Source organism: Zootoca vivipara, chromosome 5 (genome assembly GCF_963506605.1).
Source record: "Zootoca vivipara chromosome 5, rZooViv1.1, whole genome shotgun sequence".
NCBI lineage: Eukaryota > Metazoa > Chordata > Lepidosauria > Squamata > Lacertidae > Zootoca > Zootoca vivipara.
The window spans coordinates 16344-239897 of record NC_083280.1 but is presented as its reverse complement, the minus strand read 5'-3'; the positions used below and the strand labels follow the sequence as shown (position 1 = coordinate 239897).

Here is a 223554-nt window from a genome sequence, read left to right as displayed (position 1 = left end):
TCTTTTAAAAATAGGATAGTTGCTTATTTCCTTGACATCTGATGGGAGGGCGTTCCACAGGACGGGCACCACCACCGAGAAGGCCCTCTTGTCCTGTAAAGGCCCCACCCACCCTTTTGGCACTGGGGCCTGCCAATTCCTAAGAGGAAATATGCCCTGCAAACCTCCATGGGGGTGGACTAGATGATCCTTGGGGGTCCCTTCCAACTCTACAATCGCAGTGATTCTGTGACTCCATGAAGTGTACCAGGAGCTGCACCCAGAGGCACAGAGGGTCATGGTCAGGGCACCCTGACCTGCCACCCAGGAGGCTCCCAGGTTGACTTGGGTCTCTGCCACAATCTCAACGGAGCCTTTGAGAAAGCCCCTGGCTCTCTTGCCCCTGGCCACGGATGCACACCCACACTTAGACATGATATAAATGCTCTTTCCCTTGGTTATCAGGGGTTGCTTCCACTTACAGTGGGGTCTCATGTGCTTTGCACATGCTCAGAGGCTTTCTTAGTAGGGCTGGGTGGATTTTTATTATGACTTTAATAGTGATAATCTCCAAATGCTTAAGGTGTCTTGATTATTTTGACTTGTTGGACGCTGCCGGGGGTGGAGCATTTTGCTGCCAAAGAGGGGAGTGGGGCACCTCTGCCCCACCTTCCCTAGTTGGGGCTCCCCACTCAGGCCCCCCACTCAGCCCCCATCATGATTGCAGGTGGCCTGTTTTGACCAGGCGTGCTGTGAGGAGGCCAGCAGGGGGCAGAAGTCTTCAAGTCTTCATCTGGCTGAGCTGGGCTGAGTGGCAGCTGGTCAAGAGGGATCCCTGGGAGGGGCTGGTCTCCCCATCACCGCCAGGAGGGAGCAGGATGGGTGCAAGGCTCTGCCATGGCTGCTGCAGGGCCTCCTCTGATGCCTCAAAGGGAGCAGCAGGATTGCTCTTTCAAATGTCGGCATGCAAGGCAGGAATTCAGCAGGTGCAGAATATGCCCTGCAGCTCAGAGAAGCCAGCAGCCCACCTGGGCCAGCATCCTGTTCTCACAGTGGCCAGCCAGATGCTTCCGAGGTCTGTGAGCAGGAGCTGAGCACAACAGCACCATCTCTTCCCACGAGTTGTTTCCTAGTTCTGCTGGATCTCTCAGCGGCCTTTGATACTGTTCTAAGAACTTAATTCTTAGAACAATACCATCGACCAGGATATCCTTCTGGACCGTCTAGAGCTGGGGTAGGCAACCTAAGGCCCAGGAGCCAGATGCGGCCCAATCGCCTTCCTAATCCGGCCCACGGACCGTCCGGGAATCAGCATGTTTTTACATGAGTAGAATGTGTCCTTTTATTTAAAATCCACCTCTGGGTTATTTGTGGGGCTTGGGAATTCGTTCTCAAAATATAGTCCAGCCACATGGTTTGAGGGACGGTGGACTGGCCTCCTGCTGAAAAAGGTTGCTGACCCCTGGTCTAGAGGAGCCATGGGCACTGTTATACAGTGGTTCCACTCCTTCCTCCTGGGTCCAGTAAGTGGTGGTGGGGGATGAGTGTTCAGTCCCATGGGCTCTCACTTGTGGGGTGCCTCAGGGCTCTGGCCTCTCCCCCATGCTTTTCAACATCTATATGAAGCCACGGGGGGAGATCATCAGGGGGTTTGGGCTGGGTGTTTATCAGTATGCGGACGGTACCCAGCTCTACCTCTCTTTCAAATCAGAACCAGTGAAGGCAGTGAAGGTCCTGTGTGAGTGCCTGGAGGCGGTTGGAGGAGGGATGGCGGCTAACAGATTGAGGTTGAATCCTGACAAGACAGAAGTACTGTTTTGGGGGGACAGGAGGCGGGCAGGTGTGGAGGACTCCCTGGTCCTGAATGGGTTAACTGTGCCCCTGAAGGACCAGGTGCGCAGCCTGGGAGTCATTTTGGACTCACAGCTGTCCATGGAGGCGCAGGTCAATTCTGTGTCCAGGGCAGCTGTCTATCAGCTCCATCTGGTACGCAGGCTGAGACCCTACCTGCCTGTGGACTGTCTCGCCAGAGTGGTGCATGCTCTGGTTATCTCCTGCTTGGACTACTGCCATGAGCTCTTCGTGGGGCTACCTTTGAAGGTGACCTGGAAACTGCAACTAATCCTGAATGCAGCAGCTAGACTGGTGACTGGGAGCGGCCGCCGAGACCACATAACACCGGTCCTGAAAGACCTACATTGGCTCCCAGTACATTTCTGAGCACAATTCAAAGTGTTGGTGCTGACCTTTACAGCCTTGGCTCAGTATCCCTGAAGAAGCGTCTCCATCCCCATCGTTCAGCCCAGACCCTTTATTTTGTTTCGACTACGCCAGACCAACACGGCTGCCTACGTGTAACTATTATTATTATCACTCCCAACAACTAGCATTCCTATACTGCCTCTGGCAGTGGAGGTGGAAAATGCCCCTTGTGGCTAGTAGCCACTGATAGCCTTGTCCAGTTGTCTTTTAAAGACATCCAAATTGATGGCCACCCCTGCCTCTGGTGGGAGGGAGTTCCAGAGTTTTTGCATTGCATGAAGAAGTCTTGCCTTCTGTCTGTCCTAATTTCCCATTCATTTCAGTTCTAGTATTAAGAGAGGGAGAAAACCTTCTCTGTGTCCACCTTCTCCACCTCAAGTATAACCTTATCCCCCTCTGTCATGTGTCCCCCCCCCTTACATGCCTTTTTTGTGAGGGTCATCTAGGAGCTGGTGTGAAATGCTAAGTGCTGTTGAACTGACTGGGAGCCACAGGGCTATCAGACTGAATGTAGAAGAAGAAGAAGAGTTTGGATTTGATATCCCGCTTTATCACTACCCGAAGGAGTCTCAAAGCGGCTCACAATCTCCTTTCCCCTCCTCCCCTGTGAGGTGGGTGGGGCTGAGAGACTTCAGAGAAGGGTGACTAGCCCAAGGTCACCCAGCAGCTGCATGTGGAGGAGCAGAGACACAAACCCGGTTCCCCAGATTACGAGTCTACCGCTCTTAACCACTACACCACACTGGCACACCGCACCAGACACAGGCAATTGCCACAAAGGTCTAACGCCAGCCGATCTAAGTGCAACAGAGGAAGCTCCCAAATGGGGAGGGGGGGCTGTAAAAGGGAAGCATTGGGCAAGGTGGTCAGCTCTCTGCAGGAAGACCACCTAAACAAACCAGAAGAACAAGCCATCAAGGAGGGGAGGCTGCTTCTTCCAGAAGGCGGAAAACTTGGCAGAGAGGAACACTGTTGTTGTTTAGTCGTTTAGTCGTGTCCGACTCTTCGTCACCCCATGGACCAGAGCACGCCAGGCACTCCTGTCTTCCACTGCCTCCCGCAGTTTGGTCAAACTCATGTTCGTAGCTTCAAGAACACTGTCCAACCATCTCACCCTCTGTCGTCCCCTTCTCCTTGTGCCCTCCATCTTTCCCAACATCAGGGTCTTTTCCAGGGAGTCTTCTCTTCTCATGGTGGTCAAAGTATTGGAGCCTCAGCTTCACGATCTGTCCTCTGAGCACTCAGGGCTGATTTCCTTCAGAATGGTTAGGTTTGATCTTCTTGCAGTCCATGGGACTCTCAAGAGTCTCCTCCAGTCTCCTCCAGCAACATAACACCAGGAACAGAAACCATGGCAAAATTGTGGCTCTGGAAAAGCTCCTGTAGGCAGGAACAGAACCACGTTGGAGCAATGGTCCCAACACTCACCCCGCAGATCCAGTCCATGAGGACAGAACAGTTAGCGGCATCAAAGGTCGCCAAGAGAGAGAGAAACAGAAGCAGAGTCACCCTCTGCCCCAGCCTCTCTATCCAGGCCACCCATTGAGGTGGCCAAGGCTGATTCGGTCCTGAGCCCATGCAGCCCACCCCTCACTCCAGGGACTCATGATTCTGCGAGGCCTGCTTGTCGGTCAGAGCAAAGCAATTAGCTGCCTCCAAGGTATATGAAAAGGAGGGCAGCTAGTAAGCCTGGTCTTTATTTTGTTTCTGTGAGGGACAGGGGATATCGCGAAGTCCCTCCCCTCCTGAGTTCAAGCCCATCCCCGAGCACAGGGGAAAGCAGAGAGAGTTCCGATTCCAATGGGGAAGCAGGAAGTCGTGTCCGAGGCTCAGGCAAGGTAGAGGAGCCAGGGTCCCAGGTGGGACAGGAAGGGGCGAATAAGGGGGGGTGACCCATCCCCCCAACTCCGGAATTACGCAGAAAGAGGAGGGGAAAGAGGATGGGTCTGCCAAAGCTTTTGTGTTGGAGAAAGACGCGCCAAAAGCCATTCGGAGGTTCTGGAACCGACTGACCACATCACTCCGTGTAAATAGCAATGACTTCAGCACTGTAAATATGCAGCACCAATAAAAGAATAAAATGCAGAGCTGTGTAGAGTCGTTACTCTGAAGTAGCCCGCTCCGGCCACTGTGACAGCAACCTCCGAATCCTTTTTGGGGCTACTTTGGAGTTGCCGGGATGAGCGTGTCAGAGGCGGAGAGATGGCGGCAGATCGCGGAGAAAGCCCAGCAAGAACTGCAGCAGCTGTCGCTGCAGGCGCAGGGGGAATTGAAGGCAGCTAAAGAAGAGACTAAGAAGGTCCAGGACGACCGGCTACAACTTGCGGAACAGGTGAGAGCGCTACAGGAAAGAGAGCAGGAATTAAGGGCGGTGGCGGTAGACCTCCAAAACAAGCTGGATGCAGAGAAAAACAAGGCGGGAGGGGCACCCCAAGTCCAAGTGCTGCCAGGAAGGAGAGCCGGGACCCTAGTAAGCAAGTTCAATGGAGACCCGAGGGAATATCAGGGCTTTGAGACTGAGATTGTGTATGCTCTTGAGCTGCACCACGATGAGTTCCCTGATGATGAGCACAGGGTAGCGTTTATTGTGGAGCACCTTACCGGGGCAGCCAGGGAGTGGCTAAGACCGTTAATCGCAACAAAGAATCCTTGCATGAAGAATGTCAAACTATTTCTAGAAGGTTTGAAAACGATGTATTCGTCCGATAGTCATATGGACCAGACTAAGGAGGAACTTCATAATTTACGCCAAGGAAATATGACAGTTCGCGCGTATTGGGCGAAATTCACCATGCTGGTGCACAGATTGGGGTGGGAACTAGAGTCACCCCCAATGCAAGCGGCGTTCTACTTGGGGTTGCATGAGGAGGTGAAGGATGAGCTCTCGAGAGGTCCAAAGCCCAGTAATATGGATCAGCTGAGCAAAGCGGCTCTGGCGGTGGGGGTGAGACAGGAATCCCGGTGGAGCGACAAGCAAGCAACGCGCGCAAAGCGGGCTTGGTTCCCACGGTCGCAGGAGAAGCCACTCCCCCAACAACCCTTTCAAGCCACGCCTGGGGCCAGCCAGGACCAGGAACCCATGCAGATTGATAGCGCGCGCGCGCGGGGGCTTTTCAAACCCCAGCGGCGCCAAGACGCAAGGAGGGAAGGGGTGGGAATTGCTTTCTCTGCAACTCCCCCCAGCATCTCGTCAGAGACTGCCCACATCGCAGGGAGTGGCAAGGAAAGGCGGGAACGGTTGTGCCCTCCCCCACTGACGCAGCACCACAGCAGGGAAACGGGAAAGCCTGGCTGCAGGAGACAAGGGGCAGCAGCCAGGCACAGTCAGCAGACAACAGCCCCAGCCCACCCACCCGCACAGAGAGGAGCAGAGCCAGCCCACCCCTCCCAGAGCAGGAGTGGTTCTAGAAGTGACGCTCACGCTCCCAAATGGCTATCCCCTGACGGTCCTCGCCCTAATTGACAGTGGGGCGTCAGCGAACTTCTTCTCGAGAAACTTTGCAGAAGAGCACCAGATCCAGCTTCTGCAGCTGGATTTTCCTCTGCATGTGGCGACCATTGACGGCAGAGAGCTGCTGGGAGGGGCCATCACTCATCAAACCCCCCCCATGAAAATGACGGTGGGAAGGCACTCAGAGACACTGGCATTCAACGTCACCACCATCTCAGACCCCCCCATCGTCTTGGGCATGAGCTGGCTGGCGCGCCACGACCCCTCCATCAGTTGGCACCAGAGATGCATCACTTTTGGATCGGACTTTTGCCTGGAACATTGCATGCAGCACCAACCAGGGGAGGGGCCTCCGATAGCCACGGTGGCCACCATGCACGTCAAAGGGGGTGAGGCGATACCCAAGCCGTACTGGGACCTGCAGGAGGTCTTCAGCGAAGCGGAGTCCGACCACCTACCCCCACACAGGCCTTTTGACTGCCAGATCAACCTGGTGCCAGGGGCAACTATACCCCCAGCCAAGCTGTACGCCATGTCAGACCAGGAACTGGAGGATCTGCGTGCTTTCATCGACAAGAACCTCAAGCGGGGGTTCATCAGAGAAAGCAAGGCAGCAGGGGGCAGCCCGGTCTTCTGGGTGGACAAGAAAGACACGCAACAGCGCCGTCTTGTGGTGGATTTTAGACGGCTGAATTCAGTGACAGAGCCAGTGGCTTTCCCCATGCCCAGAGTGGATGATCTCCTGACAGCGGCACGCAGGGGCAAGATTTTCACCAAGCTAGACCTGAGGGGGGCGTACAACTTGATCAGGATCCGGGAAGGCGATGAATGGAAAACCACGATGTTCACGCCTCTGGGCTCTTTTGAATATCTGGTGATGCCCTTCGGGTTGCAAGGGGGCTCAGCATGCTTCCAGGCCTTCATGCACCACGTCCTGGGGTCCCTCCTCTTCAGGAAATGCTTGGTCTTCCTGGATGACATCCTTATCTATTCCGATGACCCAGTGCAGCATGTGAAAGATGTCAGGGAGGTGTTGCAGCGCCTGAAGGAGAACCACCTGTATGTGAAGCTGGAGAAGTGCAAGTTTCACACCAAGGAGGTGGACTTCCTGGGCTACAAGCTGTCAGACAAGGGGCTGGCGATGGACAAGGACAAGGTGCAGGCCATCCTGGACTGGCACAGCCCCAGGACGCGCAAAGATGCCCAACGCCTACTAGGCTTCGCCAACTTCTACAGGAAGTTCATCAAGAACTTCTCTCGCGTTACGGCTCCCATCACTGACTGCCTGAGAGGCAAGCAGAAGTTCAGGTGGACACCAGAGGCGCAAGCAGCGTTCGAAAGCCTCAAGAGGGTGTTCGCCTCAAACCAGAACCTGTTCCACGTGGTTCAGGACGCGCCCCTACGCGTGGAGACAGATGCTTCTGATAAAGCTGTGGGCGCCATTTTGTTGCAACTGGACGCCAACAGAGAGTGGAGACCCTGTGCCTTCTTCTCCAGGAAGTTGACCCAGCCAGAGTGAAACTACACGGTGTTTGATCGGGAACTTCTTGCGATCCACGCTGCGTTCCAGCACTGGAGACACTTCCTGGTGGGCGCCAAGCACCCCATCCAGGTGTGCACAGACCACAAGAACCTGGAGTTCTGGAGAACTGCCAGGGTGCTCAACCAGCGGCAGATACGGTGGGCAGAGTTCTTCTCGAACTTCAACTTCTCCATACACTACATCCCGGGAGAGCAGAATGTCAGGGCGGATGCCCTCTCCCGCAAGCCAGAGTACATGGAGGAGGAGGCGCCACCGGCACCCAGGCACATTTTCCCCCCGTCAGCATGGTCCTGCGGAGCAGCAGTGGTGAGCGAGGCAGAACTCACAGCACTGACGGCAGCGGATGAATTTGCCAACCGCATCTTCAGAGAACTGAGAGGGGGGGAGCAGGCAAAAGACTTTGCAGAACGCAGGGGGCTGCTTTTCTACAAGGGTGCACTGTACCTGCCCACCACCCAGCTTAGACGTACGGTCCTCAAGCAGATGCACGACAACCCAACGGCGGGTCATTTTGGGAGGGACAAAACCGCTCACCTAGTCATGAGACACTTCTGGTGGCCAGGGGTGCGGGAAGATGTTCGAGACTATGTACGGGGCTGTGACACCTGCCAGCGGGCAAAGGTGGTCAGGTCAGCGCCACCGGGATTGCTGGAGCCCTTAGCCACGCCACACAGGCCGTGGGAAGTAGTGTCAATGGACTTCATCACAGACCTGCCTTCGTCCAGGGGCAAGACCGCAGTGTTGGTGGTGGTGGACCTTATGTCCAAGATGTGCCATTTTATACCGTGTGCCAGGGCGGTCTCTGCAGAAGAGACAGCCAAACTGTTTGTGGATCACGTATTCAGACTGCATGGATTACCTTTAAGGGTTATTTCGGATCGTGGCCGCCAATTTGTTTCCAGGTTCTGGCGGCGGCTCATGAACCTCCTGCAGGTGGAGGTCAGCTTGTCGACGGCTAGACACCCGCAGACCAATGGACAGGCGGAGAGGGTCAACGCCATTCTGCAGCAGTACCTGAGATGCTACGTCAGCCAGCGGCAAACGGACTGGGTGGATCGCCTGCCACTGGCAGAATTTGCCTACAACAATGCGGTGCACGTCTCCACAGGGGTGTCGCCCTTTAAGGCCAATTACGGGCGCGACCTCAGATCTTTCCCAGAGAGGGAGGGGGAGGGGGAGGAGGAGGGCCCACAGGCTGAGGATTGGGCAGAGGAACTGGAGACGGTGCACCAGCAGCTCAGAGAACACTTGGAGAGAGCCAAGGAAGCGTACAAGAAGGGGGCAGATCGCCACAGGCGACCGGGGGAGGTCATTAGGGTGGGGGACAAAGTTTGGTTGTCCTCGGAGGGCCTTCCCATCAGAGGGAGGTGCAAAAAGCTGGCGCCCAGAAGGTTGGGCCCCTTCACGGTCACGCAACAGGTCAACCCGGTGGCATACAGGCTGGCACTGCCAGAGGACATGAGGGTGCACCCAGTGTTTCATAGATCGCTGCTGTCGCCGTACAGGGAAAGCAGCAGGCTCCGAGGCAGCGAACAAACCCCTGAGGGAGGGGGGGAGAGAGAAGGCAGGGAGCAACTCAATGAGGCCACGGCCATCCTGGACTCAAGGAGGGGGGTGGGGGGCCTGGAGTACCTCATGGCATGGGAGGATGCTCCACCGTCCCAGAATGAATGGGTCCCAGCCACTCAGATACAGGAGGAATTCCTGGTAGAAGAATTTCACGCCCTCTTTCCCCATAGACCCAAGCCCTGGCACATGGAAAGGGAGGGGGAGGGGGAGGAAGCACGGGAGAGCAGTTCACCATGGCGCTGGGAAGCGGAGTTTGAGGAACCAGAGGATGAGGTATGGGTGTCACCGAGATCCACCCAGTCAGAGGAAGGAGCAGATTGGCAGAACATCTTTACCCCTACCAGCTCTGACGCCACGGACTTTTTGGGATTCCCGTCCTCCCAGGCGGAAGGGGGGGCTCGCAGGACTGGGGGGAGGTGTTCACACCAACGGGCTCGGAAAGCACTGAGTTCTTAGGCTTCCAGTCGTCACCGACACCTGGGGGGGACCTGGGGAGGGGTGAAGGAGAGCTTGGGAGGGGGGTGGATGTGAGGGACAGGGGATATCGCGAAGTCCCTCCCCTCCTGAGTTCAAGCCCATCCCCGAGCACAGGGGAAAGCAGAGAGAGTTCCGATTCCAATGGGGAAGCAGGAAGTCGTGTCCGAGGCTCAGGCAAGGTAGAGGAGCCAGGGTCCCAGGTGGGACAGGAAGGGGCGAATAAGGGGGGGAGACCCATCCCCCCAACTCCGGAATTACGCAGAAAGAGGAGGGGAAAGAGGATGGGTCTGCCAAAGCTTTTGTGTTGGAGAAAGATGCGCCAAAAGCCATTCGGAGGTTCTGGAACCGACTGACCACATCACTCCGTGTAAATAGCAATGACTTCAGCACTGTAAATACGCAGCACCAATAAAAGAATAAAATGCAGAGCTGCGTGGCGTCGTTACTCTGAAGTAGCCCACTCCGGCCACTGTGACAGTTTCCAAATCTAAAATAGCAAAAAAGACCCAGAGAAAGGGCGCAGCTTCTTTTAAAAGTTCAGTCCCCCCCCCCCACAAAGATCCACTCCCAAAAGCGTAATACAAACGTCGCAGAAAGATGTGGTGTTTTGCAGAAATTTGCATCCTGGACTGGCCACCTACCAAGCAAGAAAGGCAAGTCTCTGCTCATCTTTCACCTTTTGCAATCCTTAACGTTTTCCTTTCACATCCAATGACAGTAATTGCCCTTTACCTTATCTGTGTTAAACATTTCCCCCTTTGTGCATTGATAGCTGTCCTTTTGTCCCATTTCCACTTCTGATAGCTATCTGTAATTTCCCAAGACTTGATTCTGCCTTGGAGATAATGGCAGTTCACAGCTCGGCCACACACTGCAATCCGGCACCTCTTTGGCTACTCCTTGTGTGATCCTTGGCTTGGCTTTCATTTGCAATTAAACCACTTTCATACAATTTCTAGTGTTCATTCTAGCGTTCATTCATGTTTTCCCCGAGTCTCCATTCATAAAACTGGCTGAGATTAATAATTTCCGTTAGTAGGAACCTTATTTGAAATAGATCTAGGTAATCCACCCACTCCACCACCCGACCCAAGAGGAGGCCATTTGCAACTGAGCAAAAAAACATCCAGGGTGGGCTTCTTTAAGAGTGAGAATTACGTCATAGTGATATGATAGCCATGTTCAAATATATAAAAGGATGTCATATAGAGGAGGGTGAAAGGTTGTTTTCTGCTGCTCCAGAGAAGCGGACACGGAGCAATGGATTCAAACTTCAAGAAAGAAGATTCCACCTCAACATTAGGAAGAACTTCCTGACAGTAAGAGCTGTTCGGCAGTGGAATTTGCTGCCAAGGAGTGTGGTGGAGTCTCCTCCTTTGGAGGTCTATAAGCAGAGGCTTGACAGCCATATGCCAAGTATGCTTTGATGGTGTTTCCTGCTTGGCAGGGGGTTGGACTGGATGGCCCTTGTAGTCTCTTCCAACTTTATGATTCTATGATGGGGATTTTAGTCCCCAAACATCTGGAGGGCCGAGTTTGGGGATGCCTACTGGAGAAGAAGCAAAGGCTTTCCTGCAATGGAAGCCAAAGGCCAGCCTGGCTTGGGCTTCCTGTTTGTTCCTCTGCCGCTCCTGAGCCACGATGGAATTGCCAGGCCTCATTCTGCTGAGCCCCCTCACTTGCCCCCAGGTAGGCACTCCTGTGCCCGCTCTCTCTGTCTGTTGTGCCCTCCCCATCCATGAAGCCCTCCCCTCTGCCTTCAGCCCCAATTCCCCTGTGAAGCCGCCTGGGTGCTGCTGTTCTGCGAAGGGCAGCTGATGGAGCTGATTTTATGCTCTATGAGATAAAAGCATCACTACCACCATCTAGCAGATCAGGACTGGCACCTGCTGAACGTTCTGCTTGTGCCACACAGGAGCCTTGCCAGGAAAGATGGCAGACCCTCTCCATCCAGGACATGACTCCCCTTGCAGCAAAGAGGAGCTGTCAGCTGGCTGGGGGGGCTGGTCCCCCCACTAGAGTGGGCTGCTCAGCTCATCTACTCTTGACCAGAGGAGAACCAGCATTGTGTGTCAAAACCCGGAAATCCCCCGTCGCACCTTCCTCTTGGATAAGGCTTTCCTCCTCTGACAAGGGTGGATTCTGCCAGAGGGCAGCAGGATCAGACCCACAGAGGGACAGGGAGACACAGGTGGGCTGAAATGGCTCACTTTATTTCTTTCTCAGTGTGCAGTTGATCAGGTGCCCATTGTGTTCCAGTAATTTCATAGTGCAGACAAAAGGCCATGGGGGGTGGGGGTGGGGCTACACACAGGACCCCCCATCCCATGCATGCCCACGGTGCTCAGGTAAGCGTGGCTCCCCTCACAGAAAAGTAAAGGGCTGCTGCTGTGCGAGCTACAATTCCTGGATTGCGGGGGTTGGACTAGATGACCCCTGGGGTACCCTTCAACTCTGCAATTCTGTAAGTTGGCACAAGGAGTCTTTGGAGAGCGAATCTGCAGTGGGAAACTATGCCCAGTCCTCCTGCGACTGCCGAGTCCAATTACATGCGCTTGTTCCCAGCATCACACGCACAGCCCGGGAGCAGCTGGCGCATGCCTGGGCTGGCCCGAGGCCCAGTGGGTGAGCGGCTCCCGGGCCCTGCCCTGCCCTGCCCTTGCTCTGTTTAGGGGGCAGCCTGCCAAGGGCTCCAGCTGGCGTGAGGGACATGGCATGGCAGGTGCTCCTTTGCAAAGGGAAGAGCCAGGAGGTCACTGTGGCCGCTTCTGATGCAGAAATGCTCAGTCCGTGTGCCTAACAGACTGTGTATGCCCAGAGACACCTTGACCACATTTGCTTGGATTAGGAGAGATCTTTAAACGATCTTTTTTGGCTCTCGGGACATTCAGCCTAATCCCAGCGCAGCCCCCTGGCTGGCTTAGAGCAGGGGCTAAGGGGAGATCACGGAAGGGAGGAGGGCCTCCTGCCATCCCATAATCGGCGTGTTCTCCATCCACTGTTGCAGGGGAGGCCCATGTTCCTCTGGCAGGCAGGCAGGCAGGCAGCCCAATGGGCCAAGACCTTTCCTCTTGCTCAGGGGAGAACCAGAGGGGGCTTGACAGGTCAAAGGGTCCAGCTGCCTGGAGCTGCCTGGCTAGGAATGACTCCTAGGGGCAGGTGGGGGGGCTTGAGGGTCCCCGTGCAGCCCCTGGCCCTGATGCAGCCCTTCCTGGGAGTTTCTGCTGCAGCTGGCATGGGGCGCTCTGCACTGGAGATCCCCTCCCCGTCTTTCTGTGGGTGCTGGAATTCCTTGAGCGACATCCCACAGCCCCCCACCTCAGAGCCTCCCCCTGTGAGAGACAGATCCTGCCCAGGCAACAGCAGGTGAAGAAGCAGTACGTATGGTAGCTCTTTGTGAGGCCTCCAGAGCAGGGGCAGCCATTTGCTTCCTTGGCAGGGAGGGAGGGGTGCCAGCTGGCATCCTTGCAAGTAGCCAGTGGCCCATTCACACTCCCAGAATCTGGATGGCTCCCCTACCCAAAGCAGGATCTGCTGGCAACCTCATTGCCTGCTGTGGGCACATTCAGAAGGTGCCAGAAGTGGAATTCACACCAACCCCCCCCCTCAAAAACCCACCCAGCAGCTTTGCTCCACAAGAACCTAAAGGCTGATGGGGTTACTTTCTTTGCCAGGGGCTGCCTGCCGTAGAGACACCCTCCCCTCCCCAGCCTCAGAAGGCACTTGGGCATGGCATGTGGCTAGTTCTGGGCTAGGATGACTTTCAAGCTGGCTGCCAAGATGTGGGCTTAGGATCTTAGAACCACAGCATTGTACAGTTGAAAGGGACCCCCAGAGTCATCTAGTCCAACCCCCTGCAAGACAGGAATTGTTTGTTTCCAAACTGGGCACCAGGCCAAGGGGCAGCAAGGGGCTAGCGGACGTAAAGCCAGTCGGCCAGAGCCGTGGGCAAGTGGGTAAAGGCCTGCAGCCGGACCCACCAGCGGGCCTCCATGGGGTTGTAGCGGGCATAGGGGTGCCGCGCGGTCAGCGCCTCGGTGATGTCGTCCAGCACAAGGGAGACATCCCTCAGGCCGCTGCGCACAAAGCCCTCCATCCGGCGGACCTGCTCCGCAAAGTAGGCCTCTCCGTAATCCAGGCGGACGGCTGCGCTGGCCCCGCTCCACATCTCCTCGGCCTCGGCCTCCACTCCGTCCCGGGTCAGGATGCCGGTGGCCGCGATGAAGTTGCTGGGCTCCACCGCCACCACCGCCACCCCCCAGGGGTACATCTCCTGGCGGAGGCAGCTGGTGAAGGCCTCCAGGCCGGCCTTGGAGACGCAGTAGGACGAGCGCAGGGGCCTTGACATGCGGCCGAGCATGCTGCTCACGTTGACCACGCGGCCTGGAGAGAAGGAGCAGAGAGGCAGGCGCTGGGCCAGGAGGGAGCCCTTCTAGGGGCGGCCTTCGACTCGTTGGGGAGCTTCCCAGCACCACCCCCTGAGAGAGGAGGGAAAGGAACTCTGTGCGTGCTCAGAAGCACGCCTCACCGGAATTATTTTCCGTTTCACTGCAAACCAGCTTTGGAGGTCAGCCGTGGGGAATGCTCTGGCGAGTCCCACTGTCCCATGGGCTGAGCAAATCCACCTTGGCTGAGGCTGCCCACTTGGGCCTGAGCTCCAGAGCTGACCCACCTGCTGCATGATCCGGAGGGAGGTATCCTGCTGCCGTAGGATCCTGTCCCAGCTGCCCCACCTCCTGCAGGGGCTCCTCAGCTGCTCTTGGCAGGGCTTGTGACAGGCCCTCCCAGGCCACTGCTGGCCCAATTCTGCACCAAGGGACCCAGCGCACTGGGGCTGTCCCTCAGGAGGCGGACCATTGCCATACCTTGGGCCCTGCGGATCAGGGGCAGAAAAGCCTTGGTGACTCGAATGGCCCCCCACAGGTTGACCTCGGCCACCTTCTGGAACTTCTCCATGCTGGTGAATTCCACATCCCCAAAGGAGGCGACTCCGGCGTTGTTCACCAAGCCCCACAGACCTGTCAGGCAAAGGAGGAGATGTGTCCTGGTGGTTCTGCCCCCAGAGACACCTGGCCCCCCTCTCTCCCTGCCCCCTCCCAGGGGGGACCCTCTGAAGGAGGACACCAGAGGCACCTCCAGAATCAGTCTGCCTCTTGCACAGAGAAGGGGTACTTTGAGGCTGGCTCAGCGGCGGGCATCTTTGGGGCTCCTTGCCCAGAGCCCACAAAGCCTCTTGCTTGCCTGGCTTCACCCCCCATATGTGCCAACCCTCTCCTGTTTTACTCCTCCCACCCATGGAGACAGACCCCTCCCTGCTCAGCCCAGCCTCCTCCTCCTCCCTTCTGGCCCTGATCCCTGCTCTGCTCCTCCTGCTGACTCCCTTGGGTCATTTGCACAGTCCTCCCTGCCTTGCCTTTGCCCTCTTTTGGTCTTTGCAATCCTCCTTGGCCTCATCCCGCCCCAAGGAATGTGGGGCTCAGCAGCAGACAGAAAGGCTGGGCCAGAGGGTGGTGCTGCTTCTGGTGCTGCCGGGGGGGGGGGGTGCACCTCGTCCTGGATCAGGCCCCCAGGCAGGCAGCCCCCCCCCCCCGTGCCTGCTGTGCAGCTAAGATGCTGTTTTTCCCTGGCTCTCACCCACAACTGCCAGTCCAGTGCGGGAATTACGCCTGGGGGCTCTGGGGGCAGCCGGCTCTCCCACCCCAGGCCACCTTCCTGCTCCTGCTCACAAGGACTCCCCCCCCAAAAGGGAAGATGCCAGAACAAAAGCAGCTATGTGGCACAAGGAAGAGCCCTGGTCGGGCACTGGGGGAGAGGGGCTTTTCAGATTGGATTAAGAGGCTCCATGGTAGAAGTTTACACAATTGTGCCGGGCGGGCAGGAGAAAGCGTACAAAGGGACAGAGATAAGTTTTCCTCCCTGTCTCCTAACTCTAGAACTCCAGTCCTGGGCACCCAATGAAGCTGAATGTTGGAAGATTCAGGACAGAGAAAAGGAAAGACTTCTTCATGCAGCACATGGTTAAACTGCGGAACTCCCTCCCACAGGAGGCAGCGAGGGCCACCAACCTACGAGGCTTTCAAAAAGGACTGTGCAAATTCATGGAGGAGGAGAGGTCTTTGGGTGGCTCCCAGCCAGGGGGGCTCAGTTCAGGGAGCGATGGAAGCGGAGGAGGGGAGAGCTGCTCTTGCCCTCGGGTCCTGCTGGGGGCTTCTTCCCGTGGGGGCATCTGGTTGGCCAGGGTGAGAAGAAGAGGCTGGACTAGGTGGGCCACTGGCCTGATCCAGAAGCCAGGCTCTTCTGATGTGCTTATCTCGTGATCCCAGCTCCATTCGCTGCCTCTTTTCTAGGAACGGAGCTACCTCCCTCTGAGGCCCCCTGACCGCAACCCCCCCCCCCACTGCCTGCTCAGGATCAGCCAGGATCAGCCTCCCCTGTGTCTCTGGCTGTGCACTGGGGGAGCTTCTGCCACCCACCCCACAGACACAAAGCAGGTCCCTCTGGCCATGCAGCTGCCCCAAGGAGGGACACCCCAGCCCCCACGTGGCCCCTGGCCAGAGGGCCCTTACCTTGCTCAGGCCCCTTCAGGCTCCCGGTCACGAGTTCAAGAGCCCTGGCCACCTCCTCCTCACTGCAGACATTCATCTGCAAGACGTGCATTCGTTCTGAGGGTCCCAGGCGCTCCAACTCCCGGGCACCGTCTCCTCCTTGGTCCTGCTCAACAGACACAGGAAATAAACCCTTTGCCCCCCCCCACTCCAATCCACTCCCAGGACCTCCTGGATCAGGCTGGGGGCTGCTGGGGGCTGGCCCTTAGCCCCCTGACCCCCAGCTGCTGCTTCCTTGTCTGCAGGAAAGAGGGCAGTATTTGCAACCGTGTTTTAAAACCTGCTTCATGTATCTGGGAATGGAAAACCAGGATAGTGTGATGAGTTTGGGGAAGCAAGCCCTGGATCCAGCAAGTGTTAAAAGACAAGACAAGCTAGCTTCCCAAGGAGGAGATCGCATGGGTGATGGGCCAGTAAGAGAACAAAGGAAAGGGGCTCTGTGTGAGATGGCAAACGGGTGGCCTTGCAGGTAGTTAGAAGGAGGAAAAGCCAGAGTTGAGAGTTGCAGTAATGCTGGCCAGATGCAAAGCAAGAAAACTGGGAGAAGACAGAGAGACAGAGCAAAGGTTGATGTCTGTTTGAATCCAAGGCTGGGTCTAGGGGAGAAACTAGATCCTCTTGGTGTAATCAGGGCCGGCTCTAGGTAGACCACTGGTGGCGCAGGACACCACGGCGCTGGCCCGGCAGGAGGGCACTGCGAGCTGCGCCCGCCCGCTGGCCGGCCGGTCCGCCGGTTCGACGCGCAGCTGTACCCACGCCAACCGCGCTGTGCCTGCCCGCCCTTCCGCCCACCGCGCTGGGAAATGGGGGGGGGGGCGCCGGAGGGATCCATCGCTCCACAGCGCCAGAGGCGCTTAAGACGTCCCTGAGTGTAATAATGAATACCATCCAACATTTCTCTGATGAAAAGAGGGGTGTCCTGATGCATTTAATATTTAATATATTATTTTATTTCATTTTTCTGTTGGAAGCCGCCCAGAGTGGCTGGGGAAACACAGCCAGATGGACGGGGTATGAATAAATTATTATTATTATTATTATTATTATTATTATTATTATTATTATTACTGTATTATTATTATTATTATTATTATTACCATCATAATAGTAATTTTATTATGTATACCCTACTCACACTCTGGGCAGCTTCCAGCATATAGAACAACATAATACCAGATTGGCCGGATTATAAACCTCACTTTTTCCCAGATTTAAGTGCAGCTTAAATTCACGACCTTACAAAAATTGGCTTTTATGATATCGCAGCTGAAACAGACATACAGAAAAACGGAACAGGTGTGAGTGCCTGCTGAATTTTAAGGGAGCAACATCCCTATACAGGGGGGGGGGAAACTGCCTTCAGGTGTCTTCTAAAGGTGGTATAGTTACTGTACTTATCTCCTTGGCTCGGGGGTCACATAACTCCATCCCCTCCAACATTTCTCCAATTAAAATAGGGATGTCCTAAGGAAAAGCGGGACTTCCCAGGATCAAATCAGAAACTGGGACGGCTTCTGTAAATCTGGAAAAGAGGTTCTGTTAATGCTTTGAGCACCTCCTTCATAGGCCCAGTTGTATATACAGTACAGGATGTATACTGTAAATAAACCATATTCCCCACACCACAGTTTCTGCTGTGCTTCGTTCAAAAAGGAAACAAGCCCTGAATAAGTGCCCGGAGCCCCTGGAATCCGGCACCGCCTGGAGATTGGGCATGAAACAATATAAGGAATAAAGGGGGGGGAATCCCCTGCTGCCAGCAAGTACGTTTTCAAGCACAATTCAAAGTGTTGGTGCATGGGCATAGGCAGGGGGGCAGGAGGGGGCAACTGCCCCCCCTAGAAGCAGGGCCGCTGGCCAGCCTGCCCCGCTGCCCACCCAGTGCCATCCCCCTTCTCCCTGGCTGGCTGTGGGGCGGGCAGAGGGAAAGCCAGCTAAATGCTTTGCGCGGCTCTGGGGCTTTCCCTCCGCCCGCCCCGGCGATCGCGGAGGGGGAGGAGGGGATCGGAGCAGCCCGATTTCGGGCTGATCCTGGCGCCCCATCACCCCTGCTGATCGCGGAGGGGGAGGAGGGAGTCGGAGCAGCCCGATTTCGGGCTGATCCTGGCGCCCCCTCGCCCCTGCCGTTCGAGGAGGGGGTCGGAGCAGCACAAAATCTTGCTGCTTCGATCCCCTCCTCCCCCTCCGCGATCGCCGGGGCGGGTGGAGGGTAAGCTGGCAAGGGAGAAGGGAGTTTTCCTTGCCCCGCTGTGGCCCCTCCCCTGCCCCTTGGTCCCGCCCCTTGCCCCCCTAATTTTCATCCTGGCTACGCCCCTGTGTTGGTGCTGACCTTTACAGCGCTAAACGGCCTCAGCCCAGTGGACCTGAAGGAGCGTCTCCACCCGCATCATTCAACTCAGACCCTGAGGTCCAGCGCTGAGGGCCTTCTGGCGGTTCCCTCGCTGTGAGAAGCAAAGCTACAGGGAACCAGGCAGAGGGCCTTCTCGGTAGTGGCGCCCGCCCTGTGGAACGCCCTCCCATCAGATGTCAAAGAAATAAACAACTATATGACATTTACAAGATATCTGAAGGCAGCCCTGTTTAGGGAAGTTTTTTTTAATGACTGATGTTTTCATGTATTTTTTAATTTTTATTAATTTTTAATTTAATTGTTAATCTCCTGTTGGAAGCCGCCCAGAGTGGCTGGGGAAACCCAGCCAGATGGGCAGGGTATAAGTAATAAATTATTGTTATTATGATATTGCCTCCTAGACATCCATCCACCTGGTGGGTGGGGGTCCTTGGTGGGTGTTCCCACTCCCCTCCACCAGGCAGGCCAGGCGACTGGAACTCCCCCCCCCCCAGTTCAGCAGCCTGCTCCCCCCTTCTCTGCTCCAAAGGCTCAGGCAACCCAGAGGAGATGCCCTGTCTGGCTCTCCTCTCAACCCACGGAAGATGTGGGCCGGCTGCATCAGGAGGGATTTCCACATTCCTCAACTGCCCCACAGCCCAAGGGTGTATCCCCAGATGAACAGGGTTGCAGACTCAGCTGAAATCCTGTAATTGTGCAAATCCAGAGGCTGATGGGCATTTCAGGGAAAGCCTTTGGGAACAAGAGCATATTATAGGATTAGTGGTTGCCCAACTTCATTTGCAACCACAGGGAAGACACGAACCCTTTGCAAGGAGAGCAGAGGATCCCCAGAGGCCATTATGAGGCAGTGAGCCTGGCAGTTGGGATGGGGGTGGCCAGGAATGTCACCGTCCTCTGGGAACAGGAGACACAAAATCTGGCTGAGGAAGGTCCTCGCTTTGCAAACGGGTTCAGGGGCTCAAGGGGAGCCGTCCCATGGGGACGGATGTCCCCCGCTGCCCCGGATGTTTACAAGGGACCCGGGCGAGGTGGCTGAGGGCACGTGGCTTGGAGCTGTGATGCCGAACCTGCACCTGCTGCTCCTGCAGTGCGGGAAAGTGAAAGTGAGCTGTCACCGTCTCCACGGCAACAGGGCCAGGCACAACCTCTCTAGGGATGGAAACTTTCAGGCTTGGCCGCCTCCCAGGGGGGGACTCACTGGCCCTGCCAGGTCTCCCAGGAAGGAAGGAAGGCAGGCAGGGAGGGAGGGAGGGAGGGAGGTCACCTTGGCCTGCCGGCCTGAACCACAAAGGAGACGCCTGCATAACCTTTGGGTGTCCCTGGGCAGGAAGGCGGCTGCGGGTGGGGAAGAAGGTGGAGAGGAGGCCACCCAAAGGCCCTCTCTGGCAGGAGGAGGAGGAGGAGGAGGAGGAGGAGGAGGAGGAGGAGGAGGAGGAGGAGGAGGAGGAGAAGAAGAAGAAGAAGAAGAAGAAGAAGAAGAAGAAGAAGAAGAAGAAGAAGAAGAAGAAGAAGAAGAAGAAGAAGAAGAAGAAGAATGGCAGTTTCTCAGGCACAGAGATCTCACTCCACCCCCCCAGCCAAGGGAGCTCCCCCTCACCCAGCAGACAAGGCCCATCTGGGGGACAGGAGGTGGGGAAGGGGCAATGGCAGGCCCTGACCTCCAAAATTCCCCCAGAAGGACCTGCCCACACAGCCTCCCCCCCGCCTCAGGGGCTCTGTCCTTGGGCACAGCCAGGGGCCTAATCTGCACCCAACCGCCCCGCCCCCAAGTCAATCTGCCCCTGCAAAATTGGTGGCCACAGCAAAAAGGGAACACAATGGGCAGGGAGGGGGGAGGGGGGCTGGCACCCCACCCACTCATGGTGTTGTAAGCCAGAAATGGCTTATCTCCTGAGTTTATGCCAATAAAGACTCACTGGCTTACAGCAATGGCATCCCCCCCACAGCTGGGATGGCACCCCTGGGTGAAGCCCTTGTGCCCTTGGGGCACAAAATATGAGCAGCCCCTGGTTTCAACCTCCCTGGTCTCCTCTTTCCCAAGTGATGCTCTCCAGAGGTTGTGGGGCTCCAACTCCCAGTGGAGCCGATGGTCAGGGAGGAGGAAAAGGGTGGGGGCCGTAGTTCAGCACCCCCTGGAGGGCACCTGGTTGGGAAAGGTTGTTCTGCAGGATGGGCACAGCAGCTGCTTCTCTCCTTATGGAAGGAGGCACTCACCCCCCCTGCATTACCCCCCCCCCATGCTAGTCAGCCCTCTTTCCTTGGCCAACTGTACTCTGTCTCTTGGCTTGTGGGGCCACCAGTATCCAAGGCAGGCAGGATGGCCAAAGCCTGAGCCCGTCTCTCGTCCAGCTGGGTGGGCAGCAGCAGCCCCCCCTCACCTTGAGCAGGCAGGCGGCAAAGACGGTGAAGCCCTCGGCGTGGAGCCGCCTGGCCAAGGCCTGGCCGAAGCCTTTGTCACAGCCGGTGATGAGCACGGCCTTCCCATTGGCCTGCAGGGGGGAGACAGGAAGGGGGGGCACTCAGAGGCTGCAGAGAGCCAGGAGCAGGAGGCAAGGCACGGCCACAAGGGAGAGATTAGCTCTACGTTCTAGATCAGAGAAGATCAAGATCTAAATCAAGGCCTTTTTGTTGGCTCCTGCCCCCCTGCTTCCCTAGTTAGGACTTGCCCAGCTTTGGGAAGGAGATGTGAAGGCGCTAGGACCTGCCTGAGTCTCACGTCTTCTTAGCAAAGCCCTCCCGCCTTGCTTTGCCAGTTTTGGGAAGGCAGCCAAGGGCCAAGCGGTGTGTGTGTGTGTGTGTGTGTGTGTGTGTGTGTGTGTCAAATGTCGGCCTCTCTCCCCCAATGACCCACCCTGAGAGACATATTCACCCAACCATCCTCCCAACTGGAGGGTCCAGATCCAGCTCTCCTGCTCCCACACCTCTCAGCCATCCAGATCCTAAGAGGCTCAACAAAGGCAGAGGACCACCCCCCTCCCTCTCCTGCATGGATGGCCTTAAAGAAGCAGGGATATTCCTGCCTGCCTCTCCCAGCTGAGGAAGCATGCCCTGCCAAGCCCCCCAGGAGAGCAGTTTGCCTCGCTTATCTTCACCCCGATGTCACTCTCTCCCTGATCCCACCCCATTTTGTGGCTTGCCACACATGTTGCTCTCTCCTAGCAAGCTCAGAAGTGTTGCACCTCTGCCCAACGCGTAGGAAGCAGCAGTTGACTCAGAAGCGTGGTGGCCCCCTGCCCCTGCAAAGAAGGACACCCGGTGGCACAGCAAGGGTTAAGAGCTGCTCCCTTGCGGGCACCAGGGGCCTGTGGCCCCAGCCACTTTGCTGCAGAGGCACCCGGTGGGCAGCAGGGCCCCCTCCTCCTTCCTGTACCAGGAGGGTCAGGCTGGTGGCCCTGTCACAGTCAGGGGAGGAGCTCCTTCCTGCCTGTTCTCCTGCCACACCTTCCTGGGCTCCTGGTGCAATAAGCCGTCTGGAGGAGGCTTCAGCCGCAACAAGTTGTGGCGGCCGATAAGGATCAGGCCTCAGCTGCCAAGCAAGATCGAGAGCCGGTTTTGCAGGGCTGGGCCCCACCCTGGGAAGCTGCTGAGCAACGGGCAGGCAGGCTCTCACCTGACCCGACTGCTCTCAAGGACAAGCGAACGGGAAGTGCGAAGCGAAGGAGAGCCCGCTTGCCAAGTGCGGGTGACTCTGCTGCTGCCCTGGCATGTGCGGCGGCATCTCCCCTGCGTCACCCTGGGCGAGGGAAAGAGTGACCCGGCCTGGAAAGTCCTCTCACCCAGACCAAGGAGAGAACTCAGCTCTGGAAACAGGCCAAAGGCAGCAAGGACAGGAGCTATTTTGAAGCCCACAAAGGAACAAGAAGACCTGTGGTGTTTACAGTCCTAGTCAGCCTTCATTCCTTCCTCCCCACATCAACAAATGCCAATAGCCCAGCTTAACTGGGGGGGGGGGACAGAGTGACCAATGGACGGAGCCAGACCTGAAGGTGATTCTGCAGCCGCTGCCTTTGGGACTGCAAGAAACTGGGAAATCTCCAGGCCAGTTAAGGCAGAACACTGGGACCTAGGAGTGTTTGGACCCACATTTTAAGCACAAATTACTCAACTCCTAGGGCTGCTCAACAACTTTACCCCACTAAAAAAGCTCAATAACTTTTGTGTTTGGATTTTCACTTTTTGAAATATGGCAACCCTACCCCTCCCAGAAGCCCTCGGTGTCACAGCGCATACGGCTAAGCAAATGCTGTTGTCCAGAGGTGAGGCAAAGGTGCCCAAGGCCAGCTCCGGTCCAGCAGATCAGCCAGAAGGAAAAGAAACTCCAGCGGCCTGGATCCAAAATGAAGCCACAGCAAAGGAGGCCCTGCTGGCCCACAGGACTCAGCTACACAGTGGCAAATAAAATGTTTTGAATGTGTTGTAAAGTGCAATATATAATTGTGACACTAGATGGCGACCGTGAGCAATAGCAAACTCAATGGATTTTTCAAAACAATTCTAAAAAGAGCATTTTCACAATGTTTTTAACGTGTCTAGAATTGTAGAACGGTAGAGTTGCGAGGGACCCTGAGGGCCATAGAAGCCTTCCAACTCTACGGCCCTATGACTTACAGTGTCCAGAAAGGGCCGTAGCTCCGTGGGGCACACCGTGTGCCTTGCATGCAGGTGTCCCAGCTCCCCTCCCCACTGGCAGGGACTCCAGGCGGAGGTGACCCCCTGGCTGAGACCCCAGAGATCTGCTGCTGCCGGTCAGTGTGGCCAGTCCTGAGCCAGTCCTTGCTCCAGACAAGGCCCCTCAGAGCCACCACCAGCCCCGGGGCAGCAGAGTCTGCCCCCACCGGTGTGCATCTCCCTGCAGACCCCTGCCAAAGGACCACGGCCAGCTCACATGACCTCTGGGGGTGCTCCGTGGACAAGCACTGTGGCTGTGGCCAAAGGGCACCCCACTCTCTGCAGCCAGGGGGGCAGAAGGTGCTCCGCTCTCTGGGACAGGCTCCCTTCCCAAAAAACCTCAACAACTTCAATCCTAAAAAAAGCTCAAAAACTTTGGTTGGCCCTTAAGGCCCTTCACTTCATCAAATCTGGTCCTCTTTGGAAAAAAGTTTGGACACCTCTGTCCTAGGGTGATGGGGTGGGGGCTGAGCTAAGTCATGCTGGCCTGTCCTTCCCTTCCTCCTTGCCCCCTCCTGGTGCCTTTTGCCCCCCCCCCAACCAGCCTCACCCCCTCCGGCCGGCCACCTCCTGGTTATCTATTCCAGCTGGGACTATTTTTCAGAGGTGACCTTGGCCTGTCTCTGGGTCAGACTCTGAGCCCCCCATTCCCCTCTCAGGCACAGGAGGGGTTTGCCCTCTGCCAAGGGCGGACAGGAGCCCCTCTGCGGGGGGTGGGTGGGTGGGGGGTGTCCCTGCATTGCCTGGCTCTAGCCTGGCTCCCACGGAGGAGGCGGGTGACACCTTTATCTCCCCCTCCTGTCTTGTTTGCTCCTCTCAGGATGTCCAGATTTAGATCAGTGCAACTTAAGTCACGAAGGGGAAAAAACAAAATCCTGCAAAGTTATTGGTTTAAATAAAGTTTCATGTTTTGTAACCTGGCTCTTTCCTAACAGCAATGAGCCATGTTTACTTGCAGCCAAATAGAGTCCCTTGTGCTGCACAGGAACTCCAAATCTTCATGTTACCAATGTGACTTTTGCACAGAAGCCAAAAGGAGCGGGGGGCAGCAATGAGTGACTTTGTCTCTGACAGTAAGCAAGACCATTTGTTGGGGGGGGGGCTATGACTCAGTTGGAGAGTATCTGCTTTGCAGGAAGGTGGTCTGGATTCCATTCCTGACATTGCTGAGCTGGCCTCTTTCTACCACTGGCAGGCCAGAGCAGCCTGCTGAGCACTCCTGCAAATCTGGAGACACACACACAAACACACAGCCCATCTCCTCTCATTCATTGTGAACTGGGAGACTGGTTAGGGCTGCCCAAAGTGACTTGGCACTTCTGCACAGGCACCCCAGTTTTGGGGTTGGGTCTCACAGCAGTGCAAGACTCCTCACACACTGAGATGTTAGCCATGGTCTTCTGTGTCCCCCCAAAACGCCTCCCCTTTCTTCTGCCTTCCCGGCTCGCTTCAGGTAGCTAATTAACTACAATTGCAAAATGTGGTTTTTCAGAATTTAACCACAATGATCATGACCCCGTTGTGAACCTTCATTTGTTCCCATTGCCAGCAGACTACTCTGGAACAGCCAGCCTCCTGTGATGGATTGCAGAGTAAATGTGATAGAAAATTTGGTATTTGGTATTAAGAAACGCACTGGAAAAAATTCATTTATTAAAAAAATAAAGAAATTAAAAATGTGCAGTTATGTTGTCATAATCAAAGGATTTGAATTGAGAGGAAGAAGTAACCCCCCCCCCCAGCCCAAGATTGGCAATAATTGTTTTCATTGGTTAAGCAAGAAAGCAAATGGGATTGAAATGTTTTTAATTGGTTTGACAAATGTGCTTTATGGTATCAATCACAAAACAGAATTAAAAATCCGTTTCCTTGATTTTCCCTTCAAGCCAGTGCAGCAGCCCCCTGCCAGAGAGGAAGGGGCTCCAGAGCTGGGCTCTTTCCTAGGGGCTTCGGCTGGACCTCCGGGCTCTACGCCACCCCACACTCTCTGGGGCACCCAGGGCGCCTTGCTGACCCGCTGCAAAGGGGGTGCCGGGGGTGGGGGCTTTCTTCCTAGCCCACAAGGCAGCGGGGCTTCCTTGGAGGTGGCTCCACAACTGTTACTCTGAAGATTTACACCTTGCCTTTCAAGAAATGATTCTCAAGGCAGCAAACAAGAAACAGGAAATATTACAAAACCCCAACAACGCCCCCCCCCACGCAACTGAATGGCTTTCATTGTTTCAGTTTGCAAGATTTAGTCTGCTGTAAAGTTTCTTGCTATTGGATGTGTTTTAAGCTGTAAATTGCCCTGGAATCTGACATGATGAAAGGCAGCTTTAAGTAACTGGCTGTGTGGATTGCACCATTTGGGGCTTTTTAGCTTAGAGAAAAGGTAAGAGGTGAGTGGAAGTTTGTAAAGTAGTTAAGCCTGGCATGGAGAAAGTGGGTAGAGAAAAGTTTCTCTCTCCCTTTCTTAACACTGGAACTCCCAGACACCCAATGAATGTCAAAGGATTCAGGGCATAGAAAAGGAATGCAGAACACAGTTAAACTGTGGAACTCCCTCCCACAGGAGACAGTGACAGCCACCAACTTGGGTAGCTTTAAAAGAGGATTGGGCAAATCCATGGACTGGAGGAGGAGGAGGAGGAGAGGGCTACTGAGGGCTACCAGGCATGTTGGCTAGACTCTCCCCTTCCCTTCCCAGCTCCTGAATCCTTGCTCTTGTGCTCCCATCCTGCTTTTGGACATCCCATAAAGGGCATCTGGTTGGCCACTGTGAGAACAGGAGGCTGGAGTAGATGGGCTCCCTTGGGCCTGATCCAGCAGCCTCTTCTGAGGCACAACTCCACATCTCAACTCTCCACCGAAGGGAACTGGACAGCTGAGGCAAGCCTGTCCTACCTCACAGGGTTGTGTGTGTGAGAAAGAGAGAGGGGGGCGGCCCTGAGGAACAAGCAGGAGGGCCGGCTGGCCAGACCATAGTCCCCCCAGCCAGCACCACCGACTCTGTCTGTCTGTCTGTCTGTCTGTCTGCAAGGCCGCCCTCCTCAGGCCGAGGAAGAGAGGCCCTTCCCTCCTCTTGCACCTCCAGACCCCCTTTCTTAAGCCCCTGTCATGGCAAGAAGAGGCCCAGGATGCTCCCCATGGGCTCCTTCCAGGCTGCTGGGATGGAGACACTTGTTGGAGGGAAGAGCTCCGACTTGAACACAAACTCCAGAGCCAAAGGGAAAGGGAGGAGGAAGGCGAGGGGTTTCCTCTAGGCCAGGCATCCCCAAACTGCGGCCCTCCAGATGTTTTGGCCTACAACTCCCATGATCCCTAGCTAACAGGACCAGTGGTCAGGGATGATGGGAATTGTAGTCCAAAACATCTGGAGGGCCGAAGCTTGGGGATGCCTGCTCTAGGCTCTTTAGCCCTCTGGGGGAGCCCTGCCCCGGCGGGGGGGCGGGATCCTGCCCAGGGCAAGGAAGCCAAGCAAGGCCTGGCTCTCTGGACTGAGGCCGTGGCTTCCTGCCCAGGAAGCCATAAAGTATGTTTTTTTTGGGGGGGGTGCTCTCCCCCTTGCCCTGGTTCTAGCTGCGCTCCTCCTCCTCCTCCTCCTCCTCCAGGCGGGTGCAAAGGGCAGCCCGTCGGAGCCCATTTGGGCCAGCCAGATTCCTGTGGTGCCCCTGGCCAGAGCGGGCCGCCTTTGAGTTTGGACCTGGGACTGGGGGCTGCTTTGGCACCCGTGGGACCCTCATCGTTGGCCAGGGATGCCCCGGAGAGCGCGAAGGGAGGCCGGCAGCGAGGGCCGCTGCTCCCTCCTCTGGTCCCTTGGCTCCAGGGTAGACTGCTCCTGAGCAAGGCGCTCGGTCCCCGCTCGGCTTCCCCCTGCAAGGCCGGGGCGCTCCCATCCGAAGCCCCCTCGGCTCCCCTTTCCTTTCCGCGCGCCCTTCTCGCCGTTCCGCCCCCGCCCCCCCCCCGAGCGCTACTCACGGCGAGGGCGCCGCCCCAACGGGGCAGCCGGCGGCCCAGCAGAGGCAGCAGCGCGACGCCCAGCAAGCCCACAGCCGCGACGCCCGACGCCCAGAGCAGGAGGAGGAGGAGGAGGAGGAGCGCGGCTGGCGGCCCGAGCGCGAGGCGGGCGGGCGAGAGCGCGGCGGCGGGGGCGAGCGGCGGCGGCGGCGGCATCTCTTCTGGTGGGTCGCGCCAGGCAGGCAGGCGGGCGGAGCGGAGAGAGGCGCGTGATCTCACTTCCTCGGCCGGGCGGGAGGCGCAGGGGGCCGGGCCACTGGCGGGAAGGACGCGCCGGCAGCTCAGCAGCAGCCCGGGAGGGAGAGAGCGAGCCAGCCAGCGAGCCAGAGCGCGCAGGTGAGGCGCCCCATCCAGGCCCGGCAAGAAGGCCGTGGCGATGGAGGAAGCGCTCCCTCGCCGCTGCCCTCCGGCCTGCCCGCCTTTTCGAGGGAGCCGGCCGGGCGGGCGGGGCGGGGGCGGCGCCGGGCCTCCATCCCCCGACGAGCCTCCCGGCTCAGCCTCTCAGCGCCCGCCGCGTCCCGGCAGGTGCGTCCCGGGGAGGCCCTCCGGCTCCAGGCCCCGCCGCTTCCCGCGCCTTCGGAACCAGGAGGCCCGGCGGGCGCAGCACCGCACCACGCGCCCGCTTTCTGCCGGAGGGGCCTGGGCCGGAAAGCGCCCGGTTCCCCCCGCTGCCCAGGCCGCCATCCCTGCCGCCCGGGCTCCGTGGGGAAGGGGCCTCGACACGCCGCCCCCCCTCCGGTCCCCCTGGTTGGGGGGCAAGCAGGCCCATTGCCCCCCCTCCGCAGGTAAGAGGCCTTGGGCCCAGGGGGGGGCGCTCCCCTTCCCAGGCAGCTGTGACAGGAGGCGGGCACAGAATGAATGGGAGGAAACCCAAGGCTCATCTAGTCCGGCCCTCCAGTGCAGGGTTGAGGGCATCCCCCAAGCGGTGCTTGGCAGGGGGGGTCTTGGGGGAGGGAGTTGAGCTTCACATCGCACCCACCTGCCCTTGACCCCGGGGGAAGACCTTGCTGGACTCCAACCAGGAAGAGCTGCATTCTGCAAAGGGCAGCCCTTCTCCACGTTGGCCTGCAGGATTCACTGCCACAAGAGATGGCAAGAGGCAGCAGCTTCTCAAGGGGTTAGGCTGCTGCTACCGGATCAGCTGAGCCCCATGGCAGCCTCAAGTGGGTCAGTGAAGCCCCTTGGAGTGGCCCCTCCCCCTGGCCTGGTGTTCTTGTGATGCGACACAAGCACATTTGCATACATGCTCCCTATTTGCATGAAGTGCTTTGTCCCTCTGAGTTCTCGGTGAGTGGAGAATCCTGTGGGGCCTGACCTGTCTGTGCCCTTCTCCCCCCACGGCCTGCCAGCATCCGCTCTCCTTTCTGCCCCCCTCCCCACACCCAGCCGCTCACTCCTGTAACTGACCTCAGGGTTCTCCAGAGACCAGGAATGATTTTTCTGCTCCTCTCCCTCGTGCTCTTTCTGATGCTCCTCTCCTAAAGGGCTCCTGCTGCCCTCCCGGCTCTGGGGCAGCAACTGCTGTGCTCTCCCTGAGCATGGAGCCCCACGCAGGTAAATGGCAGAGGGCAGAGCAGGTGGCATTGCTGAGGGACGGATGTGGTCAGGAGGCATCCATTGCCCACCCCAGCGGCTGGGGGGTGGCCACACCTCTGCTTCTCCCCCTTCCCCTTCCCTCCCCCCGTCTTCAGGGGTCTTGGCCAGGCATCCCCAAACTGCGTCCCTCCAGATGCTTTGGCCTACAACTCCCATGATCCCTAGCTAAGAGGACCAGTGGTCAGGGATGATGGGAATTGTAGTCCAAAACAACTGGAGGGCCAAAGTTTGGGGGTGCCTGGTCTTGGCTGACCTGTGGGTGGACCTGTGGCAAAGGTGGGGGGGGGGGTAGCTGAGGTGGGACATGGAGAGGGTCACACAGGGGGAAGCAGCTGGGGGCTGCCCTTTCCAAGGCTGCCATGCAAAGCTGTGCCCACACACTTTGCACTCCTCTCCACCCTGAGAGGGATGGTTGCCCAAGTCCTATATGAGTTCTGTGGTTCAAGGTCAGGACCCGTCTTGTCTAGCATCCTCTTCTCATGGTGGCTGAACAGGTGCCTCCAAGGGAAACCCACAAGCAGGATCCAGCCACTGGCACTCAGCAGCACGGCTGCCTCCAACTCCACCCTGGCTAACAGCCATTGCTAGCCCTCTTCTCCTTTGAGGAGGCCCTTGGGCCACCTTCCCCTCCCCTGAGAGCTGAGCTCCATCCCTTCCTCCTCCTGCTTGGCTTTATGAGTCCTGCCACAAAACAATCTGCAGTTATACAGCCCCAAGAGCAGCATTTCCCAGGAGGAGGAGCCCCTCTTTGCCCTGCTGCCTCCCAGGCCCCATCACCCCTCCCTTGGACATGCCTTGGGGTGCGATGCTTTTGAGGTGCTACTACAGCAGGGGGCTCTTGCACAGAGACCAGACCACCAGGGACCCCAGATGGACAACAGAGATCCTGAACAGGGATGGTACCCGTAGGAGGGGCTGCGGCTATGAGAGGGGACCCCCCCCCAGAGGCAGTTGCTTGCCCCAACTGCCATGTTGTCTTCCGCAAAGAGAGACCCGGTCCTGGACCCAAGAAGAGCCCCATATCAGGATGAGACCAAGTGCCAGCTGAGTCCAGCACCCTGTTCTCACAGGGGCCAACCAGCTGCCCTGGCAAAATAAAAAAATTCTTTCCAGAAGCACCTTAGAGACCAACTAAGTTTGTCATTGGTATGAGCTTAGAAGTGTGCATGCAGACTTCAGCTCATACCAATAACAAAATTAGTTGGTCTTTAAAGTGCTACTGGAAGGAATTTTTATTTTATTTTGTTCCAACTACGGCAGACCAACACGGCTACCTACCTGTAACAGGTGCCCTGGGTTTGTGATGGCACCCAAAAGCATGTTGCACACACAGGTTGCCTTCTGTGTTTTTAGGCAAAAGGGCTGGACGTTGCGTGAGGAGCCTGCTGTTATCTTGATGGGGGGGAGGCTCCCTCCTTTTGGACCCTGTTTTATGGCTAAGAAGCCAGTGGGGCCATAAAGGTTTGGAGCAAACAAAGGTGAGGTGCTTCCTGCCCTCTCTTGCAGAGCCCAGAGGGAGACTCCGGCTGTGAAGACACCCATGGCAACCATCCTTGCGGCCACACGCATCTCCCGGCCCCTTGCCCAGCTGGCCACCAAGACCTCCCACCTGAAGGATGTCTCCGCAAGCCTTCGGTAAGTGGCCTTGTGGACGGGAAGGAGAAGGGTCTGCAGAGGGAGTCCCTGGGCAACTGCCCCTTCAGTAGCAGGTAGAGGGGCTTCCTCTCCATCTCTGGCCAGGGTTGCCTGATCAGGGGAACGTTTCCTGCCCCCTCCAGTTCCCAAATTCCCTCCAGGCATTGCAGCTTTGCCACCCTAAGGGTTCAGCAATTAGGAAATGGGAAACTGCCCTTAGGGGTCAGAAGCTGCCCCCTGGCCTCCCCTGCTGCTGTCGCTGAGCCCTCTGTGGCCCCATCCATGAAACATCGCCTTGCCCTTGAAAGGCTGCCGGAGACGTCCTGATCAGGGCGTGATCCTTGGGCAGAGCTCAGAAGCTGCCTCCGATTAGCCAGGACTCTGGATCCATTTCCCATGGAGCAAGACGCTCCTGACCGCCCCATTCAGGAGCCGAAGCCCTGCTAGGGGCCTCCTCCTCTTCCATCCTCCTTCCATGGAGCTTCCCAGGGGCATCTGGCTGGCCAGGGGCTGCTAGACTAGGGGACCCCCCTGGAAGGCCAGGTGGGCTCAGGTTTTTCTAGGGTAGGCAAGGCATTGCTGCAGGCTGTGGCCATCAGCTTGGTGTGGCAAAAGAACCCAGCAGAGTTGGCAAGGGGCTGGGTTCCCTGCTGAGTGGGGGGGGGGAGACCCCTACCAAGGGGAAGTGGGTCAGTGTGGTGTCCATCTTTAAGGGACTCAAAGGCACAGGACATTTTAGGGGCCTCCTTCCAGCCAGCAGGCAGGACCGGCTTCTTCCCTGACTAGCAAACCCCGTTTTTTGCAGGCTTGGGGATGGGGAAGGAAGCGCCAGGATTGATTCTCTCCATTTGGCACCTCTGGTAGCGCCTAGCACCCCCTTTCTGGCAGAGCAGAATGGGCTCCTCTGGGAGCCTCTGTGTGTCCTCCTTGGACTGCCCCAGGTTTTGCAAACAAGTTTCCGAAGAGTCCAGAAGGGCTGTCCTCTTTCCAAAGTCCCCCTGACACGCAGCCCCCACGGCTGCCGCCTGGCCCCCTCCCCTCCCTCCAGCCGCTGGGCTGACCTTTGGGAAGGATCAGCAAGATGACTTGGAGGCAAAGAGTGACCCTCGGCCACAGTCCCTCAGTGGGGGAGCTTCCAGCCCAGAGAGATTGGGGGGGGAGATGGGGGTGTCCTGCATTTTGGGCTGCCCCTTAGAACAAGCGCTCTCTGGGGTCTGGAGACGCTGGTGGGGGGTGTGGATCTTCCTTGCCCAGAGGGCACGAAGGCCTCTGCAGCCACCCAGCCTTGTGGGCCCCTGGCTCCTTGCAGGAGCTTCGCTCTCTGAATTAACACGCACACACACACACACAGGCGGGCCTGAACTGTAATCGTAATGAGATTACCCTGCTGGGAATAGCTATGAGAGCGGATCCTGCCTCGTCCTGAACAGCAGCCAGAAGGGGCAAGGGGCCTGGCAGGCCAGGCCTGGACTTGGCAGGAGCAGCAGTTGGAGTCAGGGAGGAAGAGGAAGAGAGATGGGGGATTGCAGGTGGGGAGAGAAATGGAGGGGGCAGGAGGGCCCTGCTTCCGCCTGCCCAGACCAGCTCTCTCTTTCCTCCGGCTGGCATGGAGGAGCCTTTCCCAGCTGACTCGAAACTGGTGGCTTGTTTGTTTGTTTATATGCCACCCTTTCCTCCCAGGAGCTCAAGGGGGCACAGATAGTTCTCCCCCTCCTTGTTTAATCCCCCCCACAACAACCCTGCAAGGTAGGCTAGGCTGTGAGGGGCAGCTACTGGCTCAAGGCCACCCCCAGCAAGCACCAGGGCCAGGTGGGGATTCGAAAGATGGTCCCTCCCAGGTCCAGCAGAGGAGCTTCCCCTGAGAGTGGTCCGGAGAGAGCAAGAGAGCTTCTGTGGGGACCCCCCTCCGTTTGTGCAAAGCACTGCAGAGAGGCAAGGGAGGGGAGGGGTCTGGGGTGCAGCAAAAAGTCCTTGAACCTGGCCTGCCGGGGGGGTGGGAGGGAGGGAGGGAGGGTGGTGTCATCCGATGAAAATAACCGCCTCTTGCCATGACGTCTCCTGGGAGCAGCAAACCCACGTGAGGAGGGGCTGCAGCGCTGGGTGACTTTGCACAGAGTGGGCTCTTGTGTGCCCCCCCCCCAAAAAAGAAAGAGCTGGAAGTTCTCCATTTCCTGGGAGGCAGCCTGGGACTTAGTCTGAAGCAGTGCCCCCCTTCTGGGACAAAATGAAAGGGGCTTGGCCCCCTCGGGAGAAGTGGGCACAGCACCATCAAGTCCAGGATGCATGAAGTGGACAAGGGCCCAGAAAGTCCAGCAGCCCCCCCCCCCCTGGCTCTGAAAGAGGAAACTTGCCCCCAATGAGGCAAGGGAGGTTGTTGAAGGGTGAATTCAAGAGGGTCAGATCTCTCCACAGTGCCTGGGGGTTATTCAAGAGCAGTGTTTCTCAACCTTTTTTGGGCCACGGCACACTTGTTCCGTGAAAAAAATCACAAGGCACACCACCATTAAAAAAGTTAAAAAATTTAACTCTGTGCCACCCTATATTATAATTATGACTGTAAGAAACACTTGCCAAATATTGCTTTCCGGCGGGTTAGAGTTGAGTATTGGCGGCCGCCAGGCTCGTTTGCACTGAGATTTGGGAAAGAGGAGGAGAAATCTTGCTTTCCAGCGGGTAAGTGCTGTTTATTGGCGGCCGCCAGGCACGTGACAATGCAAATCGCCCTTCTCGTCGCCGCACGTCACGGCACACCAGCCAGCGTCTCGCGGCACACTAGTGTGCCGCGGAACAGCGGTTGAGAAACGCTGTTCAAGAGGACAGGCCTTTTTCGGGAATCATAGAATCCTGGCATTATAGGGCCATCTAGTCCCACCCCCTGCAAGGCAGCAGTCAAAACTCAGGTGTCCCTGGCAGGTGGTCAGGCTCCCCAGCTGGACAGCTCTCTGCAGGGAGATGAGCCTGGGGGTTGGGGGGGGGTCACAGCCAGGAGGTGCTGGAGCCTCTTGAGAAAGAGAGGGAGGGGCATGATGTTGGAGATCAATTTGCCCTGATGGGACTTTCCGCTGACCCAGTCGCTGGCCTGCTGCCTTCTCCCATGCAGGCCCCTGCCTAAGATCTGTTACTCGGCATCACGCCTGCAGGGCCGACGTTCCTACGGCACGGAAGTGGACGAGGTGAGAGCCTGTGGGATTCACTGCCACAAGAGGGGATGAGGCACATTCAGGGAGGGGCGCAGAAATGGGTCTGCTCAGGCTTGGATACTGGGCTGCTCTCAGCTTCTAGAGGGTCTTCCTCCTGCTCCCTGGCAGGCGCTGGGGAGGCAGCAGGGAAGGACGGGCGCTGGGGGTGTGGTTGGGGAGCCAGCTCAGTGGCCTTTTCTGGTGGGGGCGGGGGCTCTTGTGGGGTGAGGGGCTTCCTCCTGGGGTACCTCCTTGTGGCCAGCAGCAACACTGATCTTTCTGGGATGTTTCCTGGAGGAACCTGAGCTGTCCATCCTGAGATCATTGAATTGAAGAGTTGGAAGGGACCCCCAAGAGTCATCTAGTCCACCCCCAGCAATGCAGGAATCTCGGTTAAAGCATCCAAGACAGGCGGCCACCCAACCTCTGCTGAAATACCTCCAGGCAAGGAGAGTCCACCACCTCTTGTGGAAATCTGTTCCACTCTCAAATGGCTCTCACCACCAGAAAAACCTTCCATGGAGCCAGCCTGGACTTCCCGGTTCATCTGGGGATTTGCCCCCTGTGCAAACCCAACACTGTTTCCTTGATGGGGCTGCTGGCATTTCTGGGGGTGTCTAAAGACCCCAAAGGTTTGCCAGCAGGAGTCATGACCTGGAGGGTTCTGGGTGCCCCCCAGAGGTTGTGGGACCCCCTTTTCAGCTCCAGACAGAGTTTGGGGCTGCAGATGTGTGGCTATGAATGGTGCCATGAGAGGTGGATGGAGGTGGGCCTGCTCCTCCCTGGGGGGTCTCCAACGCCCCCTTTTTTGTGCTCCAGATTGGCGAGAGGCCCGTCCTCATCACTGGCTGCGATTCTGGCTTCGGCTTCGCCTTGGCCAAACACCTGCATGAGCGAGGATTCATCATCTATGCCGGCTGCCTGCTCAAGGTAGGGGGTGAGAGAGCCGGGGGGGAGGGAGGGGGGAGCCGCCAAGCCCCTCCTGGGCAGACCCCACCCTCCAGCTATGCCTCCAAGCTGCCAGCTGCTCTCTCCAACGGGGCCCTGATGGGTCCAGAACTGAGGGTCCAAAGAGTCTCTGTCCCTTGAAATAATAATAATAATAATAATAATAATAATAATAATAATAATAATAATAATAATAATTTATTATTTATACCCCGCCCATCTGGCTGGGTTTCCCCAGCCACTCTGAGCGGCTTCCAACTGAATATTAAAAACAGTACAGCATCAAACATTAAAAACTTCCCTAAACTTCAGTTGTCTTCTAAAAGTAAAAGAGTTGCTTATTGCCTTTGAATCTGGTGGGAGGGCGTTCCACAGGGCGGGTGCCACTACCGAGAAGGCCCTCTGCCTGGTTCCCTGTAACCTCACTTCTCGCAATGAGGGAACCGCCCAGAAGGCCTCCGGGCTGAATGATGGGGGTGGAGACGCTCCTTCGGGTATACAGGACCGAGACTGAGAACCCAAAGAGAGGGAGCCTCTGGATGTGGGCTGGAGAAAGTGTGGGGCAGCAGGTGGTGGTAGCATGGGGGAAGGTTAGTTAAAGGGCAGCTGGTCCCCAAACCCCCTGCCTGGCCCTGGAGGGAGGGTTTCTGGAGGCATGTGGGGGTCCCCCTGCTGGCCACATTGTCAAATTGCAGCCAGAGATGCTCTTCCCTTGCAGGAGAATCCCAGCCGTCATCTTACCATTTGCAAGGGCCCAAAATAGTTGGCGGAGGGGGGGGGGCAAAGCCTTTTCATGAGTGTCTGGCCCCCACCTGCTGGTTCTGGCAGCCCTTCCCCCCCTGGCTGGGAGGCCCAAGGCAGCCGGCTGCAGCTCTTGCCTGCCCCCTGGTGGAGAGACAATATGCCACCTCCTCTGCCAAATTGGTGCAGTGAAACTGACAAAAAGCACTTTTGTGTGAAATAAAACCATTAAACTGGCACAAAGTCTCCTTTGCAACGGAATGGCACAGTTTCCTTGTGCACCTGGCTAAAAATGAAGAGAGAAGACTCCCCTCACTGTATAAAACTTTTTGGTTAACCCAAGCGGTTTGTCTCCTTCCCTTCCACGCAAACAGCCAGGGAAAAGATTTCCTTGTGTTATTTGGCCGTTGTTCTGCACACATTGCCTAAACCCCAGATTCTGGGTTAAGGGTAGGACATTGAGCTGTATGATGTCGTTGCATGTTGAAAGGATGTAAAAAGAAATCAGTAAGCAAACGGATGAATGCCCCACCCCCCTCCTCAGGAGCAGGGAAGAGGCGGCTCCAAGGAGCTGGACGCGATGAAGAGTGACCGGATGAGGACCGTCCAGCTCAATGTCTGTGACAGCGAAGATGTCAGCCGGGCCGTGGACTACATGACCTCCACTCTGAAGATGCCAGAAAAAGGTAGGTGGGGGTATGAGGCATGAGAGCAGCCAAGGAAGGGGGTCCATCAGCCCTTGGTGCCTCAGCCTATGCACGTGGGCCCCCATCTCCCCAGCCTCCTTCTCTGGGGGGACCATGTGGGGCCGTGCAGGTCTGAGGCACCAGGAGGCACCACAACAGAGCTGGGCATTGGCTGGGCCCGGCAGAAAACACCCTCAGAGCCCTGCCAGGCCCCTCCTGGGTGGCTCCCGCATGGCCTGAGGGCTCACCTGGAGCAGTGGGGCTTGTGAAGGGCTTGTGAGGCAGTCGGGAGGAAGCCACACTTGGCTGTGCTCCTGGCTTGAAGCTCCGTTTATTGCGCCCCCTCGGAGCGGCACAAATGCAGTCGCAGGCAGGAGGTTGCGCGATGACCGACGTCTCCATGGGTCTTCTCCCCTCAGGGCTGTGGGGCCTGGTCAACAACGCCGGGATCTCTACCTTTGGGGAGGTGGAGTTCACCAGCATGGACACCTACAAGGAGGTGGCGGAGGTGAACCTGTGGGGAACAATCCGCACCACCAAGGCCTTCTTGCCTCTCATCCGCAGGGCCAAAGGTGAGTGAGACAGGGGGGCTCCCCATAGCTGTAGGTCAGGGGTGTGGACCTATTGCAGGCTCCGCCTCCACCATCCCTAACCACTGGGCATGCTGGCTGCTAGGCAGGGTGTTTCAGGATCCCGGCTATGCTAAGTGAAGGGAGGCCATTGGGGTTGGTGGGCCTTTGGGAGAGGAGGAGGGCTGGGCTTTGGCCAGCAGCCACCGTGAGTCTGGGGCTTCCACCCCACAAGCACCTGGGGAAGGGGCCTGTGGCCAGAGGAGGAGCCCCTGCCCCCTTGCTCCTCAGCCCCTTCAGGGTCCCCCTCATGTGCGTTTCTCCCGCCAGGCCGCGTGGTGAACATCAGCAGCATGATGGGGCGCATGGCCAACCCGGCGCGCTCCCCCTACTGCATCACCAAGTTTGGGGTGGAGGCCTTTTCCGACTGCCTGCGCTACGAGATGCGCCCGCACGACGTCAAGGTGTGCATTGTGGAGCCGGGCAACTTCATCGCGGGCACCAGCCTCTACAGCCCTGAGCGCATCCAGGCCATCGCCGACAAGATGTGGGACGAGCTGCCCGAGATCGTGCGCCGCGACTACGGGCGCAAGTACTTTGACGAGCAGATTGCCAAGATGGAGTCGTACTGCAACAGCGGCTCCTCGGACACGTCGCCCGTCATCGACAGCATCGCCCACGCCCTGACCTCCTCCACCCCCTACACCCGCTACCACCCCATGGACTACTATTGGTGGCTGCGCATGCAGGTCATGACCCACATGCCGGCCGCCATCTCGGACCGACTCTACATCTACTGAGCAGCAGCGGGTGGGGGGGGGAACGGGACCCCTGTGCCCCCCGCTCCCCACTGCCACCGTGTCCACCTCCAGGAAGGGAAACTAATGTTAAGGGTCACCCTGTACAAATTTCCCCGTAGTCGCTTGTCTAGTTGAGGTCAAAGTACTGTATTTTTAGGGCTAAGCTGTTGTTAATTTAAGCGTTTGAGGCTCCCTTCCTCCTTGCATGGTGTGTCTCCGACCAGTGCTATTTATTTCCAATAGTCCCGTTTCCCCCCTGCTCATCTCAGCTGCTTTGGTCAGTGCCCCCGCTGCATTGACAGCTGCCCTCCCTTGGGAGCTCCCCCCCCTTGAGTGGCAGGCCAGGTGGGGGGACGGGACCCTGTGCCCCTGGCTCCTTCTACCCAGCGCCCAGAAGCCCTAGAGCCCCTCCCTCTGGGCTGGAGCTGGGGCTCAAAGGAGCCATTTGGCCTCCTCCAGCCTTGCCTGCCTTTTGCACACTCCTTTGGGGTGGGGTGGGGGAACACTCTGTGGACCAGAAACACAAACACCCCCCCCCCACTAGACAGGCTCATTCCCATGCACTCCTGCAAGCAAGCAAGCAAGCGATGCTCTCCTGAGCTGGGCACTTTGCAGTAGAGTCCCCCTGATGGGCTACAGAGGCAGGGTGGGGGGAGCTTCTGGGGGAGCCCCCGTCCCCTCAGTTTGGGCAGCCAGATGCTCTTAAAGGGCAAGGAGGGGTCTCTTGGGCTAGACGGGGAATTTTTTAAAAGGACTTTTTAGAAGTTCAAACTCTTTCCAGCATGCTAGTGGGGGGGAATGCCTGCCCCCTTTGCTCCCCAGGGCCAACTGCGCTCACAGGGCACCACAGCAATAAGTGGCTCTCACTGTCGGTAGCGCACACCAAGGAGCCGCAGGCTAGCCATGCGCTGCCACCCCCCCCTCCCGGCCACTGAGCGAGGACTGCCGTGGGGGGGGGCCCTCTGGGAAAGGGAACAAGCCCTGCAAGGCAGGACGGCAGAGTCTGCTGCCCTGCAACTTTAGGAACACACTTTTGTACAAAAAAGCCACGTGGAGATATTTTTGTGATGCTTCAGAGGCGAACAAAACTGTCACTGGAGGCTGATGAAAAGTGTTTGTGAAGGTGGGGGGGAAAGGGGGGGGCCTGCACTTCTGTAACGGGGGAGGGGGAGTCTGTGATCAAATATCCTCTGCCTTGATTAACATTAAACAACAGTGACAAGGAAGACCCTGCCAGACTCCTTCCTTCCTTTCTCTGTTTCTCTCCTTGGATTGGGGCCTCGGCACATGGGTCTGGGGCCAGTTGTGGGGAGAAAAAGGCAGGAGGGGCAATGCAGCCCCCACCCCCCTAAGAAGTCCCCCTCGGCCTCTTTCTAGGCCTCTCTTGCCCCTCCGCAGAGCCTGGCCTCCTGGTGTTGGGGGGCAGAGGGGAGGGGAGAAGCTCTTGTCTGCCCCCTGCAAGCGCTGCCCCCTGGTGGAAGAGGGTGGGAGGCAAGTGGAAGGGCAGGATCCCAACCTGCAAAGCTTGGCTCTGCTGGCGGGGCGAGGGGCTGGGCACACAAGGCAGGCGCTGGGTGCAAAGCATGCTGGAGCCACAGCCTGGAGCAGGCATCCCCAAACTTTGGCTCTCCAGATGTTTTGGACTACAATTCCCATCTTCCCCGACCACTGGTCCTGTTAGCTAGGGATCATGGGAGTTGTAGGCCAAAATATCTGGAGGGCCACAGTTTGGGGATGCCTGGCCTAGAGGCCTTCCCAGACCCACAGACCCACCCCATGGGGCCCCTCTTGCACTTGCCACCTGCAGAGTCTGTGGAGGGAAGGCAGAGGTGACTCTTCTCCGCCCCCCCTGCAGTGCAGGCCAGCCTGGCTGCCCCCTCCCCTGGTTCTGCACCTGCTGCCCTCCAGGGCCCCCAGATTCTCCTGGCCAGGAAACCAGCCAGCCTCTGGCTGGTGGGCAAATAAAGGCGTCATCTTCTTTCTTTACAATCCCTCATGTATTGGATAGAAGTAACATCCACTTATATGTCAACACCCAGACTTTGTTCCGTTCAACTCAGCGATTCTTCCCACAGACGAACTGAATCATTGAGCTGCACAATGAATAGCTTGGAAAACAGGACAAATCTGTGCCTGTATTAATATTTCCCTTGAAGGAAGGCTAACAAATAGAAGGATGGAGAGCCTCTTTCTGTTCTTCCCTTGGGGATTGTAGCTTCTCTATACTCCTTATTGTGGAGCCCTTGTCCATGGTGATATAGTTTTCTGTGACTTCGCATTGTGCTATTATATCACCACCCTGTTGAAGCATCTGACTGGGGATGTGTGGGAATGTTCAGGGATGTGGATGAGGAGATATTGTTAAATATGTCCTATCCCCGCTTGCGCTAGCAAGCACCAAACTTTAGCAGAGTAAAAACATTCCCCTTTTGCACAATGCACAGCAGAAAAGCATTTGCGCAGGCTTGATTTAAGCCTATAAAATAAAGTGTATTTTCCTGGTATTTTCCCCTTTATCCCTCTTAAAAGAAAAGACACAACACAATGCTCTTAAAAGTATAAAAGATGTTTACATACAATCTTCCTGAGATACAGCATACTCAAGAGGTAGACTTGCTTAGGTAAAAAGTAATATATACATTGTGAAGTTCACTTATAAGAAGTGAGGCTCCATCTCATCTCTCTCTAGGCTGAAGGCCTTGAGAGAGAGACTCACTAAGATGTGTGTAGTCCAAGAGAGCAAGAGTGTAAGAGAGAGAAATGGCTGCTTGCTTGAGAATTTATCTACCGCCTTTCCCATCTAATTAGCACGTGGAGGAACAGGAAACTAGGCTTAGTCATGTGTTCCTCCTCAGTCCTCCCAAGTGGACTATCTAGGGATTGTTGTGACTTGACTGCACTTAACCCTTTACATCCCACAGGATGAGCCCCCCCCCATGTTAGGCAGCCAGTCTCTTCTGCAATGGGGACCATGGGGGGGTGTTTCTTGGCGGTGCCTCGCCAGAGCTGCCACAGGGCATTGTGGAGAGCCTGTCTGGCAGGTGGGGGGGGGAGAACAGGGTCAGTGCTGGGGGGGTGTCCTTTAGGCCACAGGGGGGCTTTTCTTCCTGGGTAGAACCCCCCCAAATGTATGAAGCAGCGATAAGGACCCCCTTTCACAAAAGTGTTTCCTTGTGAGGCCTGGCAGGGCTGAGCCAGGTGCTGGGAAGCTAAGCGCAGGGCTGGCCTGGAGCTGCTCGCCACCTCCATTTCCCCAGCATTCCCCTGGGCATGGTGACCCTCGAGGGTCTCTGTGCTCTGGCATTTGCCTGCTGTGCCGGCTGCCGAACGCCTCCATCCTCCTGGCTGGGCCAAGAGTGCAAGAGGAGCCCATGAGAGAAGCTGCCCCTTCACTGCAGGCCAAGGGCAGCTTGGGGGGGGGGGCAAGGCAAGGAGGTGCCAGCAGAACCTAGAGCCTGAGGTGGAAGGCAAAAGCCTCCCCAGTTCATCTTTGCCACTGCCCCCCCCGGTTGCACGGCCCCCAGCTTCTCAGGTCTGCTCCCTCCTGAACCCCCCCCCCAGTTCCCTCCCAGCTGAAGGCCAAGTCATCCTGCTGGGTGGTCCAGGCCCTGGGGGTGGGGTGGGGGTGCTGTGGAAGGGTCGCCAATTGTCATCTAGTCCAACCCTTTGCCATGCAGGCAACAATCCCTTGTCTGTTGACACGAAGGGCAGGCCTTGTCTGCCTTCGCTGGATGGCTTGCCAGGAAAATGCTCTTGGAAATTTTCCTGGTGGAAAGTTCCTTCCTGGTGGGGAAAAAGGATGCGCAGGAAACATCTGCTTTGTGCCACCCAACAAACCACAATTCCTGTCCAAATCTGTGAGAAAAGCTAGACTTGAAAAAGGACAACTTTTCCAGAGCAGCCTCCCATCACCAGGAGGCCAGAAATATTTCAGGAGCCAGGACCGGCTAGCAGAGAAGCCTTTCCCTGTGCCTCAGTCCTGATAGCAGCCCCCTCTTCTCCCCAGGATCAGCCTTACTGGAAGTCTCAGCCTTGCTTGGGAGAGCGGCAGCAGCCACTGGGCACCTATAGTATTTATTTATTTATTATTATGTATTCAGTTTATATACTGTACTGCTCTTTATCCGAAGATGCCAGGGTAGTGTACAACATGAAAACATAATTTACATAGCATAAGAATTTAAAAATCACAGAAAAAAATCATGTGTATCTGAAGAAGTATACATGCACACGAAAACTCATACCAAGAACAAACTTGGTTGGTCTCTAAGGTGCTACTAGACAATAATATATATATATATATATATATATATATACATATTTCTACTGGGTTAGACCAACACAGCTACCTACCTGAATCTAGAAAAAAATCATAACAGTCTCTTCACTTTTAAAAGGCCATAATTTAATGGCCAGAGGCTTGGGTAAAGAGAAATGTTTTTGCCTGGCACATAAAGACCATGTAAGGATGGTGCCAGGCGAGCTTCTCTGATGTGTGTGTTCCACAACTAGGGAGTCACCACAGAAAAGGCCCTTTCTGGTGTTGTCACCCTCCAAACCTCTCAAGTGGGGGGGGACACAGAGAAGGGCCTCAGGTGACAAGCGCAGAGCCCAGGTCAGTTGGCATGGGGAGAGACGGTTCTGAAAGTATTGAGGTCCTGAGCTTTGTCTCTGGATGGAGCTTCAGTTGGTGGGCTCTCATCCAGTCTATTACTGAGGAAAGACAGCATTGTGGCACATCTACTGCCTTGCCTGTGGATATAAAGGAGAGAAAAAAGCTGTGCATCATCAGCGTATTGCTGTCAACACACTGCAAATCTCCGGATGACTCCACTCAGTGGCTTCACGGTGGGGGGAATGGAGCCCTGAGGGACCCCACATGGAAGGCTCCAGGGGGCTGAAAAAAGCCCCCAAACATCGTCTCCTGAAGACGACCATCCAAGGAGGACAGGAACCACTGCAGAGCCATGCCACTTGCCCCCAACTCAGACAGCCTCTCCAGGAGGATTCTGTGGTGATATCAAAACCTGCGAGAGGTCAAGGAAGATTAACATTGCCCCTGTCTCTCTCAACACAGGTCATCATATATGGATCTAAAAAACCAGTCTGCTCCAAGAGCACCTGGATCTGGTCAGCGAACAGAATGGCAGACAAAAGCACAGAGGGATCCCCCAATGCCCCTTTGAGCAAAGTGCAGGTCTCAGGTGCTGGCCAGGGCCGGCCTCTGCGCTGACTGGCAACAAGCAGGATTGGGGCCTTGAGCAGGCAAGGCAGATGCCTTCCTTGGAAGTTTTTAAGCAGAGGTTGTGTGGCCATCTGTCATGGATGCTTTAGCTGCGATTTCAGCATGATGGGGTTGGACTAGATGACCCTTGGAGTCCCTTCCAACTCTACGGTTCTATACTCTGCCGTTGAGCTCAGCCCTCGCTCATCCTGGACTCTGCTTAGCTAAAGGCTGTGACTGGCACAGGGAAGCAGGAGAGGACAAGGCCCTGATTGTCTTCTTCCTCCTCCTCCTTTGGGATTCATGGCTGACAGGAGCCCAGCAGAGCCAGGAGTCTGGCCTGGGCAAACGCTGGCACGAAAAGGGGAGGAGGAGGAGGAGGAGGAGGAGGAGAAGGAGGAGGAGGAGGAGGAGGAGGAGGAGGAGGAGGAGGAGGAGGAGGAGGAGGAGGAGGAGGAGGAGGAGGAGAGAGACATTCACCCTCCTCCAGATACGGATGCTGCAGAAAGCAGCCCCATCAGCTCCTGGGAAGACAAGTTTCTCTCTGCTGGGTGGGGAGGGAGACACTAGAGGGCTCCCCACACACACCTTGGCCAGATCCAGCTGCAGGGCTCTCCTCATATCCCAAGGGCTGCCCCCCACCTGCGGCCAGGAGAAGACAGAGCTGCCCACCAGTGCCCATCTGTGCCACCTCCACTGCTGCTCTGCCTCCTGCACTGACTCCCTTCTGCACTCCTGGAGGGGCCAGGCGGGCATTTGCAAGAGAGGCATCACGTACCAAGGCACCCTGTCTCCCTGCTTGGCACAGGCTGGCACCACAGTGGGACTTTGGCCCTCCCAAAGTGGCTGAATCGGGCTTTGTGCAGAAAGCGAGCTGTGCCCAGCTGAGAGGCGGCACCTGCTCCGCTGTCAGGCACAGCCCCTCATGCTCCCCCCTCCCTGGCGTGGCTCAGGCCATCGACTCCAGGCCAGGCTGATCTGGAGAGCTGGTCAAGGACATTGTGCTGCCCCCAGGCCTGCTGGCTCAGGTCAGGCCCCCCAGAGCCCATCGCTCTGCCTCATGAGAAATTGGGTGCAGGGCCTGGGGGTGGGGTGGGGGTGATAGGCTGTCCCTCCACAGGTTCTCACCTTAATGGAGTAGAAATGCTTCATATTCCACCTTTAGTGTTTCTTCAAGGAATTATAACCTGCTTTTCAACTGAAGCAAAATTTCAAAGTGAAAACAAACAAAATGCATTCAGACCTCTGAGGAGAAAATACGAACTTTTATGAAATAAATAAATCAGCAGCATTACTTTCACCACAGGGAGAGTAATGCGAAGGCAGCCCCAAAGCCCGTCCCGCTTGGAGGGGGAAGTCTTGCTCAGGAGCCCCACTGAAAGGGCCACTTTCTGGCATCCAGCCATTCTCCAGCAGCAATGAAGACACAAGCACAGGCGGGGGGGGGGGGACACTGCCAAGAGCCCCCTCAGCCCCGGAGGAAAGGAGGACAGACAGCCCAGGAGGGAACCTGCACTGGATCTCCGGGATGTCATCTGCTGCTCCCCGCCTAGAATCATAGAATCGTAGAGTTGGAAGAGACCACAAGGGCCATCCAGTCCAACCCCCTGCCAAGCAGGAAACACCATCAAAGCATTCCTGACATATGGCCGTCAAGCCTCCGCTTAAAGACCTCCAAAGAAGGAGACTCCACCACACTCCTTGGCAGCAAATTCCACTGCCAAACAGCTCTTACTGTCAGGAAGTTCTTTCTAATGTTTAGGTGGAATCTTCTTTATTGTAGTTTGAATCCATTGCTCCGTGTCTGCTTCTCTGGAGCAGCAGAAAACAATCTTTCTCCCTCCTCTATATGACATCCTTTTATATATTTGAACATGGCTATCATACATGGACACAGAGTCAGGGCAGCATCCCACGGGGGTCTGGTAGAGACCAGCAGGGGTGAGATGCTGCTGCCAAGGCAAGCCCCTAGAAGAGGAGCTCTGGCGGGAGGGAAAGGGGTACCAGCAGGGCAGGCAGAGAGGAGGCTTCTGGGGTAGGAAGGTGCTGGTGCCCAGGGGGGCTGCGTTCCTCCTCCTGAGTCCCTTCAGGGGGTCAGCACAGGCAGGGAAGGAAGCAGACCTCTGGGGGAGCCCTTTCCTCAATGCTGGCTCACCTAGAAGAAGAAGATCCCGCTATATCACTACCCGAAGGAGTCTCAAAGCAGCTAACAATCTCCTTTCCCTTCCTCCCCCACAACAAACACTCAGTGAGGTGGGTGAGGCTGTGAGACTTCAGAGAAGTGTGACTAGCCCAAGGTCACCCAGCAGCTGCATGTGGAGGAGCGGAGATGTGAACCCGGTTCCCCAGGGCAGCGGTAGTCTACCGTCTACCGCTCTTAACCACTACACCACACTGGCTCTCTAGAAACAGGGGAAGGTACTGGAAGAGGACATTTCCCCTTCTCAGCCAAGGCTGGGTGTGCCTGTCAGAGTGGGAGCTGCCGTGCTTGAGCAGATCATCAGGAAAGTGGCATGTGTGTTGCAGCAGGACCTTGGAGTGGGGGTGCTGGTGTGAACAGGGGCATGGAGAGGCTTCTGCGCCAACTCCGAAAGGCCATTGTGCCAGTGCTTCCCTGCTCTGCCCATTTGCACAAGGAAGGGAAGCAGCCACTGCCCAGGGCAGCCCATTGCTGGCTCTTTGCAGCAGCCTGGATTGAGGCTCTTCAGGAAACCAGGAGACTTGTGAAGAAAATAATAATAATAATATCATTTTATTAAATTTTCTGTTTTACAATTTCAAATACACATTAAGATATCAATGACTTCCCTTCTTCTCTTTCCATGGTTCATTTTGCATATCTTAAATCCCTGCATATTTTACGAAAACTATACCAATAGGTTTTCCATTATTGCATCCATCAAAACTTATTTACACTGGTGAATTTATCTTAAAGCTGCCAGTGTTTTTAGCTGTAGACAATTATTTTACATATATTCAATAAACATTTTCCAATCTTTAAACGTATGTTCTTGTTCTCTTATTCTATATGTTAAGTCTGCAAGTTGTGCATATTCTGTCAAGTAAAGTTGCCATTCTTCTTTGGTTGGGACCTCCTTGTTTTCCATGAGATTCGTTAAATTAGGTCAGAAGCAAGCAGAAACTCACCAGAATGGGAGGAAGAGGCTCCAGTGGTTAACCGGCTGGCTGATGGACTTTCCTGTGTTGGCAGCTCTCATGTGTAGCGCAAGACCACGGTCAAGAGGTCACCAGGGCATGCCTCCTAGCAGGGTCACCTGGGGTCTCTTTTCCCAGCAAGGACGTGACTGGCGCACATTCTCTGCCAATGCAGATCTCACCCCCACCCCCTGGCTCCTGTCAGGAGAGGACACCTCAGAGGTCTCCTGTCAACTGCCTAAAATAGCTCCGCTTTCAGGGATTCAGCTAGGATTTCTACAGGGCAGCTGGCCAGATCAATGAAAGGATCCCTTAAGCTACCAGGAAGGAAACCATCTGGACCCATAACTCTCCTGGGGTCAGACCACCTTGATGAACCCACCACCCTACAGAGGCCAGAGGTCACCCAAACCCAAGGGCATCAGAAGAACTTGCTGGATCAAAGCAATGGTCCATCTGGTCCAGCTCCTCGAGTTGGAGGGAGCCCCAGTGGATGAACGGTTAAGCAGACATGCAAGGAGAGGGTCAGCAACACCAATTTATTGTGACCTGCATGTGCCCAGTAACTGCTTCTTCTGATTCTGTGTTTCACCTGAAATAAAGGTGTGTGCATAACTCCCTTGGAGAGATGCTCAATTAGTCCCTGTTTAAACGAGGAGGGGAAGAACCATGTATGCCACTTTGAGCTCCTTGGGGAAAAAGATGGGATACAAATGAAATCAATCCATCAATCATCAATCAATCAATCTAATAGGACAGGGCTTTCCGTCACAGAAGCCATGTTGCCTCTGCTTCAGTAAGGTTTGTTCTTCTATTTGCTTCTATATGTTCGGTTATTTTATTATTAACAGTACTTTCCACCAGTTTTCCAGGAACAGACGTAAGCTAAGCAGCCTGTAATTTCCAGGATTCTCCCTGGATCCATTTTTAAAAATTGGTGTAACATTGGCAACTTTCCAATCCTCAGGCATGGCGGCTGATCTGACAGACAAAATTGTGTGTGTGTGTGTGTGTGTGTGTGTGATCAGCAATTTCACATTTGAGTCCCCCCCCCAATAATATTTATTAATTTTCAAACATTTTAACACAAAAACAAAAACACAAAAAGCAAAAATAAAACATAATCAAAAAAGAAAAAAAAGAAAAACGTATCGGTTCATTACATTAACGACATTGTGGACTTCCTCGATCCCCCCCCCCACTGGGTCCATTTATTAAATCTAAATTAAGCAATTTTCTTTTATCATCTTAAATCATTCTGACACAATTTTTCCATTATTTCCTAACCAATTCTAATCTACTCAAAGGAAAAAAAATCAACTATCCTCAACCTTCTTGTTGTTTAGTCGTTTAGTCATGTCCGACTCTTCGTGGCCCCATGGACCATAGCACACCTCAACCTTTAATTCACTAATTATTCCAAATATACCTTTATTTTCCCATCCATCTCTAATTCTTCCTTTAGCCTCACAATTTATACCCCAAAAACTTTCCATACATTCAAATGTTATTTCTTCTATCATAATACCTTTAACCACATTTATCTAATTTTACCCCCCTTCCCCTGGACTCCGGATCTCCCAGATGTATCAACCAGCTCCATAAAACGTTCCAGTTTCGGACCATCTTAATCAATCAGAAAATAACCCATTGTTACTCCTCACCCTATTCCCACTCTTTCGCCATCTATCCACCATTTTCCATTCTATGTCCCCTGCTGCCCCCCCCCCAATTTTCTAACTGTAGCACAGTACCATCCAGCTATGTTTCCACTTTCTAGCCCTATCTCAATTTTCCCCCCAATTAAGCTCAGGCCCCAGCATGGATCCTGCCCTCCCTCTCTCACTGGAAGATGCAACACGTCGACCAATTCCAACGGGCGAAATATATCTGTTTTTATCTTTATAAACTATAACGACATGCGAGACAGTGTTCCAAGGTAATCGTACTGTTTCGGTTTGGTCTTCTTCAGTTTTTTAAAAGTGTTTGTATACAATCTGCGGAACCCAGTCTGCTGGGACTTTGCCTGTTCTCCATGAATTCTCAAAGATTACTGCCAGTGGTTCTGAAATCACCTCTGCCAGTTCTTTTAATACTCTTGGATGTACTTCATCTGGCCCTGGAGACTTGACTACATCTAACCGGCAGCACTTCACCAGAAAGCTGCCATAGAGATTCTGACTTTCAGAATCCTACCTAGCAATCTACATCTGGCTTCCAGTATCTCATTTCTGGCCATCATCTTGTGCCTAGTGTGATCACAAAATCGTAGAATTGTAGAGGTGGAAGGGACCCTGAGAACCATCTAGTCAAACCCCATGCAAGGCAGGAATCTGCAGCTATCCCATTCGGGGACTGAACCTGCAAACGTGGCACAATCAGCACTATGCTCTAACCAGCTGAGCTATCCAGACTGACATTTATCAGGCTATCTAGGCGACATTTGCAGCCTTCACCCCAAGCAGACAATTCACCCTGTGATTTGCATGCCCACCGTGTACCCAAGTATTTACGTTCCTTGTGACTGAGGATCCTTCTCTGTACTGGATAAATCTCCTCAGCATATGAGGCTATTTGTTGCTCCTGCAAGGCAGGTGCCCCTTTCTAAATGACCACTTCTGCTTCCCCTGAGTGACAGCCTTTCTTGAGAGCTCCAAGGCCAGCCAGCAGCCTCCTCCTGCTTCTCCAGAATGGCAGCAGCAGCAGCAGCAGCACCCGCCTGGTGGCGGCAGAGGCCTCTGCAGATGCTGCCCTTCCCCAGACCAGCTCCTTAAGGACAAGGGAGGCCAAGGGAGGGAGGGTGCCATGTCAGGGTCCGGCCTCCATGCCCTTTCCTCCCTCCTCTCCAGTGAAGGGGAAGAGAACACAATGGCTTTGCATCCAGTGTCCCCTGATTTCAAGAGCCAGTGTGGTGGTTAAGAGCGGTGGACTCGTAATCTGGGGAACCGGGTTCGCGTCTCGGCTCCTCTACATGCAGCTGCTGGGTGACCTTGGGCTAGTCCCACTTCTTTGAACTCTCTCAGCCCCCCTCAACTCACAGAGTGTTTGTTGTGGGGGAGGAAGGGAAAGGAGAATGTTGGCCACTTTGAGACTCCTTAGGGTAGTGATAAAGCAGGATATTAAATCCAAACTCTTCCTCCTCCTCCTCCTCCTCCTCCTCCTCCTCCTCCTCCTCCTCCTCCTCCTCCTCCTCCTCTTCTTCTTCTTGGCAGGTCTTCAGGCGCCGCAGAGATTGTTGATAGGGTGGGGTGTGAAGGAGCTTCTGCCCTGCTGGCTCTGCCGGAAGCACAACTCAAAGGACACCAAAGAGGTTGTTTGAATTTGCAGCAGCCAAGTCCTGCCATTAATCCTCTGGCCAAGTCCACATTAATTTGCTCTCTGCTTAGATCAACGTGAAACTGCCCATTGGGCTCTGGTTGACCTTTTCAGGGTTTGCTGCTCTTTAGGTGCCTGGAGTGGAGATTTGGGGTTTCTTTCAAATGCTTTGAGTGCTGCCGGGTGATCCTTGCTGGCCATAGTTGCAGCAAGAAAGATCCTGCACATCGCCTGAGTGGCAGAATGAGTCTGAAGATACATACCAGCCTTTATTTAGTTATTATTCATTTGTTTAAAGCATTTGCACCCCACCCTGCCGAGTGTGACCCTTCCCTATCATGTCAAAAACATGTGGGGTGCGGCTGAAAAGTGGAGTTTGGGCCCCCCTCAAAACCTTGTGCCTTGAGTGAGATTTGGCTGCTCTCCTGGGGAAGTGGGAGCATGAACTGGAAGGCTCAAGGCTTGTTGTGGGAGTGCAGGATCAGTTCCTCCCTCATTTCCACTTGCATTGGCTGCTGTTGGCACACAGACCGCACACTTGGTGGCCTTTGGGACCAACCTTTCAGCTTTGGCAGACGGGGCTGTGAACACCCGGATCTATGTGTCTCCATACATTTCAACATTTCACCAATGAAAAGAGGGACAGCCTAAGGAAAAGCAGGACATTCTGGGTTCAAACCAGAAGCCAGGAGGGCTTCTGTAAATGCGGGACTGATTGCCCCTGGAAAATAAGGGCACTTGGAGGGTCTGTGTGTCTGTCCTGTCTGGAGGAGGAGCCTGTCTGAGCTGAGGGTGCAGAGGCTGGAAAGGAGGCCTGTTGATGTGGCGCTAGGGAGACCTGCTAGGTTGGCAGGAACTAGGACAAGAACAGGAGGGATTCTTTAACTTTTATCCAGGGAGACCTGTGGCTGAGAGGGGTGCAGGGCAGCTTCCGGATAAATCCTTGAACAGCAGCAAAGGTGCTTCATGCAAAAGAGAGAGTTGCAGGATGGCAGGAAGCCATTGTGATGGCCGGGGGGGGGGGCAGGAAGGAGTACACATTCCGCAAATGTGGGAATAAAATAAATGCTGAAGTGGCCCAAAGGGGGCCTTGGGGGCTTCAAAGTCTACCTGGATGCAATTAGATGAAGATCAGCATCAAAGCACAATGCACAGCATTGAAAGCCAGGACCAATTTCCAGTCACTGTGCAGCATGGCCTCTGAGCAACCACCACTCCCTCATCCAGCACAAATAGCAGGGGCCACGAATCCTGGTATTATGGGATGCCAGCTCCTATCATCAGCCCAGGCAGCCAGCATGACTAGTGGTTAGGGAGGAGGGTGAGGGCTTCAGACTCTCTCAACTCCTCTGGCTGGCCACACAGGGCGCCCTCTGCCCTGCCCAAAACTCTCGAGGTGTGGCTGGCACTGCTGATGGGACAGAGTCCAACAGCCACACTGGAAGGGAATGAGCCACTGTTCAGAAAGAATTCTACAGGAAACTACACATCAGGATATTTGTGCTTTTATTATGCTCTTCTATTCTGAAGAAAAAGCAGGTGGAAACATCTCTGTTGGAAAGTAAAGAGTGTTTGTTATTCCCACTGAAAATCAAATATTGGATGCTTTTACTTGACTTTGAACAGATGGAGCCAGTTCTATGAGCTACAGAGAATATGGGTGACCTGTGTGACTGGACAGGGCCCTTCCGGTGATGGCTCCCTCCTTGCTTTGGGATGGATGCTGACAAGTCACAGCCTACCTTGCCTTGCTTTGCCCAACCTGCTCATTGGCTGGAATTCCAATGGCTGGAAGGAGAATACCTCTTGAGATTTGCTAAAACTTTTTCAGTCCATGGTAATAGAATCATGGTCACCTCCAGCATTTTGCAGGAAGGATTCCTTCTCATGCTGGCAATTTAGGATTGTGCAATGGGAGTGGGTGACAGTACTCAGTCAGAACAAATCCCCTTAAAAAACAACAAAGACTTTTTGAAGTTCAGAAAGTGATAGGGAAATGTACTAGAAAGTGTGGGAAAACAATCTGTTGGGGAGAAGATGTCTAACCTCCATGCAAACAATTCAGAGCAAATGCCCAAAGAGGAGGGACCTTGCTTAATTTCTGTGGGAGAAGCTTTGTGCAAGCAAAGCAGGAAGGGGGCTCAACAGCCTGGAGGACCCCAGAAGGGGATACAGAATCATAGAACTGGAAGGGACCCCATGGGTCATCTAGTCCAACCCTCTGCAATGCAGGAATTCAAGCAGGCATCCTTGTCCTGGCATTGGAGGCGCATTTCACTGATAATTTCAATGCTTCCTTGTGCGTGCTGCTTTTCCATGTTAATTTTCCCCCTAATAACATTTTCCTAGGGAGTCTCCTGTGAAGTGTAAGGATAGCCAATCTCTGGTTTTTGCGCCCCCTTTCCCTCCCCTCAGCTGTCCCTGTGGCTCAGACATTTTGCACCCTTCCAGGGGGCCTGATTCTGGAGGAGCAGGCTCCTTTGCGTGGCCCTGAGAGCGTGGGCCTCCCTCCCCATCAGTAAAAAGGGACAGAGAGTGGCTGGTCCATCCCACATAACTGCTTTGCGGGCAAACACTGAGGAATATCCCTTTGCACATTTTTACTGGGTCCATTTTGCTGGCAAAACTCCACCTGCAAAGGGCCAGTACCAGGCTTGATCTCTCTGCCCCACGACACTTTCCAGTGGGGCTGGCTCCACAAACGCCAAAGCTTCTTAGCCACAGAATAAGCTTGGCTGTTCAGAAGAATTTTCCTTTGCAATCATGAGAAATAAACATCTCAAATGTCACTGCCCATCCCCAGCCAGGCCCAACTTCAGCCTCATTCCAGAGGCAGCTCAGCGTTGGCCTCCAAGCAGAAGAACGAAAGGAAGATTTTCCTCTGGACGCCACCACATAGCAGTTGGCACAGGCAGGGCTGCCTCCTTCCCTGGGACCTGGAAACATACTGGAAGCTCCAGGCCGCTGAGCCTTTGAGCTCAGCATCACCTGCCCTGGCTGGAAGCAGCTCTCCAGCAATCCAGGACAGGAACTTCTCTTTGCCCCACCTGGGATGCCATGGGGACTGGGCCAGGGAACTTCTGCATGCCAAACAGGTGCCCCACCCCGTGCTATGGCCCTTCCATCCCCACAACCGACTACAGGAGCAGCTATTCCACACACTCACTCTCACAGAAACCTCTCCTTTGTGAGCCCTTACAGGCGAGGCAAAGCTGGATTTTAGCCTTTGCATTGGGAGGGGGGGGCAGCATATGTATTCACATCCAGTGGTCCACCAGCCTTCTGGCAAAATTGGGCTGGCTCAGGAAACAGAAGCAAGAGGCCATTCCTATTTCTGGATTTCCCAAGACCTCCGCCATCCTTCCCTTTCCTCCAATCCTGGGGTTGACACTGGCTGATCCAACACCTGTTAAATTTAATTCAAGCCCCCCCCCCCCAACTGCATTTGCTCAGTGCACTGTGCTTCTATTAATGTATTATATTTTTGACTTTGAGCATCACCTTGATACTGTTGTGGACTGGGTCCCTGCCTTCATGGCAGCCCATCAAACGGCCTGGCCAGCCTCCAGATTCACCAGCCATCTAGGGCATCTCTCCCAAGCCACATTAAGCCACCTGTGGAGAGAGCAAACAATGGCCCTTGCCCTGAAGTGAGGAAGAAGGCTGTGCCAAGAGATGTTATCTCCCCTGAAGGAGAGGCGCTCTCTCTCCTTCTTGAAATGCAGCAGCAGGATCCAGAGTCTGGGACCCAGAGTATGCATTTCGTAGGCTGCAAGATTTCCATGCGTTTGGGTACAAATGCCCCTCCAGAGTCCCCACACCCACAGAAGCAAATATGCCCCTCCCCACACCCACCAAGCAGTGGGAAGCAGCAGCAGCCCCAGCGCTGGACTTCTGGCCAGTTTCTGACCGCCTGAAGACCCACCACCACCTGACCTCTGTCCAGGACTGCTGGGTGCACCTGTGGGAGGCAGGCTGCCTTTCCCTTTGGGCAGAGATGGCCCAACCTGACTGACAGCAACCCACTCTCACCTCAAGGGTGGTGGTGGGGTAATCCTAGCGCACAGCAGGGACACAGGGCTGCTTCAGAGGGTCAAGGGCGCTGACATGATTCCAGCAGCATTCTCAGCCCCCTATTGCAGAGGGATGCTGCTGACCACTGGTGGAGATGGCTTGGAGATTTGAACCCAGCTCCAGCTCTTCGCCCCTGAGGCCCACGGAGCCTGTCCTGCTTCCAAGGCAAGGTGTGGCTGAGGAAATGGAAGGGACTCTTCCCGCAGAACTTCCGCCTCTTCGGCAGGACAAAGGACCTCCAGCTGCTCCCTGGGCGTCGCAAGGCAGGGAGAGCACTTTCCCCTGGGATTGGCCCTTTCCACGGGCCCAGCAGCCGAATAGGGAGGCCGGCGGCGAAGAGGTTCCCCAAAGGGTCTTCTGACAAACACGATGACGGGACCCCCGAAGGGCTCGCTGCCTGACGCCCGCTGAGGACTAGCGCCTTGGGAAGCCCTCCCTCGCTGTCCGCCCGACTCGGCTCCCCCCGGCGGCCGGGGCGAGGGGCGAGGGGCTCCCTGGGCGGGACGAGGCGCCGGAGCCGCTCGCCCGCCCGCCCCTCTCTGCCGCGCTTCTCCTCAGAGAACTCGGTGGGCGGGGCTCCGTCCGCCTCTCACCTGTTCCGCCCCGCCCCCTAGGTAGCGGGCGACGGGCGACGCCGCGGATTGGCGGGCGGGCGGCGACGGGGCGTGTCTGCCCCGCCCTCCTCCTCCGCCGGCCAGGCCCGCGACGCCATCTTGCCTGGAAAGTTTGGAATTTCGGAGCGGCCCCCCCGGAGGGAGCGGGAGAGGGAAGAAGGCGGCGGCGGAGGAGGAGGGGGAGGCCCAGGCGGCGCGGAGTTGGCCGCGCGGGAGCGGAGCCGCCGCTGGAGGTGGGGCAGCCGGAGGGCAGAGGAGCCCCCTGGGCCGCCCGGCGGGGGAGAAGGGCCGGCGTGGAGGGCGAGGCAGAGGCGGGCCCCGCGGCTGTCCCGCGCCCCGCCATGCCCGTCCGCAAACAAGGTGAGGAGCCGGAGGGAAGGCGAGAGCGAGCGAGCGCGCGCGCGCCCGGCAGCCCCGTCCGCCTCCTCCGGGAAAGTTTTCCGCGGCGGCGCCCCGGGCCGGGGCAGAGGGACGGAGGCGGGAGGGAGGGAGGGAGGGAGCCCCGTCTGCTCCCCCGGCTCCGAGGCGGCCCCTTCGCGGGGCAGCAGCTGCAGGAGGAGCCACGTGGGCGGCGCCGCTCGGGAGCCTCTGAGCGCGTGCAGAGCGCGGTCCGCCCGGGCGGCGCTGCCGGGTCTCTCGCCTCCCGCGCGGGCGAGCGAGGCAGCAGCGAGGGGCGGGGCGGGGCAGGGGCGCGAGGAGGTGCCCCCTTTTGCATGGCAGCCACGGTGCCCCCTTTTGCAGACACGCAGCGAGCCCTGCGCCTTCTGGAGGACTACCGCGCCAAGCTGAGCCGGGCGGACGAGAGGCAGCTGCGGAGCTCCGTGGAGAGAGTCATCGGCATCTTCCAGAGCAGCCTCTTCCAGGCTCTCCTAGGCGAGTATTGGGGCAGCGGCGGGGGGAAGGCTCCTGCGCAGACATCACTCGGCGCTCATTGAAACGGAATTGCATTTGCTGTCTTGCTTCTTTTGCAGCACACTCAGTTTGGCAAGTTCCTGTGTCATAGACAAACTTGGCTACCTCTCTGCACCTCCTAACTCCAGATCCTTTAGGAGCAAGTTTAAAAGGCAGTTTCCACTTTCTATATCTCCAGTTGGAAAACTCCATCTTTCTCTACCATTTAGCCATCTCCTAATCCACAAAGGGCCTCTCCTCTTAATCCATGATTGATAAATTTACTCAGAGGTCTTTGAAGAAGTAGGCTATCTTGTCAAAGTACACAATGTCAGTCAGATCACCTCTGTCTGTCTGCCTGTTGATGCTCTTGGAGAGCATAGTTTGTGAGACAGACTTTTTCCTTGCAGAAGCCTGATGCTTCTGCTTCATAGAATAGAATCATAGAATTGTAGAGTTGGATGGGACCCCAGTGTCTTTTAGTCCAACCCCCTGCAATGCAGAAATCTTAGCTAAAGTATCCATGACAGTTGGCCACCGAACCTCGGCTTAAAAACCTCCAAGGAAGGAGAGTCCACAACCTCTTTCCATTGTCAAAGAGCACCCGCCCTGTGGAACGCCCTCCCATCAGATGTCAAGGAAATAAACAATTATCTGATTTAGTAGACATCTGAAGGCAGTCCTGTTTAGGGAAGTTTTAATGTTTGATATTCTGTTGGGAGCCGTCCAGAGTGGCTGGGGCACCCTAGTCAGATGGGTGGCATACAGATAATAATAAAATAATTATTAATATTAATGTTAACTGTCAGGAAGCTCTTCCTGATGTTTAGGTGGAATCTCCTGTCTTGTAACTTGAAACCATTAATTTGAGTCCTGCACTCCAGAGCAAGAGAAAATCAGCTTGTTCCCTCCTCCATATGACAGCCCTTGAGATATTTCCTCTCAGTCTCCTCTTTTCCAGGCTAAACATACCCAGCTCAAAACAAAATAAAAAAATTCCTTCCAGTAGCACTTTAGAGACCAACTAAGTTTGTTATTGGTATGAGCTTTCATGTGCATGCATACTTCTTCAGATACCTGCACACGTTCCAGCTTGTCAACATCTTTCTTAAATTGTGGTGCCAAGAACTGGACACTGGACTCCAGGTGGGGTCTGACCAAGGCAGAATAGAGTTGGACAATTACTTCTCTTGATCTGGACACTCAACTTCTGTTGATGCAGCCTAGAATAGCATTAACGTTTTTTGCTGTTGCATCACACTGTTGACTCATGTTAATACTGTGGTCTACAAAGACCCCTAGATCCTTTTCACATGCACAACTGTTAAGCCAGGTGTCCCCTATCTTATGTTTTTAGTCTTTCGTGTTATACTGGCTGCTTTCCATTCCTCAGGTGTGGAGGCTGATCACAGTTAATTTTTTCTGTTAGAAGCTTAGCAGTTTCACATTTCTGTTCGTTGGGAACTCTCGGGTAGATGCTAGAAAGCCTGGAAAGGCTTTCTCATTCTGAGAGTTTACTGTCCCCCCATCTTGTATAATTGGCTGTACAGTATATCCTGAAGTTGTGCTTTCTTTACAGGCTTTGTAAGTTCTGCCACTGACAGTTAGCATATCTCTTTTTGTGTGTGCCATATGACACTGGTGTTTTTGTTCACAAGATGCTCCCTTATTCTGATGGAGATCTGATTATAAATTGAAGGTGGAAGGCAGATCAAGTAGAAAGCAACAACTGCATACAGTATCTATTCTGAAAATCAAGTGATGAACCATATTTTTTCGATCTCCAGATATTCAAGAATTTTATGAAGTGACTTTACTTGACAATCCCAAAAGTGTTGATCGCTCAAAGCAGATTGAATTTGTACAGCCTGTGAATACATGGGACTTCTCCAGCCTTCCAAGCACAACAGTGACTTCTGAAACACTGCCAAGCAGCCTTAGCCCAGCCACAGAGGTATGCCTTTAAAAAGTTTGCTCTGGCTCTTGAGCCAATGGGATGGCCATTCTTAAATCTAGATCTCCTGTACAGAAATGTGGTCAGTTTGACAGTAAATCAAAGAGTGGTGGTTGCCAAGCTTGTATCCTTGTGTGGCAGGGAATCTGCATTGGGCTGGAAACACCAGAATTGGAAATGGGGCTCAGGTAGGGTGTGCCCACCTTCCCTCACTTCTTCCAGGTTGTACAGTCTTCCTGTTTCTCCATATAGAAGTCATTGAAGAGTGAACAGTTGTGTCTCAGTGACTAGAATTAGGGCCATGTACGTGAGGAACCCAGGCTTATGAAGCTTGCTACTTGGTGGGATTTGAGGAATGTTGCTGTCCTTCAGTTTAATCAACCTACAAAACACTCTTGTGGCGTAAAGAGATAAGAGTACTGTATATACTCAAGTATATGCCTACTTTTTCAGCACAAAAAATGTGCTGAAAAAGCCGCCTTCGGCTTATACTCGAGTGAGGCGGGCGGCAGCGGAGAAAGGCACAGGACTGGGGGTTCAGAGAAGCGCTGCGCTGCAACGCTGCGACTCTCCAAACCCCTGTCCTATGCCTGCTCGATGCGAGGCAGCGGGGAGGGAGAAGCGGCGAGGAAGGGATCCTTCCTCGCCGCTTCTCCCCCTACCCCGCCGCTGACAGCTGGGAAAGGCATAGGGTGGTATTTATTTTTATTTTTGAAATTTACCAGTAGCTGCTGCATTTCCCACCCTCGGCTTATACTTGAGTCAATAGGTTTTCCCAGTTTTTTGAGGTAAAATTAGGTGCCTCGGCTTATATTCGGGTCGGTTTATACTTGAGTATATACGATACGTAATATTTGTCTATTCCAGTGGAAATGTCCACAAGAGTACATTGTCATCTGTTGCCCCATTAGGTTATGGAGGGATGTGGAATGTTCTATGTGTTGCCAAAGGTGGAAGTGAGCAATCTGAAAAGAAGTTGTAAAACAAAGGCCCATATGTTTTTGGATTTTATTGTTTGTAGTGAAGGCTTATTGTGCCATCCGGTCTCTCTCAGCATGTCTCCATTATTCAGCCTGCCTCTGTTTCACATTGGAGTAGGATTGACTCTCGGATGATGCTTAAGAAAGGTTAACATCTTCAAGTTGAGATATTCACCTGATGCTATATGTGATAAAATTGATTAAACTGAGGGTCTCTCCAGCTTAGCATTCTGTTTTGCCCCTCAGAATGATCCAAGGAGGAGTCTACCCCTTCTGAGGTGTCTAGTTTCTTTGATTCTGTGTCCTCTTTGATGTCGGAAGTGACAGCCCCCATGATCTTTCAAGACCTTCTTAGAGAGGCAGCTGGTTCCTGCTGCACGTTCATTGCGCCTAGTCCTACCCCTTCCCTGCTTGGATGATCAAATGTGCTTTGCCTTTAGGATGTAGGATTCCTCCTGAACTAGCCCCTGGAGGCTTTCTTCTAGGGGTCAGCTTAAAAGCTGCTCTGCCACCTTTTTGATATTAACTTCCAGTTTGATTTTAACTTCAATTTCAAGTAGAACCATTCCCTTTTGTACATCCTGGTTTGCCCCCAAATGTTTCTCAGCACATAGGAATCCAGGATACCTCCTCCCTCTTCCACTGTATCATCTGTACGGTGGCACCTTGGTTCTCAAACTTAATCCGTTCCGGAAGTCCATTCCAAAACCAAAGCGTTCCGAAACCAAGGCCCGTTTTCCCATAGAAAGTAATGCAAAACGGATTAATCTGTTCTAGACTTTTAAAAACAACCCCTAAAACATCAATTTAACATGAATTTTGCTATTGAACTAGACCATTGATCCATAAAATGAAAGCAATAAACAATGTACTGCAGTCACACAATCAATCAGCTGAACTGGGTTCCACACAGTCACAAAAACAAAACAAAAAGAGCCACAAAAACAGACAGACCTCAGCGTAACACTCAAAACGGAAGCGTAACACTCAAAACTGAGCACGTTCGGCTTCCGATGGAAGTTCGCACCCTGGAACACTTACTTCTGAGTTTGCAGTGTTTGGGTTCCAAGTTGTTTGAGTACCAAGGCGTTTGAGCACCAAGCTACATGGATATCCCTTAGCTCTGCTTGTTCCGCTGGCCGTACATGCAAAATACCTTGGAGGTACCCTATTCCAACTTTCTACCTAGCAACCTAAATTTTGCTTCTAGGATCACACTGTGACTTATCCCTAATGTACTGTGGCTGCAGGCCTGGGTGCTGGCCTGTCATAAATCCAAAGGCATATGCTCAGCATGTGAGCGTGCTGTGCTTCATCCTCCAAGAGTTCCTTCTAAGGAATAATTCCCTTCCTTCCCTGAGACCCTCCATCTCTGTGACGGCAGAGGAGCTGTCATACTGGGAGTGGCATGTTGCTACCACGTCCTTGGGGGCCTCATCCACAAATCTGTCTACCCCTTCTCAGTTTCTCCAGGTGAAGAAACTTGTACCTGGAGGACCAAGAGCTCATTGCACTGCTCAGCTGTCATGCGTGCAACTCTCTGTCATGCAAGACACATAATGTGTTTTGTGTGTCTTTTTCACTGATATCAGCATTTGTCTTACACTCCCTTAATAGTCGTTTGGGGAAACACATCACAAAATGTGTTTTGTGCGGATTCTGAAAGAAGGATGCATTTCAGTTCACATATTGTTTCAGGAAGTTCAAATTAGAAATCCAAGGCGAACTTCTCACCCACCCCAGGTTATACACATATAGTCCTCTCCTTAGACAGATGTGGCAGGATTTTGGAACACAATCTGTTTCCAAAAAAGTGCTAGGAGCAGCAGGACCTTCTTTCAAATCCAGCCTTAGGCTACACGTTATTAAAACAAGCCACATCCTAGACCAGGCACCCCCAAACTGCGGCCCTACAGATGTTTTGGCCTACAGCTCCCATGATCCCTAGCTAATAGGACCAGTGGTCGGGGAAGATGGGAATTGTAGTCCAAAACATCTGGAGGGCCGAAGTTTGGGGATGCCTGTCCTAGACGCTGTCACCTGCCTTTGCAAGACATTTCCCTGTGCCCCACCCACCCGGCTATAAACCGCTGGCCAATTAGGCCAACCCCAAAATTCCCTGTATACAATGGTACCTTGGTTCCCAAACTTAATCCGTTCCAGAAGTCCATTCTAAAACCAAAGCATTCCAAAACCAAGGTGCGTTTTCCCATAGAAAGTAATGCAGAATGGATTAATCCATTCCAGACTTAAAAACAGCCCCTAAAACAGCAATTTAACATGAATTTTACTATCAAACAAGACCATTGATCCATTAAATGAAAACAATATCAATGTACTGTACTATAAAATAAATAAAACAGTATTGTAGATGATAAAAATTTAAATTAAATTTTTTTTGTTACCTGCACTAATCATAGTCATTGTTTGGATGGGGGTCTTTTATCCATTTCCAAAGTCACACAATCAATCAGTAGCTGAACTGGGTTCTAGTCACAAAAGAAGTCACCAAAACGAAATCACAAGTCAGAGTCCCATAAAACAAAGAGCAAGTCACAGTCACAAAAACGAAAAAGCCACACAAATAAAAAATAAAAATAGCAAAAACAAAAGCACCAAATATCGCTTCAGAACACTGCAATCGGAAATGGAAGGCGTCAGTTACAATGGGGGGGGGGGCGCAAATTAGCAGCACATCAGTACAATGGGAAGGCAGGAAGCTTTTAATTACGATGGGGGACACACAAATTAGCAGCGCAACAGTACAAACGGAAGCTCAGGAGCACGTTTGGCTTCCGAAGCAAAGCTTGCAAACCAGAACACTGACTTGTGGTGTTTGATTTCTAAGTTGCTGGGGAACTAAGCTACTTGAAAACCGAGGTCCCATTGTATACTCTTAATAAAGTTTCATAATTGGACCAGTGAGGTTTGTGTGTGCTTGCCAGTCTCAGGATTGAGGAATTCCCATGCACCTAGATGGATTTGAGTTCCACCTTGTTGGAAGACCAGAGTTAGTAAAGCCAGGAACTTGCCTTGTTCTCAGGGAGAAGCAGAGGTCTGGAGAGCTGGCTTGATGTTCTATAAATTGCAAGGGATTTGCTGGAGGTGCAAGGTGCGCTGGTCCAGGATCCCGGGATTTAATAATGGATCCTATATTCAAAGTGCCCCCCTTGTTTCTTGGGCTGATTGGTGACCTAGAAAGGGTAAGATTCAACAGGCAGAAGTTCGAGAAGGAAGGGGGAGGAGAGGCTCTCCTGAGTGTCCCTCCTCCTTCAAGTCTGTGTCTTGTTTCTTTAAGTTTGGTAACTTAACGCTTTGTCAGTGCTGCTAAGAGGGGCTCCCGCTCACACCTGTGGAGCAACTTTGTAGTCTTAGCGCAGATGCACACGTGGACTCCCTTCCTGCACAGTGAACTCTGGATCTCTCCATCGTTCAGGGTCATGGGGGTCTGGGTAGTGGTCTATGCAAGGGGAGGGAGGAGGAGAGCTCAGCCTGGCTGCCAGCCTCGGTGGGGATGGCCAGAGTAGCCCAGAGGGTCAGAGCCACTTGGGTTCTTCATCTGCCAACAAAGTTCCACTCACAGTAAGGTAAAGGGACCCCTGACCATTAGGTCCAGTCGTGACCGACTCGGGTTGCGGCGCTCATCTGGCGTTATTGGCCAAGGGAGCCGGCGTACAGCTTCCAGGTCATATGGCCAGCATGACAAAGCCACTTCTGGCGAACCGCAGCAGCACACGGAAACGCTGTTTACCTTCCCAGTAGACCCCTTTAAATGAATGGACCTAAATTAGCCATGACCATGAATCTCACTGGGTCTACTGGATAGAGCACACAGTTTATGTACATTGTGACTTTGTCTTGCACTGTGATCAGCAAAGCTTGCAGGAGTGCTGTTGGTCTGCTTGTAGCAGCTCCTGCTTTGTCTTTTTAGTGTTTACTTAAAAATAATAATAATTCCAGAAGCATTTGGACATAGGCAGAAGCTGTCTTAGGCAGAGTCTTGCTTAGTACTGACTTCTCAGCCCTGCTCCCTGAGCCCTTTGGATTGGAAAGAAATCGGGGTCTTCCATAGGCAAGCAGGTGCTGCCTTTGAGCCACACCCTGTGGAATCTAGTGCATTCAAGATTGGCAAGTGCTAAAAATAGTTAAATTCAAGCTTTGTTGTTTGTCTTCCTAAGCTCTGTTTTCACTTCCCACCCCTTCAAAAATTATACATGGAATATTCCATCTGTTATCTTACTGACTCCAGATGCTAAAATTGTTTCATTTACTGGAATGCTTCATTGGGGAGGGAGAGAGATATTTTTTAAATTCAGTGGTTTATTCAAAATATGTTTAATTAAATACGGCTTTGAATCTCATCCACTGAGCCATCTTTAGAACTGGGAGCACTGGAGCAAATTGCATGAAGAAGCAGGTTAATTGTCAACCTCAGGAATAATTTGGAGCACATTGGAAAAGCCTCCTTCTTCTACAGTTGTTTGTTTCCCATGTGTTTCTGCCTATTGGGTTCTTTCTTCCTTGGCTGCATCCTGCGACAGGTCTTGATGCTTTGACCCCCCCCCCCTTTCTTTCTTTTTCCATCTTCCCCCCTTATCCCCCCCCCAGTTTTCAGTAAACCACCACAGGCCAAATAATGGACTTAAAGTAAACTAACTGGCTGTGTGGAGCAATGGACTGCTTATGCATTGTAACCACCAAGGTAAGAGATGGAGTTTCAGCAGGGCTGGTGGCTGTGTTTGTGGGAAGCCGTGGGTTAACTTCCATGCTTTGTAACTTTTTGTAGGGAAAATTTCATTTCAAGCCTGTCATTCAGCCTCCTCTGGGATATCTTAGCTTGCTTAGCAGGACACAAAACGAATGCATGTAAATGGATGTATTTTCTCTTCCCCATAATACTTTATGGTATTGAATGCATACAAATGCTAGCATCTTCTTGCTGCTTTGCTTGAACTCTCAGAATTGAACTCATATGCTAGTTTTACATAACCTTTAATCTTCCCTTTTTAATGGTTATCTTAATCTGAGGGATTCCCTTTTTAAATGCCCTGTGACACAAAAGTTCCATGTTGTCCAGGAGCTGTGCTGATGCTGCCCAGTGCTTGACAATGGTCAGTCTGCCTCATCGCTTGCAAACGGCCAAGCGTCCTGACTTGGGGAAGTGGAATGGGGGGTCCCGCAAGAGGTGGGCTGAGAGAGGTCTGGTGTGGCGGATTTGAAACTGTTATGCTATGTTTTTGTTTCGCAACCAACCTATCGAAGGGTTAACCCAGACTCCTGGTTAACTGGCAGCAACATTCCATGGGAGGCGTGGCCTGCATGGGGTTTTAAATGGAAAGGGGAACAGTTATGTCAGTTGGCGGTTGAGGGTTTTCTGTGTGGGAGCTTGGGTGGTTGTGGAGAAGGTAGATTTTAGAGTAGATGAAGTAGTGGATAGGTATTCTGTTATTTGATTACCAAGAACGTTACCTGTGAAATTAAGTTTGTACCAATGTTACCAGAAAGCAACCATTAAGATTCAAGCCAATAAATATCCATCTTTAAAGTGTCACATTAGTAATCGTCTATTTCATTTTCCAGCTAAGGTACCCAGGAACCCAGGTGGTGGGGAACTCTTAAACTGTCAAAACTGCCTTTTAGAGGAGAAAGGTTAGTTTGTGGCTGAGAGTGCACCAAGAAAGGGGGGGGCTAAAGGAGGAGACAGGTTCTGAGCGATAATAAAGTTACCTCAGGAAGGAGGCTAGCTTTACAGTAAGGGAGGTTCTAGTGAAGGGAAACCCTTATCTGAGCGCACATAGGAACAGTCTTATTTATAGCCCCAAGTCTATATAGGTACCTGGTCACGTTTAGGCTGGAAGAGGACTCTCTTTTATTTTTGAAAACCCACAAGTGCTAGAGGGTTTAAAGAAAGGCTAGAGGGATAAGTGGGAGGTTTGATTTACCTCAGAAATCCCTGCTAGTGCTTTTAATAATTGAGAGGTCAGAGTTATAAGACTGAAAGTGAGAGGACTTTCGTCGCATCTGGCGTGAAGACCTTTTCTTCCTGTGAGACTCTTCAAAGCCCATCCCCACCCCGTAATTCTGCCTTCAGCAAGCACAGTCATTGGAATGAAACTAAAACTACTTCATCAAGTCTGCATGTGAGAATAGAATCTGACAACTTTTAATTGAGAGTATCTTGGCAGTTTACAGGTGATGGCTTTTTAGAGCAATAGATGTGAAAGCCTGTGATTTTTTCTTATGGTAGGAAAATGAAGGCATCCTTTCATGCCTCCTCTCTATTTGCGCAAATGTTGCCTTCAAAGGGATTTGCCTTGATGGCAGAAACAGATGAAGTCTCGTCTTTTGCCTGACAGCTTTATCTTAGAGTTCTGTTTTGAGCTCAGGGAATGTTTAAGTGAGCGCTGCATTTGTTGGATCCAGGGTTGATGTCATTAAGATAACTGGCATTGCACATTGTCCATTTAGAGTGTCAGTCCCTGAGTGGGAAAACTTCTCTGGACCTTCCAAGCTCTGGGCTTTAATAGTGAACCTTCCAAGAGGTTTTGACTTCATTCTGTATAACAGGGTGCTGATCTGGGGTTTAGAAACTTGTCTCAAGCAATGTGAGCTGCTGCCATGCAGAATGAAGCATCCAGGTCATGTATTATTTATTTTAAGAAATGTATAACCCATTGTTTAATAAAATTGCAACATTTCAAAAGAATCAAAATTAAAAACTTGTAAAAGAAAAGCATATAAAATATACTGAAGATAGATTATGCTGTTCCTTTTTTAATTTTCACACTTTTGAAGCAACAGAGCTTCACAGGTAATCATAATATGAACCATAAATTTAACATCTGGGGCACTAAAAATACCATCTGTTCTAAGAAGATTACAAATAAATGGTTTAATCACATCAGTTCAATCTCTGTATTACTACAAGTAATCAGTTGTTCAAATATGCTACAAAAGGATTCTGTATGTTTTAAAGTTACATTTCTTTAACTTACTTTGTCTCACATGTGTGTGTTTTGGTTTTCAGCATATTGCACTTTGTTCTTTGAACATGAATCTTCCATTTAGATATTTTTAATATTGGTGAGGAGCCGATTTTTTTTAGCTGTCAGTGATACCTCGTTTTTATAATACCAATATAATTACGTAGAAGGAATCTAATGTTCAGATTGCCTTCCCTTCTTAATATTCCTATGTTTTAATTTATCACATTCTGTTATAAACACCTGAAGCAAATGAAAAGCTTAGTAATAGGGCAGCCTTGCATTCTTGTAGCTCTTCCTGATGTCTTAGCGACAGCGAGCCTGAGACATAGAGAAAACCCACTGGGAAGGAACTTGCCTATTGATTACAATGAGCCTAATGTTACAGTTGGGGATCACTCTCATCATTAGTATTATAACTGCTCCTTATTACCTGTCCTTCACCGTAAGGTTGCAGGGCAGGTTATAACATTAAAACACAGTATTTAAAACAGTTTTAAACAACTTACAATCATAGTAATAAGGTGGGTAATAGACATTTCATGTGTCAAAAGCTTCAAAAAGAGGTGTGTCTTCAGCATTCTTCAGAAGCTAAATAATGAAGGTGTCGGGCATACCTTTTATTGTGAGTTGTGGCAGTTTCTTTGCCATATAAAATAAACTTGCATTTTTGCCATGATGACTGTAGCTGGTATAAAGACTGGTAGTCTCTCTTTCAAATCTTCCTGATCAAGAAACACTCAGCACCCCACCTTGGCATCCCCCCCCACTTTCAACGCCTCTACTTCTGAAGTATAACATCTTATACCTTTGCTAAGATTTACACATCTTGAAGCTAAAGTTTATAACTAGATACTGGCCACCATTTTTTAATATAAATAATATGTCTAACAACTCAAAAACAGAAGGGAGGCAGTTTCTTGGGGACTGTAGGATACCAACCACATAATAAACTAACACTTAAGTTAAACTCCCAAGTTCCATCTGTTAGCCCTTTGGGGAAAGAGGATGTGCTTTGCAGGTACAGTCCCAGGTTTGATTCAGTGGAAACCAATTCTTCTTTTATATGTATCCTGTCTTTTTACATGGTTTTACACGGCTACACATTTGTACAATTGCAATGCTTACATGTGCGCAGTATCTTTGCAATGGAAGGAGGTTGGAGAAACCCAGAGCAAGTCAAGCACCACACTGTCTGTGGCCTCCTGAGGCCCTACCGGGTCCCGTGGCCACCATCCACCACTGGCTTAAAGGCCTAGCCCACCAATTCAGAGGTTTTAGGGCACAAATCTGTGAGGAAGGGTCTGCATTCTTCCACTATGGCAGTTTTGTTCTGTTTACTTTGCAATGTAAGTTTTGTGCTTTTTATTCATTTATAAGACACCTTATCAAAGGACAGAGTGTATTTACCATGTAAATAAGCTGAAAAGTGCCTACCTTTGGTTGAGATGTTTCTGTTTCCTGCATTGCAGAAAGGTGGACTGGATGTGACCCTGGGGGTTCCTCCCATCTCTGCCATTCGCTGATTCTATGGTTCTGGAGTGTTTTCAGGAATAGAGAAGACATGCTGCCCTCTGCTGTTGGCGAAAGGCATGTCTTGTTCTGACAGAACCACTGTGAGGAAAACGAAAGGGTTGGATGTGTTGCATCCATTTTGAGCAATGGGAAGGAAGGAATTGTGGGCCCTTTGCAGGTGGCTGATTCTCTGTGGAAAGGCGGAAGAGGAGCTGTGAGCATCCTCATTGTGTCTAGAGGAGATTATTGCAGCAATGCAACTTTCTCTCGCGTGCTCAGAAATATCAGGGCAGGAAAGCATCTAGATATAATAAATAAGGACAAAAACTTTCAGAGCTGTATAAACATCCTCTATGGATGTCAAACTTTTGCATTCCTAATGTTGAAAACTTTGTAGCCCTTTGTCGTGACTTTGTAACCTTTTTCACTGAAGTCTCATCTTGAGTCTCTCATACCTACAGAGACCTACAGTGTAATGCTGGCCCCAGAATTGCTTCCATCATCTTTTGTAAGCCTATTCCAGCTTTATTGATTTCAAATCAATATCAGCCACTCTTCAGCTGTAGCTCTCAGCTGTTTACAAAGTGTGGTATTAAAAACACAGCAAATAGCTAATTACAGGAGATGGAACAATCAGAATTAAAACCAAATAGAATGAAAAGGCCTGGATTTCAGCTGATGCTGAGAAGAAAATGAAAACGATGCCACTGAACCTCTTTTAAGAAGGGAATTCAAAAAATGGGGCACTCCCACCCAAGCCTCTCTTGCTGCAGCTGCAGCCGGCTGCTTCTCTCCCCTTGGAGCAGCGGCACCTCAGAGGCTGATTCTGCCACAGGGAGCAGCAGCCTTGAACCATCCGGCACAAGCCCCCAGTTCCTTATAACCAGATGTCACAGAATCAGACGTCTACTTCAGGGCTTTAGCATATTGTCACTCTTGATTATGATACACTTTCCATGAATTAAACGGGCCTCTCTTCCTGTGAGACAAATTCTACTTGTACAGTATATGCATTTTCTGTTTCTAAAGCTGGCTTTAGAGATGTATTGTGGACCATGGCTTTCTGTGAGCCATATATGTTTCTAGTGTTCTATCAGTCTGGTAGAGTTCCATGTATTGGCTGCATTGATTTCAATTAGAAAAGATGGCAAAATCATCTATGCACTGGTATTCTGCTGGTTTGAATGATTGTGAGCAAGTCCTTTGGACAAGCGGATCTTTGCAAGGCAGCCATTGCCTTGCTTTGCTGAAGTGGGAGTCCATGTCTGTGCATCGTATTGTTAGGCAAGACAACCTCTTAATGTGTCTCAAATGCATTCTCTGGGTGTGCCTGGCAGGGTGGGTCCTGAGGCATCATCCAAGAAAACGGGCTCAGAGCTTGTGATTCCCTACCCCCAGCACTGTATGGCCCCAAGGACTGCATCCTGCTCCTTTTATGCTGCTTGCTCAGGCTGGCTAAATCTTGGAGAGCCGGTCTGACTGTAATGTTATTTTAGAAAGGCCTTCGTAGAATAGGTATGGATGAACTCAACTAGAAACACATCAGGCATTTGAAAAACAAATCTGCAGTGTTCCTATTTTGAGGGCAATTAGTCTAAATCATTTGATCCGCCTGCAGTGTTTGTGAAAATGATATGCACATTAAGTGCCAGTGGTTGTGTACTGGATGTGGCCTTCCAGTCCATCACTTGGCTTCCAAGGTGTTCCTGGAGCTGAAGATGTTCCCTGTCGGAGAGAGAAGGAATCACACACAGTTCAGGTGTAAACCTGTGGTCCTTCTGCCCCCTCTTCTGTGTGTGTACCTGGCTAGGAGGGCTGGCTGGTCCTGGAATTGAAACAGCCAAGCTTGGACCAAGTAAGTGCTGCTAGTGCATTTTGGGCTAAAAAGCCTTCCCCCTCCTGGGGGGGAGGAGCGCAAAAGAACATAACTAGCCCCTCAAAGCCGGCCCAAACTATTCTGAGAAGTTAGCAGTGTCGTGGGATTGAACTGCTGAGCCTGCCACCTGTTTTTACCCTATCTACAGCCACACTGTCCTTGGGAGGGTTGCATCTGTTTTCTAGACTTGGTGATAGGAGGGGCAGTGGGGGGGGCACCACATTGCCTTGCACTGGCTGCTTCCCTTTGTTTTTGTTCCAAAGCAGTGCAAGCAGGGACCCTGCAGCAAAAGTGCCAGGTGCTGATAGACGACCCCCCCCCCCTTAGGCGGCAGCATAATGGTCAGATGAACGGTCAGCTCTGCCAGTTCCAGGTCTAAGTGCAAGAGCTTATTGTTTGAGGTGACAGATGAAACAATAACTCCTCTCTCCTGCAATTTCTTTAATGCAGCAATGAATATTGCTATTGGATTGCCCTTTTATTTCAAATCCTTATCTAGTCTCAGCAATAAATCCTGCTGCCCCAAAGCCATTGTCCAGCCCTGAGAAACTGGCTGTAAGGCTTGCTGATCAGAAGGTTGGCGGTTCAGATCCCCTCAATGGGGTGAGCTCCCGTTGCTTGGTTCCTGCTCCTGCCAACCTAGCAGTTTGAAAGCACGTCAAAGTGCAAGTAGATAAATAGGTACCGCTCCGGCGGGAAGGTAAACGGCGTTTCCATGCGCTGCTCTGGTTCACCAGAAGCGGCTTAGTCATGCTGGCCACATGACCCGGAAGCTATACGCCGGCTCCCTCAGCCAATAGAGCGAGCTGAGCGCCGCAACCCCAGAGTCGGTCACAACAGGACCTAATGCTCAGGGGTCCCTTTACCTTTACAGTGCTAATAACTCTTATTGCAGTCTGTGGGTTGGAAATGAATGCACAGTGGTGAGAAGGGAAGCCCCCTTCAGAAGATGGGAATGTCTGAGTGATTCATGGCTGCCCACATTGATGTCAGTTTTTCATTCCTGGTGCTGATTCACTGTGAAGCATTCCACAGGCACGGGCTGCAATAATTAACATTGGTCTTTCCAACCCACTAACACTGCTGCCCCTCGGTTGCCCTGTCATTGCGATGAAACCTCTGCTGATACCCAATGTCTTCCATTCACCGATGGAAATGGGCTCCAAGAGAGACAGCTTCAGGATGCCCCATATATTGGTGGGTTTTTCCAGGTGCCAGCCCTCCATGCCTTCCAGGTAGACAAAGCTAACAGATAGGACCGGGAAATGTGCAGTGAGTGGCTGAATTTTTTTGAAGTTGGCTGCATTTACTTGGATTTCCAAGTTCCTGCTACAGTCTGAAATGGGCTTGCTAGAGCTTTTCTTTCTCTCTCTCTCTGGTGCGTGCTTGTGTGTGCCCCCTGTGATGGGTCGGTTGCTGCAGCGTTTTGCCCCTCCCCCTCAGCATCTGGCATCAACAGAGCAGTGGCTGCGGCCAGATGAGCTGCTTTTATCCTTATGGAGGACATAGCGGAGCTGACTTTGCCTGCAGCAGGTGGAACTGCCTCCTCCCCTTCTCTCCCTCCCTTCCCGCTCCCCTCCCTGGAGATTTTTGGCCAAGAGGATTCCAAAAGGGAGCCCTTGCAGAGTTCTCGTCATGCTGATGCCTTTTCTCTAACTGAAGAGGGAGCCAGCCTCTTGGGAAGGGACACATGGACCTCTTCGGCTGGATCCCACAGGCGGTGGGGACTTCAGTGCTGTTTTTCTGTCTCAGCTTTCGGTTGAGAGGATCATGGACTCACACGTCCAAGGCAGGCAGCAAGCCCTTCTTTCCAAAAGTATTCTTCTTGAATCTCGGTTGCTGAATGATGGAGGTGTCCTGGGTCTGAAAAGATGTCTCCTAGCACAAAAAACGTGGATTGCTTTTCTCCAGTGCTGTGCCACTGCAAAGTAGCATGCAGCAACAACACTGTCTCTTTAATGTTTGGATGCAAGGTGGGTCCGAACGGCGTTTCTGCCGAACCTCCGGCACATCTAAATAAATGAGCAGCGTCTCCTTGTTAATGGGATCTGTAGCAATAGAATTGTGCCATGGGATGGGATTAAGTCATATGCTTTTGGTGACGTGCTGGGGGCAGGCAGGGAGCAGCAGCAGCGATCTCTGCTCGGTCCGAGGGATCTTGCACATGCACCCTCTGCAGGAGAACAATTAAAAGGCAGAGTAGAAAAACCTCCAGGGAATGCTGAAGCACTGCCCTGGCAAAGCACGGCATGTTTTTGTAGTTACCGTTTTTACTTTGTAATATTCATACCCTGTTCTTTTGTTTATTGAGCTCCTGGGGTGACTTATAGTAATAAAAAGGTATCTACAGCAGGAAGTAGCTCTATTAATTGCCATCTTAAATGTTCTGCTCCTGCTTTATTCTGTGGCTATCAAGGGTTCTGTCTGTCGGAATGGAAGCCTCCTGAGGTCCCTGGGGGGACACCTGAGGTCGTGGGGGGGGCTGAGTTGACAAACTGGGATGGAGCAAGAAGGGGGCATAGTGACCTTTAATGCAAAGCATCCATTTGGATTGACTTGATGGCTTTTCTTTCTTCCTTCCTTTTTAAAAAAGTGAAATGCATGTTATCACCCAGTATTTGGGGGTTTCCTCACAACAATGTGGGTTGAGATTCCCCAGGCTGCAATTGGTTTCCATCCCATGTTGCAGATACTTTAGAGAGAGAACAGCTGAAGCAGCACGAGCTGCATTTTGCCTCTGAGAAGATCTTCAGGCAGGTTCAGTTGACCCAGCCAGGGGGTTTGAGGACTGACTTGTGACTGAAACGTTGCGCGGAAAGTGCAGTGATGGGAAGGCAGCTTTGGGAGGGAAATGGGGGAGAGGGTTGCATGAAGGCAATAAAGAGTTTTCAGTGTTGGCAGCTGCCTCACAGCTGCCAACACTGGGGAAAAGCAAAAATGTTCAGCTCCATTCTTTTTTTAAAAAGTCTTCCTGTTGGGTGCATGTTTCATGTGAAATCTCAGCAGTTTGTGTATTAGCTCTTCCAACTTCCAGTGTGGCCTGCAAGTACCCAGTGCTAGGCGGACCCTTTAATTTAGTGGCTGAATAGACAGTCCCTTCACAGAGAAGTGTTGTGTAGCTTTTGTTATATGCTGAAGATGCACCGCTTTCCCCTGGCTTTTGACACCTGAGACATATTTGGAGGACCACCCTATGTTTTTGACCATGATTTGTTGTAACAGATTTTAATGTTGTACTTTAAAATAGTTGTAACCTGCCCAGAGACCTTGTGGAAATTTACGGTAAACAAATAAATAGTGTGTCTGAGTGTCTGGATGGCAGCTAAGACTTTCCCTACCGCACAGGCTGTGTTTTGCATGCCGGTTGTGAGCAGAGGAGGTTTAATGTGCCCGGGGAAAACTTGCCCTGAAGAGATTATACAGTAGATGCTGCCTGCAACTGCAGATTCATGTTTCCTTCTCTTCCCCACCAGTGACGGAACAATAACTTGGAGGGGTTGAGGTTTCAGGATGTTTCCCCTTCCTCCGTATTGACCTGGGGTGGGGTGGGGTGGGGTGGGGTGGGGCGCATCTCCACATTCCATTGTGGTTTCCACAAGGCTGCCAAGGTTTGTCTCTACAGATGCCCCCAAACACTCTGTGTGTGTGTCTTTTTCCAAAGTACCATTTTAAACTTCTTGGTCCCAGAGGCCAGTGAAGCCTCAGAGTCCCAGTGGTGCTTGCAGGTGTGTTTGTACGTCCCCCCCCCAGTTGTTTATTGCTGTTACTCCTGAAGCCGATCCAGCCCATAGAAAATGATTAAAATGCTCTGTTAACGGTGCCAAGCCCAAACCCCAAATGGAGAAGCTTACTTAGAAGTGCTTATTTCTGGTATGCTTTTTGCACAAGCGGGCTAAGAAATAACATGCCTAGAACATGTGAGCAGTATTGTAGCCTGAGCTGTACCAACACCAGCCCATTTGCAGTATCCTCTGTCTTGGCAGAAAGCAAGAACTAGATCTTTGGCTTCTGTTACTGGCCTAATGAAACAGTGACTGACCCATGGCTCCTAGCTCCAGCTGCTGTTCCTGAGTGCCAACGGTTGTGTGCCTTTCATAGTTCTTGCGCAGAACTTCAGATATTTATTACATCAAGGAGGAGAAAGGTCTCTTCTTCCTCCTCCTCTTCTTTAAAGAATCCCTTGGTGTTTCTTCCCTGTAACAGCTGATTTCCTCCTCCTGGCCATCCATCTTTGGTTCTCAGAATGATTCCTACAAAGAGGAGGGAGGGCTGCAAACTGCCATTTGCCCACTGCACTGAAACGGGTGGAGGAATGCTGGAGTTGGCAGCACTCTGTCTGCAGAGGGAGAACTGGGAGCCGCAGGGCAGAGAGAGCACTTGAATTCCCAGCCCCTGGCTCTGAACAAAAGGGAGAGCATGGCCTTTTTGCTTGAGTGCTCAGGCAGTCTCCAACCTGAAACAAACAGTAGGGATAAGTAGGGATAAGCTTTGAAGTTTTTCTGCATCCAAGCAGTATATAATTTTTAATGAAAATTTATGGAATAAATAAATAAATAAGTAAGTAAATATCCACTGGCACCCCATTCAGCCAGTGGCCCCCAGGGTAAGGTGGGGTAGGTTGGCCTCTAAACACACACGCAAGCACACCGCCCCTCCTCAGAGATTCGATGGAAGGCCCGGGCCTGCTGGCTATGCCTAGATGGCCTTGGCGACTGGTCCACCGGGATGCCTTTTCCCAGCATCATTTGGTGCCTCCGCTGCAGTCCTTTTGGTTCCAGGATGGCCTCATGCCAGGTGTCCCCCCCCCACGTGAGTCACATCCTGACTCACTTTTCTCAGTGCTTGTGCTGGGTCAAGCATGGCATCCCGGCTGTTGACTATTGGGGTTGTGAGCCTCTTGGCTTGGCTCTTCCCAGGGACTCTGTTGGCTCCTGGCTCATTTCTGGGCACAGTTCTAAATGGTGGCTTTAGAAATGGTCTCAGGTGGGTTTTCCAAAGGACTTCCTCTTGGTCTGTGAGCCTGCCCAGCAGCTGCTGTAGCCACCAGAGGCCCGTCTTCAGGGACCTTCGCTTGTGGGCGGCCTTTTTCTGGAGAAAACTTCTTTTTCTCTGTGTACCTTCCTTTGTTTCCCCCACCCCCGGCAGGGGAGTTCTCCTGGCATCTTGTTCACTAGCCTTTGGGTACTAGGTAAAATCTGCCATGTTTCTCTTGGCTTTTGGTTGTTAACGTGCTATTGGTTTGTTTGTGTCCAAGCTCTTTAGGTTATAGAACTGGTTTTCTAATGGCTAAAATGTTAAATGGATTTATTTCTTTATTTTGCTATTTTTTTTTGTTTTGTATTTTGCTTGAATGTATACTTTTTATTTGACTTTATTCATTGATGTTTTATTTTGGATTTTTAAAAATGTTTTAATGTAGGTTGTAAGCCACTATGAGATTTCTTTCTTAAAAGCATAAAGTGGTATAGAAATGAAATGAATAATAATAATAATTTATGGCATTTTCTGGGATGAGTATGTGTGTCATTTTGACTTAAGGTGTCTTGAATTCTGGTCTGCAGAAAGATGGAATTTAAATGTTACAAATAAGTAAAAGCGGGTGGTTCTACGTGGGGGTGGGGAGTCTGGCAGGGACTTGGCTGCACAAGGGGAGGGACGCAACCTTGATGTGCAACGTGGGGAGCCTGTGCTGGGACCGTTGCAGAGAAGCCAGAGCTCTCTTGTTGCCGCCTTCTTCTCCTCTTAAGTTGGGGAAGCAAGTTGTGTTGTTGAGGTTTGCCTTGTAAAATTGGTCTCCTTTTGAACCTTTTCCCTCCCCCCAGAAATTCCGGTCTCAAGATGACGACGACACTCCTTCGCCAGAGCACAGCTCCCCCCGGGAAGCTCCCAGTGAGGCAACAGCTCCAGAGCTTGTGCATGTTTCTGAGAAGAGCCTCTCTCAAGTTGAGAGCATCCATGGATTCGTGTCCCACTCTCACATTTCGCCAGTCAAGGTAGGAGGCGGGCACATATTTCAGAGCCTCTTTGGGTGTGACGTGTCAGGTGTCCAGTGAAAATTTGCATGCCTTCTTCTTGCTGTAAAGATTTCATGTTCATTCCAAGTCCTGCTCTTATGTCTTTCTAATTGGTGGGTTCTAATCATAACATGAAGTTCTGACGTGTTATTAATTCATTTCCTACTGCATCTCTGAAGCAATGTAACCGGTTCTTCCTGTTTGAGGAATCTAAGGTTTCACTCTCACACAAATTTGTTGTTTTAATGTCTGTGTAGGATTTTGTCTGCAAATTCTTAGTCCATTTCTAGGTTATGGCATGAAAACCAGAGTATTCCTCTGTTGTAAGATTTTTTTTATTCAGTTGAGTTTAGGGTTGAGAACAGGGTTTCCCAACAATGTGCGAAATTAGCCAGGTGAAGATGCCTGGGCACCAGGATTGCACCTGACATTTCCACTCTCTGGAGGTACAGGCGTGGGGATCAGTGGATCTGGACTGTTTTCACACACTAATACCCCATCCTGTAGAAATCTATCTGTTATCTTTTATCTGCACAATCAGAATGAAGGCAAAATGCTTTTTCTGTGCAGCCTGAGCAGGAGCAGTGAATGACTTACATCTTATTGTTGTCACTTGCCTTCACTTATCCCACCCCACAGTTGTGAAGAATATTTTTATGTGCTGAATGGCCTTTGCCATCATTAAGAAAAAGAGGTAGGAATCGGCCAGTATATATGTCGACTGTCCCTGGATCAAGTGACTTTTCTTCTTTAAGTTCTCAGAGTTCTTAACCTAGCTCAAGGTTGTCATGACCTGACTGCACTGGCTGCCAATTAGTTTCTGGGTCCTGTTAAAAGTGCTGGTGTTGACCTATAAAGCCTTAAATGGCTCAGGACCTTCAGAACCGTCTCTCCCCATGCCAACTGACCTGGGCTCTGCGCTTGTCACCTGAGGCCCTTCTCTATGTTCCTCCTCCTTGAGAGGTTTGGAGGGTGACAACACCAGAAAGGGCCTTTTCTGTGGTGACTCCCCAGTTGTGGAACACACTCATCAGAGAAGCTCGCCTGGCACTGTCCTTAGATGGTCTTCATGTGCCAGGCAAAAAGATTCTCTTTACCCAAGCCTCTGGCCATTAAATAATCTATGGTCTGTTAAAGCTGTAAAATGTGTTCTTAATGTTGCACATCACCCTGGAATCTTTTGATAAAGGGCAGTAAATAAATCAAATTAACAACTACCGGTACCATAACAATTAATAATGTGCATGCCTCCATGTCAGTACCCTAGTTTCTCTGATGTGACCCTAAAAGAGGGGTGCTCAGAGCAACACACACAAGAACTGGACCGCTGGCAAATTTTGAGCCTGCACTGACCAGGCATTGACCTTTTGCATCATGGTGCCAGCAGTGAGAGTGGCGTGGGTTTCTGAGATTCAGGAGTTCCCTGCTCAGCACTAGCAAGGTTGCCTTGGGTGGCGAGTTCTGGGCAGTGGGTTCAAGAGGGCTGTGGACGAGCTGCCAGTGGGGCTGGAGGACAGCTGTGAGAAGGGCGGGACCCTGAAGCGGTTCTTTCAGTACTAAGGAGCAGCATCTGGTGGGCTGTTTTTGAAAAGCGGAATGGCTCATGGGGTGGGATGGAAGACAGTGGTTTGGTTTGTGCACGATGAACCAGACAAGAAGAGACCTTGTTTAAACAACAGAAAGGTGTAGCAAGTGAATGGTTGTTGTTGTTTAGTCATTTAGTTGTGTCCGACTCTTTGTGACCCCATGGACCAGAGCACGCCAGTGAATGGTAGATGGTGTAAAAGCAGTTCAGGAGAGGGGAGGCTGCCGTGGGAGGTTGTGGTGCAGCTGGCACAGTCCAGATGGTGTGCTGGGAGGCTGGGCATGAACTCCGAAGAAGAGGAAGAAGAAGGAGAAGAAGAAGAGGAGAAGTTTGGATTTGATATCCCGCTTTATTACTACCCGAAGGAGTTTCAAAGCGGCTAACAATCTCCTTTCCCTTCCTCCCCCACAACAAACACTCTGTGAGGTGAGGGGGGCTGAGAGACTTCAGAGAAGTGTGACTAGCCCAAGGTCACCCAGCAGCTGCATGTGGAGCGGCGGAGACTTGAACCTGGTTCCCCAGATTACAAGTCTACGGGTCTTAACCACTACACCACACTGGCTCTCCATCCTCCCCCAACATGCTGCCCTCCAGCTGCAACTGGGCGCAACTCCCATCATCCCTGAACATTGACTGGGATGGGTGGGACTGATGGGAGTTGTAGTTTACCAGCCGGGGGGCACCAGGTTGGGGAAGGCCGCCTTAGGAAAGTGGCTGTCCCCTCAGCCCCCTCCCTATTGCCCCCACCTACAGAACAGGGTTGCTTATGTTGAGCTGCTTCATAAGAATGCATGTGAAGTAGGTTGAATGATGGATAATGCAAAATTCTTCTTGGACTTTGGACACACGCAGTGTTTGAAACTCCCATTGTTCTAGGCGCATTTTGTGACAGGGAATTTCATTAGTGTGAGCAGTTTCTGAACTCTGGGTGCAATACTGTGCCTAAGATTTCAGATTAAAACTGCAGAGTGGAAGGAAAGGGGGACCTTTTTCTGCCTCCCCACTTCCAGCTACTCTCTGAAGACTGGAGAAGAGACCCTCTTAAGAATATTAGGGAGGGGGGCATGGGAAGGACTAGACCATGTGAAAAATGAACATAATATTTTAGCTGCAGTTCATTCATTTTCAGCTTTGTATTCTTGTTATTAAAAAGTGTGCATAGACATTCCGTTGTTGCGCCCATAACCTTGGTTTAAGGTGTCCTTTAGCTCCTAGCTTTCCTATCTCTGTTTCTAACCCTGCACACATCGGGGCCTGAGGTGTGCTAAAGGAGAGGCTGAATGAATTATTTGCCTCTGCCACCCTCACGGTGAGAAATGTAGGGCAGATAGGTGGGCCTGGACTCACTTTCACAGGAAGGGGGCTTGAAGAAATGAGGCGGATAGCAGTGTCAGACAGGGAATATGGGAAGTTGGTGTTAGAACTTGGAAGTAGCCCACAGCAGTCAGTGGCAGACACCTCTTGACCTTTCCTTCTCCCCAGCCCTGCCTTGAAACACACTCATGCCGGCCTCTTCTTACCTGAACCATCCCAGGGGAGAATTGGACTTGGCAGAGCAGGTCTCCCAGCTCCAGAAAGGCAGGGAGAAGCAGCCTGCTCAGGGATTTGGAGGGTGGGGGCGCCTGTCTGTCTGTCTGTCTGTCTGTCTGTCTGTCTGTCTGTCTGTCTGCCGCCTTCTTCTGCTTGGGGTTGGGGCAGAATCCTCAGGGACCCTGGAAGTGGCTGAATGGAATGGAATGTAGACTGGGGGCCTGCAGAGACTGGCTGGCTGGCTGAGGAATTCGAATTCTCCTCTACAGTGGTTGTCCCTCTGAATAAAAATCTTTGGCCGTGCATTTGGTTTTGTAATGGCCTCTAGGTGGAGATGTTGCAAAGGAAGACCTTGCCCACAGGCCTCTCAGGTTATCCAAGTACAGTACTGTACTGTTTGGGCTGCATTCACGTGACTAATGATTCCATTCTCCTGGCCTTCCCCAACTGTTGATTTCCATGTTATGTTTGAGCTTTCACACAGAAAACTGTAGTGGAATATAGTGGAACATATGGAAACAAATGCTAAACTTGCTCTATTATTGGCAAACTATTTTTTTCTGGAAGCAAAGAACATGGAAATGAGCACTAAGCTTGCACCACACTACAGTAGTTCGAGAAGTGTCTTTTACGTTGTGTGAAAACTGAAATATAATGGGGACTTGACAGTTAAGGAAAAGTCATGAAAACGGAGTAAACTGGCAGGTGAATGCAGCCTTGTTTGTTTGTTCAGTTTCATTCCTACCTTTCATCTACGCAGTCCCAGGATGCGATACATACAATCAATATCAGCCAGCAGATTCAGCACAGTTTCTGTGACATCGGAGGTGTGGCCAGGGAGAGTGGGCTGGATGAGGGCCAGCAAACTGAAGCGGGATTTTGACAAGGCCGGAGGTGCTCTTTTGGGTGGGTGGTTCTTGGGCCTGGGCATGAGAGAGACTGCCTGTTTAGGAGGCGGGGGTGCTCCGCCTGGAAGGGGCAAATGTGTGCCCTGGGGCTGCTTCCAGAGCCGTCGCAGCTGGAGGCTTGGTTTCAGCCATTCCGATGCCTGGAGCTGGTAACAGATGAATGGGTAGGCAGAGGAGGTGCAGCGCACATCAGGCCGTCCAGGCAAGGCAGAGACCATGGAGACGTCCCCCAGCACCACTCTCTGAGACCAGGTCTGCAGGAAGGATGAGAGTTGCAGCTGCCCTGCGCCTCCCAGGCCAGGCCGACAACTGATCCAGAAGCAGACTATGATCTGTGGCAGTGCTTCCCAATTGTTGGTCCATGGAGGGGTCTGTGGTACCATACACATAACAAAAACTACCATAGAGAGATCAAAATTTTAAAAAGTAGGGGGTCCATGGCTTGACTTTTGAAAAACAGGGGGCCTACAATACTTAGCTAATTGCGAACCACTGATCTATGGTTATCTTTCATGTCTATGATGATGAGCCCCCCTGGTATGAAGTGTGCGCGCTACAAGCATTGTTTTGGGTGGTGGGGGATGAGTGTTCAGACCCCTGGGCTCTCACTTGTGGGGTGCCTCAGGGTTCTGTCCTCTCCCCCATGCTTTTTAACATCTATATGCAGCCGCTGGGAGAGATCATCAGGGGGTTTGGGCTGGGTGTCCATCAGTATGCTGATGATACCCAGCTCTACCTCTCTTTTAAATCAGAACCAGTGAAGGCGGTGAAGGTCCTGTGTGAGTGCTTGGAGGCGGTTGGAGGATGGATGGCGGCTAACAGATTGAGATTGAATCCTGACAAGACAGAAGTACTGTTTGTGGGGGACAGGATACGGGCAGGTGTGGAGGACTCTCTGGTCCTGAATGGGGTAACTGTGCCCCTGAAAGACCAGGTGTGCAGCCTGGGAGTCATTTTAGACTCACAGCTGTCCATGGAGGCACAGGTCAACTCCGTGTCCAGGGCAGATGTTTATCAGCTCCATCTGGTACGCAGGTTGAGTCCCTACCTGCCCACTGACTGTCTCTCCAGAGTGGTGCATGTTCTAGTTATCTCTCGCTTGGACTACTGCAATGCGCTCTACGTGGGGCTACCTTTGAAGGTGACCCGGAAACTACAACTAATCCAGAATGCGGCAGCTAGACTGGTGACTGGGAGCGGCCGCCGAGATCACATAACACCGGTCCTAAAAGACCTACATTGGCTCCCAGTACGTTTCCGAGCACAATTCAAAGTGTTGGTGTTGACCTTTAAAGCCCTAAACGGCCTCGGTCCGGTATACCTGAAGGAGCGTCTCCACCCCCATCGTTCGGCCCGGACACTGAGGTCCAGCTCCGAGGGCCTTCTGGCGGTTCCCTCATTACGAGAAGCCAAGTTACAGGGAACCAGGCAGAGGGCCTTCTCGGTAGTGGCACCCACCCTGTGGAATGCCCTCCCACTAGAGGTCAAAGAGAACAATTACCAGACCTTTAGAAGGCATCTCAAGGCAGCCCTGTTTAGGGAAGCTTTTAATGTTTGATGGATTTCTGTATTTTAGAATTTCTGTTTTTTTGGAAGCCGCCCAGAGTGGCTGGGGGAACCCGGCCAGATGGGCGGGGTATAAATAATAAATTATTATTATTATTATTATTATTATTATTATTATTATTATTATTATTATTTGGGTAGTAAATGTTCCCCAAAGTAAACCCAGGGTCAGCTTGGGGTCTGTTAGAAAAGGACTGTTGAAGAACAGGTTCCAGGTGTTTTTGTTGGCTGGAGGTGAGGCATCCTTCCCCTCTAGGTGGGAGCAGAAGGGCGCTCAGTGGGTGGCTCCTTGACCTGGATAACTGGGCAAGAAAGACTGCACTTGGGAGCAGCATAATCTGTAGATCTGAAGTGGGCAGAACATGTAACAGACGGAAGTTGGATTAATCAAGATGCACTAAGGCAGCTGGGGGTGGGGTGGAGGCAGTGCCCATCGGTCCGTCCATCACAGCTGCCGCTTGTGGTTCTGCTTTGAGCTGGGCTGCTTGTTTCTCCACCGCAAGGCGTTTTTGGAGCAACTTGCAATAAGGCCACCATGTTCATTTCGATGTGGTATGCTCAGAAGATGAGCAGGAGGTGGCATGCTCAGAAGATGAGCAGGAGGATCCTAAAGAGTGTCCGGGAGTCCAGGCACTTCAATCTTCATATTTTGGTAGGTGAACTAAAATAGCCTGATGATCCGGTTCTTAATTCAAGGGGAGATACTTCTGATACATAGAAAATGTGTATCTTTTGGCATTCTGCAATTTACAAATATTTAAACCACGCTTATTACAGGGGATTTTTCAAGACTAGAGGTGGGGAGATCCCTGGAGTCAGATTCAGGAAGATTTGGGGCATCTTCAGACGGCCCTTTGCTTTTGTACAGTCGTGTTTGTGCACTTCATTGCTTGGTGATGCTGCTGGATCCAGAGCTTGACTGATGCTGGGCTTCTTTGTTGGAAGTGCCAAATCTTTCAGAGCTCAATCTGCTTGTTCCTAGGACCAGAGCTGCTGTTTTTGCTTTGAATGTGGGTTTTTTAAAAGAAAAAGAAAGAATGTTGCTTCATGTTCCACATCTCTGCCATTCAAGGGTTGGAACATTTATTAGCCTTTGTATCCTCTCCCCTCTTGGAGTGCATATGCTGTAGCTGAGGCCTCCACTCATCATTTGAGTGTGGACCCAGGCAGGGGGATAGATAGAAGCTTTTACTAGGAATTGGGGGTCATTTGATAAAGCCAACTGGCAGGCCACTTGCTTGATCTGAGCCCATCACAAAACTCACAGCATATGCAATGTGATCTTTCCTCCCCATCCCGCGAGTTCCCTGTTGCTCTGGTGCTTCCTTCCAAGGGCCTGCTTCCTTGTCTCCAACTCTCTTTCTCCCTCTTCTCCCTGCTGTGATCCACTGGTCAGGAGAAAAAGAAAAAGAAAAACCAGCCCTCCCAGACAAGATAGAGAATACAACATGGACATAAAACTCCAAAGAGATAAATCCAAAGTGAAACCGACAGCAGAAAAACAGCAACAGTACTGCCAAAAATCTTTAAAATCTTTAAAATGTCAACACCTGTTTTGAAAACTAGAAGCCCTGGGGAAATGAGGTCTTCACGGTGCACTGGAAAAGACCACCCCCAGGACTATATCCCTTCCTTGGCCTCAAGTCTTTGTCCTTCTACCCATTGCAGCTATGAATAAGGTGCAGGCCATTTAAAAGCCCTGCTCAGAGTGAGCCTATGTCATCTCAGTGGCTGGTGGGTCACGCTGCTTGCCAGTCCCATTGAAGTGCTTGTGCTCCCTGACTGGTTTAGCCTCCCAGTCTGAAGCCCAACCAAAAGCATCTCTGCTTAACGCACATCCATTTCAGTAGCATTTGGAGAACATCAGTTATGTGGGGTGGAAATTTTTGAATTTTTAGAAATGCACTGTTTCCTGAAATAAATTAGGAACATAAATAAATGAACATAATGCCTGCCAAATCTAAAATCCAAGTTTGTTAAGCCATCCAGCATGCTACAGTTAGCATGTTGACTGTATTCAGTGCCTATATATTTTCTTTTAATTTTAATAATGTAAGGTAAGATTGAATCATAGAATCATAGGGCTGGGAGGGATCCCAAGAGCCGTCTGGTCGAACCCCCAAAGCTGTCATAAGTATTCCAATAAAAAGAGTTTCCAAGTAAAGCTTTGAATCTGTTTGCTCCGTCACTGTAATCTCACTGGCAAAAGCCAAACTTTCTTCTCCTGCAACTGCTGTATTGTGGCCCCCAAAGGCAGCCCCCCCCCGGACAGTGGAGAAGTGAGAGGCCCACAGCATCCTCTGGCCCCTCAGCCATCCCTCCTAGGATTGCTCTAAGTAGGCTAAGTGCCCCTTCCCCCCTGTTTGGATTCCAGTAAAAAATCCCCACAGCTTTTATCTGTGATAGCTTCTGTTTCTGTTTTGACAATGTTCATTAAAGTAATCTTAGCTTGGTTTCCTTTGGGATGTCCCCATGTGATATGTGAGAGAAATAACACAATACTTTTGCAAAGAGGAACATGATATTATTGCTCATGTAGTAATGTTAATCATCTGTTAATTATGTTGTCCCTATTACGGTATAGCTTTTGCATGCGAATAAAATTCTATAAAAAGAAAGCAAAATTCCCCTTTTCTCAGATTTCAGCAAAAGCCATTTATTGAAATTCCCTCTCAAGGCTCCTTGTAGGAGCCTCACATGTCATTGGCTTCTGTGAAGACTAGGTGTAATTTTAAACTAAAATAAAGTAAATCTTGCACATTAAGTCAGACCCAAATTAGAACAGAGGTTCTTATCTTTGATGCTGACTCAACCGCAGGCTCAACTCAGGAAGACACACACATGCACAGGGCCCCATTCTTCTCTCCTGACAGTCACTAAAGGAGAAACCTAAGAGTTAAAATTCATTTTGATCGCATTTTGTTGAGACGTTGGAGGATATTAAATTACTGTATGTTGCTGCTAACCAGTAAGAGGTTTTAGAAGTCTGCCACTGCTCTGAGATAATAGTTTTCCAGCTTCCTACTATTGAAGTTTTTTCCATGTTTACTTGTCTGTTGAGTAACCTCTCAACTGAGCATGAGTCCTCAAAGGCTCCCCCTGTCACATGCGTCTGAAAACCAGTTCCAGGAACTGCAGGAGGACAGAGGAGCTGCTTGGGGGCTTCCCATAGAGGCATCTGGTTGGCCAGGGTGAGCAGTGGATGCTGGACTGAATGGGCCCCTGGCCTCATCCAGAAGACTCTTCTTGTGTCCCAAGGAGCTCTTTGCATTTAGGGGAGGTGATCGAAAGACCAGCTAGAACTTTTTCAAGTGCCTACAAAATACAGTACCATAATTTAAATTATCTGAATAATTTCTTTCAGAAACCAGTCACCTAGCATTGTTGAATATGTATGTATATATTATTATTATGCACTGAGTCTATGGGGCAGCTTGCAGTATCAGATAAGCGAAGAGCAGGAGGAGCCTCATTACCTAGCCAGACCTTTAGGCCACCGGACCTGGTCTTCTCTCTGCACCAACTGACAGTGGCTGTTGGGATGTCAGGCTGGAGTTGCCTACCTGGAGAATTTTGCACCTGCCTCGTGCTCCATCACTGAGCTGGGCCCCTTCTCTGGAGAGGGAAGCTTGCAACAGAATGGAAAGTGCTAGGACTCGGAGTGATGGGCAGCAGCCAAAGCAAAATGACTCTCTGGAGAACCTCTGTTGTTATTTGCGAGTCAGCAGCTCAAGGAGATACAGATTTTCCATTAGGTGGTTGTATTCATTAATTTATGTATGAAATTTATGTACTGCTTAAGAGAAACATAAATCTCTTAAGCCGTTAAAATATAATCAGGAGCAAAAGAAAATTAATGCATTTTCCTTTAGGAAGCTCAGGAAGAGAATAAAACTATATACCGTAGATCAAACTTAGTAGTACACTAAAAGAAAGTTTAAGAACTAGGAATTGGAGTCCAGGGAAGTTAGGGGTAAACATAAATGTCTATAAGAGGCATTTAACGTTGCTTGCTGTCTCCGTCTCTCAAGCCAAGGGTGCTGCTGCCATGGCAGGAGCCCTCTTCTGTGTCACAAAGTGACCAGCGGCCAGGTACTCTGGTTCCCAGTTGCTTAGGGCTTGGACCCTGAACTTGGCTCAGTAGCTGAGAGGCAGTTAGTGGAGAGCTTGATGTGTGCAAAGCTAGGTGCCCCACTGAGCAGCCTAGAAGCTGTATTTTGTATTAACTACAGTTTGTGAACCCCAGTCTTCCAAAATTTCTGCTGTGGCACCTTATTTTTGGATACTCAGAGGGCTGTTGTATCACCTTAAAAAGATACTCCTCTTTCAGTGTATCTGAAGAAGTGTGCATGCACACAAAAGCTCATACCAAAATAAAAACTTAGTTGGTCTTTAAGGTGCTACTGAAGGAATTTTTTTATTTCACCTTAAAAAGAGAGGACGTGGCCTGGTGGGGATGCCGGAGCCCTTTTGCTTAGGGCCTTTTGCTTCAAGAGAATTATTTGGACGTGGCGTTTTCCCCCAGTGATGTGAATCTCCACCTCTGGTTCCAGTTTTCTTCCTCCCCTTTGTGTGAGATGCATCCTGTTTTGTGGGTGTCTCAGTCTTGCCTTGTTAGCCTGCGGGCAGGGATTGTGAACACCTAACGATACACAATATAGCAGCTCCTTGTTGGTTTATTATGGAGGAAATAGTATGAGCAATTACTGTTGCTGCTAGTTTCTAATAGGTGAGAAATGGAACCTGCTTGGCGGGTTTCCTGAACCTACCGCTTGTGTAGTTTCAGAGGTTTGTTCCGAGGCTTAAAAGGGGCTTCTGGTCTGCGTGTGTTTAAAGATGCTTCCAAATTATTAGCAACTGTTTGGCCATGAGGTGGGTGGACAGCGCTGCTCCCCCTTTTCCGGAGTGGCTGCAAGCAGCCGCAAGGCACCTCTGGCTTTTTCGCACAGACGCTGGTGGCGATTGGCTCCGGGTGTTCCTCCCCCCCCCCCAGCGCTGTGCTTTGTCAGGCGTCCCCAGAGAGCATCTGTTGTCTGATGCCGGCAGCATCGCTCTCTACCTGCTAATGGGTCTCTCCCCCCGAGTTCCACTCTGCCTGCCTTGCTGCTGACAAAAGGAGGAGGTTTTTGATCTTGGCAGACCACAGGAGCAGATAATAGCCTAGAAGGTGGCAGGATTGCTCCTTTGCCTTCCACCCATGGAAGTGCCCCCCGGGGAAGTAACAGGTGCGGCAAGAGTCTGGCCACAGGCGCGATGGATGGGAGCTGGCCTGGAGAGGAGTGTGAGCGAGTGAGGCTGGCTGCTGTCCTTCCCTGAGTGATGCAGCTGTAATCCTGCCTGCCGTTTGGCTGATCACTCACTGTGGCTCAGCAGCTGACGGGGACCCACGCCTGCCTGCCTGCCTGCCTGCCTGCCTGCCTGCCTGCCTGCCTGCCTGCCTGCCTGGCAGCCACCTGCTGGGCTGCAGAGATGAATTACATTTTTGGAAACAACACTCTGCTCTACTCACGTACCAGTCGGGGCGGCAACACTGGATCCGGCCATAGCTCGGGAGGGCCCAAGCAGAAGCTGTGGGCAAAGAAGGGCTCTGGGGATGCCCTGCCTTCCGAGGAGGCTGAGACTTCACGCTGGCAGCAGATTGCTGCCTTCTTCACTCGCAGGCATCGCCTCTTCTTCTTTGACTGCATCTCTGTGGCTGCCAGCTCCAGCCAGGTAAAGCATCACTTGATGAAATTGGGGGAGGGGGAGGGGGCAGCCATTGATAGAAGGGCTGGATCTGGCGATGGGATCTCCTTCCACAGCTGCCAGGATTAGGGCAGGGTGAGAAGAGGAAGGAATATTGCAGTCAGCCTCATAGGTGGCTGGATTTGACTTTGAGCATATTAAAAACTTGCATGAACACCAGCTTGGTGGCTTAACATTTCTTAACATTTATTCTGACCTGCCACATAAACAGGGATTTTGGCACAAATGTCTGCCACAGTTGAGGATGCAAAATTAGACTTAGTCAAACAGCTGGATCCCAGGGTGAGGCTAGGAGGGCAACATAGGGCACAGGTTGGCTGCATGGCCTTGTTTGGTTGGGTAGGCAAGCGTTGTCCTGGAGTGAAGAGTCCTGACTCTGTTCCAAGGGCTCTGGGTCGCCATGGCTGAGATGTCTGGCCCCAACGGGGTCTTGGTAGGCTTGGTGAGATAAAGGAAGAGAACACACTGGGAAGTGCCTCTTTACAGGAGGGAGCAGGCAGCCAAGACCGAGAGGCTTGTCTCTGCAGAGCCCCAAGAAACAACCAGGCCAGGAGGGCAGTGAGTTCAGTTTCCCACCCTGGGTGCAGGAAAGGAGAGCACTCCTATTCCCAGAGCATCCCTGGGATTGTAACTTGCCCAACTTTGTTTGAAAAGTTTCCAAGGGGTGAATTTCCACAGCTTTGCAAGGCAGCCTTGGCTCCTGCTGGGCTGCTCTGAGAGCTATGAAAAAATGTTGGGCTGCTTCCTTCCTGTAACTCAAGCACATTACTTTCATGTTCCTTCCTGGGTGGATATAGATAGGGCAAGTTTTCTCCTCCTCTTTGGCACCTTTGTCAATATCTGACACCCACATGCTCAGCCTTTACTTAGGACTTGCCTTTTCGACTTGGAGTCCTCCTCCCACCTCCATGGTTTATACCAACCACAATCCCACAATGCAGATATAGGCAGAGAGGGAAGGGGGCAGGTGGGTTGCAATGTCCTAGTGATTTGGGGCTGAGCCTGGGTGCTTCCTGGCTTCCAGCTCTCCCTCTGTCTCTTTTCTCTGCAGCCCAGTGGAGGTCCAGTGTCCTCCAGGCCTCTTGTCGCCAGCTAAATCTTAATGCTGCTGCTGCAGCACCTCATGAGCTCTCTGGCGTCATCCTTCTTTGCACATGTTCAGGCCCTTGATGTCCATACCACTTTTTTGCTTGCATCCTGTTGCTCTTTGCTGCCCAAGCATCCCATTCTCTTGCTCCAGGAGCATCATCCCATTCTGATGCTCCTGCAAGAGTGTTGACTTAGACTTCCTTCCAAATTGTTCCGAAGATGCTGACAATCTTTGAACCAGCTGAATTTCTCTTCTCTGTCTGATGCCGATCTGCTTTAGTTTGATCTTGGTATATGTATTCAGTAAGTTTGGTATCTTTTGGTGCTTTCATCTAATCTGGTAAGACAAGAATAGCTGCTTGTGCATGTTAGAATAGCTGTCTGTGCATTGTTAACCTCAAGCTTGGATTACTGCAGTCGGCTCTACGTGGGGCTGTCCTTGAGGCTGGTCCAGGCAGCAGCTGGTGCCTGTCTGTCCACGTCCCTATTCTCCCAGTGGCCAACCCCATGCTCCTATGGGGCACTTGCTCTCCCCACTGTTGTTCCCCAGCAGCTATTATTCAGAGACCTCATATCTGGAATCCGTTGAGCTTTATCCTCCACTAATTTGGCTAAACCCTTTCAAAGCCATCCATCCAAGATGGTGGCCATTGCTGCAACCCCTGGGAGCAAATTCCATAGTTGCAAGTCTGTGCTGTGTGAAGAGCTACTTGCCCATCCTGAATCCTCCAATATTCAGCTTTGTTGGATATCTCTGGGTTCTAGTATTATGTGAGAGGAAGACCACACCCGACATGATTTCATAAACTTCTATCATGCCACACCTAAACTAGGTTTTTTAAAATAGTTTTGTGTGTTTTTTTCAAAACTAAAAAGCCCCTCACAGCCTTTTCTCATAGAGGAATTGCTCCAACCTTGTTGTTGTTGTTTAGTCATTTAGTCGTTTCTGCCTCTTCATGACCCCCTGGACCATAGCACGCCAGGCCCTCCTGTCTTCCACTGCCTCCCACAGTTTGGTCAGACTCATGTTCGTAGCTTTGAGAACACTGTCCCACCATCTCGTCCTCTGTCGTCCCCTTCTCCTTGTGCCCTCCATCTTTCTCAACATCAGGGTCTTTTCCAGGGAGTCTTCTCTTCTCATGAGGTGGCCAAAGTCTTGGAGCCTCAGCTTCAGGGTCTGTCCTTCCAGTGAGCACTCAGGGCTGATTTCCTTCAAAATGGATCGGTTTAACCTCTTTAGCACACCTTTAACTCCCTTGTTCTCAAATGGTCCAGTTGCTTCCCCTGATTCATTGAAATATTTTTTATTGTGGATCCTAATGGTCTTGGCTATCTGCTGCTTGAATTCTTTTTTTGTACCCCTTACTGTCTGCTTGTCTTCCTTTTGCCGAAGTTTGTGTTCCTTTTTGTTCCCCTCATTTGAGCAGCCCTTCCGGTTTTTAAAAGGAGCCTCCTGGCCTCCTCCCAGCTTCCCTGACTGCTTGCTGATCCCACAGGTATCCTGTTGACCTTGGTGACACTTTCCCCCATCTATAGTATACATAATCACCTGTTTATTAATACTGTTTATTAATACATAATACTGTTTATTAATACATTATTACATTGATTTGTCACTTGCTACAAAATTGTCTCAAAACAACTTCTAATTATAAAGGCATTCCTAATATAAAATGTAAGAGATAGATAGATAGATATAGACACACACACACACACACACACACGAACATTAATTAGCCAAAATCTTGCAAGAACGTCAAAAGGACCGATCCTTCTGGAACATCAATGAAGGCTTGGGGATGGTCCTACTTGCAACCCAATGCTTGGGTGACAGGGGAGCATTGCCCAGTTGGGGACCCACCCGTGTCAAGGCCTCTCCTCTTGTGGCCACTCTGTGGACCTCCCTCAGATGGTCCTGGCTGAGTTCCTAGGATGGTGGCTTTGAATAACCCCCAGGCGTTGTGGAGAGATTTGACCCTCTTGACTCGGCAACTTTTCAACTTCCTTTTTACCATTTGGGTCCTCCTTCAAAGTCAAATGTGACGGCTTGCTTGCTTGGTTGTTTCACTGATATCTACTTTTTGTTGTAACCTGCTCTAGCATCCCAGGGCACAGGGTGGGATATTAGTTTTAAAATTAATTAAGAAACACCATTTTCACTCCTATCCCTGTGCGAGGCTTTATCCTGGACCGGATGCTCCTTCGCTCCTGTCTGCCTCTCCCCCCCCCATGACTTATCTGTTCAATTTTTTTGTACCAATGGATTGCGTAAATGGAGCCACCTTTTTATTTTTAAAAACCCATTTATTTTACATTGTTATCAAGTACACAGCTTCCACAGCACGTGCACACGAACACACACACACACACACACACACAAACAACACAGAAATACCCATAGAAAATGGAATTTAAATTATTGTTATTTATTGTATTTGTTTGACTCCCAGCAATAAAATATATAATAATGTAATTCATCAAAAGTTCATCAGCTAAAACAATAGTTCTCATTCAATGTGTTTCTCCAGAATAAGTATGACCAGATACCACCCAAAGCCTCAGAACCATGTCCAAATGCCAAGGAAGAGAAAGATTTCCCTCTCCTATGGAAGAGGTCTTGGGGTTGGCCTTGGTCCAAGGCGCCAACTTCCTGGGGACGAGGTGCACGGGGGGGGGGGGGGAGAGTGCTCAGACAAAGGCCTGAGGTTCCCAGGGAGGCTTGTGTGGGGAGAGGTGATGCAGGAGGTGCCAAGAGTTGTAGGTTGAAACCAGCCTGTGGGGTTGGGCTTGCAAATGAATTGGCAGCCAGGTCAGAATTAGTAAAATGAGGTGCTTAGTATATGAAACATGGGAAGAACAGGCCTCCTTGGATGCTTCAGTGCAGGGGCAGCCACCCCCTTGGTGCCCTCCAGATGCTGTGGGCAAGAACTCACATCGCCCCCAGCCGCTCACGTCCAGGGATTACGGGAATTGTACTCTCTGCCCTGGCAGCGGCTGCTGAGGACTTCTGCCAGGTGCTGCTCTGGAGTCACCCTGCTGACGCCCATAGCGCCCGTCTCAGAGGCGCCCAAACACCGAGGGACAAAAACGCCCCCCAGCAGCTTGATGCCATTATTTGTGGCAGGGACCCTGCAGCATCCATTGTGGGCAGTTGCAGCCCAGGAGCTGCGGTTGCCACTGCAATGTATGAAAGCCTTTAAGCACTCCAGTGGCTTTCAGAAGGTTTTTGGCAATGACCCACCAGGGATGAAGGGGGAGGATTAGCTGGGTGGGGCAGAGTGAGCTGGGATGGGTGGTTAGGAGCCAGTCTTGCTGTCCCACAGGCAGAGATGCAGCATTTGGGTGGATAACAAACATGCTGTTGCAAAATGCTTGGGAAAGTCTTTATCTGTACTGTACACATGGAACAGTTAAATCTCAATTTGGTCTGGCATTTTTCTCCAAGGTGTTGCTTGAGCTTAAATGCTTCTAAAGTGCCGTCAGGAAGGCTTGCTGTGTGTTTAATTTCAGCTCTCCAACCCTGAATGGGAGCTGGGTATGTTTAGCCTGGAGAAGAGAAGCTTAAGGGGTGATATGATAACCTTGTTCAAATATATAAAAGGATGTCATATAAAGGAGGGAGAAAGGTTGTTTTCTGCTGCTCCAGAGAAGCGGACACGGAGCAACGGATTCAAACTACAAGAAAGAAAATTCCACCTAAACATTAGGAAGAACTTCCTGACAGTAAGAGCTGTTCGGCAGTGGAATTTGCTGCCAAGGAGTGTGGTGGAGTCTCCTTCTTTGGAGGTCTTTAAGCAGAGGCTTGACAGCCATCTGTCAGGAATGCTTTGATGGTGTTTCCTGCTTGGCAGGGGGTTGGACTGGATGGCCCTTGTGGTCTCTTCCAACTCTATGATTCTATGATTCTATGAATGTTCCTAGAAGGGGTGGCTGGAGGAGTAGAGGGATTGAGATTCTTCCTGTGTGCATCAATTATAGCTACTGACATTGAACCACATTTGTCATTTTGTTACATTTTCCTAGTAAGCAGCGATCTTTTTAGAACTCAGAAGGCCACTTGGATTTTCAATATTGTGAATAATTTGGTATCACCTGCAAATTTGGTCACCTCTCAGCTCACCCATAACTCCATATTGTTTGTGAAAACTTTGAAAAGCACCCGTTTCTTATCTGTCTTCATTGTGAGAGCTACTCTGCTATCATAGCATATCATATTTGGCAGCTGTGTAGCCAAAACAAGATGATGGAGAAACAAGAGGGGGGTGTATCAGACTGTGCAGCAGCAGCAGCAGCAGCACCCCCCCCCCCGCAAACAAAGGTTTGCAAGAGTAGGGGGGAGCACAAACTGAGGGCTGGTGTCAACCTGCGTCATAACATCCTACTGTGGATTGAACATGCTCAGTGTTTTAGAAATCCCGACGGTCTGTTGGCTTGTTGGGGGATGGGAATGGAAAACTGGCAGGTGGGTGAAGGGCAGAATCCTGGAGAGAAGCAAGACTGGCTGCCTGCACACAAAACAGGAGCATTCTCTTTTGCAACACCTTGTTGTAGATCTCCTGCTCTGTTTTGTGTTCTTTAGCCATTTACCCATCCATATGAGGACTTACTTGCTGATTCCAGGAGTGTGAAGTTTGCTCAGGGAATTGGTTGAAACCTTTTGAAAGTGCAAGAATTTGATGTCTACCAGTTCATCTGTCTACTTGCTTGTTGACACTCTAAAACGACAGTCTAAAACAGGGTCCCCAAACTACGGCCCCCGGGCCGGATGCGGCCCAATCGGCCTTCCAATCCGGCCCGCGACGACCCCCGCCGCCCGCTGCCGCCGCCCGCTCTCACGGCGCGCGGCGCAGCGGCGATCTGAAAAATCGGCAAAAAATCGCCGAAAATCCTTTGTGCGCATGCGTACGGGCCTCTCCCGACCCGGAAGAGGTCATTTCTGGTGCACTTCCGGGTCGGGGGAGGCCCATACGCATGCGCACAAGCGATTTTCGCCGATTTTTTTCCGCCCGTGTGCGTGTGCGCATGCGCACGGGCGCGCACTCCCCCGCCCTCCGGCCCGCTGCGCGCGCACTCCCCTGCAGTCCGGCCCACCGCGCGGTCGGCGCGGCGGGCACCGGCCCGCCGCTCGGTAAGTCTGGGGACCCCTGGTCTAAAATGTTAGTAAGGCTTTCCTTTTGCAGAAGCCATGTTGATCCTGCTTCAGCAAGACTCAATAGTTGTATCTCACAAGCTTTCTACCCATTGGTTCGGAGCAAATGTTAAGCTAACTAGGGCTGGGCAATATTAGGTTTTCAACATTGTGGTGTGTCACCAGCCAAACATTGCGGTGTGTCACCAGTGCTGGGTGAAACTGCCATAGCTCTCACTGTGGGAGCCGAGGCTCTTTCACCCCAGAGCCTTGCAGGTCAGGGCCAATGCAGCTGGCCCAAGCCCCTGCTCAGCTGGGGGGGAGGCTTGCGCCCAACAGGTGAGTGAGCCAGACCACTCCCCAAGACGAAGGGAGCCCGCCTTCACCTTCACCGGCAAGGGGAAGGGTGGGCAAGCAACCTCCTCCTCCTGGGAGAAAGAGGCCACTTGCGGTTGGAGGATGGATGGCGGCTAAGAGATTGTGGTTGAATCCTGACAAGACAGAAGTACTGTTCGTGGGGGACAGGAGGCGGGCAGGTGTGGAGGACTCCCTGGTCCTGAATGGGGTAGCTGTGCCCCTGAAGGACCAGGTGCGCAGCCTGGGAGTCATTTTGGACTCACAGCTGTCCATGGAGGTGCAGGGCAGTTCTGTGTCCAGGGCAGCTGTCTATCAGCCCCATCTGGTACGCAGGCTGAGACCCTACCTGCCTGCAGACTGTCTCGCCAGAGTGGTGCATGCTCTAGTTATCTCTCACTTGGACTACTGTCATGCGCTCTACGTGGGGCTACCTTTGAAGGTGACCCGGAAACTACAACTAATCCAGAATGCGGCAGCTAGATTGGTGACTGGGAGTGGCCACCAAGACCACATAACACTGGTCTTGAAAGACCTACATTGGCTCCCAGTACATTTCCGAGCACAATTCAGTGTTGGTGCTGACCTTTAAAGCCCTAAATGGCCTCGGTCCAGTATACCTGAAGGAGCGTCTCCACCTCCATCATTCTGCCCAGACACTGAGGTCCAGCGCTGAGGGCCTTCTGGCGGTTCCCTCGTTGCGAGAAGCCAAGTTACAGGGAACCAGGCATAGGGCCTTCTTGGTAGTGGCGCCCACCCATCAGATGTCAAAGAGAAAAACAACTACGGTACCAGATTTTTAGAAGACATCTGAAGGCAGCCCTGTTTAGGGAGGCTTTTAATGTTTAATAGATTATTGTATTTTATTTTTCTGTTGGAAGCAGCCCAAAGTGGCTGGGGAAACCCAGCCAGATGGGTGGGGTATAAATAATAAATTATTATTATTATTATTATTATTATTATTATTATTATTATTATGCTTCCCCCTCCCCCCGCTGAGTGAGTCTGGATCCTCCTCCTGCTCTCGTGCTTATCGGGGCTTTCTCAGCTTGGGAGCAGGAGCAGATTGACGGCACCCTCACCCCACCGATGACCTCCTGCTGGTGGGGCGGGTCTGGGGCTCCAAACTGCTTGGCTGAGGTGAGGGCACGGAGGGAGAATCAAGCTGTATTGGCGCCTGCACTGGTCTGGGGGACCGACCATGATGGTGGTTTCCCTCAGTGGGATATCGCTAGTGAAACCACTGTGGCTCTTGAGTCCCTTTGCCTCCAGCCCCCAGCTGCAGCTTGTTTCTCCCTCGGCACACTGAGCGTTGGGGGTGGGGGTGGGGGTCTCAGGAGTGGCAGAGGTTTCACCCGTGATATACCGCTGCGTGAAACCCCCATTGTGGTGAGCCCCTCATACTGGTCCTGGGTGATACATCAATATATCGCCGGGCCTGAAGCTGCCCTGCCTTCAGTCTCAAGTCTTACTTTGGCTACTTTCCAGTTCTCTAGAATGTGGGCTGATTTTAGGGACAAGTTATGTAATTTCCTTAGAAGACCAGCCTTCCCATTTCCGTTCTTTAACTCACAGGTGGATGCTGTGGGGCCATGGTGAATTGTTAACTTTTAATTTGTCAATAAGCCCTTGTCTGCATGTGGCTCAATTTTTTTGCGCTCTCTCTCTCTCTTCTCTCTCTCTCTCTCTCTCTCTCTCACACACACACACACACACAGAGAGAGAGATTGAATTCCGCTTCTCTCCTTCCCAAGCACTCTGTTTGCTCCCTTGTGTAATGCTCCATCCTCTCCCCGGCTGGTTTCTTGCTTCTGGTGTATTTAAAGACATGGCTGTTGTTCTTATTATGCATCTCAGTTTTTTTCTGCCTTCCCACTCGCTGCTGGGAACTAGAGCAGTGCTTCTTGCCAGAGGTACCATATCTGTTCGGCAGGGATTGTGTGAGCTGTCAGTAGCTTTGAGGAGCCCAGATTGTGCCTCAACTCGCCGGCAGTTTCCCAGGGCCAGGAGTGGGGCTGCAGCTTGATCCCTCTCCCCGAGGTCCTGTGCTTTCTTTCCCCAAGCCAGTGCTTCTTGCAGACGGTTGCGTGAAAAGAAAGCCCAGTGGGCAAGCGCCTGCCTGTGTGTGGTGGAAAGGCTCCATGCAGCTGGGACACCTGTGCAGCCGAGTGCCTCAGCCATGTGAAGCCCCTACTCACGAGCAGGCACTTGCAGGTGGCAGATCTATGGCACCAGGTGAGGCCGAAAGGACAGCCCTCTGCTCCCTGCACACTTAGACCCTGGAGTCTGGAGAGGGTTGCATCCTGCCCTCTTGTGTGCGGTTGTGTACGGAGATTGCTTGGGGATTCTCCAGTGATGGATCCGTTGTCATGCAGACACACGACCAAATGCAGAAGCACCAGCAGAGGTTTCCCTTCACATATTTACAGTATATCACAGATGTCATCCTGAGCCACCAAATTGCCTCTCTTCTTCTTCTTCTTCTTCTTCTTCTTCTTCTTCTTCTTCTTCTTCTTCTTCTTCTTCTTCTTCTTCTTCTTCTTCTTCTTCTTCTTCCCCTCCTGTGATGTTGGATGAATAATAATAATAATAATAATAATGATAATAAAGGTTGCCAGTTCATGTTTTTAGGTGAGATGGTGCATCATATTTTACTTCCAGTTTTAAAAGAAGCAATAGGAGATGCTTCCTTGGTTGCCTAGCAACTGTGTGAGATCCCACCTAGCCCCCCCCCTCCAGTAATTCTTTTTAGTTCCTGCTAAGGTGAAACCAGCTGGAATCAGACCCTCCTGCACTCACTTTCCTCTTGTCTCTTAAGTTAAGGTTTCCTCAAGGGGGAAAGTGACTTATCTGGGGCCAGTTGATGACCTTCTGTGGGCCTTCCTCTTCTCCCTAGAAAGAGAGGCAGAGTGAAATCATGTCCTGCTCTGTCTTCCCTCCATTGTTAGGTGCATGTTATGTCCAGTGGCAGATCAGGCTGTGAGCAGCCTGGCCCATGCAGGGGATACTTGGGACAGGTCTCTTGTCCTGGGACCAGGCGATGAATCCAGAGGCAGCTAATCATGGGCTCCTTGCTGTGTCCTGCCCATGTGTTTGATGCACCTGAGCTTTGCCAGCTTTTTATTCATGTATCTCAAGGATTTATATGTCCCCTTTTAGGGCATAGCCCTTACAAGATCATATACAGACGTACCTTGGATCCTGAACGCCTTGCAACTCAAACATTTTGGCTCCTGAACGCAGCAAATCCAGAAGTGAGTGTTCTGGTTTGCAAACGTTCTTTGGATCCCAAACATCCGACGCGGCAGCCAATTGGAAGCTGCACCTTGGTTGTCAAACATTTTCAGAAGTTGAACGGACTTCCAGAATGGATTCCAATCCTCAACCAATGTATGACTGTATCGTGATGGGGAAAGTTTCATTAAGATCCACCAGAATGGACCAAAAGAATTCTGTGTCCTAAGAAATTCAGGAGGACATGGGGACCTAAAACCTTTGGGGAAGGAGAGTCTTCAGGTCAGGAGCCATCTTGGATTGAGCTGCTCCACAGATGTTGGTGTCCAGTTTTCTTTCTCCTGTTCCCTCACAGTGGTGGCTCTGGCTTGCCTCAGAGGAGGTCTTGGAAGCCACACGTGATCCCTGCTTCCCAGGAAGGGGCTGAGGAAATGGTCTCCTCCCCAGTGAGTCCAAGAGCTGGTAAAGCCAGAGAAAGAGGCCCCAGAGTGTCTCAACGGTGGGCCCCTGCGCCTCTCCGCTACGTCCCCTGTCCCCTGAATTCTGAGCTGTTGAGTGAGGTGGATGCAGACCCTCTTGTTAATCCACAGAGCCCAGCTCTAAGAACTAGTTCCCACCCGGCAGCCCCTTGCACCTCCAAGACAGAAGCACAGCAGCCTTTGGAGGTAGGGGATCCACGTTGTGCCCTTCTCGTACTCTACCACTCTTTGTCTTCAGCAGCTGCAATCCACAAGAGTGGCTTGGGGGCAGGATGGTTTGGGAGGTCCTTTGGAGTCCTCCTCACCCTAGCAGCCGGAGCCCACCCCACCCCACTCCACCCTCCCTCATTCAGTAGCTCCTCCAGCAGGGACGCTTCCTCCCGCGCCTCCTTTTGGAGAGAGGCAGGGTGTTTCCAGCAGTGCGCAGCTTTTGGGTATCTTGATTGCCTCCTTTGCAGGGCCTGGAGGCGACATTCCATTTGGGTGCAGAAGGGCCGGCCTGGCCTTGGCAAGCAGACCTGGCCCTCCCCAGCACACTTGCAGCTATGGGATGTACTGATGAGCATTTGCCCCCATGCTCAGTCCTGGCTCAGGGTCTCAGGCTTCCTTGCCGTGTTGGAGTTTGCAGCATAAAGGCACTGTGGACATAAATGCCAGGTGACCTTTGGCGCAGCCTCCCTTCCCTCTGCAAAACATTGATTTTGTTTGCCTGGCAAAGGGGCCGACGGCATGTTGCCCAATGGGACGCCTTCTGTCTCTGGAGAGGGCGTGCAAAGCCGGGCTTCTGCTGGACTGGCCAGGAGAGCATTTTGCTCTGGCTGTCCGGAGGAAATGTGCCGCTGCCTTTCTGCTCCTGCCTGTGCTTCCTTTTAGCTGGCCGAGCAGCTTAGCTGGGCTCCCAGATGGCCGCCTGTTCCCCCCCACGCAAGTGCTGCTGTGGGGCTCCTGATGGCTGTGCAGTGGGGCCTCCGAGGCAGGCTGGCTCTGCTGCCAAGGCCTGGGCAGATGCACCTCCGGGGCTCCAGCCCCAGGATGCAGCTGGGCAACCGCCTTGTGTTTCAGCCACATTGCCTGTGGCATCCAAACAGAGGGGCAGGTTCACCAACCTGCGTGACAGTGTGAAGAAGAGTCCCACCAAGAGCACCGCCAAGGTGAGGGCTGCCAGCGGGTGGGGCTCTGACAGCTCGTGGTCCAATTGCTCCTCGGAGAAGGTAAGCCCCCCAGGCTCCGCCCCAGCTCCTCCCCCCTCTGTGCAGGACTCCAGCGCAAGGCGTCAGCCGGAAAGGGGCTGCGTGCTCTTGAAGCGCTTTCCTGCTCCCTTGAGTTGTCAGGATGTCAGGCCAAGGAAGGTGGTTTCCCCACATGTTGGTTGTGAGTGAGTGTTAGTTTTCTGAGGATTGGGTTTTCTGTGAATGGAGCTGTAAAATTGTGCAACCCCCAGAGCCTGCCCTTTGGAGGGGGCTTCAGCAGCAGGAGTGGTTTTTTAAACACTTTAAAAGGTATTTGGAGGAGTGGGGGGCACTGAGGGGGGTGCCTGATTCTTTGGTGGCTGAGTGTTTGTGGGTAGGAAACAAGGGGCAGCACATGATGAGCAGTGCTCTCCAGTGACCATATTGATTCTGTCCAATTCCAATAACCTATTTATAAAGCAGGTCACATGCTGTGTGCTTGTAGAGGATTCAGTTGAACCAGGGCTTGGCAGTCTTTTCTCTCACGCAGAGCCTTGCAGCAACTGGGAGCAGGAACAGAGTGGGTGCTGGCCAGGATCCTGCCCCTCCTTCTCTGACCCCCTCTTCTCTCTCCCTTTTGGCCCAGGTCACTCTGCCTCACTAGGGGGGCATTGGCATTTGGTTGAGGGCTCCATAAAATTAGGCCAAATAATTTGCCTGTGGCCCCAATTTAGAGGCCGGCTTGCTTGTCCTTTGCTTCTAAAGGGTGGCCAGGCTTGAGAGGTCTTTAGGGCACTTGCTTGCATCTTTAGTATTATTAATGTACATGTGCTGAACATTTACATAATGCCTAAGGGAGCTGTTTCTTCTTCACACCCTGACCAGGCTTGTCCCCTGGGGAGTCACTTTGGCAGCGGTTTGACTTGACTCCCAGAGGGACCCTCCGTTGTCTTTCGAGACAGATAGATGCCACCCTCTAGAACGCCCTCCCATCTGATGTCAAAGACAACAACAACTACCAGACTTTTAGAAGACATCTGAAGGCAGCCCTGTTTAGGGAGGCTTTTAATGTTTAATGGATTACTGTATTTTATTTTTCTGTTGGAAGCCGCCCAGAGTGGCTGGGGAAACCCAGCCAGATGGGCTGGGTATAAATAAAAAATATTATTATTATTATTATCATTATCATTATTAAAGTAAACTAATAATTCCATCCCACAAACACATTTCAAAGGCCGTTTGAATGTGTAATCAACAAAAGGCCTGGTTATAGAGGAACGTTTTCTCCTGGCACCCAAAGGTGTGTAATGAAGGCACCAGGCGAGTCTCCCTGGATGGATAGAATAGAGCAGGCATCCCCAAACTGCGGCCCTCCAGATGTTTTGGCCTACAACTCCCATGATCCCTAGCTAACAGGACCAGTGGTAGGGGAAGATGGGAATTGTAGTCCAAAACATCTGGAGGGCCGAAGTTTGCAGATTCCTGGGATAGAGGGACTCGGCCTTCAACATTCTGTGACGGCCGTCTGTCCTGCTCCTTTCTCCCTTAGTCTTTTCTTAATAAACTCCTTGAAATTGATGTGGGAGTCTTGGGTGCATTTCTGCAAGACTCAAAAGGAGAGTGTGAGAGGGCTTGCGCAGTGGAAAGCAAGGTAAGTTGGGTGGTCTCTCTGCTTTCCTTCTAAGGATTTGCCTTGTATTCTCAGAAAGAGCCTCCCCTGCCTTGAGAGGCCTACCTGGACTGGCCGTTGTGGGAGGAAGGCACTAAAAGGTCTCCCCTCCTCCTGTTACAGAACTTACTGCTCACTCTTCCTTGCTCCGTGGAAGTGCCTAATAGGATCAGTGAAGTAAAAATGGCAGCTGCATTATTCTTTTGAGTGATTGTGGGTTCAGCCTTGTGTGTGCTGGATGCCTCTGGGTAGGTGGAGATGTCTTAAATAGCATTGTGATTCTCCCCCCCCCCCCGACAGGGGGACGCAAGGGGAGGAAGGGGCACTCAGCCGCAGTTCTGCTCTGGCTCCCAGCAAACCCAGGGTGCCCCCAACATCTGAGGGTTTGACTTTGCGGATGCAAAAATATGACCCCCTGCTCCACTTTTGTCCGTCTGCTTGGTATCTGTTGTCTTCCCAGTTGAGAGTGTGCCGCGTGAGCAGCTTATAGGCTCTGGTGATTAGGGGTCTGGGGAGCGGGAAGAAGAGATACTCGAATGCTTCTTCAAGTGCTGCTTTGTTGCTGCTGATAGATGTGTGGGCAGCCAGGCTTTACAGGCGGCTGGCTGTGCAGAAATTATTTTTTAGTGGCCAGTGATCCTGTCAAGGGGTGGAATTAAGGTTGTGAAGACTCAGGAGTGAGGGAGCATCCTGATAACTTCCCCTCCCATTTTGGGGGGGTGGGGCATTTATTATATATTTATTCAAGTGTTTATATACCACCCAATTCCAAATCCTCAGGGCAGTGCATAGCATAACATCATAAAAACATTTAAAAGCAGCATGAAGCATTCATTAGAATGACAGGGTACTCGACAGACATTTTAAACTAGGCCTAGACCCATTGGCACCAGAAGGTTTCCAGGAAAGTCAGAATTTAGGGGGTGGGTGCTGTGCTCTTCTGTTTAAGCAGGATAGTGAGGTCTGCCTGGCCCACCTTTGGCCCCGTGAGGCTTTTCCAGGCAAGCGCGCGTGCGTATACACACACACACACACACACACCACACAGTAAGAGCCAGCTTGCTTCCTGCTGCTCCTGAAGGTAGGACTCGAACCAGTAGCAGAGTCCCACTAAGCAGGTGAAGAGCTTTCTGCCAGTGAGAGCTGTTCAACAGCGGAATGGACAGCCTCTCCAGGGGGTGGTCTTTCCTTCCCTGGAAGTTTTGAAGCAGAGGCTGGATGGCCACCTGCCAGGGATCCTGCAGCGACAATTGCTAACATTGTAATGACAATTTTCCGTTTCAAAACCAGAGAAATTCAGTGATAAAAAGATGTCAGTTCATATAGCCTCTGTACAGCCATGGACACTGGAGTTTGATTGTCTCTCATACATATATATATATATATAATATCAGTCAGTTAACATTAAGTTAACATATGAACTCTAGGTTATAGTCATACCTCGGTTTGCGTCTGCAATCTGTTCCGCAGAGCTGGTCACTCCCCGAATTGTTCGCTCCCTGATGCAAGCTTCTGCTCGTGTGCGAAGCGCCGATAGAGCACTTCTGTGCACGCGTGCGCTGCGCAGATTGCTTCTGTGCATCCAAGCGCCGCGGAACCCGGATGTAAACACTTCCGGGTCCGCGGTGGTCGGAAACGGAAGCGGTCGCAAACGGAGGCGGTCGCAAACCGAGGTATGACTGTATAAAATAACTATCTGATAGGAAAACCATTGTTTGTATCTGTATTTTTTCCTTTCCTATTAACAAAAAACCCCCCAAAAGTATAAAAAAATTGGGGGTGCACAGGGATTGGGAACCTGTGGCTCTCCACTAGTTGTTGGACTCCAGTGTGAGGAGTAACAAGTAACCAAAGAGTTAACTGTGTACTGTCCACCTGACCACTGAGGAAGATATCATGTTACAGAATGTACTAGAAGTGTTTCTGTGTGTAATCAGTTGGTTTCGTTTTTGCCTGGGAGACGGTCGCAAGATGTCTGCGCTCTCACCAGGTTGTTTGTTGTTTTCTCTGTAAAATAAACTTCAGTAGTTATTAGAACACCTTGGACTCTGTGTGTTCTTAAGAAGCTTTTTATCCAACGGCTATACAAGTTTCCGCTGTGTGTGAGAGAAGAAGAAGGCTCTGCTGTATGTTTTACTGCCAGCCCGGGTCTACGGAGCAGAGGCGCTAGAGAAAGCGTGCCGGGCGGTAATTAGTGGCTCCTAATTGAGTCATAAATAACTCAAAGGAGTCCTATATTCGTCACAGGTTATGGATGACAGGTTCTGGGAGATAAGAGGTCCTGAACCTAATCAATCACCAAAGCAATAAAAGGTGATTGCAGCTGTAAAAGCCTTGGAGAAAGCCGGTGTAAAGAGCTAGCTGGGAGAAACCTGTTGTTTTGCAGTCGGCAATTAACAGATGCACTCGCTAGCAGAAAGACCCTGGACTGGAGGCTGGGATCCGCAGTCTACCCGGAGGAGCAATGTCAGCTATTCTGAGTGAGTACAGTGCTGGACACGGAGCCCGGGGGTAGACAAGATGGCGGAGCAGCTCCAGGAGTCATTTGTCGTGCCGTTCCAGAGGTTGAATGGCGACAACTATGCAGAGTGGAGAGAAAGGGCAAGAATGTGGTTGCTAGGAAAGGATTTGTGGACTTGTGTGTCAAATCCTCCAACCCCTGCCGCTGATAATTCAGCAGCTGAAGCGCAGAGGTTTGCTGCAGAAACCAGGAAAGACAATAAGGCTCTATGTGCCATTGCCATGAGCTGTGATACTACGCAACTGCCCTATGTGCAAAATGCTGAAAATGCTAAGCAAGCCTGGGACAGTCTGGAAAGGGTCCATCAGAGAAAAACAGCTGGAGCTAAGCTGCATGCTATGAGACATCTCTTTGAGTTGAGACTGAGACCAGGGCAACCCATTAAGGAGCACATTGGCAATGTGATTGATGCATTCCATAAGCTGCAGCGGCATGAGCTTGTGTTCAAAGAGAAGGAAAAAGTTTATATCTTGCTGTCTAGTCTGGGAAACGTCTATGAGCATTTGTGCCTAACGTTTGAGGCAATGCCTGAAGATGAGCTTACGCTTGCTTACGTTTCTGGTCGTTTGGCGGATGAGGAACTGCGACGCCAGAGAGAATCGGCTGAGAAGGGGGGCCGTGGGCGCAGAGAAGCCAGTGGGGGTGCAGTAAAAAGCACTGAGGAATCCACTGTGAGTGCGTGCACAACAAGGCTTTGCTTTCGGTGCCAGGAGCCGGGGCACGTAGCGAGATTCTGCCCAGCTCCGGAAGCAGCCAAGGTCACTCAGCCAGGTGCCAGGCAACCCAGCGGACGTGGTCGTGGGACCAGCCAGCATCGACAAGGCAGACGGCGTGGGAAGACTACAGATAAGCCTGTCAGCCAACATCTTTCTGCTGCCTTAGCAACGGTTAGAAACAAAGGACAGTTTCACTTTTATTATCGACTCAGGCAGCAGCCATCATCTTGTACCGCCTTCAGGACAGATCCTGAACTGCAGGCCACTTGAAGATGAAAAAAGCCTGCATCTTGCTGATGGTTCTTGTGGAACAATTAAAAGCAAGGGTGTTTTTTATATGCAATGCTTAGACACTAACCTTGATGTTTATGTTGTACCAGGCATGGAAAATGGTCTCTTAAGTGTGTCTTGCTTATTGCGTGAGGGCTTTGAAATAAGTTTTGCCAATGGTGTTTGCAAAATTGCCAGAGATGGGGCTGAGCTAGTAAGTGTTACTGTTGGGTCTGATGGTCTGTTTGTCCTAGATGGGAGGGGGCAAGCAGGTGGAAGTAACACTGGTGATGCTCAGGCTAAAAGCGCTAATACCCCTAAGGGCACAGAGGGCGCTATCCATAAGGATTGTATTCATGCTTGGCACAGAAGATATTGTCACATGTCTTTTCCTTATGTGAAAAAAGCCCCTGATTTTGTCAAAGGTTGCAGGTTCAAGCCATGTCATAAACACCTGCAGTGCCACGCATGTGCGAAAGCGAAGACGAAGAGATGCTCTTATCCTAGGTCTGAAAGGAAGAGCACAAAACCATTTCAGTTAGTGCACATGGATATTTCTGGGCCTATATCTACGTCAAGTTTAGGTGGTTCAAAATATGTTTTGTGTCTTCTAGATGATTTCAGCCGTTTTTCTTGGGTCATAACACTGAAAGAGAAGGGGGAGGCTGCCAGAGTGATACAAGAATGGGTAGTTGAAGTAGAACTGCAGTTCTCCGTCACTGTCCAGTGTTTTCAGAGTGACAGGGCGGGGGAGTTTTTGAGTGCAGAACTACAAGGGTTCTTCCGCAGCAAGGGAATTAGGCACAGGAAGACCGCCCCTTTTAGTCCCCAGGAAAATGGTTTGGCTGAAAGAAAATTTAGAACGCTGTCTGAACTGGTAGAGGCAACGTTGTTTGATGCAGGACTACCCCAGAAGTTTTGGGGGGAAGCTTATAAATTTGTGAATTACTGTTCAAACCGCGCTTTTAATTCAGTTGTGGAAAACACACCCTACTACATGTTGTATGGCAAAGTTCCGAAGGTGCACTATTTCAGAACTTTTGGGTGTGAGGCTTGGGTTCTAATTCCAAAGCAGAAGCGCAGAAAGGGAGGTTCAAGATCCAGGAAAATGATCTTCTGTGGTTACGAACCAAACTCAAAGGCTTGGAGGTTTGTACCAGCAGAGGGGGACCAAACCCGCATTCACATTAGCAGGAGTGCTACATTCTGTGAACAAGAGGGTTGGAGACGCATTCATGCTAACCCCGAAGTTCTTCTTGACTGGTCTTCAGGTTTTGACCAGGAAGAGGAAACTCAGGTGGCTGATGCTGGAGTTCCAGGTGCTGCAGGACCAGATCCAGGTCAGGCAGCTGGTCCAAGTGGTGTAGCTCCTAGGGAAGTGAAGCAAGTAGTCAGAAGCGCACCGACTTCACCCCAGGTCAAGCCTGGGAAGTACAGCAAACGTGGTAGGTCACCCACTTCACCCAAAGCAAGCCCAGAGGGGGCTGCAAAGCGTAGTAAGTCTCTTGACAGTGCTGCTAGTCCGAGAGAGCCACAGTCAGAGACAAGCAGTTCGGATTTAGAGGGGGAGGATGTGGGACCAAGACGTTCAAAACGCACCACGAAAGGTAAACCACCTGAAAGGTTTTCAGCTGTCAGTGTATGGGCGAACCTAGCAGTGTGTGAGCCTGAAAGCTTTGAAGAGGTGCAACAGTTGTCAGTGGAGGAAGCTAGGAAGTGGAAAGTTGCAATGGAGAAAGAGTTGAACTCCATGCAATCTCTTGGTGTGTATAGCCTAACACAGTTGCCAGAAGGTAAGAAAGCAGTCAGTTGTAGGTGGGTCTACAGGCTGAAACCCACAGTGACTGGAGAGCCTCAGTACAAGGCTAGATTAGTGGCTAGAGGTTTTACTCAGAAGAAAGGAATCCACTACACAGATGTCTTTAGTCCCACTTCGAGGTGTGAATCTTTCAGGATGCTTTTAGCGACTGCAGCGCAGAGAGGCCTAGTGGTCAACCACTTTGATGTGGACACCGCTTATTTGAACTCTGACCTCCAGGAGGAGTTGTACATGTTGCCTCCTCCAGGGTTTGAGAGTGACGTGCCAGGTCAGGTGTGGAAGCTGCACAAGTCGATCTACGGTCTGAAGCAATCCGCTAAAAATTGGAATTCATGTCTTGATTCTGTTTTGAAGAGCCTAGGTTTCAAGAAGAGTCTAGCTGACAGTTGTCTGTATCTCAGAGGTGAAGGAGAACAGCAAGAACTGTTGCTTGTCTATGTAGATGACCTGATCTGCTTAGCAAAGAGCCAGATGCAAGTGCAGAAGTTTGCAAAGGAGCTAGGCAAGAGGTTCAAACTCAAGAATCTAGGTGCAGTGAATGTTTATCTAGGTGTGCAGATAGACAGAACTGAGGATGGAAGTTTTTTGCTCAGTCAGAAAGGCAAGATTGAACATTTGCTTGAGAAGTTCAGAATGTCTGACTGTAAAGGGGTCAGAACACCCATGGAGACAAACTTTGTGAAAGAGTCACAAGTGAAGGACAAAGTAGCGTTTGAGAGTCCTGAAGTGTTTCAGTCAGCGCTAGGGAGTCTGTTGTATTTGTCACAATGGAGCAGACCAGATATTGCTTTTGCAGTCAATTTGCTCAGTAGAGAAGCATCGAAACCTAGCGTGCATGCTTGGAATGGCATTAAGAGAGTGCTTAGGTATTTGCAGGAGACCAAAGAGTATTGTTTGGAGATGTCAGCGCAAGGTGAGCCACAACTCACTTGTTTTGCAGATGCTGATTGGGCCAATCAGGAGGACAGGAAGTCAGTGACTGGTTTGGTAGTCAAGTTTGGAAATGCCCTGATTGGTTGGCGGTTGCACAGGCAAAGCCTAATAGCAATGTCTTCCACGGAAGCCGAATTCTGTGTGTTGTCTGCGACATGCACTGAGTTGGAGTACTACAGATGTTTGGTCCAGGAAATCTGGGGTGATTGTAGCCAGCCCATCACTGTTTGGGGCGACAATCAACCATCTTTGAGACTGGCAGAGTCTGGACAGTTCAAGGCCAGAACCAAACACTTAGACATCCGCTTCCCAAACGTATGTCAGAGCATACAGGTAGGCTTGGTGAAGTTGAGGTATTGTCCAAGCCAGGAGAACCTAGCAGATGGGTTCACAAAACCCTTGAGTTTCCAACGGCATGGGGAATTCTGTGAAGGGTTGGTTTTGGGGTAAGTTTGGATACCCGCTATCCCCAGTGTTCAGGTGAGAGGGGGTGTGAGGAGTAACAAGTAACCAAAGAGTTAACTGTGTACTGTCCACCTGACCACTGAGGAAGATATCATGTTACAGAATGTACTAGAAGTGTTTCTGTGTGTAATCAGTTGGTTTCGTTTTTGCCTGGGAGACGGTCGCAAGATGTCTGCGCTCTCACCAGGTTGTTTGTTGTTTTCTCTGTAAAATAAACTTCAGTAGTTATTAGAACACCTTGGACTCTGTGTGTTCTTAAGAGGCTTTTTATCCAACGGCTATACAAGTTTCCGCTGTGTGAGAGAGAAGAAGAAGGCTCTGCTGTATGTTTTACTGCCAGCCCGGGTCTACGGAGCAGAGGCGCTAGAGAAAGCGTGCCGGGCGGTAATTAGTGGCTCCTAATTGAGTCATAAATAACTCAAAGGAGTCCTATATTCGTCACATCCAGCTCCCCCCAGTCCCAAGGATGCTGGGGGCTGTGCAGAGGGAGAGGGAGAGGGAGAGAGGCCTGCTGGTTTAAGGCCACAGTTAAGTCTACCTCATGTTGGCCTCAGCTCTACAAATCCAGCTGATTGGAAGCTAAGAAGACTATAACAGATGTGCCACAAGTTGTGCTTGTTTACGCCTTGCAGAGCCAAATCCAGGAGTGCCTGGGACTGGAAAGATGCTCCAGGCAGTCCTGGGTCTCTGGAACATAGCTGCGGACACAACTCCTGGGGTCCTTTGCAGCAGTGCCTCTCAGAGGGAGACCCCCTTCTCCCACTGCAGCGCAGTCTGCAAACTGGCCTGGGCCCACTCCAAGGAGGATTCCACACAGGGAAATGTGCCTCCTCCTATGGATTGGGGTCTGAAAGCCCAAGGAAATTGGGGAGGGGGCCCATGGAAATTAACTTGTAAGCCGTTGTGACTTTCAATGGTAAAGGGGCACAAATGTTACAGCATCAGCCTTCACTTCCTGCTTGGCAGGGGGTTGGACTGGATGGCCCTTGTGGTCTCTTCCAACTCTATGATTCCAGTTTCCTGAATTTGTGGAGCTTGAGCCAACTTAGAATCGTAGAGTTGGGAGGGACCCCAGGGGTCAGCTAGTCCAGCCCCTTTAATGAGGGAGCCTTGACCCTCAGAATCACCTGATAAGCTGCTGTGTTGTGCCTTGCTGGTGAGAAGAAAAGGGGAACGTGTGTGTGTTTTCCAAAAGATGCTGGGGTAGCAAGTTGATCTTTAGAGCAGCCCTTGCTGGACTTTTGCCTACAATGGCCCCAAATGTGAGACCACGTGCGCTGGGGTCGTAGGCATTTCTTCAGCATTTGGGGAATGTCTGCTCTGAGGCCAGTTCCATCTGCAAGAGGCCCTGTGGGGTGGGAGTGCCTCTTCCACTCTTAGATTCACCTCCTGACTTCTCTCCATTCCTGCTTTTAGATACCAGAAGCTGTTCCTCTTTCTCTTCCCGTTGTCTCTGTCCTGCCAGTCCCTGCTGAGACCACACTCATCCCATCTTCCATCTCACAGGTTTTTATTCCTCACCCCACCCCCTGGCATGCCAGGGCCTATCTTGCTATGGTTGTCTCTGTGATTGCATGCCAGTTTGGTCCTTTTTCTTCCCTTTTGGGGCATGCTGCAGAATGGAGTGGTTGCATTGCCCCCTTGGGTGGACTGCATGTGCATCTCAGTGGAAGGGGAAGGCTTTTCCCGCAGAAGGCCCCAGGCCCAGGCAGGAGCTGAGCCTGGCCATGTGGAGAGCTGCTGCCCAGGAGCCTGGCTCAACTGCCGTGGCCCCTGGACTCCTGCTGCACAGCGGTGCTGGGGGACTTGCTCCCACTGAGAGGAGAGGAAGTGGGCCTTGGCACCCACAACACGCCTTGCTTTAAAAGGCAGATGGGTAGGCTGGCTAATCCAGGCTAATTCTTTTCTCAGCTGAGTCATTCTCCACATACATAAAAGATGCCTCCTTATATTTGGCTCAGCAAAGCACTCTCTGAATTGTTGGTTTGGGGCAGTTGCATCAGAACTGCTTCCTGTTCTGGAATGTGAAGGTGAACAGCTTGTAGGCTTAACCTGTGCCCACTGGCTGACCTAGAAATAATAAAATGAAATAGTAGAATTTATTATATAGATTTCTATTCTGCCCTTCAAACAGATTTGTACATACCAAAGGCAGCAATATATAACAGAGCGGTGAATATAGCAGAGGCAAAGCAGATTGCAAGCCTGGAAAAATAATTGTTAATGTTTATTGTATGGTATCACCAGTGTCCTGGTGCTTTATAGTGAATGAGATGACAGGTCCCTGTCCCAAGGAGCTTACAGTCTAACATTAGTAGTTTTTGAGGAGAGTCAAAGAAGCTATCTTTTCAGGGGGGGGGAAGAGAAGTCATGTCCAAATGAAGAGAACTAAAAGGGGGGTTGGAGAGTGCAAGTGGGCAGTAAGGGATGCCAGGTCTTGCTCTAGCACATAACATTTGTCATCTCACAAGAGCAGGGAAATCTATGGGTTGGGGAGGTTTATGGGATTGCGTCAGCAAAGCATGTCTGTTGCATTCTGGCTTCGCAATGGGCTGCAGTTTATGAACCGCTTTGGTAGGGATCTGTTTTGCTCCTTCAACTGCACCTGGCCTCTTCCCTGGGTGTCCCCTGGTGACCCTGTTGCACTGCAAAGTGGGCGACTCTTTAAAGGGAGTGGCAGTCAAGTGCCCAGAAAGAAGCAAGGCTCTGTGGCTTCCCTTTGGGCATTCCTTCTAATGCATGGCCTTTCTCTTTGTAATCCAAAGGCAAATCCTCCTCCAGTGGTGGTGAACACCGAAACGTCAGAGACCCCAACCTACGTAAGTGTCTATTGATATTTAATTGCCTTGTATGTCTTTCCAATGAAGCTCAGTGAAAACATCTGCTCTGTGCTGCGCTAATTTTTTTTATTAAAAAAAGTGAAGCCACATTTAGGCAGTTATGCTTTAGCTCCCCATATCACCCGGGGTGGGGGTGAGGGGTGAGGGGTGGGCTATCTATCAATCTGCAGGGAAATTAGAAAACTCTCTGGCGGGGGGGAAAGAGAACATCTCTTGCCATGTGAGAAGTTGGGGGTGAACTAATTGTACTTAATAGGTTTGAGGCATCTGCAATGCATAGCTAGGACTGGGCATTGGTTGCCCCGCGATGGGGTGGCACCTGCCATCAGCTCCTAGCTCAGCTGAGATAGATGCCCAGACCAGGGTGCAAGGGGAAGAGGGCTCTGCCACGGGGTTGGGTGTGGAAGCCAAATGGAACTCCAGGCTCAAAGACCACATACAGTACAAGCTGTCTTGCTGGTTCAAGCCAAAGTTTACACTAGATTAGAATTGGGGAGCTTTGAGAGGTTGCTGAACTTACAACTACCATTGGCTTAGCAAGCATAGCCAATTGCCAGGCCTGATGGGGGTTGTAGTTTAGCAACACCGGGAGAGGACAATTCCCCACACCTGCCCTAGACCAACATTCTGTTGGCAACAGTAGCTGCACAGATGTCTTTGGAAACTCACAAGCAAGACATGCTGGCTAATAATTATTTTTTTAAAAAATTAATTGCTTACCACAGGAAAAAATGTCTCAAAGTGACTTTTTTTTATATAAAAAAGCATACAATACCAAATGGAAAACACATCGAAAGATTTTGAAGAATTACATTTTTTTAAAATAAAGTGCCCATCCTGCAATAACATACGGTAGCACAGCTCCCGTTCCACTCATCTCAAAGGTGAGCCCAGGGGTAAAGAAGCACATCTTCACTGTGCCTAAAGGCGCATCTGTCTAGGGAAAGCATCCCACAGTTGGGGAGCCACCACTGAGAAGGCCTGATCCCGTGCTGCCATCCACTGCTCAAAGGAGGCACACAAAGAAGGCCCTCAGGAGATGAATGTGGGGCCTGTTGATGCCCAGGTGAATGAGATTACATGCGATCTGCACGTTGATAATGGCACATTCCAAATCCCTGGCTGACTCCACTCTCTTCCATTCATCCTGAGACAGTGGAGGAGAATCGTTCCTCACAAGCCCCAGGATGGCTTCTCACATGACGGAGGTGTACTCTGTTTTGGCACAGGGTCCATTTCCAACCCTCCTTTGCCGGCAGGGCCAGACCCCAGTGCAATGCAGTGGTCTTTGCAGCTGCCATGCTCCAGAAGCGCCAGGTGCACTTAAATGTGGCCTCCCCACCCCTCCGTCGGCTGACCCATTTTCTGGTCTGTGGGGCTCTCTCAGCTCTTTCTGCTCCCCCTGCCCTGCCCTGCCCTGCCCTGCCTGGCTTCCTGTGTTCAGATAGGGCAGAAGCACAGCAGCAGCATCTTCGGCAGAGGGCTGTTTGTTCCCGACCTGTCGCCCTCCCCAGTGGAGTAATGCAACACCCAGGACTCCTTTGAGAGCCTTTGCTTTGTCTGGAGCCAGCCTGGAGGGGATCAGATTCCACATGTTAATGACTTTGGGCTGGCAGCCTCCTGCGCTGGAAGCAGGATCACATGTTGAACGCAGAGTCTGCTTCCAGCAGGAAGGAGCAAAACATGGCCTTTTGCTTGATTGGTGGCTTGTGAGCTGTTGCATTTTGAACAAGCTGCAGGGATGCCCAGGACTGGCTGCTGAGGGCTGGGTGAAGATTTTGATTTAATCTAGCCATGCCACCCTTTCTCCAAGGAGCTCAGGATTGCGTCTGCAGATGGATCTCTTTTGCATCGGTTTTACCTCCAGAACAAGATTGATTGATTGATAAGCCACTTGAGGATCACAGGGCAGTTTACAGTATAAAAACACAAAACTATACACCATGATAACAAAACAAAAACCAACCCCCTCCCAGTTTATAAGGCCATAGAGTGTTGAATCAGCCCAAGGCCTGGAGAAGAGGGAAATTTTTGCCTAGTGCCTAAAGATTTGTAATGAAGGAACCCAATTGTGTAATGCTTTGGATTTGTTTGAATTCCACTTGAACAGCACTTTTATTGAACTCCTCAGCTACTTTTCAGCTATTGTTAAAACACAAACTATCCAGATATTTCAGTAGCACATAGAACTAGCATGGCAAACTTTTCAAGTTTTGTTTATTAAATATGTCAAATAAACACAGTAAGTCAAATTTAGGCAGCAGAAGGTTTTCTGCACAGTTTATCCAATCACATTCCCCCAGAAAATCCACACCACTCGTCTTAAGCAGGTGACTGCTTCCTTTCCTCATCTACCCAAAGGGAGTGTGAGGAAGAGTCAATCTCTGAAGCAGGTGGACAAGTCAGATGGCAAACTATTGGGTGTTTTTCAAGTTAACCAGTCAGTCCCTGGGTCTGTCAGCACCTGTTGCTCTGCTGTGTTTTTCTGTTCCTTGAGCAACAAAATATTGTATTTATTTCTGTCTCTAGTGCGCATGCACACACCAGCAGGAAATGGGAGTTCTTAATATTTTCGCCATCTCTTCTCCCACGGCAGTTGCGCCAGGCAGAGTGACCATCAAACAGGGTGTCAGCAGCCGTCGGCAGGGGCCAGCCATGCTGTACATGCTTCCTCTGAAGAACCCACAAACATTTCATGCTTTTGTCTTCATGTAGGTCAATGGCACAGATGCAGATTTTGAATATGAAGAAATTACACTGGAAAGGGTAAGGAGGAGGAGCTCCTACAACCTTTGATTTCCCAAGGGATTTGGTTTTTTCCACTGTTTGGGAGGGGTTGCTTCTGCTTCCCTCTCTTGGCTGCTGCGGCTGAATCTGGCTGATGCCTTGCTCTTATGGCTTCTTAATGCCCATCTGGCAGAGGAGCTCTGTTGCCTGGCATGGTTTATGATGCCCTGGCCAAAGCAGGCAGGAGAAGCAGATCTGCCTGGCCTCATGGCACCCATCCTGCTGCTGCCGTGGCTTTTTGGAGCTGCCGTTCTTCACACATGTGGCTCCTGGAGTAGAGCCTGTTGGAAGGTCCACAGCTCAAATCCTTGCTCAAAGTCCAGCTGCCATTGCATTGTGTGGGGGCTTAAGCCAGGTACGGATCCTTGTGGCAAATGAATGAGATGGGAAGCTCCAGCTGCAAGCTTTTCTGCCAGCATCAGGAAGGTGATGTGGGGAGAGTTCACTAGTGCCAAGACCTTCACTTGCTGTATCAACAATCATAATGAAATAAGTTTAAATTCATTCCTTTTACTGTTAATTTTCCTGTGGAGCTGACAGTTTCCCCTGTCGAATGGAAATGTTGGCACCATACAGCATTTCCTGCTTCCTTCCACACGCTGACAACCCCTCTGAGCTCATCCAAAAGTATACTTTGAAGTCAGTGTCCCTCTTGGTCGATGACAGGTGCTTCGGTTCTCTTCCCCCAGGGCAATTCAGGACTTGGCTTCAGCATTGCAGGAGGTACGGACAACCCCCACATTGGGGACGACTCGAGTATCTTCATTACAAAGATCATCCCGGGAGGAGCTGCTGCGCAAGATGGAAGATTGCGGTACGTCAGTTCCTTCCCTGTTCCCGGCTTTGGCTCCATCTAATGTCCATCTTCACAACAGTCCTGGAAAAGAGGCAGCATGGCTGAGCTGGTGTGGGATTCCTCCAGTCCTGATTCCTGACTCTTCAGAGGATGCTTGCAGCAGCTTGGAGCCTTCAGCATTTGCCGCCTCTCCAGGGTTGGCCAGAAGGCAGAACTGGGGAACCAGTGCCCCTCCAGGTGTTCCCATCAGCCGCAGGCAGCAGGCCCAAAGGGGGTGGGGCTTTAGACCAGTGGCACTGGAGGCCTTCGGAGACCAAAGGGCGCCCTTCTAGCCCAGCATCTTGTGACCAGTGGCCCTCCAGGTGCCCATTACAGGCAGCCCACAAGCAGGACATGGGAGCAGCAGCTCCTCTCTGCTTGTGGTTCCCAGGAAGCATTGGTGCCTTGGACTGTGGAGAAAGAGGATAACCCTTGATCACCCTCTTCTTCATGAATTGGTCTCTTCCACTTTGGAAGCCATCCATGTTGGAAGCTAACCATGTACCGTCAGTACATCTTATGGCAGCGAATCTTCGTTTGTGTGTGTGTGTGTGCTGTGTAAGAAGTACAATCTTTCATCTTACCTTCCATCTTCCATCATTGAGTTCCGTTAGATGAGCCCATGGATTTAGCATTCTGAGAGGACAAAAGTGTGTGTGTGTGTGTGTACGTACCTGGATGCCATTCAGGGCCACCTTTGCTCTCCACTTGCAGGGTGAATGACTGCATTTTGCGTGTCAACGAGGTGGACGTCCGTGACGTGACGCATAGCAAAGCCGTAGAAGCCTTGAAGGAGGCAGGCTCCGTAGTCCGGCTGCATGTCAAGAGAAGAAAGCAAGTAACGGAAAAAATCATGGAGATCAAGCTTGTGAAAGGCCCCAAAGGTTTGTGGCGGAAGGGAGCAAGCTGTGCTTAGTTTAGGGATGGGATTGGGGTGGCTGCCGCTCCTCTTTGTGGTGGTTAGCCTGAGCAAGGGGTGGCATTTGGACTGCACACACAGCAGTGGGGTGGGAATTCCAGCTGCTCCTGTGGAAGCTGAAGGAAGGAGAGCCCCTGCCTTCCTGTGGGCAGCCTTCACCCCCAAGGTATGACTGGTGGATGACGGTGAGCCTTCCAGCGCATGAACTGGGGGGTGGGGGGATGTCACTGCCCTTGCTCCAGAATCCCCTGCTTGACAGTGGAACGATCTCCCTCAGGAGGTTGTGGATTCTCCTTCCATGGAGGTTTCTAAGCAGAAGTTGGAGGGCCCTCTGTCACGAGTGTTTTAGCCGATATTCTTGCATTGCAGGGGGTTGGGCTAGATGACCCACGGGGTGCCTTCCAGCTCTACCATTCCTCTGCTTTTCCCAGACACAGTACACAGTACTGGACTGTGGTCAGATATTCTGACATGCAGAGTTGCAGACGGTCTGCAGAAGTTGTGCTGATGATGGTATTTGCTCTCTTGAAGCAGGTCTTGGCTTTAGCATCGCTGGGGGTGTTGGAAACCAGCACATTCCTGGAGACAACAGCATCTATGTCACCAAGATTATTGAAGGAGGTGCAGCACACAAGGATGGCAAGCTTCAGATTGGAGACAAACTGATGGCTGTGAGTTGAAGTTGCAGTGTCCCTCTGCCTCCACAGAGGCTGCCCTCAAAGCCAGGGGTTGCCCTCCTTTCATGCAAGATCCTTTGTTGGGAGCCAATGAGTCATTTCTAAGCTACAAAGCAGCCTTGGGGGTCTCGCTGAGTCTCTGCAGTGTTGCCTGCTGCATCTTGGCAGGTCAGTGGTTTATCATGGAGAAGACTCCAAAGCTCACTCGACTGCTTCTGGCTCATCAGAGCCAGATGTCTACAGTTTTCTTTCCTGGGAAACGAGCCATGGACTCAGAACGCCTTGCACAACTAAGAAAGTCCTCTAAATGGCCCTGTAATATGGGGAGTCAAACATGGGAGGGCTGGACAGCCCTGAAGAAGCCACTGTCAGTCCACAGAAGAGGCTCTGTAATGTACAAAGACAGCAGTAGAGAACTGAAAACAAGATATGCTTCACTAGAGAAAACCCCGAGGTCTGTGCACTGGGCCTCATGTGCTGGCCCCTGCCTACTCCCAGCGGAGAAAAGGGCCTTGTGCTGCTCTCAGCCATTCCTGGGAGAATCCAGCCAGTGCCGTTTGATCAGGCTGTCCAGGGCCTGGTCTGGACCTGGGCTTGTAAACAAGGGACTTTGTTTTGGATTATGTGTTTTGAGCATCATAACTGAGAGGAAATGTGGAAATGGAAGCAGTCCTGATAATTAAATGACAGGAGATTTAAGAGATTAGGATTACATAATATAGCAGCATAGTTAAAGACAGCTAAGAAGACAGCTCTTGATAAGGAATAATGAAAATGAAGCCAAACCCCAAAGGAAGCCCTTCAGCCGATAAAAAAATGCTGCCCCCATTGTAATGCCTTTATGAAAAAGTACAGTGAGAACAAGAGCAGAGCTGCTCTGTGCTGGATCAGGCCAAAGGAGGCCCATCTAGGCCAGCATCCTGCTGTGGTCAACCAGGCAGCTTAGAAGCAGGATCCCACCTGATGGTGGTTTCCAGCAGACAGTGGGCAGAGAATAGAATTGGGGGCTCATGTTGAGCTCCCTGTTGTACTTTGTAGGCACACCCTGCAACAAGGAGGAACACAAGCTTTGGCCAAAAGAGTGCAAGCAGACAGTAAGATCCGAAAGAAAGAAAGAAAGAAAGAAGGAAAGAAAGAAAGAATTTAAGGAGCACATTGCCGTTAAGACCAACAAGAAGAAGTCCTTTAAAGGTGTTAGTAGCAGGACACTGTTGGACCGGCAGTTGGACCCTTAGATTAGGATGGTTGGTATTAAATTTCTATGCCACCTTTCATCTGAAGATCACAGGGCACTGTGCAATATAATAATAGAAAATGGCAGCATAATGACAAAGAAAACCAATACCCCACCTGTAGCAATAAGAGACCCTCTGTAATTCCCCACTTCCAGCAGACTTCCCCACTTCCAGCAGAGAATCCAGAGGGGCCTATTATCTTTTGGCAAACAAAACCCCAAGGAGGCTGCCACCCCTCCCACTCCGTATAACCCAGTAGAAGGGCTGGGAGATCAACTTCTACCCTTACTCAAGTTACACGCTAAAGGCTCACTCTGGCGTGCTGCCCTTTACCACCCCAAATTTTCCTTGTAGGGACCGAATTGGTTAGACACTGAATTCAGCTTCGCTTTTCAAGAGCAATTAACCACACAGGAATATAAACCAAAATTTTATTGGATAAAAAAATACCACTTAAAAGGGGTGCACGATTCTTTAAACAATCACAACCAAAAAAATAAAAACATTGTTTAATATAACTAAACTAATACTCACAACAAAAGTAATTTAACTCCAGATAAATCAAGCACTCCCTCGCAAACCCTTGCTCTTCTGCAGGACAGAACTGAGTCCTTGGCAGACCACCACTGGATTTCCCAATGACAGTAAAATGTTCCTCTGGCCCCCACCGGACTCTAATCAGCATCTGAGACGCCAACTAGTTATACTAATCCTCCCTCGTGGGACTCTGGCAATTATCCAATCAGAATTCCCTTAACCCTGCCAGGGGACCAATGATTAAAGACCCAAACCATAAATCACTTGTCAGCCAATCACTGCAGCTGGGCCATGGCTGATTGACAACCATCCGAGGAGTGTGGGTCACTCCCTACCTTCCCAGATCCAAGGCAATTAAGAGGAGAAAAACTTATCTTAAAGGAGCGCCAGACACGAAAGCCAAGCACCTTCCCAATTGCCAAACCTTGACTTCTCTCCCCAAGCTAAGCAGAACAGGGACCCAAAGTGAAGCTTTTCCAGAATCCCTCTTGCACTGCACCACCATAGTTTAAAAGGCCATAGATTGTAGTATAACTATTAAAGTTGAATGGCAAGCAAGTCAGAGGAGGATAAGGAGATTGTGGGGAATCTGAAGGAATCTCTTGTGCCTGTCTTCACAGCAGAGAAACAGGGCGGATCCCAGTGCCAGAACTCACTTTCACAGGAAGGGAGTCTGAGAAACTTAGTGGGTAACCATTTCAGGAGGATTTGGTGAGGGGGCATCCCATGGGACCACCCCTGCAAGATAAATGCCCTTTCTTCCTCTGAGAGCACCTTTGGAGGAAGGGTCCCTCATCTGACAGTCATCCAGGGTGGGGGCTTGTTGGAACAGAGGACCATCCTAGAACCCACTGCTCCTGAACGTCCCAAATTGGCTTTCTTTTTTAAAGACCATGTTGGTTGAGGCCAGTGGACACTGTTTCCAGTCGGAGGGGACAGCTGAGACCCTTCTAGACCCAAGGAGGTTGAATTCTGAGCAAAGTGCAGGCTCCTTCCCTACTGTTGTACATGTGGGGTCAGAGACTTCTGAGGGATGAGCTTGTTTGGTCTCCCCTCTCTCTCTCTAGGTCAACAGCGTTTGCTTAGAGGAAGTGACCCACGAAGAAGCAGTGACTGCCTTAAAAAACACCTCTGACTTTGTTTACCTGAAAGTGGCAAAACCCACCAGCATGTTCATGAACGACAACTACGCCCCGCCAGACATCACCAACGGTGAGTTGTTCTCTGGCAACTGGTGATTCCTGCTTGTATGGGGTGCCTGTAAAAGGAGATTTTCAGATTCTATGCCTCTTGGTCCGTTTCCTTTGTTCAGTTATGTAAAAGATGACGTAAGCAATAATTTTCAAGAAATAGTAACTTAATTATTACAAAATCTTGAGGTGACCTTTATATGGGGAAATGTGTTCATCTCATTAGTTTCTAAGAGAAAACAAGGCTTGAATTGGTTGAAACAGTGGCTATGACTAACAGGGCTATTATTTTCAATGAGCCTACTCTGAGCAGGAAGCACTTAATTGGATACAACTCTGTGCAGAGAGTTGTTTTTCTTAGAGCCAGGATGGGGCCAGGAGGGCTGTAGCTTTGCATGCAGGAGATCCCCGGCTCACCCCAGTGGCAGCATCCCCCGCTGTCTCCTTGAAATCAAGATAGGCCCATCTGTAGGTACACACTGAGGCATGCTACAAACTCAGCAGGCATTTACAAGGAAGCTGTGGTCCAGCTGAAGGAATGCTGGATCCTGTGCAAAACTGTGGCCCATCTAAATGGCCATCCAAAGAAGCCCCCCCCCCCCCAGCCAGCTGCTGGGGAGGTCAGTTTCCCCCTCTCTCCCCGTGAGTGCAGGAGGTGGCTTGGCCCAGACATTAGGAAGCAGCAGGAGGCACAGGCAGAGTTGAAAGCAAAATATTTGGCTTCAGCGCACATGGTTTGCACAGTTTTTTCTGATGTGCCAATAAGTAAAGTTCCCATATATGGCACTTGCACAGAGTTCACCATCTACATTTCTCTCCTTCCCAGCTTATTCTCAGCCTGCCGACAACCACATCAGCCCATCAACCTACTTGGGGCAGACCCTTCCGCCAGCGTCGCCAGGGAGATATTCCCCTATCCCCAAAGGGATGCTCGGAGACGACGAGATCACCAGGTAGGGAACTGCTGGGTCCCTTGCAGAATGTCCCCCAAGGCTCCACCACCTCCTCTTCCTCTTCTGGATCCACACGTCCTCCCACATTGGGGACATAGGTTTCCAGGCAGGAGCTGATCATGGCGAGGGTTTGCCAAATGTGCCTTCCTCTTAGCATGGAGTTCCCTTTCATCCTGAGTTTGTGCTTCTTCAAAGTCCATGACGCCTTTATGACACCTTTGGTCAAGGCTGTTCTCCAGTTGGAGCACTCGCAGGCCAGTGATTCCCAGTTGTCAGTGTTTATACTCCTTTGTTTTAGATTTGCCTTGAGAGCGTCTTTAAACCTCTTTTGTTGACCACCAGTATTTCATTTTCCATTCTTAAGTGGGTAATAATAATAATAATAATAATTTATTTATTTATTTATTTATTTATTTATTTATTTATTTATTCATACATACCCCGCCCATCTGGCCGGGTTCCCCCAGCCACTCTGGGCGGCTTCCAACAAAACACCAAAATACAGAAATCCATCAAACATTAAAAGCTTCCCTAAACAGGGCTGCCTTAAGATGCCTTCTAAAGGTCTGGTAATTGTTCTCTTTGACCTCTGGTGGGAGGGCATTCCACAGGGTGGGTACCACTACCGAGAAGGCCCTCTGCCTGGTTCCCTGTAACTTAGCTTCTCGTAGCGAGGGAACCGCCAGAAGACCCTCGGCGCTGGACCTCAGTGTCCAGGCAGAACGATGGGGGAGGAGACGCTCCTTCAGGCATACTGGACCAAGGCCGTTTAGAGTAGAGTAGTTGCTTTGGAAGATGATAATCAGGCATCCAAACAACATGCCCAGTTGTTCTATCCTGCAGAGCCATAGGTGGGCTCACAGGGATCCAGAAACTCAGGTTCCCAAAGAAGGCTTCCCACACTACCAAGTTGATTGGTTGTTTATTTAAAGGAAAAAGCAAACTCACCACGAAAGGTCTGAAGGCTCCCTCCCTCACCCCTGTTTCCAGCACTCTGTGGGGCAGACTCCCCAGCAAGAAGACGGCTTGTCTTCCCCCAGGTACTGGAGCAATTGCACTTGATACAGTAGAGCAGCCCACAGGTGGCCATAAGCTCCACCACAGCCAAGGTTCCCCACAGGTGGCTGATACTGCTCTAATTAGGCCTGGAGCCTAGTATCCTATGCCCATGGATGACGGCAACTCCCTGGCGCTGGTCAGTTAACCTGCTTCCCAAGTGTGTTGCACAAAAGCTTAGTGTTACAGCTGCCACCAATTGTGAGTTTATCTTGAGTATTCAGCTAGCAGAGCTCCTGGTTCAACACAACCAGTCCAATGAAGTTGATGCTGAAGAATCATTGCTTCAACAAAGGTGATCTTTGCTTCTTCCAGTACACTGACATTAGTTCGCCAGTCTTCCCAAGGGATAGGTAAAAATTTTCAGAGACACCATTGATTGAATCTTTTGAGGAGTTGGAGATGGTGTTTAAAAGTGGTCCAGGATTCACAAGCATGCAGTAAAGTTCGTAGTAGAATAGGTTTGTAAATGAGCATCTAGGTTTCCCTGCGAATGTCCTGGTCCTCAAACATTCTATGCTTCAATTGGGAGAAAGCTGCACTTGCAGAGCTCAGGCAATGCTGGATTTCAGCATCAATGTTGGCCCTTGTGGAAAGATAACTGCCCAGGTAGGAGAAGTGATTGTCACTTTCCAACGTAACACCATTAAGTTAGATTTGTGGCACTGCGGAAGGGTTATTTTGTGCTTGTTGGTGCAGCATTTTGGTTTTTGGGATATTGAGTGATAGGCCAAGCTTTCTGTAAGCTTCTGTGAATACATTTAGGATGGTTTGGAGGTCATCCTCTGAGTGCGCGCACACTACGTTGTCATCAGCATATTGAAGCTCTATGACGGAAGTTATGGGAACCTTCCTCTTCACTTACAAGGCTTTACCAGGCAGAATCATTCAGGGACCTAGTCCACCTGGTGGAGGTGGATCAGCTTCAGACAGATGAGTGGGCAATACACAGGCAGGTGGAAGAAGGAAGGGTCACTGTATTCCTCCTAAGCTCCACCTGGCCAAGACATCCTTGGCTTCTAACTCTGACCAGCCTAACAGTTTCATGACTGGCAGTTTCTTTATTCTGTATTCTTTTGTTTATTATGTTTTTATATATGTTGGAAGCCGCCCAGAGTGGCTGAGGCAACCCAGTCTGATGAACGGGGTACAAATAAAACGACAATTATTATTACTATTATTGTTGTTGTTGCTGTTAACCAGGCATAGGCAAACTCCAGCCCTCCAGATGTTTGGGACTACAATTCCCATCATCCCTGACCACTGGTCCTGTTAGCTAGGGATGATGGGAATTGTAGTCCCAAACATTTGGAGGGCCGGAGTTTGCCTATGCCTGTTGTTAACTAACTGAAATCTAATTGACAAAAATGTGTTTTGAGTTCTAGCCCTAATAGTTACTCCATGCCATATTGGCAGGCTAATGGTGGGAATTCTTTCCATCTTTCAGGGAGCCACGGAAGCTGGTGCTCCATCGAGGATCCACAGGGCTTGGCTTCAACATAGTGGGAGGAGAAGACGGCGAAGGCATCTTTGTCTCCTTCATCCTTGCAGGGGGGCCTGCAGATCTAAGCGGCGAGCTCAGGAAAGGAGACCGTATAATTTCAGTAAGATGACAGAAAGCGGAAGAGCAGAGCGGAAAAATCTGCTTGGTTTTTTTACCCTTGAGGAAGGTGGGCAGCATGTAGCCAGGCCATGTGGGGCAGTGAGTGTGGGACAGTGTGCTTCTTGGAGCCACCAGGGGGGCAGTTCTGGGTCTCCCCAGCATCTCAGTCCGAGGGTTGTCTCTTGGAAGGTCTTGCTTCATTCATTCATTCATTCATTCATTCATTCATTGCATTGTATCCCATCTTTTCTCCAAGGAGCTCAAAGGGACCTACATGGTTCTCCCCCTTCTCATTTATTCCCCACAACAACTGTGAGGTAGGTTAGCCTGAGAGGCAGTGATGGGCCAAAGGTCACCCAGCGAAGCTTTACAGCCAGGTGGGGATTTGAACCTAGTCTCCCAAGTCCTAGAATCCAGCACTCTACAATCTACACTACACTGCCTTTTTATTTATCTGTGATATTTATAAACCATCCACCAACCAAGTTCTCTGTGCAGTTTACATAATTTTGAGTGTCTAGGATAGGTCAGTAGAAAGTGCCAGAGTCTGCAGCATCTTGCCCCAGCTCAAAGATCCCAGCCTTTGCGTTCTGCGCAATGTTCCTCCCAGCTTTCCTAAATATTCTGTTTATTTAGGTAGCCGTGTTGGTCAACCCTTGTGAGGTACAGCCCATCACTTGGCAGAAGTCCATCTTCAAGAAACTGCAGACCATGATCTAAGAATCCAAACCATTCCTGCTTGCACCATTTGCGAAGCCAGTTGTTCAATTCCCCTATTTTACCCTCTCTCCCTGGGCTATGTTGTTCAACTGGGAGGACAGATGAGATGACAATTTGTGCATTTAATTGCTTCAACTTCCTGCCCAGAGCCTCATAATCACTTTTGATCTTCTGGAGGCTATGGCTTGCAGTGTCATTGGTTCCCACATGGACCAAAAGGAAGGGGTATTTGTCAGTGGGTTTTATGATTCCTTGCAGCCGTTCTGTTACATCTTGGATCTTGGCCCTGGGGAGACAGCACACCTCTCGAGACGTCTTGTCAGGCCCACAGATCACTGCTTCTGTACCCCTCAGTAGGGAATTGGGATCTCAGTAGGGAATCCCCTATCACCACTACACGCCTCCTAATAGGCTTGGTCATGATTCTTCCATGTGCTGTCCCTTCCAAAGTCACCTGCATATTCCTGGAGGACTGACTTTGCTGCTCGTCTTCATATTCCTGATCAACTGTGATGAGGGAGAGATCTTCAGATGGAGTCTGTTCTTCGTCTTCCATGTTAAGGGAGAGTACTTCAAATCAATTGTGTAGTTCTGAATCTAAACCCTCGGAGCGATCCCTGGGCCTTCTACTTCTATGAGTCACATTCCTCCATACATCTGTCTCCTGTGCATGCACACGAAAGTTCATACCAATAACAAACTTAGTTGGTCTCTAAAGTGCTACTGGAAGGAATTTTTTTTATTTTGTTTCTAAATATTCTGTGTTTACATTTGTTTTGCAGGTAAACGGTGTAGACCTCAAAGCTGCAACTCATGAAGAAGCAGCTGCTGCCTTGAAAAATGCTGGCCAAGCTGTCACCATTGTGGCTCAATACCGTCCAGAAGGCAAGTGAATTTCTGAGTTAATCCCCCTGTCCTGCAGGGGAAAGCTGCATTGATTAAGGCGTGGGGTGTGTGTGTGTTAGAGTACTGGCAACAGCAGACAGACAGAAAGAACACCTCCCTCTGAACATGAGCAGAATGTGCCCACCTGAAGCCCCGAGTTGGTTGGTTTCCCACCATGGCTTAGTGTTTCAGAGAAGGACACTGCACCCCCCCACACACACACGTGCTGGAACAATGCCAGTTGCTCAGAGCAGCGGAGGTTGACATCGCAAGTGGCCAAGGGATGTGTCCCACTCCTGGAATCGGCAGCGGAATCCTGTTCCTGTGCCAATGACTAACCTAAAGGGTTTAGCCAGCCTGACTTTCCCCCTGCAACTGTTAGCTACTCATGTCTACTCTTCCTTAGTGATTTCCCCTTTCTTCCACATGCCCTTCTTAACTCTCAGCTCATCTGTAAGCTTCTTATGCAGCCACACTGGTTTCCTTAGATGCCTCCCCCTTTTTTTTCTTGTTGCTATTGTCTGCATTTGGGCCTTCAATATTTCTCCTTTTAGAAACTCCTATCCTTCTTGGACTCCCTTCTCTTTGAGTATTTCTGACCATGGGATTACACCCAGTAGCTGCTTCAGCTTTTTGATATTGGCCTTGTCCGACTACACTCAGTTTTCCCTTTCCTCTGTATCCTGAAACCCGGGAGAACATGGTCACTTTCTCCCAAGTTTCCAAGTACTTCCACTTTGTTGATCAGTTCCTCCCTATTGGTGAGGACCCTTGTTGCTTCTTCCACCTTCTGGGAAATAAAATTGTCAGTGAAGCAAGAGAGGAATTTGTCAGACCTTACATTCTTGGCAGAGTCGTGAGTCCCAACAGATATTGGGGAAGTTGAAGTCCCCCATGATTACCAAACACTCAAAAATAAGAGATATATTAATCTGCTCTAATAAGGCATCATCCAAGTCTTCAGTCTGGCTTGGCGGTCTATAGCAGACACCCACAGTAAGGTCACTGTTTCTCCTACAATTTTTACCCCTATACTCTCCATCTGCTTTTCATGCTCCAGGTCATGGCTTTCTTCACAAGTGTACACATCCTTTATATATAACGCTGCTACTCCTCCCTTCCTGTTCGGTCTTCCTTTTGAACAGGTTATACCCCTCAATTCCTACCTCCCAGTCATGAATCTCATCCCACCAGGTTTCAGTAGTTCCTCCCAGGTCCTATTTGCCATCCTGTGCTAAAAGCTCCCGTTCATCTTGCTTGTTTCCCATATTCTGTGCATTTGTGTAGAGACAACTGAAACCATGAATCATTCCCTGCAGCTATTTCCTTCCTGTAGCTTCCTGCCCTTTATCAGGTTTCTGGAGCACCACCTCCGTCTCCTGTGCATCAATGAAGCTATTATCCCCAGTGCCAGGTGCCCTTTTGACATTTGTGTTGTGTTTTCTCCCTTCCCCTCAAGATCTGGTTTAAAGACAAACAGAGCCAGGTGTTGCAGGTCACTGCAGCAGCTCCCTCACCCTCCATGTCTCTTGGTCCTATGCACACCGAGAGACAGAGCTCTGGGCCTCCGCCTTAAACTCTCCCATTAAACACCCTTGCAAACATCCCTGTTTGCGAGCTCCCAGAATCTGCACTGAGTTAAGTTTGACTGCTGCTGGCTGCTCTCTCCTCCCTCAGGCTGGCTTCCTCTCAGCTGTCACTCCTCCCCATCTGATCTTGTGCTCCAGCAGAGAAATCAGCCACCCCCTCAGGCTCCCAGAGACACAGGCTTCCCTCTCTTCACTCTCCTCCAGCAATCCTTCCCCCTGTTTGCAAGGCCACTTTTCAGGCTCTGGTCACGAGCTCCCAGAATCTGCACTGATGGACACAAACACCTTTGCTCCCAACATCTTCTCTTCCAGGGGCAGAGAGTTGACTCTTCAAAACAAGTAAAGATTGGGCAATAGTCCAAGAATATCTCAAAAGTACTGTGATAATGCAAATCTCCTGAAGATTTAGATTGAATATTGAATTACAAGGAAACCATAAAAGTAAAAATTTCTCTTGATAAGTAACGGAAAAAGTAAGACAGTGTGTATAGATTAATAAGGTGTAAAAAGTACAATGAGGTGAATTGGAAGTTCAAGTATGTGTAATGTTAGATGGTATGTTGTTAGTGTCTATGGCTTGTTTATGGTGTTTTGTGTTTTGTTTCTGTTTTATGTAAATTGGAAAACAAACATAGAATTAAAACTATATATTGATATAAATATAAAAGGTCTATTAAAAACATACTGATGATTACAGTAAAAACAGCACAGCACCAGCTCTCCGATCACAATCATCTACTCTGTTTATCTGTGCCAGTTGGAGGTGGGAAGCTTTAGTTCCCAGCTGAAATTCAACTTTCTGTGCACTAAGTTAAGTTACTTATAGTGTGGCTTTCAAATAGCAATTCAGGCAGGAGCCTGAGAAATATATGTAGGCTTGTCCTATAGAAAGGAGGAGGGTTCTCGCCACTTGCTGATCTCCAGAGGCTGCCAACCCCCATGGCCCCTTGGTCTGGCGCTGCTGGGAGTCCAGCCCCTGTCAGCAGAGCAGGTGACGCTGCTGGCAGAGGAAGGAGCTCCTTGTCGCCATGGGCCCAAGTGGGATGTGTGCCATTTCCCAAATGGTCGTGGAGTGACAGGGCGGAAGCAGCACTCCAGGCAGGCAGCTGGGTGAGTTGGGCATGGAAGCCCCTCCCGGCACCCAGGCTGCCGCCTTCCCAGAGGTGCTTTGTGTTTCTTCATCCAAGCCTACAACCTTCACTGCTGATTTTTCCTTCTGGATGTTGTATGAAAGAGGCCACTGTGTCCTTTCAAGAGATGTCCAGTTTCTCTTTGATGTGACCGTGATCAGGACTCTGCAGCCGATGGTGTGGAGAGTGGGGAAGGAGGTCAGGATTGCCAAGGCTGCCGTTGGCACAACCCTCTCTACCCGTTCTGGAGCAGGTGGTGGCCCTGATGGGCTCCCCTTCCCTTGCTCTGCGTGAGCTCCCAGCGTGGACTGGCTTTAATCCGAGTCACGTGGGCAGCAGGCAGGGCCAGCGGAGGTGCGGCTTCTGCCCAGGAGGATTCAGAAGCAGAGCTGCCGTGAGTTCTGCTGCTTCCCGGCTGCTTTAGTGAAAGGGGCTTGGCTTGCTTTGGCTGAACCCGTCAGCTGGAGAGAGGCATGTGAGTAGAGAACTCCATCAGATCCGACCAGCAAACGTAGCACGGCCAGGGTGAGCAGGGGCCACTGGTTGGGGCTTTGTCTTGCTGGAGAAGGCAATCCAGTTAGTGCAGATTAGAGTGGGAGGAAGGAGGGAGATGCAGCTGGAGTGTTTTCTTGCAGGTGGCAACCAAGTTGTTAGAAAAAATCTCCGCCAGAATTGCCCCTGCAAGGGCCCTTTGCTGGCTCTTTGCTCTGGCTGGCTGGCCAGGAAGTGTTCCCAGAGCGCCTGGTGTTACGCTGTGCAAAGGATTCTCCTTGCTTAGAAGCAGCCATGGTGCTTCTGGTGTTGTCTTGGACAGTGGGCTGGCGGTCGGTATCCAAAGAGGGGAATTTTCTCCCCCGGACGTTTGCCACTTGCCAGGCATATTCCCTGCAGGCAGACCTGGGGAGTAGGGGTGGCTTGTTGAGTTGGTGGTCGGCAGAAGGTAATTGGGATCTGCCAGTAGATCTCTGCCTAATTTGTAGTAGATCAGCAAGGAGGGTTTCTGACTCCCAGCTGGTTAACCAATAGCAACAACAAACAACTTTCTCAAGCTACCTTAGGCTACTGAAATGAATAAAGCCAACCCAGAACAGACTGTGGCGATGAGCTCAGTTCAGTCCTAGGCTCAAAATGCCCTTTTGTGCTCTAGTTGTCCTGCTTTGTGCAAATGGCTCTTCTGGCAAAGGGCAGAGTAGATCCAGCAAGCTTGAGGTCTGCCCATTCTGGGCAGTGCTGGGTCCTGTCTTGGAATTCCTTATTGTAATTCTGCATGGCTCTGGGGACTGGGTGTGTGCTTATTTTTAATATTTTGTTTTATATATACTGTGGGTTTAAACCATTTTGTTTTGAGCCACTTTAATTGAAATGTGGTGCACACATTTTCAGAGAGTTAAAGTGCTGGTTTTATGCCAGGGAGAGAAAGAGTGCTGGAGACACTTCACCGTTTGTCACAAAATCTAGACTGTGGAAAACACAGCAGAACTTGGAGCCTTTGGAGGGAGCACACTTTGCAGCAGCAGCAGCCGTTGTAGGGTTCCAAGATGCTGACTTCTTTTGAGCTAGCAGCATTCCCCCTTTCCATTTCTTTTTGTCAGAATACAGCCGTTTTGAAGCTAAAATACACGACTTGCGAGAGCAGATGATGAGCAGCAGCATCAGTTCAGGGTCGGGGTCCCTGCGGACAAGCCAGAAACGGTCTCTCTATGTCAGGTAAGTTACCTTCTGAGCCACTTGGTCTGGATTTGCAGGAGGGGCAGCAGGAGGAGGACCATTCAGTGCCTGGTGGGACTTGCCCAGGAGCTGCTCTTTGGCGACTGGGCTTGTTCCTCAGAGGATGCGGAGACTGTGGCAGCCTGCACAGGATGCAGCTGTGCTGGGCGCTTTCTTGGTGGTTGGCTCAGTCACCTTGGAGCATTCAAGGTAATCAAATGGTCTGGGGGAAATTGGCTTTCTTGCTTGAATGCAATTTTCAAGTTCAAGAATATCCCAAAGGAAGTTGCCAAGGTTGCTGGCATGCACCTAGGAGGGCAGCAGGAGTCTCCCAGAATTCTGGTTCTGCAAGCATGTGTTGCACTGTGGCCTCTCCAAGGGGCGGAATTGCTGACCAGGGTTGCACCTTGGCTTAGGACATGTGCAGGTGTCTGTCACCCAGAATGGCAAGCTGGCAAAAGGGATTACACGATGGAGGGAGGTGGAGGAGGGTGAGCTGACCGACTGGAGGGCTTGCTGGTTAGTTGCCTTCCAGCTTAGTGGTTACGAGGCAGAGAGCTTGCTGAGGAAGGGCCACTGGCAGGCAGCCTATGCCTCCATTGCTGAAGTAGGGAGGTTTGTCAAAAGGGAGGTGACTGCAAGAGGGTGAGGGGGGGTGTTCTGCCTTTCTCTTGAGGAGAAGGAGAAACAGTGGTTGGCGGCTGATGTTGTTGAACAGTCAGAGTAGCTGCAGATGCAGGAGGCCACCTGCCTGTCGGAAACCCCTGTAAGCTCAAGTGCCCCATTCTCTCATTGCCTGGTACATAAAGAGGGGACTTGGGTGTTGGAACACGCCTGGGGGGGCACATGCAGCCCCCGGGCCGAGACAAACCTCTCCAGGCATTTTCCTTATGAAGCGCAGCCCGGGACATCCATAAATATTCAGTCCTGGTGCGCACCAGTGACACATATCCGAAGATAGGTGCACACTCAATCAGCAGAGTATAGCAGAAACGATGTGAAGTTTAGGTGTGTGCATTCTAAGTAACTTATTAAGCAATATATACAGGACAAAGCAATCCTGGCATCCTCACACATCTTCTCTAACAGAAAGAGAGAAAGTAATTACTAAAGTACAACACAGCGGAAGAGAGGAGACTGACTTCCGTTCTCACACTTTCCAAGCCTGGAAAATAAACACAGACATGTGATATAACAATCACATATCCAGCAACAGGAGAATGAAAATGCTGACCTCGGGAACGCCAGAAGAGCCTGCTGGATCCAGCCCATCTAGCCCAGCATCCTGTTCTCAGAGTGGCTGAACAGTTGCCTTGGCTGCTGGCTCCTGTGTTGGGTCTGCTGGGTCTTGAGTGTCCTCCCCTCCATGGGCCACAGGGTGAAAGTCTCCAGGCAAGGACAGGAGGCTCAGGTCAAGTCTTTGTGGACAGGCCTATTTGTCCTGCTAGTGCTGGTAGGGTGCAAATTAAAAACTGTGCTTCGTGTCCATAAGACTGAGGTATTGATTAGCAAGAGGAGGACTAGACCATGTTAATTCCTAATGCCTTGACAAATTTCTCTTGGGCTTTTGAATAAATGGTTTCTTCTCTCTTGGGTTTTCCACTTTTGCAGCTGTTAATAGACTTAAAAGTAGCATTGTCAAACCACAACAAGACCTCATGACGAAGGTGGAATAGCCAGGTTTGTCTTTTGCAGCAACAAGAAAGGGTCCTGAGCAAATGTATCATGGCATAAGCAGCCACAGACTAGAGTTCGGTCCGGTCTATGATCACTGATGCTGCAGTGTGTTTGTCTGTGAGGAGCCACGAGGCTCGTGAAACACAGAGTGCATTAAGAGGAGAATTAAAGGTTTTTTCTTGGGCGACTCATAGGCCCCGTTGTACAGAGCAGAGAGACACCCAGGAGCACAAGGGCGCTCAGCACTAGAGACCTTGCGCCTTGGGAGAGGGTGCTGCCTGCTCACACACAGCCGACATGCAGGCAGAGCTGCTTGAGGAGAAGGGCTGGGCTCCTCTTCTGCCACCGCCCAGTTCGACTGCAAGGCAGATCCAAGGCACCATTTCAGATGCCAGTGGGGCCTTTGTTTTCTCACTCATCCAATGTGCACCCCTTGTGCCTCCAGAGCCCTCTTTGACTACGACAAGACAAAAGACAGCGGCCTCCCAAGCCAGGGACTGAATTTCCGATTTGGCGACATCCTCCATGTCATCAACGCTTCTGATGATGAGTGGTGGCAGGCCCGGCCGGTCATGCCAGATGGCGAGAGGGATGAGGTTGGCGTCATCCCCAGCAAGCGCAGGTAGCTCTCTCTTTACTCTCTTCCTGGACCACAACCTTCAACGGGAGGGAGTGATGAGAAGACTCCCTGTGCCCCAAGACCCTTCCCCTTCCTGCCCAGAATCTCATAGAGCCTTGCTGGATGTCAAAGGCGGTGTCTGGCAGTATCTTTTGTATCTCCATGAATCAGAAGGAAGGGGTTGTGGTCAGCGGGCTTTATGAGACATGGCAACTTCTCTGTCGTGAATCCTGGAAGACAGCACACTTTCCCGGACAACTTGTTGCCTCTGCATACTGCTGCCTCCCCCCCCCCCTAAGTAAGGAGTCCTGTGTCACCACCACACTCCTCTTCCTCCGCTGGGGGAGTAGCAGGAATTGTTCTCTGCACTGCAACTTCCATAGCCATCTTGTCAAGCCCCTATAATCAAACAGTTCCTACCTACAGTTGACAAATATGACATAAGATGTAAGAAAGCATTTCATGTGATTCTGGCCTTGAAGACCCTTAATTTCTGTCCTATGCATCCAAACCAAATTCCCTCTTGCAGACATGTTTAAGTGTTTTAAAATGCTTCCCAGGTGTGGCACAGAGGTGCACCCCCTCCCAGGCCCACATTTGCCAGTTGGGCTCATGCCCCTGCGATGCTGCAGTGTTCCTGCCAGCAAGAGGGCATGTTTGGTTTCCTCCAGGGACCACCACAGTCAGTCACATGGGCCTCCAGCAGCCAAAATACTCACTCTAGGTTAGCCTGCATTAGGGCCAAGCAGGTCTTAGCCTTTAACATGCAGGTTTTAAACAAAACAAAACCAAACCAGCCTTTTCCTCCCCTCTCACTGTCCTGAGCAAAGCCTCTTCTCTAAAGCTGCCGTGTGCCCACTGGCAGGAAGAGCAGAGGTCACCAGGAGCACCGCTGCTTGGTTGGAACTGGCCGTGTTCCTTGACTCCAGCAGCCAGCCTGTATTGGTCTGGTGTCTGAGGCTGCCACTCTTGGCGCTTGTCCCCAAGGCCTTCCCATCCCTGCAGAGACTTGGAGAAGATTCCCTGCTCCTGCTTCCCTGCTGCAGCCACCTTTTGCAGGAGGGCTGTGGCTCCCCCCCCCAGCAGGTGGCTTGGCCCCTCCAGCAGCCATTCAGTTCTGCTATCCAAAGAAGGCAATCAAATCTAGGTCCCTTTGCCCTGACACTGTGGCCTCCCTCCAGGGCCCATGTGTTTTCCCGATTGCCCTCCCAGCAGCGCCTGCCATGGGCTGCAGCAGGATTTAGCGCAGAGCGCAGGTGCTGCAGATGCACTAATCTTTTTGTGCTTTTCTGGAAGGGTTGAGAAGAAGGAACGAGCTCGTTTAAAGACAGTGAAATTCAACTCTAAAGCAAGAGGGGACAAAGGGGTGAGTTTGGACTCTTTACGCTGTTGCTACTGTAAACTGTGTCATCATGAAAGCCTTGCATGCTCACTTCACCGACAGGAAAGCGATTCAGTGCCCTGTGAGTCTGGCATCTCCTAGGTGGAGACGGGACTAGAGAAATCGAGGGTAGAGCAGGAGAGGCCTCTTGGTGGCTGGCAGTGGGGACAAGGGAACCACCAAGACCTGCTTCTGAAGGAAGGGCTGTTGCCTTTGGCCCCCGCTTGCAGGCCTCCTGTCAGGGCACAGGACTGGCTACTGGGGAACAGGAGAATAAGGGACTCGGTCAGGATTCCTAGTCTGTTCCTCTCTTGAAAATCCTCCTTTAAAAACAGCTTTAGAATCAGGAGAGTCTGGTCACCAAGGGGTCACCCAAGAAAACTCAAGTCAAAAGTCTTTGGGAGTGAAAGCACATGAGATGGGTGGGTGGGTGGATGCATAGTCCAAGGAATGTTGTGCACTTGGCTGTTTTGCTTCCTTTGTGGGGACCACCTGGCTTCTGTCCCTTGAAGGGGTATCGTGAGGAAAGGTGAGGGCTGTGTCTTCCTGGCTCCCTCCTTGACGCCCCTGCGTGCCCAGAGACAAGACAGCCTCGAACATATGTAACCACAGGCTTGTGGGCAGCTGGGAGGCAGCAGGGAAGGGGAGAGCAGCGTCAGGAGAGGGTGGAGCAGGCCAGCCGACCGGCCTGCCCTCCTCTTCCTCCTGATCCCTGGGATGCCAGAGAGGAAGAGCAGCTGAGGGGAGGAGACTCAGTGGACCATCGGCCATGTTTATCTTTTAACAAACTTGTGTGAAATACCATAATCTTAAGGATAGAACAGTTTGTTACAGTAGACTCCAAATTAACACACCAGCAACATTATTTTTTTTTAAATATTTCTGTGACTTGTGCTAACAGACATCTGTTACAGACGCCCCCATGAAATGTATGCACTGAACATTTTGTGTGAAAAGGAACTGTTGGAAATGCAGTGGGGTGGGATTTAAGCAGACTGGTGCTGGAACAGGGCTGGGCACAGGCTGGGCTGTGTGTACAGCTGTGCAGGAGGGCAAGGAAGCTGCAGGATGCGAGCTTGGAGCCGAGGGGTCTCCCTGGTCTCCTTTCCAGAGCCACATTTCAGCCCTTGTGCCTGGGGAAGCCTCAGGCTCTGGGTGGGGGGGGGGGTGCCCAGAGCCCAGGCGGTGGGGGTCAGTGCCCATCCCCATGGCAAGAAGGAGCAGAACACATTTAGTCACCTGGTGCAGCCAAGTACCACCTTTGTTTCCGCGCTGCCTGCACACACAGCCCGGGTCCCGTGGTGTTTTGAAACCTGGTTGTGTTGGAGTCACAGCCTTGTATGTTGACTGTTGCCAAGTTTGCACATGGCTCCCATGTCCTAACACTGCACCAGACCCATGCATGAGCCCCTGAGTGGAAACCAAACTACGCTTGCCATTGAGAGAGAACTGCCCGTCTTGTCTGTCTTCCCTCCTCTTAACATGGCCCTCTTGAGAGGGCTGCCTTCCTCTTGTCCTGCCACTTCTCGTTCTCTTTTTCTGTCTCTCCCCTCCTCTTTTTTGGTACCTTCCTGGGAACTCTTTGCATGCTTGCTGTTGGCAGGGGCTACTTTGCCTGGGGAATGTGGCAGCCTGGTCTTAATTCTAACACCTAACATGGCAAAGCAGAAAGAAGCAAAGTTGATGGTGTTGAAAACTGAAGCTGCTGTGATTGTTCCCCCCTCCATCTCTTCTTCTTTCAAACAGTCCTGCCAAGGACCCCCCCCTTTATTCCAGGCATCAGCCACTGACCTGCTTGTCTTTTTGCCTGGGCAAAATCAGCTTATGCCGCGTTGAGCACCCGGCGTAAGAGGAGAATGTCGAGTGGCCGCTACCCTGTGGGGTTTTTTCTGCTTCCTTTTCTAACCCATTTGTACTAATGATGCAATTCTGCAAAGAGGCTGTGAGAGCTTAATAAAGTGAATACACAGTACTAAAAGCAAGACTCTCCTGCCTGTAAGAGCCTTAAAGACACATGGCTGATATTTTCTGCAAATCAAAACATAATTACTTCTAACCATGTTTTTTGGGTTTTTTTGCTATTGGAGCCGACTTCTACCCACTCAACATGCAGTAGGTGAGGCTGTTGCTCTCCAGACTCTGCACAAGAGGAAATGCTGCTGTCTAGGAGACAGGAGAGCTCCAATGTGTCCCTCTTAGCCAGAAGGAGCCTCGCAACACCGTGATCTCCCAGCGGTAGAGGCAGGCACCTGGCTTGGCTTGCTTTGAGGCTGAGCAGCTTCTTCCCATGGAAGAACCCTGAGTTTCCGCTGTGGCTCTTCTGCCCTGCCTCTGCCCATTCCTCTGCTGCCACCAGGGACACGCAGCAGGTGGCTGCAGCAGGAAGAGGAGATCAGACGCGGCTCAGGCAGGTCCCACGGCATTTGGGTCTGCTGGACTTCCGTGGCAGCTAAGAGATCATGCTGGCTGGAGCTGCCAGCAGTTGGGATCCAGATGGCTGGGCTGTTTCTGACATCCTCTTTGTGCTGTAGCCCCTGGGGGTCACTGGTCCCTCGGGAGATTCATGCCTTGTGTGGGGTCAGGTGGCTGGGGGGGGGCTCAGTGACCCCTTGTGGTTGTGGTCCTTGGTTTATGAGCCACATGGACCTTCCCTCCCAGCACTGCTCTCCAGCTCAGACTCCGGCTGCTTTGTTCCTCTGGCTGTGGCTTCATCTGACATTGAAAATGCCCAGGAATCCTTCCTGAGAAGATGGAGGCCACATTTGCCCCCTTTTATTGGCCTCAGTTGCATAGACTGCCTTTCAGCCAGAGTTTTGGAGAGTACAGGGAGAAGAGCACACCAGGCAGCCTTATGCCCAGTCAGACCAGCAGTCCATCCAGGCAGGGATCCTTTTCCTATCCTACCTGGAAATCCTGGGGGTAGCACCAGGGCCTTCTGCATTCAGAGCAGATGCTCTACCCTGGAGCCCTCTGCAGAGGACAGCCACCCCCGCAACTTGCTCTGAGAAAGTCTGTGTTGCAAGAGGTCCCTGTAGCTTCTTCCTGCCTGCTTCTTCCTAAGGAGCAGTTGAAGGGGGGCTGTTTCCCACTCCTGCCAGCAGCATCCGGCAGCCTGCCTGGGCTAGTGTGGGGAGCCTGCAGAGGCAGAGCCCCTCCCCGCAGCCAGTGCTTCCTCAGAATGAAGCCGGCCGCTTGCTCCCCAAGGCCCTTCTCCCTCCTTGCCCCAGCCCTGGCTCCAGCTGCCACCTGGGAGCTGCCCCCTCCCCTCCAAGGAAAGGCTGTGGATCCAGCCAGCCTCGAACTGCTGCATGTTGTGGTCCTAGAAGTCGGCCTCTGCCAAGCTGCTGGACTGGGCCTCTGTGACACACTGGACATTCGACCTCCTTTGTTTTGCCCCTCCTTCCTTCTCTTCTTCAGCAGTCATTCAATGACAAGCGTAAAAAGAACCTCTTTTCCCGAAAATTTCCCTTCTACAAGAACAAGGACCAGAGTGAGCAAGAAACCAGTGATGTGGACCGTAAGTATGTGGGTGGGGGCAGGGCAAGCGCCAGCTGCGGATGTGCCGGTGGGCCTGCCTTGTGTGCCAGACGTGGCCTTGCCTTGAAGGGGCCCCAAGAGCTGCCACAGGGGCAGAGATGCCGCCATCCTCAGGGAGGGGCTAGCGAGTGGCCCAGCACTCCTTCCGCAGCTGATTGGGGGGGGGGGCAGCGAGTTCTGTTAGCTGCAGTTAAAAGGCAGGCAGCCTCTGGCTTTCAGAGGTGGGTTTGAGGGGCAGGAGGTTTAAGTGCTGCCCTTAAATTGCTTTCTGGCTGAGCTTTGGGCAAGCCCCTTGGACCCCTGTGGACGCTCTTGGGACCACCTTGCCGTAGCCCCTCATTGATATGCTACTGACGGTTATTTTCTTTGTGATTGTCTCTTTATTGCTTGCCCTCTGGGAACTTCTCTGCAGGAGATCCCTGAAGACATGGGATCAAAAGGCCTGAGTAAGTGACCCTCTTCCCAGAGGCCCCTGAGCCCCTCCTCTGCACGGCTCATCCTCACCGAGACAGAAGGAGCTTCCTCCTCCTCCTCCTCCTCCAAGGGCCCAGGCTCATTCCTCCCTGGGGTCTCTTTCCTCTGCAGTTCTTTGCCATCTCATCATCCAAGTCATGCCACTTCCATTTACAGTACTTTTTGGTTGGGAGGCTGGGAAACATTTCCCTGTTTTGCAAGCATGGAAGTCATAGAATTGTAGAGTTGGAAGGGACACCTGCAATGCAGGAATCCCAGCTAGATCATCCCTGACATTTGGCCATCCAACCTCTGCTTGAAAACCTCCAAGGAAGGAGAGCCCACCCCCTTCCGAGGGAGACCATGCCACTGTCCAGCAGGTTGTTTGAGCTGCTTCCTCTTTCTGGCTAGAGCCTCTAGCCAGAGGCAGGTCTGCTGTGATCTCCCCTGGGTTTCTCCTCCATTCTCTGCATGTCCCTTGGTGCCTGGTGTGGGCTCAGCAGATACAGTGGTACCTCGCAAGACGAAATTAATTCATTCCGCAAGTTGTGTCATATTGCAAAAACGTTGTCTTGCGAGGTACCACTGTATTTCCACTGTATATCCACTAGGTAGCGCTGTGGCTTTAGAAAACAATTGTCTTGTGAAGCACGGCCATATAAAACTTGGTTTTGCAAGACGCCTCGCGCAACGCAAAACGCTGTCTTGCGAGTTTTTCGTTGCGTGAGGCATTCGTCTTGCGAGGTACCACTGTACAATGGCCAGGGTGACCCTTTCAACAACTCTTTATGAGGGACTTGAGCTTTTCGGTGGGGATGTTTTAAAAGAGGTGCTTACTGATCATGAAGAAAATATTTATTATTATTATTATTATTATTATTATTATTATTATTATTATTATTATTCTATTATTTAATTAATTTGTATACCATTCTTCATCCAAAGATCACAGGGCAGTTCACAACATAAAAATGCAAAATGAGCACACAAAATACACGATCAACCAAAAATAGACCAATAACTGTCCTCCCACAATTTAAAAGGCTATACTGTAGAATGTTAATCAGCCAAACACCTGGTTATAGAGAAATGTTTTCACAAGGTGCCTAAAGATGATGATGATATTATTATTGTTGTTGTTGTTGTAATTATAATTATTTTGCTGCCCTTTATCAAAAGATTCCAGGGTGATGTACAACACTAAGAACACATAATAAAAATCATCATCATAAAATAAGCATAACATCCCCCCCCCTTAACAGACCATAGATTATTTAATGGCCAGAGGCTTGGGTAAAGAGGAAAGTTTTGGCCTGGCGACTAAAGACATGTAATGATGGTACCAGGCAAGCTTCTCTGGTGAGAGCGTTCCACAATCAGGGAGTCACCACAGAAACGTCCCGTTCTCATGTTGTCGCCCTCCAAACATCTCAGGTAACGGGGACCTAGAGAAGGACCTCAGATGACAAGTGCGGATCAGGGTCGGCTTGTATGGCAAGAGGCAGTTCTTAAGGTGTTGAGTCCTGAGCACCAACTGAAGCTGACAGAAGGCACTCCCCCAGGATAGGTGCAATATGCTCAGACAGTCTTGCCCCCGTGAGCAGCTTGGCCACCAAATTCTGCACCAGCTGAAGTTTCTGAACTGCCTTCAGAGGCAGCCCTATTGATAAGGTGTGGCAGTAACCTAGCGGTTCCCAGAGCATAGACATAAAACCATCAACCTGTCTGGGTTCCTGTCAAGTGGGATGGTGGTTGCTCTCTTCACATATATTTTCCCTCTCAAGGGCCATATTCCTCTTATCGGCCCTTCAGATGGAGAAAGCCCTGGGGGGCATGGGCAGTATTTTTGCTCAGCTGCCAGTGTTTCCAGGGTCTGTCATGGGCTCATCCTGGTGACAAGTCCAGCTCTTTTTTCAGATCCTCTGGAGCTGGTCTCCAGCAACAGCAATCTAGGGGCCGGTCTTATGCCCCTAGGGGGTGGGACACCCCCTTCAGTTCTCCGTGACCTGCAACAGATTAGGGTTTGGCTACAGGACAGAACTCCTTCTGCCCCATGTCCAAGTCTCCCTTGAAGCAACAAAGAGTGCAGGAGACCATCCCTTCTTCATCTTCTCAGAGTTCAGGTTGTTGAAGCAGTGACACCCAAAGACTGTTTCTTGGGGACCGACTTTATTTTTTTTTAATGGTACCCAAATGCAACAAGTCTTAGACCTGAAATTCCTCAAACAATTCATCCACCATCAAAAATTCTGGATAGAGTCACTTTTTATTGACAGGGTGCTCTACAGTCTGAATTTTCATGCCTCAGTAGACCTAGAAGAGGCTTCCCTCCACGTACCGAATCCCCTTCAGCACAGAAAGGTCCTGAGGTTCCCCTGCAGCCGAAGCCATTTCCAGTCCTGACTGTGCCATTTGGCCTTGTCTCCACACAAGAGGCTTCCTGGTGGGTCCTTGTGCCTCCAGGGTATCCCTATCTATCCTCCTTTGGAATACCTCTTGGTGTTGCAGGAGTGCTCTGAAAGCTCAAAAGGACGTTGGCATGCTTGTAATTGCTGGTGGCTCACAGCTTTCTAGCCCATGAAGCAAAGAGTCACCTGTCTCCTGCCCAGTGACTTGGCAGTGACTTTGGCGGCCTTCCCTGGCGATGCTTCCTAGATGGAGTTTTGCAAGGCCAGGTCTTCTTCAAACATGTTTATAGCTCCTGACAAGTTAAATGCTAGTGCCTTTGCTGGAGCTGCATTCAGAAGACATGGGCTTCAGCAGGTTCTTCTGCAGCTACAGACCACTGAACCCCTTTCTAACCTCCCTCGCCTTTGCCAGGTGATCTAGTGCATGGCTGCAGATGGTGTGTGAGCAGTTTAGCCCAGCAGTGGGGAGAGGCAGAACAGCGCTTTCAGCCTCCCAGTGGCCTTTCTGGCCTGACCCACTGAGCTCCACCGGTTTTCCGGCCACATCTGGCCCTCATGGTGGCAACCCCTCTGGCCATGACACATGCTGCAGGCTTGGCAGATCCCCCAGGAGGCACCAACAGCCTGGATGGGAAGGAGGCTCCCTCTGTGCCCTGTGCTTCTCCCACCGCCTCTGAGCTCCAGGCTGAGTTGGGAAGTCACAGAAACCCCTCTGGGGTTTGGGCCACCTTGTTCTGTGTCTGCACCCAAACGCCCTCTTGCCTCAGCCCCAGCCCTGTCCCATTCATTGAATGTGGAGAGAGATCCTTCATCCCTGCAGAGTGCAGGTCGTAGCAGCCCCGTCTGGCACTTGTCCTTGTCTTGCTCTGCTTTGGGAATTCTTTCTGGTCTGGTGCAGCTCCTCATTTCCTCCTTCCTGTTCCCGTTTCAGAGCACGTGACGTCCAACGCCAGCGACAGCGAAAGCAGCTACCGTGAGTGTCTTGGGGCCCTTCCCCACTTCTGCCTTTGGGGCAGGCTAGGAAGGCTTGCTTGGCTTTCCCTATGTTTGCAGCGAGAAGCATCTCTCAAGGCGCCCATTCAGCAGCAGAGCATACCTGAACTTTGCTGGGGGGGGGTCAAGCTTTGGCTCTTGCGATGGGGCTCTTCCCCAGTCCAGCTTACCTGGGCAGGGCAGCTGAGCAACGGACCCCCTCCTTCCGTGGTGCTGGGAGGGTGAGAGGGTCGGGATCAGCAGCTGATCCTCACAGGCCCCTCGCCTCTCAGGAAGCTCCACTCCAGGCATGAGACCGGATGCCAAACAGATTCTCCTTTGGCCGCATTGCTGCATTGCTGGCCTAAACTTGTGCTTAACTTACTCCGTTGTTCTGTTGTTTAATTTCAGTGACAGCCTGTTAACATATCCCTTGTTCTTGTTTTTTTTATTTTTCTCCTTTCTTCTGTAGTTTTTGGCTTAAGGCATCATATCCAAAGTCTTCCACTCCCTGAGCACTCTCAGGCTACCTGACCGTAGAGTCCTGTGTCTTTCTTCTAACCTAAATAAGATTCTAGAAATGTGGCAGGAGGCGTCACTAATATTTCTGGGCCTGTGGCCACATGTGAAATGTTGAGTGTGTCACAAGCTGCGTCCCCCAGTCGCTTCTTTAGCTATGTCACCTAAAACTGAGGCATACCTATTGAGATCACCACAAGAAACTCGCCTTAACTGAAATATAATTAAAAGGCTCACCACATATTTACAGAGAGTGGTGCTTATTAACTTCATATCTGGCTTCTATTGCAGTTTGTTTACCCTGAAAAGTCTTATATATGAGAGATACGTTGTGTACCTCTGTATTATTTTACGCAGACACTACATTCCAGCTCTAAACTGGTGTATCTGAATTTGCAGGTGGCCAAGAGGAATATGTCCTGTCTTATGAGCCGGTTACTCAGCAGGAAGGTTTGTAGTGTGTTTCATATAAAACAAAAAGCCCTGAAGGCCACAGAGGCCTTTGGCTCCCAAGGGCTCACTTTCAGCACCACCAGCCGCTTGGCACCCAGTGACCGTGGCTGCAGGAAGACCTTCTGCAAAGGAAGTGGGGAGGGAGGGCTCCCTTCAAGCTCACAGTCATTGCTCTGGAGTTGGGGGGGGGATGGGGCATGTGCTCTCCCAACTAGGGCCGTGGGCTAGAGGTTCCTCAACCCTGCCGTCGGAAGGGAAGCCGTCAGGTCAATGTCTCCCGTCACTTGGCCATGGCCACAGGAAAGGCCTTCGCCTGCATTCTTGCCGAGCAAAGCTCTGGAACAAGCAGAATGCCCAATGGGGACTCCTGCTGGCAGGTGGACAGGGGGGGAGCTGGCTTAGGCGAGCCTTTGACCCCTAAGAACTCGGGGAAGGGACAGGAGGTTGTGGGTTGTTTTCCTTCCTCTCTGACTCGTGGGTCTGTTCCCCCCTTCAGTCAATTACACGCGGCCTGTGATAGTTCTGGGACCAATGAAAGACCGGATCAATGATGACCTCATCTCTGAATTCCCTGACGAGTTCGGATCCTGCGTTCCACGTATGTATGGCAAAGGCCTACCAGGGAAGGTTTTGTCACACAGGCGAGCAGCTCAGAAAGTGTGTTTCAGCTTGGGAAAGAGCAGGCCAGGGTCACAGCGCACGGGTGCGAGGAGCTGCAGTTGCACGTTGTTGGGCTTGGAGTCGGCTGTGAGTACAGAGCCCTTGCGGGGGCCAGAGTCCTGCTTGGCATGGCAGACATCCCAGGGCCTCCCTTGGGCAGCTCTGGGCATCGCCTGGCTGCAAGCAGAGGTGCCTCTTGCCCTCAAGAGCCCTTCCATGCAGTCCCCAGCTAAGCACAAGCCACAAGTGCTTTCCCTGGGGGAGAGAAGACCCCGTCTCAGTCAGGAGCCACGAGGAGCTCCTGGCCACAGCATCCTCCCAGCATCTTTGACATTGGACATGCTTTCCCCTCGGCCAGCCTGTCCAAGCATACTTTCATTGCCTCATTCGCGGGAAGGGGGGGCCTCTGGCCCCCGCCCCACTTTGGCTCCTTAGACCAGAGGCTTTCAACCTTTTTGAGTCCACGGCTCCCTTGACCAACTACCTTCTTTCTGCAGCTCCCCTGTGGGGCTCAGGGGCTCAGTTAGGTCCCCCCTTGCCTGCAGAGCTGGCAGCTTCTCACCCTCCCTTGTGGGGTGTTCCCTCAGCCTCCTCTCCCCTCTCCTTGGGAATCCTCTGGGCAGCAGCCCCTGGTCTCTGAGCTGCCCCACCCCACCCCAAAGAGACAGGCCTCCCACAGGCACCGTTTGCCTGGGGAGCTTATAGCCAGGGCTGCTGCAACAAACAGCTGCACCAGCCTTTGGGAGGCAGAGACACGAGTAAGGAGGGAAAGAAAGAAAGAAAGAAAGAGAAAGAAAGAAAGAAAGAAAGAAAGAGGAACAGAGGCCAGCGTTGCCCATGGCACCCTGACCGTCAGTCAAGGCACCCCAGGGTTGAAAGCCACTGCCTTAGACCCTTGCCCAAACCACACCAGCCTGGCACATTCTGAGGGCAGGATTTTGATCCTGCACAGGGAACGGTATCATGCAGCCTCGGCAGCAGGATTTAATCTGCTCATCAGCTGATAAGCAAAGATTGTAGCCCTTTTCCTTCCCTTTTAAGGGTGCAACAGAGCAAAGGGCTGTCCTTTAATTGGGGTGGGGGTCGGAGCTGGCTCAAAGGGCACTTTGCCTCTTCAATCATGGAGATGGGCTTCAGGCTCTTGGTGCCAAGTGCCGTGTGAAAGGAAGGTAGAGGCTGGCTCAGAGGGCACTTTGCAGAGCTGCCGTGGGCCGTTTGACTGCTGGGTGCGCACACACTCCCCCCACTGCCTGCCTGTCAGATCTGGCCCATGAGGCCCATCCTGATAAGGATCTGCCCATGGAGGCCATGAGATTCCCCAGCCCTGGCCTCCTTCTGCCCTGTTCCCCCTGCCTGCTGGCATCCCTGTGTTCTTCCTTTCCAAACCTGCTGGAGCGTCACCAGTGTGCAGACGACACCCAGTAGTGCTTCTCGCTCCTGTCAATCCAGGAAGGCAGTGGAATGGACTCAGTGCAGGAGGAGAGGGCTTTGCAAGCTAGGGCTTGGGCCACACAAGGCAGGGAGTTGGCTGCTGGGTGAGGGGGGCTCAGCCTGTTGTGGGTGGGTTGCTCCTTCCCTGGGGGCAGCTGACGCAGTGCCTTCTCTCCACTTGGGCCAATCTAGAGAAGGTAGGCTGGGTTCATTCCTGTATCCAGACAGGATTGCTGCCCTGCATTCCACATGGGGCTGCCTTTGAAGGCCGTCTGGAAGCTTCAGAGCCCTAGATGTGAAGGTCAGACTCTTGTCTAGCACTTGAAGGTCAAAGCACTTGTGGGGTGCAGGGTCCCCCCTTGGATCTGCTTCCTCCCACTGTTATGCACAGGAAGTGGAAGGTGCTTGGTGCCAATATTTGGAGCAAACCTTGAGGTTGAGTGTTGTGCTTGCCTGCCTGCCTGCCTGAAAGCTGCCTGTTTCTTTCCGCAAAGATACGACCCGGCCAAAGAGAGACTACGAGGTGGACGGTCGGGATTACCACTTTGTTACGTCCAGAGAACAAATGGAGAAAGATATCCAGGATCACAGGTTCATTGAAGCCGGCCAGTACAACAACCACCTGTATGGGACAAGTGTGCAGTCCGTGCGGGAGGTAGCAGAGAAGGTAAAGGAGCTCCTCTCTTTCCAAAGGGATGGTCCCGGTCTGCCCCAGGTTCTCCTTCCCCATCACGCCTTGATCCGGCAGTCATGACGCAGCCTCACAAGGAGGAAAGGGCATCTTGCTGTGGGACCTCCGCTAAACCTTCAGCGCTCCAGGAGCCTTCTGCGCCCAAAGATCTCTCTTCACTAAACGTCATGAAGTCAGTGCCCTCAGGCCATTGTCTCAGTTTTGCCATGGGAAATATCTGAGGATCTTGTACAGCAAAGCTAGTGCCCAGCACTGCCCGGGTATTTTTAGAAACCCCCAAAGATTGTGATTTTTAAGGGGATATGTACACCATACCTCAGGAGAAGTCGGTCCCAAGTCCCTCCTGGCCCCAGCACCCCATCAGCCTCAAAGGAGAGCTTTATAGCCCCTGAGAAAACGTTTCCACGCCCTTTGTGCTGCCTGGAGTCCATCCAAGTGAAAGGAGCAGAATTGGCCACTGAGGATTGCCTTGTAGGGTCCTTCTGGGAAAGGTGCTGGTATGCTACGCAAAAGAGATCTGTATTGCTTTTGCATTTCCCTATGAAGCATGTTGGCCGAGATCATCTGGGGGCATCCAATGCCAGAGGTTGGATCAGGAGTTCCCATGCCCAGATGTAGTTATTCCGAGTCTTAGGATGGGAGTCACAAAGGGAAGCTCAGTAAAGAAACGTTTGGGGGTCCCAGGGGGCTTTTTCCCAAGGCGCCTTGCAGCTTTGCTACATTCCCCCAAAGGGTACCAAAGAAAAAGCTGGCCAGGGTCCCCCATTCTGTATGCACCTGGGTGATTCTGACGGGGAGGAGCTTGGGCAAGGCCAGGGAGAGCTCTTTTTTATTGGCTCATCTGGAAGGGGTGTGGCTGCCAGGATGGGACCCTTCGTTTCTGAATTTGCCACTACACGGCAAAGGAAGTGGGCCTAGAGTTGCTGCCTAAGACAATGCCAAGTCCCCATAGGTTTGCCAAACAGGCCTCCTCTCAACCCCAAGAAAATGGCTTTCCAGGGAATGTCTGCAAATAGCTAAACTAAGGGGAGGAAGGGTGCTCAGTCTCAGCCGCCAGACTTTGAAATGCAGACAGGCTTGGCTGATCTGCCTTGGATGTTCTGCTCTGAGATGCCTCTTCCCTCCATCTGTCAGGGGAAGCACTGCATTCTTGATGTCTCCGGAAACGCAATCAAGAGGCTCCAAATCGCCCAGTTGCACCCAATCTCCGTTTTCATCAAACCCAAATCAGTGGAGAACATCATGTGAGTGAAAACTGGCCTTGTTCTGCCCCCTCTGACCTTTTCCTCTCTACGCGTGTTCTGGTGACCCTCCTTGCGGCATGGGACGTCCTCTTCCAGGAAGGTCGTCAACTACGGTCTCCGGGAAGGGAGCTTCCCCTGGGGGCTGGGTGTATTCCACAACCCATAATATCCTGCAGTTTTCAGCAGGAGAGAAAAAAGCAGCCAGCAAAGGTTCAATCCTCTGCAGGAAGAAGACAAGGCCAAACTTTATAAGCAAAGTGTCTGTCCTTCCTGCAGAGGAGGAGCCTTCTTCCGGTTTTTGGCTCTGCCTTCTGGAGAAGAGCAGGACAACTCGGATGCTCCCGAGCTGCTGCTTGAGGGAGCTCAGGAGTCCCCAACGTGGTGCCCTCCAGGGGTTGCAGGAAGGAGCTTCTCTTGGGATGCTTTGTTTTAAACGTCACATCCGAATGGCTGAGCCTTATCATCCGTATCTTGGTTTGATTTGTGCTGCAATTTCAGGGAAATGAATAAGCGGCTGACGGATGAGCAAGCTCGGAAGACCTTTGAGAGAGCCATGAAGTTGGAGCAAGAATTCACCGAACATTTCACAGGTTGGTTGCTCAGCTGTGTTCCTGTGATTTGCTGGTGGGGTTCCAGCGCTGGAGGGAGCGGTGCAAGAGCTGTGCCAGTCCAGCCCTCAAGAGCTGCCTCCTCCTCTTTCTTCTCTCCTCTACAGCTATTGTGCAAGGAGACACATTGGAAGAAATCTACAACCAAGTCAAGCAAGTCATTGAGGAGCACTCCAGCCCCTACATCTGGGTTCCCGCCAAGGAGAAGCTCTGAAGGCTGCCCAGCGGGGGCCCTGCGCCTCCCCCCTCCCGTGCTTCCCACCTGGGGGCAGCCCCTGTCCTGCATGGGCCCCCGTGGCTCCTGTAGCATTTCCCCAGTGCCCCCCTTTTGTGTGGATTCTCACAAGCTGCTGGCGGGTGGCCATTTTCTCAAGGGTCAAAGGGCAGGGGCTCGATCCGCTCGTGTGGATACGAAATGGAGAATTTTGTGGTAAAACTCCTTAATGTTTAAGGGAAAGTATCCTTCAGAGATTTTGAGAAAACAAATCTTTATATACACCCTTTTAAATATTTCCTAACAAAAGAAAAGTGGTCTTAATGATGTAAATGGTGAGCAGTTTTGCACGCGTGACGTGACCTGCATGATTTGATTCACGGGGTTGGCTGCAGGCCGCAGTTCCGTAGTTTTCTGTTGTTGGCAACACATTTATTTTACAGGCAGTTAAATAGGAGATTTTTGTTCAAATGTCCAAGATAATGTAAATGGAGTTGCCATTATTTCACAAGGGAAAACCCATTTTCATAATTTCATAAGAATATTCTTTATAGTCTATTTTTTCATTTTTTGCTGATGCCGTTGTTGGGGACAAGAATATCTCCTGTTTTTAAACTACCACATACGAGACTATTTGGAGTGTCTTACTGATGGGTAACGGTCATTGCATTTTTGAATCCAAATACAGTTTAGGTGCTTTAAAAGCTTGTACTTCATATAGGAATGATTAATTTTGTTCTGAAAATATTCTGAAAGATTATCATAAGAGACGATTCAGAGTCTGAAATATAAATATGTTCTTAGAAGTCAGATTTTAATGAATATTTTACCCACAATAACTGCCTATTTTGTTATAATAAAACATATTATATACATACAAATATATATATAAATATATATATTAAACTTTCTTTAACTAAAGTTGTACTGTGGGGATTTCTTTATGTTGCTGTACACAGAACTCCTTTGCTTGCAGCTGGTTTTCAGGATCCCTGAGAGAACTGCTTTATTGTCTGCATTTGAGGGGGGTTGCAGTGCACAACGTGATGGCGGCCCCTGGGAGCTGCCCAGCTCCCTCTCCTCCCCAGTTGTGGAACAGGAGCTCCTGACTCTCAAGTTTCGTCCTCTTCTTCCTAGAAGGATGTGCATCTTCACCCCAGAAGAGCTGGCCATTCCCCTAGACCAGGGGCCAGCAAATTTTTTCAGCAGGGGGCCGGTCTACTGTCCCTCAGACCTTGTGGTGGGCCGGACTATATTTTGAAAAAAAAAATGTACAAATTCCTATGCCCCACAAATAACCCAGAGATGCATTTTAAATAAAAGGACACATTCTACTCATGTAAAAACATGCTGATTCCTGGACCGTCCGCAGGCCGGGTTTAGAAGGCGATTGGGCCGCCTCCGGGCCTTAGTTTGGGAACCCCTGCCCTAGACTGACGCTCCCCTTCTCAGTGGAATTGGGAGCAAGAGGAGCAGAGAGCTTCTGCTTTACTCTCCCCCTCGCTAGGCGCAACTCTGGCCCCCTTCCTTCTGTTGCCCCAGCCACCAGACTCTGAGTCCTTTGTAAAGAGCTTCCATCATCTGCTGCTATTCAAATCCTCCAGGAGAGAGAGAAGGAGGGAGCTGGGCTTTTTAGTGGATGGGTGGGGGTAGCAACAAGCTAGGAATAATACTGAATGATACTGACCCAGGGAATCGCTCCCAGGGCTACAGTTCTGTGATTCTGTAATCTCTCAGTTTAGTTTTAAATTTCCTCTGTTGACCGATTGAACACTAAAGCAAAACATAAAGGTAAAGGGACCCCTGACCAATAGGTCCAGTCACGGACGACTCAGGTTGCGGCACTCATCTCGCTTTATTGGCCGAGGGAGCCAGCGTACAGCTTCCCGGTCATGTGGCCAGCATGACTAAGAAAGCAGAACATAAATTTTCTTAATAAACCTTTAAAAAGGCAGCAGGAGACATGCATACTCCAAAGGTCAACATAAGTTGCCCGAGTCATAGAATCGTAGAGTTGGAAGGTACACCAAGGGTCATCTAGTCCAACCCCCTGCAATGCAGGAATCCCAGCTAGATCATCCCTGACATTTGGCCATCCAACTTTGCTTAAAAACCTCCAAGGAAGGAGAGTCCACCCCCTTCCGAAGGAGACCATGCCACTGTCAAAACAGCTCTTACTGTCAGAAAGTTTTTCCTAGTGTTTAATCGGAATCTCCTTTCTTGTAACTTCAAGCCAGTCCAACAAAGTTGATGTTGAAGAATCATTGCTTCAACACTGGTGATCTTTGCTTCTTCCAGTACACTGATATTAGTTCGCCTGTCTTCCCAAGTGAATGTGTAAACATTTTCAGAGACCCCGTTGATGGAATCTTTCAAGGTGTTGGAGATGGTGTTTATGTGAAAGTATCTTGAAAAGATACGGCACAGCACCTACCGGTAGAAACATAAGGTAAAAAACCTATCTGCTCATTAGCAATGTCCAGCTGTGCCAGTTTCCCCAGTACGCTCCGTGGCGTTTTCCTCTGCTAAAACTTCAGAAACTTTCTTTCCGGTTCTAATTTGCAGAGCTTGATGCGCAGCTAGAAAAGTAATTCAGCTTCAGTGTCTAGAAATTACTTTCGGTGACTCCTCATTAAAACTCAGATGTTTATTTTAAGGTAAACTCCCCAGCTGAGAGATGCTTCCTCTCGGCTGTAAGAGCCACGACACACAGATACAGACGTAGTAAGGACGTTTCATATTATAGAGAATTACAACAGCAACCGAGCACATCGCATTCCTGAATGAAACGTCATTGGCCTGCGATTGCAGGGCGAACGCTGGGCTGGCTATCTCCCACAGCTCACAGTTTATAAGTGGTCCATGTTTCGCAAGCATACAGTAAGGTTGCTAGTACAATAGCTTTGTAAACGAGCATTTGGTTTCCCTGCAAATGTCCTGGTCCTCAAACACTCCAGTTAATCAGGAGAAAGCCGCACTCACAGAGCTCAGGTGATGCTGGATTTCAGCATCAATGTCGGCCCTTGTGGAAAGATAGCTGCCTAGGTAGGAGAAGTGATCAACATTTTCCAACCTTACACCATTGAGTTGGATTCGTGGCACTGCAGGGGGGCCAGCAGGTTCACACCACAAGGAACAGAATTAGGCATCACAAAGACTTTCATGATGGTGCCAGCTGGGAGGCAGATTCTTTTAAGCAGCAAAGGCGGGGAATCCCCCGCCTATCTGGGATCTTGTGGAAGAGGAGATTCCTGCTACCGTACTGTTGAACTTCCTTCCCCTTCTCTTGTTCTGCGCACTTTCTCGCCTCCTGAACCTGCCTTAATTTCCTCCAAGCAGAGGCTAGCTTTCCATCTGGGACCCCCAGGGCTGCACTCTTGTCTTTCTCATCTGTTGGTTGGTAGCTGCTGCCTCTCCCGCCTGCTGTTTTTCTGTCTGCATCTGCTGCAGAAGAGGAGGCTGCCCTTGCTAGTCCATTAGGCTGCAGCAGCTTCCAGGCTGCTGCCCTGTAAGGATATCCTGCCTTTCCATGGGCTGTTAATTGGCTCAGCCACTAGGTGGTAGTGAAGCAGTGCTAAGCTCTGTTGTCCCCTGACTGCCAGGTCTGATGGGGGGGGGGAGAGAGAGAGAGATTCCTTGAAGGCACTCATTCACCTTGCCAGATCCAAAGTCTTCCCCCCTCCCCCTGGAGGTGGGGACATGCAGGGTGGCATCGCCTGCCTCCTTTTCCAGACGAGGAATCCAGTTGAACAGCAGCTTCCAGAGAGCTCCCTTCCTCCACCATGAAGAGCGTCGCCCGTCCTTCTGCCCTTCTGCTCTGCTTTCAAGCTGGTAGGCTGAAGCTCTCTTCTCTGATGAGGGTCAGATTCCATGGAGAAGGAAGTTTATTGGGAATTCTGGAGGGGGGGGGAGGGCCAGGGCCAGAAGACCCCCCACACACACACCGCCTTCCTTTCATGGTGGGTTTAGGCACCCCGTGGCTTTTTAGGGCTGGCTGCCTCTCTTGGGGTTTCCACAGCCGCTCTCTAGCTTAAGCATGGCCCAATTACTAGCCACTACAGGGCAGTCCCAGAAATTCTGGGACCCCAGCAAGGGAAGAGGCCCTTCTGGCTATGCACAGATCCAAACAGGATGACCCAAGTGTTCATTTGGCAGGAATACCAATACTCTCTCGTGAGGCAAGGGCCCGATCCCACTCTTCCTTGGCAGAGCACCCTGTGGGGTCAAGAGCCTGACTTTCCCTTTCCGGTTCAGCCGTGTGAGTGTTAGGGAGGGGGCCCGTCCAAAGAGCAAAGGACCTGGCTAGGGCAGCAGCTGCTGTTCTTCCTGCTTTGGGGTAGACTGGCTTCCAGGAGCTTTTCCATTTAAAGCCAACTCTCTCAGGAAATGAGGAAATGGTCGTCCCACATCACCCGTTTTCTTGGCAGGCCTGGGGGGGGGGGAGATGGCCAGAAACCCACCCACACACACACACACACACACACACACACACACACACACCCAGAACAAATAAATGGCATTTGCAGGTCCAAGGAGGGCCTTGCAGCTGTCAGGGTGGATTGCCATTGCCTTGTGTGCAGTCCTCTGTTCCAGTCCTCCATAAGGCCACCCGTATTGACCATCCCCTCATTCAGCAGAGTCCAAATTGTTTGGGGAATTGTACTGAACTACAAGATTCTGCTACAAGCTTTGAGTTTCAGAAGCACTTGAGGCTGCTGGGCCATAGACAGAGACCAGGAGGTGCCATGAGTTCAGCCATCCTGCTGAGGCAGCAGCAAAAACTGATACTTCAGGAGGGAAAGGGCCAGAAGGTCCCCTCTTTGCTCATCCACCGGCCATCCAGCTCTTCTCCAGCAACTTTGGGCCCCCAGTTTTAATACTGCTGACGGGAATGTTGTTTGTGGAAATATAGCAGCAGTCTGAGCTTTAGTTCTCCATCCACACAATGCTGAGTTGGAAGAAATGAGCCACTTTGAATCCTGTCAGGGAAAAAGCCAGGAGATATGACATATGTAGAAACTAAATGATTTGGCTTTGCTCAGCTTTGGTCCATTTGGTGCAAGGTCCTGGTGGGCCTCAGCTTTTGTCTTCTCTGCAAAGATGGGACAGAAAGGTACAGAAACAGCAACCGGCAAACACCACTTTGGCCAAGTTCCTATCATCATTTTTACCATAATCGAGGGAACATGAAAAAATGTTCCTGGTCATTTTCTCTTGGTGGACAACTGAATATGACCTCACATGATGGCAGCTGGCATTTGCCACATCAGGAGGAAAGTTGGAGACTAAACAAGTGATCTTGGGTGGTAATTTTCCACCTGTATTCACCACATAAAATTGACTGAGGAAGCCATTTCAGAAGCAAAGGGTGGGAGTGGGTTTGTGCCTCTGGGCCCTACAGAAGATGCAGCCACTGTTGCTCTTTACAAACAGCACCCACCCCTCTGCCCCCAAGCTGAACAATGCGCCCTGCTTGGCTCTTGTCCCAGGGGTCCCTGTGTCTGCGATCAAAGATCCCTACTGGAGAGGCCCAGCATGGCCCCTTGTGGCTAGATGGACAAATGGAAATGACAGATAAGCGTATTCCTGGAGGAGAAGGCTGTCCGTGGCTTCCGACCCCCGATGGCTGTGTTCTCTCTTCCCTGTTGGAGGCCTTGTGCCAGTGGATGCCAGCTGCTGAAGACAGCAAGAGGAGGGCAGCCCTGTTTAGGGATGTTTTTAACGTTTGATGTTTTATCCTGTTTTAATATTCTGTTGGAAGCTGCCCAGAGTGGCTGGGGCAACCCAGCCAGATGGGCGGGGTAAAATTATATTATTATTATTATTATTATTATTATTATTATTATTATTATTATTAGGGGAGCACTGCCCTTTCGCTCAGGTCCTACAGGAGGACTGCACTTTGGGAGCCAGGGCTGGACTAGGTGGGGCCCCTTTTGGCCTGATCCTGCTGCTGCTGCAGGGCTCTTCTGATGGGTCCTTGAGTATTTCCAGAGCAATGATCCCCAGGGGCACAAACAGGCCCTGATCAGATTCTCATCCCCAGCAGTTCCTCTCTGTCTCACTTGGCACATGTGTCCTTTTCAGTCTTCACCTTGGACCAGCTGAATTGGTGCACAGTCTCTGACAAAGAGCTTGCCAAGTGCAGCGACATGAGCAAAGCCTTCTTCAGGGCCAACATTCGACCCCTGCTGACTTGTGTGAAAGGTGTCTCAGCCAGCGACTGCATGTTGATGATCAATGTAAGTCTAACTTGCTTGGGTCTGCGGTTGGGGGGGGGGGGACTGTTCTGGTTATGACTGGATGGAAATTCTGGCCGTGCCTGTCCTCTCAAGTGTAGAGTCTGTTATTCTCAGGCAGTAAAAAGGTAAAGGACCCCTGGACGGTTAAGTCCAGTCAAAGGTGACTTTGGGGTTGCGGCGCTCATCTCACTTTACAGGCTGAGGGAGCCAGCGTTTGTCCACAGACAGCTTTCTGGGTCATGTGGCCAGCAGGATTAAACCGCTTCTGGTGCAACGGGTTGAAATGCCATTTACCTTCCCGCCACAGCGGTACCTCTTTATCTATTTGCATTGGCGCGCTTTGAACTGCTAGGTCAGCAGGAGCTGAGACAGAGCAATGGAAGCTCACTCCATCACAGGGATTCAAACCGCCAACCTTCCAATTGGCAAGCCCAAGAGGCTCAGTGGTTTAGACCATAGCGCCACCGACGTCTCAGGCAGTACCACCCTATGGATGTGTTAGGAATTGCTGTGGACCACAGCAAGAGGGGTTGCTGGGCTTGTGTCCTGAGCACTCAGTGGCTGCCCCTGCTTCCCCTTCCGTCAGCCTGATGCCAGCTGGGCTGCACTTTGCTGATGCTGTCAGAGAGACAGGGAAGTTGGGAGATGGGCTTGCCCAGCCGTTGTGAAGGAGAAAGTGGCAAGCGACGGGCTTCTTCCTCCCGGCTGCTGCTCTTAATTACCAAGCAGGCAGGTGTGCAGAGCACAGGGTGATGCCTTTGCCTCTGTTTCTTCCTCCAGTCTCAGGTTTTGAATCCTTGTTTCTTCTGCTCCCCCTTGGTCACCTCCTTCCCTCCCTCAGGCACATCAGCAATTGCGGCCAGGCTAGGCTGGTGGCTTGGCTGTGCTGAAACATTCCTGTGGGATTCACCCTGTTTGCAACCTCTTTACGGCTCTCCTTAGAGTCCCTCTCTAGCATCACACTACCTTCAGAGGCTTCAATGAAACCCCAGGGAAACTTGGGGGCTGGGGGCTATGAGGAAGCCTGGTGGAAATGGTTACCCCCTTACCAAATTCTTGAAGGAGGGAGGCTGGGCTGGGCAGAGGGGGCTCTCGGTATGAGCCTGCAACTCCCTTCCCTCCTAAGGGGCTGCCAAGCAGGTACCTAAAATGCACTCCTGTTTCCTTGACAGACAAGTGTGGCAGATGTGGCAGCCGCGGATGGCGGCACCATTTATCAGGCTGGGAAGGAATACAACCTGAAGCCGGTGGTGGGAGAAGCCTATGGCCAAGGTAAGTGAGCTGTTGCCAGCATCCGTCCCTCTTTTCAGGCAGGACCCAGCAGCTGCTCCACTTGTGTGCCACAAATGCCTTTTCTGCTGATAACACATGGATGCTGGGCGGAAGATCAGTGCCACCTGGGCAAAGGCTCTTCCCACCCCCCTCCCTGCAGACTGTGGTCACAGCAGCAATTGATTCCATCCAGCAGGCCAAGTCAAGCACTGAGCACGGTTCAAATGTGGGGAGCAGCCAAGTGACTTTGTGTGCATGAAAGCCCATGCTGACTGGACAGGGCTCCATTGACATCCAGGGTACCATCCTGCTGAGGCCCTGGAGGTGCAAAGCCTTCCTCAGACTGACAGACCCCCTTCCCACTATCCCTGTGCAGATCTTGGCACCTCCTACTACGCAGTGGCTGTTGTGAGAGCAAACTCCAGCTTGACCATCGACAGCTTGTGGAGGACCAAGTCGTGCCACACGGGCATCAACAGGACGGCCGGCTGGAACGTCCCCATTGGCTTTCTTCGCGACAGCGGACGGATGGCAGTGATGGGCTGTGAGGTAGCTGAAGGTGAGGCCTGCCTGCAGAGGGCTGGTTGAGGACGTGCCACAAGCTTCTGAATTACAGAGAGTCTAGCTGCTCCTCTGAGCAGTTGTACAGATTGCCTGGGGTTGTGGTTGGGTTGCAGCTGGCACAGAAACACCCCCATGTCCTGCCAAAGGAGGTTTTGTGTGCAGAATTTGACCATGTTCTCTGCAGCTGCCAAGTCCAGAGCTTTGCTTTGCTTTGCAAAAGTCCCAGAGAGAGAGGGTTCTCTTGCCACCCCACAATTCCTCTCTCTCTCTCTCTCTCTCTCTCTCTCTCTCTCTCTCTGTGTGTGTGTGTGTGTGTGTGTGTGTGTGTTTCTTGGGGTTGGGGAAGGCACACAGCATCCCTTACAGAGCCCAGAACTTGCTGGGTCCTGATGTACTCAGTTGCACACACACGGAAGAGGACTCTCACTCTCCAGCACTTGGTTTGCGCTCAGCACAGATGGAAACGGGGGTTGTGTGTGCATGTGGGGCTTTGTGGCTCCTTGGCTGGCTGTGAGCTGCGCAGGTATGGCCCTTGAGCTGGGCCAGGGGGGCTCTCTTGGTCAGTGGGAGGACTGTCCCTCCTTGTGTTCAGCGCTCCTTCCAGCCTTGACCTGAGCCCAGCAAGGCTGCTTCTCCAGTTGCTTTCTCCCCTGGGGCCAGGAGGGCAGCGGGGGCTGCTCTGGCCTGGCTTGTGGGTCCAGCCCCTCACTTCTCCTTCTCTTCCAGCGGTGGGCAACTATTTCAGTGCCAGCTGCGTCCCTGGAGCCAGTGGAAACGGCTACCCAGCTAACCTCTGTGCGCTTTGCAAAGGAGACGGGGCTGGTCGGGGGAAATGTGAGCTGAGCCCCAACGAGGAATATTACGACTACATGGGCGCCTTCAGGTACCTTTGGGGGACAAGAGAGCGGGGCCCATTCCCCTGGAAATCTATGAATGCTGAGGAATAACGAAAGCTTGGCTTATAATATGACATGAAAGTAACAGAATATATCAATGCTGCTTCAGGCAGCAACATTACAACACGCTAAAGTGGCAATCACTCAGGTTTTGATTAGTTTTTAATGCTGGCTAGATTTACATACACTCTTCAATGTCTTCCAGGACATGTCTTTGAGATCAGACTAGTACGAGGGTCAAGAAAGTTCATAATGGGGATATCCTGCCATATTAAGTTATGCCAACTCATGTCCTGATGATCTACAGTAATAAACCATAGGAGAAGCTCAGGCTGACACTCCCCTAGGCACAGAGGGGCTCCCCACACTCTGCTCCCATGCAGATGGGCGTCTCTGACTTCTTGCCCCACTTGTTTAGGGCTGAGGCAGTGGGGCGGGCAGAGGCAGGCTTGGGGCAGGATCCTCACTCAGAGTCCTCCTGGGAGCAGCGGCCAAAAGCTTCTCACCATGCTGTGCTTCTGCAGCCATTGAGGGGCCTTGACTGTGCCTCGGTTTCCCCTTAGGTGCCTGGTGGACGGAGCAGGGGAGGTGGCCTTTGTGAAACACAGCACAGTCCCCGAAGCCACTGAGGGTGAGTCAGCCTGCGCAGCTTCTGCCCGGGGGGGGGGGGAGCTGGTGGCCTCTTGGGTGAAAGCAGAGGGTGGGCCTGCCTTGGCCCTGGGGAGGGGGCTGAGAGCACCAGCCAGGGGTGGGGGTGGAGCTCTGCTGGAGATTTAGGCAGGTGCAGGTGCTGGGAGAGGGACAGAAGAGGGGGGCACTAAATCCCTTTCCAGGAGTTTAATTCTTCATTCAACGACATTGGATTTATGGGTCAGGAGGGAGTTATTCCCTCTGGTACTCTAGGTGAGAACGGAAACCTCACCTGGGGAAGGCACAAGGGCCTTTCTGCTAATGGTTCTCCTGGGGCAGTTTTTAAAATAAATGGAACGCAAAGGGCATGAAGCAAGAGTGACAAAACTGCTCAGCTTGGCACAGTTTCCTGTGGTCTCCCTTTCAGTGGTGCCCAGGGGAGTCCTGGTTTGCAGGCTGACGGAGTGGGGAAGGGAGCTGTCCCCAGCCTATGTGGGTCACTGCCTGTGCTCTGCTCTGCCTTCCAGGCCTAGCTCGTCCCTCATGGGCCCAGACGGGGCTTCAGGCCACGGACTTCCAGCTCCTTTGTCGGGATGGCAGCAGAGCAGCAGTGACGGCGTGGAGGTCCTGCCACTTGGCCCGTGTCCCTGCGCACGCCGTGGTGGCCAGGGAGGACATGAATGCGAGCCTCATCTTCCAGCTGCTCAACCAGGGGCAGGTGGGTCCCTCTGGCCTCCCCTGTCCCCTCCCCAGCTTCTGATTCATCTGCTGGCCTGGAGATGAGGGGTGCCCCAGCCCAGGCCCACGGAGGAGACCCCAGAACCCCTTGGGGCTCTTTCCTCGGCAGCCACGGCAGAGTGCAGAGGCCCGGCAGAGCTTGCCTTGCAGGCTCTCCTGGGTGGTGGTGCCACCTTTCCTCCCTAGAAAGGCACCTCTGCTTTCAGCTGCTGCAGAGCACATGCCACTATTTCTGATGGGCAGTGAAATCGGCTTCGGCTCCTGCACCTCCAGCACCTGTGGCTGACAGAAATCCAGAGCTGCAAAGATGCTTTCTTGGCATAACTCTCTCCAGGCTTTTGTGGGCACCAGCCAGCCAGACCCCCACAGCCTGCTGCATCTCCCCAATGCCCCCTGCTCTGCAGAGGTGGAAAGGAAGGTGGGAGGCCAAGCTGGTCCTGGGCCTTGCGCTTCTCTGGGCTCTTCTCACTCCATTGCAGACATTGGGGATATTGTGGTGTTAAGAATAGCAGAGTTTCCTAACCAAGACTTCCTTTTGTGTCCTTGTTGCAGCAAAGGTTTAACACCGAAGGTGCTGATTTCCAGATGTTTGACTCTTCAGCCTATGATGGGAAGAATCTTCTCTTCAAAGACTCCACTATGGAGCTGGTTCCCATCGTGGGGCAGTCCTACCAGGCCTGGCTGGGAGAGGAGTACATGCATGTCGTGCGGGGACTGGACTGTGACCCGACAAGTAGGGGGCATCTTGGGGTTGTCTCTCTAAGGAAGAGCGGTGGCTCTTTGATCTCAGAATCAGCCCCTGGGTGGAGGGGAGGCACTGGGAGTCGGGTGGGAGAGAAAGAGCCACAAGGGCTGGGCAGAGGGTCAGCAATGGGGCAGGGCAGGCAAACTAGCCAGGGTGTCTGTGGTCAAGGAGGCTTTGGGGTGAGAGCTGCCTCCTGGCGGGAGGGAGTTCCACAGGGGAATTCTGTGCTGCGTGAAGAAGGGCTTCCTCTTATCTGTCCAGAGTCTTCCAATGTTCAGCTTCAGGCGAGGTCCACCAGTTCTAGTGTTACAGTAGGAGAGAGGGAGGAAACTTTCTCTCTCTCCACTTTCTCAATGCTGCCTCTTGAAAGAGATGTCCCCAGCACTGCAGTCTTCTCTCGCAAGGGAGCGGCTGCACCCCTCTGACCCTTTTGCTGGTGCTTTCCTGAACCTTCCCCACCCAAGGCCCATGTGCTCTGACCCCCACATTCTGCTTCCCTTAACCTGTGGCCCTCCAGGTGTTTCTGATGAGTGTTAGAGTCCCACAACATCTGGAAGCACACAGCCTTTCTGAGAAGAGTGCTTTTGCAGCTTGGTTTTCTTTTCTTTTTATTAATATGTTTATTGAAGATTTTTGCATTAAAAATGTAATAAAAAGAAAAAGAAGAAAAAGAAAAAAGAAAACCACAAAAAAGCAAAAAGAAAACAAAACAAGAATCAAAAAATAAATCTTATTGATATCGAAGCATCGACTTCCCCGTCCCTCCCTTCCCGAGTCTATTTTAAATCCCATTGTACAGCTTTCACAATATTTTGCATAATAATTCAACAATTACAATTCTTATTCTTTACTCAATAATATAGCTTAATCAATTTCAAACAATATCTTAACTATCTCTAATTATTTCCCTTAGCCTTTAATTTCTCCCTGAAATTTTCCCAAATCTAACATCATCATATCTAATACATTACAATTCCTCTTAAATCTTCCCCTCCCTCCCCTGGATAACAATTCCCACGAAGTCTTGCAGCTTGGTTTTCTTTCCCCCCTTGTGGCATGCGCTGAGTTCCTTCTCAGTGTCTTTGCACAAGGACCCCCAGGATCTCAGCGTGGGATTTGCTGAACCATCCCTTGCTTGCCTGGGAGCTGCACCTGCTGTGGGCCTGCCATGTTCTCAGCCCTCCCACTCTTTTCTCTGGGGCTGCAGGGCTGCCTCCGTTCCTGCGCTGGTGCGTCTTGTCTACAGAGGAGATCTGGAAATGCAGCCAGATGGCAAAGGCCTTCAAGGACAAGCAGCTGAAGCCGGAGCTGCAGTGTGTTTCAGCTGAGAGTCCCGAGCAGTGCATGGAGCGCATCCAGGTGGGGTGCCCAGCGTGGTGGGTTAGCCTGGGGGCGGGGGCGGCTGCCCTCTGCTGGCAGGGCATGGCCCAGGGGTACCTGGGCAAATCTCAGGTGGCCATCAGGGAGATGGGGAGGGGTCTCATTCCAGGGTCCTTGCCAGGCAGGCAGAAGGCTCTTAGACTAGACTGGATTAGAGTACCTGGCATGGGGTGGTAGTGTCATATTGTACTGTATCTCTTTTTTATGTTTTCATTCTGCTTTCCAGGCAAATATTGTCTCCCAATGCAGCTCAGGACAACTGAAAGGGGGGGTGGAGAGACAGACAGATGGAGAGAAAGAGAGAGGCAGGAGAGAAAAGGCAGGAGGGAGAAGTGGGGGTGCAGGGGGCTGGGAAATGGGCAGAAGGGGAAGGGCAGCAGCCCAGGGCTCTGCATGCAGCTTCCATCCCGGAGGGATGTGGGAGGGCCTCACGCCAAAGCCCCGGAGAACCATGTCTGCCAGTCAGGGCAGACAGTGCTGGGAAGGGGGAGGCAGCTGCCCAGGATCCTCTGCCAGGCCCTGCTTCTGCTCTTCCCTCCCTGTGGCCCTGGCTGGGCAGAGGAGCTGCAACTGCCCCCTCTTTCTGCCCTTGGTGATGTATGGGGCTTGATTTTCCTTCCCTTCCCCCCCCCCCGTACCAGGGCAGCTGACCATGGGAGCCAAGAGTTTGTTCTGGCCATGGGGGGGGGCAGGCAGGGGGAGCCAGCTCCTGGCAGCTGCTCCTTCCTGTTCTTCACACCCAAATAGGCGCCTGGACACCAGCAGAATCAGTGCCTTGACTGACAGAGTTTGCAGTGGCCCTGAAGCACTGGGCAACTGTTGGGGCAGTTGGGGCCTTTCTCCTCCTCCCTGCTCCTCTTCCACTGGGGGTTGGCACCATTTGGACGCACAGCCTCCCAAGCACATCTCTCCAGGTGCAAATGGCTCTCACCTTACCAGGAGCACCAGAGCTCCTGGAGGAAGCCATGCCGGCCCTTTGCCTTATTCATTCAAAATAATGACCAGCAGCCAAAGAACAACATTAATTTGTTCACAAAACCTGCACCTATCAAAACCAATAAAAGACGTTGGGTAAAAACAGCAGGTGAAGCCCAGAGCATCACCATCAATGAATCCCAAGGTGGAGGTCTGGGCAATGAGCCGGGGGGGGGGCATTGGCATCCAGAGCAGAGCCTCTGGCTAGTATTACCTTCACAGCCTGGCAGAGTTGCATGGGCTTAGAATCCTAGAATTGTAGGGTTGGAAGGACCCCTGAGGATCATCTAGTCCACCCCATTCAGTGCAGGAATCTCAGCTGAAAGCATCCATGACAGATGGCCATCCAACCTCTGCTCAAAACACCACCTTCTGAGGAAGTCCATTCCCCCATCGAACGACTCTTACCCCCTTGAAGTTCTTCCTAGCATGTGCCATGTGATTTCAGGCTGAGAATCTGGAATTCATGGCTTGTGCTCAGGGAGCCCTCCTTCGCCCAAGGGCAGGGGAGATGGAGTGAAGAAGAGGGATGCGTGTCTCTCTGTGAGCATCTGGACATGGACTAAGCCTGAGCAAAGCTATCAGGCAGCCATGCCGAGATGGGTCAGAGGGAAGGAGGGGTGCCACATACCTGGAAGGGCAGCTGTGGGTCCTGGCAGGGAACAGACCACCAGGCCACAGGGTGGCTTGCTGCACTGGCATCTCCTTGCCATCTCCTGGGTCTCGGCCTGCCCCTCTGCATCCATCTCCTTCTGTAACCTGTAAGCAAGACAGGACAGTGCAGAAGGAGGCCATTTGGGGGCAGGCATTAGGGCAGGCAGGCACCTCTGCTTCCCCCCACCCCACCTCACCCCACCCCCGTGTGACTTAGCTGGGTCTTAAAAGGATGTTTTGATTTCCTTTCAGAACAGAGACATTGACGTTGTGTCTCTGGACGGAGAGGATATTTACACGGCCGGGGAGACGTACGGCCTGGTGCCGGCTGCTGGCGAGCATTACGCAGGTGAGGAGCCTGGCAGGACTGAAGGCCTCTTGTGTGCAAGCTGTTTTGTGGCTGGCCGGCTGGCGACTCAGTGCCCACAGGCATGGCCACCGCCCAACTGAGCACCACAGAGCTGAACGAGGGGATTCTCTAAGGACCTTTCCAGGCCTCCAGCGAGGGCCCCCCAAGCGCAAAGGTCCGTGGGGCAATTGGCGATTGGCAGCAAAGCACCAAAGATTCTGGAGGCCTCAGCTTTCTGGCTCAGACTGTGCTCAAGTGCTGGTCTTCAAGGAGACAGGAGACCCACTGCGCTCCTTTCCCCCTTGCTCTCTTGCCCCAGGGGGCTCACAAGCTGAGGGCTTCCTTCCGGCCTTTGTGCTGGGGCAGCCTGTCAAGTTCCTGGGTCACGTTGGCCCCAGAAGGTTTGGCCAGGGAGGGCAAGAGTGGAGTCCTTCAGGAGCCGGGTTGCCCACCTGTAACCCCGACTGGGGCAGGGGCTTGCCTTGCCAGTCTCATCCTGTGCTTTGGAGGGGCACTTTGGCTGCCAGGCCTTGCCCAGCTCTTCCTCTTTCCTTTATGACAACAGCAGTTTAACAAGGAGGACCCAAGGAGGGAAGCATGTGTGTCTCTCGGGAGGGGGGGCTCTGCTGTCTAAACAGAAATGATCCCTGTGCCTCTATGGTGCCCCCTGCCTTTCCTGACCCCTTCGTTTCAAGCTCTTGTCCAAAATGCTGCTCTTTCTTAGAGACCCCTTTTAAACAGCTAAAGGAGGGGGCAGAGGGGGCTCAGGATTTATTTTGTGCTCCCCCCTCCCCCAGACGAGGACACCAACAGCACCTACTACGCAGTGGCCCTTGTGAGACGGGTGGCTGATGACGCCTTCACCATCTTCGAGCTGCAAGGAAGGAAGTCCTGCCACGCTGGCTATGGGACAATGGCTGGGTGGAAGATGCCCATTGGCCTCCTGCTGAAGAAGGGGTTCATTCGTCCTCAGGACTGCAACATCCCCAAAGGTAAGGGGGGCAGGAAGGGGGCTGCACAAGCAGACCTCTGTTGGAGAGAGAGAGAGAGAGAGAGAGAGAGAGAGAGAGAGAGAGAGAGAGAGAGAGAGAGAGAGAGAGAGAGAATGGGAGCAATGGGAGCAATGGGAGCAATGGGAGCAATGGGAGCAATGGGAGCAATGGGAGCAATGGGTGGAGGGGCCCTTAACCCCCCTTTCCCCCTGCCTTTCTCCCAGCTCCTGCATGATCATGGGGTCACCACCACCAGGCCAGGTAAGGCAGGTGCCAAGGCACCCTCTGGCCCAACAGAGGAAGCCGCCTGATCCTGAAGCAGGCCAATGATCCCCACCCCCTCAGTCTTGCCTATGCTGGCAGCAGAACTCGCCCTCTGGAGTCTCACTTCATTGTAGAATTGCAGAGTTGGAAGGGACCCCTGGGGTCATCTAGTCCATTCCTGGTCTCGGGCAGGGAGTCTTCTCCGGCTCTGCCTGGAGCTGCTGCCTGGAGTTGCACGGGGGACCTTCTGCATGCCTCCCCTTGAGCCCACCAGCCTCCCAGTTGAATCAGAGTTTGGCTTATGAGAACTTTGGCCCAAAGCTCTGCCCTCATCCTGGCTCACCTGGGACCTGATAAAGCCTCAGGCATCCAGGCAGGGCAAGGCCCCCTTCAACTCACTCTTTCCGAGTGCCCAGCTGTTCTCGGGGCTCCTCCTGGCCTTGCTGAACCTCCCCCTCCTGGGCTCATCAGAACCATGCCCAGCTTTGGCCTCCTCCTCTCATTCCAGCGGTGAGCACCTTCTTCTCCGGCAGCTGCGTTCCTGGGGCCCAGGGAGATGGCTACCCAGACAGCCTGTGTGAGCTCTGCATTGGGGACCTCAGTGGCCACTACAAGTGCAATGCCAGTAGCCAAGAACGTTACTATGGCCACGCTGGAGCCTTCAGGTAATGGGGACTGGCAGGGGGTGCCAGCTGGCCAGAGCCTCAAGTACCTGGCAGGAGAGAGGAGGAGTCTTTCCTCTTGCTTGCCACCTGAAAGCCTCTGGGGAGAGACTCTTGGGGTGTGAGCATGGGGCATTCCCTGAGATAGAGTGGCACATGTGTTGTCCAAGTCAGATGGCACTGATTGCAGTGTGGAAGCTGTTCATGTCAGCCCAAGCTCCTGGCTGCCGCTGGCCATTCCACTCGGGGGGGGGGGGTGTCCATGCCTTGCTTTGCTGCTGCTGGAGGCCCTTCTGCCACCTGCTTCACACTTGCTGTCAACCTCTTTGTGCTCTTTGCAGGTGTTTAGCTGAGCGTCATGGCGATGTGGCCTTTGTCAAGCACTCCACAGTCTTTGAAAACACAGATGGTATGTTGCCCACTCCTGTCTTTTACGAGCCCTCCCTCCCTCCCTCCCTCCCTCCCTCCTTCCTTCTCCTTGAAACCACTCTCTGAGCACTTTTGTCCTTCCAGGGAACAACATGGACTCCTGGGCCTCCCAGCTGCGCCTGGGGGATTTCCAGCTCTTGTGCCCAAATGGTGCCCGTGCGGAAGTTAGCCAGTTTGCCCACTGTCATTGGGGACAGGTGCCCGCCCATGCCATCATGGTCCACCCAGACACAAATGCTTTGGCTGTTTTTGGACTTCTGAACATTGCACAGGTACCGGTTTGTCGCTTAGAAGAGAGAGAACACAAGAGGGCGCCATCGCCATCTTCATCCTCCTGAGGGTCCTCCTTTCTCTCACTGCTATGCTTCCTGTTGGGCACCTGGGTGGCCAGTGGGAGGTGGGCCCCCTTGGCCTGATCCAGCACTCCTTCTGTCTGCATTTCCTCTGGTGATTCTGCCCTCAGAGGCCAGGCTGGCGGCAAAGAGCCTAGAGCTCTCAGGAGGGGCCCCGACACCCCTTGGCACTCTGAGCCGTGGTGGGGATGCAAGATCAGACAGTGAAGGTCCCTGCCAGTTCTTGGGTCCCTGCAAAAGTCTGTTTGGTTTTCACATGGTTTAGGTAGTTTATTCGGTTGCTGGTTTATTTGAACTTGGGGCTTATCCACACCTCCCTTTCCTCTGCTCTTTGCAGGCATGGCCCACAATTTAATGCTCTGTGTCCAAGAGCTGCCCCCCTTTTTGCTCTGCAGCCTCCCCCTCCCCCCATATTTTTTTCAAATATGTTTATTGATTTTATAACAAACAAAAACACAAAAACAAAAACATACAAAATACAAAAACACAAAAACATCAACTGTTTAAGTCAGGGGTCCCCAGACTTACTGGCGTTTGGGCCGGTTCCCACCACGCCGATCGCGCGGCGGGCCGGAGGGCGGGGGAGCGCGCGCCTGTGCGGGCCAGCGGGCGGGGGAGTGTGCGCCCGTGCGCATGCGCATGGGCGCTTACTGGCGCGGCGGTGCGCTTCCCGGGTGGAAAAAGCGCCGAAAATCCGTTGTGCGCATGCACGTGGGCCTCCCCCGACCCGGAAGTGCACCAGAAATGACTTCTTCCGGGTCGGGAGAGGCCCATACGCATGCGCAGAAAGGATTTTCGGTGCTTTTTTCCCAACCCGGAAGAGCGCTGCCGCGCTGCGCGCTGTAAGAGCGGGCGGCGGGGGTCGTCGCGGGCCGGATTGGCAGGCTAATTGGGCTGCATCTGGCCCCCGGGCCGTAGTCTGGGGACCCCTGGTTTAAGTCTTCTGTCGATTCTAACATTGTTGACTTCCTCATGCCCCTTCCATCTGCGTTACATTGTATATCATCTTTAGTAATTTCTATATCTTGTTCCTGTAACATATTTACCACTTTAACTAATCTTTTTCTAATCTTTTCTTGTATCTTAACATAAATTCCCGCTCTTATTCCACACTTATAACTACATCTCAACATAATTATACACCTATACATTTTTTATTTCTACAACCTCCCTGTACCTCCTAAACTTCTATTAATCCATTCCAATAATCCTATTATTTCTTAAATAAACTTTGAATTTCTTCCAATCTTCTTCCACCGCTTCTTCCCTCTGGTCTCGAAGTCTCCTGGTCAGCTCCGCCAGTTCCATGAACTCCATCATCTTCTTCTGCCAATCGTCCACCATTGGTAATTCTTCAGTCTTCCAATTCTTAGCCAATAAAATCCTTGCTGCTGTTGTGGCATACAAAAAGAATGTTGTATCTTTCCTAGGTATTTCCTCTCTAACTATTCCAAGTAAAAAGGCTTCTGGTTTCTTAACAAAGGTGTTTTTCAACACTTTTTTCAATTCATTATAAATCTCTTCCCAAAAGCTCTTTACTTGGGGGCACGTCCACCACATATGGTAAAAGGTTCCTTCTTGAGTCTTACATTTCCAACATTTGTTATCATGCTTGTGATAAATCTTTGCTAGTTTTACGAGTGTAAGATACCACGTGTACATAATTTTCATCATATTTTCTCTTAAAGTGTTACACGCGGTGAATTTCATATTCTTCTTCTACAACCTTTCCCAATCCTCCATCATAATATTATGTCCCACATATTTCACCCATTTGATCATTGCAGATTTCATTTGTTCATCTTTCATATGCCATTCCAACAATAAATTATACATTTTTGAAAGATTCTTTGTTTTTGACTCTAACAATTCCGTCATTTTCACTTGAAAACCTACTTTTTTGTCCATTTTGTACATTTCATTAATTTGATGGTATTGTAACCAGTCATTTACATTGTTCTTCAACTGTTCATATGATTTTAATTTAATCTGATCTGCTTCATCAACCAGAATGTCTCTATATTTTAACCACTTGGTTTCCATATTCAGTCTTTTCTGTGTCTTAGCCTCTAAAGGTGAAATCCACCTGGGTGTTTTCGATTCTAACAAATCTTTATATCTATATTCCATACATTATACAAGGATTTAATAATAATAATAATAATAATAATAATAATATTTATACCCCGCACATCTGGCTGGGTTTCCCCAGCCACTCTGGGCGGCTTCCAACAGAAATATTAAAATACACTAATTTCTTAAAGATTAAAAGCTTCCCTAAACAGGGCTGCCTTCAGATGTCCTCTAAAAGTCTGGTAGTTATTTTTCTTTTTGACATCTGGTGGGAGGGCGTTCCACAGGGCGGGTGCCACTACCGAGAAGGCCCTCCTTAATATGGCTTTTAAGGTCCGTATAGTTAAAGCTATGGTTTTCCCAGTACAGTGGTGCCTCGCTAGACGAAATTAATTCATTCCACGGGTCAATTCGTGCAACGAATTTTTCGTCTAGCGAGTCCCAGTTTCCCATAGGAATGCATTGAAACTTAATCAATGCATTCCTATAGGCTCTGGGGGACTGGTGGCATGTGACGGGGCTTCGGAGAAGGTCTCCGAAGCCCCGTCCAATGCCGGCTGTGTGCGAGGCGGCTGGGGGAGAAGCTCTCTTCTCCCAGCCACCGCCTTGCCTGACTCCCCCGACATGGAGCGCAGCTTCGGAGACCTCCGAAGTTGCGCTCCATGCCGGCTGTGAGCGGTGAGAGGCGGCGGCGGGGGAAGCTTCTCCTGCCACCGCCGCCTCCCACCTCCCTTCTCCGGTGTGGTGTGCAGCTTTGGAAGCCTCCGAAACTGCATCCCATGCCGGCTTTACGCGGCGAGAAGCGGCGGCGGGGGAAGCTTCTTCCGCCACCGCCTCCCGTCTGCCTTTTCCGACATGAGACGGCGAGGCGGCGGGGGAGAGAAGCGCTTCTTCCCCCACCGCCTCCCGCCTGTCTTCCGGCCACAGTGATCCATGCGACGATCACCTCCAGGCTTGACTATTGTAACTCGCTCTACGCAGGGTTGCCCTTAAAGCTGACCCAGAAACTCCAGTGGGTGCAGAATGCCGCGGCGAGGCTCCTTACAGGGTCCCGGCCGCGGGATCACATTCATCCAGTGCTTTACCAGCTGCACTGGCTCCCGGTGGAGTACAGGATCAGGTTTAAGGTGCTGGTTTTGACCTTTAAAGCCCTATGCGACTTGGGACCCTCGTACCTACGGGACCGCCTCTCCTGGTATGCCCCACGGAGGACCTTAAGGTCCACAAATAATAATATTCTGGAGATCCCGAGTCATAAGATGGCTAGATTGGCCTCTACTAGAGCCAGGGCCTTTTCAGTACTGGCCCCAACCTGGTGGAATGCTCTTTCCCAGGAGACCAGGGCCCTGCGGGATTTGTCATCTTTCCGCAGGGCCTGCAAGACAGAGCTGTTCCGCCTGGCCTTTGGGTTAGACTCAGCCTGACCCCTGTGTTTTCCTCCCTCATGGCTTGGATTTATGGCCTACTTGAAATGAGGCTGCACTTTAAATTTTAATACTGTATTTTAATCTGTATTTTAATTAATTGTTTTTATGTTTTATTGTAATTTTGTTGGTGTGAGCCGCCCTGAGCCCGGTTTTTGACTGGGGAGGGCGGGGTATAAATAAAAAATTTATTATTATTATTATTATTCCCCGGTGGTGCGCGGCGGTGCGGTGGCTTCAAGGGGAAGACAGGCAGGGGCAGCCGCCGCAACGCCGCATTTCGGCTCCGCCCCCCCCCTCCCGGCAAAGGAAGATTAGCTGTCAGCTTCCCGCGCTGACAGCTGATCTTCCTTTGCCGCCTTCTATGGCCGCGCTTCGTAAGACGAAGCGGCGGTCATAGAAAATTTTGTTGTCTTACGAATGCCTCGCGCAACGCAAAACTCTTTCGTCTAGCGAGTTTTTCATTGTGCGAGGCATTTGTAAAGCGAGGCACCACTGTAGTGATGTATGGAAGTGAGAGCTGGACCATAAAGAAGGCTGATCGCTGAAGAATTGATGCTTTTGAATTCTGGTGCTGGAGGAGACTCTTGAGAGTCCCATGGATGGTTGGACAGTGTTCTTGAAGCTACAAACATGAGTTTGACCAAACTGCGGGAAATCCAAGACTACATCATCCCTGCTAGGTAGGCCATCCCAGACTGTGCTTAACTTCTGGATGCAAGTGAACAAGAAATGAGAATGGGATCAACATGGTCACAGCAGGATTGTGGAACAGCAGCAGTATTTCTCAGTAGCCAGACTTGGCTTTTGCTAATACAGTATTTTTTTTTATAAGCTGCAAGCATGGAAATATTAAATGGGCACCTAGGTGCCATCAGCATGAAATGAAAATAAAATCAGGAAAAGGTTTTGGTACGGAGGAGAAGGGGCAGGTGAATGATGGGGGGGGGGTGAACAGTGCAAAGGTTGTTGCTAAAAGGTTTAGAGCGGAATTGTTGGTTATGTTTAAACTTTCATGGAAAAATCCAAGGAATCAGAGCGCTGCAGCGTCACCCATCCCTGGCAGCCCAGCAGACTCGGCCTCCTCCTTGAGCAAATATTTATAGCAGCACTGCAGGCTGTGAGTGGGAAGGATTCTTTGTCTGGAAGTGGCCCAGGAGCTTCCAGGCGAGTGAGGACAAATCTGTGATTCAGGAATACAGATTAGTTATGTCCATCTGTGATGCTACAAAGCAAAAAGCTAGCAAAACTATCCATCTATATTTCCAGCACTTACGGAATGTTTGAAAAGTATAAATTGTCTCATTCAAAAATAGGATCCCAAGAATATGATCTGAACCTCTCTGGGGTTTTTTTAATACATGAAATTAATTTTAAAACAGAGTTTTAAACCATCTCGTCCTCTGTCGTCCCCTTCTCCTTGTGCCCTCAATCTTTCCCAACATCAGGGTCTTTTCCAAGGATTCTTCTCTTCTCATGAGGTGGCCAAAGTATTGGAGCCTCAGCTTCACGATCTGTCCCTCTAGTGAGCACTCAGGGCTGATTTCCTTCAGAATGGATAGGTTTGATCTTCTTGCAGTCCATGGGACTCTCAAGAGTCTCCTCCAGCACCAGAATTCAAAAGCATCAATTCTTCGGCGATCAGCCTTCTTTATGGTCCAGCTCTCACTTCCATACATCACTACTGGGAAAAAGTGACTTATTGGTATACAAAGCTTCACTGAAAACATCTTATTATCTTCTCAGAAGATAATGGCATTTTGAAGTTAGGGGAAAACAAAACTACTTAAAGCAATGCAGCATAGTATTTTTTAGTACAGTATTGTAAGGGATGTCGTTGTCTACGCTTGAGTAATGACGCTCCAAGCTTGTCTTTAAGACTTTTATTGTGCATATTATTTACAGTGCAAAGAGCTCCAAAAAACATGTCTACTCAGTCTTCATCAGATTCTCGCAATCGCCTTTCGATTTCACGCCCAGCAAAGTAGTTTGGGGACTCCAAATCTCTGCCCCCTGTGTCTACGGGACGTTGCATGCCTCAATTCAGGCGTGGGGGGGGGAAGGGCGCCCCTCTGATACCTCTCCTCTAGAAACTTCTCCCCTGATTGTGTCACTAGCTGCAGGCTGTCAGAGCCCTTCGTCCTTCCGCTCATTTCCTCCCTCCTGTCCACTGACCCTCCGCTGGAGCCAAAGCCGTTGGAGGAGCTGGATTTGATGAGGGGGGGCTGTTCCCTGTAAGCCCACCCCCTTACAAGTATCATTTTAAAATGCTGTACGCCTAGCACTACAATGGCAGGGACAGAGCAACCAGCCAGTGTTTGCTTAATGTCAGAGCTCCCCTATCAGGGGTTGTTGTGGCTACTCTTGAGTAACGACCCTCCACATCTGCTTGTCTTTCAGATGTTTTTATTGGTGCATATTATTTACAGTGTAAAGTGTCCATAAAACATGTCTGCCTCAGTCCTAGTCAGAATCTCGCAGTGTTTGTTTTCTGTTTCGCGCCCAACACAACAGCCTGGGAACCTTTCTCCAACGGGGAGCCATTCACCCCAATTCCGGCGTGGGGGGGATGGCCTTCTGACTGACTGTTTGCCGGTCCCTTCTTCCCCTTCCCTCTCTCCCTCCCCTTGGAGCAAGGGCTCTCTGATGCTGTCAGAGCCTTGGCTCTCCCTTTCTGTCTCCCCAATTTCTTCTAGCGCATCTACGGTAGTTGTGAAGCATAATTTCTAAGCATGGTCACCTTTGGGAATTAAGTTAATAGTGAGCCAAACAAGGGAACCCAGTGTAGCAAACTCCTTGCTTTTCCCCGCTCTGGTGCTGGGAATCACAAGGCGGCTCTTCCTCCCCCTGCCTGCTCTCTGCAAACTCTGGCAGGCAGCAGCTCCCCCCTTGCCCCCCCTCGCCCCAAAAGGAGAGGCGCTCCTGGATGTAACCAGTGACCTCTGCTTGGCTTTCAGGACTTCTTTGGCAACCACCATAAAAATGGATTCCAAATGTTCAACTCTACAGCCTACAGAGGGAAAGATTTGATCTTCCGGGACTCCACCACAGCCATTGTGCCAGTCGGGGAGAGGAGGACGGCCATATCCTGGCTGGGGCAGCCATTTGTGGAGGCCCTGGAGGGCCTAAGGGCTTCCCAGTGCTCTGGCGCAGGTGAGTCTGGGGAGCCCCATGCCACCCCGCCCTCTCCTGTCCCTGCAGCAGGGAGAAGTGACCCATGGACTGTATCCAGCACCCCCCATGGCTTTGTGTGCCCCCCCCAATCAGCATACTAGTTTATTATATGACATTTCAATTTCTGTCATTCCACTAATCGACAAAACAGGCCTGTCTCTCAACACAGTGAATAAGTCACAGCCTCCCTGCTCTCCATTGAATCAGTTCATTTGATTTGTCCATTTCTGCCATTTCTAAGTATATTAACATTACTTTCATTCAACGTATATCCCACCCATTCTCCCAAAGGAGCCTGGGGTGCAAAAGCATCATTGAAACAATGTCCTTTTAAAAGCATACATGAATTTTTGTTAATGAATGTGTCTGGCTACTCCTGAGGGTCCCTGGTGGGGAGGGGAGGCTTGCTGACAGAGCCTAGGGCTTTCCGATCAGAAAGTCAGCGGTTCAAATCCCTGCGACGGAGTGAGCTCCCATTGCTCGGTCCCAGCTCCTGCCAACCTAGCAGTTCGAAAGCACGCAGTGCAAGTAGATAAATAGGTACCGCTACAGCGGGAAGGTAAATAGCATTTCTGTGTGCTGCTCTGGTTCGCCAGAAGTGGCTTTGTCATGCTGGCCACATGACCTGGAAGCTCAACACTGACTCCCTCGGCCAATAATGCGAGATGGGCGCCACAACCCCAGAGTCGTCCGTGACTGGACCTAATGAGTCAGGGGTCCCTTTACCTTTACCTTTTTCCTCCTGAGGGTCCCTGGTGGGGAGGGGAGGGATCCCTGATCCTGGGCTGTGAGGGGAGAGGGAGCAATTCACATCCCAATCCTAGCACTGAGCTGAGAGGAAAGAGACTGCTCCCCCCCTCACCAATCTGGGGAAGGAGTGAGGGGAGGATAGGCATCTTTGTCCCTGGATATATCTGGGCCTCAAAGGTTCTGTGGAACACAGTAATCCTCACACCTTCCATGTACCATAGAAGTTTGTTTGCTTTTAAAATATTTTTAAATTAATTTTTCACAAAGAATTTTTTTTTACAAATTTTAACATAAACCATAACTTACTTTATCAATTGATTGGAAGTTTATAAAATTATGCATTGCATGGGGAAGGTAGATAGAGGAAAGCCTTTTTCCTCTCTCCCAACACTGAAACTTGTGGACATCCAATGAAGCCGAAGGTTGGAAGATTCAGGACAAAGAAAAAATCCTTCTTCAAACAGCGTAGTTAAACTCTGGAACTCCCTCCCACTGGAGGCAGTAATGGCCACCAACCTGGAAGGCTTTAAAAGAGGGTTCAACAAATTCGTGGAGGGTCAGTGGCTCCTTGCCCTGATAGCTCTGCTTTACCTCCACTGTGGGAAGCAGTTTGCCTCTGAATATCAGCTGCCAGGAATCCCAAATGCAACCAGTGCTATTACATGCAGGTCCTGCTTCTGGGCTTCCTACCAGCTTCCAGTTGGCCACTGTGAGAGCAGGTTGTTGGTCCTGCAGGCCCTTCTTATATCTTTATGTCCATATGTTACATTCCAGCTTTGTCAGTGAATGTCTTCCTCTTGCTGCTGACGACAAGCCTTGGTCTCGCTGGATTCTGCTGTTCGTGATCCATTGGTTGAATGCCAACATGCCATGAGGCAAAAAGCAGCTGCAACATGGACCACCACCACAAAGTCAACAAACCAATAAAATCAGCTCGCCTGATCCCTCTGGAAGAAGAAGTGGAGCATGCTGGGCCTTCCTTTTTCCTCAGAGCACAAACGATGGTTGCTAAAGCATTTTCATTGTGATGGGAACAAGCCTGGCCTCTCCAGGGCTCCTGCACTAGCCTTCCTTTCTCCTTCTCTGGCACAGTCCTGAGGGGGGGGGGCTCAGAAGCATTTGCTTACCATTTTGGTTAATTATCATGTCGTTCAGAACTGACAAACTGGTTATTAATAACCGAGATTTGTTTGAAACAAGTTAACTCCAAACGATGGCTTATGAAGCAGACTTGTTTCAACAAAGCAAATTTTAAAATAGCCATATCCTCTGTGCTTAAGTAAAAGGAGCAAAAGCTTCCAGTTTGCTCCTCACAACCTTGGAGTAGGTGAGCCGGGGGGGGGGGCTTGTCTCCTCCCCTCCAAGACTAGCCAGGCTTCCTTGTGATGTCTGACTGCAGCCCCTTTTTGTGGACTTTGCTCTGCATCCAGAGATAGCTCCCCCCTGTCTGCCCTCAGCTATGGCCCTGGGCTCAGGTGTGCTAGGAGGAGACAAGGGGCATGCTGGGAGCTGCATGTCTGCTTGCTGATTCCTTGGAGAGTGTCACTATGTCAATCTTTTTGTACTAACTAGACGAACACAATCACTGTATTTATTAACTCCCTTGAGAGTCCCACTATGAATAAAAAAGCAGGCTATAAACAGAATAAACAGGAGACAGAGGTGATGGTAAGGAAGGCATTTTCCAGCCCTGCCTATCTTGGCTATATGTTGCAGCACCTAGAAATCCAGCGCCAAAGAGCCCTCCAGTTCTGTAAGCAACAAAAGGGCAAAACCTCTTCGTAAATCCCTGCAGTAGCTACCGGTATCATGAAGGGAGACAAAGGTAAGTAACTGCAGCTTCCAGGCTTTTGCAGCAACAATAACAGCAAACCTTAGTAACATGAGATGTTGGCCATACCTGCCATGGTCTCTGGGGCTGGAAAAACTCACCTGGGTGCAGATGAAGAGTCTGAGAAAGAATATACCAGCCAACAATTGGGCAGTTGTCCACTGGAAATGACGACAATCCCTAGTTGTCAAAAGCCAGCTCTGAAAAGGACAAAATAAAGCATAATCTCCAGTCCGGGGCAGGTGCAGATTATCTGGATCAAAGAGGGTTGTCCTTCTGCCACAGACTCTACACAACCCAACATCTCCGTGTGATGGGAATAGGCACCTGGATCAGAATTTCTACTGAATAGCAGAGCCTTCAGGCCTCTGTCCTCCATTGCACCTGTTTCCAGCACAGCCCTGACTCCTTACAAAGTGCTCCTTGTTATGAGCTCCAGCATGTTTTGAGGGGTGGGAATGGAAGGCTTGATCTCCCACTAGACACAAAGGAAATTTGCACTAGACAGTGCAAAGGAAATAGATGGCCTTATCTGATGTCACATCAAGTGTGTGTGTGTGTGTGTGAGAGAGAGAGAGAGAGAGAGAGAGAGAGTAGGTCTAGGGGTTACTGAGAGAGGAGGCCAATGCAGGTCAGTATCCCAACACCTTAGAGTTGAGGAATGGCTGACTTTCCCCCAACATACATGCAATTCCCTGAGCTGCTCTGCGGGAACTTTTCCATCCTGGCAAAGGATGGTCTTTGTTGTTTTGCAAATGGTGTAATCTGCCCAACATAGTGTAAATATTGAAGCACCACTGGAGCAGGTGGCATTCTGGACCAACCTTTTTCTCTGAGCCTCAGACACGGAAAGCCACCTCATCTTGGTGAATTCTGGGCCAAGAGTGATGCCTCTTGTGCTGCTGGTGGCCGAAGAGAAATCCCCATTTGCCTCGAGCTTGTTCTGCCTGCCTGAGAGGCTGGCGATGGGCTGAGGAGGACTCCACGAAACCTTCCCTTTGACTCTAGCCTTGGCATGCTGTGAGAATTGCTCTGTTCCTGGGACTGTCATTGGTTTGCAATAAACAAAATCTGCCCTTATTCTCTTATGGGGTACACAAGAGCCCTTGTAGAGTCCTTTGTAGGTTCTCCATCGGCAGGAGAAAATAACAGAGGCCAACCAGAGAATATTGAGAAGCAAAGCAGCTAGTAAGCTTGATCTTTATTGAACTGTTGCAACAGGCTGCTCCCTCTCATGTAGGAGAAAAGAGAAGGACCCAGAACCAATATGTGCCTGCCCTTATATAGACATATTGAAATTCCCTGCCCTGGAGCTCAAGACCACCCCTCCATACATCATACATACAATCACAGAAGGGGCAGTCTACAACAGAAATCTGAGTGCGTTGTTTATCTCCTGTCTGGCAGGTTACCTGTTAATGGTCACTTGATTGGATTACCTGGGGTGTCTGGCCAGTCTTTTTGTAATGATAAATACCGTAGTTCACAGGCTCACCATATTCAAATACAGACATACCCTTAAGACAGGATTTGTGGACGAAAAGACAATGGGGAGGCTTTCCCATTTTCCTTCGACCTTGCAGAGAAATAAGGTAAAGGTAAAGGGATCCCTGACTCTGGGGTTGCGGCGCTCATCTGGCGTTATTGGCCGAGGGAGCCGGCGTACAGCTTCCAGGTCATGTGGCCAGCATGACAAAGCCGCTTCTGGCGAACCACAGCAGCACACAGAAATGCCGTTTACCTTCCCGCCGGAGTGGTCCCTATTTACCTACTTGCACTTTGATGTGCTTTCGAACTGCTAGGTTGGCAGGAGCTGGGACCAAGCAATGGGAGCTCACCCCGTTGCGGGGATTCGAACCGCTGACCTTCTGATCGGAAAGCCCTAGGCTCTTTGGGAGGGACAAAATGGTTTCAGGACTTTTTCTGTACTGTTTTCAGTCATTGGTTTATATATTTATGTACGTGTTTGCCTTGTACATTTATGAACATTTCTAAGACCTTAAAATTCTTATAACAGGTTTATACTCTTTGTCATTCTGGATTTTAAACTGTTGCAACCTGGGACCGGGGGGGGGGGGAAGCACAGGGAATCCATGGATGAACAACCACCATGCAAAGGAAGTCCACGGTCCACACACGGGGTCCCAGCAATAAATATACGGCCCACACACGGGGTCCCACACACGTTTGGCCGCCCCTCGCCCGCCGGGGGCTCCCAGGCGAGCATCCGGAAGTGGCCCAGCCAGAACACCAAGCGGTCCCCTCTAGCCTTTCGGATCTCTGCTGCCTGCTCGGCTTGGCAGCCGCCGCTCTAGCGCGCTCCTCTCGTCTGCCCTGGGGGACCTCCCGGCTCGGAGCTCTCCCGCCGACGAGAGGGCGCCCTAGCGTCCCGAAGAGCAGCTCATTTGCATGGATCCCGCCCATTGGCGCCCAGGTAAGCCTCTGCCACGCCCCCTGCGCTCCCGGGCGAGAGGCTGCCCGTCCGCCCTGCCGGCTTGGGACTGGGCTCGTCTCTGGGGAGATGCGCGTCCCTCTCCAGGACGTGTGAAAGGGGGCCGTGGCAGGGAGAGAAAGCGCAGCGTGGGAAGGGAGGGCAAAGCCGGCGTCGGGAGGGGGTCGCGCTCCGTCCGCATGAGGGCCGAGCGGGGCGAGCAGCGCTGCTGGGGGGCTTCCCCTGGGGGCGCCTGGTTGGCCCTTGGGAGAGCAGGAGGCCCGACCCGAAGGACCCTCCTGGGCACCAAGTCTGTTCCTAAGCTGGACAGCACCGAAGGGTCCTTGGGAGGCTCCGGAGACTCCATGCGCCCCTTTGCATGCAGCCCCCGACTGCCCAGGAAACCTCTGTGTTCCAGAGCATGAGCAGAGCTTCAGGAGAATCTCCAGCTGTGCCAGCAGGAAAGTCAAAGACCACAAGGGCCCTCCAGAGCCAGGATCGGACAGCCTTGCCAAGCAAAGCAGCTGGACTTCTGCCTGCACCAGCTGGACTTGCAGGCCAGGGCTAGGAATCTCGGGATGCCCAGACCTCCTGGTATCACAGACGGCTGCTTCACCCATTCTTGGATTGCCATCCTTTTGCCCAGCAGAGAACCCCAATTCCAATGGGATCTGCCACATGCATAGAGACCACAATGCTTTGGGATCGCCTTGTGGTTGTTAGAACAATGCCAGGGGTGTGGGGTGTGTGCTTGGTGTTGCTGAAGGCCCCCAAGAGCCAAATGCCTGACAGCCTGAAACACCAAATCTGAAGCCACCTCTGCCAATTCAGGCAGACTTCCCACTTGGCAGCGGCATGGGCAATGCGTTGACCATGGGTGATCTGGTATGCTGTAGAGAAGGAGTCCTGGAGATTGGCATGACAATAGCCTCTTCCAGGGAAAATGCCTTCCTGGTCAGGGAGTCTAAGTTGAAGATGCTGTCCCAAGAATCCAGCTCACAAGCTGATACGGCTTGCCTGGTCCATCCAGATCTTGTCAGTGCAAGACAAGTCAGCAACCTCCTCCATGTCCCCAACAGCAGCTGTTCGACTGGCATTTAACAGCAGTACTTCAATGCTCACGGGTACGTTCATGTGGCAATGAGGTCTCCTTTAAAATGGAGAGAAGCTAAGGGGGGGCGGGACTGTATTACAGGTCTGCCCACCAAATCATCATGGCCAGGGCTGGCATTTGGAGTACCTTCTTCCCTTCCCTGATTATCCCTTCTGATATTACCGGTAAATATGCCTAATGGGTATATTGTATCTGCTATAATGGAGCAATATAACAAAGACAGCACTATAGAACAGCAAGCACTGGGCTAGATTAGAATGAAAGAAAGTGACTGTGCTGTGCTGCCCCACTCTGGCCCCAACACTATCTTCACCAGGGGATAGTCCACTGCTCAGCTCTCATCTGGTCACCCTCTTTCCTCTTTCCAGGGGGTTCACAATTGGTATCCAGGTTCTCAGGTAAAAAAAATGCCCAGAGGTTGGAAGAAACGTCTAGAGTTGGAAGGAATGCCAAGGATCATTTAATCCAGGCTTCTCCAACCTAAGGCCCGGGGGCCGGATGTGGCCTGCGAGGCTTTTTTATGCGGCCCCTGGCACCACCTGCTGCCGCGTGCTCTTAACGGTGCGGCTCCCCACTTCCGGGTCACTGGAGCGTCGGAAATAGCTTGTGCGCATGCACAAACGTCATTTCCGGTTCACTTCTGGGTCGGAGGAGGCCCATGTGCATGCACACAAGCTATTTCTGCTGTTCCGGTGACCCGGAAGTGTGCTGGAAATCGTGTGTGCACACGTGCTCCGGCCCACAGCGCAATTGGCGCTGGCGGCACCGGCCCTCCGCAACGTAAGTTTGGGGACCCCTGATTTAATCCCACCCCCTGCAATGCAGGAATCTCAATTAAAGCAGCCATGACAGATGGCCGTCCAATCTCTGCTTTAAAACCTCCAAGGAAGGAAAGTCCACCAGCTTCTGAGGGAGTTTGTTCCACTGTCAAACAGCTATCAGAAAGTTATTCCTGATGTTGAGTTGGAATCTCCTTTCTTGTAACTTGAAGCCATTAGTTTGACTCCTACCCTCTGGACCAAGAGAAAACACACTTGTTCCATCTTCCGTGTGACAACCCTTTAGATATTTGAAGGTGGGTATCATTTCTCCCAGTCTCCTTTTCTGCAGGCTAAACATATCCAATTCCCTTAACCATTTCTCATACGGCTTGGTTTCCAGACCCTTGACTATCTTGGTTGCCCTCATCTGCACACATTCCAGGTTGTCAATATCCTCCTTAAATTATAGCACCCAGAACCAGACACAAGACTTCAGGTGTGGTCTGAGCAAGGCAGAAGAGAGCAGCGCTTCCCTCAATCGGGATACTACTGTTGATGCAGCCTAGAATCTTTTTGTTTTTTGCTGATGCTGCATCATATTGTTGACTCATGCTAAGCTTGTGGTCTGCTAAGACCCTAGAGCCTTTTCACATGTACTACTGGCAACCCAGGTGTCCCCCATTTTATATTTGTGCAGCTGGTTATTTTTGCCTATCTGTAGAACCTTACATGTGTCCCAGTGACCAAAGTAACACAGATATTTGGGTCCCCTTAGGCAGCCTCCAGAAGAGTAGAACTTCCAGTGAGATATATTATAATGTGACCCCCAACACCCTCCCACAGAGCTGGCTGCCCTGCTTGAAGGTGGAACCTGGAGTCCATTGATGCCTCCGCACCATCTGAACAGGCTGTGATAGATCAGTCCAAATCTAGTAGTTTAAAAGTTTTATTCAGCTATAGGTGTAACAGGATTAATAGAGTAACATTTGTTGTTGTTTAGTCATGTCCGACTCTTCATGACGCCATGGACCATAGCACGCCAGGCACTCCTGTCTTGCACTGCCTCCCGCAGTTTGGTCAAACTCATGTTCGTAGCTTCGAGAACACTGTCCAACCATCTCATCCTCTGTCGTCCCCTTCTCCTAGTGCCCTCCATCTTTCCCAACATCAGGGTATTTTCCAAGGATTCTTCTCTTCTCATGAGGTGGCCAAAGTATTGTAACATACACAAAAGAATAAAGCATTCGGAGTGTCTCCTGTGTCTAAACCCAGGTACTTTATTACTGTAATTATTAATTTAGAGCAGGCACGTCCAACAGGTAGATCATGATCTACTGGTAGATCACTGAACGTCTGTGGTAGATCACTGGTAGATCCCTGGCTCCCCCCAAACTTTAGCTCCCGTAAAAAAAAACCTCAACAAAGTTTGCCCTGCACCGCCCCAAAATGTGGCTTTACTCCTCCCTAAAAGGTCAACAACTTTGACCTGAACCAAAAAAACCAGGGCTTTCCTTCATAGAAAAAGTTCAACAACCTTGACCTGAACCCCCCAAAAGGGGGTAGATCACTGCCAGTTTTTAACCCTATGAGTAGATCGCAGTCTCTTGGGAGTTGGCCACCCCTGATTTAGAGCATTTGAAGAGCAGGTTACAAATGCTCCCAGAGCAGCTTACATAAAACCACAGAAGGCTTACAACTGAAGAAAAACACAACACACAAAGGGACAAGCAGGAAAGAGGAAAATCAGAACTTGGGCACCAATTTGTATTGGCCAGTGGCACAGTTCAGAGGCAGTAAGTGCCTAATGGCACTGGACCACCAGCCAAGCGGATGCAAGGAGCCTTGTGTTTCCCATCTCGCCCATGAAGACTGTTGGATGGAATGGCTGCCCCCCAAGTGACAATGGAGGAAGAAGAGGTGGTCCTGTCACAGCAGATGGATGGAGTGATCTCTGGCACCTCTCCTATGCTCCCCTAGTTATCCCACACTGTTCCACCACACTCTCCTGTACTTCCCAGCTCCTTCCTCCAGCTTCTTTTCCTTTCTGCTCCACCTTTGCCTTCCCCCCTATCTTCTTCCAATTTAGGGTGTGTCTTGGTGATTGGCTCCTGGCTCTTTGCTTCCCAGTGGTGACTCACCCGGTTCCTTGCCTTGCTGTTCCAGACCAGATAATGAAATCTAATCTTTTGATGCAGTCCCACATCTTCCACCCAGAGATTCCTCATTGAGAACTGTCCTCGTGAAAACCTCTGCATTCATCAGCTTCCTGTGTAAAACTCTCGCTTCATTCCCTCCTGTTCTGCCCCAGGAGAACTCTATCCAGGAGTTTGTGCTAGGCTGTGATACATCAGAGTGAACATGCACATGGGTCACACAGATCCCATGTTTTCCATGTGGGCTTTTGTTCACATTTGTTGACATGAACACTTTTACTTCAACTCCTCAATGTTTCCCAGCACGCTAGTAGGTTGTGCTCGCCTGGAGGCTATTGTCCCCTCCCTCAGGACTTCCCACACTCCCTGAGTGCCAGAAATCTGAGGTCCATTGCGGGCATACATGGAGGTATTTGTTTGCCTTTGTACATGGCCAATTTCTTTTTAAAAATAGATGTGAGTTTTCTGACAGAACAGTGTGTTGAACATATTTTCTGTAAAAAGTGTGGGTTCCAGCCCACCCTCCCTGAGCTTTGCTGAGAGGGCATTTGACTACCAGCGCTGGCAGCCATTTAAAAAACTTTATTTTGGAAATACAAAGTTTTCCAATATGCACAAAACAGTAGACTATTTTTTTAAGTGTTTGTCATGACTGCTGCCACCAGCAACTCACCTAAATCATCTCACCAACAGAAAGAGGGGGTGTATGGACAAATGGCACCTAGCAAACAAGCACATCCCAGGGGTAAGAATACATGCCCACACAATGCACTTCAATATGCTCACCATTTGGTAACATTTGTTATTTTCCCCACCTTACTGCAGTATCTATGGATCAGGAAAATCTCAATTAAATGACAGTTGGATGCAAGTACCACCAAGGCAAAAGACATGCATGTGTGGGATGCATCATATCCACTTAAAGCTGCTGGATGTATAAAGCCTTCATCATAGACCAATAAACTTAAAATAGTAGAGTTGGAAAAGACCCACAATTGTAATTCAACTCCCTGGAATGCTGGAATCACAGCTGAAGAATCCCTGATAGATGGCCACCCAACCTCTGTTGAAAACTCTTCAATGAAGGAGAGACCACCACCTGCCAAGGGAGTCCATTCCACTGCTCTCACTGTTAGATGTTTAGTGGGACTCTTCGATTGGTTTGAGTCTTATGATGAGGAGCATCAGGAAAAGCTTGCTTGTATGATTCTATGTCCCCTACCAAGGGTACTAAAGGAGCTTGCAGATGCAATCTTAGAGCCTCTGTCTAAAATATTTGAGAATTCTTGGAGAATAGGTGAGAATAGGTGAGGTCCCTGCAAATGTTGTCCAGGAGCCAGGTAACTAACGCCTGGTGAGGTTGACATCGATACCAGAAAAGCTCCTAGAACAGATAATTCAACGGTCAGTCTGTGAGCACTTAGGAAAGGATGCTGTGATTACTAAGACCCAGCGTGGGTTTCTCAAATGTAAGTGGTGCCAGATAAATCTCATTTCTTTTTTAAAAAATTGAGTTACAAGCTTGGTGGATCAGGGGGATGCTGTGGATATAGTGTATATTTATTTCAGTAAGTTTTTTGACAAAAGCCACCATGGTATTCTTGAGGAGAAGCTGGTAAAGTGGGGGTTGGATAATTTAACTTTTAGGTAGATTTATAGCTAGTTATCTGACAACCCCAAGATTGTTCTTTAATGACCTTAACAGATTTGAGAGCTGGGTCCAAGCTAGCAAAATGAATTTCAATAGGGACAAATATATGGTTCTGCATAAAATGGGGGACACCAGGCTTACCAGTAATGCATGTGAATAGGATCTAGGGATCTTAGTAGACCAAAAGCTTAACAGGGAACCAGGCAGAGGGCCTTCTCAGTAGTGGCGCCCACCCTGTGGAACGCCCTCCCATCAGATGTCAAGGAACAAACCACTATCTGACTTTTAGAAGACACCTGAAGGCAGCCCTGTTTAGCGAAGTTTTTCATATTTGATGTTGCTTTAATAATAATAATAATAATAATAATAATAATAATAATAATAATAATTTGGGAGCTGCCAGATGGGCGGGGTAGAAATAAACTATGATGATGATGAGTCAACCGTGAGATGCAGGAGCAAGAAAAGGTAATGCTATTAAGTCAAAGACGACTATGGGGCTGCGGTGCTCATCTCGCTTCAGGCCGAGAGAGCTGGTCATAGCTGCCAAGTTATCCCTTTTTTACAGGGATTTTCCCTTATGCTGAATAGGCTTCCTCGCGAGAAAAGCGAAAACTTGGCAGCTATGGAGCTGGTATTTGTCCATAGGCAGCTTTCCTCCTGCTCCGGAGGGTAGGACTGGTACCAATGACTTCGTGTACAGGAAAGGAGATTCCAACTAAACAGCAGGAAGAAATTTCTGATAGTAAGAGCTGATCAACAGTGATCAACTCCTTTCTCGGGAGTTTTTAACCATCTGTCATGGATGCTTTAGTTGAATTTCCTGCATTGCAGGGGGTGAAGTAAATGATCCTTGGGAACCCTTCCAACTATGATTCAATGATTTTAATTTTGAGTGCCCTTAGTTTTCCCTACAATTTACCAGTAAGAGATTTATCAGCTACTATGTATGTGACTATGAAGCTCCTCTACTTGGCTCCACAGGTGAATGCATGAAATATATGGGATATGTCAGGCACATGTCAGGCACATCCAACTCCCAAGAGACTGCAGTCTACTCACAGTAAAAAAAAAACCTGGCAGTGATCTACCCATTGTCATTGGAGGATGGATCACCAATTAATGAAACAAAATACTAATAGTAAACAATTCTTCACATTCCTTAACAACAGAAAAGCAGGGACTCGATTTTGTTCCTAAGCCTCACTATAATGCTTTTCACACCAAGGTAAGGGTAAAGGACCCCTGACCATTAGGTCCAGTCGTGACCGACTCTGGGGTTGCGCACTCATCTCGCATTATTGGCCGAGGGAGCCGGCGTATAGCTTCCAGGTCATGTGGCCAGCATGACAAAGCCACTTCTGGCGAACCAGAGCAGCACACGGAAACGCTGTTTACCTTCCCGCTGTAGCGGTTCCTATTTATCTACTTGCATTTTTTACGTGCTTTCGAACTGCTAGGTTGGCAGGAGACTATAATGCTTTAATGCTTTTCACTATAATGCTTTTTACACCAGGGTAGATTTATATAAATTGTGTGTAATATTAAGTTACGTGACATGTTTGGTATCAGAGATCAACAGCCACAGCAATTTAGACCTAAATCATCTTTTATCCTGCCTAGTTTTAATCCTTCCATAACTTTGTTTCATTAATTGGTGATCTGTGATTTGGTTAAACTTGAAAAGAGTTTATCTTATCCTAGGACCCAGGACAATTTAACCAATTCCCAACATGCCTGCCTTAATGACTTATCCAATGATACTAACATTATCATAAATCCAGCTGATAAAGGAAGGGGGAATTGTTATCATGAATAGACTTTGAAACAGTACAGTATAGTGTCATAAAAATATTGTCAGTATATTATTAGCCAACATGTTTCTTGCTGTTGTTCAGAGTGGTGCAGAGGAAGGCCATGATCATCTACAGGAGACTGGCATGGCTTGCATTACTGAGACGTAGGTGAGTGAGCTGGGAGGGCTTGACCATACCCAGCTGTGACCATATGGGTACTTGGTGCAGCATAAGGCTAGATGGGGGAGGGTTGAAGGGTTTGTGTGTGTAGCTATTGTGCATAAAGCATCATCTCCTTTACCTAAAAACCACTCTTGATTTTGGACAGCTTCAGAGGATCTCCGCCTGGCATTGGTCCAAAGAGGCAGATTGGGAATGCTGATGGTCTGTTGACCACCTTGTTGCCCAGCAGCTTCTCTGATGGAGCTGGCCAAGGTAATATATGGGGTACTAGGATGTTAGTTCTGGGTGACTTCAAAATTCTTACGTTGGCTCCCACTAGGCCAGCTGATGGGCTCCATGACAACCATGCAACTCTCTCAAGTGGCCATTGGTCAGGCAGAGCATCTCCTTGATGTAGTCTTTGCCCAAAGTGATATGTGAAGTGGACAAAGAATGGGCTGGGGTGAAATGCACTCCCTTTTCATGGTTGGACCATTGCCCAATAAAGCTTGGAATGGCAGTGGCAACTCCTGGCTGTAAGGTTGGTGGGCCTGTTTAGATGGCCTGCCCTCAGAGGCTAATGGAACTGAAATGTTTTTGAAAGCTCTGGGGATTTTCTAGTGGATAAAGCTTGGTTTCCAAGAGGGGGAAACCAAGATAGAACTTGTGAAAGTAACGATGGAAATGTGGAAAGATCTTCAAAGTCACACCAAGTTGGTGGGTGAATTATCAACAGAAATAAAGGCCCTTGCAAGCAAAACAAGTAATTTGGAAAAAAATGGTGCAAACCCTTCAAGATGCAATGCAAATGAATAAATAAAGAGGAAAATAAAGAAATGAGGGAACAGGAACAGATGCAGGAAGAAGTTGCGATGGCCAGAGCAACTCAGGAATTGATGGTGGATAATTTAGGTCTAATTGAATTAAGACAAAAAGAGAATAAGATGCTTTTGAGATTTAGATCCATCCCTCACCAACCAGATGGATTAATAAGGAATAAAATAATTGAGGCGCTTGCAAAGATGCAAAAACAGGATCTGGATAAAGCTATTGATCGTTTAAAAGGTAAAGGGACCCCTGACCGTTAAGTCCAGTCGCGGACGACTCTGGGGTTGCGGCACTCATCTCGCTCTATAGGCTGAGGGAGCCGGTGTTTTCCGCAGATAGCTTCTGGGTTGCTTCTGGCAAACCAGAGCAGCACACAGAAACACCGTGTATTTAGGGTTAAATCTCCATATGCCCAAAAGAAAAAAACTTCCAGGTGACTGGTTCTCTTTAACTCCAGAAGTATCAAACATAAAGTGCTCCAGACATGAGAAAGATCTCAAAATAGATGATGAAAGAATTATACAGTAATTTTAAAATAAATCCCAATTTTTTTATGGAGGCCCTTAAAAAGAAAATTATCTTCTTTAGATGGGAATTCCCTGTAGTGAGAATTTATGCCCCTAATGATTAAAAAACAGATTTTTAAAAAAAGATTAAAAGAGAAATTGTTTGATTTGGGAGATAGTAAAATAATAATGATGGGTGACTTTAATGGGGTTGTTTCCCTCGATCTAGACAGAAAATTTGGAAAATAGATTCAAAAGAAGGGAAACGCTGGCAGCATTAAGATAAATTCATCAGAGTAAATGATATTTGATTGATGTAAAAGTGTAAAATTGATTTGCATGATTACAGTACAATATGCAGGAATGTATGATATGTAATATGAACCATGGAAGGCGAAGTAGGGAAGTCATTGTATATTTTAAAGTTTGTATAATGTTTATTTTGAAATGTAGAAAAATGGAAAGTCAATAAAAACATTTTTTTTAAAAAAAGAAAGATAACAGAATGCTTGCACACCCTTTTACACAAGAGCAAGAGAATCAAACACAAGATCTTAAGCACAGTAGAAAGGCCTTGATATTATCAGAGTGGCAAGGAGTCTGCCTGAAGCTCTTCAGAAATGCCAAGAATGCCCAAATCTCCTTTTATGCCTTCATTATTACACAAAAGATTAATTTTATGCTACCGGTAAATCTAGGAATATAAGATCTCCCTTCCCAAAATGATAATGGATTGTTTCAATGGACATCCTGTTTTCAGTGACTTTTTGTAGCCACACGGCTACTTGAAACTGGTTTGTTTCCTGCTGTGCAGGAGCTGAAATCCAGGCCCTTGGGAAGACCGAACTGGATGGATAACTTACAGCACAAAGGTATCCATGTCTACCCAGAAGGAAGTGTCCTACCGGTAGTGTTAATAGGGCTTACTCCAAGGTAAGAGGGAACAGGATTACAAAATTAAATAATAATTTTAGCACAAACTATTATTAATAAAATAAGCTTTCTGCAACATTAAAAATACTGTTAGTTATCTCAATAATTTTCATGGGGCAAAGCAATGGAAAGTGGGGGCAGCTTAATTTTTTTAACTGAGCAATTAGGAAAAATGCTTTTCTGTTTCATCTGTAAAAGTAAAATCTAGCTCCCTGCTTTTCTCCTGCTCTCCTCTACTTATATGGGGTTGTTCTGCAACACTTTAGAGACAGGCTGTCTCGTTTCAGAATGATCTAGAGCCCCCTTTGGACTGGGCCTGAATTGGCCTGATTTGGTTCAGAATTCATCCAAAGCAGTTGCAAAGTCCTAGGGAAAATGTCAGCATATAACTAATAGCAATGTTTAATAATTAATCTTAAGGGGTGAGGCTTGAAAAAGGTGTCTATTTGTCTAACTAGGAATTATTTTAGTTACAGGTAGGTAGCCGTGTTGGTCTGACGTAGTCGAAACAAAATAAAAAAATTCCTTCCAGCAGCACCTTAAAGACCAACTAAGTTTTTATTTTGGTATGAGCTTTCGTGTGCATGCACACTTCTTCAGATACCTCTGATACTTCAGATACTTCTTCAGGTATCTGAAGAAGTGTGCATGCACACGAAAGCTCATACCAAAATAAAAACTTAGTTGGTCTTTAAGGTGCTGCTGGAAGGATTTTTTAAAATTTTGTTAGGAATTATTTCTGTCACCAGCAATGCTCAATCGGGTTGTGTGCTTTAAGTATTTTGTCCTTTTCAGGCCTGGATTTTGACAACTAGGACTGCTGCTGTTTCCAGTGGACAACCTTCCAATCTAGGCAGGTCTGGTGAAGCTGTGATGGCTTCACCCAAAACCTTTTGGAGAGTTCTTTGCATGCTTAGAGTTGGCTGGTGTCTTCTTCCTCAGACTGGCTACCTGCACCCAGATGAGTTTTTCCAGTCTCCAGAGGTCATGGCAGGTAAAGTAGACATCTTATGTATGTGGCATGAAAAGGTTTTGTGGTTTTACAAAACCTAGTCTTTGTGATAGCTCCAGTGTGGACAGCGCTTTGTACCTGGTTTCAAAAAGGTATTTGGGAGCGGGGGGGGGGGAGGTCAGTGATGAGTTAAATTCTAGGGCCCCCACCATATGGCTGGTGAGCTGCTTTCCATTTCCTCCATTGTTCCAAACGGGCCACATAAAGGCAGCCTGGTTTATAAAGAGCAACAAGAGCAATTCTGAGTCTGCTGAATTATTGATCTTCTGCACTTGGTTCTGCTTTTAATAAGATTCTTTGCTTGGTTTTATTTGGTGAGTCAAATACTTCAATTATTTTTTGCTTTTCTAATCTTATGTTGCAAGTCACTTGGGGGCCAGGTTTTCTAGCTGACAGGGCTCCAGCTAGTGTACTAACTGTGTTAACCTTTCCCCACTCCTCCTCAGGCAGCGTATTGGACTTAAAGGTTTACCACCCCTGGGAATTCCTCCCCAAGTCTCCTTGCAGGACAGTAGTGTTTCCCTTGATCACATCTGGAGTTGCTTTCTGGGCCATCAAAGCCCTTCAGCACCTGGGCCTCTCGACCAGCTGCATCACCAGCTACACCCTCCTCGTCTCACCCCGCCTCCTCCTCACCATCTTTTCATTCATCCTTGACTACAGTGTTTACCAGCTGGCTCCTCTGTGGGGAGCGGATCCGTGGAACTCACTGGCTCTGCTTGCTGGCTCCTACGTCACACTTGTGTTTTACACGAGGACTTTTGCTAACACTGTTGAAGGACTTCTTTTTGCCTTGCTGCTTCTACTAGTGTCTTCAAAAGCAGCCAGCAAAACCTCGGCCTCAGCCTATCGGTGGCAGAATCCTCTCAATCACAGACTCATTGGGATTATCATAGTTGCTGGCTTTTTTAACAGGCCAACATTTCTGGCATTTGCTCTGGTGCCGCTGTTGCACTGGGTCTGTGCAGGTGCTACATGCCAGCAAAGCATTAGAAGGACAATGTACCATGTTCTCTGTCTTGCCCCAAGTGCTGCCTTCACTGCTGTTTTCTTCATAGCTGCTGACACATGGTATTTCACTTCTTCCCTGTCAGGACTTAGCCTGCATAGCTTTTATGAGGCCAGCCCACTGAGCATCCTCACCAGGCTCCGCCAGAGTGTCGTCGTGACCCCCTTGAACTTCCTCACCTATAACCTCAACCCTGATAACCTTGCGCAACACGGGACTCACCCACATCTTACACATTTTGCAGTTAACGGGGTCCTGCTTTTTGGGATCCTTCATGTAGAAGCTGTTAGCAATGGCATCAAACTCCTGAAAGTGCACATTAGCCAACTTATGTGGTTAAAGACCTTGAGGAGGAGCTCACATTCAGCTCTCACATGCCCAGAAGGCAGACTGGCACTGCTGGCTTTCTATTTTATCCCTCTGGCACTCCTTTCTTTATTCAGTCATCAAGAACCTCGCTTCCTCATCCCTCTCATCTTGCCTCTGGTCCTCTTGGTCACACAGCACAGACAGGCCCAGCAATGGAAATCCATCAACCTTGTGTTCAATCTCTGTGGTGCCCTTTTCTTTGGCTGCTTCCACCAGGGAGGCATAGTCCCTTGCCTCTTCCACTTGGAGCAGCTCACCCATTCCCCAGAGTCCCTGAGCCATCACACACACTACACACTACTCTTTGCTCGGACCTACATGCCTCCCAGGTTTCTGCTTAATGTTAACAAGAGCAACACGCTGGTGGAGCTTGTCGACATGGCTGGGGCAGAGAAAAGCTTCCTTTGTCAGATCCTGGGATCCATAGTGAATGGCCCTGCCTGTGTCAATAGAGAACTGGGCAAGGAAATAACTTGCCAGGTGCTGGTTATCATCCCAGGCACCGTCAGAACCATAATAGAGCAATGTCAGTTACTGGTCACGAAGGAGACAGTAATATTTCCACATCTGACGATGGAAGACCCACCACAAATGTCCTTTCTCCTTAGTGAAAAGTGGAGAAGCCAGTTAGGACTGTATATCCTGTATCTGGAGAGAAATAAAAAGAGCAACTAGCATCAAGGTGAGCGAAGCAAAGAAGCTAAAGAACATTTGGTGCACAAACATGCAGTCCACAACAACCCTAGTTATTCTCAGCCATATATATATATATATATATATATATATATATATATATATATAGTTGTTGTTGTTGTTTGGTCGTTTAGTCGTGTCCGACTCTTCGTGACCCCATGGACCAGAGCACGCCAGACACTCCTGTCTTCCACTGCCTCCCTCATGTTCGTAGCTTCAAGAACACTGTCCAACCATCTTGTCCTCTGTCGTCCCCTTCTCCTTGTGCCCTCCATCTTTCCCAACATCAAGGTCTTTTCCAGAGTCTTCTCTTCTCATGAGGTGGCCAAAGTATTGGAGCCTCAGCTTCAGGATCTGTCCTTCCAGTGAGCACTCGGGGCTGATTTCCTTCAGGATGGATAGGTTTGATCTTCTTGCAGTCCATGGGACTCTCAAGAGTCTCCTCCAGCACCAGAATTCAAAAGCATCAATTCTTCGGCGATCAGCCTTCTTTATGGTCCAGCTTTCACTTCCATACATCACTACTGGGAAAACCATAGCTTTAACTATAGGGACCTTTGTAGGCAAGGTGATGTCTCTGCTTTTTAAGATGCTGTCTAGGTTTGTCATTGCTTTTCTCCCAAGAAGCAGGCGTCTTTTAATTTCGTGACTGCTGTCACCATCTGCAGTGATCAAGGAGCCCAAGAAAGTGAAATCTCTCACTGCCTCCATTTCTTCCCCTTCTATTTGCCAGACCAGTGGCCATGATCTTGGTTTTTTGATGTTGAGCTTCAGACCATATTTTGCGCTCTCCTCCTTCACCCTCATTAAAAGGTTCTTTAATTCCTCCTCACTTTCTGCCATCAAGGTTCCTCACTTCCACTGTGTATTCATAAGGGATTTGATTTAGATTGTGTCTTACTGGCCCAGTGGTTTTTTCCTACTTTCTTCAGTTTAAGCTGGAATTTTGCTATAAGAAGCTGATGATCTGAGCCACAGTCAGCTCCAGGTCTTGTTTTTGCTGACTGTATAGAGCTTCTCCATCTTTGGCTACATTTTGTAGCTCCCATTTGCTGGTAGAAATCTCACAATACACCTTGCCCACCAAACACTGTGCACAACCCAAGCAACCCATTTCCTTTTCTTCAACTTCCAAGTGTCCCAAATGCCATCCATCCTAGTTCCTGCTTCTCAGTTTCCAGCATTTTCTGTTCTTTTCCAGCGAAAAACATAGCCATCTTGTCTCATAGCTGTGTGTCCTAGGGCCTCCATCTGCCTCTGCCTTCTAGGCACCCCAATACGCCACTGACCACAGGCACTTTGGCTATATGTGTGACTTTTCTCTGAAATGCTGCCAGGTTCATGTACAGGGCCTGGTAGAAAGGCACATCTGTGGAGCTTCAATGTGTGGATGAGACAGGAGTGTGGAGAGGAAAGGTTTGGATTAACTCTAGGCCCCAGGGAACATTTTGGGGCAAGCAGGATGGGCTTCACTTGAACCAGTGTGGAACCAGACTGCTGGCACTTACAATAAAAAGGTGGCAGAGCAATTTCTTTGGAGGGAAAGCCAAAAGAAACTCAGGAGGATCAGGTTCGGAACATATCTCCCCCTCTCCCCTAATAAGGATGAAGGTGAGAAAAGATCCATGATGATTTAAATAGGGGAGGGGTAGAATGAGGCATCAAGAGTGCAGAGAGGCCAAAGCTCCTTGGGCTAAAATGCTCGCGCCCAAGACTTTTGGAAGTGGACATGGAAATATGTCTGGTTACAGGTAGGTAGCCGTGTTGGTCTGGATCGAAGTAAAATAAAAAAATTCCTTCAGTAGCACCTTAAAGACCAACTAAGTTTTTATTTTGGTATGAGCTTTCGTGTGCATGCACACTTCTTCAGATATATGGAAATATGTGTTTATATGCTAATGTGAGAATCTCTAAGCCAAGATGGGCCAGCTGACATGTTTACAGACAGCCTGGGGGAAACAGCCTAGTGTAATGGTGAGAACCAGCTAGACCCAGTGGACTGCACCAGACTGAGCATCGAGACAAAAACTGCTACCAAGATGAGCAGCAGCATCCACCAACATACACTCCGTTTCTGGGCACGATTCAAGATACAGATTTTGCTGGGCGCTTTAAAAGTCTGAGGTGTATCAGAGGATCTTGAAGTGCTGCCTACCCCTCTAGGAAGCTGCCAGTTCATGGAGATCACCTTCAGAAACTCTGTTGCCACTTGAACCCGATACCTCTACCAGAGCCAATTGAGTGGGTGGCACATGGGGACAAGGCCTTTCCGGGAGAGAAACCGGACTGCCCCTGTTCTTCTGACCTTAGGGACCTGGTAAAGGCTGAGTTTCATGTGTACCATCATGTTCAAAAGCACCTCAATCTGTCATTATTGTTGTTTGCTTGTTTCTTTTGAAGAAATTGTTTTATAGTGTTGTTTATAAGAATGCATTCTAAAATTGATTCTAAGCTGCCTTGAGAAAACTTTGTGCAAAGACAGGATAATAATTATAAATAATGATAAAAATTAAGCTCAGTTTCAGGAGACTTTGACCAGGGCACTTGTGGCAACTGCCTTTGAAAGGTGCTCTTTGTGTTTGTAAGCCAGAAAGAGGCCCTTGCAAAAAGTTTGCTTTATGCACCACAATTGCCGCAGCTGAACTCCTCCTTTGTTAGTAAGGGACCAAGGACACATGATTGCATCAGTATTGATGGCATGGAACATTATCTGCTAGAAAATGAAAATGTCCAAAATCAAGATGTGCCTAAGACTGTACTGGGGTGGGGAGCTGCTATTTAGCACCCTCAAATCATCCAGATGAAATGCCTTGGTCAGTCTCTGCCACAGCAACCCTCATGGCTCCCTTCTGGAGCAACACCCCCACTCCCCCTGCAACAATGCCCAAACACTTCTGGCATCCTTTCTACCCATAACCCAGATGGCAATGTGAATTCTCCAGTAGGAGACACACTGCCTTGGCTGGGAGAAGCCACATTGGCAGCAAATCCAGCCTCCAAGGAATGCATTGCCCACTGCTGCTGCTGCTGCTGCTGCTGCTGCGCTGGCAGTGACAGCTGCAGAGCGCTTTGGATCTGCCCCACCCCCTGCCCCACCCCCAGCAGCCTCTTGGTGAACAGAAAGCGCTTCTGGTCTCCTTCCTCCCTTGTCCCTGACGTAAAGCTCCACCACCACCTTCTTCCCAGGTGTGGGGGAATTTTATGGTTTGCTTCAGGTGGCAAAATGTATTGGGCCAGCCTTGGCAGCTTTCATTTGGTTTCTGGGCATAATTTTAAATGCTGGTTCTGACCATTGCAAAGGTTTGAGCACCCTGGTGTAAGCCTCCCCTGGTCCTAAGCCCTTCATAGCTGGACAGTCCTCTGATGTTAGATTAGATACAAGTGGTTGTTCCCCTATTGTGGAATCTGTATTGGGAGTTTTGATAGCTGTGTATATCTGTGTATTGCAAGGGGTTGGACTAGATAATCCTCGGGGGTCCTTTCTTCTGTGATTCTATTGTTGCCCGATGTTGTGATTTAGGATAGTTTTATATGCTGATTTATTTATTTTTAAATGTAATTGCTGTTTTTTTATGTTTTGTAAACTACCCTGAAGGTGTTCTGGACACGTGGTAGGATACAATAAATGGACAAATACTATTCTTCCTAAAAACAAGCTCTACATACATTTACCATAGCCTTTAACACCTGCATTTTCAGAGCCCACCCTATTCCTGTGATTGTAGCTGTCCTCAGTTTTGAGATTTAGATTGCTGCAGCCCACTGGTGAAGGATGGGTAATAAAACTAATAATAATAATAATAATAATATCCTCAAAGAGCATGTCCCTGGCTCTACTGCCTTTAACAGCTGTGTGGCAGGCAGAAATTCAACAGGTCAGCCTTTTCCAGAACAGAAATACAATTATCGGGAAAGCTTCATCTGTTCACATTCTGTCTGACATTTTATTACTTGTGTCACCACCAATTTATTTTTGGGTTCTCCACACCACCTGCAAGAAATCACATAATTTTGCGTGACACAAAGTATTTGCGATTTTTATGCAAATACCATTGATTTGCATAAAATACAGGGTAGTTTCTGTATAGTGTACTGGCCCCAGAAAAACCCTATTGGTGCCCCAGCAGTAGCCCATGTGGAGCTGTCCTCCTGACCAGTTTGGATGGGCTGGACCTTTGAAAGTGTTTTACATTTCTTTTTGCTTTTAACTTGTTTTTAATTTGTTGCTATTTTATTGTTGGGTTTGTGTTTGTGAAGTGCTGCAATACATTTTTATGATACACACACACACACACACACACACACACACACACACGTGTGTGTGTGTGTGTGTGTGTGTGTGTGTGTAATAAAATTAATGCCCTGAAGCCTGCCCCCAATTTGCTCCATTGGCGTCCCCCACAGATTCATGCCACTCCTATGCAGGTAAGTATGAGTGACACGTGTTCGGAGGGCAGCATTGCCCCCTCCAGGCTGCTGCTGTATGCAAGGCTTCAGGAGGAAAGAAATGGGGAAAAGAACATATCCTTCCCTTCCTCAGAGCAATAAAGTATATTGGATTGGATTGGATTGTAAAACTGAACTATAATGATAAATATAAATAACAATAATAACACCAACAATCATAATAATGGGTGGACGAATCAGAGTTTATTGGTAGAGCACATGGTTTGCATGTTGTAAACAAAGAAACTTCCAGGATAAAATCTCCACTTTAGAGAACTGGTGTCAGTCAGAATAGGTAATGGTCTTGCCTGCCCTGGTACAAAGTAGCTTTCTATTATGTTCAAAGTGTTCCAGCCCTCAACTGAAGCCTTTTAGGCTACATATATACGGTAGCCAAGCTTGGGAAGATTTCAAGAAGGTAAGGGTTTTTGTTGTTTTAAGAAAACTGCTTCCTTTTTCTTTTCCTTGTTCCAGGCTGGCTGGAGCACCTCATAACAAAAGCATCCCTGGTGGCAGTTGCAATATTTTGTTTCAAGGCCCCCTTTTTTCTACTGCAAAACATGGTGACTTTGGCCTGATCATTAAAAGTCTGGATGGATGCACATATTGGGAGCTCCACTGGCTCTTAGTTCCATTTCCAGGCACAAGTCAAAGTCCTCCTGGCTTGTCTGCTCCTTAGATTATGCAGGGGAGGTTTTCCTCGCAGGGCTAAACAGGCAAAGGCAGTTCCAAACAGTACAACTTCCAAATCACAAGAAGAGAACAAGCCATCTAGGAACAGGTTTGGCCTCTCCTGGAAAGGTCTGTGGCCGCAGAGCTGTTTCTGGATTTGGATGCCAGTGGCACCACAGAGTTAGGGGGCTGGTGTGCCAACTGCACCACATACTGGGGAATGCAGAGCTGGCTATTACAGTAGATGCAGTTTGCCCAAAATTTCCACCTTAGATGCTGACAAAAAGCAGGCACTGGGAGGGAGCATGTTACTACAGAGCAAAAGCAACTGCACTGACTTCCTCATTCTTTGAGCCCAATTCAAGATGCTGCATTTAACATTCTCTGCCATCGGACTGATTTTGAATTTCCTGGGAGATCCATTTTGCCCTTTTCTTAATGACTCCATTTTCTTTTCTGAAATATCATCTGTAGATCAGGCCTTAGCAATGAGCTACATTTCTCTTTTCAGGGTTTTTTTAAACATAGCATTACCACCGTCTTAACTGCTTTTATTTCTTGCTCTGCAATTCTGTTTAGTTTTGTGTTTTATTGTATTTTATGTTTTTTAAGTTGTGAGCCATCTCAAACGTTTCTAAGGAAACACAGCACTGTTGTATGGAGCTGTCTTTGGGTTTAGTTTAGAAGCACCAGACCGGACTGATGGTGGGCATCTGGACCCTTGTTGCTGTCCACTTACTACTGCGTCAGGTTCAAGGTCCTTGCATTGTTTTACAAAGCCCCAAACGACAGGTCCAGGATACCCCAGGGACCGCCTGAACCCTTACCATACCCCAGTTCACATCACAGAGGTCCTCTGCAGAACCATCCTTGGTCATTCCCTGAGTTGGTGAAGCTCGTTTGACAAGGAGGAGCCCCGCCTTTAGTGTCACTGGCCCAGTCCTGTGGAACTCCCTGCTACAGGAAAGCGAAGCGGCTGCTGGAGCAGGACCAGAGGGCAGGGAATAACTCGAGGAGCCTCCCTCCCCCTCCGCACTCACAGGGGTGGGGCCTGCTTCTGGGGGCGGCGAGAGGGGACCACGGAGGTGGAGGCTGTCCCGGGAGGGAGTGGGGCAGGTGGTGCTGCGTCTCCGGTGAGCTCAGTTAAGGCGCCTCGCCAGCCTCAGTTTCCACAGCCGTAAAATGGGGGCGGGGGCAGTAAAAGGGGCAGAGCCAGGCCTCCATCCGGCCGCTGCCATGACGACCGCCTCCTCCAGTCTCCCTCCCCCGCACGTCAGACAAACGCGGACGAAGGAAAACGGAGCGGCGGGCAAAGCGGGCCGACCATTTTATTCGCGGCTTGCTCCTCCAGGGGGCGCTCGCCGCCTCGCTCGTTGGCCGGCAGGAGACGCGGCGGGTCCGAGCCCGCTATTGGCCGCACTCAGCGTCCCTCTTGGGCTCCGTCCTTCCGGAATGGCCTTCCTCAGGGATTCCGCCCGTTGTCCTTTCCGCGACCCTCATTGGACCAGCCGGAGGCCTTGGCTTCCTTCTTCAGCTCGCGCAGGAAATTGTCGCGCAGGCGCAGTCCACGCGTCAGAGCCGAGGCCGTGAGGCGCGCGGCCACCCGGATAGGCCTTGCGTCCGCCAGGCGCTCCAGGAGCCGGTGGTCGTTCAGCATCGCGAGCAGCAGCCGGCGCAGGACCATCCTCGCCGCGAGTCCGCGGACTGAAAACTCTTAAGCGGGAGAAGGAGCCCCGTCGCGAGCGGCGATTGGGCGGAGCAGGCGCCGTGTGGGTCACGTGCTGACCTTCTGTCGTCTCCCTTAGAGCCTTGAAGATGTTAGAATCGTAGAACTGCAGAGCTGGAAGGAATCCCAAGGGTCATCTAGCCCAGCCCCTGAAATGCAGGAAAATGCAGGTGGCCCTTAGGAGGATCAAGCCTGCAAGCTTGGCATTCTCAGCCCCACGCTCTAACCAACCGAGTGCAGGGGGGCCCCTTTTACAGAACTGGGATGGCGGCAAGTCTCTCCAAGCCCTCCCTTTCCCCCTGGGAGCCTGGAGGTCTGAGCCTCCATTGCTAGCTCTGCACAGAAGGGAGTGGCTCGGGGTCTGGAGTCCTTTGGGGAAGGGGAGAGGCTAGGGAGGCCGACGAGATCAAGGGCCAGGCAAGATGCGTCTCCCCGCCCCCACCAGCCCCGTCTTCCCCGGACGGCAGACACCACAAAGTTTCCAAGGCTTCCACCCAAGGGAAGCACAAAAAACCATGAAATCCGCTGCTGCTGCTGCTACCAACAACTCAGAGTTGACGGGGAAAGCCCCGCGTTCAAGTCTCCGTTCAGATGGAGACTTCGCAGGAGCTCTGGGTTATTGAGCAGACTGGCAGCAGCCCTTGCACTAGAACAGGAAGCAGCCATGTTTCCGCCTCACAACCGCCCTGCAGAGGGGGGGGAGAGAGAGAGGCTGGCAGGGCTAAGGGCAGCCCGCCCTGGGAGTGGAGGCCAAAACCGTCGCCCCCGGGCCTGGCTCCGCACTCGGCGGGGCTTGTTTCCTGAGGCAACGGAGACGGCTCTCTGCACATGCTCAGGAACCACGCCAGGCTTGGCCCTCGTTCATCCCCCCCCACACGAGCCCCTCCTGAGGTAAAGAGACGGGCCTTACTTAAAACAGCAGCTCCCTCCGCTATCTTGAAGCAACTGCCGACCCTCAACCCCAACGTCTCTCCGCCCAGCCACGCCCCCCGCGCACCACTCTCGGCTCCCATTGGCTGACAGGGCCTGGGCTTCGCCCAGATACGGAGTCAGAGGAGCCAGCCAATGAGGAGGACTCGGAACGGGCGGGGAGAGAAAGGGAGGAGGAGCCGGCTCTCCCATTGCCTTCTGGGAGTTGTAGTGCCTGCTCTCCATTCCTCCCCCTACAGATCGGCTGTCGAATGGAACTCAATGAAACGGAGGATTGCGTTTCCCAAAAGCCACCGCGCCGTGGCATCTGAGCTTGTTGTTGTTTAGTCGTTAAGTCATGTCTGACTCTTCGTGACCCCATGGACCATAGCACGCCAGGCACTCCTGTCTTGCACTGCCTCCCGCAGTTTGGTCAAACTCATGTTCGTAGCTTCGAGAACACTGTCCAACCATCTCGTCCTCTGTTGTCCCCTTCTCCTTGTGCCCTCCATCTTTCCCAACATCAGGGTCTTTTCCAAGGATTCTTCTCTTCTCATGAGATGGCCAAAGTATTGGAGCCTCAGCTTCAGGATCTGTCCTTCCAGGGAGCACTCAGGGCTGATTTCCTTAAGAATGGATAGATTTGATCTTCTTGCAGTCCATGGGACTCTCAAGAGTCTCCTCCAGCACCATAATTCAAAAGCATCAATTCTTCGGCGATCAGCCTTCTTTATGGTCCAGCTCTCACTTCCATACATCACTACTGGGAAAACCATAGCTTTAACTATACGGACCTTTGTAGGCAAGGTGATGTCTCTGCTTTTTAAGATGCTGTCTAGGTTTGTCATTGCTTTTCTCCCAAGAAGCAGGCGTCTTTTAATTTCGTGACTGCTGTCACCATCTGCAGTGATCAAGGAGCCCAAGAAAGTAAAATCTCTCACTGCCTCCATTTCTTCCCCTTCTATTTGCCAGGAGGTGATGGGACCAGTGGCCATGATCTTGGTTTTTTTGATGTTGAGCTTCAGACCATATTTTGCGCTCTCCTCTTTTCACCCTCATTAAAAGGTTCTTTAATTCCTCCTCACTTTCTGCCATCAAGGTTGTGTCATCTGCATATCTGAGGTTGTTGATATTTCTTCCGGCAATCTTAATTCCGGCTTGGGATTCATCTAGTCCAGCCTTTCGCACGATGAATTCTGCATATAAGTTAAATAAGCAGGGAGACAATATACAACCTTGTCGTACTCCTTTCCCAATTTTGAACCAATCAGTTGTTCCATATCCAGTTCTAACTGTAGCTTCTTGTCCCATATAGAGATTTCTCAGGAGACAGATGAGGTGATCAGGCACTCCCATTTCTTTAAGAACTTGCCATAGTTTGCTGTGGTCGACACAGTCAAAGGCTTTTGCAGAGTCAATGAAGCAGAAGTAGACTTTTTCTGGAACTCTCTAGCTTTCTCCATAATCCAGCGCATGTTTGCTATTTGGTCTCTGGTTCCTCTGCCCCTTCGAAATCTAGCTTGCACTTCTGGGAGTTCTCGGTCCACATACTGCCTAAGCCTGCCTTGTAGAATTTTAAGCATAACCTTGCTAGCGTGTGAAATGAGCGCAATTGTGCGGTAGTTGGAGCATTCTTTGGAACTGCCCTTCTTTGGAATTGGGATGTAGACTGATCTTCTCCAATCCTCTGGCCATTGCTGAGTTTTCCAAACTTGCTGGTATTTGGGTGCAGCACCTTAACAGCATCATCTTTTAAAATTTTAAATAGTTCAGCTGGAATATCATCACTTCCACTGGCCTTGTTATTAGCAGTGCTTTCTATGGCCCATTTAACTTCACTCTCCAAGATGTCTGGTTCAAGGTCAGCAACCACACTACCTGGGGTGTACGAGACCTCCATATCTTTCTGGTATAATTCCTCTGTATATTCTTGCCCCCTCTTCTTGATGTCTTCTGCTTCTGTTAGGTCTTTACCACTTTTGTCCTTTATTATGGTAATCTTTGTATGAAATGTTCCTTTCATATCTCCAATTTTCTTGAACAGATCTCTGGTTTTCCCCATTCTATTGTTTTCCTCTATTTATTTGCATTGCTCATTTAAGAAGGCCCTCTTGTCTCTCCTACTGCTTTTGCCACTCTTTTGTTGACTATGAGGGCCACTCCATTTCTTCTGCGGGATTCTTGCCCACAGTAGTAGATATGATAGTCATCCGAACTGAATTCGCCCATTCCCTTCCATTTTAGTTCACTGATGCCCAGGATTTCAATATTTATTCTTGTCATCTAATTTTTGACCACATCCAGCTTACCTTTATCCATGGTTCTTACATTCCAGGTTCCTATGCAATATTTTTCTTTACAGCATCGGACTTTCCTTTCGCTTCCAGGCATATCCGCAACTGAGCGAGCTTTCGGCTTTGGCCCAGCCGCTTCTGTTGTGACGTGGGGTTTGTGATTTCAGCTCTCTTGACAAAACATGCTGGAGACAGTTCTCTAGTAACAGCTCTTTATTAAAGTGAACAAGACTGAAGACTGAGGAGAGGAAAGCTACATTTATAGGGACAGGGGACTAGCTAGGAAGGGATACATTTTGGAGGGAACAATATCAAGCAATCACAGTGCTGCCTTTTGGAGGAAACCAATAAGACAGAGGATCCAAATACAGCAGCTTAAATGAACCAATAGTAGCTGTACCCTCTGGAACCAAAAGGCAGTTACTTTATCCTAATGCAAATACAGACAATAATAATACAGATATTAAATCCTTTGACTCAATACACAACACCCCTCCCCCCCTAGTGAGCACAGCAGACGTAATCCCTCAGGTACTGTGGGGTCCTACAACTTCTACCTGATCTCCTGACAACAGGTGTTGCAGGTTCTGGATTGGGTGTTACCTGTGGTGGAGGGGCTGCTATAGGGGTTTCATCAGGAACAGATGGAGTCCCAGACATCTCAGGGTCCCCGACCTGTACCTCGTCATCCTGAGGACTAGCAGACCCTGGTTCATTTGCTGAAGCCCCTGGTGACTGTACCTCTGGACCATTTTCACTCTGGTCTTGCAGCTGTGCGTCATTAGCCAGGGATGAATTATCTGACTCCTCCCTGCTGAGCGCCCGGCGCCTCAGCTGATCTATATGTCTCTTCCAAACTTGCCCATTTTCCAAGGTCACATAATAGGACACAGGTCCACTAGCCCGGGTGATCACACCGGCCACCCACCGCGGACCTCGTGAATAGTTCCTCACCCAGACCAGATCTTCAGGGGCGAGATACCTTGTTGTGTCAGTCTCAGTCTGGGGGGTTGCTCTTGAATTACGGTTTGGCATTTTATCTGGGTGGACATAATCCAGCACCGTTACCAGTCTTCTACCTAAGAGCAGCTCGGCTGGCGACTTGGCCGTCGCAGTACACGGCGTCGCATGCTGCAAAAATAACATTCGCGCAATGCGAGCCGACCAGTTACCCTCCATTAAGCGCGCAATGGATTCTTTGGCTGTTCTTACCATGCGCTCAGCCTGCCCATTGGAGGATGGGTGAAAGGGCGCGGATGTGACCCCTCTTATAAAGTTATCAGCCAAGAATGCCCTGAATTCTTGGGATACAAAAGCTGCCCCATTATCTGATACAATGGTCTCAGGTAACCCGTGGGTAGCAAACAGCTGCCTCAACACCTTGATTACGGCAGCTGATGCCATGCTAGGGACCATCGCCACTTCTAACCATTTGGAATATGCATCAACGATAACCAAAAAGACCTTCCCTTGGAATGGCCCAGCAAAATCTATGTGCAGCCGGCTCCAGGGAGTCCTGGACTGCTCCCACCAGTGGACTGGTGCTCTGGCCACTTCTGGCCGCACCTCTTGGCATGCCTTGCATGTTCGTACCCATTGTTCTATGTTCTGGTCCATTCCAGGCCACCACACATAACATCGGGCTAGCGACTTCATCCTGACCATTCCCGGGTGTCCCATGTGAAGCGTCTCAAGAACCCTGTTTCTCAGTGGTGCTGGGATTATCACCCTATCTCCCCATAGGAGACAACCCTTATGCATGGACAATTCGTGCTGCCTTGTCGCATAAGGCCTGAATTTTTCTTCATGCGGACCACCTGGCCACCCCCTCCCCACCCAAGTGAGCACACGGGAGAGAACAGCATCTTTCCTAGTTTTCTCAGCTATATCCGTAGCTGTTACAGGAGCCCCCGGAAGTGTTTCTAGCATCATAATGTGCTCCGCCGGAGCAGGATCCTCAATCGACTCAGCGCATCAGCATGGCACAACTGTTTCCCCGGCACATGGGTCAAGGTGTACTGGAACCCATTCAGGAATATTGACCAACGCAACATTCTGGGGGAGAGAATTTGTGGCGTTTGTTTGTTTGGGTTGAACAACCCTAACAGTGGTTTGTGGTCCGTTTCAATGGAGAAATGGCGACCGTACAAATAATCATAGAACCTTTTGATTCCGGACACAATAGCCAGTGCCTCTTTATCAATTTGAGCATAGTTGCGCTCTGTGGGCGACAACGTACGGGAATAGAAAGAGATGGGCTTTTCCGACCCATCCGGTTCCCTATGACTCAGCACAGCCCCCAGACCGTATTGAGAGGCATCACATGCCAGGACCAGCGGCTTTGACTCATCATAATGAGCAAGGACGCTCCTGCTACTCAGCATTCCTCGCAAGGAGTCAAAAGCCTTCTGCTGCTCCCGCCCCCATCGCCACACATTCTTTTTCTGCAATAGTCTATGTAATGGTTCAGCTACCGAAGCTTTCTGGGGTAAGAACGAATGATAAAAGTTAATAAGTCCCAGGAATGACTGCAACTCCGTCTTGTTCTGTGGTCGTGGTGCCTCGATGATGGCCTTAATCTTAGCATCTGTGGGGTGGATGCCTAATGCATCAATTTTAAACCCCAAGAAATCCACAGTTGGCACCCCAAAACTGCATTTTTCTTTTTTCAGTTGCAACCCCACCTCCTTGAACTTGAGCAACACTGCACGGACACGCGCAACCAGTTCCTGTGGGTCTTTTCCAGCAATCAAAACATCATCAAAAAATGGCAAGACCCCCGGCAGACCTCTTAACAGGCGTTCCATGAGCCCTTGAAAAATCCCTGGGGCCACACAAACTCCGAACTGTAATCTGTTAACTCTGAACGCCCCTTTATGTGTGACAATAGTCTGTGCTTCCGCTGATTGTGGGGTTACTGGCAGCTGTTGGTAAGCTTGTGCCAGGTCAATTTTGGCGAACACCTTGCCCCCAGCCAGTTTAGCCAACAGATGTGATACGACTGGAATGGGGTATGAGTTTCCCCTGAGTGCCTTATTGATAGTACATTTGTAATCTGCACATATCCTGACTTCCCCATTTGCTTTAAGGGGTGTGACGATTGGAGTCTCCCACTTAGCAGAGTCCACGGGTGAGAGAACTCCCTGCTTGACCAATTTATCCAGCTCTGCCTCGATCTTGGGTTGCAGTGCAAATGGCACTCGCCTTGGTTTGAGTCGGATTGGAGCCACCCCGGGGTCCAACTCGAAGTCAACTGGGGGCCCTTTATAACAACCCAGTTTTCCATTAAAGAGACCAGCAAATTCCTTGCATAATACCTCACTCATCTCAGGGCAGGTTTGGATTGAATTAAGCCCTGAGATACTCAGTCCCAGGGCAGGGAACCAGTCAGTGCCCAGGAGACTGGGGCGACTGCCCTTCGCAATCACCAGTTTGAGTACAGCCTGTTTGTCCCGGAACTGTACTCTCACGGCACACATTCCCATAACATGGATGCGGCCTGCTGAGTACGACTGCAAGGTTGCCGGAAAGGGCTCCAGAGGGGGCAACTTACCCCTGGGGAAGAATGTCTTCGCGGTCTGGTCCGACACGATGGTGAATGCGGATCCGGAGTCCACCTCCATGTCGCACTGCTGACCCTCAATCTTCACCTTGACGTGTGCCTTGCCTTGCGCTGGAAACTGCACGGCCCTCCCGTTGATCTCCGTTACGTAGTGGCAGTCCTTTAGAAAACGAGTTGCTGTGGGCGGTCTGCGATGCTCCAGTCTAGGTGCTCCTGTCGCTCCCGACGCCGCCGATCTACAGACCCTGGCGATGTGACCCGTCTTTCCGCACGTCCGGCAGATAGCATCCCTGAAACGACAACTCTTCCTTTCATGGTTTCCGCCACAACCTGGGCAACTGCCTCGGCGATCTCTGTGCACTGTGCAGGCCTGACGCACCGACTCGACCCCACGGACTGGGCTCTGGCTCGGAGTAGCCTCTAGCTCGTCCATGGCATGCGCAACTTCTATCTGTGGCTTAGTGGCCTTGCGAATGGCATCAAGCTCCTCTCTTTCATAATTCTCCGTGGCGGTGGCCTCTTTCAAGGCTGAAGCAAGGGTAACCTCTTCTTTAGCCACGATGCGTCTTCTGGCTTTCTTGCTGCTCAGACCACCAATAAACCGATCCAGGAGAGTCTCTTCCAGATTTTGGAAGCCGCAGTGCTGAGCGAGCTTCCGGAGTTCAGCCAGAAATGTGGATACAGACTCCCCAGCATGCTGCTGCCTCTTATGGAACTCCATCCGCCGGGCCATCTTGGTCTCAGTAGGCGCCAAGTGGCTTGTTAGGCAGGCAAGAATATCTTTGAGAGATGTCTCACTCAGCTTCGCTGGAGCAAGTAATGCCTTGGCCAGCTTGAAGGTCTCGGGCCCACAGTAGCTCAGGAATGTGGCCCTTCTTTTGCTGGCATCGGTGATCCCTTGAGCCACTGCAAAGAACTCGAAGCGTTCGACGTAGTCTTCCCAGGTGTGGGGCTCTGATGGCTGGAAGGGCTCCAATACCCTTGGACTCTCCATTGTCCTAGCGGGCAGGGTCGTCTTCTCAGCTGGCCAGTGAGTCTTGTTCTCAGCTGCAATCCGGACTCTGAGGCAGGGTTGTGTTTAACCGCTCCTCAGCATTCCGGATCCCACCTTCGTCGCCAGTTGTTGTGACGTGGGGTTTGTGATTTCAGCTCTCTTGACAAAACATGCTGGAGACAGTTCTCTAGTAACAGCTCTTTATTAAAGTGAACAAGACTGAAGACTGAGGAGAGGAAAGCTACATTTATAGGGACAGGGGACTAGCTAGGAAGGGATACATTTTGGAGGGAACAATATCAAGCAATCACAGTGCTGCCTTTTGGAGGAAACCAATAAGACAGAGGATCCAAATACAGCAGCTTAAATGAACCAATAGTAGCTGTACCCTCTGGAACCAAAAGGCAGTTACTTTATCCTAATGCAAATACAGACAATAATAATACAGATATTAAATCCTTTGACTCAATACACAACAGCTTCATCAGCTCTGAATCTACTTGTACTTGTCCTCCGCTCTTCCTCAGTAGCATGTTGGACGCCTTCTGACCTAAGGGGCTCATCTTCCAGCATCATAACTTTTATATGCCTGTTGTCTTTGTCCATGGAGTTTTCTTGGCAGGGATACTGGAGTGGCTTGCCAGTTCCTTCTCCAGGTGGATCACGTTTAGTCAAAACTCTCCACTATGACCTGTCCATCTTGGGTGGCCCTGCAAGGCATAGCTCATAGCTTCTCTGAGTTATTCAAGCCCCTTCGCCATGACAAGGCATTGATCCATGAAGGGGTGACGCTTCTTAACAGGCAGAAATTCAACATGTAAAGATTTCCTCTTCACTACATGTTCACACTAGGGAAATGTAGCTGTGCTGAATGCTCACCTGTTGCACAGCTTTTAAAGGTGCAGCACCCAAGCCAGAGTCCCACATCTTTTTGCACAAGGTAGTGACCGCCGAGGACTTCTTATCCCTTTCCCTTCTCCCCTTTTCATTGTATGTCTCAGAATTATATTATATATAGATGGTTTATATGATTTTATTGTTATATATATGCCAATAAAGGTGTTGAATTTAACTGAACTGACCAATCATGTCAATTCTGCTCCCCCCCCACAAAAATCCTGGCTACGCACATGCTGGAAGGCCAGTAAATGCAGAGTCTAAAATTACCAAATTGTTTCTGATACAGTGGTGCCTCGCTAGACGAATTAATTCGTTCCATGGGTCTTTTCTTATAACAAAAAATTCATCTAACGAATCCCATAGGAATGCATTGAATTTTTTTTGATTTTTTTTTTTTGCCCTTAGGAACGCATTAATTGAATTTCAATGCATTCCTATGGGAAACCGCGATTCGCTAGATGAATTTTTCGTAAAATGAATTCGTCTAGTGAGGCAACCTCCGCTAGAAAAAACCTTTCGTTAAGCGGAATTTTCGTTAAGCAGGACATTCGTTAAGCAAGGCACCACTGTACCTGAACACTTTAATAGCAACAAGTTTTGTTTTGTTTTTTTAAATCTATCCTACCTCTCACTCCAAAGATGCTCAAGCTGGCTAACGAACAGAATATTACAGAGCTGTGTACAATGTCTCTCATATTTTTCCCCTCTAACATTTTAACAAATCAGTTTCGGTTATTGAGACATTGGGAAGAAAAGGAGGGAAGAGGAGGGTGGGATGGGGAGATGGATGGGGCTGATGTCCATTCTGAAGGTGGGGAAAGATGATGGTGTGTAGCCTAAATAAAAAAATTCCTTCAGTAGCACCTTAAAGACCAACTAAGTTTTTATTTTGGTATGAGCTTTCGTGTGCATGCACACTTCTTCAGATACAGTGAAATAGAAGTCCCCAGGCACTTATGTAGAGAAGGGGTGGGGAGGGGTGGGGAGGGGGAGGGGAGGGGGGATCACTCAGAAGGGTGGGGGAAGTGGGTGATTGACTGACTGATAGCTGTTGATGACCGAAAACGACTGCAAATGGTTTTGCATGAAAAAGCAAGGGTTGAGATGGCTGAAGATCGCTTATCATGTATAATGAGATAAGAATCCGATATCTCTGTTCAAACCAGGTCCCTCCATGGTTTTGAGCTTGGTGATAAGTTGTAATTCAGCAACTTCTCTTTCCAGTCTATTTCTGAAATTCTTTTGTAGTAAGACAGCTGCTTTGAGATCTTGTATAGAATGTCCTGGGAGATTGAAGTGTTCTCCTACTGGTTTTTCTGTCTTCTGGTTCCTGATGTCAGATTTATGTCCATTTATCCTTTGGCGTAGGGTTTGGCCTGTTTTTCCAATATAGAGAGCTGAAGGGCACTGTTGGCATTTGATGGCATACACAATGTTAGAAGATGAGCAATTAAATAGTCCTGAGATGGTATGTTGGATGTTGTTGGGGCCAGTAATGATGTTGTCCGGGTGTATGTGGCAGCAAAGTTGGCATCTGGGTTTATTGCAGGCTCTGGTACCAGTGTCCATGTTAAGTCTGGTGGTTGTATTATTGTGGGTGAGGAGTTGTTTAAGATTGGGTGGCTGTCTGTAGGCAATGAAAGGTCTTCCTCCCAGAGCTTGAGAAAGGGAGCTGTCATTGTCCAGGAGAGGCTGTAGATCTCTGATGATGCGTTGTACTGTTTTAACTTGGGAGCTGTATGTGATGACTAGTGGTGTTCTGTTATTTTCTTTTTTGGGTCTGTCTTGCAGCAGGTTCTCCCTAGGTATCAGTCTGGCTCTGTTGATCTGTTGTTTAACTTCATCAGGTGGATATTTTAGTTCTAAAAAGGTTTGCTGTAGATCTCTTAGGTGAGATTCTCTGTCTGTAGAGTTGGAACAGATGCGGTTGTAACGTAGGGCCTGGCTGTATACGATGGATTGTTTGGTATGTTTGGGATGGTAGCTAGAAGCATGTAGATATGTTTGTCGGTCAGTTGGTTTTCTGTATAAGGTGGTGTCTATACGTCCATCCTGTATTTTTATAGTAATGTCCAAAAAATGTATTTCTTGCATAGATTGGTTCATTGTTAGGTTGATGGTGGGGTGAAAGTCATTGAATGTCTGGTGGAAGGTTTCCAGGGTCTGTTGTCCATGTGTCCAGATAATAAAAATATCGTCAATGTATCGCAGGTACAAGAGAGGTTTGAGTGGGTAGGAGTTTAGGAAACGTTGTTCTAAATCTGCCATGAAGATGTTGGCATACTGTGGGGCCATGCGGGTGCCCATGGCTGTGCCGCTGATCTGGAGGAACAGGTCATCACCAAATTTGAAGTGGTTGTGGGTAAGGACAAAGTGGCAGAGTTTGGTAGCAAAGTCCGCTGTGTAGCCTGTGTGTAGCCTGTTGTAAATTAATTTGTAGCCTGGGGGGATTACCGCGCCCCACGGTGTGGACTGTCCCTGAGAATCGTAGACTGTCCCTGGGACAGGTGAGGGTGCTGATCCCTTACAGTGGTGCCTCGCTAGACGAAATTAATTCGTTCCACGGGTCAATTCGTGTAATGAATTTTTCATCTAGCGAGTCCCAGTTTCCCAGAGGAATGCATTGAAACTTAATCAATGCGTTCCTATCATAGCTGCCAAGTTTTCCCTTTTCTCACGAGGAAGCCTATTCAGCATAAGGGAATTTCCCTTAAAAAAAGGGAGAACTTGGCAGCTATGGTTCCTATGGGCTCTGGGCGACTGGCGGCGGCATGCAACGGGGCTTCGGAGGTGGTCTCCAAAGACCCGTCCGATGCCGCCTTGCCTGCCTTCCCCGGCATGGGGCGCAGCTTCGGAAACCTCCAAAGCTGCGCCCCATGCTGGCCATGCGCGGCGAGAGGCAGCGGCGGGAGAAGAGCTTCTCCTGCCGCCGCCTGCCACCTGCCTTCCCCGGCATTTGCCGCAGCTTCGGAGAATTTGGTTCCTTATCTAATTTATGAAGTGTTGATTTTTGAAATGAAATTCTATGCTTTTCAAATATCGTGTTTGAAAATGATAATAATGCATGCTTTAAGTCAAAATAAAAAAATTTAATTATTGATTATAAGGCACCATTTCGTTGTATGTTTCCATTTCGTTTGGAAAGATCACGTTGATGTTGGTTTGTGTCCCACTGTCTCCACCCTGGCCCACCACCTGAGGATACCAGTTGCTGCAGCATCTGGCTAGGCTGGCTAAGCAATGGACATTCTGTTTATTTTAATGAACTGAATAGCATGAAAGATTATGAGTCATGGGGGCATGGAGAGTGCGTGTATTAACAGCGCTTGGTTTATATTTTTAGTTGCTATTTTGTTAAATTTGTTAATACTGTTTTATAGACTATAAATGCTTTGTCAATCATATACAGTGGAACCTCGGTTTACGAACACCTCGGGTTACGAACTTTCGGTTTACGAACAACCGAAACCCGGAAGTAAGTAACCCGAGGTGTTCGAGGTCTAGGATGGCCTCCACCAAGGCCTGGAGCGAAGTCCCGGCCTCCGCTAAGCCACCCAAGCCTCTGTGGCTGCGCTGCAGCACCGGAGGCCCTCAGATGGCTTAGCGGAGGCCGGCCCTTCGCGGAGGTCCCGATCCAAGCCCGGGCCTTCTCAGAGGTCCGGATCAAAGCCCCGGCCTCCACGAAGCCATCCGAGGCTGCGCTGCAGCTACGGAGCCTCGGATGGCTTCGCGGAGGCCGGGGCTTCGCTCCGGACCTCCGCGGAGGCCCCGATCCAAGCCTGCTTCCCTTCTCCCCCCCCCCGCCCACCCCCAGACTTCCCTCTTCTTCTCTAGGCGGCCGCTGGTTTTCTCCCCTTCGCCGCTTCAGTTCGCATCCGCCTTTCCCCCCATCCACCAGCCATTTTGCCCTTCCCGGGGCCTGTGACAGGCCGCCCTTAAAGGGGCTGCACCCTCCATGCGACTTGCCCCAAGGCCCCGCGAGGGTTGGGAGGCTGTGTTGCGCGCAGGGGTGTGGTGGGGGTTGCGTCCCAACAATTGCTAAGGAGCAGCCCCTGGGGTCTTCTCGGGATCTTCCAGATCCCTTGGGATATGTCGTTGCAGGGGGTTCAGCTAGATGACCCTGGGGGGGCCCTTCCAGCTCTAAGATCATGGGAACTTGGAGCGTCCTACAGAGGCCCCGCAATTGGCCTCCAGCTGCAGAGGCCCAGAGGCCCCCGCAACTGCCCCACAGGATGATGCCCAGCAGGTAGCTTCCCAGCCCCAAAGTTAGGTAAGAAAACACTTTGTTTTTTGCTTTTGTGACTGTGGTTTGTGACTTTATTTTTCTGACTTGTTTTTGTGACTGTGTGGAACCCAGTTCAGCTACTGGTTGATTGTGTGGCTGCAGAAATGGATAAAAGTGCAGTACATTGATTATTGCCTTCATTTTATGGATCAATGGTCTCATTAGACAGTAAAATTTGTGTTAAAATGCTGTTATAGGGGGTGTTTTTCATCATCTAGAACGGATTAATCCACTTTCCATTACTTTCAATGGGAAAGTTTGCTTCAGTTTATGAACGCTTCAATTTATGAACAGACTTCCGGAACCAATTGTGTTCATAAACTGAGGTACCACTGTAATATGACTTTTGCTGTAAATGTAATGTTTAGCATATTTTTGTTGCCGCTTTGTTAATACAGTGGTACTTTGGGTTACAAACTCCGCTAACCTGGAAGTAGTACCTCAGGTTGAGAACTTTGCCCCAGGATGAGAATGGAAATTGTGCGCCAGCGGGCAGCAGCAACGGGAGGCCCCATTAGTGCTGACCAGGACTCTCCTGCTGTGAGTGCCTACAGGCCCTGTCCCTGCCTCTCTCCATCTGGCCCAGGGCGGGGCCTGGGGGGGGGCCTCATAGGAACTGCTGCCACTGCTCTTCTGCTGGTGCTGCCCAGGGGAACTTAGAACAGCACAAAGTTCTTTTTAAAATGTTCTTTTTAATTTATGTTTTTTATTTTTTTGGTGTGGTAGGTGGGAGTGATTTTTAGTTGGGTTTGGGGTTTTGTTTAATTTTGGTATATTTGTAATTTTTACTGTTCTTGGTTTTTATTTTGTTTTTTGTTTTTTTGTTTTTATTTTGTTCTGTTTTTTGCTGCTTTTTTAAATAGAGGTTTTTATCTTGTTTTTAAGGGGAGGGGCCAGGGCTGCCCAGGAGGGGGTCCCAGCCAACAAAATGACTGGGGCAGATTCCACAGGGGGGGGGGATGCACTGGGACAACCAATCTCAGTGGTCACGGGTAGGAGAAGGAGTTATGCTAAGACCAGACCATGTCATTACCGAGGAGGCAGGTTTAGTCGTTGTTTGAGGACTATCCCTGCCTCCGCGTCTGGTCCTGACCGGACGGATACTGTAATCGGCAAGGGATACGCACATGATCTGAAGTTGCTGCTGTGCAATGCCAGGCCAATGATGAATAAGACCACTGCCATCCACGACCTGATTGTGGATGGAGGATTTGATCTGGCATGTGTGACAGAGACCTGGTTGGATGAAGCAGATGGGCCTGTCCTTGCCGCTGCTTGTCCACCAGGTTTCTCTTACGCACAGCAACCCAGACCATCTGGGTGGGGAGGGGGGGGTTGCAGTGATTTTTAGGAAGTCATTAGTTTGCACCAGGCGTCCTATTGGTAAGACCGAGTTTTCTGAGTGCATGTTCTGGAAGTTGGGCAATAGGGGCAGTACAGGATTCCTTTTGGTGTACCGACCTCCCCACTGCACCAAGGATTCCCTGCCCGAGCTGCTTCAGGTCATGTCGGATGTGCTCCTGGAGACACCTAGCTTGGTTGTCTTAGGGGAGTTTAACATCCATGCCGACACGACCTTACAAGGAGCTGCTCGGGACTTCGTGGAAAGCATGGCCTCCATGGGGCTGTCCCTGAATAAGGTTTGCTGGAAAAAATGATTAAACAGTAAAAGTTCCTACACAAGTGTTAATTGATGTTAATTGTCCAGCAAAATCTGTGAGGGGGTGTTCGGTTTCTGATAATTGGTTCTCATGGGAAACTTACAGATTCTTGCTTCACACAATTAACTCAAGGCAGTGTCAATTTACTCTTGGCAGAAAGCCAAGGTCTGCCTGGCCTGGCAACAACTCTCTGATTGGTTAATGGCCAGCACTGAACTCTGTTATCTAGGAATGCTAGCACAGTTGTTTCTTGTGGGTGTTAGGAGTAGGAGTGCTGTGTATGGTTGGAGAGAGAGAGAGAGAGAGAGTAAGGATTTATTTTGCTTTGCTTTATATGCAGAAACTGCTGGCTTTATTTTCTTTTAATAAATCCTTTAAATAGTTATTCTGCATCTAGCTGACTAGTCATTTCCACCTCAAGTAGCTTCTGCGCTGTGCAGGAAAACTCTGCTACGTTTGGGCTAAAGCCACTAGAGCTAGGCCTGACACTTCAAAATTCTAAGAGGCAGACTCCACCGTGGGAGCAGGGCCGGGGCGAGAAAGTGATGGAGCCCTGTCTAGTCATGTTTAATGGGATAAATTTCAATCTTTTACCTCCGAGGATGTGGACAGGCTGCTTGGACGAGTGAAACCGACCACATGTCTCCTTGACCCTTGCCCATCCTGGCTAATAAAAGTGAGCCGGGAAGGGCTGGGTGATGGGCTCCGTGGGGTGGTAAATGATTCCCTCTATGAGGGAGTATTCCCAGACCCACTGAAAGAGGTGGTCATTAAACCGCTTCTTTAAAAAAAACATCTTTAGACCCGGCAAATGTGGCCAATTATCGCCCAGTCTCAAATCTACCATTCTTGGGCAAGGTGATTGAGCGAGTGGTTGCTGAACAACTCCAAGCACGCCTGGAAGAAGCGGACCATTTGGATCCCTTCCAATCGGGATTCAGGCCTCATCACGGGACTGAAACTGCCTTGGTCGCGCTGATTTATTATCTCTGGCGGGCTAAGGACAAAGGTGAGAGCTGTTTCCTAGTTCTGCTGGATCTCTCAGAGGCCTTTGATACAATCAACAATAACATCCTTCGGGACCGTCTAGAGGGGTTGGGAGCTGGGGGGACTGTCATATAGTGGTTCCACTCCTTCCTCCTGGGCCGTGTTCAGAAAGTGGTGGTGGGGGATGAGTGTTCAGACCCCTGGGCTCTCCCTTGGGGGGTGCCTCAGGGTTCCGTCCTCTCCCCCATGCTTTTTAGCATCTATATGAAGCCGCTGGGAGAGATCACCAGGGGGGTTGGGCTGGGTGTTCATCAGTATGCGGATGACACCCAACTCTATCTCTTTTTTAAATCAGAACCAGTGAAGGTGGTGAAGGTCCTGTGTGAGTGTCTGGAGCGGTTGGAGGATGGATGGCGGCTAACAGATTGAGGTTGAATCCTGACATGACAGAAGTACTGTTTTTGGGGGACAGGGGGCGGGCGGGTGTGGGGGACTCCCTGGTCCTGAATGGGGTCACTGTGCCCCTGAAGGACCAGGTGGGCAGCCTGGGAGTCATTTTGGACTCACAGCTGTCCATGGAGCCACAGGTTAATTCTGTGTCCAGGGCGGCTGTCTGTCACAGGGGTCCCCAAACTAAGGCCCAATCGCCTTCTAAATCCGGCCCGTGGACAGTCCAGGAATCAGCATGTTTTTACATGAGTAGAATGTGTTCTTTTATTTAAAATGCATCTCTGGGTTATTTGTGGGGCTGCCTGGTGTTTTTACATTAGTAGAATGTGTCCTTTTATTTAAAATGCATCTCTGGGTTATTTGTGGGGCATATGTTTAGGGAAGTTTTTAATCTGTGATATTTTAATGTATTTTGGTATTGTTGGAAGCCGCCCAGAGTGGTGGGGGAAACCCAGCCAGATGGTCAGGGTATAAATAATAAATAATAATAATTAGCGAAAGCGCGCCTCAGGTACCACTGTAGCGTTTTCTAGGCTATAATTGTTTTTACTGATGATTTGTTAGGCTGAAAGAGCTGCTCAATGCCCCCATGCTGGGTCTGAATACAAAACACTCTAAAAACTTGGGGAACCTGCAGCCCAGACCTCCTACAAACCCAAAGGAGCAGCAATCTTATCTCCTTCAGAAATGTTACCAAAAATAGCCTAAGTGCATGGACAAGAGTCCATGTGAAAGCTGTGCAAACATCCTTTCTTATCTTCTCTTCACTCTGTGAGATTAGACGACTTCCAGGTGCACACAGGACTCCGCATTCTCAGTGAGGCCAGCTTGAGAGAAGAGAACATGCTGTGGTTGGGTTGCAGTTTACTGCTGGCGGCTCTTGCAGGTACAACCCCCCCCCCAAAAAAAATCAGGACAGTTTATCTGCCCAAGAATAGTCATGAAATGTTGGGTGAGGATGAACAAAACTACAGTACAGAAGCTGGAATGCAAATTCATGGCCATCAATCCAGAAGAGGGCTAAGATTTCAGCGTGCAAGTAGAGGTGTCCTGGCAACAGAGGAGGGGAAGGAGAACCAGGCAGTTAAGCCAGGAAATAGAAATACAGGAGGGCTATCTCCATTGTCAGCCATACTCAGATTTAACCCACTGATATTAATGGGCATGCCTAACTAAGTCCACTGATTTCAGTGGGACTACTCTGAGTATTACTTAGTTGGATACAACCCCAAAACCCATTCTCTACACTGACCATTCAGACTATTCACCCAGTCCCACTTTATTAAAAAAGCTAAGTGGTGTTAGACTTTCCATAGCAGCATTTGGTCAATATGTGCTGTGCATCACTGAATTTGTTCAGTGTGTGAAACTGACTTATCCCTAAGCAACTTGGTCCCAAAGTACCTTGAGACTCCAGAGTACTTACTTTCCAACTTGACCACCAAGATCTGTTGATGGGGCACTTCTGTTGGTCCCCTCACCCCAATGAACCCTGAGGTTTAGCTGGACGTCATTAGGGATTGAGCCTTTGGTGTGGCAGCCACTGCCCTGTGGAACTCCCTGCCACCAAGAGCCATCCATCCCTTCAGACATCTTTTGAAAACTTTAATGTTTAGACATGCCTTTGTAATATGAATCTTCTTTCATAGAATTGTAGTGTTGAAAGGGACCCCTAGGGTCATCTAGTTCAATCCCCTGCAAGGCAGAAATCTCAACTCTGTGAACTAATTAGTATTTATTGGCATTTTAATGATGTTTTCATGCTGATTTTATTCTCATATATAGTACTCCACATTTTGTGTGTGTGTGTGTGCAAGTGTAAGAAAATAAATTAACAGCTCATATCAGAATAATCAAAAGCAGTCAATTATTTGGGCTGATTGTACAAAGAGGAAATGTCACTATTATATGGGGCAAACCAGCAGTGTACTTTATAGTTACCTGTTATAGTTACTGTTTTGAAATACTTTACAATAATACATTATGATCTTTCCTGTGGTTTAAAATCATGGCTTTTATTTTAGCAGTATGAATGATGGTATGTAGAACTCTGGCAGAAATTAATCAGAAATTAAGCCAGCCACACTTACTTGCAATGTGAGACCAATTCAAAGGATTCCTATGCAGGGAGATGGAGGTGGAAAGCAGGAGATGGTGGCAAAAAGTTGAGCCTTTGTTTACTAGCAGGAAGAGATTGCATGCAGTGCCCTCAACTAGCTAGTCTGGGTGGCAGATGTCATGGGATAGGCTGGATCACTATTTCCTGAGTTCACAAGACCACATTGCATTTTAACATGCTCCTAACCATTGAAAAAGTCTTGATTTTTCCCCTCTACCAATTATATATTGAGCTGTTGCAGCTGCTGAGAAGTTGGTTGGTAGTGCCAAGTGCCAACAAGATTCTGTGCCGTGGCAAGTCTCCCTCCAGTCAGTGCACCAGGTCTGCAGTGGGGCCCTCATCAGCCAAGAATGGGTGTTGTCCTCAGCTCAATGCAGCAGGAGGTGGGTATAAGCCTGCTTCACACCCTTTGCACACAATCTGTTTCCCACAGAGAATAAAGTCCATTCTCTGTTGTTGGCTGCTCTGTTCTCATTTGAAATGGGAGGGCAAACTTTCCTCAACTTGTGCATTTGACTGCCTGCCTGCAAGAATCCTTGAGGGTGAGCAAGGAATCTTTCAACCCAGGCTGAGGCAGAAAAACTATAGGGAGAACACTATTGACCCACCTTCTCTCCTTCCAGCAGCCCAGACCACATGACAGTCTGGCTTGGCCTACAAGTCCCTGAGACTCCTCCTAAGGAGAAGCAACAGGTCATTGCTGCTGCCAAGCTGGTCCCTCATAAGCAGTTCAACAACTACACACTGGACTATGACATTATGCTCATCAAGCTTGCACAACCAGCTGTCCTGGGTGCGCTTGTGCAGCCCATCAGTTTGCCCAGCCAATGTGTCATAGTTGGGACCCAGTGCCTGGCTTCAGAATGGATCAGCAGCAACCGTGAGTACAGAGAGGGTGGTGCTGAGAGACTAACCAGGACCAGCAACAAGTGTGACAGACTGGAGCAGGGGGCTGCTGGAAGATGCCCCTCTTCGTGGCCATGGGGGATTATGGTTGGGACGTGCAAGGGGGCACTGAAGTTCCTTAGTGATGCACGGGATAAATGACACCATGCAAAAAGGGAAGGGTAGATGAACGGCAAATGTTGGGAGGGAGGCATCAACAATTCATTGAACCATGATAGATTCATGGCAGGTGGCAGTGCCCCCTTGAAGCAGAAAGAACTCAAGGAGAGAGGGCTGAGGCCTGAGCATAAGAGTCTTCCTCCTGCCTTGCCCCAGGCAGCTGCTCATGATCAACATATTTTGGGCTTACAGCTGGTGGAACAGACAACCTTCTGCAGTGTTCCTACCTTCCAGTCACATCTGATGCCACGTGCAACAATGTCTACCCAGGACGGTTCACTGACAGGATGCTTTGTGCTGGACAGCTGGACAGCAGCCAAGATGCCTGCCAGGTGAGGCTATTCTCTTTTTACTGGTAAGTCCAGTGATGGGGTGGGGGTGGGGGTGGGAGCAGACAAGCAGAGGCATACCTTGACTCCCTTGTGACCTTGGCCAGAAGCTGTATCAGTACATCTGAAGCTGGGAGAAACCATGGACCAGAAACTCAAAAAGTTTGCTTTTTGTCACCTTTCATGCACTGCCTGTGATTTCCTCCATGACCACCAGAACTGCTCTTCTTCCTCTCTCCCTCCCTCTCTTCCTGCAACTCTCACCTGCTGTCTCTATCTTTCTTCTCTCCAAGCGCCACTTGGCGCTCCACTCACAGTTTCAATAGCACCACTGGCCAACCTGGGAGATGGTCCTGCAGGGCTGATGAGAGGGGTGCCTAGAGGAGCCTACATGCCTTGCCTGGCCTCCTAGATGAGCATGTGTGCTCTGAGCCACTCCAAGCCATGGTTGAGAGGTGTGGTTTTGGTGGCCCCTTGGGCATGCACTTTTTGGTGGGAGGCAAGATCATATAGGTGTCCCTGACTTTGAGTTCAGTAACATGGTCTAATTATGTGCATCCACACACACCATAGATGAATGCTTCCCATCCAAATCACTCACAAGCTGCCCACCCAAATCACTCACAAGCACAAGCATGCTCCATGTGGACAGGCTGCTTAGACGAGTGAAACCAACCACCTGTCTCCTTGACCCTTCCCATCCTGGCTAATAAAAGCGAGCCGGGAAGGGCTGGGCGATGGGCTCCGCGGGGTAGTAAATGCTTCCCTCTATGAGGGAGTATTCCCAGACCTGCTGAAAGAGGCAGTCATTAAACCGCTTCTTAAAAAAACATCTTTAGATGCAGCTAATATGGCCAACTATCGCCCAGTCTCAAATCTTCCATTCTTGGGCAAGGTGATTGAGCGAGTGGTTGCTGAACAACTCCAGGCATACCTGGAAGAAGCGGACCATTTGCATCCCTTCCAGTCGGGATTCAGGCCTCATCATGGGACTGAAACAGCCCTGGTCGCACTGGTTGATGATCTCCGGCGGGCTAGAGACAAAGGTGAGAGCTGCTTCCTAGTTCTGCTGGATCTCTCAGCGGCTTTTGACACCATCGACCATAACATCCTTCTGGACCGTCTAGAGGGGTTGGGAGCTCCTTCCTCCTGGGCCGTGTTCAGAAAGTGGTGGGGGGGGGATGAGTGTTCAGACCCCTGGGCTCTCACTTGTGGGGTGCCTCAGGGTTCTGTCCTCTCCCCCATGCTTTTTAACATCTACATGCAGCCGCTTGGAGAGATCATCAGGGGGTTTGGGCTGGGTGTTCATCAGTATGCGGATGATACCCACCTCTACCTCTCTTTCAAATCAGAACCAGTGAAGGCAGTGAAGGTCCTGTGTGAGTGCCTGGAGGCGGTTGGAGGAGGGATGGCGGCTAACAGATTGAGGTTGAATCCTGACAAGACAGAAGTACTGTTCGTGGGAGACAGGAGGCGGGCAGGTGTGGAGGATTCCCTGGTTCTGAACGGGGTAACTGTGCCCCTGAAAGACCAGGTGCGCAGCCTGGGAGTCATTTTGGACTCACAGCTGTCCATGGAGGCGCAGGTCAATTCTGTGTCCAGGGCAGCTGTCTATCAGCTCCATCTGGTACGCAGGCTGAGACCCTACCTGCCTGCAGACTGTCTAGCCAGAGTGGTGCATGCTCTAGTTATCTCCCGCTTGGACTACTGCAATGCGCTCTAAGTGGCGCTACCTTTGAAGGTGACTCGGAAACTACAACTAATCCAGAATGCAGCAGCTAGACTGGTGACTGGGAGCGGCCGCCGAGACCACATAACACCGGTCTTGAAATATCTACATTGGCTCCCAGTACGTTTCCGAGCACAATTCAAAGTGTTGGTGTTGACCTTTAAAGCCCTAAATGGCCTCGGTCCAGTATACCTGAAGGAGCGTCTCCACCTCCATCATTCTGCCCGGACACTGAGGTCCAGCACCAAGGGCCTTCTGGCGGTTCCCTCGTTGCGAGAAGCCAAGTTGCAGGGAACTAGGCAGAGGGCCTTCTCGGTGGTGGCGCCTGCCCTGTGGAATGCCCTCCCAACAGATGTAAAAAGGGAAAACAACTACCAGACTTTTAGAAGACATCTGAAGGTAGCCCTGTTCAGGGAGGCTTTTAATGTTTAATAGATTGTGTTTTATTTTTCTGTTGGAAGCCGCCCAGAGTGGCTGGGGAGACCCGGCCAGATGGGCGGGGTATAAAGAAATTATTATTATTATTATTAAGCAGAACAAAACAACAAAGTATAATATACAAAAAGCCATGTACAAAATCCTCCCCATATCAAAGTTAAATAGCATTTATGTAATTCCCACATTATTGAGAGGGACAGAGGGGCTGTAAGTCCCTTCCACAAGCCAACAGTGGAAGGGTAATTCTCCAGCTGCAAGAGCCAACCTCTTGGGACCACTCAGGAGGTACTTGAGGCTGGGGAAAGCCTCACACAGCTCCCTCTCTCCTGCTGCAGGCAGTGCTCCATGGCCTGAGAGTTCAGATAGCAACAGTGAGAAATTGCCATGATTTGATCCTGTCCCCTGGGGAGTCCTACAGCTGTTGTCTATGTCTTAGGGAGATGTGGGCAGCCCCCTGGTGTGTGAAGAAGCCCTCCAAGGACTGCTGTCCTGGAAGAAAAGCTGCAGTGAAGAGAACCGGCTGGGGCTGTACACCAAGGTCTGCATCTTTGAAGACTGGATCCACTACACAATTGCCAACAACTGAAGAGCAATAAAGCCAGATTGAGCTCTGATCTGGTATCTCGCTGCTCTGAGAGAGGCCCAGTGATCTGGCACCACCAGCAATGCAAGGACTATCTCTTCTTTTTGGCGATCACTCGTAGCTGAGTAAGATTGTCTTCCATAAACACGGTTTTAACAATGAGTCCGTAGGTGACTGTGGAGTCCAATTCTGGATCCACACGTCCTTCCACAGTGGGGACATTGGTTTCTGGACGGGAGTTGATCACGGTGTGGATTTGCCAAGCGTGCCTTCCTCTTAGCACATTTCTTAGCAAGGAATATATAGGCCCGGCTGCTGTGGAAGAGAAGGCTTCTAGGAAGTCTACCCGCCAGTCTGCTCACCAGCAGACGGCTCATGGCTGAGGCAAGGGAGCAGAATCTAATGATTTGCTCCCTCACTCCTCAGCTTCTGGCACACCTCCTTGAATGGCTTGATTTCACATTATGGTAGATGTTGGTTAGGTTTTACCATGTAGGTGCGGGAATATATTAACTATATTTTATTCCTCCACAAACCCATGTGTGGGGGCCAACAGACAAAACATCAGCTTATCGCTTGTGTTTAGAAGCACAGTGCTGAGCATCTTAAGCAGTGAAACAAAAGTACAGGAATTAGCCTTTAGGTTGATCTCCCCCTTCTGTTACCCTGTTTATTATAGAAGCAGGCCACAGACTGAAAACTATGTTTAACATATATAGTTTACTCACAGTCAAGCACCTGTCCTTAGCAACAACAGCAGTAAAAATAAATGCAGGTAAAATACTTGTATTTGCAGTGAAAGCAGCCTCAGGCATGAGCCTGAAGCTGGAGCAAGCAGATACAAGTCTGCTCCCATTGGCTGGTTGAAGAGAGAGAGAAGGAACAGAAAAGACTTCTTTGCTTCTTCCCTCCCAAGAGAGGAGGGGAAATGAAATAACACAGAGCCTTCTCTACCAATTGCATTGGTCTGAGTCCACCTAATCAATACTGCTCTGTGATTTTAATCCCTACACATGCTTACTAGTAAGAATATGCATTTTTAGATTTGATTTCTTAACTCCCACAATATTTACTCCATAGAGCAGTTTTGTTAGCATCCCAGCCTTCCATGACCTAACACAGTCAAAGCTCCATAAAAGACCATACCCCACCAGCACCCACCTAGAGCTGGCTCTGAAGTGCTTGTTTGGGAAGTGAGGCACTTGGGGTGCTCAGAGGCCCTACCCCTCCAATGGATGCGAGTGGCAGAGCTGCTGATTCCCATACCCCCTAAGGTACCCATCTCATACACCCCTCTGTGACTTCACTGTTTCTGCCAAGAAAGTGCCTGGTAGCCGTGGAGGCACAACTTCTTCAGCTCTTAGAATCATAGAATCATAGAGTTGGAAGAGACCACAAGGGCCATCCAGTCCAACCCCCTGCCAAGCAGGAAACACCATCAAAGCATTCCTGACAGATGGCTGTCAAGCCTCTGCTTAAAGACCTCCAAAGAAGGAGACTCCACCACACTCCTTGGCAGCAAATTCCACTGCTGAACAGCTCTTACTGTCAGGAAGTTCTTCCTAATGTTTAGGTGGAATTTTCTTTCTTGTAGTTTGAATCCATTGCTCCGTGTCCGCTTCTCTGGAGCAGCAGAAAACAACCTTTCTCCCTCCTTTATATGACATCCTTTTATATATTTGAACATGGTTATCATATCACCCCTTAACCTTCTCTTCTCCAGGCTAAACATACCCAGCTCCCTAAGCCGTTCCTCATAAGGCATCGTTTCCAGGCCTTTGACCATTTTGGTTGCCCTCTTCTGGACACGTTCCAGCTTATCAGTATCCTTCTTGAACTGTGGTGCCCAGAACTGGACACAATACTCCAGGTGAGGTCTGACCAGAGCAGAATACAGTGGTACTATTACTTCCCTTGATCTAGATGCTATACTCCTATTGATGCAGCCCAGAATTGCATTGGCTTTTTTAGCTGCTGCATCACACTGCTGACTCATGTCAAGTTTGTGGTCAACCAAAACTCCTAGATCCTTTTCACATGTACTGCTCTCAAGCCAGGTGTCTCCCATCCTGTATTTGTGCCTTTCATTTTTTTTGCCCAAGTGTAGTACTTTACATTTCTCCTTGTTAAAATTCATCTTGTTTGCTTTGGCCCAGTTGTCTAATCTGTTAAGGTCATTCTGAAGTGTGATCCTGTCCTCTGGGGTGTTAGCCACCCCTCCCAATTTGGTGTCATCTGCAAACTTGCTCAGGATGCCCTCAAGCCCATCATCCAAGTCATTGATAAAGATGTTGAACAAGACTGGGCCCAAGACAGAACCCTGTGGCACCCCACTAGTCACTACTCTCCAGGATGAGGAGGAGCCATTGATGAGCACCCTTTGGGTTCGGTCAGTAAGCCAGCTACAAATCCACTGAATGGTAGCATTGTCTAGCCCACATTTTACCAGCTTCTTTACAAGAATATCATGGGGCACCTTGTCAAAGGCCTTGCTGAAATCAAGATAGGCTACATCCACAGCGTTCCCTTCATCTACCAGGCTTGTAATTCTGTCAAAAAATGAGATCAGATTAGTCTGACATGACTTATTTTTCAGGAACCCATGCTGACTTTTAGTGATCACAGAGTTTCTTTCTAGGTGCTCACAGACTGTTTGCTTAATGATCTGCTCTAGAATCTTTCCTGGTATTGATGTCAGGCTGACTGGGCGGTAATTGTTTGGGTCCTCTCTTTCCCCCTTTTTGAAAATAGGGACAACATTTGCCCTCCTCCAGTCTGCTGGAACTTCGCCTGTTCTCCAGGAATTTTCAAAGATTATTGCCAGTGGTTCTGAAATCACCTCTGCCAGTTCTTTTAATACTCTTGGATGTAGTTCATCTGGCCCTGGAGACTTGAATACATCTAAACTAGCCAAGTATTCTTGTACTACCTCCTTACTTATTCTGGGCTGTGTTTCCCCTGCTGAATCATCTGCTCCCTATTCTTCAGGTCGGGCGTTTTTTTCTTTCTTGGAGAAGACTGAGGCAAAGAAGGCATTGAGGAGTTCTGCCCTTTCTCTGTCCCCTGTTTGCATTTCACCATCTTCTCCTCTGAGTGACCCCACTGTTTCCTTGTTTTTCCTTTTGCTACGGACATACCCATAAAAGCCCTTTTTGTTGCTTTTAACCTCTCTGGCGAGCCTGAGTTCATTCTGTGCTTTAGCTTTTCTGACTTTGTCTCTACACGTGCTGGCTATATGTTTGAAATCCTCTCTGGAGATTTCCCCCCTTTTCCATTTTTTGTACATATCCCTTTTAAATCTTAACTCAGTCAAAAGTTCTTTAGATAGCCAGCCTGGCTTCTTTAGGCACCTTCCATGTTTCCGTCTCATTGGTATTGCCTGAAGTTGTGCTTTTAATATCTCCCTTTTAACAAACTCCCAACCATCATGAACTCCCTTCCCTTTTAGTATTACTGTCCATGGGATTTCACCCAGCGTTTCCCTAAGTTTTCTGAAGTCGGCTTTCTTAAAGTCTAGAATTTGGACCTTAGTATGCTTGGTTGCTCCTTTCCACTGGATAATATCCAGAAGAGCATGGTCACTCCCACCTAATGATCCTGCCACTTCTACCCCACTAACCAAGTCATCACTATTGGTTAGGACCAGATCTAAAATGGCTGATCCTCTTGTTGCTTCTCCCACTTTCTGGACAATGAAGTTGTCTGCAAGGCCAGTGAGGAATCTGTTCAACCTTATGCTCTTGGCTGAGTTTGACATCCAACAAATATCAGGATAGTTGAAATCCCCCATTACTACTACCGTGTTTCTCATATTATAAGACATGTCTTATATTTATTTTTTCCTCAAAAAAACACACTATGGCTTATTTTCAAGGGATGTCTTATTTTTTTCCCTCCTCCTCCTGCCGCGGCCGGCATTGCTGCTATTTTCCCCTCTCTCCCTGGGCCATGTCGTTCAACTGGGAGGACAGAAGAGATGACAATTTGTGCATCTAATTGCTTCAACTTCCTGCCCAGAGCCTCATAATCATTTTTGATCTTCTGTAAGCTATGGCTTGCAGTGTCATTGGTTCCCACATGCACCAAAAGGAAGGGGTATTTGTCGGTGGGTTTTATGATTCCTTGCAGCCGTTCTGTTACATCTTTGATCTTGGCCCCAGGTAGACAGCACACCTCTCGAGACATCTTGTCAGGCCCACAGATTACTGCTTCTGTACCCCTCAGTAGGGAATCCCCAATCACCACTACACGCCTCTTCATAGGCTTGGTTGGGATTCTTCCATGTGCTGTCCCTTCCAAGGTTACCTGCATATTCCCAGAGGACTGACTTGGTTGCTCGTCTTCATATTCCTCATCAACTGTGATGAGGGAGAGATCCTCAGGTGGAGTCTGTTTCTCGTCTTCCATGAGCACTTCAAAATGGTTGTGTAATTCTAAGCACTCAGAGCGATCCCTGGGACTTCTACTTCTATGAGTCACGTTCCTCCATACATCTGGCTGTTGTGTTGGGGAACTGACCTCCTCCTCAGGGAGATCCCCTGTCTCCTCCTTGGTGCAGACAGTGTGCTCTGCTGCATCCAAGAAAAGCTCCAGCTCTTTAATTCTCTGGAGCGTAGATACACGCCCCTGAAGCTGCTGCACCTTCTCTTCCAGAAGGGCAACCTTGTTTTCTAGTAGGGCAACCAACTTGCAATTGTTGCAGGTGTAGCTACCCACATCCTTTGGCAAGAAAACAAACATTGCACAGGAATTGCAGGTGACAACGGTTGTTCCCTCCACCTCCATCTTGAAAACCTTGAGGTCAAGGGGGAAAGAGGAAGAGGCCTAGGTCCCCCCTAACAAACGTGTGAGACTTGCTGCCCTAGATCAAAAAGATGGGTCAAACTTCTGCTCCTTCCTCAGTCGCTGCACTCCAAGCTCTGACTAGCTCCGCCCACAGCTAATCACCTGACCCTCCTGACTCACACTTCTAGGTGAAAGGTCACAGCCAGAAACAAACAAGGTCACAGCCAGAAACAAACACCCACACAAGCCTGAACAGTCACCCAAATCCAAGAGGCAGCAGCCCTAGAAAACCAGCACAAGCACACAAACAAGTAAGAAAACAGATAAGCACACAAACTTACTCACACACAGCCCCAAAAGACAAAGCCACAAAACCTACAGAGTGTCTCCCAAGCTCAGCTCACCTTCTGCTCCTTCCTCAGTCGCTGCACTCCAAGCTCTGACTAGCTCTTCATCACAACTGGCTATCAGTTGTACTTAAGGAAGCCATCCAACAGTCCCTTGCCTGAGCTAAGCCAAGCCCCCTTGCCCACCTCACCAGCTTCTTACAGACATCTCAGTTCTGTTTTCCCATCATTGCCAACCACAGAGATGCCAACTGAGAGTGCTCACAAATGGCAAGTTTAGTTGAGTGTGCTCATACGCTGTCACTGTACTGAATGGTGCTCAAAGTAGCATGAACCAAACACCAACTGATTATCAAAACAAAACATCCCTGGAGGTTGCTATTGCTGGTAAAAGCTCTTAACTCTGGGCCTTGATAAACACAGGGTTATGACAGGAGGGATGCATTCCATTGTCTCTGCAGGCAGAGGTGGAGGAAGGTGGGTGCTGGCCACCCCAGGCGTCACCACTGAGGAGGGTGACAAAATGCCGGGCGGCACTCACCACGGGGCCTGCAGCGCGCCCGAGCCACCAGTGTTTAGGACCTCATTAGCAGGACCAGTGGTCAGGGATGATGGGCTTTGTACTCCCACAACATTGGGTGACCCCTGGTGCAGAAAGGCTGCTCTGCACTGACTGGCAACCACTCTCTATCTCACTCGAGGCAGAGATACCTGGATGCATTGGGTTCGCTGATGCGTTTGGTGCAGAAGTTTCCCCTACGCAGGTTGCTCTCTCTGTGGTCTTTGTGATCTTCAAGAACAGGTGAAAAAGCCCACTGCCACAGGACAGAAGTGAAATCAATTGAATCATCTGAAGCAAAATTAACAATAATATAAGGCTACTAGCTGTACCCAGCCACACGTTGCTGTGGCTCATCTGTGACTCCCCCTACTCTGTCCCGACCCATGAACTATTCTGCCCTGCCTCCCTCACCCCCGCTTCATCCCTGTGAGTGCCCCACCCTGTCTCGACCCATGAGGTATCACACACCCCCTCCCCCACCCGACTCATCCCTGTGGCTCCCCCCCCTCTGTCCCGACTCATGACCTATCCCACCCACTCCTCCCGCCACCCCCGGCTCATCCCTGGTGCCTATGTCGGTGTAGCCCAGCCTGCATGTGAGGTATTCGGTGGGGGGGAGGCAACGGTGGGGCATGGGCTGCTTTTTGGCGCAGTGGCGGTGGTGGCACAGCCTGTCTCTGACGGTGGGACATGGGGGGGCTAGGGGCAGGATTCCGGCCTTGGCCTTTGTGAAAGAATGGCCTTTGTGGTGGTTATAGCATGTAGGTTGGTGACGTCACGATCTTGCCTCGGCCTTGGAGACACAGCTTCTGGCTTCTATTTCCCAGCATGCACTTTTCTCTGAGTTGTGAGTTCTGGAACATGGGGTTTTTGAGGTTTTACCTGGTGCAGGTGTGACATCTGTCTACGCAAATGGTATGGGCTCACGTATTCGCATGTGACGTGTCCAAATTTCAACCCTACTGGTCAAGTGGTTTCGGCGAAAAGTGGAGACAAACAAACATGTCCATTTTACACACACACACACACACACACACACACACACACACACATATATATATATGGCTATATGTTGGGAAAGATTGAGGGCACTAGGAGTTGAGGGAACTAGGAGAAGGGGACGACAGAGGACAAGATGGTTGGACAGTGTTCTCGAAGCTACGAACATGAGTTTGACCAAACTGCAGGAGGCAGTGGAAGACAGGAGTGCCTGGCGTTCTATGGTCCATGGGGTCACGAAGAGTTGGACACGACTAAACGACTAAACAACAACAACAACATGGCTATATGCACACTAACTTGAAATAAATTTATTTGAGATGAGAGTGACATTTTGGAACCTGGGTGAAACTATCCTGAAATGGGCAAGTCAGCATACAGGTCTTTTTTTTCTTGGTCTTTACATGGAATGGCTGCAGGTCTGTCCTGCACATTTTTCTGGGAGCACGTCCCAAATTTATGGGCTCAGGGAAAGGCCCAAAGAAAAAATCTATGCCAATCCAGGCTATTTGCTGCAGAAAGGCCTTCATTTGGCACCTACACCCAAGCTAAACACTTTGACAGTTTGCCTCAGATTCTAGAGAATTGTAGGCTTCAGAGACCCCGATTGCAACTGACACTCAGTAACTGTTGCTCATCAGCACCAGAAGTAGGTGTTGTCCCCCCCTCCAATGAAAACCCAAATCTGTTTTTGGAGATCTCCTGACACACCTCAATGCACACCCCCCCTCAGGTTGGGCAGGTGGCCATGTTTCCATTTCCCTATTTCATGGCCGAGAAGCATAGCTATTGCAGGGGGACCTCCATGGACAGATGCAACCAACCAGGGAATGGGCTAGGCTGGGGAGGGGGTAAGTGAAGACCAGAAGCTTCACATGCGTCAACGCTGTGATGCAGCAGCAAAAAAAAAAGGGGGGGGTGCTCTTCTAGGTTGCATCCAGAGAAGTCGAGTGCCCAGATCAAGGGCAGTCTTAGTCCCACTCTCTTCTGCCTTGGTCAGGCCCCACCTGGAATCCTGTGTCCGGTTCTGGGCGCCATAATTTAAGAAGGGTGCTGACAAGCTGGAAGGTGGGCAGAGGAGGGAGACCAAGACGATCCAGGGTCTGGAAGCTAAGCCTGACGTGGAGCGCTTGAAGGAGGTTCACACCGGGGACGGAAGAAGAGTTTGGATTTGATATCCCGCTTTATCACTACCCGAAGGAGTCTCAAAGCTGCTAAGATTCTCCTTTCCCTTCCTCCCCCAAAACAAACACTCTGTGAGGTGAGTGGGGCTGAGAGACTTCAGAGAAGGGTGACTAGCCCAAGGTCACCCAGCAGCTCCATGTGGAGGAGTGAAGACGTGAACCTGGTTCACCAGATTATGAGTCTACCGCTCTTAACTACTACACCACACTGGCTGGAGGGATCGGCTGAGGGCACGTTGTGCAGAGAGCCAACCCAATCCCAAATTGGTCCGCCTCCCCCTCGTTCGCTCTTCCACTGACTCCAGCAGCTTCCCCCATGGATTTTTGTTAGGGGAGGGCATGACTTTTTTTGGGGGGGTCAGCTGCCCCCTGCCCCCTCCTGGCTCTGCCCAGGGTTCCTCCTCCTTTACCCTAACCCTAACCCCTCCACCCCCTTGCTTGGCAAGGGGGGACTCGGCAATGGAGCTCCGCACTGCCCCTCCTCTGGCTGTTTCTTCCCGAGGAGTGTCTAGAATTCCCCTCTCTCTGTCCGGCGTCCATTCTACAGAATTAAATTACTCTGGTGGAGGCCATCTGGGGCTTGGATCAGCAGTCGGATTTCGGCTCCCCATATAAATAAGCTATTAAAGGTAAAGGGACCCCTGACCATTAGGTCGTCGTGATCGACTCTGGGGTTGCGTGCTCATCTCGCATTATTGGCCGAGGGAGCCGGTGTATAGCTTCCAGGTCATGTGGCCAGCATGACAAAGCTTCTGGCAAACCAGAGCAGGACATGGAAATGCCGTTTACCTTCCAGCTGTAGCAGTTCCTGTTTATCTACTTGCATTTTGACGTGCTTTCGAACTGCTAGGTTGGCAGGAGATGGGACCAAGGAACGGGAGCTCACCCCGTCACAGGGATTCGAACCGCCGACCTTCTGATCAGCAAGCCCTAGGCTCAGTGGTTTAACCACAGCGCCACCTGGGTCTCCCTAAATAAGCTATTCACCAGCCATTAAAGACAATCTTCCCTGCCCCAAGGTTTAAAAGCAACTGATCCACATTCTTAGAGGGAAATCGGGGGGGGGGGGTCCTCCAGAATAAATCCTCTCGGGATCCGCCTGGGCTGCTTTGGAGAAAGCACAGAGAGGCCTTCCAAGGGTTAAGAGGAGCTGAGCTGGGTTCCTAGAGGGGACAGGAAACAGTGGGGGAGGGGCAGGTCCTCCAACTCTCTCCTCTCTCTCCCCCCAGAGGGCACAGTGGGGAGAAGGGGGTGCATGGGGGAACCCCAAAGTCCAGGGAGCAGAGAGAAGGCATTGGACAAACCCTACACCAAAGGATAAATGGACATAAAACTCACATCAGGAATCACAAGACAGAGAAACCAGTAGGAGAACACTTCAATCTCCCAGGATATTCTATACAAGATCTCAAAGTAGCTGTTTTATTACAGAAAAATTTCAGAAACAGACTGGAAAGAGATGTTGCTGAATTGCAACTCATTACCAAGCTTAAAACCATGGAGAGACCTGGTATGAACAGAGACATAGGATTCTTATCTCATTATACATGATCAAGCTTTCTTTAGCACCTCAGTCCTTGCTTTTTCCTGCAAGATCAATTGCAGTCATTAATAGTCATTAACAGTCATCAACAGGTTTACCACTCCTATCAGCCCATCACCCATTCCCATCACCCCCACCCTCTGACTATACATAAGGGTCTGGTGACTTCTGTTTCAGTGTATCTGAAGAATACCTATGACAAACTTAGTTGGTCTCTAAGGTGCTACTGGAAGGAATTTTTTAAATGAATTTTTACCTCAGCACTCAGCATTCCATGGTCACTAAGTCTGCTCACTTCTCATTTGGTTGTTCTTCCCTGCCCTTATGATTTATTTTCCTGGTGTTTCTGTTTTGTTTTAGGTTCTGCAAACTTAAACCTGATAAGTCCTTTTTGTGTGTGGATTGTATAAATCCACTCTGTTGTATAAATAAGGACTGGAACTCACAACTCACTGCTGCACTTTGAAAATGCAGGGAATGGAGGCAATAGGCAGAAGGAGGGAGGAATTCAGCAGAGCTGGTGCCAGAGCAGAGCAAGTAGAAGGACCGGCTATAGCAGACACGTCGATTGATCGGTTAATCATGGGATGGATGTTTGTCAATCGCACTATGGCTCATAGGAATTGAAAGAGACGACCCGTTGCCTCCACCCGCTGCCCTCTCCCTTGTCTGCTGGGCAGGGCACCCCCCCCCCCTCAGGCAGCACGGCCAGTCGAGGCTCCGCTTAGCCGGGCTTGCTCATCGCCACCCTTCTCCCCTCCCCTGCTCCTTCCATGCCCTGAAAGGTGCAAGGCACGTGACTCC

At 50.7% G+C, this 223554-nt stretch overlaps 6 protein-coding genes across 24 annotated transcripts; 5 read left to right on the top strand and 1 right to left on the bottom strand.

The window, feature by feature from the left end:
• Positions 1–10694: 10694 nt before the first annotated feature.
• On the bottom strand, positions 10695–27107 carry LOC118093984 (D-beta-hydroxybutyrate dehydrogenase, mitochondrial-like). The gene is made up of 5 exons (XM_035133866.2): positions 26868–27107; positions 20618–20728; positions 15848–15992; positions 14147–14299; positions 10695–13664 (listed from the first exon to the last, which is right to left on the bottom strand). The coding sequence occupies exons 1-5, from the start codon at positions 27060–27062 to the stop codon at positions 13195–13197; spliced, it is 1074 nt and encodes a 357-aa protein (XP_034989757.1). The 5' UTR covers positions 27063–27107; the 3' UTR covers positions 10695–13194.
• On the top strand, positions 27048–38286 carry BDH1 (3-hydroxybutyrate dehydrogenase 1). Of its 4 annotated transcripts, none has more exons than XM_035133456.2 (7): positions 27048–27070; positions 30009–30137; positions 33238–33310; positions 34136–34246; positions 35550–35691; positions 36111–36263; positions 36591–38286. In XM_035133456.2, exons 2-7 carry the CDS (start codon positions 30043–30045, stop codon positions 37058–37060), a joined length of 1044 nt encoding a protein of 347 aa, XP_034989347.1. In that variant the 5' UTR covers positions 27048–27070; positions 30009–30042; the 3' UTR covers positions 37061–38286. The 4 variants fall into 4 exon arrangements, with proteins under 4 accessions (XP_034989347.1, XP_034989345.1, XP_034989346.1 ...); XM_035133454.2 differs by lacking the exon at positions 27048–27070 and adding an exon at positions 27116–27242; XM_035133455.2 differs by lacking the exon at positions 27048–27070 and adding an exon at positions 27584–27691.
• A 15237-nt stretch (positions 38287–53523) lies between these two features.
• Positions 53524–143223, top strand: DLG1 (discs large MAGUK scaffold protein 1). Of its 13 annotated transcripts, none has more exons than XM_060274233.1 (25): positions 53524–53803; positions 54185–54316; positions 56122–56288; positions 73465–73635; positions 106253–106342; positions 107602–107655; positions 110392–110442; positions 111153–111277; positions 112013–112182; positions 112749–112888; positions 115734–115878; positions 116683–116809; positions 119313–119469; positions 120971–121073; positions 125385–125499; positions 127622–127798; positions 129092–129161; positions 132597–132693; positions 136506–136547; positions 137465–137515; positions 138015–138116; positions 140104–140276; positions 141435–141544; positions 142043–142134; positions 142260–143222. In XM_060274233.1, exons 1-25 carry the CDS (start codon positions 53785–53787, stop codon positions 142364–142366), a joined length of 2787 nt encoding a protein of 928 aa, XP_060130216.1. In that variant the 5' UTR covers positions 53524–53784; the 3' UTR covers positions 142367–143222. The 13 variants fall into 13 exon arrangements, with proteins under 13 accessions (XP_060130216.1, XP_034989983.1, XP_060130217.1 ...); XM_035134092.2 differs by having other exon boundaries at positions 132594–132693; XM_060274234.1 differs by lacking the exon at positions 132597–132693 and adding an exon at positions 133126–133159 and having other exon boundaries at positions 142260–143221.
• Positions 143224–143407: 184 nt separating this feature from the next.
• LOC118094003 (melanotransferrin) lies at positions 143408–170820 on the top strand. Its single transcript, XM_035133903.2, has 16 exons — positions 143408–146197; positions 148454–148608; positions 149781–149880; positions 150257–150439; positions 151171–151327; positions 151904–151971; positions 152498–152688; positions 153261–153441; positions 154661–154812; positions 156715–156811; positions 157609–157803; positions 158576–158732; positions 159071–159138; positions 159243–159430; positions 165966–166161; positions 167707–170820. The coding sequence occupies exons 1-16, from the start codon at positions 146149–146151 to the stop codon at positions 167775–167777; spliced, it is 2208 nt and encodes a 735-aa protein (XP_034989794.1). The 5' UTR covers positions 143408–146148; the 3' UTR covers positions 167778–170820.
• A 287-nt stretch (positions 170821–171107) lies between these two features.
• PIGZ (phosphatidylinositol glycan anchor biosynthesis class Z) lies at positions 171108–184239 on the top strand. Of its 4 annotated transcripts, XM_060274231.1 has the most exons (7): positions 171108–171197; positions 171613–172318; positions 176048–178837; positions 178998–179104; positions 180980–181098; positions 181894–182092; positions 182557–184239. In XM_060274231.1, exons 6-7 carry the CDS (start codon positions 181972–181974, stop codon positions 184161–184163), a joined length of 1728 nt encoding a protein of 575 aa, XP_060130214.1. In that variant the 5' UTR covers positions 171108–171197; positions 171613–172318; positions 176048–178837; positions 178998–179104; positions 180980–181098; positions 181894–181971; the 3' UTR covers positions 184164–184239. The 4 variants fall into 4 exon arrangements, with proteins under 4 accessions (XP_060130214.1, XP_034989782.2, XP_034989783.2 ...); XM_035133891.2 differs by lacking the exon at positions 171108–171197 and having other exon boundaries at positions 171383–172318; positions 178772–178837; XM_035133892.2 differs by lacking the exon at positions 171108–171197 and having other exon boundaries at positions 171383–172318.
• Positions 184240–202560: 18321 nt separating this feature from the next.
• Positions 202561–214825, top strand: LOC118093686 (trypsin-like). Its single transcript, XM_060274210.1, has 7 exons — positions 202561–202663; positions 207849–207953; positions 209428–209569; positions 209810–210066; positions 210444–210583; positions 211476–211626; positions 213184–214825. The coding sequence occupies exons 1-7, from the start codon at positions 202561–202563 to the stop codon at positions 213210–213212; spliced, it is 927 nt and encodes a 308-aa protein (XP_060130193.1). The 3' UTR covers positions 213213–214825.
• The last annotated feature ends 8729 nt before the right edge of the window (positions 214826–223554 follow it).

What these genes read in the sequence shown, in the direction of transcription:
- PIGZ (XM_060274231.1), top strand. Translation starts at nt 181,972, where the DNA reads ATGGCTTCACCCAAAACCTTTTGGAGAGTTCTTTGCATGCTTAGAGTT. An exon ending in GTCTCCAGAGGTCATGGCAG is followed by an intron (nt 182,093 to 182,556) that starts GTAAAGTAGACA and finishes ACTCCTCCTCAG; the next exon opens with GCAGCGTATTGGACTTAAAG.
- DLG1 (XM_035134092.2), top strand. An exon ending in TCCCATCTTCCATCTCACAG is followed by an intron (nt 106,343 to 107,601) that starts GTTTTTATTCCT and finishes TGTAATCCAAAG; the next exon opens with GCAAATCCTCCTCCAGTGGT. An exon ending in TTGGAGACAAACTGATGGCT is followed by an intron (nt 112,889 to 115,733) that starts GTGAGTTGAAGT and finishes CTCTCTCTCTAG; the next exon opens with GTCAACAGCGTTTGCTTAGA.
- LOC118093984 (XM_035133866.2), bottom strand. Translation starts at nt 27,062, where the DNA reads ATGCCGCCGCCGCCGCCGCTCGCCCCCGCCGCCGCGCTCTCGCCCGCC. An exon ending in CCTGAAGGGGCCTGAGCAAG is followed by an intron (nt 14,300 to 15,847) that starts GTAAGGGCCCTC and finishes TTTGCCTGACAG; the next exon opens with GTCTGTGGGGCTTGGTGAAC. An exon ending in CCTGATCCGCAGGGCCCAAG is followed by an intron (nt 13,665 to 14,146) that starts GTATGGCAATGG and finishes CCTTCTCTCCAG; the next exon opens with GCCGCGTGGTCAACGTGAGC.
- BDH1 (XM_035133456.2), top strand. Translation starts at nt 30,043, where the DNA reads ATGGCAACCATCCTTGCGGCCACACGCATCTCCCGGCCCCTTGCCCAG. An exon ending in ATGCCGGCTGCCTGCTCAAG is followed by an intron (nt 34,247 to 35,549) that starts GTAGGGGGTGAG and finishes CCCCCTCCTCAG; the next exon opens with GAGCAGGGAAGAGGCGGCTC. An exon ending in TCTGAAGATGCCAGAAAAAG is followed by an intron (nt 35,692 to 36,110) that starts GTAGGTGGGGGT and finishes TTCTCCCCTCAG; the next exon opens with GGCTGTGGGGCCTGGTCAAC.
- LOC118093686 (XM_060274210.1), top strand. Translation starts at nt 202,561, where the DNA reads ATGCTGGCCATGCGCGGCGAGAGGCAGCGGCGGGAGAAGAGCTTCTCC. An exon ending in AGAATGGATCAGCAGCAACC is followed by an intron (nt 210,067 to 210,443) that starts GTGAGTACAGAG and finishes TTGGGCTTACAG; the next exon opens with CTGGTGGAACAGACAACCTT. An exon ending in CCGGCGGGCTAGAGACAAAG is followed by an intron (nt 211,627 to 213,183) that starts GTGAGAGCTGCT and finishes TCTATGTCTTAG; the next exon opens with GGAGATGTGGGCAGCCCCCT.
- LOC118094003 (XM_035133903.2), top strand. Translation starts at nt 146,149, where the DNA reads ATGAAGAGCGTCGCCCGTCCTTCTGCCCTTCTGCTCTGCTTTCAAGCT. An exon ending in GGACTGCAACATCCCCAAAG is followed by an intron (nt 157,804 to 158,575) that starts GTAAGGGGGGCA and finishes CTCTCATTCCAG; the next exon opens with CGGTGAGCACCTTCTTCTCC. An exon ending in TTCCCAGTGCTCTGGCGCAG is followed by an intron (nt 166,162 to 167,706) that starts GTGAGTCTGGGG and finishes GTTACATTCCAG; the next exon opens with CTTTGTCAGTGAATGTCTTC.